General features: G+C 37.0%; 19 protein-coding genes, 1 long non-coding RNA gene and 7 pseudogenes across 37 annotated transcripts; 12 read left to right on the top strand and 15 right to left on the bottom strand.

Annotated features, from left to right (window-relative positions):
* Positions 1 to 14140: 14140 nt before the first annotated feature.
* Positions 14141 to 16240, bottom strand: LOC137723319 (protein ALUMINUM SENSITIVE 3). The gene is made up of 3 exons (XM_068462482.2): positions 15738 to 16240; positions 14980 to 15225; positions 14141 to 14578 (listed from the first exon to the last, which is right to left on the bottom strand). Exons 1-3 carry the CDS (start codon positions 16086 to 16088, stop codon positions 14264 to 14266), a joined length of 912 nt encoding a protein of 303 aa, XP_068318583.2. The 5' UTR covers positions 16089 to 16240; the 3' UTR covers positions 14141 to 14263.
* Positions 16241 to 25476: 9236 nt separating this feature from the next.
* LOC137722011 (uncharacterized) lies at positions 25477 to 26257 on the bottom strand. Its single transcript, XM_088691943.1, has 2 exons — positions 25978 to 26257; positions 25477 to 25865 (listed from the first exon to the last, which is right to left on the bottom strand). The coding sequence occupies exons 1-2, from the start codon at positions 26255 to 26257 to the stop codon at positions 25477 to 25479; spliced, it is 669 nt and encodes a 222-aa protein (XP_088548069.1).
* A 3055-nt stretch (positions 26258 to 29312) lies between these two features.
* LOC137723624 (uncharacterized) lies at positions 29313 to 31404 on the top strand. The gene is made up of 6 exons (XM_088692596.1): positions 29313 to 29629; positions 29739 to 29874; positions 30007 to 30091; positions 30181 to 30228; positions 30825 to 30925; positions 31033 to 31404. Exons 1-6 carry the CDS (start codon positions 29419 to 29421, stop codon positions 31160 to 31162), a joined length of 711 nt encoding a protein of 236 aa, XP_088548722.1. The 5' UTR covers positions 29313 to 29418; the 3' UTR covers positions 31163 to 31404.
* An 874-nt stretch (positions 31405 to 32278) lies between these two features.
* On the bottom strand, positions 32279 to 35445 carry LOC137722010 (putative receptor-like protein kinase At3g47110; annotated as a pseudogene). The gene is made up of 2 exons (XR_015961636.1): positions 32695 to 35445; positions 32279 to 32605 (listed from the first exon to the last, which is right to left on the bottom strand). The product of XR_015961636.1 is annotated as a putative receptor-like protein kinase At3g47110 (transcript).
* Positions 35446 to 51352: 15907 nt separating this feature from the next.
* Positions 51353 to 54988, bottom strand: LOC137723603 (LRR receptor-like serine/threonine-protein kinase EFR). Of its 2 annotated transcripts, XM_088692592.1 has the most exons (3): positions 52832 to 54988; positions 52142 to 52741; positions 51353 to 52052 (listed from the first exon to the last, which is right to left on the bottom strand). In XM_088692592.1, the coding sequence occupies exons 1-3, from the start codon at positions 54855 to 54857 to the stop codon at positions 51673 to 51675; spliced, it is 3006 nt and encodes a 1001-aa protein (XP_088548718.1). In that variant the 5' UTR covers positions 54858 to 54988; the 3' UTR covers positions 51353 to 51672. The 2 variants fall into 2 exon arrangements, with proteins under 2 accessions (XP_088548718.1, XP_068318902.2); XM_068462801.2 differs by having other exon boundaries at positions 52142 to 54987.
* A 3775-nt stretch (positions 54989 to 58763) lies between these two features.
* On the bottom strand, positions 58764 to 62474 carry LOC148697520 (putative receptor-like protein kinase At3g47110; annotated as a pseudogene). The gene is made up of 2 exons (XR_015961635.1): positions 59534 to 62474; positions 58764 to 59444 (listed from the first exon to the last, which is right to left on the bottom strand). The product of XR_015961635.1 is annotated as a putative receptor-like protein kinase At3g47110 (transcript).
* Positions 62475 to 68039: 5565 nt separating this feature from the next.
* LOC148697519 (uncharacterized) lies at positions 68040 to 69022 on the top strand (annotated as a pseudogene).
* Positions 69023 to 70048: 1026 nt separating this feature from the next.
* On the top strand, positions 70049 to 73183 carry LOC148697518 (uncharacterized; annotated as a pseudogene).
* A 429-nt stretch (positions 73184 to 73612) lies between these two features.
* Positions 73613 to 77168, bottom strand: LOC137723604 (LRR receptor-like serine/threonine-protein kinase EFR). Its single transcript, XM_068462802.2, has 2 exons — positions 74402 to 77168; positions 73613 to 74312 (listed from the first exon to the last, which is right to left on the bottom strand). Exons 1-2 carry the CDS (start codon positions 77115 to 77117, stop codon positions 73933 to 73935), a joined length of 3096 nt encoding a protein of 1031 aa, XP_068318903.2. The 5' UTR covers positions 77118 to 77168; the 3' UTR covers positions 73613 to 73932.
* Positions 77169 to 83905: 6737 nt separating this feature from the next.
* Positions 83906 to 87021, top strand: LOC137722009 (uncharacterized). The gene is made up of 4 exons (XM_088691942.1): positions 83906 to 84116; positions 84251 to 84351; positions 84664 to 84740; positions 86620 to 87021. The coding sequence occupies exons 1-4, from the start codon at positions 83906 to 83908 to the stop codon at positions 86747 to 86749; spliced, it is 519 nt and encodes a 172-aa protein (XP_088548068.1). The 3' UTR covers positions 86750 to 87021.
* A 479-nt stretch (positions 87022 to 87500) lies between these two features.
* LOC137744660 (receptor kinase-like protein Xa21) lies at positions 87501 to 96105 on the bottom strand. 3 transcript variants are annotated; one of them, XM_088692593.1, is made up of 8 exons: positions 96002 to 96105; positions 95305 to 95439; positions 94523 to 94611; positions 94224 to 94413; positions 93984 to 94122; positions 91506 to 93859; positions 88292 to 91024; positions 87501 to 88202 (listed from the first exon to the last, which is right to left on the bottom strand). In XM_088692593.1, exons 6-8 carry the CDS (start codon positions 91882 to 91884, stop codon positions 87823 to 87825), a joined length of 3492 nt encoding a protein of 1163 aa, XP_088548719.1. In that variant the 5' UTR covers positions 91885 to 93859; positions 93984 to 94122; positions 94224 to 94413; positions 94523 to 94611; positions 95305 to 95439; positions 96002 to 96105; the 3' UTR covers positions 87501 to 87822. The 3 variants fall into 3 exon arrangements, with proteins under 3 accessions (XP_088548719.1, XP_088548720.1, XP_088548721.1); XM_088692594.1 differs by lacking the exons at positions 93984 to 94122; positions 94224 to 94413; positions 94523 to 94611; positions 95305 to 95439; positions 96002 to 96105 and adding an exon at positions 91249 to 91289 and having other exon boundaries at positions 91506 to 91646; XM_088692595.1 differs by lacking the exons at positions 93984 to 94122; positions 94224 to 94413; positions 94523 to 94611; positions 95305 to 95439; positions 96002 to 96105 and adding an exon at positions 91249 to 91289 and having other exon boundaries at positions 88292 to 90910; positions 91506 to 91646.
* A 3028-nt stretch (positions 96106 to 99133) lies between these two features.
* Positions 99134 to 102548, bottom strand: LOC148697517 (uncharacterized). Of its 2 annotated transcripts, XM_088692591.1 has the most exons (4): positions 102469 to 102548; positions 101619 to 101703; positions 101010 to 101386; positions 99134 to 100901 (listed from the first exon to the last, which is right to left on the bottom strand). In XM_088692591.1, exons 3-4 carry the CDS (start codon positions 101335 to 101337, stop codon positions 99502 to 99504), a joined length of 1728 nt encoding a protein of 575 aa, XP_088548717.1. In that variant the 5' UTR covers positions 101338 to 101386; positions 101619 to 101703; positions 102469 to 102548; the 3' UTR covers positions 99134 to 99501. The 2 variants fall into 2 exon arrangements, with proteins under 2 accessions (XP_088548717.1, XP_088548716.1); XM_088692590.1 differs by lacking the exons at positions 101619 to 101703; positions 102469 to 102548 and having other exon boundaries at positions 101010 to 101612.
* A 2214-nt stretch (positions 102549 to 104762) lies between these two features.
* Positions 104763 to 107652, top strand: LOC148697516 (pentatricopeptide repeat-containing protein At2g37310-like; annotated as a pseudogene).
* Positions 107653 to 108824: 1172 nt separating this feature from the next.
* Positions 108825 to 110190, top strand: LOC137723696 (E3 ubiquitin-protein ligase SGR9, amyloplastic). Its single transcript, XM_068462889.2, has one exon. The coding sequence runs from the start codon at positions 108891 to 108893 to the stop codon at positions 109830 to 109832; it is 942 nt and encodes a 313-aa protein (XP_068318990.2). The 5' UTR covers positions 108825 to 108890; the 3' UTR covers positions 109833 to 110190.
* Positions 110191 to 118666: 8476 nt separating this feature from the next.
* On the top strand, positions 118667 to 120056 carry LOC137721831 (uncharacterized). The gene is made up of 3 exons (XM_068460855.2): positions 118667 to 119026; positions 119101 to 119221; positions 119404 to 120056. The coding sequence occupies exons 1-3, from the start codon at positions 118989 to 118991 to the stop codon at positions 119866 to 119868; spliced, it is 624 nt and encodes a 207-aa protein (XP_068316956.2). The 5' UTR covers positions 118667 to 118988; the 3' UTR covers positions 119869 to 120056.
* On the bottom strand, positions 119340 to 120744 carry LOC148697515 (uncharacterized). Its single transcript, XR_015961634.1, has 2 exons — positions 120093 to 120744; positions 119340 to 119782 (listed from the first exon to the last, which is right to left on the bottom strand). It is a non-coding gene; the product is annotated as an uncharacterized LOC148697515 (long non-coding RNA).
* A 12283-nt stretch (positions 120745 to 133027) lies between these two features.
* Positions 133028 to 135722, top strand: LOC137722849 (putative protein phosphatase 2C 38). The gene is made up of 4 exons (XM_068461950.2): positions 133028 to 134140; positions 134297 to 134664; positions 134749 to 134985; positions 135273 to 135722. The coding sequence occupies exons 1-4, from the start codon at positions 133840 to 133842 to the stop codon at positions 135480 to 135482; spliced, it is 1116 nt and encodes a 371-aa protein (XP_068318051.2). The 5' UTR covers positions 133028 to 133839; the 3' UTR covers positions 135483 to 135722.
* A 2841-nt stretch (positions 135723 to 138563) lies between these two features.
* On the bottom strand, positions 138564 to 141641 carry LOC137722433 (uncharacterized). 2 transcript variants are annotated; one of them, XM_068461435.2, is made up of 6 exons: positions 141106 to 141641; positions 140634 to 140714; positions 140384 to 140524; positions 140218 to 140278; positions 140037 to 140098; positions 138564 to 139887 (listed from the first exon to the last, which is right to left on the bottom strand). In XM_068461435.2, exons 1-5 carry the CDS (start codon positions 141438 to 141440, stop codon positions 140060 to 140062), a joined length of 657 nt encoding a protein of 218 aa, XP_068317536.2. In that variant the 5' UTR covers positions 141441 to 141641; the 3' UTR covers positions 138564 to 139887; positions 140037 to 140059. The 2 variants fall into 2 exon arrangements, with proteins under 2 accessions (XP_068317536.2, XP_068317537.2); XM_068461436.2 differs by having other exon boundaries at positions 140037 to 140095; positions 141106 to 141638.
* Positions 141642 to 143012: 1371 nt separating this feature from the next.
* Positions 143013 to 147403, top strand: LOC137722768 (thylakoid membrane protein TERC, chloroplastic). 5 transcript variants are annotated; one of them, XM_068461855.2, is made up of 15 exons: positions 143013 to 143365; positions 143461 to 143541; positions 143986 to 144092; positions 144187 to 144263; positions 144417 to 144504; positions 144636 to 144716; positions 144812 to 144868; positions 145019 to 145100; positions 145554 to 145603; positions 145805 to 145861; positions 145984 to 146062; positions 146196 to 146254; positions 146444 to 146501; positions 146581 to 146701; positions 147084 to 147403. In XM_068461855.2, the coding sequence occupies exons 1-14, from the start codon at positions 143227 to 143229 to the stop codon at positions 146670 to 146672; spliced, it is 1107 nt and encodes a 368-aa protein (XP_068317956.2). In that variant the 5' UTR covers positions 143013 to 143226; the 3' UTR covers positions 146673 to 146701; positions 147084 to 147403. The 5 variants fall into 5 exon arrangements, with proteins under 5 accessions (XP_068317956.2, XP_068317955.2, XP_088548714.1 ...); XM_068461854.2 differs by having other exon boundaries at positions 143986 to 144113; XM_088692588.1 differs by having other exon boundaries at positions 143094 to 143365; positions 143956 to 144113; positions 147090 to 147228.
* An 841-nt stretch (positions 147404 to 148244) lies between these two features.
* Positions 148245 to 150811, top strand: LOC137722769 (glutathione S-transferase L3). Of its 2 annotated transcripts, XM_088692589.1 has the most exons (11): positions 148256 to 148274; positions 148434 to 148476; positions 148589 to 148657; positions 148935 to 148995; positions 149249 to 149335; positions 149443 to 149541; positions 149633 to 149738; positions 149819 to 149895; positions 150012 to 150119; positions 150397 to 150477; positions 150583 to 150811. In XM_088692589.1, the coding sequence occupies exons 2-11, from the start codon at positions 148466 to 148468 to the stop codon at positions 150592 to 150594; spliced, it is 711 nt and encodes a 236-aa protein (XP_088548715.1). In that variant the 5' UTR covers positions 148256 to 148274; positions 148434 to 148465; the 3' UTR covers positions 150595 to 150811. The 2 variants fall into 2 exon arrangements, with proteins under 2 accessions (XP_068317957.2, XP_088548715.1); XM_068461856.2 differs by having other exon boundaries at positions 148245 to 148476.
* Positions 150812 to 153815: 3004 nt separating this feature from the next.
* On the top strand, positions 153816 to 156598 carry LOC137723427 (glutathione S-transferase L3-like). Its single transcript, XM_068462624.2, has 10 exons — positions 153816 to 153960; positions 154082 to 154150; positions 154500 to 154560; positions 154845 to 154931; positions 155038 to 155136; positions 155227 to 155332; positions 155413 to 155489; positions 155607 to 155714; positions 156217 to 156297; positions 156399 to 156598. The coding sequence occupies exons 1-10, from the start codon at positions 153950 to 153952 to the stop codon at positions 156399 to 156401; spliced, it is 702 nt and encodes a 233-aa protein (XP_068318725.1). The 5' UTR covers positions 153816 to 153949; the 3' UTR covers positions 156402 to 156598.
* Positions 156599 to 165160: 8562 nt separating this feature from the next.
* On the top strand, positions 165161 to 177113 carry LOC137723751 (uncharacterized; annotated as a pseudogene). The gene is made up of 17 exons (XR_015961178.1): positions 165161 to 165220; positions 165646 to 166308; positions 166395 to 166541; positions 166656 to 166769; positions 167226 to 167284; positions 167678 to 167744; positions 167899 to 168094; positions 173054 to 173109; positions 173259 to 173342; positions 173448 to 173855; positions 174232 to 174293; positions 174616 to 174685; positions 175405 to 175485; positions 175563 to 175663; positions 176127 to 176248; positions 176522 to 176628; positions 176783 to 177113. The product of XR_015961178.1 is annotated as an uncharacterized LOC137723751 (transcript).
* An 83-nt stretch (positions 177114 to 177196) lies between these two features.
* Positions 177197 to 179143, bottom strand: LOC137722008 (protein NUCLEAR FUSION DEFECTIVE 4-like). Its single transcript, XM_068461016.2, has one exon. The coding sequence runs from the start codon at positions 179141 to 179143 to the stop codon at positions 177197 to 177199; it is 1947 nt and encodes a 648-aa protein (XP_068317117.2).
* Positions 179144 to 179682: 539 nt separating this feature from the next.
* LOC137723365 (putative serine/threonine-protein kinase PBL7) lies at positions 179683 to 183521 on the bottom strand. The gene is made up of 6 exons (XM_088692587.1): positions 183337 to 183521; positions 183081 to 183231; positions 182403 to 182593; positions 181917 to 182106; positions 181426 to 181808; positions 179683 to 180500 (listed from the first exon to the last, which is right to left on the bottom strand). The coding sequence occupies exons 2-6, from the start codon at positions 183199 to 183201 to the stop codon at positions 180213 to 180215; spliced, it is 1173 nt and encodes a 390-aa protein (XP_088548713.1). The 5' UTR covers positions 183202 to 183231; positions 183337 to 183521; the 3' UTR covers positions 179683 to 180212.
* A 7620-nt stretch (positions 183522 to 191141) lies between these two features.
* LOC148697514 (protein NUCLEAR FUSION DEFECTIVE 4-like) lies at positions 191142 to 193978 on the bottom strand (annotated as a pseudogene). Its single transcript, XR_015961177.1, has 2 exons — positions 192075 to 193978; positions 191142 to 191678 (listed from the first exon to the last, which is right to left on the bottom strand). The product of XR_015961177.1 is annotated as a protein NUCLEAR FUSION DEFECTIVE 4-like (transcript).
* Positions 193979 to 194518: 540 nt separating this feature from the next.
* Positions 194519 to 197975, bottom strand: LOC137723024 (putative serine/threonine-protein kinase PBL7). 2 transcript variants are annotated; one of them, XM_088692586.1, is made up of 6 exons: positions 197656 to 197961; positions 196487 to 196674; positions 196425 to 196451; positions 195999 to 196188; positions 195499 to 195890; positions 194519 to 195309 (listed from the first exon to the last, which is right to left on the bottom strand). In XM_088692586.1, exons 1-6 carry the CDS (start codon positions 197774 to 197776, stop codon positions 195022 to 195024), a joined length of 1206 nt encoding a protein of 401 aa, XP_088548712.1. In that variant the 5' UTR covers positions 197777 to 197961; the 3' UTR covers positions 194519 to 195021. The 2 variants fall into 2 exon arrangements, with proteins under 2 accessions (XP_088548712.1, XP_068318279.2); XM_068462178.2 differs by lacking the exon at positions 196425 to 196451 and having other exon boundaries at positions 196484 to 196674; positions 197656 to 197975.
* A 3919-nt stretch (positions 197976 to 201894) lies between these two features.
* Positions 201895 to 206970, bottom strand: LOC137722750 (WRKY transcription factor 44). Of its 3 annotated transcripts, none has more exons than XM_068461831.2 (7): positions 206740 to 206970; positions 206410 to 206491; positions 204630 to 205099; positions 204421 to 204552; positions 203586 to 204313; positions 203150 to 203308; positions 201895 to 202750 (listed from the first exon to the last, which is right to left on the bottom strand). In XM_068461831.2, the coding sequence occupies exons 3-7, from the start codon at positions 204846 to 204848 to the stop codon at positions 202573 to 202575; spliced, it is 1416 nt and encodes a 471-aa protein (XP_068317932.2). In that variant the 5' UTR covers positions 204849 to 205099; positions 206410 to 206491; positions 206740 to 206970; the 3' UTR covers positions 201895 to 202572. The 3 variants fall into 3 exon arrangements, with proteins under 3 accessions (XP_068317932.2, XP_088548711.1, XP_068317931.2); XM_088692585.1 differs by having other exon boundaries at positions 206723 to 206959; XM_068461830.2 differs by lacking the exon at positions 206740 to 206970 and having other exon boundaries at positions 206410 to 206714.
* Between the last annotated feature and the right edge of the window lie 10779 nt (positions 206971 to 217749).

Below are 217749 nucleotides of genomic sequence, written 5' to 3'. Positions count from 1 at the left end.
ACTTGGACTTTATTTCATGTCGAAGTGTTGAAGCTTCAAACTCGAGTATGTAATGTCATTTAAGTTGAAGTTCTGAGTTAGAATTTTATTAGGTCAGGGTGAGACCAAGTGTTTCGATTCAAGGAATGTAAAAGAGATAGGACAAAGTTTTCTGAATCACCTCTTTATTAACTTCATGCCAGATGGCCTTCCTTACAAAATATGCCAAATGGCTATAACTCAACACTTGTACAATGTGAGTCTACTTGTAATAGTACTTTAGGTGATCAGCGTTCCATGGATGGCCAAGGGTCTTGCCATCGGAACTTTTGAGTTTGTAGGAGCCAGGGTGACTAACGCCGACAACTTCAAATGGTTCATCCCAGTTTGGGCTGAGTGTGCCTTCACTCGGGACTCTGTCACAGAGCAATCTTTTCTTCAATACCCAGTCCCTCACTTTGAAAGAACGAGGTTTAACCCTAGAGTCATAGTAGTTAGAGACGCGATGCTTGTAAGCGATGTTCCTCAAGTGAGCCTAGTCCCTATGTTCCTCGACTAGCTCTAAGTTGAGGGCAAGTTGTTTATCATTTTCACTTTGCATGTAGTTCTTAACTCGGTATGTTGCTTGCTCGAGCTCAACTAGGACAACCGCCTCTGTACCAAAGGCAAGTGAGAATGGAGTTTCTCATGTTAAAGTCCAATACGAAGTTTGATATGATACAAGTTCTAGCCACAAACCTTTAGCCTTGTCCAAGCTAGTCTTCAAGGTGCGCTTGATTATCTTGTTAATTGCCTCAACTTGTCCATTAGACTAAGGATGAGTTGGGGAGGCAAAACATAAGTTGATGTTGAATTTAGAACAGAAAATCTTGAACTTCTTGTTGTTAAACTGTCGCCCGTTGTCTGTGACAATCGCATTAGGAATGTCGAATCAACAAAGAATGTTCTTCCATACGAAGTCTTCTATCTTTACCTCAGTAATGGTTGCCAAGGGTTTTACTTCGGCCCACTTTGTGAAGTAGTCAACTGCAACGATCGCATAACGGACCTTGCTCTTCCTCGTAGGCATTGGGCTGATCAAATCAAGTCCCCACTGGGCCAAGGGCCAAAGGTTGATCATAGGAGTAAGAGGCTTAGGAGGGGAGTAAGGAATAGTTGCGTAGCGTTGACACTTGTCACATGAGCGAGATATTTTGAAGGCATCCTAGTGAAGTGTTGGCCAATAATATCCCTGGTGAAAAGCCTTGTGTATCTCTCGAATGACCATTTCCCCCTCAGCAGGTGTAAGACACCTCAAGTATGGTAGAGTGAAACCTCACTTGTAGAGTTGGTCATTGATGATCAGGTAGCGGATAGACTTGTATCAAATTTGCTTAGCTTGGACTTTATCATCTGGGAGGGTGCCATGAGCAAGGAATTTATAAATTGGGGTGATCCAACTATCCCCTTGTTGTAAGTTGCACACTTCCATGGCTATGGTGCTTGGTGTTGCAAACAACTCGACATGAATGTTTCTTCCAATCTCGTATTCCACTACTGAGGCGAGATGAGCCAAGGCGTCTACATGACTATTTGCTGCTCGAGGGACTTGTGTGATCTGGTAGTGGAAGTGCTTGAGCAAGAGTTGTGCTTGTGGAAGATACGCTGCCATGGAGTTATCCTTAGCATCAAAGTTATTTATGATTTGGTTGACCACCAACTGAGAGTCGCTAAAGATGTCAAGTTGTTTAATTCCAAGGTGTTTGGCTAAACGTAAGCTTGCCAGGAGGGCTTTATACTCCGCCTCACTGTTTGTCGCCTTGAATTTGAAGTGAAAAGCATACTCTATTGCAACTTTGTCGGGTGTAGTAAGGACCAGTCATACTCCACAACCTTGTTGGTTGGATGAACCATCAACATACAGAGTCCATACTGAAAAGGTTGGTTCTACTTTCTGAGCTTCCGAGGGTAATGAAGCCAATGCCTCAGGTGTAGGTGAAATGTCAATAGGATATATGAATTCGGAGATGAAATCTGCAATTGCCTGACCCTTCTCAGTTGGCTTTGTTTGGTAAGAGATGTCAAACTCCCCCCAATGCTATCGCCCACTTGATCATTTGTCCCGAAGTGTCAGGACTCTGGAGTACTTGTCAAAGGGGGTGATTGGTAAACACAATGATGGAATGTGCTTGGAAGTAAGGGCAGAGTTTTCAAGCAAACATGATTAATGCTAGTGCCAATTTCTCAATGTTAGAGTACTTTGTCTCTATATCTTGTAAGGCTTTGCTAATGTAGTATACAGGTCGCTCAACATTACCATCTCTTTGAATGAGAACCGAACTAACTGCTAAAGCTGATACAGATAAATAGATAATGAGAATGTCACCAACTTCAAGTTTAGAGAGTAATGGGGGTTTACTCATGTACACCTTGAGGTTCCTGAATGCCTCGGCACATTCATCAGTCCATGTAATGCACTTCTTACTTCCCCTAAGTGCTTTAAAGAAATGAGCACATCTATCTGTGGCTTTAGAAATGAACCTGGTCAAGGCTGCCACCTTGCCAGTAAGGCTCTGGATGTCTTTTGAAGTTACTGGTTCCTTCATGTCAAGGATTTCCTTGATCTTCTCAATATTAGCTTCAATGCCTCGTTGGCTAATCATGAAGCCCAAGAATTTGCCAGAGCCCACGCAGAAAGCACATTTGTTGGGGTTTAACCTCATGGTACCTCCTCAGGATGATGAAGGTTTCAGATAGGTTAGCGATGTGTTGGTCAGCGTGCTTACTCTTGACTAGCATATCGTCAACATAAACTTCCAAGTTCTTGCCAATCTGTTCGGCGAACATTGAATTGACTAATCTCTGATAAGTCACACCTACATTCTTGAAGCCGAAGGGCATGACTTTATAGCAATATAGTCCCTTGTTAGTAATAAAGGTTGTGTGTTCTTAGTCCGGAGGGTACATGAGGATTTGGTTGTACCCTGAGTAAGCATCCATAAAGCTCAAGAGTTCACACCCTGCCGTTGAGTCAATAAGTATATCAATGAGTAGGAGGGGAAAACTATCCTTAGGGCATCTTTTGTTGAGGTCAGTGTAGTCAACACACATTCTCCACAAGGTCTTTTGGAGCAGGAGGTTTTCCTTGGTCAAATTTTTCTTAACAAGGACAACATTTGCTACCCACGTTGGGTAATTGACTTCACGGATGAACCTTATGTCTTTGAGTTTTTCAACTTCTGCTTTCATTGCCTCGTATCGTTCAACATCATAAGATATTCGTTTCTGTCTTACTGGCTTGGTTTTGGGATCAATGCTTAAGCAATGACAGATGATATCAGGAGAGATACCCAGCATATCCTTGTATGACCAAGCAAAGACCTCAGCGTTCTCTTGCAAAATGGAGATCAATGCCAACCGAATAGGTGGTGACAAGGTGGTGTCAATCTTTACCATGCGATTTGGATAGTCTTTTGAGATAGAGATCTTCTCCAATTCTTCAGCAAGCTGTGCTTATTGGGTGAAAGAGTCATCTCGTGAATCTTCAAGTTGACCATTGCCATTACAAAAAACCAAGTTGGCTTCATCCGGGTTGGTTTTCATGACCTAGTCATGTATATATAAGGTTTCTTTGAGCACATGCAAGTGTTATTGCTTGACTGAAGTGTTGTAGCATAATTGTGCACTAAGTTGATCTCCTCTGATGTAACCATTACCAGAAGGTGTTGGAAACTTCATTAGCAACATATGTGTGGATACCATGGCCTTAAGATCGTTGATGCCTGTGCGTCCAAAAATGACATTATATGCCGTCGGGCAGTCGACCACAAGGAAATTAGTGGTAATAGTAGCTGTGTAAGGGCCTATACCAATGGTAAATGGTAAGTATATGCTCCCCAAAGGTTGCACGATATCACCAAAAAAGCTTATCAAGGGAGTAACTAAGGGGTCGAGCAAGTGTTTAGCTACATTAAGTGCCCTGAAAGCTTCGACGAACATGATATTAACTGAAGCATCTGTGTCTACAAGGATCCATCATACATCAAAGTTGGCTATGTGAGCCTCCACAATCAATAGGTCGTTGTGAGGGTAGACGATGCCTCTTTCCTCCTCAGGGTAGAAACATATTGGATCCCAATTAAGCTTTTGATACTTGCCTCTACTAATGCCTTCCACATGAATTACTTGGTGGCCAGACCTCAAAGTTTGTTCACTGTTTTTCATAGCCTTGTTGGAAGATTCAGAGAGGGGTGTGCCACTGCTGATAAAATATATCACGTTCATCTGGTGTTGGTTACGGTTGTCCCTAAGAGGTGAAGGAGGAATTGATCAATTTTCCCTTCGCGTGCCAAAGCCTCGATATGGTCATGGAAGGTGACACATTTTTCACTGTCATGGCTATTATAGTCATGGTAACAACAAAACACGCTCGTGTTCTTCGTGGACTTATAATCTGGCTACCTTGGTTTTGGCTTCGGTATCAAATAAGCTATACTGGGGTAAATTGCTGCGCAGGTGGCATTCAAAGGTATGTATGTCTCATACCTTGGGGTAGGGCCTATCTTGACATGCAATTGGTCTACTGCATTGACTGCCTGAGGGCAGGCATTATCGTAACGATACCCTTAGTTATCGCGACAGTGTCCCCTACTATTCTTATTAAAATGAGACTTTTAAGGATGAAAGTCCGTTCTCTTGCCCTGAGATTGATATGTCTGTTGTCCCGGTGATGCGCTAGGTAAAGCAGAGGGAGATGCAATAGTCGTTTGGAAGGTCGAGGTTTTTTCACTTGGTTGGATCTGGCTTCCATTCCCTACTTGTTGATAGGGGATAGCCATATGGGGTTTCCCCTGATAAGTCTTTGCTTCAGCAGATGCATGGTTGTAAGCTTATGTCATCACCTCAGAGTAAGTCTTCCAAGTGTTGGCATTGATCATGTACTTGAAGAAACACTCATGTAAGCCCGTCGTGAAGGCCTTGAGGGTAGTCTTGTCATCTGCCTCAACGCAACGAGAATATTCATGACTGAAGCGGCCAGCATACTCACGTAGTGACTCGTCTAGCTTCTGGCGAATAGTGTACAAGTCATTTGCAAAATGCAAGCGATCGGTCTGGAAGATGTGTTAAGAAACAAACAGTTTTCTCAGCTCCTTAAAGGAATATACCGTCTCAGGTGGAAGACGGCAATACCAGTTTAGAGCTCCACTAGAGAGGGTGAAGGGGAAGAGAAGACATCGTTCTTCATCAGTATGCATCTGATATGCCATGGTGGACTCAAATAGGTTAAGGTGTTCAATCGGATCCTCATTTCCAGTATATAGTTGTAAGCCGAGCTTCTGCTTTGTATTTGTTTGGAAGGTGTTTCAAGGATCCTCCTTGTAAGGGGTCGGGCCTTGGTTGATTCCAGTCAGGTATCTCGACTTGGTGTTCGGCCTTCAACTTGTTTACTTCCACAAGGAGTTGTAAGACAAAAAGGTCCTGGGTGGAGTCATATACCACAAGAGTCTTCTTGTGTAAGTTTCCATCACCTATTGGCAGTAGGGAAGTTTGATCAAAAGCATGTGGTTTTCCCTTAGAATCGTCATACTGACTTCTAGGGCATGTCTGTCGGAAGACTTCCGAGTCCCCTATACCTTTATATTCTTTTAGAACTTGTCGCTCCTTCCCTGGATTGGTAGCTGACCTAGGCCATGGTAGAGGACCGAGTCTTTTAGTAACCCTTGGGTCGTTGATCTTTGAGCTTATATGGATAAGGTTCTCTCGACGTTGCCTCAAGAAGTTCCGACAATCGCGATAACTAGTCTTTGATCCTTCTGCTTCTTCTGCAAGAAGGTGTCTTCCTCCACTTCTCTTGCTTCGAGTCGAAGCAGTCGGATTGAGAGAAGTCTCACGTTGATCAACATATTGATGAGTAACTTACTCCTCATTAGGAATGTCCATGTTGAAAACCGGTGACCCTTCACGTTGAGGGGTAACTAGGTGATGGTTGACGTCCATAAGGGCAATGGGCTCGTGTGACTGAGTATGCCTAGCCTCATGGAGCATTCCGAAGAGCTTCTCATATTGCTCCTAGAAGATTTCATTCTTCATTGCTATCTTGTTGTTCTGAGCCTCCAGCTTTTCGACTTTAGCTTGAAGAGCAAACTTTTTTCTTTCCTTCCTTTGCTGCCTCACAATAGGCATAAGGGGAGTGTCATTCTGTGTGATGTGGCTTCCTTCACTCCCCATGTTGGAAAGGGATGCCTGGTCAAAGAATAGTGCATAAACGATGGAAAATAACTTGACAAAGCTTAAGAGAGTAGGAATAAATGTGTTTTCCCACAGACGACGCCAAATGTTGATGCACAAAATCAGCGAGGACTTTGGTACAACAGAAAGTGTCAAGTTTGTGACCTTCACTAGACTGTTCCGGTCACCTAGTGATGATGATGTGTAAAGAGGTAGAGGTAGGGAAGCAGACACAAGACGTACGTGGTTCGCCCTAAGTCTGGCTACGTCCACAGAGTAGAGGAGTTGTCATTAATAGTGAAGGGTTTACACAAATACATAAGTTTAAGCATAATTATCATTAGTGGGTTCTAATGACTAGTTTAAGTACAATAATGACATTAAAGATTAATTGTAGGAGAATGCTCTCCTTTTATAGTTGAGGAAAGTCTTTAGCTTTTGTCTACGGTCAATATGGGACTCTATGAGCTTTATTCTGATGTTGACATGTGTCGCGCTGTGATTGGCCTCTTGGTTGGAGGGAAACTCTAATGCTTTGGCATGGGTGCCTCAGCATGAACCCCTCAGTGCGTCCTTGAAGGTATGACGTTGATCGATGCTCGGTAGTTTCGAGATTGGTCATGTATGGTACAAACAAGTAATTATGTATTTAGTATACAATTGTTTGGAAAACAACCAGCTCTCGAAGTGGATTAGTAGAAATACTTTGCCAAGGGTAGTAATACAACAATATAGGTTTCTGAAATACAAGTCTTCAGAAACAGGGCAATTAAACAAAACATCCCTTTCGGCTTTTATACCATTCTAGGGTTTAGGCATTTGCATATATATAATACTAGTTTTGCAAACAATAGCTAATCCACGACAGATTAACCGAAATATATATTAATAAGAATTAGCTAAACAGAAAGGATAAAGAGAGTTGAGAATATGAACCCATACTGTAAGTTGACATCCCAAGCGAGAAGGATATGAATATCTTCAACTCCCTTCTCTCTGCTCCTAATTAATTTATAATCCCTTCCTTCCATTTGTCCTTTTTTCTCTTTATTTTTGGGTCGACTAATGGGGAGAAACCAATAAGCTCGTAAGGCTGCTCATCAGGACTATCTACACATCATTTCCCAGTTATTTCAGTGTTTTGGTGATCGGACTCGCAGGACTCGTTCCCCATGGGTGTCCTCTCAAACCGCCCCCAATAAAATCAAGAGAAGAGGGAGTCCTCCCTTAGAAGGGAAGTGAGTCCCCCTCTCCCCTCTTTTTTTTTTCTTTCCTTCTTTCCTTTTTCTCGATCTTTCTCCACCTCTCATTTTTCTTCTTTCTTTATTATTTTATTCTATCATTAATATTTTATATCTAGTGCTATTATCTTTTTCACTACTTTACATAAAATTATTTATACGTATTCCGTAAAATCTTTCTTCTAGTTCTAATTTAAGCTACACTTACGATCAGTCGTTTATAATAACGAGTGCTGTTAGAATATACTAATTAATATGTCACACATGTCCTGACCAGTAAGTCAATGAAAGTCGATACATACCCTCTAAGGGCATTTTGATAGTTTCACATTTTAAAAATAAATAACTAAATAAAATTATGGACAGGTTGTAACAAAACCCATTTATTTTTTCTGAACTCGAACCCATAGAATCCTCGAACGTTTCTCCATAACCGATCCTATCGGATGATGGATTTTTTATCGGGGAATGGTTTTCCCCATTATAATATTGATATATTTATTTGTAATATTAACTAAATAAAGAATATTAAAAAAAGGTTGAACAAAGTCAGTGATCGACTCAGTGATTCTCAAAAGGTTTAAGGCTAGAAGCAATATCTGCTGGTGCTAATTTGTAAGAGAAAACAAATAGGTTTTTCTTCCCAAAATTGAAGTATTGAACCATCTTTTCTGACCTTTGAGTTCTTCCAAATTCCATTATTGATTAAAAGCATTAAAATTTGTGGAATAAAGTTAGAGACCTTTGAAGTCTGCACGCTCAAGACCTTTGGAGTCTCCTAGAATCCCTTAATTCATGGAGTATTAAAGTTGTTGAAGAAAAAAAAAAATAGGAATTTCATTCTTTTATATTTTTCATTAAAGAATGAAAACGGGACAGGTTCGGGTACGGGTTTGGAGCGGATATCCCTATAACCATAACTAAACCCGAAATTTGATCCCTAAAACTGAACTGTTCAGGTCGGTTACCTGCGAGGATCGAGTTTGATGGATTAAATTGCCATCCCTTAAATTGCCATCCCTCTCAACCCTGCAACATCACCACTATGGTAGAGCCGTTATCTTCGACGAGTTTCTCGACTTCCCAATATGATGGTAAGGTTGTAAACCCTTTGATTCGTCTTTCTCTCATCCTTTGTTGAAGACTAACTTCTTCGTGCGTGTTTTGGACGTCAAAACAACGGAAAACCAGCTCAGGAATACTTCCCCAAATTTTGGCAAGAACCTGAAACTTGCAAGCCGTTTTTCGGCCAACTCTGACCATGACTGGCCATGTGAGAGATATAATATTCTTACTTGTTCCTTGGGCTTCAATTTGGTATATTATATGACTGGTTTGGTTAAGTTTTCGGGTTGAACGGAGCTTGGAAAGCTTCGGCTTTCTTCTTTGCGGAAACTGGCCAACCCGGCCTGAAACCAGGTCGACCTGACCTGCAAGCCCAAAAACCATATCCAAACTCAACCTTGATACCTGGCCCAAACCCTTGGACCATACTACCCAGCCCAACCCAACAAACTGGACCCAACCCAGCTATTTGGGCCAACCTAACTACTCGGCCCAAACCCAATTTCGACCCGACCCCGGATGGAATATTCTATTAGGAAATATTCTATTAGGGAATATTCTCTGGAATATTCCTAGAATATTTTGTGTTGACTTTTACGAAATTTGCTCGAGGACCCTCTTAAGGTATTTCGACGTCCTGAATCCGTTTTCAATGTCCGTTTTCCCAAATACAATCGGTATAGTATAATTTTATTAATTGGTCCCTTTATGTGCTTAGGTGCAATTGTTTATGGCGTTTCCGTCTTCTCTAGTTTGCACTGCTCTTCGATGGCTAAGTATCTATGAATGAACCCCTTCTAAAATGCATGATTTTACTATTAGAAATGCATACATGAAAAACATAATTTTATGGATACGTTTTATGAAATGTTTATGAGAAAATTGGAAATATTATGCTTCACTAGAGTTATGCTTATTGAGATATTCATGAATATGATTTAAGATATGATGTTTGAGCTATTGAGATCCGTTAAGATATACATATATTTTGGAAATATTATGTTCATGTTTTTATGTGCTTATTTAGTGGTTACTCATACGAACTGCCTACGGGCGAATGAAGATTTAGTTCTGCCTACGAGCGAATGATATCATTATATGGCTTCAGTCGGGTGATGTAGGGCCTACAGGTGAATGATATTGCCTTTGGGCGATTTTGATACCACTACTAAGCACACTATATATGATATATGTTTTATGAAGTTTTATGGCATGCTAGAGTTTTCGGAAAACCTATTACATATCATGTTATTGAGTTTTCTAAACTAAGGGTTAGTGCATTGAAGAATAACTGTTTTAGTATTACTTATATATATAAACTTGGTCCACTCATGTTTTGTTTTACTCTCCCACAAGACTTAGAATCGAGGCATACAATCCCAGCGTCAAGGCACTCCTGTATCAGTATCTTCGAGTCCTTTCGGTGTAGGATCTTTTCCTTTTTTCGTACATTGTATAATACTCATTTTTAAATGTTTTGGATTAGTTGTATGCTCTGAACACGTTCGACAATATGAGTTTTATTTATGTTTGTTCTTTCTTCATAGTTCTCATGCATGTTAGTATGGCTTCATTACCTTCGGGTGTCGTCCAGCACGTGCCTACCCTGGTGTTCGGAGGATATCAGGGTTAGGCATGTCATAATTTGTGGGCCCAAACTTTTCGGAACAAGAAATCAAGTAATTATTATTTGACCCTATGCTCAAGTTCCATGTGACGTTAGCCACGTTTTAATTTTTTTTGCCTTAGGCGCGTGCATGAACAGACATGTCAGTTGACAAAAAAAAAAAAAAAAAAAAAGACAATGGGGCTCGCGTTGCAGCACACTCAACCCATATGTGCATGAGCGATGTGGTACAATCTTGTCTGTTGGATTTCCAACATTTAGAAAAATTTGAACTCAAACCCAATGGGTAGTACACGTGGCACAATGATAGATGAACTGTTACTCGATGATGTCACGTGTCGATCCTAGACGTATCTTGGAATCGGGGTGTGTCAGCATCGCTGCTCCGTTTATTCAACTCCGCATCAGAGGCTGTTAAGTTCATGATGGGACTTCTAAGGTATGAGTATTCAATCTACCTTACTCCGACCCTCGAAATCATGGTCCCAAAATCTCTATAACTCAAGCACAACAATAAAAATAAAAAATAAAAAATAAATTCAATTCTTAATTTATTCTTTGAAACTTAATATTTTTTTATTGTTGAACACATAGTGAAGATTTATAATCAAATCCATTAGCAAATGTGGCATTATCTTATTGGATGGTTGGTCTCACATATATTCCAGTGGCAACTGTTGAGTTTCAGGGAGAAGGGAGAGGCCACAAGTCAAAGTTTAACGATTTTTGAGTTTCAGGGAGTTAAGTGGTGACCTTTAAGTTACAGAGAATAAAGTGGGATTAAAATCGAGTTTTAAGGGTCATAGCTAAAAATTGGAACCACAAACTTTGACTTAGAAGATCTCTCCAGTTTGCCAATTTTGTCCCCAGTTATGCTTCATTGTAGCCAACCTGTTTTTAAGCCCTTCATTTTTACATCAGCCACATTGTTCCTGACATTTGCCTTTATGGTATATCTTATTTTTTTCTCAAATCTTGGGAACGAAATACTTTCAATGCAATGCAATATCTAAAATAACAGACTTCATACTTTAATTTTAATTTATAAAATGGTGGTATCTTGTTTTATTTGTAAGGGTGCACTTTTTCCCACTACTTTCAAGTGGTAGTAATGCTCATTACCCTATTTATAATAGTTATATGTGTTTAAATTTTGAGATTTGTTTCTATACACAACACAAATTTCGAAATTTAAACTCATTTAACTGATAAATAAAGTGGTGAATATCATCATCACTTAAAAATGGTGAGTAAGAATATCCCCCATTTGTAAATAGGTTTTAAAAAGATTCAAACTTCGTGGATGTTAAGTTCCATATCAAATTTTAACTTATTCATTATGGAGCCATGTAAATTCACGTTCTCTTAATATCGTTGTATAAAAAAGTGAAAAACTAACCCAATTTATAAAATTCCAATTAATGTAAAATAAATATGCTACTACTCTTATCATATTTTGCATATTACATTTGTACGATATCTCTAATAAAAATGAGATCCACCACGTGTGTTAAGCAACACAAATATGATACAAGTATAACATTACTTAATGTAAAATACCATTTTCTTGCAAGTGCTTCACATTGAAGGACAAGTGAACAGCATTTGCATGGAAAACAACAATTTGACCATTTGACCGGAAGATTCCCATAAACTGCGGCTCTCCATCATCAGCCTCCTCCTTACAATAGCATATCTATTTTGGAGGCTGAGAGCTAGCAAGAATAGGCATGGGATGATGGTAATGTTGATGGAGTCCTCTCATGGTCGGTCTCTCTTGCCGCTGCTCTCGAAGGCTGAGAGCTAACAAATCAAAACCGAACCACACCGAACTAAACCCTACATTATCATGTCACCCCTATCGAAGATAGAAACTACCTAGATTCTAACCACCACCTTCAGAACCTCCACATACAACCACCCAATGCCGCGAGGTCAAACATTCTCCACCGTAATACTCACCACCTCTCTCTTGATTCTCGCGATCTCAGCCAACTTGAGAAATCACATTCTTCATGTCAATCATGTTGACGCGACGAACGCCGATGCTAATCCAATTATGAATCACACGACATAGCTAATGCCGCTGACCACATTGGCAAGGTCGGCGGCGGCATTGCCAACGACGCCAACAGCCCCAACAGCCTTGTCAATAACCTTGCCAGCGCGTTGAAACTAAACAAGGACAACTTCACCGAGTACACTTGGCCGGCGCTGGTCCAAGAGTTCATCATGGCCCATAATGAGATCCGAAGGGCGGAGGACATGAAAACGTTGGTGTGGAACGACACGATGGCCCAGTTGGCGGAGGACCGGGCCAAGAAGCAGGATCACGACTGCGGAATGCGGCACTCGTCGTATCAAGGTATGGGGGAGAACTTGTTCTGGGGTTACAAAGCGCATTGGCTGCCGAGGGAGGCAGTGTATGATTGGGCACATGAGAAGCAGTACTACAACAAAGAAAACCGCTAGTGCGAGCCAGACAAAGCATGTGACCACTACACGCAGATTATATGGAAAGACACTAAACAAGTAGGATGCGCCCGATACAAATGCTCCAGTGGAAGTTTGCTCGTTGTTTGTGAATATTACCGACCCGGAAATTGGGTTGGTATGGACCCCTATAACCCAATCCCTTTAACTCAGTTAGCTCAGTATAACCTGTCGACAACGTTGCCACCATCACCACTATCTTCAGATTCACATGCTTTTCCACTTTCGTCGCTATCATCATCATTGCCAATACCATTGCCTTCTCGTTTTGGTGAGGTTTCAGCTTCAAGTAGCAACACTGTTCTGAAACGAAGGGTAATTTTAATTACTTGGTTTTAGGCTTAAGCATGTTAACATCGTTAAAAGGAGAATGAGAACCTAACTTCAATAGTAAGGAAATGATTTTATTTAAATTGCCCGAAAAGATAAGAATCTAAGATACAAGAATTATAATTCTTCTTATAACTTTTTGCTATTTTACTCTCTAGGGTAATAAAGGTGCTGGTCATCATGTTCCACGTGGACAAAATGGACAAAGTCAAGGTCATCACGTGCCACCTCAGGGTAATCACGGGCAGGGTCACGGGCCTCATCATTGTGGTCACCATCGTCAACCTCAATCACATTTCTCACAAGGTCATTACGGGACGCGACACGGTCATCGGCGGACGCGTCATCACGGCCAAGGTCAAGGGACTCGTCGTCGTGGTCACCGTCGTCAACCTCAACCTCAAACGCAATCCCCACAAGGTCATCACGTGCCACGTCAAAGTAATCAAGACCCAATTAATCACGGGCAAGGTCAAGTGCCTCGTCGTGGTTGTCACCACCATCAACCTCAACCGCAATCCCCACCACTAGTCGAAAAATCCGACCCGATACAACACTAGGGTTAGCCAAAACACACGACCGCCACCACCTCCACTCTGATCGTCGTAAGCTTCACGTTCTAGATGTTGTAGTGGCATACCTTTTCATACGAGCAGCTGAGACGTTAATTTTATGGAGCGATTTTGGCACTCCTCTTTGATCACTTGGACCCAAAGCCGAACATTTTGCAATTGTATCTGAACTCGTAGGAGGAGTAGAGTACCGTGTTTTGAAATCACCTCTCCTACTTTATTACATCAATGGTGTTATTCTTTTTTCAATCATGCTTATTATCAGAACAACAACTTATGTACAGGTAAAAGATGAAAAAGTCTCCAATGTGTTTTTGGGAATTACAATATTTTCCATGTGTTTGTAGCCCAAATAATTAAATAGCATGATGGATGCGTACATATTTGCCACTCAAGGTTCGTTTGTGTCGCATGATTGGGTTGAAATGGAGAAATCTCAAATTTCAAGATATATTGGAAGTTGAAATGAATAGTTTTCATTTGGAGGGGATTAGAAGATGATTAGCTATGAAGGATATTCATCCTTATTAATCCTCCAATTTTGTGAGGATCAAGGTGAATAATTTTTTTTTTTATGAGTAATTCATCTTCTATCTTTTAGGTAATCATAATTTTATAATTACCTATTCAATTTTAATTTATTTCTTTTATTCATTTCAGTCCAATCATGTATATGTACCAAACGAGTCCTAAGAGAAAAGCAAAGTGATCGATTGATACACATTGTACAATCTAACAATTCCAAATCCCTATTCTGAATAGAAAACCTTGGTCTCTAACTGATAAGCCTTGGAAAAGAAAGCAGGCCAACACAGATATGTTGAAAAAATGCTGCTAACTGTAGATGCACCAATCAGAAAGTTCATCACAACAATCTGCAGATGAATGGCCTCCAGAGGAGAAGCTCCTCCAATTATGAGACCAGTCATTGCGCCAGGAAGCGAGATGAGGCCGACGGTTTTCGCATTGTCCAGAACTGGAGACAGAGAAATCACCAGAGCTCTCTTCACCTGCTGCATTGTTGCTTGGCGCGGTGTTGCACCGAGAGCCAACGCTGTCTCTACCTGCATAAGCAAATATTAAAATCCCAACTGGAAAATGACACAAACTAAATTATGATCGTACTGAACTAAATGTGACATTCGTGATCCATTTGCAATTACCAAATCATGAATATTGAACAATATAACAATGCAAGACTATATCTTGAACACAAGTTGTGGACTCCAGTGTCCGTTTGTAAATTTTTTTGTATGCAGCGCTTATGTTTGTCAGAAAAATACTTATAAGTACTTTCTGAAAATCACTTTTAGTTATTTCTGTCAAAAAAACGTCACAAGAGCTTTTGGATATATGAAATCGCTATTGGAAACAGGCAGGCAGTCTTCCTGTGGAAAACTTGTAGGTAAAAGAAGAGAGGGATTTGGTACCGATATGGTTTTCTTCGGGTGAGAAATTAACCTACCAGGTTCATTTGACTTCGAATATCATCTCGAAGTCTTTTCATCGTAACCCCAGTTACCGTCATTGAATTTCCGACCATCATTCCCGCAACAGGGATAATATATCTTGGAGTGAAGGGGAACACGCTCAGCAGCACAAGTAGCAACATTGTGACTGAAGTTCCAGCCAATATAGAAGCCCCAGCAACATACTTCCCTCTAGGAACATGCTTAGCCCTTTGCCCTGCTGTATAACCAGCAACCGTCACCTGTAGGCCAACAATCACAAAGATCCTCAAATAAGAACTTTTACTATTGAAGCAGTAAGAATAAAAAGAGATACAAAACAAATAGAACCGGTTATAACCTTTTAATTACAAATTGAATTGGAGCGACACAAAACAAACAATAAAAGGACACTAAACCGTGTTATATACGGTTTATGGTCTGATTAGTGTTTGATATCTATTTTAGGAATGCATGATCATTCATGCTTTATCAGAAGATGGAAAACGCATACATTTATTCTCTATCCACGAAAACAAAAAAAAACAAAAAAGCAATAAACTCTTGGCTAGTAGGTGACTAAGATAACGAAACTCCTTAAGTAAGCAGAGTAAAATCAGAGGTCTCTACTTCTAAAAAAAAAAAAAAATTAAACCAACCCATCAACACGTTTCAAAAGCTTCATCCAAGAAAAGGTAATGACCAAACAGTTCAATTTTTTCTCGGAAACCAAACACATGGCAAGAAAGTTAGCACAATAGAAAGAATCACAAACCATGAAAAGGTAAGCCAGAACGATCCAAACGGCATTGTCCCGAGTGAAGATGAACTGAAGAACAAACCCGATAATTGAGAGCTGAATGAAGGCCCTAGCAATGGAGTAAATCATTTCTCTACCCAATCCCAGCTTCTGCATGTACGACAAGGCCACCGCCATGAGCACCACCACCGTCGCCGCCAGCGGCTTCACCATGCCCTTGAGAAAGTCCACCATCCATGACAAGTCCATGTTGGCCAGAAACTCAGGTAAGGGAAGAAGAACTTGGGCAGCAAATAGGCCTTGTATGAAATTGGACGGTGCAATGTCTGTGTGGTTTTGTGCGGTGGTGGAGAAGAGCGATGTCATTTGCTAGGAACTGATAACGAAATTCTGATTGCGACGGAAGAAATTAGTAATATGTGGTGAGAGAGAGAGAGAGAGAGAGAGAGAGAGAGGAAACGATCTTCCCCTGAAGTTCGAATTATATGGCGGAGAAAGGAGAAACGACCTTCCTCTGAAGTTCGAATGATATGGTGGAGTTGACAACTCCAAGATTTTTAAGTACTTTTGCACGTACCTTTTGGCATGACGGTTATCTACCACATGTTTACAAATGTTTTTTCTGACAGACAAAACTAATCACAATTTAAATATACGGTGTATTAACATTGCGGTCAGTTTTTTTAAAATATCATTGTATCAAAATCATGTTGTGCACTTTGTAGTAGTCGGGAGTTTTGTGGGTCAACTTGGCGGTGCGTAAAGGCGGGTAGGGCCGGGGTTGCGTGGCGGGAATGGTGGCGGCTGGGCCGCTGACAGAGGAAAGTTGATCCAGTGGGAGAGCTGCTGAGTCTGAATTTTTTTGGTTAGTTTGGTAAATCCACGTCGACATGGCATTGATCCATGAATTCTTCCTCCGTCATGTTTACTTGTTCAATACCAAATCAAAGCATTTCAATCTTTAATCTAAAAATGTGTTCTTAATTATTTCTTAAATTCTTAGAAAATTACTTGTGGTGTTCGTAATGACTGAAAGGGTCGAAGGCCAAGAAGTGAGTTATTTATTGCCAAGAAATGTCAAAAGTTCTTGTTTAGTAACAACAGTAATTTTGTGTTACAAATTCAATCAAATTATAATGTTGCGGCTTTTTTAAAATTGTCGTTATGCTATATGTCAGAAAACAATTTTTGAACCATAAATTGTAAGAGTATCTGCACGCTAAATTTACATCAAGATACTTCATGTAAACGATGATGTCACATCCCGGCCCGGGGGGGGACCACTTCCCAGACCCGCTCCACCACCGTAGCACGATATTGTCCGTTTTGGGCCCCGATCACGCCCTCACGGTTTTGTTTTTGGGAACTCACAAGAGAACTTCCCAATGGATCACCCATCCTGGGAGTGCTCTAACCCCCTTCTCGCTTAACTTCGGAGTTCCTACGGAACCTGAAGCCAGTGAGCTCCCAAAAGGCATCGTGCTAGGTAGGGATGAGAATATACATATAAGGATCACTCCCCTGAACGGTGTGTGATGTCACAGATGAACTATGCATAACGATACATATGGTTGTCAGCAATGTTCTGGTAAACTTTTTAGAGTCGCCAAGGTCAAAAGTGTTTATAATGTGTTTGTGAAATCTTTTGAATAATAGTGTTATAATTTTTGTTTATTTTTATTATAAGAGATATTATTCCGCTAAGTTATATTAGGGAGATGATTTAAAATCAAAACACAATAGATTATATTCGCCACTTAGACAATTCTCATTTTATATTTGTCAGGAAATTAGTAAACAAAATGAAAAAATATTACTTATAACAAATCAAATAACTGTCACTCTTGCCTTACAAATTTGTACTCAAACTGATATATTAATTGGTTTTTGGTAGCAACTGATAGATTGTCTTGATGCTTAGAGTTTTTCTATTTAGGTCTTCATGTCCTGAGTTTAAACTTTCTTTTTCTTCTTAGTGCGATTAGTGTAGAATATTGCTTATAATAAAAAATTAGTAAATATAAAATACATTTTTTAAAAGCAACAGGGTGAATAATAAAATGCATTTCAAATTTTTGGTGGTTCAGCAACATGGTGAGTAATTTTTTTCGTTCTCATGCATACCATGAGGTTAATTTTGTTGTGGATGCTTCAACTTCAATGGGGCAGTCATCTTTTAATCCAATGGTGTGATATTGCTCGCTGTCTGGGCAAGTTCGTCTAGCTAGATTATGAAATTTTCAATACTACAAAATGGACTTATTATGTCACTGGGTGATGTCGTTTTAATATAATATAGTGGCAGACAAAACATTTGCGACACCTACTGAACATAATGTCGGATTTACTGTCACTTGTAAGCGTCATAAATTGTCTATGTCACTTTTAACCGACGTAAACAGTTAATGTCACTTATAACCGACATAATTTTAATAATTTTTAAATAATGGTGTCGCTTAAAAAAAAATAGTGTCGCTTTTAAGCGACATAAAGTATTGGTGTCGCTTCTAGCCGACACTATTTATTGTTTTTAAATATTTTAAAGCTTGCGTCGATTTTGAGCGGCATAGATTTTATTTTTTTAATATTTTGAAACCCAATGTCGATTGTGAGCGATAGATTGATGGTCTTTTTATACTATCCACCATGTTTTCTTCTTCCTCTCTTGCATTTTTCTTAAGGATGAGTTTATGAGGTGGCACGCAACTAGGCCTAGAAAACGGGTCGTGTCTATCGTTTTCGTGTAACATTTGTTATCTGTCTCACCCATTATCTTAACGGGTCCTTAACAGGCGACCCATTATGACCCGTTCAGAAAAAAAAAATTCTTAAATTTGCACATACCACACATTGCCACATAAATATTACTTCAAAACATTAAAACACATTTGTCGTTTAAGTACTAAATCTACACTCGAAAATAAGAGCCTAATAAACAAACATCCACTTCTGTAACTGAAAGCTTGCATGTTATTCATTTTACAAAATCCTCAATTTTCATCGATCATCATGACATAAGATTTTGTGGTATCCACTTCTGTAAATATTTTAAATTGATGATCAAATTAGTTCATTGTATTCATATAGGATCAAGGAGTGTAACTGTAAAAAATCATCAAAATCGGAGTTAAAATAACCGTTAAATCGTGAATTTTTATTTATAACCGTCGAAAAGTTTTGTCTTATTACTTGATCTCTAAATGTTCGTTTTTTGCAATTTTTGGCGTATGTGATCTCGAAGCATATATAAACAAGTTTAACGGTTGGATCGTTGAAATAGTTTCGTAGGATGCATATCCCATCAAAACGATAGATTCACTAACACTTATAGTTTATTTATACTTTCATTAAGTATAACATAAGATTTTATGGTATCCACTGGTGTAAATATTTTAAATTAAAGATCGAATTCATTCATTGTATTCAAATAGAGTCAAGGAGTGTAGTTGTAAAAAATTATCAAAATCGGAGTTAAAATAACTGTTAAATCGTAATTTTTCATTTATAACCGTCAAAAAGTTTTGTCTTGTTACTTGATCTCTGAATATTTTTTTTTGCGATTTTTGGCGTATGTGATCTCGAATCATATATAAACAAGTTTGACGGTTGGATCGTTGAAATTAGTTTCGTAAGATGTGTATCCCATCAAAATGATAGATTCACTAACACTTAGAATTTATTTATACTTTCATTAAGTATAACATAAGATTTTAGTGTAAATATTTTAAATTGAAGATCGAATTCATTCATTGTATTCATATAGGGTCAAGGAGTGTAGTTGTAAAAAATCATCAAAATTGGAGTTAAAATAACCGTTAAATCGTAATTTTTCGTTGATAACCGTCGAAAAGTTTTGTCCCATTACTTGATCTCTAAACGTTTGTTTTTTGCAATTTTTGGTGTACGTGATCTCGAAGCATATATAAACAAATTTGACAGTTTGATCGTTGAAATTAGTTTCATAGAATGCGTATCTCATCAAAACAATAGATTCACTAAGAGTTCATTTATACTTTCATTAAGCATAACATAAGATTTTGTGGTATCCACTAATGTAAATGTTTTTAAATTGAAGATTGAATTCATTTATTGTATTCATATAGAGTCAAGGAGTGTAGCTATAAAAAATCATCAAAATCAGAGTTAAAATAACCGTTAAATATTAATTTTTCGTTTATAACCATCAAAAAGTTTTGTCCCGGTACTTGATCTCTATGTTTGTTTTTTGCGATTTTTGGCGTATGCGATCTCGAAGCATATACAAACAAGTTTGACGGTTGAATGGTTGAAATTAGTTTCGTATAATTTGTATCCCATCAAGTTCAATGGTGTGTGTGTATATATATATATATATATATATTTATATTTATTTATTTATTAAGTAGATTTAAATTTATTTATTTTGTATGTATAGCACTTAAGAAATTGAATGGTATGTATATTTAAGCCGATCCAATGGTCACCAATTTTTAAAATTTAATTTAATGTATATATATATATATATATATAATTATTATAGTTTTTAGGGGTATAAAAATGTTAAATTAATATATATAATTATTATAGTATTTTTTAGGGTTATAAAATTATAAAATTAATATTTTGGATGATCGAATTCTTGATAATGAAAATTTCCATACAAGGGTTGGCGTGGAAGAAACTCTTTTTCTTGAATCATTACCGTTGCCTACTAAGTTTGTTAATCACGCAAATGTCGACAACGAGCTAACAAATGATGACATGGAATAAATATATTAATTATTTTATGTATTAATTAGACTATGTTTCAATTCGTGTGTGATGATATCTTATCATAAAATTATATTTATGTTTTTTTTATTAAGTATCATATATAAATTAAAATTTATTTATTAAAATATTATATGAGATAACATAACGGCTTATTTTTAAATTTTGGGTTAAACTTTAATTTTTTGGGGTGGGAATTTTCCCGCTTGTTTCAACGCCACTTGCAATCATAGTCAAGTTTGTCAGGCTCATGTCAGTTTGAACCGACACAACATTTCCTTATTTCCACGCAACTTGCACTTACTGTCATGTCTGTCAGCTCACGTCGGTTTGAACCGACACAAAATTTTCTTATTTTGATGCCACTTTCATAAGTCTGTCAGGCTCACTTCGGTTTTAACCGACACATTTTTTTCCTATTTCGATGCCACTTGCCTTTCAGTAAGTGTGTCAGACTACTTGACTTAGTGTCAGTTTTAACCGACGCTAAGTCCAAATATTTCCACGCCAAGTGCATTTCAGTCAGTGTGTTAGAGAAAAGCAACAATAGAGCTAAGATATTGGGGTAACAATGCAATCCTTATTTCTCATCTCTAAACCCTTATCGAAAACCTGTGTTTGCGTAATTTTTTCACAAAATTTCTTCTTCTTGATATGGGCAGTGGCCGGAAGGGCAATATTCCCCAGAGGGTTCCTCTCCCCCCCTCTTGTGTATGGAGCGTCATCTTTCAGCAGCTCAAAAACTTCCCGTGCTACCAGTTCAAGTATGCAAACTTCTCAGCTGCCACCTCTAAATATTGTTTTGATGGGTTTGTAGTGCTCTTGTGGGTTAACAGTTTATATGGTGTTGAACAGGTTTGCCTCATTCGCCTTACCAATCAAGCTCCTTAACCCAACCGAGAAACAGAACTAAAAAAGGAAAAATAGTAAGTCCATATACTCAAAGAGTAGCAGTAGACTAGTATTACTGTTAAGCCATGGCATCTCTGGCAACCCTAGCAGCTGTTCAACCTGCCGCCATTAACGGCCTCGGAGGAAGCTCCCTCACCGAAACAAAGCTCGTTGTAAAGCCCACTCGTTAGAGCATCAGAACCAAAAACATCAGGTACTACATGGATATTTGAAAATAGTAAATGCTTCTTGTCTCTTGTTTTTGTATGCATTGTGATGGGTGTGTTGAGTAATATTACTGGTGTGGTCTGTGGTAGTTTAGGAGTGGTGTTGTGGTGGCCAAGTACGGAGACAAAAATGTCTACTTTAACCTTGAGGATCTGGGCAACACCATCGGGAAGTGGGATTTGTATGGTTCATATGCGATGATGATCCAAATGTTAGTGAATATTCTAGTGATTTTTTTGGTTGTGTAAGAAGAAAATGAAAAAGAAGTGAAGAGCTGGCCTCAAAAGAAGTGAAGTTCTGGTGATTTTATGGACGACAACATCATATTAGATCGACTATTTTATTTATTTAACTTACGTGATGTCGGTTTGGACCGACAATAAGTGTGATATATTGTTTATTTGTTACTTAATGTCGGTTTTGACCGCCATCATATCAGATTTTCATGTCGTTTATAAGCGACGTAAGAGCCGATATCTCTTTTAAGCGACGCTGTTGTTCATTTTTATTTTATATTACTTTGCTTTTTGGTGGCGGATTAAGGGGGCTAAGCAACGTCATTACCCTTTTGGTGACGGTAGTATTGGTGCCGCTTCCTCTATCCGACATTGCACGATTTAATGTCGGATTTTTTTCCAAATATCCGACATTAACTGGTGTTTCTTGTCTGCTTTAAAACGTCGATAATATCCCTTTTTGTAGTAGTCTTTGCTAGCTTTTCTTGCTCATAGGCTGTCTCCAAGCCTGAGCTAAAATTTATTTTTTAACTTTTATTCCCCCCCCCCCAAAACCCAACCGAAGTTCAATGTGTGGCCTAAAACCTAAAACTCAAATGAAAGCTAAATAACAGCTAGGATTTAACCCAAATGCACGTGGACTCGCCCAAAGGAAGCCTAGTTTTGGCCCAAAGATGCGCCCCACTTTCCCCACGCGATATGATGCCTTCAGCGCCCGACATGGAGGGTGTTACATCCCACATCGCCCAGGGGAGTGAATCATGTACGCCTTATATGTATATTCATATCTTTACCTAGCACGAGGCCTTTTGGGAGGTCATTGGCTTGGGGTTCTGTAGGAACTCCGAAGTTAAGTGAGTAGCGTGCGAGAGCAATCCCATGATGGGTGACCCACTGGGAAGTTCTCATGTGAGTTCCCATAAACAAAACAATGAAGGTGTGGTAGGGGCCCAAAACGGACAATATCGTGCTACAGTGGAGTTGAGTCAGGGTTGTGGTAGGGGCCGGGTTGGGATGTGACAATTTGGTATCAGAGCCAATCCTTGGCCAGAAGTGTGTAAACAAGGATGTCGGGCCCCTAAAGGAGGTGGATTGTTACATCCCACATCGCCCAGGGAATGGATCATGTAAGCTTTATATGTATATTCTCATCTCTACCTAGCATGAGGCCTTTTGGGAGCTCACTAGCTTCGGGTTCCGTAGGAACTCCGAAGTTAAGCAAGAAGCGTGTGAGAGCAATCCCATGAAGTTCTCGTGTGAGTTCCCAGAAACAAAACCGTGAGGGTGTGGTAGGGGCCTAAAGCCGACAATATCATGCTACGGTGGAGTCGAGTCCGGGTTGTGGTAAGGGCTTGAGGCGAGATGTGACAGATGGCCCATTGTCAGGGTAGCTGTCGACCACCATCAGGAGCCTAACGACTTTATTTTTCATTCGACAGCTGATATATTTGGACCGTTAGTTGATCCAACGGTCCAGATTCAAATTTTGTTTTATTAAAAAAAATCTCATTTTAAAATACATTGAATCCAACGGCTGAGATTGAATATAATAAAATCTAACGGTAAAAAAAATAATCTAACGTTTGAAATTTAAATCCAACGACTAATTATTTAACTTAAAATTCACCCAAAAACCTTATAAATACCTATGTATCTATTCAAACATCCACACAAAACTCACTTTTCTCCTACAATTCTTCCATGTTTTCTTTCTACCATTTCTTCCCATTTCCATTTTTTTTTTCAAGATGGCAAGAGAGCATATTATAAGTTGTAATTGGACCTATGAGGAAGATGTTGCTTTATGTTTGGCATGAGTTTTTATTAGCGAAGATGGTGCCGTTGGCACGAATCAAAATAAAAAGGTTTTGTGGGGTAAAATCGTTGATAAGTTCCATAAAAACTCCAATGCCGGCCGGAAGGAAGGTGGTGGTGTTTACGATCGGTAGAAGGTTATCAAAAAGGCGTGCATTTTATGGAAGGGAAGCTTGGAGAGAGTCGTGGTTGGCATAGGCAGTGGAAGGAGCGCCACATAAATTGTAAGTATTTTTGTTGATATTTTATTTGTCATATACATAATATTATTTTGTAACTAATTGTTTTTATGTATTTTTTGCATAGGGTGACAAAGCAATGACAATTTACAAGATAAGAGGAAAACCAAAAAATCAACCTTTTAAGTTGCATCATGCTTGGGACGTCCTCAAGGATTGTCCAAGATGGGGAACCGATGCGGATCAACAATGGGGAAGACTATTTCAACGTGAAGCCATACTAACAAATGATGTCGATGAAGGTGTCAATAAATTGACCCCCAACTTCTTCTTTTGCAAGGCCCCGAGAAGAGATAAGCAAAAGGAAGCAAAAAGAAAAAGGAAGTCCCAAGATCCAATGAGTGCACAAATTACTACAGGATTTGCAAGATTGACCAAAAGTCATAGCTCTCGATAAGAAGACGCAGCTCGAATGCATTTAGCCATGAAGGAAGAAGGAGATAGGGAGCACGAAAAGTTTAAATGTAATTTCATGAAGGAGGATCTCAGCAAATACACTCCCGAGAGGAAGAAGTTCTTACGTGATAAGCAAAAGAAAATTTTGCGAAGGCATGCCACAAGAATTATATTTCAAGATGATGATTCATCTCAAGGCTATATCCCAAGTCCACCACCAAGTCAATATGATGGATATCATTATTAAAGTTTATGTAGTAGTATATGAATTATCGATTATATTAAGTTTATGTGGTTTTTTAATTGTCGTTTGTATTAAGTTTATGCAGTTTATTACTTGTCATTTATATTAAATTTATGACTTAGTAATTATTGTGTGTACTAAATTTATGGCTTATTCATTATTGTTTCTATTAATCTAGGTGCCTTCAATAATTATTGTACTTATTATTGCACACTTTGATGTACAATGGATGCCTTCAATAATTCAAATGACATTCAATAATTTTGACAACGTACTAGACAAGACAAAAGACTTGTCACAAGAAGACACTTCAATTTATTACTAGAAAATACCAACATAGTACACTTAAAATTATTACATAAAATAACAACATAGCACACTTAAATTTAACACAAGAACACATTAATACACGAACATCATCAACGTTCACCTTCTCGGCACCATATATACTCAACCAAATCCTTGTGGAGTGTGTCATGACCTTGAAAAGCTTGAATTCTGTTTAAACGTCTCATATACTCACTCAGTGTGACCCTATCCTATCGGGTCTCATATGTGATTTCAGCGAGATATTCAACATCTTTTACCATAGCTCTTATATGTGTTGGTTGGTCGTCATCCATATCTTCGTTAGAATCTTCTTCAATTTTGACATACTTATCTTCCACAATCCTATTGTGCAAATTTATGCACGTCATCATGATTGAATGGAGGTCTTCGGCATGCCACAATCGTGCAACCCCTCTAACAATGACCCATCAAGCTTGTATGATCCTGAATGCTTTCTTTACATCCTTCTTGTAAGACTCTTGTCTTTGCGAAAATAATTTCTTCTTCGCACTATCGGGATGAAAATAACTTTTCACAAAGGTAGACCAACTAGGATAAATACCATCAGTTAAGTAGTAACCTAGCTTATGTCTATTACCATTTACCTTGTATCTTCATTATGGTGCTCATCCATTGACAACATCATCGAACAGAGGAGAAGACCAAAGAACGTTGATATTGTTGTTTGATTTAGGAGCACCGAAGAATGCATGCCAAATCCATGTGTCGTAAGATGCCACAGCCTCGAGCACGATGGTTAGCTTGTTGTGACGGCCCTTGAATTGGCCAGCCCAAGAAGTAAGACAATTCATCCACAACCAATGCATACAATCGAGATTTCCTATCAGGCCAGAGAAGCCTTTTTTGTCTGCCTTGCGTCGAAGCCTATTCAAATTTGCACAATTTGGCTTGCAGAGGTATGTGGCTCCATATATGGCTTTAATTGCCTTACATAAGCACTTCAGGTTCTCAATAGCAGTACTCATCTCAAGTCGGCAATACTCGTCAGTTGAGTCTGCAGAGCATCCATTAGTTAGCATCCGAAATACAGATGTGAGGTTCTGATGAGGTGATAGACTTTTTTTGGCCTACGACATTTATCTTCCTTGCAAAGTAATGGTCATGACTGACAACTGTGTTTAAGATGCTTTCAAAAAGCTCTCTCCTCATCTGAAACCGCCTCTGAAAATCAGGAGCAAGATAACTTGGACGTTCGATGAAATAATCTTTCATCATCCGATCATGACACTTTTCTCTATCACGCTGCACAAATGAACGCCCCATGATAGAACCATGATAGCTAGACTCGGCATGGTGCTCATATTGCATAAGCGAGTTTGCAAATTCAGCTTCTTTGTTGTTCATTTCTGCATCCGCATTGTCAAGGCTTACTTGGTATTGTGTCATTTGCATGCCAAACTATGCCTTCTTTTATCACCTATTGATGCGATATTAAGGATTTTTAGGAAACAAAAACACTTTGAAAGTTGAAAGATTGGTGAATATGTTGTGTGATGTTTAGATATTCAACCTATGTTCATGTAGAGGATGATTGAAGGTTTGCATTTCATGTGTGTAGGTTTGTGTTGCGTTTCATATGTTTTGTATATATTTGGTATGTGTTTCGTGTGTCATGTGTTTCACATGTTTGGTGTATTATACATCTCTATCATGTGTTTTGTATGTATTTTGGTATGCGTTTCGTGTGTGTCATGTGTTTCACATGTTTGGTGTGCTATACATCTCTATCATGTGTATATGTGTTTCATATATGCTTTGTGGGTCTTGTGTGTTTCATGTATTTTGTGTTTATTCATCTCTATCATGATTCTCACATTCTTCCATAATGTTTCATAAATTTCATGTATCGATTTAGTGATTTTTCAATAATTATCGGAATTTAAATATTTTTATGTTAAAATGTGTATAAAATTAATTTAGGATAGTCTACATAATGTTTTTTTAAAAAGTTAATTTTTTAAAAAAAAAAAATTAGCCTAAATTCATTCTTTTTTGGGGCTAAATTTTTAGGTCATAAAGGTTGAAGCAGAAAAGCTGTTTCTGGGCTAAAACCTAAATTTAATGGACTAAAAAATTTAGGTTTTAGACCAAGCGTTAGAGATGGTCTTAGGGCTTTTCTTTGTAATTGTTATTTTCATCTAAAAGATAAAATAAAAGGGAGTTTTAACAAAAAGTCCGTGGTACTGTTCACTTTAACAAAAAAATCACATTTTTACACTAAAAAGTCAATCATGGTACCATTCACTTTAGCCTTTATTTTATCTTTATCGTTAAAACTCAAAGTTTTCAAGCATTTTTTAGTAGTTTTCTTAAAATAAAATGCATTTATTCAGTTTTTAATATTAAAGGGCATGTGCTGAGATCCAACCCTCACATGCTATAGCGGAGATATCAAATTTCCACTCAAATTTGATATATAATATTAAATATTTAATTTGTTCCCCTTTAATTCTTCGCAGAGAGATCCGTAAGTGGCCATAGCAATTGGATTCAGGAATTAACTTGACTTCTTAAAATTAAAGAGGAGTTCTTCGTCAAGATACTTAATAACCGATTTAAGAAATTATGTATTCATGATTGAAATCATTTGTATTATTAACTACTCTGTAAACATCATTTATACAAAAAATAAATAAAATAGGAGATCATTTAGTCATGGAACTATACAAAAATATATGAATAAATCCAATAAAAAAAATTACGAATTGTTTATCTATTTGCTACTGTTGATTGACTAAAAGATCTTGTTTTTAATTTTTTTTTTTTTTTTTTGCAGGGATAATCTATACAAAGTGATTTATAATATAAACAGTTCCAATTATAAATACTAAGCTTCGTAAATTGATTTAATGTTTAAGTTTCGGGTTGTTTTATAAGGTAATAAGAATTAATTAGGAAACCAAACACAATTATCTATATTTGATATATGTAGAGATAATATGAGGGAAAGAAGAGAGAATCGAATATAATTTGTTGGATGGATGACTTATTGTCTTTTTTGAAGTGGACTTATTCCCTCATAGGAACGATTGGGTAGGTGGCTGATCTGTCTACTTGTATTCAACAGTTGGACATGGTTTGTTTGGATTCCAAGAGAGATTCCATCAGAACTTGCAAACTACTCGCACTACATTGAAGTTAAATCCTTGTTTGGTTTGTTTGGCTCCTTGTTAATCAAGTTGTGAGGAAGTATATAAGTTCAATTGTTTTACATGAAGTGAAGGAGTCAGAAATTGATTTCAGGAGGGACCTTTTATGTCATATAAAAGAAATTAGACAAAATTTTAGCAATATAATTAGTTGGAGAAAAACCTTTTTTTTTTTTTATTGGCAAGGAAAATTTTAATCAAACAAATGTGATGGAGTTTTAAAATTTGTATGAAAATTTTGATATTGAGAAGATTCTTTCATAAGAACATAACTTATTTACGAGTTACGATAAAAAAGAATTAAGTCTCAAACAAAAATTTAAGACAAAAAATCAAAACTATTCCTATGAGATTTTCCTTTTAACATAATTTAATTTTCTTCTAAATCGCATAGACCCATTTTATATGAAAGGACTAGAAAAAAGGAATTGAATTTAATATTGTAAAACAGAATGCTAGGTGTAAGGTTGGATTTTATTCTTTTAAAAGGTAAAATGGCATAAGGTTGGGTTTTTTCAAAAAAAAAGAAAAAAGAAAAAGGGGTAATGTTATGAAATTTCGAACCCATCCATACTAAATATATATATATACATGTTGGTAATATTGGTAATATTCCAGGATGGGGCCAAACTAAATATGTATATATTGGTAATCTCGGTAATATTCCAGATGGCTTGGCCTATCTTGGCTTTCATGTGGCTTCGCCACTGTTTATGTATATTATTAGAGTCCTTAAGAAATAATGACCATGTCAATAGTCAGATGATGATTATACTAAATACATATTTTTACATGTTTTATATATGATTGTCAAATAATAATTGTATTAAATACATATAAGTATTGTAGTTAATCCCAACATCATATTACTGCTGGTTCGTCGCATTTGGGGATGCCTGTCGAGGACGTGCTGCATTTTACTCCTGGTTTTACTGATTCTAAGTTTAATTTTAGTCTCCGTTTGTGTAATGGAATTTGTTTAGCTAAGTTTGCTTTGTCTATTAGCAATGAGCTAGTTTAGACTGAGGAGCCTCCTCCTCGTGTGTGGAAGCTCCTCCAAGACATGACTAACTCTCTTTTGAGTTTGCTTCAATATAATCGTTTCACTTAAAAAAAAATCCCAACATCATATTCTCACAGAAGACTATTCATTAATTTGGGCTGAGCTTCAGACATTTAGAACCTGGGCTTTCGTCAAGCCCAATCTAATGAAAGAAAAGCAACCGCACTTTATAAATAGGTCAGGGGCAGAATCTATAATTTCGCTACAATTCCGGGGCATTTCTCGAAACGACAATCACTGTCCTCACCCCTTGGTACTCAGTAGAGCAGAGACTGACGCCGCACCACTGTGAAGAATCTCCAAAAGCTCGAGAAAAAGCAAAAGAGAGAGCAAAAATGTCGAAGCTCGGTTTTCTCCGCGCCGTAATCACGTCAAACCTCGCCGTACGTACGGCCGTGCCGCAGAACCGCGGCCTCCCTATGCTCCTCGGCGAACCGGCGAGACGGTTCTCGACGGAAGCCGAAAACCCGCCTCAGAACTCCCCGCCGTCTGATCAGCCGCAGGATGCTTCACCGATCGAACCATTTCTCCAAACCCCAACCACAGGTATTATAAACTTTCATTTCCATTTTCAATTTAGGGTTCAGGGTTTTGGGGATTTAATTTCAATGATGAAATGTGTCAATGGCAATGTGTTGCATATGATATTTTTAAGGTTTGGTGTATGGGAAGCTGCTTGGAATCTCGAGGTATACGCTGAAGACCGATGTCGTGAATATGCTGGAGGGCTGTAATTTGAGCCTGGAGGATGTCAAAGTTGATTACAATCGGGCCTTCACGCCGATGGGAATGTAAATTACGTATTCTCTATTTTGTTTATTTGCCAGTAGATTGATAATTTGTTATGCCATGCAATAGATAAATTTGTTTAGGTGCTCCAAAAATGTTTGGTTGATGATTTGGATATGCATTTTGGTTGTTAGGGTAGTGCAATTCCGGTCATGGAAAGCTTTTGATAATGCAGCTAGGGTGATTTCCAGGAAGGGCCGCCTGTTTAAATTGGAGAGGGTAATGATGTCATTGATGCTTGATAGGATATAATTGTTGCGCACGTATTTTGTGTCGTGGTGTGCTGATGGTAGGTTTGTGAATGACAGGCTAACCGATCGCTGTGGGACAATCTTACTCCCCATGATGGAAAAACTGTAAGTCAAGGTTTTCTATTGCATGCTTATTATTGTTTTCAATTAAATGTTTGACCAAGTTGGTCGTGTGAGTTACTCTTCATGCAACAAATTCCCTTGCTATGTAGAATGGACTGAGTAGTAAGACAGGATTGATGAATATTTGGCTTTCGAGGATGAACCTAATGAATTCAAATTCTTCTGCAAGGCAATATATGCCATAGGCAGTTTGACACTCTAAACAGTTGAAGTAGGTTTTTTATCTGGATAATGCATAAATATTACCTGGATAGAGTTGCTTCTTCTTGAAAACAGAATCGCTGGAACTACCATGTGGCAACCTAGTGAATTTTTGTTTAGTATGTTTGCATGCACCTTCGCAAGAAAGTTGGTAACTGAGGTTCCATATGTATTGACTTTATTGATCAAACAGAAACAGGCTCCATCGGGTCATATGTAGACTGAGTCTTCGTAATTTGGACTTATTGTTTCCCATATGTCAAGTATATGCCATAATTATTTGAATGTAGTCTATACACTTTATCTTACAATTAATTTGCTATCACATGATGAAAATCTTTCTGAAAGCATTGGGAATGGACATTTGGTATTATCAGGTTTTATTGCAAGGAATTCCTCAAACTGCGGCTCCAGAAGATGTAGAACGGTTTTTATCTGGTTGTGAATATGATTCATCTTCCCTCCAGATAATTTTCAGGTAAGCTGAATGGCTTGCGAATGAAACGTACTTATATGTATAATATATATTGAAATGCTTTTACTCTACTTGATTTTTATTTTTATTTTTTTGAAACTATGTTGCAGGTCTTTCCCAGAACCCTCTAAATTTGCGACTGTTCGCTTTCCGTCTCAAACCGAGGCAATGAATGCATTCCTTGCGAAGAACAAAGGCTTCTGTCAGAATGGTCAAATTTTGATGCGCGTTCTCCATTAATCCTGGTTTGTTGGTTCCCTTTGTCAGAAGAATTGCTATGAGACATGATAAAATGAGAATAGGATTATGTAGTATCGTGTCGTTGTGCGGCCCTTTAGGAATTTGCATGGTATACGATATGTCTTTTTATGAGGCCATGTTTTTATTTACTGGATTCAACTCAGGAGTAGAAATGTGTTCATTCCTTACGCAGGAATGGGTATTCCATTCTTTCTTTTAATCCCAAGTCCTATTGCTAATAATTACAAGCATGCATAATTTTAATTTCTTAACGTTACGATGCATAATTTTAATTTCTCTATTACAAATATATCTATGAAATGATATGCTACTTTAAGATTTTGACTCAGACATCTAAAAGGGAAAACCTTTTAACGGTTTCACACAATTTTGGGATCACAGGCCATAATAGGAGGGAAATTTTGCGTTTTTCATTTACCATCTTCGGTTCATGAAGGTGAAAACATTTGTTTGTCGACCTATATTAGCATGCGGATTAGTAATGTGATTGATTGAGGGTCAAATGGAAATGAATAACAGTACAGATTTGTGTGTTACCTGTGAGACATTCAAATGACATGGTGGGAGAATTGCAGCAGTGAACTGGAATAATGATAAAGGAGTCATAGACTGCCATTGACAATTAACCATTTAACAATATGATTGAGATTTGAGACTAATAAGACCAATTAAGCGAGAAAGCTACCAATTAATTAAGTTACATTCTTTCCATAACAAACAAGTGCGGGAAGAAACATGATTTAAACATTCTTTCCTTATTCTACTATATAAAATGCTAAGTTCAACCTTACATAATCTCACACAAATTTCATACGTATAATATCCTTACTCAAATGATTTCTTGCACGCAGATGAGACGAGGCTAATTATTTAACATTACCTCACATTTATTAGTCCTGTTATCCTAGACCACAAGGTTCAAGTGTGGTCACCCACCATTCGATCTTATGTCCTCCACTGTAGGATAAAGATCGAACGGTGAGTGACCATAATTTTCTTAGACCACGGGATCTAGGAGAACGGAACTCTCACATTTATATTTCTTGCCTCTACCTCTTAAGTTGAGATATGAATCTCTAATTGTCTTTAATTTGTTCACAACAACATCCATAGACATTCGCTCTGACGGTGATGTGGCAGAGCATGAGAGTCCAATTTGCATCACTGAAATTGAGCATTCCACCAACCTTCTTGCTTGAATTGGGCTTCCATCAACATTTGCATCTTCACATTCGACGAGCAGCAATGGGTCAACTATGTCCATGGCATGGTCAAGCATCGCCATGGCAGTGAACTGGTGAATGCTCAAACCATCTTTGAACATGTCATCTGTAGGTCGTCTTCCTGTGAACATTTCTAGCAATAGTATTCCAAAACTATAAACATCTCCAAGGATGGAAACTTGGCCTCCCATGCCATACTCTGCCATTCAATACATACATTAGAACTTAATTTGGCTTTGTGATAAGTTATTAGGAAGAGAAGGCATTGAAAGTGATAGAAACTCATACCTGGAGGAATGTAGCCTATTGAACCCTTTAACCCGGTTGATATGGATTGACTTTGAGCGGGATCATTAGACGCCTCCAAGAGGAACCTTGCTAAACCAAAGTCACCAACATGAGCTACCATATCTTCGTCAAGAAGAACATTATTTGGCTTTATATCACAATGAACAATTGAAGTTTCGCAACGGTGGTGGAGATAATCCAATGCAGAACCAACATCGATTGCAATATTGAGTCTTTGGACAAGGCTCAATCTCTTACTTTGAGTGTGCTCGTCATTTCTCGGATGCAACCACATTTCTAGGCTTCCATTTACCATGTACTCAAAAACTAGACTTTTGAAATCTTGACCCTGGTTGTCAATGCTTGAGCATGCAGTTATGATCTTCAGAAGATTACGGTGCCTTACGCTTCTCAAGGCTTTGCATTCATCCATAAAACTCTTGGACACTCCTTGTTGTTGAAGGTTTAATACCTTAACTGCAACTAGAGTTCCATCACCGGGGACTACTCCTTTGTAAACAGAACCAAAACTTCCAGAACCAATCAAACTAGAGAACCCGTCAGTTGATTGAACAAGTTCTGAGTAAGAGACACCTGATTTCCAATCTTTACAAGAACGTGAGGTTACAGGTATACTCCTTGGCCTCTTAAGCATTGAACGAGCAACAATAAAGCATGATATACCAATTATGAAGGCAAGTGCACAAGCTACCGAGATGACTACTTTTCGAGCAAACAATCCTCGAGATGAGTGAGGCTTTATGTTGGGGCATGCAGGTAAATGTAATTTCGAGCTACCACCACAAAGCTTAGGATTTCCAAGAATTGCGAGACCAGTTGCATTTGAAAAGATTCCTTCATCAGGCATTTTACCCTCAAAATCATTATATGAAAGGTTGAGATGACTAAGAAATCTAAATTTGCCTAGAAATTCCGGAATTTGACCGGATAAGTTATTACTCGAAAGATCAATTTCTTCCATGCTTGTTAAACTTTTGAGAGATTGAGGAATTATTCCTTGAAACTCATTACCTTCCAAATGCAAGAGCACCAACATAATACAACCGCCAAGGCTTGTGGGGATTTCACCTGATAACTTGTTTCCTGATACATATAGCCCTGCTAGATTTACCATATTTCCAACTTTAGATGGTAGTGGACCTGTCAACTGATTGTCAGACATGGTTAAATATATTGAGAGGGAAGAAATCTGAAAAAGCTCTTCAGGTATGGTGCCTGCTAGATTGTTCCTAGAAAGGTCAAGCAATAGTAGACGTTGGCAGTTTCCTAGACTTGGAGGTATTCTTCCCTCAAATCCATTGCGACCCATGTAGAGCTCTGTCAATGAAGTCAAGTTACCTAGGGATGACGGGATTGACCCAGAAAATTTGTTGACGTCCAAATCTAGCTCCTCTAACTTCTGAAGCCTCCCAATTTCTTTAGGAAGACTACCACTGAAATAGTTACTACTCATTCCAAGAAATGTCAAGTTTACAAGATTGCCAATGCCTGTAGGAATTCTTCCATTTATCCAATTTATCCCCAGGTAAAGTGTTGTTAATTGGGTAGAAAGGTTGGATATGGACTCTGGCAGTTCACCTCCAAACTGATTATTGTCAAGACACAACAGCTGCAAGCTAGTACAATTGGACAGGAAGCTGAGAAAATTTAAGTCGCCGGTTGTCCTACTTCCCAGTCTATTGCTACCAAACTTTAGTTGGACCAAGCTTTGCAATCTTCCTAGACTTTTTGCTGGGAGTGGTCCAGTGAAACCATTTCCAGTAAAATCAAGAACCTGAAGTCTAGAGGCATTTGACAATGATATAGGAATTTTCCCTATGAATTTGTTATATGCACCGTGAAATTTTTTGAGATTTGGAAGAGTAATGCCTACATTGGTGGTAGCTCTCCATTTAGATTGTTTTGGGTAACAGAAAAACGTGTTATGGAAGAAATGTTATAAATCGAAGAAGGGATCATACCGGACAGATTATTCACCGAAAGGAAGAGTTCTTGCAAGATGGTTAGACGCTTGAGCTCATTAGGTATGCTTCCTTCAAAATTGTTTTGGGCAAGACCAAGGCTGTATAAAGAAGATAAGTTTCCCATCCAGTACGGGATGGTTCCAGTGAGATTGTTCTGAACAACCCATAGAACATTTAAATTCAACAATGAACTGAATTGGTGCGGAATCTGCCCAATAAGACTATTGGAGTAGACACTAAGAATTCTCAATTGTGTACAGTGAGATATATTCTCTGGAATTTTCCCACTGAAGGAATTGAGAGACAGGTTTAGATGTTGCAGGCTTTGTAGACGACCCATTTCCTGAGGAACTTCACCATGAAAGCTGTTGTTTTCCAGATTGATGGCAGTAAGATAAGTAAGGTTTCCAATAGAAGGTGGTATGGAACCTACCAATTTCTAAGACTCCAGTTCCAAGGTCAGGACTCTTTTGGTAGGATGGTTGCACTTAACGCCAGCCCAACTGCAAAAATGGAGGGAATCATTCCACGAGTTCATGACATGGAAAGGATCTTGAGTGATTCTTCTCTTGAAGTCAAGCAGCGCCAAGCGATCGGTTTCATTTCCCAGGCTAGTGCTACTGCTGGGGAGTGTTGCAGATTCAAGACATGTGCTCATGCATAAAAGAATGAAGCCATGAAAGAGTTTAAACAAACTCAGCCAACCATGACTAGTACGTGCATGCTCCATCCTTACCAAAGTACAAATGGCAAATAAGAAACTCTCTCTCTGTTTTTTTCTCTATTTTGGCTGTGAAATTAGAAACCAAGTTTTGTTTACAGGAATTCATACGAAACACAAATACACGATATTTGTATCCCATAGAACATGTCTTGGTACAAATAGGCCGCAGCTCCCACGGTGTCTAGCAAGGAACCAAATTAGTCTAGCTCCCCGGTAGGTCTTTATCCTCACAATCAATTTGGGTTTAATTACAGGCCCTACCACTGTGGAATCAACGAGTGGTTCTTCAATGAACAAATTTTAAATCACTAGGAAAAGTAAAACTCCAAGCATTATGAGATTGCTACTGCTAGCGAGCAAATTTGAGGACCAAAGATAGTCTGCTATCATCTAGCAGACTTGGATGACCAAATACTGGCCCTTTTGGTGGGAAGGATGCACAAGTTGCATATGCACCTTTAATTACACTACCGTGGCATTTGTTGCCAATAATATAGTGTTATGTGCAAGTATTTTTTTCATATTGCATTGTATTAGAGTGATTGCTAGTATCTTTCCATATTGTGTCCGGAGTTGATGGCATCAATGCTCCCTTTACTCCATCCCTTGTAAGTTCTTCTTCTTAGGATTGTTTTTGTCAAAAAATACTTCTACTTTATGAGTTTCTACCAAAAGTACATTCATTAGAAACACATTAAAATCAAGTGCTTAGAAAAAAACTTGGAAGTGTTTTCTGAAAAAGAACCTACCAAGTGTATTTTCAAAAAATGTTTTGTGATCGGGTTACAATTTTAAGTTTTTATGTTAAGGGTAATTAAAACTGCTTCTAGTTGTCAAAACACGTTGTTAGACCTTTCAAAAATAGTTCCGAACATGTGGTATCCAACTCTCAATCGCACCTTGTCCTCATTCAGGCTGTTTTGTTGATTTAGAATCATACTTATTTTTCTACACCTATAGGGCGGCCCTATTAGGACCTACCTATCAATTCATACATTAACAACATGTCACGGTTTAGAGTGTGACTCTTTCTGTAGAAATCCACAATTTTCTGCTAACTTTAGAAAAAACAATTAAACAAATGCATTTATTAGTTCAAACTATACATTTTCAGAGATTAGAACACTAATTACTTCTGACCAAAAAAAAAAAGAAGAAAAAAACTAATTACTTAATTAGTAATGCATGCAATGCATGCTTAGGAATTAAGATATTGTTCAAAGAAACTCTCTCTCTCTCTGTTTTTTTTCTCTATTTTGGCTGTGAGATTAGAAACTGAGTTTCTTTACAGGAATGCATACGAAACACGAATACACAATATTTTTATCCCATAGAACTTAATCTTGGTTGAATGATAGCCAGTGACAAATAGGCCGCTGCTCCCAGTGTCTAGCAAGGAATGGGAAGACCATATTAGTCTGTATCTCCCCGGTAGGTCTTTATCCTTACAATCAATTTGGGTTCTTCAATGAACAAATATTAAAGCACTGGGAAATGTAGAACTGCAAGCATTATGAGATTGCTACTGCTAGCTACCAAATGTGAGAACCAAAGATAGTCAGCTCTCATCTAGTAGACTTGGATGACCCAATCCGGGCCCTTTTGGTGGGAAGGATGGACAAGTTGCAAATACACATTTAATTACAGTACCGTGGCGTTTTTTGCCAATAATATAGTGTTATGTGCAAGTATTTTTCCATATTGCAATGTACTATATTGGCTGGGGATGTTGCCATCGGTGTCCCCTTTACTCCGTCACTTGTATCTTCTTCCTCTTGGAATTGTTTTTGTTGAAAAACACTTACACTCATAAGGGTCTAGAAAAACAGTTGGAAGTGCTTCATAAAGAAGCACCTACCAAGGGCATTTTCGAAAAACGCTTTAGTGATCCATTCGCATTTTAAAGTTTTTATGTCAAATGTAGTCAAAACCGTTGCTGGACCGTTCAAAAACAGTTCCAAACATGCCGTCAGTCCAACTCTCGATCGCACCTTGTCCTCACATTCAAGCTGTTTTGTTGATTTAGAACCATACTTGTTTTCTATACCTGCAGGGCCGACCATGCAATAATTTCAATTCATACATTAATAACACGACACAGTTTTCTTCCTTTGCCAAATTGCTGGAGTGTGATTTTTCACATAGAAATCCACAATTTTCTGCAAACTTAGAAAATCAATTAAATAATGGAATTGTTATTAGTTTTCTAAAATTATCATTGTGTACCTTAAACTTTTTATATTTAGAAAGAAAAATACACTTATGAGGAGTACACAATGAAATTTTTGAAATGTCAATAACAATTCTCTTAAATAAATGCATTTATTAGTTCAAACTATGCATTGACCATCTTTCAAAGATTAGAACACTATTTACTTAATTAGTAATACCTGCATGTTTTTTTTGTGTGGCCCTTTACCATCATGGTGGAGAGGAGTGTGGCATTGCATCCCAGCGTGGGTTCGAACCCCTCGGCTCCCTAATCTTAACATCTAATCTAACAAATCTATCGTTTGACAAAAAACTAGAAAACCCAACAGGGGAAGCAAGTACAAGAAAGGCCAGAACATGTCCAAGTGAAAAGGTTGAAGACAGAGGAAAGTAGATACACTCTAAACAACTGAAAAGTCATCCTAGAAATCAGACAAACTGCAACTAGCATCCTATCAGTGACCAACAGAGAAGTGAGGCTGGTAGATCAGAGAGACTAGCAGACCTCAATTAGAGAACTACGGGCGGGCATGGCAGCCCGTCACGAGAAAGTACCGTGACCAGTGAGGTAGGAGGCGTTGATACAAGCTTGGTGATGCGGTGCGGACAACAGTGGGATTCGGCGCCCTCTCGTTGAAAATAGCCGAGCATCGCTCTTTCCATATTTCCCAACAACCAATAACATTTAGAACCTTTGGTGTGGCTTTGATTCCCCACGCAATTGTCCAAACCTCCCTATCAATAGTATGAGAGGAGGAAGCCATGGGTTTAGGGCCTCTTTCTTTGTCCAAAGACTCAGTGATACCCACTCTTTGCACTAAAATCACCCTTAGAATTCCAGGGCCAAAAAAGGGAGTCAGGTTCCTCTAGGTTGTACGGGGGAATATATTTGATCAATGAAACATCTTGAGATGATAAAATATGAGATACGGAGACCGGCACTAAAATGATCCCTTTAATGCCTGCATGCTTAGGAATTAAGATAATGTTCATATCTTAATCATCAAAATCTCATACCAAACCGTTGTGCTCATAAATTCATCATTTGTATCCATATTAATTTTCCTTGTTTACACCTTTGTTTTACTCTTTTATTTAGGTTTTACGTTCTTTTAATGTTTTGTAGGTGGAAAACGAGCTAGAAAGAAAGAATTGAGATTAGAAGGCTTTACAATCCTATGTTGTCAGAACTGTCTTCGTAGATCAGTCAAATTTGATAATTAAACTGTACTGACTCAGGAAGAACAAAGAGATGAGCTATACATGTTTGGAAAGCTACGGATTTCTGTTTTCTATAAAATTTGACGGTTCATAAATTTCATTTTTTTTTTATATGGAGTATGGCAGTTTTAGTGCATGAAGGTCGATCTACGTGCTCGAATCCAATGCTTCCTACGACTAGGCATCAACCTTGATAGATTAAGATATGAAGGCATTTTAATAAAAGGGGACCTTAAGCCGATAAGGTTAAAAGAGAAGGGACGAAACAGCTGGAAAGAGAATTTTGAGTTTCCAAGAAGTCTGGAAGAAAATAAAATGTGTTGCAGTCCTATTAGATTAGGAATGTGATTGTGTAAATCCTAATGGATCTAGGAATATCTCTTATATTCCTATTAGGAGTTGATTACCTATTAAGAGTTGTAATTCTAAAATGGTAAGGAATTAACCTCCCTACTACTATAAATAAAGGCACAATGGGGTGGAATAAAACACGCCCACAATTACACATCTCTCTCTTCTCTCTACTATTGCCGCAACTTTCTCTCTCTCTCTCTATAGCCTTCATAATCGTTCAGTAAATTATGCCTACAACACGTTATCAGCATGCTTTTTGCTGCGCTAACTAGAGAATTTATTCTTCAATCAGGGGAGTATTACATTTTTTAATCATGCTTTTTATGATTAATCTATTATTTTATTGAATTGATCTACATGCTATTGATTCAATTTAATTTTTCTGTGTTGAACGTGATACAACGCATTAGAGATGCAATTCTGACTTTCTGAGAAGGATCTTCTACAAATTCAAAGGCTTTTGTAGTTTTCTGCCAATCAGGTACGCTTAAAATAAAGTAAGATATTTGAAACAATCATGAAGTATGAAAACATTCCCCATGATGCATAAACCCCTACATTTATATTTACCTTTCGATATATATATATATATATATATATATATAGACATTTCTTGCATTACGTAATTTTTGCTACGTGGAATTTGTGGGTCAAAGAATTGAATAAAATACAAGCATGATTTTTTTTTTTTTCGGGTTTTGAAAACCCTAAATATTAAAATCTGAAAATTGAAAAGAACAGTTGCCACAGATCAATGATGGTCGAAAGCCTTTGCTGGCAAGGAAACTAAAAAGTTCCTTTTGTGTCTAAAGGAAAAGGTGGCTTCAAAATTTGGCCCGCCCAACCTACCAGCAGGATGGGCTGCTTTTTTTTTTTCACAGACCAAGCCCAATTAGGCTTCCTTTCTGTTTTCGCCGGCACACTGAGCCCTTTCTTTCTCGACCCACTACCACTTGCAGCCATGATCCAAAGCCCAGCCTGCAGCCTAAAGCTGCAGGGCCTTATTTTGGACAACAGCCAGCAATCCTTTACTGGGCTGCCTTTTGTTCTCAAGCCAAAGCCATTTTTGGCTTGTTTTTTTTCAGCCTGCACCCATATTTTTGGTGCCCTACTCACGGCACCCAAGCCCAATGTTATTGGGCTATAGTTTTTTGAATCCAATGCTAATTTTTGGCATTTTAAATAAATTTAACCCGAACATTATTATTATTTTTTGCTTCTACAATCGACCCTGAATGGTTCTGATCTATTGAATTAATTGAAGGTGACATGCAGTCCATTAATCTGATAATTAATCCAAAATTATTGGCTTGAAGCCCACTTTTGGACATTAACGATTCAATATTTTATTTCTTTTCTTTGAACCGTTGACTCACTTTTGTAGTCCCGAAGCGCTCACACTTGAGTTCCCGAAGCAACTCAAATCTACTACATTTAAATCAACATATTGCATTTTGTGTTCTTGCAGGAACCTCTCTTTTATGAACTAAACGTTCATAAACTAAATTGAACCTGTCGTTTCAAATTTAGTGCCTTTGAAACTCGAAGTTTTCATAAAATAATACACCCATGAAAACCCGACGTTTTTTCATGAAAACCATGTCTTAGAACTTGAATATTCTAACCTTGATGCTGATGGATAATTCATTCCCATAGCACCAATCACAATCTTGTTCCCTTTAATTTAGTAGATTGTTGAACCATCACAAGTTTTATTTTTTGATTTGGATGTTTCTAATAAAAACCACTTCATGTAGGGATACAAGACGTGAATCTCCACTTGACTATCAAGAAGCAAAGAAACCATTGAAGCCAACAATGGTAAGGAAGAGCTGGATAAGCCTGCACCATGATCTTTATTCAAAGACTTGTGCCCGAAGCATTACAAACGGAAATACCACCCAAACGAGGATTCCATGACTCTTTGGCTCGCTTCTACGGACCATATAATCATGAAAAACATTGCCTGCAACACACCATGATTACGTCCATGAATGAGTACAATTTTGAAGTTTATAAATCAAATCGAATTTTGACTAAGAGAATACTTTTCTTGTTCTTCCATGTTTCTAACTTGCTCTTGAAGCAGCAATGTAGAAAGTGATTCTCGAATCTGATTACTACCACAAACATGAGAGAAAGGTATAGATCTATACCCAGTTTGATTGGAGCCTACCAAACCCAATTCGGGTCTGCCTCTCACAATCCAATTTCGAGTTTGTTTTTACAACATATGGTAGAATCAGGGTCTACCAAAGTGTAGCATCATGCCTGAAGCGTGATCCTCGGCACCTAAGACCTAAAACTTCAAGAATAAGGGATGATATTCTCGAACCTCAACCCTACAGAATCTATTTTCGTCTCGATAGAATAGATCATTGGTTATGCACCTGTTCGTGCCTCTACCAATGTTGTTGAGGAGTATCATTCTAGTCGTCAATATATGAGACTAATTTCGCTTCACCGAACACCGTTGAAAGAGCAGAATTTTGACATGGATGGCCTTGTTGGCCGAATCCCCTTAGTAAACCATTTACTTTGTGAACATTTTTTCATATTCTTGGATTCACATTTGGTGATTGTTTTACTTATGGATAATCTTATTGATATTGTTCTCGAATATGAGTTAATTGAATCATGTTTCTCAATACATGTGACCGATTCAATTAAACACGTGATTAGGTAAAAATGTGGGGAAGTTAGTTGTCTGGATGAATGCGATACTACGCACACTAGCTTTACACCTAAATCACATCTCTAACAACGACTTCAGGTCTATCCAACCTGATTAAGAGCATTGGCACGCTCCTCGTTGTAAGTATGGTACTGAATTACCATTTAAGAGACCTTAAATTCTCCCTGTCATTGAGTTTTTAAGGATATTCGAGAGAACAATGATCATTAATGAAACCACTGAAGAAAATAGAGTGAAATATCTTTGCACCACCTCCAAAAATGAGCATGAAGCTTTGATTTAGGGTCATTGGGTTGTCTTCTAACTAGAAACACACCACATGTGGTCGCCCTGGAACCAGGTGATTCGAGCAGTTTACTTGTTTTGGCACGACCTTTTGGGACACTTAGGTCAGACAATGATGCTACGACACATCTCCTTACCCAAAGTAAGGATCTTATGCCTACAAGCACACTTTGCCAAAACCCGCTCATTTTGGAATTTTGATTTCTAAATCATCCCTAGCAAAGATACGAAACGACTCTCTTTTCCCAATGGATTCAAGGGAATATATGTGGACTCATCCAACCAAAATGTGGACCATATATATACTTATGGTTTTGGTTGATGAATTAACAAACTGGTCACATGTTTGTCCATACACATTACTGCTAAACCTTCTGGCCAATTAAGGGTTCACCACCCTACTTATCCATTAAAGTCTAGGAGACTGGATAATGCCGAAGAGTTTATATCGACAGTTTTCGATAAAGTATTGCATGTATTTTAGGTTTATAATTGAACATCGAATTCCCACATTCACCCCAAATAGTTTAGCCTAGTAATCATAAAGCGCATTTAAATGAACGTCCAAATTTTGGTGAATGTACCAAGTTTTCGGTTTCTGCCTAGGGCTATGCAATCTTGTACGCAGCTATATTGGTCCGCTTTGAGGCCTATTGCCACCCAACCTATTTGACGTTATAGCTGGTTACTGGGTACGAACCTGACTTTTTTTGTATTTACTCATTTGGGTGTGCATTCCATGTGGTAGGTTGAGTTGTCGTAACGTACCAACATGGGTCCTCAAAGAAGGATGTAAGTCTTTGTTATTATGATTCTCCTTCACACTAACTATCTTAGAGCCTTTGCATGTGTTCTCTTTACCGCTTATTTGCGGGTTGTCACTTTAATGAGATTGTATTCCCGCCGTTAAGGTGAGATAAGAACGTCAATGTTCCTGTAGAACAGCGCGAATTTGCGTGGATGTTGCCCACTATGTCTCATCTCGATCCCCATATCGCACAAGTGTGATGAGCAAGTACGATAAATTCTAGCTTTTATAATGTTGCTCCAGACTCATTCCTCTGATTTAGCTAAAGTGACGAGATCATATACTAGTTGCAAACATGCTTGCAAGGATAAACGTACTTAATGGATGTCGAGTCAACATCCTTAGAGGGTGTGTCGCCCCTGTTGGATGGTTTGGACGTCCCCGTTGAACGGTTTGGTACATCAGCGGATAGCCAATCAATTTATCTTGGCCTGGAGCACGACAGATCATTCAGTTCGTAGGATTCACTTCCCTAGAAGATGACGACACGGCACAACAATGAATCCATACTTGATCGCTATCTAAAATCATTTCCATCTCATGAGGTTAATTCGGATTACTCCCGAGACTTGAAGTTTTTGGTCCAGTATACTAGTTTGGATGAGCTAAATGAAATTGAAATGAGATTACCATCGATGATGTTTTCACTGTTTTCCGTTGATTAAGTGACAACGTATAACTGATTGGACAATCGAAATTACAATCCAAGTCAAATTCCTTACCAAAGTGTGTTTTGGACCTGTCGTTCCTACACTGCCCAAGGTAACCCTATTGTGCTACAAGTGAGAGTTAAAGGAGAAAGTATTTAAGAAGCACCTGAGATAGTGATGGTGATCTTTCAAATGACAATGATACTTGTGCTGAACTAAAGCCCATGATATATGGCTGATGACTTATATTATGTATCTCGTTGTTGGTTTCAAACATGCACACGGTAAACCTGTTTTGTTACTAACTCAATGCCTTAGAATCTTGTTAGCATCTCAATATGTTTAGAGGTGTTAGGATGCTTATGTTAGCTTTTGGGATATACCCTTAGTACGTATTGGATGTAACCTAACTTATTGATCAATGAAATGTGATTAACAAAAGTATTGCCTCATATTTGTTATGAATTCTAATTCTACATGACGAAGCAGGGAATAAGTGGTAATTGGTTTGTCACGAATTATTCCTAATATGTATATGATTTTGACACATGTGGCACAAATTGTGCCACATGCCAAAGGAATATGTGACGCTTTCAATCTCTTATCCTTAGCCATAGCATTCTAGGATCAGATTGGGCGATGATAAATTCCTCACTTATACATTTGTTATGTGACGAACATATAGGTCACTGGCTTTTTTGTTTTATGATGCTTATTCCATCACAGTTAAAGTTATTAAGTGACGAAGTCAGCATCACAAATACTAAAAATATATGGCGAATGTAAAATTCGTCACAAAACTATAGGTGACACTGTATAGGTGATGAACATAGTGATGCTGGATTTTCGTCACATATAATCAAATGTGATGAATTTTCATGTTTATGTGACGAATGTCTGTCGCCACCTAAGCCATGTTTTCTTGTAGTGTTACTTTCCTTCTGGGTGGTTAATTATTCAAATCAAGGGAAAAGTTTTTTGAGATTCTTGATGAGCGCCTTTATATCGATGAGTATGGCAAGCTTTCTAGCCAGAGGGCTTCATTAGACATTTTTTAGGGAAAGAAAGATTTCCATAACATCTTCCCACATCTCGTCGATGGTGACAACGCCATCATAACCTTGATGGATATTGCTCTGAGAAGCAGCGAAGTCGATATGATTAATTGAGTTTTCTGACATGCTAGTTGGCAGAGCGATCTGATCGAGAGGAATATGAGTTCAGTTTCAATCAAAGAACCAATTGTTGAAACCAAAGTCGCACACCTCCGTGAGCAATGGTCAAGCGTAAATCCGAATAAACTTGAGCAACCTAAAAAACAGTAAACAATTGTGAGCAAGCCTAAGACCCAGGGGGTGTGCCAGCCAAAGGCTTTTCGACGGTCAAGTTAGTGAATGATTTTAGACTCAAGCAGTGGGCAAGAGAATTCAAGTGTTTAGATTGCGTTACTAGATATGAACCACTACGATCGGTCAAGTACGTGATAGAGCTTTAAAATTTTAGCAATATAATTAGTTGGAGACAAAATCAATGTTTTTTTTTTATTGGCAGGGAAACTTTTAATCAAACAATGCGATAGAGCTTTAAAATTTGTACGTAAAATTTGATATTGAGAAGATTCTATCATAAGAACATAACTTATTTACGAGTTACGATAAAAAAGGATTAAGGCTCGAACAAAAATAAGATCAAGAATCAAAACTATTCATATTAGATTTCCCTTTTAACATAATTGAATTTTCTTCTAAATCGTATAGACCTTGTTTTAAATGAACGGACGAGGAAAAAGGAATTGAATTTTATATTATAAAACAGAATGCAAGATATAAGGTTTGATATTTTTTTTTTTAAACAAAAAGGTAAAATTGTATAAGGTTGGGTTTTTCATAAAAAGAAAAAAGAAAAAAGGGTAATGTTATCGAATTTCGAACCCATCAATACTATATATATTGGAAATATTCCAGGATGGGACCAAACTATAAATGTATATATTGGTAGTCTTGGTAATATTATGTGGCTCCGCCACTGTTTACGTGTATTATTAGAGTCCTTAAGAAACAATGACTATGTCAACGGTCAGATGATGATTGTAATAAATATATATATTCACATGTTTTATATATGATCGTCAAATAATAATTGTATTAAATACATATAAGTATTATAGTCGATCCCAACATCATATTACTCCTAGTTCGTCGGATTTGGGAATGCTTGCGAAGGACGTGCTGCATTTTACTCCTGGTTTTATTGATTTTAAGTTTGATTTGGTCCCCATTTTTGTAATGGGGTTGCCCATTGTTTAGCTAAGTTTGCTTTGTCAATTAGCATTGAACTAGTTTAGATTGAAGAGCCTCCTACTCTTATCTAAGAGCTCCTCCTCTAAGACATATGTAACTCTCTTTGAGTTTGCTTCAATATAATCGTTTCACTTCAAAAAAAAAAAAAAAAAAATCCCAACATCATATTCTCCCAACATCATATTTTTTGGGCCTTTTTTTTTTTTTTAATTTCCTATAAATACCTAAACCACTCCTCACAAAATTTTCACCATTCCTACACCATTTCAATTCTCATATTTTCCTTCCTCTTTCAAAAATCTATCCTTCAATTTTTTTTAATAATTTTGAAATGGCCTCGTCTGCAGTGAAAGGTAGGGTTGGACCCGAAAAGAAGATGAAGCTCTTTGCAAGGCTTATAGATGGGTGTCGGAAGATAGTGTGAGGGGGAATTGTCAAACAAATGATAATGTTTGAACTCATGTGTCCAAAAAGTACTTAGAGTTCTATGAAGGCACCACTCCAGTGAATATTCGAAACCGCGAGAGTTGTTCCTCAAGATGGAAGAAACATCTTCAGCCAAGTTTGAACAAATGGCATCAAGCATTGTTAGCAGCTGCAAGTAGACATGAAAGCGGCGCTAATTACTACGACGAAGTAAGTGTTTTCATAATTTATTTTAAATATTTAATTGTATTACATTTAATTTCATAAATTAATTTCCTTTAATTTTTTTTCTAGGTACACCAAGCGGAGGAATTGTATATAGAGAGCAGCTCGAAACCCCTTCAGTTTCACAGTTGTTGGGAAATTTGTAAAGGGTGGGTTTAAATTGAAGATCCACCACTGAGAGCTCCTACGCTGGTGTTCGGAACTGTATCCTCAGCTGCAGAAATGGATGAAGATGGATCTCCAACCATTCAACAAACAAGGGTAGAAAATCCTTCGGGTGAAGGTTCCATACCTAAGGCTATGGGACGAAACAAGGTGCGAAGGTTGAAGGAAAAGGGTAAGGCAAATGATGATTGCGCCGCTCAACATGAAGTGGCGGCCTCATTGCGATTATTGGTGGAGCAAAATGCCCTTGAGGCGGAGGAAAGGAAGTGTAGGCATGAAGAACGGGCCAAACAAATACAAGAAGAGATGGATGATAAAAATATGGAAAGGAACACTTCGAATTACACTCCAATAAGTAAGACCTATTTTGATAGGAAAAAAAAAAGAAATTATGAGTCGATGGCAGTTGTTTACCTCTGACTATACTTCTACGATGGCGGATGATGAAGATGATGTTGATTATGGATATTAAATTTAAGTTGTTGTAGTTTTTAAATTTAAGTTAATGTTGTTTTCGAATTTAATTTGTAGTTTTTAAATTTAATTTGTCGTTTTTAAATTTTAGTTGTAGTTTTTAAATATAAGTTGTTGTTTTTAAATTTAAATAATAAATTATGTTTGGCCCTATGGCCCTAGGTTGGAGACCGTTTTTTTGTGACAGGGCTAAAATGAGCCATCTGGCCCTATGGCCCCCGGTTGGAGACGGAGGCAAATATGACCCTGTACTGTTCATTAAAATATTAATATCTTGAAGGATCTTGAAGGACCAGAGGGCTAAAACGAGCATTCTGGCTAACTATCGGTTGGAGATGGATGAACTAAAAGCAGCACTCTATGTATAGGGCAGGGGCAAAATCTATAATTTCGCTACAATTCCGGGGCATTTCTCTAATTCCACTTTCTCGAAACGACAATCACCGTCCTCTCCCCTTAGTCCTCTGTAGAGCAGAGAAAATGACGCGGCGCCACTGTGAATGTCCAAAAGCTCGAGAAAAAGCAAAAGAGAGCAAAAGTGTCGAAGCTCGGTTTTCTCCTCGCCGTAATCACGTCAAACCTCGCCGTACGTAGGGCCGTGCCGCAGAACCGCGGCCTCTCTATGCTTCTCGGCGAACCAGGGAGACGGTTCTCAACAAAAGCCGAAAACCCGCCTCAGAACTCCCCGCCGTCTGATCAGCCGCAGGATGCTTCACCGATCGAACCTTTTCTCCAAACCCCAACCACAGGTATTATAAACTGACCTATCGCCTGCCGTGGGCATGGCTGTGATTTCGTTTCCATTTTGGGTATTTAAATTCAATGATGAAATGTGTCACAATGGCAATGTGTTGCATATGATATTTTTAAGGTTTGGTGTATGGGAAGCTGCTTGGAATCTCGAGGTATACGCTGAAGACCGATGTGATGAATACGCTGGAGGGCTGTAATTTGAGCCTGGAGGATGTCAAAGTTGATTAAAATCGGGCCTTCACGCCGATGGGAATGTAAATTGCGTATTCTCTATTTTGTTTATTTGCCAGTAGATTGATAATTTGTTATGCCATGCAATAGATAAATTTGTTTAGGTGCTCCAAAAATGTTTGGTTGATGATTTGGGTATGCATTTTGGTTGTTAGGGTCATGCAATTCCAGTGATTGCAAACTTTTGATAATGCAGCTAGGGTGATTTCCAGGAAGGGCCGCCTGTATAAATTGGAGAGGTTAATGATGTCATGGATGCTTGATAGGATATAATTGTTGCGCACGTATTTTGTGTCGTAGTGTGCTGATGGTAGGTTTGTGAATGACTGGCTAACCGATCGCAGTGGGACAATCTTACTCCCCATGATGCAAAAACTGTAAGTCAAGGTTTTCTATTGCATGCTTATTATTATTTTTAATGAAATGTTTGATCAAATTGGTCGTGTTTGGAGTTACTCTTCAATCAACAAAATCGCTTGCTATGTAGAATGGACTAAGTAGTAAGAGAAGATTGATGAATATTTGGCTTTCGAGGCTGAACCTAATGAATTTAAATTCTTCTGTAAGGCAATATATGCCATAGGCAGTTTGACACTCTAAACAGTTGAAGTAGGTTTTTTATCTGGATAACACATAAATATTACCTGGGTAGAGTTGCTTCTTCTTGAAAACGGAATCACTGGAACTACCATGTGGCAACGTAGTGAATTTTTGTTTTAGTAAGTTTGCATGCACCTTCACAAGAAAGTTGGTAACTAAGGCTGCCATATGTATTGATTCTATTGACCGAAGAGAAACAGGCTCCATCTGTTCATATCATCATATGTAGACTAAGTCTTCGTAATTTGGAGTTATTGTTTCCCCTATGTCAAGTATATGCCATAATTATTAATGTAATCATGTACACTTTATCGTACAATTAATTTGCTATCACCTGATGAAAATCTTTCTGAAAGCACTGGAAATGGACATTTGCTATTATCAGGTTTTATTGCAAGAAATCCCTCAAACTGCGGCTCCATAAGATGTAGAACGGTTTTTGTCTGGTTGTGAATATGATTCATCTTCCCTCCAGATAATTTTCAGGTAAGCTGAATGGCTTGCAAATGAAACATGCTTATATATATAGGGGGCGGATCTGTGGCACCATATTTTTTACACAAGATTTGACACAAATCTTAGACCATTAGATTTGTCCACATTTAATGGTTGAGATGTAATCTAATTAGTCCAATTAATTTCTTTTATTTAAATAGTTTTGCATTAGGTTTTTTAAAAATTAATTAATTATTCTACCCTGCTCTCTTTCTTCTTTTCTGAACTTGACTACTATCTTTCTTTTGTTTCTATCTTTCCGTCATCTGCATATTTTTCGCTCACTCTTTCTTCTCATTGCACTAACCATAAGGGCATGAACCCAACTTCAGTAGCAAAACATATATAATTGAATTATTTGAATTTTAAAAGAATGAATACTTCGTTCACAATGTCTATTTTCTGAAGGTTAGGTAATGAACCTAAAACTTGGCATCATATTATTTGAATTTACATTTTAGTTGAATTTTAAATTTTCTAAAATCTCAAGGGGTTAATGTGGCCATATATTTTACATTGAGTTAGGGTTCTGCAGTCAAATAATTAATATCGTGGGATGCATGAGGCTTATAGGCTGCAACAATTTCAATTATTTCTTTAATAAATGGATGATTCCTGGACGCATTAATCTGTTGCTAGTTAGCTACATTGTGCAACATTTTATATGGACTGCGATTCCGTATGTTTTCAAAACATTTCAAGGGAGATAAGGAATCGGGTGTGAAAATTTAGCTGGTGCAGAAAGATTCGATCACCAAGATGGAGAAGAAATTTAAAAACAAAACCAAAAAAATTAGAAAATAAGATAGCATGCCCATGGGAGGATCAATGGAGAAGAAAGAGGGGAAATATCTGTACATAGGATGAATGATGAAGAGGGAGAAGAAAGAGTCAATGGAGAAACGAGAAATTAATGAAAAACAATTAATGAGATAGGAAGGAGAATATAAAAATCTTATTAGGTTTTTAGAATTTTATTCCCAATTCATAATTATTTGAATAAATAAAATTAATTGGAGTAATTAGATTGTATCTAAACCATTAAAAATGTGTACATCTAATGGTCTAAGACTTGTGTCAAAACTTGTGTGTTTTTTGTGGTGCCACGGATCCACTCCATATACATACAAGTATACTTGATTTTTATATCGAAATACTTTTAGCCTACTTGATTTTTATTTTATTTTTTGAAACTATGTTGCAGGTCTTTCCGTCTCAAACCGAGGCAATGAATGCATTCCTTGCGAAGAACAAAGGCTTCTGTCAGAATGGTCAAATTTTGATACGCGTTCTCCAGTAATCCTGGTTTGTTGGTTCCCTTTGTCAGAAGAATTGCTATGAGACATGATGAAATGAGAATAGGATTATGTAGTATCATGTCGTTATGCGGCACTTTAGGGATTTGCATGGTATACGATATATCTTTTTATGAGGCCGTGTTTTTATTTACTTGATTCAACTCAGGAGTAGAAATGTGTTCATTCCTCGTGCAGGAATGGGTATTCCATTCTTTCGTTTAATCCCAAGTCCTTTTGCTAATAATTACAAGCATACATAATTTTAATTTCTTAACGTTACAAGTCCTATATTGCTAATAATTACAAGCATGCATAATTTTAATTTCTTAATGTTACGATGTGTAGAAGAATATTTGCAATCAGATCTATATTACAAATATATCTGTGAAATGATATGCTACTTTAAGATTTTGACTCAAACATCAAAAAGGGAAACCTTTTAACATCAACCATCTTCGGTTCATGAAGGCGAAAACATTTGTTTGTCTACCTATATTAGCATGCGGATTAGTAACGTGACTGATCGAGGGTCAAATGGAAACGAATAACAGTACAGAGTTGTTTGTTACCTGTGAGACATTCATATGACATGGTGGGAGAAGTGCAGCAGTGAACTGGAATAAAGATAATGGAGTCATAGACTGCCATTGAAAATTAACCGTTAGCAATAAGATTGAGATTTGAGACTAATAAGATCAATTAAGCTAAAAAAACTACCAATTGATTAAGTTACATTCTTTCCTTAACAAACAAGTACGGGAAGAAACAGGATTCAAACATCCTTTCCTTATTCTACTATATAAAATGTTGAGTTCAACCTTACATAATCTCACACAAATTTGATACGTATAATATCCTTATTCAAATGATTTCTTGCACACAGACGATACGAGGCTAATTATTTAACAAACTTGACCTCACATTTATCAATTCCGTTATCCTAGACCACAAGGTTCAAGTGTGGTCTCCCACCATTCGATCTTATGTCCTCCACCGTTGGATGAAGATCAAACGGTGAGTGATCATAATTTTCTTGGACCACGAGGTCTAGGAGAATGGAACTCTCACATTTATATTTCTAGCCTCTACCTCTTAAATTGAGATATGAATATCTAATTGTCTTTAATTTGTTCACAACAGCACCCATAAGCATTCGCTCTGACGGTGATGTGGCAGAGCATGAGAGTCCAATTTGCATCACTGAAACTGAGCATTCCACCAACCTTCTTGCTTGAATTGGGCTTCCATCAACATCTGCATCGTCACATTCAACGAGCAGCAATGGGTCAACTATGTCCATGGCATGGTCAGGCATCGCCATGGCAGTGAACTGGTGAATGCTCAAACCATCTTTGAACATGTCATCTGTAGGTCGTCTTCCTGTGAACATTTCTAGCAATAGTATTCCAAAACTATAAACATCTCCAAGGATGGAAACTTGGCCTCCCATGCCATACTCTGCCATTCAATACATATGTTAGAACTTAATTTGGCTTGGTGATAAGTTATTAGGAAGAAAAGGCATTGAAAGTGATAGAAACTCATACCTGGAGGAATGTAGCCTATTGAACCCTTTAACCCGGTTGATATGGTTTGACTTTGAGCGGGATCATTAGACGCCTCCAAGAGGAACCTTGCTAAACCAAAGTCACCAACATGAGCTACCATATCTTCGTCTAGAAGAACATTATTTGGCTTCATATCACAATGAACAATTGAAGTTTCACAATGGTGGTGCAGATAATCCAATGCAGAAGCAACATCGATTACAATATTGAGTCTTTGGACAAGGCTCAATCTCTTACTCTGAGTGTGCTCGTCATTTCTCGGATGTAGCCACATTTCTAGGCTTCCATTTACCATGTACTCAAAAACTAGACTTTTGAAATCTTGACCTTGGTTGTCAATGCTTGAGCATGCAGTTATGATCTTCAGAAGATTACGATGCCTTACGCTTCTCAAAGCTTTGCATTCATCCATAAAACTCTGGGATGCTCCTTGTTGTTGAAGGTTTAACACCTTAACTGCAACTAGAGTTCCATCACCGGGGACTACTCCTTTGTAAACAGAACCAAAACTTCCAGAACCAATCAAATTTTCCGTAGAGAACCCGTCGGTTGATTGAACAAGTTCTGAGTAAGAGACACCTGCTTTCCAATCCTTATAAGAACGTGATCTTACATATATACTCCTTGGCCTCTTAAGCATTGAACGAGTAACAATAAAGCATGACATACCAATTATGATGGCAAGTGCGCAAGCTACAGAGATGACTACTTTTCGAGCAAGCAGTCCTCGAGATGAGTGAGGCTTTATGTTGGGGCATGCATGTAAATGTAATTTCGAGCTACCACCACATAGATTAGCATTTCCAAGAATTGAGAGACCAGTTGCATTTGAAAAGATCCCTTCTTCAGGCATTTTACCCTCAAAATTATTATATGAAAGGTTGAGATGCCTAAGAAATCTAAACTTGCTTAGAAACTCAGGAATCTGCCCGGATAAGTTATTGCTTGAAAGATCAATTTCTTCCAGGCTTCTTAAACTTTTAAAAGATTGAGGAATTATTCCTTGAAACTCATTACCTTCCAATTGCAAGCGCACCAACATAATACAACTGCCAAGGCTTGTGGGAATTTCAGCTGATAAATTGTTTCTTGATAAATCTAGCTCTACTAGATGTACCAAAAGACCAACTTCAGATGGCAATGGACCTGTCAACTGATTGTCAGACATTGTCAAAGAAATTGAAAGGGATGAAAGCCCAAAAATCTCTTTAGGTATGGTGCCTGTTAGATTGTTGACGGAAAGGTTAAGCAGTAGAAGATGGTGGCAGTCTCCTAGACTTGGTGGTATATTTCCCAGAAATCTATTCTCTTCTAGGAAGAGTTTTGTCAATGAAGTCATGTTACCCAGGGATGACGGGATTGGCCCAGAAAAAGTGTTGCCGTCCAAATATAGTTCATTCAATTTCTGAAGCCTCCCGATTTCTTCAGGGACACTACCACTGAAATAGTTATTCCCCATTCTAACAAGGGCCAAGTTTACTAGATTTCCAATACCCAAAGGGATGCTTCCATGTATCGAATTTGTCCCCAGGTAAAGATTTCTTAGTGTGGTTGAAAGGTTGGACATGGATACAGGCAATTCTCCTCCAAATTGATTTTCAGAAAGACCCAACACCTCCAGACTAGTACAATTAGCCAAGAATTTGAGAAAATTCAGGTCGTTAGCTTTCCCACTTCCCAATCTATTGCGATTAAGGTTTAGTATAACTAAGCTTCGCAAGGTTCCAAGATTTTCACCTGGGATTGTGCCAGTAAGACCATTTTTAGCCAAGTCAATAAGTTGTAGTCTAGAAGCATTTGACAATGATACAGGAATATTTCCTGTGAATTTGTTGTCGCCACAGGCAAATTCTTGGAGATTAGGAAGAGTAAGGCCGAGATTTGTTGGTAGCTCTCCATGCAATTGGTTTGAAGCAACACCAAACAAGTATATGGAAGAAATATTATAGATTGAAGCAGGGATTATACCAGAGAGATTGTTTACTTCAAGTCCGAATGCTTGCAATCTTGTTAGCCGCCCAAGCGCATTGGGTATGCTTCCTTGAAAATTGTTTGCGGCAAAATCTAACCAACGCAGAGAAGAAAAGTTTCCTATCCAACTCGGGATGGTTCCAGTCAGACTGTTGTTATAAAGCACCAGATGCTTTAATTTCGACAATGAACTGAGTTGTTTTGGAATTGAGCCAATAAGTTCATTGTAACGAAACTCAAGCGTCTTTAGTTGTGTACACTGGGATAAATTGGTTGGAATTTTCCCACTGAAGGAATTGTGAGACAAGTTGAGAACGTGTAGGCTTTGCAGACGACCAATTTCCTGAGGAATTTCACCACGAAAGCTGTTGCTTCCTAGGTTGATTCTAGTAAGATAGGAAAGATTTCCTATAGAAGGAGGTAAAGAGCCTGCCAATTTTTGATGTTGCAGGTTCAAAATCAAGACTCTTTTGGTGGAATGGTTGCATGTAACGCCCGCCCAACTGCAGAAATGGATGGAATCATTCCATGCGCTCATGACACGGAGAGCATCTTGAGTGATGTGTTTCTTGAAGTCGAGCAGCGCCAGGCGATCAGTTTCATTTCCAAGACTAGTGCTGGAGAGTGCTGCAGATCCCAGACGTGTGGTCATGCATAAAAGAATGAAGCCATGAAAGAGTTTAAACAAAATCAGCCTGCCATGAGTTCGACGTGAATGCTCCATCCCTACCAAAATACAGACCGCAAATAAGAAACTCTCTGTTTTTCTCTCTCTTTTGGCTGTGAAATTAGTAGCCAATTTTCGCTTACAGGAATGCGTATGAAGCACGAAGACATTATATGTCTTATCACGTGGAACCTAATCTTGATTGAAAAGTAGACCACAGCTCCCACCGTGTTGAGCAAGGAATAGGAAGACCATATTAGTCTGCGGATCCCGATAGGTCTTTGTCCTCACAGTCAAGTTCATCGTGATTGCAGGCCCTACCACTGTGTAATCAACCAATTATTCTTCATTGAACAAATTAAGGAAGAGGAAACAGAGAATGTTGGAAAAAACAAAGTTTAACATGGGTTTTATTCTTATTCTTTCTTAATTGTAAGTACAAATACAAAATTAAGTTCATTTGATCTTTTGATCTTACTTCAATACGAAACGAGTAAATAACTATACATGTCAATGATAGACAGTGAATTTACTAAAGCGGTGCGTTAAAGTGATTGATAGACTTAACTAAGATTTACGTATTTAAATGACTCGAATGATTTTCTAATTGATGAAGACTGAAGTAAGACTTACGTGTTCATTTAGCCTCAGTTTTGTCCTTGTTAAAATGACCCAAAAGAAAAAAGCACAGGGAAAAGTAGAACTCCAAGCAGTATGAGAAAGCTAGTAAATGTGAGGACCACACTAATAGTGAGCTCCCATCGAGCAAAAGACTTGGAGAAACAAATTCGGGAACTTTTGGTGGGAAGGACGCACAAGTTGCATATGCACCTTTTAGTACGCTATCGTGGCATTTATTGTTAATAATATAGTCTTATGTGCAAGTATCTTTCTATTTTACATTGTATTATATTGGCCAGGCATGTTGGCATCGGCTTTACTCCATCACTTGTAAGTTCTTTCTCTAAGGATTGTTTTTATAAAAAATAAAAAATAAATAAATTAAAAAAAAAATACTTATGCTTATAAAAGTTTCTACTAAAAGTATATTCATTAGAAACACATAAATTCAAGTGCTAAGAAAAACATTGGTAAGATGCACAAAAAAAATTAAAAATAAAAAAAATAAAAAAAAATACTTATGCTTATAAAAGTTTCTACTAAAAATACATTCATTAGAAACACATAAATTCAAGTGCTAATAAAAACATTGGTAAGATGCACAAAAAAAAAAAAAAAAAAATACTTATGCTTATAAAAGTTTCTACTAAAAGTATATTCATTAGAAACACATAAATTCAAGTGCTAAGAAAAACATTGGTAAGATGCACCTACCGAGTGTATTTTCGAAAAATGTTTTGTGATACCATCTCATTTTTAAGTTTTTATGTTAAACATAGTTTAAAACGCTCCTTACTGTAAAAAAATGTTGAAAGGTCTTTCAAAAACAGTTCCAAACATGTCGTATCCAACTCTTGATCGCACCATGTCCTCATTCAATTCATACACTAACAACAACATGTTACAGTTTAGAGTGTGATTTTTATGTCGAAATCCACAATTTTTCTGCTAATTTTGGAAAAACAATTAAACAAATGCATTTATTAGTTCAAACTATATATTGGCCATCTTTTCAAAGATCAATTAATCAGTAACGCATGCATGTTTAGGAATTAAGACATTGTTCACAGAGGCAGATCCATACTGGTCAATTGCAATATTGAGTCTTTGGACAAGGCTCAATCTCTTTCTCTGAGTGTTCTCATCATTTCTCGGATATAGCCAAATATCTAGGCTTCCATTTACCATGTTCTTCTGAATTGTAATTGCAGATACAAAATTATGGTCATTTGACCTTTTGACCTTCCTTTAATATGAAACAAGTAAATAACTATACCTATCGGTGACAAACAATAAAATTACTAAAACGGTGCGTTAAAGTGATTGATAGACTTACCTTAGATTTACATGTTTGAAGGGTTCAATTTAGATTTACATGTTTGAAGGATTCAAATGTTTTTTTTTTTCAATTGATTAAGACTAAAGTAAAGTTTACGTGTTCATTGAGCCTCAGTTTTGTCCTTGTTCAAATGACCCGAAAGAAAAAAGTACAAGAAAAAGTAGAACTCCAAGCAGTACGAGATAGCTAGCTAGTCAATGTAAGGACCACACAAATAGTGAGCTCCCATCAAGCAAAAGACTTATGGAGAACCTTTTGGTGGGGATGACTCAAAAGTGGCATATGCACCTTTTAGTACGCACAAGTTCCATATTGTGCCCGGAGATGATGGCATCAATGTCCCCTTTACTCCATCCCTTGTAAGTTCTTGCTCTTAGGATTGTTTTTGTCAGAAAAAATAAAAAATAAAAAATAAACACTTATACTCATAAGAGTTTCTACTAAAAGTACATTTATTAGAAACACATTAAAATCAAGTGCTTAGAAAAAAAAAACTCGGAAGTGTTTTCTGAAAAAGAACCTACCAAGTGTATTTTCAAAAAATATTTTGTGATCCGGTTACAATTTTAAGTTTTTATGTTAAGGGTAATTAAAAGTGCTCCTAGTTGTCCAAACATGTTGTTAGACGTTTCGAAAAACAGTTTCGAACATGTCGCATCCAACTCTCAATCGCACCTTGTCCTTGTTCAGGCTGTTTTGTTGATTTAGATTCATACTTATTTTTCTACACCTATAGGGCGTACCTATCAATTCGTACATTTACAACATGTCACAGTTTAGAGTGCGACTTTCTGTGGAAATCCACAATTTTCTGCTAACTTTAGAAAAGCAATTAAATAATGCATTTATTAGTTCAAACTATACATTTTCAGAGATTAGAACACTAATTACTTCTGACCAAAAAAAAATATCGCTAATTACTTAATTAGTAATGCATGCATGCTTAGGAATTAAGATATAGTTCAAAGAGGAGGATCCATTTCATGGACCCTGCCAGGTGGTCCTGGGCAAGGGCAAGTCCAAAATTTTAATATCGGGTGGTCTTAATGAAGATACGTTAGGTGTTAATAGGGTAGCGGGCGAGGACCTAGCATCCAGATGAGACCTAGGCCGATTAGACAGATAGGCGAATGTAAGTAAATTCGGAATACTTTATGAAATATCTTTCAAATGTTGTATGAATTTATAGTGAATTTAAAATAAATATATATATATATATATATATATATATTACAGTGTCAAACATATGGTATAAAAAGTATTGGTTGAGTTAATACACCATCCCCTTATTAATTAAATGCTAGGAGACACCTGATTATACAACAATTAAAAAGAAAAAAGAAAAGGAAAAATGGAAAGTTGGTCAATTGAAAAATGGAGTCTTTCTTCTTCGTTAGAATCAACGTCCAAGAACAGCCATAGTGACCATCTTCTCTTTGTTCCTCTGTGATTTTGAGGAGGCTAATTATGTAACAAACTAACCTCACATTTATCAGTAGAATTGCTTTGAGACATGATAAAATGAGAATATAGGATTATGTATTATCATGCCGTTGGGCGGAACTTCAGGAATTTGCATGGTATACGTTATGTCTTTTTATAAGGCCGTGTTTTTGTTTACTGGATTCAACCCAGGAGCAGAAATGTTCATTTCTTTTGCAGGAATGGGTATTCCATTCTTTCTTTTAATCCCAAGTCCTGTTGCCAATAATCTCTTTTAACCTTTGTTTTATAATTACAAGCCATAATATGGAGAAAGTTTCACGGTGTTATCAATTCATTCATGTTTTAACTTACGGGTTTGGCACTAAAACTGTCTTCGGTTCTTGGAGAAAGTTTCACAGGTAACAGTACAGATTTTTGTGTTATCTGTGAGACATTCAAATGATATGGTGAGAGAATTGCATCAGTGAACTCAGACTGCCATTGAAAATTAACCATAAACAATATGATTGAGACTAATAAGACCAATTAAGCTAGAAAGCAAATTAAGTTACATCCGATTCAGCCAATAAAAAGGATTACACATTCTTTCTTTATTCTACTATATAAAGTGCTGAGTTCAACCTTACATGATGTCACACAAATTTGATACATATACGAGATGAGATTTCTTGCACACAGACGAGATGAGATTAAATACGTAACAAACTTAACCTGACATTTATCAGTCTCCTTATCTTATACCTGTTCGAAGAAAATTGTGGTTGCCCACCATTCAATCAAGTCCTCCACCATTAGATAAAGATCGAACTACCATAATTTTCTTAGACCATGGGGTCAGGGAGAATGGAACTCTCACATTTATATTTCAAGCCTCTACCTCTTAGATTGAGGTAGGAATCTCTAATTTTCTTTAGTTTGTTGACAACAACATCCATAAGCATCCGCTCTGATGGTGATATCGCAGAGCATGAGATTCCAATTTGCATCACTGAAACTGAGCATTCCTTCAACCATCTTGCCTAAACTGGGCTTCCATCAGCATCTGTATCTTCACATTCGATGAGCCACAAAGGGTCAACTATGTCCATGGCGTGGTCAGGCATCGCCATGGCAGTGAATGCTCAAACCATCTTTGAACATGCCATCGGTAGGTCGTCTTCCTATGAACATTTCTAGCAATAGTATTCCAAAACTATAAACATCTCCAAGGATGGAAACTTGGCCTCCCATGCCATACTCTGCCATTCAATACATACATTATGACATAATTTGGCTTGGTGATAAGTTATTAGGAAGAGAAGACATTGAAAGTGATAGAAACTCATACTTGGAGGAATGTAGCCTATCGATCCCTTTAACCTGATTGCCATGGTTTGACTTTGAGAAGGATCGTCAGACGCCTCCAAGAGGAACCTTGCTAAACCAAAGTCACCAACATGAGCTACCATATTTTCGTCAAGAAGAACGTTATTTGGCTTCATGTCACAATGAACAATTCAAGTTTCACAATGGTGGTGGAGATAATCCAATGAAGAAGCAACATCAATTGCAATATTAAGTCTTTGGACAAGGCTCAATCTCTTACTCTGAGTGTGCTCATCGTTTCTCGAATACAACCACATATCTAGGCTTCCATTTACCATGTACTCAAAAACTAGACTTTTGAAATCTTGATGCTGGTTGTCAATGCTTGAGCATGCAATTATGATCTTCAGAAGATTACGGTGCCTTACGCTTTTCAAAGCTTTGCATTCATCCATAAAACTCTTGGATGCTCCTTGTTGTTGAAGGTTTAATACCTTAACTACAACTAGAGTTCCATCACCAGGGACTAGTCCTTTGTAAACAGAACCAAAACTTCCAGAACCAATCAGATTTTCTCTAGAGAACCCGTCAGTTGATTGAACAATTTCTGAGTAAGAGACACCTGATTTCCAATCTTTACAAGAACATGAGGTTACAGGTATACCCCTTGGCCTCTTAAGCATTGAACGAGCAACAATAAAGCATAACATACCAATTATGAAGGCAAGTGCACAAGCTACCGAGATGACTACTTTTCGAGCAAGCAATCCTCTAGATGAGTGAGGCTTTATGTTGGGGCATGCAGGTAAATGTAATTTCGAGCTGCCACCACAAAGCTTAGGATTTTCAAGAATTGAAAGACCAGTTGCATTTGAAAAGATTCCTTCATCAGGCATTTTACCCTCAAAATCATTATATGAAAGGTTGAGATGACTAAGAAATCTAAATTTGCCTAGAAATTCCGGAATCTGACCGGATAAGTTATTACTCGAAAGATCAATTTCTTCCAGGCTTGTTAAACTTTTGAGAGATTGAGGAATTATTCCTTGAAACTCGTTACCTTTCAAATGCAAGAGCACCAACATACTACAACCGCCAAGGCTTGTGGGGATTTAACCTGATAACTTGTTTCCTGATACATATAGCTCTGCCAGATGTACCATATTTCCAACTTCAGATGGTAGTGGACCTGTCAACTGATTGTAAGACATGCTCAAATATATTGAGAAGGAAGAAATCTGAAAAAGCTCTTCAGGTATGGTGCCTGTTAGATTGTTCCTAGAAAGGTCAAGCAATAGTAGACGTTGGCAGTTTCCTAGACTCGGAGGTATTCTTCCCTCAAATCCATTGCGATCCATGTGGAGCGCTGTCAATGAAGTCAAGTTACCTAAGGATGATGGGATTGGCCCAGAAAATTTGTTGACGTCCAAATCTAGCTCCTCTAACTTCTGAAACCTCCCAATTTCTTTAGGAATACTACCACTGAAATAGTTATTACTCATTCCAAGAAGTGTCAAGTTTACAAGATTGCCAATGCCTGTAGGAATTCTTCCATTTATCCAATCTATCCCCAGAGTAAGAATTGTTAATTGGGTAGAAAGGTTGGATAAGGATTCTGGCAATTCACCTCCAAACTGGTTGTTGTCAAGAGACAACTCCTGCAAGCTAGTACAATTGGACATGAAGCTGAGAAAATTTAAGTCGCCGGTTGTCCTACTTCCCAGTCCATTGCTACCTAATTTTAGTTGGACCAAGCTTTGCAAGCTTCCTAGACTTTTTGCTGGGAGTGGTCCAGTGAAACCATTTCCAATAAAATCAAGAACCTGAAGTCTAGAGGCATTTGACAATGATATAGGAATTTTCCCTATGAATTTGTTATATGCACCGTGAAATGTTTTGAGATTTGGAAGAGTAATGCCTACATTTGGTGGTAGCTCTCCGTGTAGATTGTTTTGGGTAACAGCAAAACGTGTTATGGAAGAAATATTATAAATCGAAGAAGGGATCATACCAGATAGATTATTCACCGAAAGGAAGAGTACTTGCAAGACGGTTAGACGCTTGAGCTCATTAGGTATGCTTCCTTCAAAATTGTTTTTGGCAAGAGCAAGACTGTACAAAGAAGATAAGTTTCCCATCCAGTACCGGATGGTTCCAGTGAGATTGTTCTGATCAACCTATAGAATATTCAAATTCAACAATGAACTGAATTGGTGCGGAATCTGCCCAATAAGACTATTGGAGTCGACACTAAGAATTCTCAATTGTGTACAATGAGATATATTCTCTGGGATTTTCCCACTGAATGAATTGAGAGACAGGTTTAGATGTTGAAGGCTTTGTAGACGACCCATGTCTTGAGGAACTTCACCATGAAACCTGTTGTTTGCCAGAATGATGGCTGTAAGATAAGTAAGGTTTCCAATAGAAGGTGGTATGGAACCTACCAATTTCTGAGACTCCAGTTCCAAGGTCAGAACTCTTTTGGTAGAATGGTTGTACTTAACGCCAGCCCAACTGCAAAAATGGACGGAATCATTCCACGAGTTCATGACATGGAGAGGATCTTGAGTGATTCTTCTCTTGAAGTCAAGCAGCGCCAAGCGATCGGTTTCATTTCCCAGGCTAGTGCTACTGCTGGGGAGTGTTGCAGATTCAAGACATGTGCTCATGCATAAAAGAATGAAGCCATGAAAGAGTTTAAACAAACTCAGCCTACCATGACTAGTACGTGCATGCTCCATCCCTACCACAGTACAGATGGCAAATAAGAATCTCTCTCTCTGTTTTTTTTTCTATTTTGGCTGTGAAATTAGAAACCAAGTTTTGTTTACAGGAATGCATACGAAACACAAATACACGGTATTTGTATCCCGTAGAACATGTCTTGGTTAAATGATAGCAAGTGACAAGTAGGCCGCAGCTCCCACGGTGTCTAGCAATGAATGGGAAGACCAAATTAGTCTAGCTCCCTGGTAGGTCTTTATCCTCACAATCAATTTGGGTTTAATTACAGGCCCTACCACTGTGGAATCAACGAGTGGTTCTTCAATGAACAAATTTTAAATCACTAGGAAAAGTAGAACTCCAAGCATTATGAGATTGCTACTGCTAGCGAGCAAATGTGAGGACCAAAGATAGTCTGCTATCATCTAGCAGACTTGGATGACCAAATACTGGCCCTTTTGGTGGGAAGGACGCACAAGTTGCACATGCACCTTTAATTACACTACCGTGGCATTTGTTACCAATAATATAGTGTTATGTGCAAGTATTTTTTTTCATATTGCATTGTATTAGAGTGATTGCTAGACTTAACTCAGATTTACGCGTTTGAATGGTTCAACTTTTCATCAAGTAGTATTTGTGTTTAATTTTAAATAAAAAAATTAAATAATTTCTGACCGCACGATACAAAATGAATGGCTAAGATGTGAAGATCTTTAAAATCTGAAGATGGGATCCAAATCCTTGTTCAAATGACCCGAAAGCAAAAAGTACACAGAAAAGTAGAACTCCAAGCAGTACGAGATAGCTAGCTAGTCAATGTGAGGACCACACAAATAGTGAGCTCCCATTGAGCAGAAGACTTAAGGAGAACCAAATTCGGGACCTTTTGGTGGGGATGACTCACAAGTTGCATATGCACCTTTTAGTACTATAGTTGTTAATAATATAGTGTTACGTGTAAGTATTTTTCCATATTGTGTCTGGAGTTGATGGCATCAATGCTCCTTTACTCCATCCCTTGTAAGTTCTTCTTCTTAGGATTGTTTTTGTCAAAAAATACTTCTACTTTATGAGTTTCTACCAAAAGTACATTCATTAGAAACAATTAAAATCAAGTGCTTAGAAAAAAAACTTGGAAGTGTTTTCTGAAAAAGAACCTGCCAAGTGTATTTTCAAAAAATGTTTTGTGATCGGGTTACAATTTTAAGTTTTTATGTTAAAGGTAATTAAAACTGCTTCTAGTGGTCAAAACACGTTGTTAGACCTTTCAAAAACAGTTCCGAACATGTGGTATCCAACTCTCAATCGCACCTTGTCCTCATTCAGGCTGTTTTGTTGATTTAGAATCATGCTTATTTTTCTACACCTATAGGGCGGCCCTATTGGGGCCTACCTATCAATTCATACATTAACAACATGTCACGGTTTAGAGTGTGACTCTTTCTGTAGAAATCCACAATTTTCTATTAACTTTAGAAAAAACAATTAAACAAATGCATTTATTAGTTCAAACTATACATTTTCAGAGATTAGAACGCTAATTACTTCTAACCAAAAAATAAAAAAAGAAAAAAAACTAATTACTTAATTAGTAATGCATGCTTAGGAATTAAGATATTGTTCAAAGAAACTCTCTCTCTCTCTGTTTTTTTTCTGTATTTTGGCTGTGAGATTAGAAACGGAGTTTCTTTACAGGAATGCATACGAAACACGAATACACAATATGTTTATCCCATAGAACTTAATCTTGGTTGAATGATAGCCAGTGACAAATAGGCCGCTGCTCCCAGTGTCTAGCAAGGAATGGGAAGACCATATTAGTCTCTAGCTCCCCGGTAGGTCTTTATCCTTACAATCAATTTGGGTTCTTCAATGAACAAATATGAAAGCACTGGGAAATGTAGGACTCCAAGCATTGTGAGATTGCTACTGCTAGCTACTAAATGTGAGAACCAAAGATAGTCAGCTCTCATCTAGTAGACTTGGATGACCCAATCCGGGCCCTTTTGGTGGGAAGGATGGACAAGTTGCAAATACACATTTAATTACAGTACCGTATCGTTTTTTGCCAATAATATAGTGTTATGTGCAAGTATTTTTCCATATTGCAATGTACTATATTGGCTGGGGATGTTGCCATCGATGTCCCCTTTACTCCGTCACTTGTATCTTCTTCCTCTTGGAATTGTTTTTGTCGAAAAACACTTACGCTCATAAGGGCCTAGAAAACAGTTGGAAGTGCTTCATAAAGAAGCACCTACCAAGGGCATTTTCGAAAAATGCTTTAGTGATCCATTAGCATTTTAAAGTTTTTATGTCAAATGTAGTCAAAACCGTTGCTAGACCGTTCAAAAACAGTTCCAAACATGCCATGGCGTTGTTAGCTGGCGCCAGTTACCGTTGGATTCATTTTTTATTTTTATTTTTATTTTTTGTTTTTTTAGGTTTTTTGGGCTTTTTTTTTTTAAATTTCCTATAAATACATAAACCATTCCTCACAAAATTTTCACCATTCCTACATCATTTCAATTCTCATATTTTCCTTCCTCTTTCAAAACTCTATCCTTCAATTTTTTTTAATAATTTTGAAATGGCCTTATCTGCAGTGAAAGGTAGGGTTTGGACCCAAAAAGAAGATGAAGCTCTTTGCAAAGCTTGTAGATGGGTGTCGGAAGATAGTGTGAGGGGGAATTGGCAAACAAATGACGGTGTTTGGACTCGTGTGTCCAAAAAATACTTAGGTCATCTCTAACCGAAGGGTCCAGAGGGCCAGAGGACCGAAAATAACCTGAAAACCGTCTCCAATCGAGGGCTAGGCCAGAGGGCTGTGGAATCTTAGAGAGCCCCACAGAATCGGAGAGGGCTAGAGGGTTGGAGGGCTGGTGGCTTGGCTGGCCAAAAAAACTGGAAATCCTGTTGGTTATAACCGACATGAATTTTTAAAAATAATTTTGAATCCAACGGCTAGCTAGCGCCAGTTACCGTTGGATTCAAATTTTTTAATTTTTTTTTAGGGTTTTTTGGGCCTTTTTTCTTTTAAAAAAAATTCTATTTTTTTCCTATAATTACCTAAACCATTCCTCACAAAATTTTCACCATTCCTACCATTTCAATTCTCATATTTTCCTTCCCCTTTCAAAAATCTATCCTTCAATTTTTTTAATAATTTTGAAATGACCTCTTCTGCAATGAAAGGTAGGGCTTGGACCCGAAAAGAAGATGAAGCTCTTTGCAAGGCTTATAGATGGGTGTCGGAAGATAGTGTGAGGGGGAATTGTCAAACAAATGACGGTGTTTGAACTCGTGTGTCCAAAAAATACTTAGAGTTCTATGAAGGCACCACTCCAGTGAATATTCGAAACCACGAGAGTTGTTCTTTAAGATGGAATAAACATCTTCACCCAAATTTGAACAAATGGCATCAAGCATTGTTAGCAGCCGCAAGTATACATGAAAGCGGCGCTAATTACTACGACGAAGTAAGTGTTTTCACAATTTATTTTAAATATTTAATTATATCACATTTAATTTCATAAATTAATTTCCTTTAATTTTTTTTTCTAGGTACACCAAGCGGAGGAATTGTATATGTAGAGCAGCTCAAAACCCTTTCAGTTTCACAGTTGTTGGGAAATTTGTAAAGGGTGGATGTTATTTGAAGATCCACCAAAGAGAGCTCCTACGCTGGTGTTCGAAACTGCATCCTCAGCTGTAGATATGGATGAAGATGGATCTCCAACCATTCAACAAAAAAGGGTAGAAAATCCGTCTTCGGGTGAAGGTTCCAACCTAGGGCTATGGGACGAAAAAAGGCGCGAAGGTTGAAGGAAAAGGGTAAGGCAAATGATAATTACGCCGCTCAACATGAAGTGGCGGCCTCATTGCGATTATTGGTGGAGCAAAATGCCCTTGAGGCTGAAGAAATGAAGCGTAGGCATGAAGAACGGGCAAAACAAATACAAGAAAAGATGGATGATAAGAATATGGAAATGAACACTTCGAATTGCACTCCAATGAGTAAGGCCTATTTTGATAGGAAAAAAAAAAGAAATTATGAGTTGACGGCAGTTGTTTACCTTTGACTATACTCCTACGATGACGGATGATGAAGATGATGTTGATTATGGATATTACATTTAAGTTGTTTTAGTTTTTAAATTTAAGTTAATGTTGTTTTCGAATTTAATTTGTAGTTTTTAAATTTAATTTGTTGTTTTTAAATTTTAGTTGTAATTTTTAAATATAAGTTATAGTTTTTAAATTTAAGTTGTTGTTTTTAAATTTAAGTTGTTGTAGTTTTTAAATTTAAATAATAAATTATGGTTGGCCCTTTGGCCCTCGATTAGAGACGGTTTTTTGTGGTAAGGCTAAAACGAGCCCTCTAGCCCTCGGTTGGAGACGGAGGCAAATATGGCCCTGTACTGTTCATTAAAATATTAATATCTTGGAGAATCTTGGAGGGCCAGAGGGCTAAAACAAGCCCTTTGGCAAGCCCTCGGTTGGAGATGGCCTTAGAGTTCTATGAAGGCACTACTCCAGTGAATATTCGAAACCGCCAGAGTTGTTCTTCAAGATGGAAGAAACATCTTCACCGAAGTTTGAACAAATGGCATCAAGCATTGTTAGCAACCAAAAGTAGACATGAAAGCGGCGCTAATTACTATGACGAAGTAAGTGTTTTCACAATTTATTTTAAATATTTAATTATATTACATTTAATTTCATAAATTAATTTCCTTTAATTTTTTTCTAGGTACACCAAGCGGAGGAATTGTATATGGAGAGCAGCTCGAAACTCTTTCAGTTTCACAGTTGTTGGGAAATTTGTAAAGGGTGGGTGTTATTTGAAGATCCACCACTGAGAGCTCCTACGCCGGTGTTCGGAACTGTATCCTCAGCTGCAGATATGGATAAAGATGGATCTCCAACCATTCAACAAACAAGGGTAAAAAATCCGTCTTCGGGTGAAGGTTCCATACCTAGGGCTATAGGATGAAACAAGGCGTGAAGGTTGAAGGAAAAGGGCAAGACAAATGATGATTATGCCGCTCAACATAAAGTGGTGGCCTCATTGTGATTATTGGTGGAGCAAAATGCCCTTGAGGCGGAAGAAAGGAAGTGTAGGCATGAAGAACGGGTAAAACAAATACAAGAAAAGATGGATGATAAAAATATGGAAATGAGCACTTCGAATTACACTCCAATGAGTAAGGCCTATTTTAATAGGAAAAAAAAGAAAAGAAAAGAAACTATGAGCCAACAGTAGTTGTTTACCTCTGACTATACTCCTACGATGGCGGATGATGAAGATGATGTTGATTATGGATATTAAATTTAAGTTGTTGTAATTTTTAAATCTAAGTTAATGTTGTTTTCGAATTTAATTTGTAGTTTTTAAATTTAATTTATCGTTTTTAAATTTTAGTTGTAGTTTTTAAATATAAGTTGTAGTTTTAAATTTAAATAATAAATTATGTTTGGCCCTATGACCTTTGGTTGGAGACTGTTTTTTGGTGACATGGTTAAAACGAGCCCTCTGACCATTTGGCCCTCGATTGGAGACGGAGACAAATATAACCTTGTACTGTTCATTAAAATATTAATATTTTAAAAGATCTTGAAAGACCAGAGGGCTAAAATGAGCCTTCTAGCCAACCATCTGTTGGAGATGGCCTAATGAACTAAAAGCAGCACTCTATGCATAGGGCAGGGGCAGAATCAATAATTTCGCTACAATTCCGGGGCATTTCTCGAATTCCACTTTCTCGAAACGACAATCACCGTCCTCTCCCCTTAGTCCTCAGTAGAGCAGAGAAAATGACGCCGCGCCACTGTAAATGTCCAAAAGCTCGAGAAAAAGCAAAAGAGAGCAAAAATGTCGAAGCTCGGTTTTCTCCGCGCCGTAATCACGTCAAACCTCGCCGTACGTAGGGCCGTGCCGCAGAACCGCGGCCTCTCTATGCTTCTCGGCGAACCGGGGAGACGGTTCTCAACAAAAGCCGAAAACCCGCCTCAGGACTCCCCGCCGTGTGATCAGCCGCAGGATGCTTCACCGATCGAACCTTTTCTCCAAACCCTAACCACAGGTATTATAAACTGACCTATCGGCTGCCGTGGGCATGGCTGTGATTTCGTTTCCATTTTCAGTTCAGGGTTTTGGGTATTTAAATTCAATGAAGAAATGTGTCACAATGGCAATGTGTTGCATATGATATTTTTAAGGTTTGGTGTATGGGAAGCTGCTTGGAATCTCGAGGTATATGCTGAAGACCGATGTGGTGATTACGCAGGAGGGCTGTAATTTGAGCCTGGAGGATGTCAAAGTTGATTAAAATCGGGCCTTCATGCCGATGGGAATGTAAATTGCGTATTCTCTATTTTGTTTATTTGCCAGTAGATTGATAATTTGTTATGCCATGCAATAGATAAATTTGTTTAGGTGCTCCAAAAATGTTTGGTTGATGATTTGGGTATGCAATTTGGTTGTTAGGGTCATGCAATTCCAGTCATTGCAAGCTTTTGATAATGCAGCTAGGGTGATTTCCAGGAAGGGCCGCCTGTATAAATTGGAGAGGTTAATGATGTCATGGATGCTTGATAGGATATAATTGTTGCGCACGTATTTTGTGTCGTAGTGTGCTGATGGTAGGTTTGTGAATGACACCGATCGTAGTGGGACAATCTTACTCCCCATGATGCAAAAACTGTAAGTCAAGGTTTCAGTTTCACAGTTGTTGGGAAATTTGTAAAGGGTGGGTGTTATTTGAAGATCCACCACTGAGAGCTCCTACGCCGGTGTTCAGAACTGTATCCTCTGCTGCAGATATGGATGAAGATGGATCTCCAACCATTCAACAAACAAGGGTAGAAAATCCGTCTTCGGGTGAAGGTTCCATACCTAGGGCTATAGGATGAAACAAGGCGCGAAGGTTGAAGGAAAAGGGCAAGGCAAATGATGATTACGCCGCTCAACATAAAGTGGTGGCCTCATTGCGATTATTGGTGGAGCAAAATGCCCTTGAGGCGGAAGAAAGGAAGTGTAGGCATGAAGAACGGGCCAAACAAATACAAGAAAAGATGGATGACAAAAATATGGAAATGAACACTTCGAATTACACTCCAATGAGTAAGGCCAATTTTGATAGGAAAAAAAAAAAAGAAACTATGAGCCGACGGCAGTTGTTTACCTCTGACTATACTCCTACGATGACGGATGATGAAAATGATGTTGATTATGGATATTAAATTTAAGTTGTTGTAATTTTTAAATCTAAGTTAATGTTGTTTTCGAATTTAATTTGTAGTTTTTAAATTTAATTTGTCGTTTTTAAATTTTAGTTGTAGTTTTTAAATATAAGTGGTAGTTTTTAAATTTAAATAATAAATTATGTTTGGCCCCATGGCCCTCGGTTGGAGACGGATTTTTTGTGACAGGAAACGAGCCCTCTGGCCCTTTGGCTCCCGGTTGGAGACGGAGGCAAATATAGCTATGTACTGTTCATTAAAATATTAATATCTTGAAGGATCTTGAAGGACCAGAGGGCTAAAATGAGCATTGTGGCCAACCAGCACCTTGGATAGTTATTTCCAATCAAAGAACTTCTCCGCGCTACTTAGCCAATCAAGAAAGTCTAATGAACTAAAAGCAGCACTCTATGCAGAGGGCAGGGGTAGAATCAATAATTTCGCTACAATTCCGGGGCATTTCTCGGATTCCACTTTCTCGAAACGACAATCACCGTCCTCTCCCCTTAGTCCTCAGTAGAGCAGAGAAAATGACGCCACGCCACTGTGAATGTCCAAAAGCTCGAGAAGAAGCAAAAGAGAGCAAAAATGTCGAAGCTCGGTTTTCTCCGCGCCGTAATCACGTCAAACCTCGCCGTACGTAGGGCCGTGCCGCAGAACCGCGGCCTCTCTATGCTTCTTGGCGAACCGGGGAGACGGTTCTCAACAAAAGCCGAAAACCCGCCTCAGAACTCCCCGCCGTCTGATCAGCCGCAGGATGCTTCACCGATCGAACCTTTTCTCCAAACCCCAACCACAGGTATTATAAACTGACCTATCGCCTGCCGTGGGCATGGCTGTGATTTCGTTTCCATTTTCAGTTCAGGGTTTTGGGGATTTAATTTCAATGATGAAATGTGTCAATGGCAATGTGTTGCATATGATATTTTTAAGGTTTGGTGTATGGGAAGCTGCTTGGAATCTCGAGGTATACGCTGAAGACCGATGTCGTGAATATGCTGGAGGGCTATAATTTGAGCCTGGAGGATGTCAAAGTTGATTAAAATCGGGCCTTCACGCCGATGGGAATGTAAATTGCGTATTCTTTATTTTGTTTATTTGCCAGTAGATTGATAATTTGTTATGCCATGCAATAGATAAATTTGTTTAGGTGCTCCAAAAATGTTTGGTTGATGATTTGGGTATGCATTTTGGTTGTTAGGGTCATGCAATTCCAGTGATTGTAAACTTTTGATAATGCAGCTAGGGTGATTTCCAGGAAGGGCCGCCTGTATAAATTGGAGAGGTTAATGATGTCATGGATGCTTCATAGGATATAATTGTTGCGCACGTATTTTGTGTCGTAGTGTGCTGATGGTAGGTTTGTGAATGACTGGCTAACCGATCGCAGTGGGACAATCTTACTCCCCATGATGCAAAAACCGTAAGTCAAGGTTTTCTATTGCATGCTTATTATTATTTTTAATGAAATGTTTGATCAAATTGGTCGTGTTTGGAGTTACTCTTCAATCAACAAAATCTCTTGCTATGTAGAATGGACTAAGTAGTAAGAGAAGATTGATGAATATTTGGCTTTCGATGCTGAACCTAATGAATTTAAATTCTTCTGTAAGGCAATATATGCCATAGGCAGTTTGACACTCTAAACAGTTGAAGTAGGTTTTTTATCTGGATAACACATAAATATTACCTGGGTAGAGTTGCTTCTTCTTGAAAACGGAATCACTGGAACTACCATGTCACAAGAAAGTTGGTAACTAAGGCTGCCATATGTATTGATTCTATTGACCGAAGAGAAACAGGCTCCATCTGTTTATATCATCATATGTAGACTAAGTCTTCGTAATTTGGAGTTATTGTTTCCCCTATGTCAAGTATATGCCATAATTATTAATGTAATCATGTACACTTTATCGTACAATTAATTTGCTATCACATGATGAAAATCTTTCTGAAAGCATTGGAAATGTACATTTGCTATTATTAGGTTTTATTGCAAGAAATCCCTCAAACTGCGGCTCCATAAGATGTAGAACGGTTTTTGTCTGGTTGTGAATATGATTGATCTTCCCTCCAGATAATTTTCAGGTAAGCTGAATGGCTTGCAAATGAAACATGCTTATATATATAGGGGGCGGATCTGTGGCACCATATTTTTTACACAAGATTTGACACAAATCTTAGACCATTAGATTTGTCCACATTTAATGGTTGAGATGTAATCTAATTAGTCCAATTAATTTCTTTTATTTAAATAGTTTTGCATTAGGTTTTTTAAAAATTAATTGATTATCCTACCCTGCTCTCTTTCTTCTTTTCTGAACTTGACTACTATCTTTCCGTCATCTGCATATTTTCCGCTCACTCTTTCTTCTCATTGCACTAGCCATAAGGGCATGAACCCAACTTCAGTAGCAAAACATATATAATTGAATTATTTGAATTTTAAAAGAATGAATACTTCGTTCACAATGTCTATTTTCTGAAGGTTAGGTAATGAACCTAAAACTTGGCATCATATTATTTGAATTTACATTTTAGTTGAATTTTAAATTTTCTAAAATCTCAAGGGGTTGATGTGGCCATATATTTTACATTGAGTTAGGGTTCTGCAGTCAAATAATTAATATCGTGGGATGCATGAGGCTTATAGGCTGCAACAATTTCAATTATTTCTTTAATAAATGGATGATTCCTGGACGCATTAATCTGTTGCTAGTTAGCTACATTGTGCAACATTTTATATGGACTGCGATTCCGTATGTTTTCAAAACATTTCAAGGGAGATAAGGAATCGGGTGTGAAAATTTAGCTGGTGCAGAAAGATTCGAGGAAAGATTCGATCACCAAGATGGAGAAGAAATTTAAAAACAAAACCAAAAAAATCTTATTAGGTAGCATGCCCATGGGAGGATCAATGGAGAAGAAAGAGGGGAAATATCTTTACATAGGATGAATGATGAAGAGGGAGAAGAAAGAGTCAATGGAGAAACGAGAAATTAATGAAAAACAATTAATGAGATAGGAAGGAGAATATAAAAATCTTATTAGGTTTTTAGAATTTTATTCCCAATTCATAATTATTTGAATAAATAAAATTCATTGGAGTAATTAGATTGTATCTAAACCATTAAAAATGTGTACATCTAATGGTCTAAGACTTGTGTCAAAACTTGTGTGTTTTTTGTGGTGCCACGGATCCACTCCACATATATACAAGTATACTTGATTTTTATATCGAAATACTTTTAGCCTACTTGATTTTTATATCGAAATACTTTTAGCCTACTTGATTTTTATTTTATTTTTTGAAACTATGTTGCAGGTCTCTTTCCCAGAACCCTCTAAATTTGGAACTGTTGGCTTTCCGTCTCAAACCGAGGCAATGAATGCATTCCTTGCGAAGAACAAAGGCTTCTGTCAGAACGGTCAAATTTTGATGCGCGTTCTCCAGTAATCCTGTTTTGTTGGTTCCCCTTGTCAGAAGAATTGCTATGAGACATGATGAAATGAGAATAGGATTATGTAGTATCATGTCGTTATTCGGCACTTTAGGAATTTGCATGGTATACGATGTCTTTTTATGAGGGAGTAGAAATGTGTTCAGTCCTCATGCAGGAATGGGTATTCCATTCTTTCTTTTAATCCCAAGTCCTTTTGCTAATAATTACAAGCATACATAATTTTAGTTTCTTAATGTTACGATGTGTAGAAGAATATTTTGCAATCAGATCTATATTACAAATATATCTGTGAAATGATATGCTACTTTAAGATTTTGACTCAAACATCTAAAAGGGAAACCTTTTAACATCAACCATCTTCGGTTCATGAAGGCGAAAACATTTGTTTGTCTACCTATATTAGCATGCGGATTAGTAACGTGACTGATTGAGGGTCAAATGGAAACGAATAACAGTACAGAGTTGTTTGTTACCTGTGAGACATTCATATGACATGGTGGGAGAAGTGCAGCAGTGAACTGGAATAAAGATAATGGAGTCATAGACTGCCATTGAAAATTAACCGTTAACAATATGATTGATATTTGAGACTAATAAGATCAATTAAGCTAGAAAAACTACCAATTGATTAAGTTACATTCTTTCCTTAACAAACAAGTACGGGAAGAAACAGGATTCAAACATCATTTCCTTATTCTACTATATAAAATGTTGAGTTCAACCTTACATAATCTCACACAAATTTGATACGTATAATATCCTTATTCAAATGATTTCTTGCACACAGACGATACGAGGCTAATTATTTAACAAACTTGACCTCACATTTATCAATTCCGTTATCCTAGACCACAAGGTTCAAGTGTGGTCTCCCACCATTCGATCTTATGTCCTCCACCGTTGGATGATGATCGAACCGTGAGTGATCATAATTTTCTTGGACCACGAGGTCTAGGAGAATGGAACTCTCGCATTTATATTTCTAGCCTCTACCTCTTAATTTGAGATATGAATCTCTAATTGTCTCTAATTTGTTCACAACAGCACCCATAAGCATTCGCTCTGACGGTGATGTGGCAGAGCATGAGAGTCCAATTTGCATCACTGAAACTGAGCATTCCACCAACCTTCTTGCTTGAATTGGGCTTCCATCAACATCTGCATCTTCACATTCAACGAGCAGCAATGGGTCAACTATGTCCATGGCATGGTCAGGCATCGCCATGGCAGTGAATTGGTGAATGCTCAAACCATCTTTGAACATGTCATCTGTAGGTCGTCTTCCTGTGAACATTTCTAGCAATAGTATTCCAAAACTATAAACATCTCCAAGGATGGAAACTTGGCCTCCCATGCCATACTCTGCCATTCAATACATACATTAGAACTTAATTTGGCTTTGTGATTAGCTATTAGGAAGAGAAGGCATTGAAAGTGATAGAAACTCATACCTGAAGGAATGTAGCCTATTGAACCCTTTAATCCGGTTGATATGGTTTGACTTTGAGCGGGATCATTAGACGCCTCCAAGAGGAACCTTGCTAAACCAAAGTCACCAACATGAGCTACCATATCTTCGTCTAGAAGAACATTATTTGGCTTCATATCACAATGAACAATTGAAGTTTCACAATGGTTGTGGAGATAATCCAATGCAGAAGCAACATCAATTACAATATTGAGTCTTTGGACAAGGCTCAATCTCTTACTCTGAGTGTGCTCGTCATTTCTCGGATGTAGCCACATTTCTAGGCTTCCATTTACCATGTACTCAAAAACTAGACTTTTGAAATCTTGACCCTGGTTGTCAATGCTTGAGCATGCAGTTATGATCTTCATAAGATTACGATGCCTTACGTTTCTCAAAGCTTTACATTCATCCATAAAACTCTCGGATGCTCCTTGTTGTTGAAGGTTTAACACCTTAACTGCAACTAGAGTTCCATCGTCGGGGACTACTCCTTTGTAAACAGAACCAAAACTTCCAGAACCAATCAAATTTTCTGTAGAGAACCCGTCTGTTGATTGAACAAGTTCTGAGTAAGAGACACCTGCTTTCCAATCCTTATAAGAACGTGAGCTTACAGATATACTCCTTGGCCTCTTAAGCATTGAACGAGCAACAATAAGGCATGACATACCAATTATGATGGCAAGTGCGCAAGCTACAGAGATGACTACTTTTCGAGCAAGCAGTCCTCGAGATGAGTGTGACTTTATGTTGGGGCATGCAGGTAAATGTAATTTCGAGCTACCACCACATAGATTAGCATTTCCAAGAATTGAGAGACCAGTTGCATTTGAAAAGATCCCTTCTTCAGGCATTTTACCCTCAAACTTATTATACGAGAGATTGAGATGCCTAAGAAATCTAAACTTGCTTAGAAACTCAGGAACCTGCCCAGATAAGTTATTGCTTGAAAGATCAATTTCTTCCAGGCTTCTTAAACTTTTAAGAGATTGAGGAATTATTCCTTGAAGCTCATTACCTCCCAATTTTAAACTCACCAACATAATACAACTGCCAAGGCTTGTGGGAATTTCAGCTGATAAATTGTTTCTTGATAAATCTAGCTCTACTAGATGTACCAAAAGACCAACTTCAGATGGCAATGGACCTGTCAACTGATTGTCAGACATTGTCAAAGAAATTGAAAGGGATGAAAGCCCAAAAATCTCTTTAGGTATGGTGCCTGTTAGATTGTTGACGGAAAGGTTAAGCAGTAGAAGATGGTGGCAGTCTCCTAGACTTGGTGGTATATTTCCCAGAAATCTATTCTCTTCTAGGAAGAGTTTTGTCAATGAAGTCATGTTACCCAGGGATGACGGGATTGGCCCAGAAAAAGTGTTGTCGTCCAAATATAGTTCATTCAATTTCTGAAGCCTCCCGATTTCTTCAGGGACACTACCACTGAAATAGTTATGATCCATTCCAACAAGGGCCAAGTTTACTAGATTTCCAATACCCAAAGGGATGCTTCCATGTATCAAATTTATCCCCAGAACAAGATTTCTTAGTGTGGTAGAAAGGTTGGACATGGATACAGGCAATTCTCCTCCAAATTGATTTCTGGAAAGAACCAACCACTCCAGACTAGTACAATTAGCCAAGAATTTGAGAAAATTCAGGTCCCCAGCTTTCCCACTTCCCAATCTATTGTGATTAAGGTTTAGTATAACTAAGCTTCGCAAGGTTCCAAGATTTTCACCTGGGATTGTTCCAGTAAGACCATTTCTAGCGAAGTCAATAAGTTGTAGTCTAGAAGCATTTGACAATGATACAGGAATATTTCCTGTGAATTGGTTGTCGCCACAGACAAATTCTTGGAGATTAGGAAGGGTAATGCCGACATTTGGTGGTAGCTCTCCATGCAGCTGGTTTTGAGTAACACCAAATAAGTATATGGAGGAAATATTATAGATTGAAGCAGGGATTATACCAGAGAGATTGTTTACTTCAAGTCCGAATGCTTGCAATCTTGTTAGCCGCCCAAGCGCATTGGGTATGCTTCCTTGAAAATTGTTTGCGGCAAAATCTAACCAACGCAGAGAAGAAAAGTTTCCTATCCAACTCGGGATGGTTCCAGTCAGACTGTTGTTATAAAGCACCAGATGCTTTAATTTCGACAATGAACTGAGTTGTTTTGGAATTGAGCCAATAAGTTCATTGTAACGAAACTCAAGCGTCTTTAGTTGTGTACACTGCGATAAATTGGTTGGAATTTTCCCACTGAAGGAATTGTGAGACAAGTTGAGAACGTGTAGGCTTTGCAGACGACCAATTTCCTGAGGAATTTCACCACGAAAGCTGTTGCTTCCTAGGTTGATACTAGTAAGATAGGAAAGATTTCCTATAGAAGGAGGTAAAGAGCCTGCCAAGTTTTGATCTGGCAGGTTCAAATTCAAGACTCTCTTGGTGGAATGGTTGCATGTAACACCAACCCAACTGCAGAAATGGATGGAATCATTCCATGAGCTCATGACACGGAGAGCATCTTGAGTGATGTGTTTCTTGAAGTCGAGCAGCGCCAGGTGATCAGTTTCATTTCCAAGACTAGTGCTGGACAGTGCTGCAGATTCCAGACGTGTGGTCATGCATAAAAGAATGAAGCCATGAAAGAGTTTAAACAAAATCAGCCTGCCGTGAGTTCGACGTGAATGCTCCATCCTTACCAAAATGCAGACTGCAAATAAGAAACTCTCTGTTTTTTCAATCTCTTTTGGGTGTGAAATTAGTAAGCAATTTCCCACGGTGTCTAGCAAGGAATGTGAAGACCAAATTAGTCTAGCTCCCCGGTAGGTCTTTATCCTCACAATCAATTTGGGTTTAATTACAGGCCCTACCACTGTGGAATCAACTAGTGGTTCTTCAATGAACAAATTTTAAATCACTAGGCAAAGTAGAACTCCAAGCATTATGTGAGGACCAAAGATAGTCAGCTATCATCTAGCAGACTTGGATGACCAAATACTGGCCCTTTTGGTGGGAAGGACGCACAAGTTGCATATGCACCTTTAATTACACTACCGTGGCATTTGTTGCCAATAATATAGTGTTATGTGCAAGTATTTTTTTCATATTGCATTGTATTAGAGTGATTGCTAGACTTAACTTAGATTTACGCGTTTGAATGGTTCAACTTTTCATCAGGTAGTATTTCAGGTAGTATTTGTGTTTAATTTTAAATAAAAAAATCAAATAATTTCTGACCGTACGATGCAAAATAAATGACTAAGATGTGAGGATCTTTAGAATTTGGATCCAGATGGGATCCAAATCCTTGTTCAAATGACCCAAAAGCAAAAAGTACACAGAAAAGTAGAACTCCAAGCAGTACGAGATAGCTAGCTAGTCAATGTGAGGACCACACAAATAGTGAGCCCCCATCGAGCAGAAGACTTAAGGAGAACCAAATTCGGGACCTTTTGGTGGGGATGACTCACAAGTTGCATATGCACCTTTTAGTACGCTATCGTGACATAGTTGTTAATAATATAGTGTTACGTGTAAGTATCTTTCCATATTGTGTCCGGAGTTGATGGCATCAATGCTCCCTTTACTCCATCCCTTGTAAGTTCTTCTTCTTAGGATTGTTTTTGTCAAAAAATACTTCTACTTTATGAGTTTCTACCAAAAGTACATTCATTAGAAACACATTAAAATCAAGTGCTTAGAAAAAAACTTGGAAGTGTTTTCTGAAAAAGAACCTACCAAGTGTATTTTCAAAAAATGTTTTGTGATCGGGTTACAATTTTAAGTTTTTATTTTAAAGGTAATTAAAACTGCTTCTAGTTGTCAAAACACGTTGTTAGACCTTTCAAAAACAGTTCCGAACATGTGGTATCCAACTCTCAATCGCACATTGTCCTCATTCAGGCTGATTTGTTGATTTAGAATCATACTTATTTTTCTACACCTATAGGGCGGCCCTATTAGGGCCTACCTATCAATTCATACATTAACAACATGTCACGGTTTAGAGTGTGACTCTTTCTGTAGAAATCCACAATTTTCTGCTAACTTTAGAAAAAACAATTAAACAAATGCATTTATTAGTTCAAACTATACATTTTCAGAGATTAGAACACTAATTACGTCTGACAAAAAAAAAAAAAAAAGAAAAAAACTAATTACTTAATTAGTAATGCATGCAATGCATGCTTAGGAATTAAGATATTGTTCAAAGAAACTCTCTCTCTCTCTGTTTTTTTTCTGTATTTTGGCTGTGAGATTAGAAACTGAGTTTCTTTACAGGAATGCATACGAAATACGAATACACAATATTTTTATCCCATAGAACTTAATCTTGGTTGAATGATAGCCAGTGACAAATAGGCCGCTGCTCCCAGTGTCTAGCAAGGAATGGGAAGACCATATTAGTCTCTAGCTCCCCGGTAGGTCTTTATCCTTACAATCAATTTGGGTTCTTCAATGAACAAATATGAAAGCACTGGGAAATGTAGAACTCCAAGCATTGTGAGATTGCTACTGCTAGCTACTAAATGTGAGAACCAAAGATAGACAGCTCTCACCTAGTAGACTTGGATGACCCAATCCGGGCCCTTTTGGTGGGAAGGATGGACAAGTTGCAAATACACATTTAATTACAGTACCGTATCGTTTTTTGCCAATAATATAGTGTTATGTGCAAGTATTTTTCCATATTGCAATGTACTATATTGGCTGGGGATGTTGCCATCGGTGTCCCCTTTACTCCGTCACTTGTATCTTCTTCCTCTTGGAATTGTTTTTGTTGAAAAACACTTACGCTCATAAGGGTCTAGAAAAACAGTTGGAAGTGCTTCATAAAGAAGCACCTACCAAGGGCATTTTCGAAAAACGCTTTAGTGATCCATTCACATTTTAAAGTTTTTATGTCAAATGTAGTCAAAACCGTTGCTAGACCGTTCAAAAACAGTTCCAAACATGCCATGGCGTTGTTAGCTGGCGCCAGTTACCGTTGGATTCAATTTTTATTTTTATTTTTGTTTTTTTAGGTTTTCTGGGCCTTTTTTTTAAAATTTCCTATAAGAGCACTTCCAGTGTAGGAGCCCTTCCCCCTGGCTATTCACTATTTAATCCACCTCATGAACAGTAATTACCATTAATAAACAGTAATCACCTTTTGTATCTCCACCGTTGCACTTGAATAGCCCCGGTAATTGGTAATAAAATATTAATATTTTATTTATTTATAAAATAATTTTATTTGCAATCCAATCCCAATTGGCAGCTCCTCTCTCGTCCCTCCCTCCCTCTGTCTCATTCACTTTCCCAAATCCAATCCCAATTCGTTTTCTCAAGAATACAAAGAGGAGATTTTCTCTGCAAATTTGTGTGAGCTTTGAGAGGATGAAGGCTACGGAGGAAGTTGTGGAGGAAAAAGAAGAGGAGGACGAAGAAGACGAAGAAGAGGAGGACGCCGACGACAAATTTTTCCGAAGAAGAGGAGATTTTCTCTGCAAATTTGTCCGAGTCCGACGACAAATCCGACGACAGCGTAGACGAAGAAGAGGAGGACGCCGACGAGGACGACGACGCGGATGAGGGCGAAGAGGACGACGATGACGAAGAAGAGGACGACGACGTCAGCCCACGTCAGACAGCCCTCGGGCGCTCGGGCTGGCAGGAATCCACCGGCCTGGAGCTCGGGCCTGCTCGGGCTCGCTCGCCAGCCAACGCTGGACTTCCTCCCTCTGGCAATCAGGCACTGTTCCGCAGCCTGTCCCTCGAGCAGTTGCTCCCGCTGGAGCTGCTCTAAATACATAAACTATCACATCCCGACCCGGGGCAGATCACTTCCCGGGCCCGCTCCACCACCGTAGCACGATATTGTCCGCTTTGGGCTTACCATTCCCTCACGGTTTTGTTTTTGGGAACTCACGAGCAACTTCCCAGTGGGTCACCCATCATGGGATTGCTCTAGCCCTCTCTCGCTTAACTTCAGAGTTCCTACGGAACCCGAAGCCAGTGAGCTCCCAAAAGGCCTCGTGCTAGGTAGAGATGTGAATATACATTTAAGGATCACTCCCCTGGGCGATGTGGGATGTCACATAAACCATTCCTCACAAAATTTTCACCATTCCTACACCATTTCAATTCTCATATTTTCCTTCCTCTTTCAAAAATCTATCCTTCAATTTTTTTTAATAATTTTGAAATGGCCTCATCTGCAGTGAAAGGTAGGGCTTGGACCTGAAAAGAAGATGAAGCTCTTTGCAAAGCTTGTAGATGGGTGTCGGAAGATAGTGTGAGGGGGAATTGGCAAACAAATGACGGTGTTTGGACTCGTGTGTCCAAAAAATACTTAGGCCATCTCTAACCGAAGGGTCCAGAGGGCCGAAAATAACCTGAAAACCGTCTCCAATCGAGGGCTAGGCCAGAGCGTTGTGGAATCTCAGAGGGCCCCACATAATCGGAGAGGGCTAGAGGGTTGAAGGGCTGGCTGCTTGGCTGGCTAGAAAAACTGGAAATCCTGTTGGTTATAACTGACATGAATTTTTAAAAATAATTTTGAATCCAACGGCTAGCTGGCGCCAGTTACCGTTGGATTCAAAATTTTTTTTTTTTTTAGGGTTTTTTGGGCCTTTTTTCTTTTAAAAAAAATTCTATTTTTTTTTCTATAAATACCTAAACCATTCCTCACAAAATTTTCACCATTCTTACCATTTCAATTCTCATATTTTCCTTCCTCTTTCAAAAATCTATCCTTCAATTTTTTTAATAATTTTGAAATGGCCTCTTCTGCAATGAAAGGTAGGGCTTGGACCCGAAAAGAAGATGAAGCTCTTTGCAAGGCTTATAGATGGGTGTCGGAAGATAGTGTGAGGGGGAATTGTCAAACAAATGACGGTGTTTGGACTCGTGTGTCCAAAAAATACTTAGAGTTCTATGAAGGCACCACTCCAGTGAATATTTGAAACCACAAGAGTTGTTCTTCAAGATGGAAGAAACATCTTCACCCAAGTTTGAACAAATGGCATCAAACATTGTTAGCAGCCGCAAGTAGACATGAAAGCGGCGCTAATTACTATGACGAAGTAAGTGTTTTCACAATTTATTTTAAATATTTAATTATATTACATTTAATTTCATAAATTAATTTCCTTTAATTTTTTTCTAGGTACACCAAGCGGAGGAATTGTATATGTAGAGCAGCTCAAAACCCTTTCAGTTTCACAGTTGTTGGGAAATTTGTAAAGGGTGGATGTTATTTGAAGATCCACCAAAGAGAGCTCCTATGCCGGTGTTCGAAACTGCATCATCAGTTGTAGATATGGATGAAGATGGATCTCCAACCATTCAACAAAAAAGGGTAGAAAATCCGTCTTCGGGTGAAGGTTCCATACCTAGGGCTATGGGACGAAACAAGGCGCGAAGGTTGAAGGAAAAGGGCAAGGCAAATGATAATTACGCCGCTCAACATGAAGTGGTGGCCACATTGCGATTATTGGTGGAGCAAAATGCCCTTGAGGCTGAAGAAATGAAGCGTAGGCATGAAGAACGAGCAAAACAAATACAAGAAAAGATGGATGATAAGAATATGGAAAGGAACACTTCGAATTACACTCCAATGAGTAAGGCCTATTTTGATAGGAAAAAAAAAAAGAAATTATGAGTTGACGGCAGTTGTTTACCTCTGACTATACTCCTACGATGGTGGATGATGGAGATGATGTTGATTATGGATATTAAATTTAAGTTGTTTTAGTTTTTAAATTTAAGTTAATGTTGTTTTCGAATTTAATTTGTAGTTTTTAAATTTAATTTGTTGTTTTTAAATTTTAGTTGTAATTTTTAAATATAAGTTATAGTTTTTAAATTTAAGTTGTTGTAGTTTTAAATTTAAATAATAAATTACGTTTGGCCCTTTGGCCCTCGATTAGAGACGGTTTTTTGTGGCAAGGCTAAAACGAGCCCTCTGGCCCTAGGTTGGAGACGGAGGCAAATATGGCCCTGTACTGTTCATTAAAATATTAATATCTTGGAGAATCTTGGAGGGCCAGAGGGCTAAAACAAGCCCTCTGGCCAGCCCTCGGTTGGAGATGGCCTTAGAGTTCTATGAAGGCACTACTCCAGTGAATATTCGAAACCGCGAGAGTTGTTCTTCAAGATGGAAGAAACATCTTCACCCAAGTTTGAACAAATGGCATCAAGCATTGTTAGCAGCCACAAGTAGACATGAAAGCGGCGCTAATTACTACGACGAAGTAAGTGTTTTCACAATTTATTTTAAATATTTAATTATATTACATTTAATTTCATAAATTAATTTCCTTTAATTTTTTTCTAGGTACACCAAGCAAAGGAATTGTATATGGAGAGCAGCTCGAAACTCTTTCAGTTTCACAGTTGTTGGGAAATTTGTAAAGGGTGGGTGTTATTTGAAGATCCACCACTGAGAGCTCCTACGCCGGTGTTCAGAACTGTATCCTCTGCTGCAGATATGGATGAAGATGGATCTCCAACCATTCAACAAACAAGGGTAGAAAATCCGTCTTCGGGTGAAGGTTCCATACCTAGGGCTATAGGATGAAACAAGGCGCGAAGGTTGAAGGAAAAGGGCAAGGCAAATGATGATTACGCCGCTCAACATAAAGTGGTGGCCTCATTGCGATTATTGGTGGAGCAAAATGCCCTTGAGGCGGAAGAAAGGAAGTGTAGGCATGAAGAACGGGCCAAACAAATACAAGAAAAGATGGATGACAAAAATATGGAAATGAACACTTCGAATTACACTCCAATGAGTAAGGCCAATTTTGATAGGAAAAAAAAAAAAGAAACTATGAGCCGACGGCAGTTGTTTACCTCTGACTATACTCCTACGATGACGGATGATGAAAATGATGTTGATTATGGATATTAAATTTAAGTTGTTGTAATTTTTAAATCTAAGTTAATGTTGTTTTCGAATTTAATTTGTAGTTTTTAAATTTAATTTGTCGTTTTTAAATTTTAGTTGTAGTTTTTAAATATAAGTGGTAGTTTTTAAATTTAAATAATAAATTATGTTTGGCCCTATGGCCCTCGGTTGGAGACGGATTTTTTGTGACAGGAAACGAGCCCTCTGGCCCTTTGGCTCCCGGTTGGAGACAGAGGCAAATATAGCTATGTACTGTTCATTAAAATATTAATATCTTGAAGGATCTTGAAGGACCAGAGGGCTAAAATGAGCATTGTGGCCAACCAGCACCTTGGATAGTTATTTCCAATCAAAGAACTTCTCCGCGCTACTTAGCCAATCAAGAAAGTCTAATGAACTAAAAGCAGCACTCTATGCAGAGGGCAGGGGTAGAATCAATAATTTCGCTACAATTCCGGGGCATTTCTCGGATTCCACTTTCTCGAAACGACAATCACCGTCCTCTCCCCTTAGTCCTCAGTAGAGCAGAGAAAATGACGCCACGCCACTGTGAATGTCCAAAAGCTCGAGAAGAAGCAAAAGAGAGCAAAAATGTCGAAGCTCGGTTTTCTCCGCGCCGTAATCACGTCAAACCTCGCCGTACGTAGGGCCGTGCCGCAGAACCGCGGCCTCTCTATGCTTCTCGGCGAACCGGGGAGACGGTTCTCAACAAAAGCCGAAAACCCGCCTCAGAACTCCCCGCCGTCTGATCAGCCGCAGGATGCTTCACCGATCGAACCTTTTCTCCAAACCCCAACCACAGGTATTATAAACTGACCTATCGCCTGCCGTGGGCATGGCTGTGATTTCGTTTCCATTTTCAGTTCAGGGTTTTGGGGATTTAATTTCAATGATGAAATGTGTCAATGGCAATGTGTTGCATATGATATTTTTAAGGTTTGGTGTATGGGAAGCTGCTTGGAATCTCGAGGTATACGCTGAAGACCGATGTCGTGAATATGCTGGAGGGCTGTAATTTGAGCCTGGAGGATGTCAAAGTTGATTAAAATCGGGCCTTCACGCCGATGGGAATGTAAATTGCGTATTCTTTATTTTGTTTATTTGCCAGTAGATTGATAATTTGTTATGCCATGCAATAGATAAATTTGTTTAGGTGCTCCAAAAATGTTTGGTTGATGATTTGGGTATGCATTTTGGTTGTTAGGGTCATGCAATTCCAGTGATTGTAAACTTTTGATAATGCAGCTAGGGTGATTTCCAGGAAGGGCCGCCTGTATAAATTGGAGAGGTTAATGATGTCATGGATGCTTCATAGGATATAATTGTTGCGCACGTATTTTGTGTCGTAGTGTGCTGATGGTAGGTTTGTGAATGACTGGCTAACCGATCGCAGTGGGACAATCTTACTCCCCATGATGCAAAAACCGTAAGTCAAGGTTTTCTATTGCATGCTTATTATTATTTTTAATGAAATGTTTGATCAAATTGGTCGTGTTTGGAGTTACTCTTCAATCAACAAAATCTCTTGCTATGTAGAATGGACTAAGTAGTAAGAGAAGATTGATGAATATTTGGCTTTCGATGCTGAACCTAATGAATTTAAATTCTTCTGTAAGGCAATATATGCCATAGGCAGTTTGACACTCTAAACAGTTGAAGTAGGTTTTTTATCTGGATAACACATAAATATTACCTGGGTAGAGTTGCTTCTTCTTGAAAACGGAATCACTGGAACTACCATGTCACAAGAAAGTTGGTAACTAAGGCTGCCATATGTATTGATTCTATTGACCGAAGAGAAACAGGCTCCATCTGTTCATATCATCATATGTAGACTAAGTCTTCGTAATTTGGAGTTATTGTTTCCCCTATGTCAAGTATATGCCATAATTATTAATGTAATCATGTACACTTTATCGTACAATTAATTTGCTATCACATGATGAAAATCTTTCTGAAAGCACTGGAAATGTACATTTGCTATTATCAGGTTTTATTGCAAGAAATCCCTCAAACTGCGGCTCCATAAGATGTAGAACGGTTTTTGTCTGGTTGTGAATATGATTCATCTTCCCTCCAGATAATTTTCAGGTAAGCTGAATGGCTTGCAAATGAAACATGCTTATATATATACGGGGCTGGATCTGTGGCACCATATTTTTTACACAAGATTTGACACAAATCTTAGACCACTAGATTTGTCCACATTTAATGGTTGAGATGTAATCTAATTAGTCCAATTAATTTCTTTTATTTAAGTAGTTTTGCATTAGGTTTTTTAAAAATTAATTAATTATTCTACCCTGCTCTCTTTCTTCTTTTCTGAACTTGACTACTATCTTTCTTTTGTTTCTATCTTTCCGTCATCTACATATTTTTCGCTCACTCTTTCTTCTCATTGCACTAGCCATAAGGGCATGAACCCAACTTCAGTAGCAAAACATATATAATTGAATAATTTGAATTTTAAAAGAATGAATACTTCGTTCACAATGTCTATTTTCTGAAGGTTAGGTAATGAACCTAAAACTTGGCATCATATTATTTGAATTTACATTTTAGTTGAATTTTAAATTTTCTAAAATCTCAAGGGGTTAATGTGGCCATATATTTTACATTGAGTTAGGGTTCTGTTGTCAAATAATTAATATCGTGGGATGCATGAGGCTTATAGGCTGCAACAATTTCAATTATTTCTTTAATAAATGGATGATTCCTGGACGCATTAATCTGTTGCTAGTTAGCTACATTGTGCAACATTTTATATGGACTGCGATTCCGTATGTTTTCAAAACATTTCAAGGGAGATAAGGAATCGGGTGTGAAAATTTAGCTGGTGCAGAAAGATTCGATCACCAAGATGGAGAAGAAATTTAAAAACAAAACCAAAAAAATTAGAAAATAAGATAGCATGCCCATGGGAGGATCAATGGAGAAGAAAGAGGGGAAATATCTGTACATAGGATGAATGATGAAGAGGGAGAAGAAAGAGTCAATGGAGAAACGAGAAATTAATGAAAAACAATTAATGAGATAGGAAGGAGATTATAAAAATCTTATTAGGTTTTTAGAATTTTATTCCCAATTCATAATTTTTTGAATCAATAAAATTAATTGGAGTAATTAGATTGTATCTAAACCATTAAAAATGTGTACATCTAATGGTCTAAGACTTGTGTCAAAACTTGTGTGTTTTTTGTGGTGCCACGGATCCACTCCATATATATACAAGTATACTTGATTTTTATATCGAAATACTTTTAGCCTACTTGATTTTTATTTTATTTTTTGAAACTATGTTGCAGGTCTTTCCCAGAACCCTCTAAATTTGCAACTGTTCGCTTTCCGTCTCAAACCGAGGCAATGAATGCATTCCTTGCGAAGAACAAAGGCTTCTGTCAGAATGGTCAAATTTTGATGCGCGTTCTCCAGTAATCCTGTTTTGTTGGTTCCCTTTGTCAGAAGAATTGCTATGAGACATGATGAAATGAGAATAGGATTATGTAGTATCATGTCGTTATTCGGCACTTTTGGAATTTGCATGGTATACGATATGCCTTTTTATGAGGCCGTGTTTTTATGTACTTGATTCAACTCAGGAGTAGAAATGTGTTCATTCCTCGTGCAGGAATGGGTATTCCATTCTTTCGTTTAATCCCAAGTCCTTTTGCTAATAATTACAAGCATACATAATTTTAATTTCTTAACGTTACAAGTCCTATATTGCTAATAATTACAAGCATGCATAATTTTAATTTCTTAATGTTACGATGTGTAGAAGAATATTTGCAATCAGATCTATATTACAAATATATCTGTGAAATGATATGCTACTTTAAGATTTTGACTCAAACATCTAAAGGGGAAACCTTTTAACATCAACCATCTTCGGTTCATGAAGGCGAAAACATTTGTTTGTCTACCTATATTAGCATGCGGATTAGTAACGTGACTGATCGAGGGTCAAATGGAAACGAATAACAGTACAGAGTTGTTTGTTACCTGTGAGACATTCATATGACATGGTGGGAGAAGTGCAGCAGTGAACTGGAATAAAGATAATGGAGTCAGACTGCCATTGAAAATTAACCGTTAGCAATATGATTGAGATTTGAGACTAATAAGACCAATTAAGCTAAAATACTACCAATTGATTAAGTTACATTCTTTCCTTAACAAACAAGTACGGGAAGAAACAGGATTTAAACATCCTTTCCTTATTCTACTATATAAAATGTTGAGTTCAACCTTACATAATCTCACACAAATTTGATACGTATAATATCCTTATTCAAATGACTTCTTGCACACAGACGATACGAGGCTAATTATTTAACAAACTTGACCTCACATTTATCAGTTCCGTTATCCTAGACCACAAGGTTCAAGTGTGGTCTCCCACCATTCGATCTTATGTCCTCCACCGTTGGATGATGATCGAACCGTGAGTGATCATAATTTTCTTGGACCACGAGGTCTAGGAGAATGGAACTCTCACATTTATATTTCTAGCCTCTACCTCTTAAATTGAGATATGAATCTCTAATTGTCTTTAATTTGTTCACAACAGCACCCATAAGCATTCGCTCTGACGGTGATGTGGCAGAGCATGATAGTCCAATTTGCATCACTGAAACTAAGCATTCCACCAACCTTCTTGCTTGAATTGGGCTTCCATCAACATCTGCATCTTCACATTCAACGAGCAGCAATGGGTCAACTATGTCCATGGCATGGTCAGGCATCGCCATGGCAGTGAACTGGTGAATGCTCAAACCATCTTTGAACATGTCATCTGTAGGTCGTCTTCCTGTGAACATTTCTAGCAATAGTATTCCAAAACTATAAACATCTCCAAGGATGGAAACTTGGCCTCCCATGCCATACTCTGCCATTCAGTACATACATTAGAACTTAACTTGGTTTGGTGATAAGTTATTAGGAAGAGAAGGCATTGAAAGTGATAGAAACTCATACCTGGAGGAATGTAGCCTATTGAACCCTTTAACCCGGTTGATATGGTTTGACTTTGAGCGGGATCATTAGACGCCTCCAAGAGGAACCTTGCTAAACCAAAGTCACCAACATGAGCTACCATATCTTCATCAAGAAGAACATTATTTGGCTTCATATCACAATGAACAATTGAAGTTTCGCAATGGTGGTGGAGATAATCCAATGCAGAAGCAACATCGATTACAATATTGAGTCTTTGGACAAGGCTCAATCTCTTACTCTGAGTGTGCTCGTCATTTCTCGGATGTAGCCACATTTGTAGGCTTCCATTTACCATGTACTCAAAAACTAGACTTTTGAAATCTTGACCCTGGTTGTCAATGCTTGAGCATGCAGTTATGATCTTCAGAAGATTACGATGCCTTACGCTTCTCAAAGCTTTGCATTCATCCATAAAACTCTTGGATGCTCCTTGTTGTTGAAGGTTTAACACCTTAACTGCAACTAGAGTTCCATCACCGGGGACTACTCCTTTGTAAACAGAACCAAAACTTCCAGAACCAATCAAATTTTCCGTAGAGAACCCGTCGGTTGATTGAACAAGTTCTGAGTAAGAGACACCTGCTTTCCAATCCTTATAAGAACGTGAGCTTACATATATACTCCTTGGCCTCTTAAGCATTGAACGAGTAACAATAAAGCATGACATACCAATTATGATGGCAAGTGCGCAAGCTACAGAGATGACTACTTTTCGAGCAAGCAGTCCTCGAGATGAGTGAGGCTTTATGTTGGGGCATGCATGTAAATCTAATTTCGAGCTACCACCACATAGATTAGCATTTCCAAGAATTGATAGACCAGTTGCATTTGAAAATATCCCTTCTTCAGGCATTTTACCCTCAAAATTATTATATGAAAGGTTGAGATGCCTAAGAAATCTAAACTTGCTTAGAAACTCAGGAATCTGCCCGGATAAGTTATTGCTTGAAAGATCAATTTCTTCCAGGCTTCTTAAACTTTTAAAAGATTGAGGAATTATTCCTTGAAACTCATTACCTTCCAATTGCAAGCGCACCAACATAATACAACTGCCAAGGCTTGTGGGAATTTCAGCTGATAAATTGTTTCTTGATAAATCTAGCTCTACTAGATTTACCAAAAGACCAACTTCAGATGGCAATGGACCTGTCAACTGATTGTCAGACATTGTCAAAGAAATTGAAAGGGATGAAAGCCCAAAAATCTCTTTAGGTATGGTGCCTGTTAGATTGTTGACGGAAAGGTCAAGCAGTAGAAGATGGTGGCAGTCTCCTAGACTTGGTGGTATATTTCCCAGAAATCTATTATCTTCTAGGAAGAGTTTTGTCAATGAAGTCATGTTACCCAGGGATGACGGGATTGGCCCAGAAAAAGTGTTGCCGTCCAAATATAGTTCATTCAATTTCTGAAGCCTCCCGATTTCTTCAGGGAGACTACCACTGAAATAGTTATTATCCATTCCAACAAGGGCCAAGTTTACTAGATTTCCAATACCCAAAGGGATGCTTCCATGTATCAAATTTATCCCCAGAAAAAGATTTCTTAGTGTGGTAGAAAGGTTGGACATGGATACAGGCAATTCTCCTCCAAATTGATTTCTGGAAAGAGACAACCACTCCAGACTAGTACAATTAGCCAAGAATTTGAGAAAATTCAGGTCCCCAGCTTTCCCACTTCCCAATCTATTGTGATTAAGGTTTAGTATAACTAAGCTTCGCAAGGTTCCAAGATTTTCACCTGGGATTGTTCCAGTAAGACCATTTCTAGCGAAGTCAATACGTTGTAGTCTAGAAGCATTTGACAATGATACAGGAATATTTCCTGTGAATTTGTTGTCGCCACAGGCAAATTCTTGGAGATTAGGAAGAGTAAGGCCGAGATTTGTTGGTAGCTCTCCATGCAATTGGTTTGAAGCAACACCAAACAAGTATATGGAAGAAATATTATAGATTGAAGCAGGGATTATACCAGAGAGCTTGTTTCCTTCAAGTGCGAATTCTTGCAATCTTGTTAGCCGCCCGAGCGCATTGGGTATGCTTCCTTGAAAATTGTTTGCGGCAAAATCTAACAAACGCAGAGAAGAAAAGTTTCCTATCCAACTTGGGATGGTTCCAGTCAGATTGTTAGTATAAAGCACCAGACGCTTTAATTTCAACAATGAACTGAGTTGTTTTGGAATCGAGCCAGTAAGTTCATTGTAACGAAACTCAAGCGTCTGTAGTTGTGTACACTGCGATAAATTGGTTGGAATTTTCCCACTGAAGGAATTGTGAGACAAGTTGAGAACGTGTAGGCTTTGCAGACGACCAATTTCCTGAGGAATTTCACCACGAAAGCTGTTGCTTCCTAGGTTGATACTAGTAAGATAGGAAAGATTTCTTATAGAAGGAGGTAAAGAGCCTGCCAAGTTTTGATCTGGCAGGTTCAAATTCAAGACTCTCTTGATGGAATGGTTGCATGTAACACCAACCCAACTGCAGAAATGGACGGAATCATTCCATGAGCTCATGACACGGAGAGCATCTTGAGTGATGTGTTTCTTGAAGTCGAGCAGCGCCAGGTGATCAGTTTCATTTCCAAGACTAGTGTTGGACAGTGCTGCAGATTCCAGACGTGTGGTCATGCATAAAAGAATGAAGCCATGAAAGAGTTTAAACAAAATCAGCCTGCCATGAGTTCGACGTGAATGCTCCATCCTTACCAAAATACAGACTGCAAATAAGAACAAGGATTCTTTTGGCTGTGAAATGAGTAACCAACAAGGATTCTTAAACTTCCTATTTCCATATATGAATTTAAGGAGGAGAGAAAAACAGAGTCATGCATTAATGAACTAAATGGAAACTAAACAGAGTATTATATTCAACTTTCACAATACGAAAAAAAATAAAAATTTGGTTCCACAAAAGCCCCAAAGAGAAGCTGAAATTGCTCACCTTGAGTTACAAAACCGCAAAAAAGGAAAAACCAGGGTCCCCTGACACCGAAAACAAAACCAAAGTAAAAACCCATATGCAGCCGAATTAGACACATACATGCAGCTGAATTAAACACCACACGCAGGATCCGATGGTACTAACAAAACCCTCAAAATCGCAAAAAGAAAAAAATTTGAACAGAAAACCCATCTGCATATCCAAAATCACAGAAAAGAAATTGAAACACCTAAATTGAGAAAGCCATAAAAACTCACCAGGAAACGCTAGCTTTTCTAGGTAAAAAATTTCTCCGAATCCAACTGAAGAACCGAAGAAACTTCTACAGGTTGGATGGTTTTTCAGCAAGAAAGTGCGGTTGGTAATTTGTGAGACAAAGATCGCAGGGTCGGAGAAGGAGAGAAGGCAGCTTTGGAAAGCGAAAGGAATCGAGGTTAGCGACAGAAGCAGGGAATTGTGAGGGAAAAAAGTCAAACGGAGGGAAAAGTCGAGAAGAAAGGTCGAGAAGCAGTCGTGCAGAGCGATGAGCGACGCGTGGACAAACGCATAATGGAGAAGAATCGGAGGGCACTTATGCCATTGAAAACGACAGAAGCTGAGAAGTGATCGACAGGTGGAGACGAAGGGCAAAGTCATCTTTTAACTGTTAAAAAACGGGAAAAAAGGAAGCTAACAAAGGAATTGGAGGGCATTTTCGCCCGTTTACAGTTAATGAACAGTAATTTTGTGTTGAGTTTTAGTATATGTTTAATTTTCGCTTATAGGAATGCATATGATACATGAAGATATGATATGTCTTATCACGTGGAACCTAATCTTAATTGAATGTAGGCCACAACTCCCACCGTGTCAAGTTCATTGTGATTGCAGGCCCTACCACTGTGTAATCAACCAATGATTCTTCGTTGAACAAATTAAAGAAGAGGAAACAGAGAATGTTAGGGAAAAAAAAAACAAAGTTTAACATGGGTTTTATTGATATTCTTTCTTAATTGTAATTACAAATACAAAATTAAGGTCATTTGACCATTTGGTCTTACTTCAATATAAATTATAAAGCGAGTAAATAACTATACATGTCGATGATAGATAGGGAATTTGCTAAATTGGTGAGTTAAAGTGATTGATTGCATGATGAAGATTTAACTAAGATTTTCATGTTTGAAGGGTTCAAATGGTTTTCTAATTGCTGAAGACTAAAGTACGAGACTTATTAAGCCATGCCTGTGATCAAATATCTTAATGGATAGGGTATTTGGTTTTTTACCCACGCGTCCTGGGTTTGAAGCTCCATTCTCCATTAAATTATTGTAATAGTTTGGAATTGTCCCTCCTTTCCCTAATAATAGTAAAAAAAAAAATTTTAAAAAGAGATTTATTGAGCCTCAGTTTTGTGCTTGTTCAAATGACCCAAAGAAAAAAGTACAGGGGAAAGTAGAACTCCCATCATTACGAGATAGCTAGCTAGAAAATGTGAGCATTCCCCACACAGATAGTGAGCTCCCATCGAGCAAAAGACTTGTAGAACCACATTCGGTACCTTTTCATGGGAAGGACTTACAATTTGCATATGCACATTTTAGTAGGTTATCGTGGAGGACCAAGAATAAGAGTCAGCTCCAGAGTATCTAGCGATGCGGTGGAAGATCCAAATTAGTGAAGAAAGTTGAGGTTCCACCATAAAACTAATTGATGATATGAAAAGTAGTTTAACACCTTATAAATCCTTGTATGATTTAGTTCCTCACCTATGTGGACTTTATCCCCACATCTTCTCACAATTAGGCCATGAACAAATCTTTCTTATTACAAGGAAGAAAGACAAAACCCCTTCTTTGTGGTAGTGTTGAAAAATTTGAGTGGGATGTACAAAAATTTCAAACAATTATGAAACTTTGAGTGATGTGTTTCTTGAAGTCGAGCAACGCCAGGCGATCAGTTTCATTTCCAAGACTAGTGATGGACAGTGTTGCAGATTCCAGACGTGTGGTTATGCATAAAAGAATGAAGCCATGAAAGAGTTTAAACAAAATCAGCCTGCCATGAGTTCGACGTGAATGCTCCATCCTTACCAAAATGCAGACTGCAAATAAGAAACTCTCTGTTTTTCAATCTCTTTTGGCTGTGAAATTAGTAAGCAACTAGAAATTTGTACCCGCACGATGCTGCGGGATTTAAAATCATATGAAATATTTTATAGGTTCAATTTTCACAATGTTTAAGTGAAAAATAGAGAATTATGAATGGCAAATGAGTAATAAGTCATTGAACCCAATCAGCGAACTTTATTTAAATAGAACCAAATGAGTAATAGGTCATTAAACCCTCACTTCACCATTCTAATTTTTTACATATTTGTCTGTGGATATATGAGGGTAGTCATTCAACCCTCACTTTTTTCTTTATTTAGAGTTCTGCATACTAATTGGAGGAAACCAAGGAATTCGAAGCTTTTCCATACCTCGGCTTATATTTTGAGGGAATTTAATGTGTTCTTGGAAATTGGTAAAAGTGAATGTGGAGGAATAGGGGAAGAGTCCATTGTCTGTCAAGCTCTTCCCTTTGAATTGCTGTAAAAGAAACTCTCACATCCACCATTCCACCATTCCTCCTATTCAAATTGAAAAAATTTAAATTAAAAACTTTAAGAAAAAACTCGACAGAAAATCACTATATAGTTCAATAAATTTGGAATCTTTGTTATTTTCCTGAAGAATAAAAGGTGGAAACTTTACCTGAGGAACTGAAAGCCAAGCTGTGATGAGAGCAAGGCAGATGGTGCTGGAAATGTTATGGAGGGACAGAATCAGAACTGATAGGATTGAATAAATCAGTCGGAAAACTCAAGATGTGATCAACCTGTTTGTTGCCGACCTGCATCCACAAAAAAACCATACAAAAAAATCGCTAATTAGATTCGATAGCATACCACAATGTCATGGTACAAAGTTATTTGTAATCACGAAATTAGTCACCTGAAATCTGCCGGACAACTCATTAGGAAACCCAACTTTTTCTGGGTTTAAATTTTCTCCCAATCCGAAACGGATTCATCTAAAACACAAAGTCGAACAGGCTAATCCCTTCACTGGACTGTGATTTAACAGAGGTTCATAATCTCTCCAACAGTGCGTCAGCAGTGTTACTTGTTTCCTAGGTTCTGAACTGGGAAATCCCCAAATGGGCAAATCCAAATTTTATCATTAAAACCAAAATTATAGTAAGAAAATAATAATTATAACAGCTTGTACAAACATGAGTTTTTGAAATTTACCTGCCTTAACTTGTGCACACTTTACATGCAGAGACCCTTATGTTTTTTTGGTGGTTTAAAAGCCTGCAAATCACGGGAGGTTGTCCATTCTGTTACAAAGATGCAGAACCAAAATATATATTTTATTAATTTTCGAGAGCATAAATGGACATATTAAATTGTATGTAAAGAATGTATAGCAAAATATCAATATAGCAAAAGAAATCTTGACACAACTCTACCCCAATAATAAGAAATTTCAAATAGAAAAAATCTACCAACTATCATACGGATGATTTTTAAAATGAATAAAAGACTACCCTATTATGGAGAGCTTATACCCTTCATTTGTTTACTATTGTTAATGAGTTGCAAAACACAACCAAACAAAAGAAAGGTCATGTCTGATAAGAAGGTTTCATTTATAATTATTTCTATTTCTACATAAATACTAATAAATTAAGCTCCTAATGATCTACATAAACATTTGCAGGGCGCTCTTTTCCATCAACGGAAATGACTGAAATAGATTCGCCCCATGTCTTAATGACATCAGTTATGTGTGGAACCACCTAAATCGACTCAAATCATAGAAGAAAGGCAATCATCAATGTTCAAGGAAGTGAAGCAAAAAAGAAAAGGTAGGACATATGAACATTGTGATTTTGTACCATGACCTGGACAGTCTTGCCAACATAAGGGCACAGGACAAAAATGAATGAACTCAATTGCAATACGCTAAATGTTTAAGGTATTGGATAACCAAATTATCTGAAGTTCAAGATATTGGATTAGCTACATACATATTTGGAGACAAAACCAATAGATCTAGGCCTGTATAGCTTGCAGTGAATAATGTTATCAATTGTTCCAGCAGTGTCACCAATCTTAAAAGCTCCAGCTTGAATTCCTCCAACAGTAGCAGGGCCAATGACAACCTGCAAAAGATACGATAATTAAAGTTAGTATCGCTAGTTCATTTTCATAGGTTAGTGAAATTAAGATGACTTTGCATCAATGGTGTAACCTTGTTGTTTGCCCGTGCATATGCGATCAATTGCTTAGTGTCTGACTTAGGTACACCTTCAGTAATAATTGCCACAACTCTAATGGTTGGTTGCATAAAAGCAACCATGGAAGAAGTGGGAGCATTGCAGATATATCAACATACATTCATCGTTAGGTACAACTATGGAAGTTTCGCACTCCAGAACACTACTCATAGAATAATCATTGACTTTCTGTATGAAGCAAAGTTGATTAAGACATCAGCAGTAGGATGTGCAGCGCATGATGCTTCAATAGTTATCAACCCAAAGGTCAGACAATCTTGAAACAACAGATCAAGAATGGTAATCTGACTATGAACATGATTTGAATACGTTGGATATGGAAAATTAAGATCAACCAAGCATACATGCATATACATAACTATACAAAAGGTAGTTTGTAGCCACAAAAGTCAAAATTTAGGAAGAGGATGAGAGAATGGCGACTTACTTTGAGTGCACTGATATGGCAATTTCCTCTTAACAGAAAAATAGCTTCTGAAATCCATCATAACCGGGGTTAATGATTCCAACAAACTGATGGTGTCTCCCTCCTTATTACAAACCTCGGTTATTACATTTACATCATTTTCAAAAACTAAAAACTATAAGCAAGATCAAGTTTGAAGTCAAAATTAGGAAATGATACACACTGCAAAGGAAGTCAAAATTGAGTTAGAAGCACCTGATATATCTTGCCAGCGATAATGTTGTTATCCCTAGTAAGAGTCACATCTAGGAAGCGTTCATTGTTGCTAGGGTCCAAATCAACCTACAATTACGATTAGAGTTTAAACAAACTCAGCATCGCTTAAACTTTAAAGATAAGACTAACACTCAACATGATACCAAGATATAATGCAAAAATAAATTAAAGATATGATTAAAATTATTTGTTCTAATCGAACATATTTTCTAGTTTTCTTATCCAATTATACAATTGCAGTTCCTAAAACAAATAATAATTAAAAAATAATTTGCAGAAAGAAAATTAGAAAATTCAAACTTGATAACAATCTACCTTAAGAAACCCCATGACCGAGTAACAGCAACAACAACATTGAGACATAATTTGGTGAATATATATGGCAGACAAATTTAACAACTCTAGTATTGTTAACAAAGCTTCAACCAATACAACGGAAATCAAATCAATATATACCTGCATATCCTGAGTCTGAATTGTACACTCATGCCCTGCAATGTCTTGGTGAGTGACTCTTGCTACGAATTGACGTCTTTTAAATACAAAAGGCCATTTGTTTTCAGTTGCTGTCAAGGTTATTCTAGGAATGAAAACTTTGTAATTAATGTTGCTGCCAGCAAGTATTCTAGCTTCAATAATTCTATCAAATAATTAAGTCACAACCAATCTTGTTCCATTACACAAACCTAAAGATTGGTTTAAATTTCGGAGCAACATAATAGGCATTCCAATCTTTAAAATTAACTTGTGTGAAGGCAAGCCATTGAAATCAAGTGTGTTGAGAAATTCTGTAGGATACATTATACTAAGTCTCAAAATTTCTAGAAGATGAGTATAAAGAATCAGAGCTTAAATAAATGTGTTTTTGACCAGGTAACAAATCTATTGCATAATCATTTATCTCCGCTACAATATTATTTTTTGGTGTAACAATAGCTCGCTCTCGTAAATATTCAAAACTGGCAAAATTATTTTCAAAGTCTGGATAAGTTGCTGAAAAAATAGAATGAATAGGATCAGAGTATGAATGAATGAGTAAATCATCTGGAATTTCAATCCAACATGTATCTTTGTCATTTGAATCAAGTGTATCCCCAATTTGGCCATACCTATCTGTAAAATCCAAGATGCAAAATTAGCAAGTTTTTCCTTTTGATCATTGTTTAATCCCTTTTGTGAAAGCCTCATATTTTCCTTCAACTGAAATACTTTGAAAAAAGGCCATAAATAAGAGTTATTTAAAGAGGCATCTATTATCTCTTCTTTTGTTCCAGCGGGAATAACTAGTAAAATTTGCCTAAAGTCACCACCTAATAAAAAAGGTTTGCCACCAAATGGAGCACTTCTATTTGAATCGTTTGAATGTGATAAAATATCAGAAAGTGACTTGTCTAATGCTTCAAAACAATGTTTATGATTCATAGGAGCTTCATCCCAAATAATAAGATCTGATTTTTCAATTAATTTAGCAAGATGAGTCCCTTTCTTAATTTGACATGTTGAGCAATCTGTAACTATGAGAGGAATTTTAAATCTGGAGTGAGCAGTTCTACCACCTGGTAAAAGTAATGAAGCTATTCCAGATGAAGCAACTGCTAAAACAATTTTACCCTCAGATCTGATTTTACTTATTATTGTATGTCATAAAAATGTTTTTCCAGTTCCTCCATGGCCATAAACAAAACAGAGACCCGACTTTTTTTCATTTACAGTACTAATAACACAATCATAGACAAATTTTTGGGTTTCATTAAGCTGTGTTACCAAAACAGAATGTTCTCTACTTAAATCATCACAATTGTAATTTAATTCTTCCCTCAACAATTTGTTTCTAATTTCTGAAATTTTTCTTTCATCAGGCATAGGCAAATTATGATCTTTTAAAGAGCTAGATGATGCATTAAATAGTTGCTTTAATTCAAATAGAAGAGAATTTTTTAATTCGAATTCTGGTAAATTCAGAGTTGGCATTGCAAAAGATTTTCGAAGCTCATACAAAATGTCATCACACATATATTGTCAATGACTATTAAAAAGCTGTTGAGGATTTGCTATTTCACAAAATAAAATCATTGTAACAAATAATTGCCTCAACTCGCGAGATGTTGCAATATTAACTGCATTTTCTAAAGCTTCAATCCACTCTTTGTCATCCCCTAGTAAACCCAAACATTTACACGCAGCTTGATACGATGGTTGAATAATGCTGTTCACAGTTCTAATGTCATCAAAATTGAGAACACCTTTTTGAATATTGAGAAGCATTCTTAAATAGTATAACTCACCTGATGCAGGATGCACGTAGGCAATTCTGCCTATGGATCCTCCTTTTCTTTTCCTAGGCTTCCAAATCTTATGTCGAGATTCCCATAGAAACTTTGATGGCAATTCTGCATAAGTTAATGTTCGTGCTTCAGGAAAAATTTATTTATTTCAAACCAACTTGTCAACATTGTGTTTTCAGAAGCTTTTTGATTAACAATTGATTCAAGTGATTGATTACTATTGAAAACAATAGTTTGTTCCAAAGGAAGATGTACTGGCAATCGTTCAACAGGAGGTTCTCTCATATGAATTGGATACTCAAACAATCTCCAAACAGCTTCGTATGGAGATATATGTCTACAATTTAGATAAGCAAGTATTTCATTGTTTGAATTCTCTTCAAAAACAATTCTTGCTCGATCTGAACCTTTGTTTATGTATTTGAAAAGATATTTTATAAGCATTGATTGACAACATGACTCAACATTTATATGAGCATTGTATCTCAATAATAAATTTGAATTGTAAGGTACAACAAAACTGTTATCAATTTGCATCCCATTTTTAACCACAAATTTTGACGAATCATCACGATGCCTATACACAGGGAAAGTATTTGTTTCAAAAATTGTTTCACTTTTGTATTGCTTTGGGAAAAACTTAGAACATTTTCCCTCTCGCATGCATGGAGAATTTTGATTAAGTTGTCCGCAAGGACCATGAATCATGAATTGGTTGACAATTTCATAAAGGAGAGGATCTGAATTTTTATTTGGTATTTCAGCTGAAATGATGGAATCTATGTCATCAGCAGAGTAGCATTTGTAAGGCTTCTTTAACCAAATTAAGATGTGAGCGTGAGGCAACCCTCTTTTCTGAAACTCGATTGTACAAACATCTGTTTGCAATCAAGTTAGGAAATATATAAACCACAGTCAATTTCATTGTAAAGATAAAAAGAAAGAAATTGAGAAAAAAATTTATTTCTTAAACTCACCTGCTTCAACTTCTCCAAAAGGTTCTCCTGATTTTATGTAGCAAATCATATCATCAAGTTTCATCTTAAAAACCCTAGAAATGATATCTGGTCTATCCTCTGACTTGTATCCAAGTTTTATATCAAATTCTCTCACAATTTCAGGCCATTTGATATTGCAAGTGAATGTTATGAACAAATCAGAATTGCCAAATTGTCTACAAATAGCCATTGCATCTTGATAGTTGTTAAGCATATATCTAGGGCTTCCTGTGTATGAGCTAGGTAATATTACTTTTTTGCCTATGTTATCAGCATCATGATCACCTTTTGATACAGCGTCATAAATACCTTTATACACCTCACTTCGTAAATTTTTTTGATTTTTTCTAATGTAATCCAATCGATCATCTTCAAGTGTTGCATAAGCATCCACCAAAAATTGTTGAAAAAGTCTTCCTCCTTTTAACAATGTATCTACTTGAGACTCCCTTTCTTGAATTTGATAGGCTATAAATGCTCTCATAGTCACTCTTCCTCTTTTACATGGGCGATTGTTTGAGGGAATATTCAATTTCAAATCAGGTCTGTATCCATCTTCACCATATGAAAAAAGAATGGGATATTGTAAAGACATAAATTTTTGATTTAATTTTGTCACACGTTTTAGTTCACCATCTTTATACTCTATGACAATATCTCTATTTGAGTCAAATTGACCAATATCACCCACTATTAAACCAGCGATTTCATCACATATAGGCTGTCCATAATGTTTATCATCATTTAATTGCCTACCCAATATAGTTATTTTCAAAGAAGGAAGAGAATTGTTTTCAAATTTATCTCTAATTGTTCGAAACACTTGAACCAATTCATTTGATTCATTGAACATGTTGATCAAACCTTTGACAATATTCTGATCAAGCTTCATATTTGTTTCCTTACAATTAACAGCATTGAGACGATTTCCAATTTCATTAGCAGTGTCATACACATATAGTTGTGCAAACTTTGGACATTCACCATCAGGGGGTAACAAAGAGCCCATTAAATGATGCACTTGACCACTAATTTTAAAAATGTAAGGGCCTGATTGATTGTTAACTGTGTGATCAACTTTAGCTCCCATTGAAGTAAATGCAAACATTGAATTATAAGCTCTAATGTTCTGTCTAAACAATAAGCTTGTTTGGCCTTTAGTTGGGTCAAGCAAGTTTTCTAAAAAGTGAGGAGTAGGCATTGGACGTGGAAGCTTGACTTTTCCTTGTTGGCAACAAAGAGAATAAAGGGGCTCATTATTCTTGGACTTCTGCTTTAAAGACTCTTTTATCCAAAAAAGTGCACTACAATGGATGCACTTATAATTTTTGTCTCCCAAATCCACATATTTCTGAACATTTCCTATTGAGAAAACAGGTGAAGGGAGGGAAAAAAAAGTCAACCTATTAGAAACAAAGTCATAAATACATAACCAACCCAAAGAAATTGTAAGTTAAAAAGTTAGTTTACCTTTTTTATTTTTCTGAAAATTGGCTTGACCTTTACTAATTTGATTCGGATTATCAAATGTATCGACATTGACAATTGTTTGAACTGTGTTTGTACTTGTTGAACACACATTGTCAACATTTTTTTGTCTTTCGTTTTCAAATTCAAAACTTGGTTTATCACAAACTTGTATGCCACTGGTAGAACCAACAGTATGGTCTTCTTTTCGTCTTTTGTTCTGAGGTTCAAAGCCTGGTTTATCACAAACTTGTATACCACTGGAAGAACCAACGATATGGCCTTCTTGTATCATTCTATTCAGTTTGGTATTTCTAGACCTTGTTAACATGGCTTGAAAAAAGTTTGAACTCCAAACAACAGATAATGGGCTGAGAACCCTAGGAAAAAAAAGTCAATTATTAAATACTTGACAATATGTAATCTACAATCAACCAAAACAAACACATAGAAGTTACATTTCGAAACTATTATGCAAAAACCAACCCTAATAATGATTCAGAAAACCTTAGTTAACTATCTTTTATGATTGAAACTACACTATAAAATGTTAAATCCTTATGTAGACATGCAATCCAAAACGAAGACAAATTTGAAAGATTTGAGCCTTACCTGACAACGGATTAAACAGAAGGCGTAGAAATAAGATAAGCAATTGGATTTGCACTGTAGTAGCTACTGCTTTCTAAATTCAAAGCTGGGAATAAGAAAATAGAATACATTTAAAGTCATGCAATTAAAATTGCAAACAAATATCTAAATTCTCAAATATGCAATCCAATAAATAAGATCGTCGTCACAGATTATTATAATTTAATTACCAAAAGATTATGATAAAGTTGTAAATAAATAAATTGCAACATATTTAGAAAACACTCGAAGAGAAACAATTTTAAACATTAGCTTTTATCAAATCGATCCTTGATTGATATCTTATGATCTAACTGGAAAAAAGGTTTAACAGAACATCAGGCTTACAATAGTGAACTTTCATGCTCCCTTAAAACAATGCAAAAAGATCCCTCCCTATATTTAGAAAATAATTTAGGATTTTTGTGCTTAAATTAATAACAAAATTTATTAATATAGATATTAAGGATTAATTAACTTTGGCTATCAAAAAAAAAAAAAACCCCAAAACTAAAATCATATATGGGTTGAGAATCCCTAATTTATTAGGATTAGAGACTCATTAATACAACTATGCCTCGGTAGAAAGTTGGAAAGACAGACAGAGGGTGAACTCTGACTATTGTCAATTCGGCCAACATGCAAGATTTATTAGAATTAGAGATCCATTAATACAACTATGCTTTAGTCTAGTACTTTTTTTTTAAATTTTTTTTTTATTTATCATTAATAGCGAAGACTGAAAACTTCAAATTAAAAAATTAGACAAATAAATTGGAAAAGGATGAAGATTTTAGAGAGAAAGTGAGGAGAAAGAGAAATATAGGGAGACCATGGGTGAAGAGGTGATTGACGATTTCGTTGGGGGAGTACCTTAATGCAGTTTTTCACAATTTTTTTCAAGTCATGTATCAACAATTAAAAAACGAATAAACACAACACGACTGAAGGACACAAATTGGAACAAAAAACAACCTAATTTCGAGACAAACCTGAGTGGCAAGCAAAAGCCCCGGTTTTTTTTTTTTTTGGGTAATGGCCAAGCAACTGATATATGGGCGTGTGGCACCTGTGAGAAACGATAAGAGTACAATTTTAAAACCATTCATATGCAAGCTAATCAATTCAATCATGCTCAAACCAATATAGCCTAATACGAAAGGAAAAGTTGGAATTCAATCATGTTAAATTCATAATTTTCTAACATCCATTTCCATCATAATAACCACCACATCATCATATTATCACAACCATTAAATCAAAAGAGATATTATAGATTAATTACTCAATTCATCTTAACCACCAAATCCAAAAAAAAATCTTGATGTAATGAAGATAAAATAAAACAGGAAAATTAAAATTTCTAAAGCATATATGTCTCAGATAGGTCTGTTTGATAAGATTTGAAGTCAATTAGTCAAATGGCAGGCCTAGATTTCCGTCAGTTGCTGAGGTAGTGGAAAATAACATGCGAACTAATTCAATGATTTCATGTTCGAGACTTTGTTGGTGCTGAAGCGAAGAACTAATGAGAGAATCAAAGTAGAGAGAGACTATGTGTACCTGAATTGAGTTCAGAGGCAAAATCCTTGAACCAACCTCGGATATCTAAATCTTAATGTTGAAGAACCCTTCGGCTCTGCATAAAAAAAAAAAAAACGTTTTTGTTATTAAATTTTTTTTTTTCTCGGAAACCAAACGATGGGTTAGAAAAATCGGAAAAAAAAGGCCAAATTGGGAAGCTTTGCCCGCGTCGATGGTGGTGAACACGAACACAAAAAATTAGTAAAAAAATTTCTAACCCACAAAATCATCAAGTTTTTTCTAAAGTCTAATTATATCAAATCAGAAATTTGAAGCAGATTTGAACATATAATAGGTGTAGAAAGTACCTGTGTTGATGAGGAATAGATGATGATGATGTGGGTTTTTTCAATTGGAAAGATTTGGAGCAAAATTGCTGCTGTAATATGGGGAAGAGAGCTCTAAAAGGTTTTCAATTTGAATAGAAGTCGATCAGAAAAGAGGAAATCACGGAAAAAGCAGAGATGGAAGAGATCACGAAGCAAAGATCGAAGAAGGCGAAGCAGAGATCGAAGAGAGCAGAGATGGTAGAGAGATGGTGAAGCTGAGTGGTTAGGTTTCTCGGCTTTCTGAAGAAATCGAGAGATTTCTATCGCACAGCAAGGACAAAAACGGCATTTTACTGTATAATAAACACAAAAAGCTAAACTTACAGAACAGCTGAAGGGTAAAAAAGGAATAACACTGGCAAAGGAACAGTAAAAAGGACACAAAGGGAATTAACAGGAAAGTTAAGCGTTTAGTATATATATAATATAATTTTCGCTTACAGGAATGCATATGAAACATGAAGACATGATATGTCTTATCACGTGGAACCTAATCTTGATTGAATGTAGACCACAGCTCCCACTGTGTCAAGCAAGGAATAGGAAGACCATATTAGTCTGCGGATCCCGATAGGTTTTTGTCCTCACAGTCAAGTTCATCGTAATTGCAGGCCCTATCACTGTGTAATCAACCTGTTTGGGTTAATATTTGAACATTGAACTTAGATGAAGAAAAGTCCAAGAATACCTAATTAAATGAGACTTGCTTGAAGCCTAGCACCAAGCCCAGAAGAAAATTGAAGCCTTCTTAGCCAAAAAGCAAGCAACATGCTTACCATTGAAGTGATAAGTGATTAAGACTAACCTACTACCAGCCAAATAACACTTTTCAGTGGCATTACAAGTAAAAAACTAATGACTCACTACTCTGTAAGTGCTTTCGGGTAAGAAAAAAGTTACAACAGTCGGGCTAATTTGCCTATGGAATGTTTTATTAATAAATTAAAAAGAAAAGTAAAGACGAAACAAAGAGAATTAAGTATCTGAAACCCCTCAACCTTTTAGTGTCATTCTAAATTAGTCTTAACATTTTTAAACATTCCAAATAAGTACCCAACCTTGCAAATGTTACATCCGTTAATTTTTCAAACAAAGATTATATTCAAAATCCACCAACTAGGTATATCATGGTAAATCTAAATTTCAAACATATATAGATTACATAATATTGAACCTCATGATCAAACGAATATTGAATCAAAATGAACCAAAATTGAAATTACATCTGGAGGGCAACCTCCGAATAAAGAAGAGGGTTACGATTCAAATAGGGTTTCAAGGAGTTTGTTTCTGCTCATGTGATTTTCTTGTTCGTCGATTTTCAGCTCGTAAAGCTTCAAATTCTTCTTTGTAAGCGGTGAAGATGGTGGTGGCTGCATCATAGCAATCCATACCATTTCAACAACCTCAATGACCTTCTTCTGGACGTTGACAACTTGAGTTGTAGGTTAGAGTTGGTGGTTTTGCACTGGATTTGGAGGTGATGGCCTGATGGGAGTGATGGTAACCGTTAGTTTGAAGGCTATGCTTTCATAACTTTCTATTGATTTTAGAAACAAAGTAAGTGCTAGTTAATTTAACAGATTTTAATAAAATGTATGTTGTTTACAAAGCCATTCCACATTCAAATCTCGGCCGCCAGCAACGGCTACGTCCAACGAGCCCTTCAAAACCTCCATGGACTCGACGGCCTCGACTGCAGAGCTTACAGCCACCTCATCCAGCACTGCACGGTCCGCCGCCTGGTCGGTCCGGCCAAGCAGCTCCACGCCCGCCTCGTCCTCTTCTCCGTCACCCCCGCCAACTTCCTGGCTTCAAAGCTCATCAATTTTTACTTCAAAACCAATAACCTCAACTATGCCCGCAAGGTGTTCGACCAAATTCCCCACCCAAACGCCTTCTCTTGGAACGCCATGCTCATTGGGCCTTAACAACGTGCACGGCGACACCCTGAAGTTGTTTTCGGCTATGGTGTCTTCGTGTTCGGATTAAGCGAAGCCCGACAATTTTACCGTGAGGTGTGTGTTGAAGGCTCTGGGCGCTTTGCTTTCGGGTTCAAAATTGGCTAAGGAGGTACATTGTTTTGTTCTGCGTCATGGTTTTGATTTGGATGTTTTTCTTGTTAATTCTTTGCTTACTTACTACTCGAGATGTGATGAGGTTGGTTTGGCGAGAGCTTTGTTCGATAGGATGCCAGAAAGAGATATTATGCCGTGGAATTCAATGATTGCGGGGTATTCTCAGGCCGGGTATTATGAGGAGTGTAAAGAGTTGAACAGGGAGATGTTAAGCTTAGGCAAGTTTAGGCCTGTTGGGTTGACAGTGGTTAGTGTCTTGCAGGCATGTTTACAGTCAAATGATCTTATGCTCGGTATGGAAGTTCATCAGTTTGTGAATGAGAATCAGATCGAGATGGATGTTTTGCTTTGTAATGCTCTTATAGGGCTATACGCAAGATGTGGTAGCTTGGATTATGCTCAAGAATTATTCGATGAGATGAGTGAAAAGGATGAGGTCACTATGGCTCATTAGTTTCGGGGTACATGTTTCACAGGTTTGTTGACACCATGGATATTTTCAGAGATAGTAAGAAGCCAAAGTCAAGTACTTGGAATGCTGTGATTTCAGGTCTGGTTCAGAATAACCGGCACGAAGATGCCTTGGATTTAATTTGTGAAATGCAGGTATGTGGTTGCAAACCAAATACTACCATGACATTGTCAAGTATTCTTCCTACAATATCGTATTTCTCAAATCTGAATGTCAGGAAGGAAGTACATGCTTATGCTGTTAAAAACAATTTTGACTGGAATATTTATGTTGCAACTGCTATTATTGATACTTATACAAAGTCGGGGTTTCTTAACGGGGGCACAGCATGTTTTTGATCATGGAGATGCTGATACGTCTCTTAGCCTCTTTTATGAGATGTTGAATAGTGGGATTCAACCAGACCAAGTGACATTTACAGCGGTATTAACAGCTTGTTCTCATTCTGGAGTGGTTGATGAGGCTTGGAAGATCTTTGATGCCATGTTTCCGAAATATGGCATTCTTCCCTCAGTTGAGCATTATGCTTGCATGGTAGGTGTTCTTAGCCAAGCTGGGAAACTCAGCGAAGCTGCAGACTTTATCCACAAAATGCAAGTTGAGCCAAGTTCAAAAGTTTGGGGCGCATTACTTAGGCCTAGTTTGGTACTGAGGTGATTCTGAAAAAAACTGGTATCAAAAAAAGTTGGAAGCTGTTTTTGTGTTTGGTAAACATTTAGCTTCAACTTTTTTTCACAGTTTTGGGTGAAAAAAAGCCAAAAACAAGAAGCTGCAAAACCCAGCTTTGAAAAACTGGTTTTTTTTCACATCTGTTTTACATAAAAGTTTACTAAACACTATAATCCTGCTTTTTTTTTTCAAAAGCACTTTTACAAAAAAGTTTACCAAACACTCGGCTGCTTTATTTCACAGCTGCTTATTCTTACAGCACAGCAGAAACAGCTTTTTTTCAAAGCACAGCAATACCAAACCAGCCCTTAATGGGGCATCAGTTTCTCGTGACGTTGAGTTGGGAAAGTTTGTCTCTGATCGCTTGTTTCAAATCGAGCCCAAGAATACAGGGAACTACATCATTATGGCAAATTTGTATTCACAAGCTGGGAGACGGGAAGAAGCTGATCAGGTCAGGGAGTGAATGAAAGAAGTTGGGCTGCGAAAGATTCCTGGCAGTAGCTGGATTGAAACACGTGATGGGTTACAAAGCTTTACAGCAATGGATGTATCGAATGAAAAAGCTGAAGAGATTTACGAAACACTGGATGCATTGCTGGGGTCGATGAAAGAAAAAGGGTACGTTTTGCAGGATGAATTAGATGAGGTGAGTGTTAATTGTTGAGCCAAGATCACTGTCCGGATCAAATCGGTTTGCTTAGGATCCAAGAAAGCCTTCTTTTTTCTTTTTCTTTCTTCCAAAGTGGCACAGAATTGAGGTGTTTTTAAGTGCTCAAAAGCATGAAAGAACTTCCAATTCAGTTTGTTGATTAGTATTGACACTCATCTTTTACTTTTCTATTTACAAGTAGTGAAGTTAATAGCCCCTACTTTTTAAGCAACCTGCCCCTACTTTATTACATACTTCTAACAAAGCTAGCTGCAAATCTTTTCTTTTTAAAGAATCCAATGTGCATGATTTTTTTTTTCCGGCATTTCCTCGGCCCTGAATCGTGACCATGGTTTGGTTGCCTACAAAGGTTATCATTGTGTCTCCTCTTCCTCTACAAGGGATTTTCACTCTTACTAGGCTTGATTGTAGTGACGAGGATGCCCCTTGTGGAATCATATACACCCCCAACCCATTGGTTGGGATGTAGTTTAGGCCATTTGAAGGTGCTTTCCGAAAAAGCACCTAAAGCTCTTCCCTGAGTCTGAACGTGCTTTTAAGTTTTTTTTCTAAACGAACTCAGAATGCATTTTTGGTTGTCAAGCAAACCCAAATAATACCAAAAGTTCTTGTGAAAACAGGGGACAAAACGGTCATTAGGCTAATTTACCAGATCTAGCAAACAATTTACTCAACTTCCAATGAAGATTAACCGGAGCTGTAGGCGGTAAATGCAAGTGTAAAAGGTGACACAATTCCTTGAGAAGCGAAATGATATATTTGCATGGCTGTCAGGTTCGATCATCTTACCATTTGCATTTGCATTATTAAGAGTGAAGGGGACAAGGAGAGCGAGCCATGGATGGGATGGGCCAATCGGTTTTTCTACTCTTCTACTTGTTTTTCTTTACATAATTATATAGCAAGGACAAATGGGGTTTGAACTCGACACACAACTTGTAGACAAACCAACCTACATAACCAACCACTTGATTCAATTCATCTAATCTAATACCCCACATGCACATTTCCACCGCTAAAGTGCTAACCAACCCCTCTTATACCAACTTATTAGCTTTATGTATTGCATTTGTTGTCATCTGACTAGGTTAAGAATTTGACTCTCTCTATTCTCTTACATGTAAAAAAATATAACACATTATGACTTGACACTAACAAAATTAATGATGATTTTGTGAACGTAAAGACATGATTAATGTAGGATTTTGACCCATTACAAATGTCATGGCCACAATAATATACTATGAACAACAATTTTCGGTTTCTTTTTCTTTTTTTGTACACCTTTACTTTTTTTCGTTCCCTTATTTTATTATTTTTTTTTTTATTATTTACTTATCTCAATCTAGGAGAGAGGAAATAAATGTATGTCGAAATCACTTCCCTATAGTATTTACAAGAGTGGAACAAAAATCAAAGGGGGTAAAATGGTCATTACAAGAGACCAGCATGGCCAAATTAGTCCAAACGAAAATTCACATAAAAACCCATGGCATTCCTCAAAACTTTTTTCCACGCTCCATAAAAGAGTTAAAAGCGAAAGTCCACAAAGCACACGATCCCATGATGGAAGAAACAACAGGAGCAACCGCAACCATCATGGCTGCTCTGGCCACCCTCACCCCACCCCAACTCTCAGATCTCACCCGCACCATCCTCTCCCACACCCACCACCACCGCTGCCGTCTCTCCTCCCTCCTCTCCTCCCCCATCCTCTTCTCTCTCACCCTCCACCGCCTCAACTGCCTCCCTCTCGCCCACAAGACTCTCCTCATCGCCAACCACCTCCTCTCCTCCCTCCACCACCTTACACTCCACTTCCAACCCTACACCAATCTACCGCCGCGGCAGGCCAGACAGAGAGACCTCGACGCCGTGCTGCTCCTCCTCTTGCTCTGCGAAGTACACCAGCACAACCCTCAAGCCCTCGAAGCACCAACTGTAAAATGGCGTGAAATTCTAAGCGATTTGTACTCCGACAACATGTTAACAGTTTCCGGCATTGGGGTCTACAACAGGTCGGCTTTGGTGTCTTATATTGAGGTGCTGACAAGGTGCTTGAGATTCGTCAACGTGATGGGTTTTTGCTGTGGCGGGAAGGCAGGGAGAGAAGTGGCGGCATCGCCAGCAGTCGTGGTGTCGCTGCCGTCAGTGGTGGTAAGCGGTCGAGGGAGCGAGTGCGTGATATGTAAAGAGGAGATGAGAGAAGACAGAGATGTGTGTGAGCTGCCGTGCCGGCATTTGTTTCATTGGATGTGTATTTTGCGGTGGCTGAGGAAGAGGAACACTTGTCCATGCTGCCGGTTTACGCTTCCCACGGAAGATGTGTTCGGGGAGATCCAACGGCTGTGGGAGATTTTGGTTAAGATAGGCGAGAAGGAATTAGCTTAGAGTGATGGTGGTCAACAATGTGCACACGTGTCACCATCGGAGTGGGTCGGAAATTTCTTGGCTGTGAAGGGATTGTGTGTGATGAATGAAATTGCAGAGGATCACACATAATACGTGATATGGAAGCATGTGGTTTAGGTTATAGGCATTTGTGGATTAGCATGTAGCTAAATAAATAAGACACCGAGAGACAGAGACAGAGAAAGAGAGAGAGATAGTTTATGCGATTAATTTACTTGGGGAATTGATCTGCAATCTTCTGTAATTGATTTCACATTTCATGAAATCGAGTCCATTTTTACGGATAGGTAATATTACACTTCAATAAAGTGACCCAACCTGAGATCCAATTGATTAACATCATTCCACTCTTAAATTTTTATTTTTTATTTTTTGAAAAATACTAGAGTTGACATTTTTGTATCATGTTGGTGTAACATATGATGTGGCAAACGATGTGTATGTGCCACGTCAATTAATATATTTACAAAAATACTACTTTACCTCATTTTTTTATAACATATTTGTACTACCTATCTAATAGAAATGGAATCCACATGTGTTGATAAGTTCAATCTCTATTAAAGAAGGAATACAAATGCGCAAATATTAAAAAAGTGGTAACTATAGCATTACTCATGTATTTATCTCCTTAGATGTTGATTATAGGCAGCACTAGGCACTAGTGGACATTAGACAGATGCCTAGTGCTTAGGGGCCTGGCCAGATTTTTTTTATTATTTTAATTAAATTTATGGTATAAAAATTTAAAAAATATATCTATATAAATAAGTGAATACTTATACTCTATACTTAAATATATATATTTATACTTGTGTTTGAAAACATAAATACAAAATAGAAGAATATATAAATTATAAAGTACTACAATTGATTGAATGCATAAAACAAAATATGTATTCCGAGTGATTTTACAAGAAAGAAAGCCTAAAGATATTTTACTTAAAAAATAATAATCTTTAAACCCTTTAACCTACAAAAATAAAATAAAATACACGAACCGCCTTAGACCACCCAAGTGGCAGCCCAGAGGGTTCACGTGGAATGTTATGTAATTCATTTAAGAATAGTCTGTTGCCATGTAATTTTCTCATGTAGCTGTCATAGCTAATTTACTTTTCAGTTAATAAATCAATCTTAGTCTTACACTCCAACAAAACCTATTTACCTTTTAGTTAATAAACCAGGTTGAAAATCAAAGTGCATAGAACGAACAAACAACATTACAAAATACGAAGATTGATTTATTAACTAAAATATAAAATAACCATAATAGTTACATATCAGAAGACTACGTTGAGATAGACTATTTTAACTCAGTAACATAACATCCTATATATAGAGAACTAATTATAATCCCTAATAGACAAGGGAACGAAACCCTAATTCTAATAGATTAGGCGCAATACCCAAAGAATAAAATAAACCTAAATATTATCATTTTCCAACAAATTAAACTATAATATTATCAAAATTAGTAAATAGGGCTTTAAGGGTTGGCACGAAACAGTTCGACTAAAGATCAGACGCAAAGTGAAAGTCACTAGACTAATGGTGTGTTTCGATTATAAACTTGAAAGTGACTAAATGCCATACATTTCTAGATCCTATCTGAAACGTCCCTCGTTTAGTGTCTATGTAGTGCATATGTAGTGTTTTAATAGTAACTTTTTAGTGCTTGAGTAATGCATTTTCAACATAGCATTAAGCAACATGGACATTTTGGACACACTGAAACAACCGAATGAAGTAAAAAACCCAATCACCCTAAACTCATTAAATGTGAAGGGGGTTGGATTTTCAGGTTGGCAATTACTAGAAAACTCCAGGCGTTAGTTAGTCCAAAATCTCACTCGACAAGGACTCAACCACAATTAAACGAGCCCACAAAAAAGGGTGGCTATCTTATTCTAGCAGCAGAGATTGTTGCAGAATTCTAAGAAGTATAGCTTGTTAACACTGTTACAAAGATCATAAGAGATTTAAGCGTCATCAAGTGCAAATTGTACTTAAAACGCCGTGAGAGCAGGGTAAAACCATCGCAGCAGTAAATATGAACAGGTATAAGTAAAACGTCCCATTACCTTAAGAGATTGTAAACTCAGACTGGTAATGTGGGATCATTTGCTCGCCTTTCTTTTCGTACCTTTATAAAAATAGCATTCCAAGCCTCATCGGGTACAAATTGGTATCAATAATGCCATGAGAGCGGGTGTGAGAAATTTTGCAGCAGAATATAAACAGGTATACGTAAAACATTCCATTACCTTAAGAGCTTGTAATCTCGGACCAGTAACATGGGATCATTAGCTTGCCTTTCTTTCGTACCTCTTTGAAGGATAGAACTCCATTTCTGGTCTCTTTATATACCTTAAGCAAATCCTACACATTCATAATCATGAAAACTAGTTAGACTAGTCAATTCCCTAATATTCAATTACACAAGTCATAAACTGTGTTACATTAGTCACATTGTGTATTACAATGCTACAATATCAGGTGCAGCCAAGTCATTTGGATTGGATCTGCAGCATATACTGAGTTCTTTTGCTATGATAGTTTCCACAAAATGTCGCTTCTGAAAGTGTTTTTGCTACTGATGCTATACATCTCACAGAGATGTCAGATGTGGATATGTTTCTCCAGAAACGGACTTTGTTGAAATAATATAGTTTTACCCGAACTTTCTTGCTTTTAAAGTGCCTTTTTCTATTAATACTAAACAGTTCACACAGATGGGCATATGGAAAACTATTCCCCCCAAAAAGAGCATCGGGGTAACATCATTTGGTTTTAAGTCCTGTAACAAACTGTTTTGCCACTGCATTTATTTGCCCAATCCACAAGTTTCCAAGGAAAGGGACAATGAACTTATGAAACCAAAGGAGACAGAGGTAAAAGGAGTCCTGTCTAGGCCAGCAGATAACAGATGAGACTAGTAGCTTACGATCAATCAGAAACCTAGCTCACAATTTACGAGATCGGCAGTGACCAAAGTGTCAGATTCAGAGGGGGGGAAAAAAAATACCAAAGTAGTTTAAAAGTTGAATCAAACATGGAAACCGACTAAAACCAAAGTCAGAAATTTGAACTAAGATAAAAGTATAACTCAAACAATGGGTGCGCAGTTTTTGAAGGATTGAGAAAATAGGGAAACCGTGGAGAGAAAAGGAGGAAAAGCGAGATGCAGAGAAGAGAAGAGGCTCGCTCAAAACCTGTCTCAACATGGGTCCTGAATCCCTCCTTTCTGGGACTTGTGTCCTTCCCCAGTCCGACTCAGTTCGAAGTGCAATTAGGCTCATCAAACAACGGCTATGACTCCAATGTTCCAATCCAATTTAATCAGTCTGAGCCAGCCCACAAAACATGGGCATGTAAACATAGACTAGTATGTGGGATCTTTAGCTCGCCTTTCGTACTTCTTTAAAGGATAGCATCACATTTTTGGTTTCTATATATCTTTAGAAAATCCTACACATGCATCATCATGAAAATAAATTAGATGGCCAAATCACTACTCTACTATCAATATTCCCTCAGATAAATCATAAAATTCCGACTGCAAGACAAGGAAAAAAGGCCATCCTCATTTTTCATAGTTTGTATAAAATAGTTTCTACAATCTCATGAACTTAGGGGAAGTTTATCTTGATTTCGACGTGCAGGATGCTAAGTTACATTATGCACACCCACACTTGAATTAGAATACTTTTAAACAAGATATTGTCCGATTAACTAAGGGCTAAGAAAACATAAAAGGCAGTACAATAAATTAAGAAATCTCACGGAAGGCAAAACAAATGTCACAATAAACATTGAGGATTTAGTCATCTCATAACTCATTAAATTGAACCGATGCCAATATATCTTTTTTATCAAGACACTGATACCAATAGTAGGGGATACGTTGAAACAATTTCTTCCCTGTACCACAAAAATTTCCCAACATTGCCAAGGCAACCACTAATCGATTATCAAGGCTTCAGAACCGAGGCAATTATGAGTTGTTATAACATACAAGACAACCAATAATCAACAACCGAGAAATCAGTTAATCAAGGAATCAAAATGACAACACAACTAAGAATTTGACAACAATACACCAAGAAAACCATGAAGTAAGGCAACCATGTATTGAGGCAGCAAAAAACACGAGGCAACCATGAATTGGGCATCAAAATAATTGAAGCATCCAAGAACAAAGAAGTCAAGTTAACTAGACATTCATGAACTAAGGCGTCGAGATAACAGAGGCAACCGTGTGATCAAAGCAACAATATACAAGAAAAAAACCTGAAGGAAAAATGTAGACCGGAATAAATTAAGGGAAACTATTATTCAAGGCATCAATAAAAACCATGAATAGAGAGATAGATAATTGAACGAAGTATGAGTGGTGACAATAAGAATATACTGAGGCAACCATTAATCGATACATCCATACATCAATACAACCAAGAGTTCAAGACAACCGTGAATAGGCATTAAACATCATAGACAGCCACCAACTGTGGGAAAAATATATCGAGTCAACTATGGGCAACGATGCGTCAAAATAATTATGACAATAAGATTCAGGTCATCCAAACAACCCAAGCAGACTTAGGTCATAAAGATAACTGCAACGCGATCATGAACCAAGGAAACAACACACTGAAAAAACTGAGGCAGCAATAAACCAAGGAAACAATGTATTAAGCCCACAATAAACTGAGGCATCCATTAATCGAGGAGTCAACTGTGGCTACCATTAATCAAGAAAACAACGTTTTTCAAGAATAAACTGAGGCAACCAATAACCGAAGCAACTATGATGAGGCACCAATACAACCGAGGTAACCATGATGAGGCAACAATGTAACTTCAACCAACAATAAACCCAAGTAACCAGTAATCGAGGTATTTATATAACCGAGGCAACCATAGATCGAGGCATCAAGATAACTCAGGCAACTAGAACTTGGACAAAAATAGACCGCAGCAACTATGGATCAAGGCATCAAATTAAACCTAAGCAAACCATGAATTGTGGAAACAATATACTGAGACAACACTAAATCCAGTTTTCAGGATAACTGAGCAACAAAATAGCACTGAGCTATCATGAATTAAGGCAAACCATGAACGAAGGCATGAAAATAATTGAGTCAACCATGAACTGAGCCAACCAAAATCAAAGCAAGCATGTATCAATCCAAATTCCACACCTATAAATTGGTTACGAAAAATAAAAGAAACTGGGAAGACACAACTCACTACTCAGGTTGTGAAAATTAGGTCAAAGTTAAATACGAAGGGGCTTTCTTCCATATGGAAACAATTGAAATGCACAACACTAGAAAACCCTAAAATCCACAGCGCAGAAACGAAATTGAAATTGGTAAATTTCCCAAAAAATCAAAGCCCTAGAAGAATGAACCGATTTGTTTACCTCACGAGATAGAATAGTGAGAAGAGGAGAAGCATATGATTTCGGCGACAATTTACGCGACAGCAAAGCCACGACGCTCCACTTTGTCGTTGCTCTGCGCGCCGAGTTTACGCCACCCGCGCGGTGCGAATTCAAAATAAAGTCGGTTCCTATAAGTCACGTGCCTGTCGTTTGCTGAATTCTGAATAAAGCCGGTTTGTATCACGTGCCAGTGCATTTAAATCATTAAATGAGACCAAATAATTATTTTAGTGCCCGTAGATTACGTGAAGTTCTACTTCGGTCTTTATAGTTTCAAATGTTGTGACTCGAGTCCTCTTAGTTTACAATTTAAGAACAAAAGCTCAGTTTTGTCTAATTCTTTAGATAAATTAATTATGAATTTAAGTTCATCAATTACTCAAAACAATTGACATGTCAAAATTTAGGGAAGTTTGTGTCACTCGTTTTCTTGTTTATATTGATTAATCTTTAACATCATTAGAGTTTATATTCATTTTCAATAAATGCATCAATGAGAACATGAAATTACAGTTGCTTCAAATCACTGGACATAATTGTATTCATGTTTGTCACCAAGAGTTAACAAAGTTGCTCATTGCCTTGTGCGCTTTTGGTAACTTGTGTGCTTTTGGTTACATATTAACAGTTGTTGCACATAGTTTAGAGAACCTCTAGATTTTCATTGTTGGTGCTTTGTTTTCTATCAGGGGGTCTCATACTCTAAATTCCCTCCAATTGCTTTATCCTAAGGCTGATACACTATAATAGTAGTTACTGAGCTCTTATGTGTAGGCCACCTCATCTAATCCTACATCGCTTTTGACTAAGCATATAGTTGTCATTTTAATTTGAGATGAACTATTATCCTTCTCTAAATCATTAACTCTTGAAGTGTTTGTTAATTTGCCTCCTAAACTTGTATGTAGCTATCAAATTCCCCCTGAACTTTAATTTTTGCTGATTACTTCCTTGAACTTTTTAAATTAGCCAATTTCCCACTTGAACTTTAATTTTAACCAATTACCACTCTAAACTTTTATAAATAGCCAATTTATCCCTTGGCATTAGATTTTAAAAACTTTCATTCAATTTTTCATCCTTTTTGCCCTCATACAGCATTCATGTGTTGTTTCCATGATCAAGATGGATGGAAAATTGGATGAAATTTTTTAAAATCTAACGCCAGGGGGAAATTGGCTAGTTAAAAAAGTTCATGGGGGTAATTAAGTAAAATTAAAGTTCAAGCGGAAAATTGACTAATTATAAAAGTTCAAGTAGGTAATCGGCTAAAATTAAAATTCAGAAGGAAATTAGCAGCTTCATACCAGTTCAGGGGGTAAATCGATCTCTTACTCTAAAATTGAAAATATAAACAAGTTTAAGGGACATAAAGGATGTTTAGCTATGGGAATATTTTCATCCACCGTGCTAAACCCAGGTCCCACTCAAAATAATTTGACTGGTCCAGCTAATGATAATGAGTGTGCTTAAAGCTCTTGCATTCCTAATATGATCAAATACTTGCAGAATTGCTTAGTCATTTCTTTGAGTGCAAACCAAGCTAATTAGTACCAAGTCCCTTGCTATGAATTTATATGAAAAACAATGATTTTAATTTTCACACTAAAGCGTCATTTAGTATTATACGGTCATAAGTTCGAATCTCCTAAATCGCAAAAATCGATACCAATTTATTCATTACTTGGCCACCTTATGTTTTCGAAATTGTTTCGGTAACATACGCTGTAAATCTTTACTTCATTTAGTTTTAACTTATACCGAAGCCTCTATTTCATTCGAATAGGTTCTGAATTTAACTCTACCAAATAGCACATAGTTGGTAATGAAAAAACAAAAATAATCATTTTGCCAAAAATCAAATCTAGATAATTATGAATGCTAATTAGCAGAAGGTGTTGTCAACTTTATAAGGATTTCTACGTTTGGAAAATCAAACTAGGAATTTGATAGAACAAAAATTAAGAAAAGAGGTGGGTGTATTTAATATTTATTAAAGATGCTGGTCCATCATAGCATGTGAGTACACTTTACTTACGTCTGCAATATATATGTTGCTGTATGACACGTGTTGATACTCAAGGGTCTGCTATGACTATGAGTCGTGAAGTTGTATTAAACGAGCCCTTCAGCATGTGACGTTTTAGTTTACTTAGAGTCTCATGTTATGTGGTAAAAATTTATACATGGTATTATTTTATTAAAATGAAATGTTTGACAATAATAAACTCGTTCCATTTAAATCATTCTCCGAAGCTCACTGGAGAGAGAGAGAAATTAACAAAGATTGACCTGCGATTGTATTGTTTGATATGTTTAACTAGAGTCCAATTCCAAACTACGTATGGCAGATGATGAGAACAAAGTCATGAGCAAGGTGGAGGAGGAGGAAGACAATACAGTGAGATGAGATCACGTGACATAACAGCCAGATCTCTGCAGAAAAAAATTTAAATCTATGACAGCCATGTATTTCAAATTTCAAATTTTAGATCTATGATTCCTATTTCATGTATTTCAAATGCACTCCATATATTCATGTATCTGTAATACCGGTGGAAACCAAACTATATAAAGAAAATTCCAACCACTATGGGTTATGATTTAATTATATAAAGAATTTGAATTATTTTGATTTCTGACTTTTTCTTGCGTTACTAACACATGGATAGAGTAATACTAGATAGACTAAATTTGTAGATAAATTCTTGGAAACTAAAGAACATAGAAGTTGATAATTGATTTATTACTTAAATATTGACAAATAGTGACACATCATTTAGTTTGCAGATTTAGTCTTCCTAGCATTACTCCACATGGATATTAGAATTAGTAAAAATGAAGCATTGGTCTTGGACTTTGGCTCAATTGGAGCTATGGTCCTTGAACTAAAAGTCGATGAGTATTTATTCTTGGACTTATCACAATGTGGAACATTGGTCATTTTGAATAACACCATGAAGGACCATTGTTATACGTTGTAATAAGTGTAGGGACCAATATCGCAATTTTTAGTTTAGGGACCAATGTTCCAATTAGACGAAAGCTCAAGGACCATTGCTCCACTCCACTCTGAAACTTATTTCGATTTGTTGACTTCTTTTGCGGTTTTTAAAACATACTAGATAAAAAGCATGTGAGTTTCACATTACTTTTTGTAATCTGATACCTGAACAACCAACGACTAACGGGATCTTGTGCTCAGTTCTTCTCAACTTCTCTCGTTATAGTTAAGTGAACATGTCATCGGTCTATAAGTGTTTTTTTGTGTTTAGAAGTATAGGGAAAGTGGCATTTTATCAATGATGAAAGAGCCTTCACTCATAAAGGGAAAACATGGCCTACTGAAATGTATAGAGTGAGGACCAAGAAACTTTCATTACACAAGTGGTCAATTGCTTAATACCAAGACAACAAAATAATGAAAATCAAGAGGTAACACTACAAAATAAAACCTTGGGTGGTGAGGGAAATAAATAACAGATGTAAACACTGTGGGCAGATGATCACAGTTACCAACATACTTTTAAGTACAAGAGCCATTGTCTCTCCGTCAAATGTACCATCGTCCACCTGGTATGAGCAAAGGAGACTCCAAAGCTCTCAGTCCTTGGTTTTCTAAACACTGACAATCAAGCATCTGTGTTCTTGCCCAAGTGTGTATTCTCCACCTAAAAATAACAATGACAGCTACTACTGGCATGGAAGATGGAACATGGAGGTGGGTTTCTCTCTCTCTTTCTCTCTCTTTCTCTCATCAAAATTGACAATGTGGGAATGTGGGTTTTGTCTCAGTGACAGGAAGATGGAAGGAGATGGTGGTTTGAGGACTTTGGAGTGCCTCAGAGGGAGACTGCTGGCAGAGAGGCAAGCTTCTAGGGTTGCAAAAGAGGATGCAGAACTCATTGGCAAGAAGGTAAATTTTTTGAATTTTTTATTACGGATTAGTAAACATCCATAGTTGTTATTCTTTTCAATTACACTAATTGGTAAGTTAAATCTTGAGTATATCCATATTAGGAACACAAAAGAGGTGACCAGTTATATATATCTATGTGTTGTCTTTCATTCACATTATAATGTTTCAAATGTCAACAGTTAGTAGAACTACAGAAGCAGCTCAAAGAAGAGATCAAACTGAAGGAAAAAGCAGAAAAGAAGCTCAAATATTTGAAGAAAAAGCTTGAATCTTTGAATATTTCCTCCAAAAATAGTGAAAAATCTTGTACACAATCCACTACTACTTCATCAGGATCCAATCATCCAGAAACCCATAAAGCGAAATCCAAAGTTGCAGAGTCAGAAATCGCAGAAGAATCAAGACAAAATGCAGCTGACTCCACCACATCTGAGCAAAGCTGTGAAAGTACTTTCACTGAAGAAAACACTTCTTCTCAAAGCACTTCTGGTTCCAGTTCTAGTTCCAGCTTAGAATGTTCTTCCCCAAAAGGGTTCTGCCACAACCCCACTCATAAATCTGAAGATCCAGAGATTGAAGATAGTAGTAGGTATGTAAGTCCAATTAACCTGACCAGTTCTATCAGGTTTAGTGTCTGTACTTAGGGTAGATATTTTGGCACTCGGCTTTTAACCATACGTACTCTAAGTTAAATATTAATAATCTTTATTTGCTCAGAAGAAGTGCATACAGCTAAAAGAGGAGCATTAAAATCACTAGTGTTTAGAAATAATCTTTGACATTCCATGTTGGGATCTGCTTAATTAAGCTAATTAGAATAAAATTTGCAAAATTTTTTCAGTTGTTCATAATACATTTGCATTAGTACCTTTGAATATGCCTGCCACCTGTGACACCAGCACTGAATTGAAGCCAGTTGGTGAGAATTTTAGGCAAGTTCTTGATGCTCTAAGAGCAAGTCCACCCCATGCCCAAAAGCCAGGCAAATGGGCAATTGTTGCCCAAAAGATGTCCAAAACATCTCCAATCCATGTCCAAAAGTCAGGCAATTGGGTGGACCCATGTGTGCCGGACTAGGTAACTAGAGCAATCCTTGTCCGACCCTGTGCCCGAGTTGGATCTCACGTCATGCTGACGATAGAACGTTCGACCATGGAGATGTAGGCAATCCTTCTGTGCCATTTTATTCTTGCTCACGTCTGATACCATCGTCTTCTTGCTTGCCTGCTGATCGCAAAATTATCATCATCGATATATGAAATGGAAAAATACTATTTACTAAGGCTATAATTGCCTATTACCTAATTACCTGAACAATTATTAAGGGATATCATAGAAAATCTTCAAAAATCAATGAAGAAAAGAATTATGATTAGATATGGTCCATTTGATCACCAATCTCAATCATGCAAATAGTAATCATTAATACTTGTGGGCATACTATGTAGATGAAATAATTAGTACTAGTTATTGTTATCGTTTTGAATTGGATCTAACGGCTCTAAATATCGGAGCACAAAGTATTTAAGTGTATTGAAGAAAACCTACTAGTTTTATGCATTGTGTAGTGTATTTGGATGGATTAATATCTGTGGATGCGGGTAATAAAGTTGTTTCATGTGGTACATTCACTCATAGAGGGCATGTGAATTGTGGGGTTTGTTGCAATATTGATGCTCTGACCTTCTTGGCCACATCCTTCTTTCGGTTTTCTCTACTTTATTTTGCAGCAATCTCTTGAGTGGAATTGAATTTTAGGAGGTGGTTTGCCATGGTAGCTTGATTCTTGTGACCTGTATATTAAAGATTTTCTTGTTGAGATTTGGCCAAACTATCTCTACATTTGTTGGCTTGGTCTCACAAGAGCATGTATTTGGATATAGTTGCACAAGAAAGAGCAAAAATTTTCTTCTTTTTTCTTTTGGGTCAAAAGTTAAAACAAAAAGTTCTCAAAGTTGGAGTAAAGAGTAATTTTTTGGAGCGAACGTCTGTTTCGTAGCGTTTCTTATTTACTCATCTCATATCACATATATCTACTTATTAATTCATGAATTATTTGCAAATGCGATATTCGCACTCAAAACTTATCATTGATCTTAAGCTTTCACTTTTCGAAGCCATTCAACGAAACTTAATAGATAGTGAAAAATGATTTCCACTCCCATTCTTTCCTTCTACGCTTCTCTCCATGTGTTATTTTTATTAAATTCAATAGCCACAAAAAATAAGAGGACAGTTAAAAAGAAAGAGAGTGCGAAATCATTTTCTATTCACGCTACAATATGATTCTTTCTCGCACATTATTTTTTACGAATAAATTAAATCTCAACCATTCTTTATTTGTCTTTTGATATCTGGGAGAGCAAAACTGTTCTATTGACAATTAAGCTTGGGCCCTGTGCTAAGATTTGTCCATGGATGTGAAATATGGCAATAAAAGAACAAAGGGATTGGTAAACCCCAGACATGGATCCTCTCTTCAGTGTGGCTTGCCGTGGAGTCAGTGCTTTGGAATGACTTGCAGCCCATCACATGATCAAGAAATCACACATGCAATGCAATACATTGGAATTTTATTTTTTATTTTTTATTTTTTTAACAAACAGTATTATTTATACTAAAGGAGTGGGGTAGTGAGTTAAATCTCACAATAGGCTAGCAATAATGTGGTTCAAATTCGTCTTTGATCAGAATTGAACCTGAGACCTCTCACTTACAAGTGAAGAGGAATATCACTAGACCGTAGTACTAAGTAGCTGAAATTTTACATTATAAATGTACAAGCTTTTTTATTTTTTTCGGAAAATAATAAATTCAGTCCAACAATTGGGACTGTTGCACAATAAAAAAAAAAGGGAGTTTTAACGAAAAACTCACGGTACTGTTCACTTTAACGAAAAACCATATTTTTACACTAAAAAGTCAAACCTGATACTATTCACTTTACCCTTTATTTTGTCCTTATCATTAAAACTCAAAGTTTTCAAACCTTTTTCATTAATTTTCCTTTAAAAAAAAAAAAAGCGCACAAACGTGGGGGACATTTATAGACTGATTCACCCTCCATGCGGACCATTTAGATATTTTATGGTCTTGGTTAATGCTTCCACACGTTGGTCACACCTGTGCTTGTTAGCCACAAGGAATGCTGCATTCTCCAAACTGTTGGCTAAGGTTATCAAGCTCAGGGCTGACAACCCTGATTATCTGATCAAATATATTCGATTGGATAATACTGAAGAATTCACATCTAAAACTTTTGATGATTATTGCATGTTGGTTGGGGTTGAAATTAAGCATCTAGTACCCTATGTTCACACCCAGAACGGCCTGGCAAAGGCATTCATTAAGAGCTTACAAATGATTGCTCGATCGTTGGTCATACATACAAAGCTCCCTATCTCTGCTTGGGGCTATGCAATATTGCATGCAGCCATGTTGGTTCGCCTGAGTGTACGATCTATATGCCGATTTCACCGCCCTTGCATACAAAAATAGGGCCTCAATGAAAGATGTGAATCTATGTCATCTATGATTCTCCTTCGATTATTTGTTACTTAGAACAATTGACAGACAATCTGTTTACCGCTTGTTTCACGGATTGTCACTTCTATGAGACATTTTTCTCATCACTAGGGGGAGATAAGAATGTCAACGTTCTCGAAGAATGATGCAAATTATTGTGGACGACTCACTTTGTCTCATTTAGATCCCTGCACTGCTTAATTTAAGACTGAAGTGTAATCCATATTAGATCTCTAAAGCATAGCTCAGAGCATGCCAAATTCTTTCACCTATCTAGCGCGAATGACAAGATCACATATTCCAGCAACGAATGTGCCTACAAAGATGGATGTACCAAATGTACGACAGACTTCCTTCCTGCAGGCCCCAGACGCCATTTTGGCAGATCCACGTACAATAACGGCTAGCCAATCCTCTACCCTTACACAAAAGCATGGCAAACCTCTTGGTTTAAAAGATTCACACCCCCGAAAGAGGAAAGCCACAACATCGGCACCTAAAAAACCTACCGTGAATCTGATTGTCGCCTACTCATTTTATCCAACTCATGAGGAAATTCAAGATTACGAAAGCGTCATTGAAGAGACGAATCCACCTTTTGAGAATGGTGAGATTTCGGTCCATTATGCTAGCTTGGATGATGTTTGGTGTAGAAATTAGATGATCTTCGACGATGCATTAACATATGCAATAGCTACTGATATCATGTTGAGCAATGACATTGAACCCCCATTTCGTTGATGAATATCGACATAGAACCAATTGGTCAAACTAGAAACAAGCAATCCAAGTCAAAATCGATTCGTTTGTGAAACGTAAGGTGTTTGGACCTGTAGCTCATACTCCTCTATATGTGAAGCTCGTTGGCTACAAATGGATTTTCATTCGGAAGCATAATGAGAATAACGAAATTGTGAGTTACAAAGATCGTCTTGTTGCACAAGACTTCTCATAAAGCCTCGGGATTGACTATGACGAAACTTATTCGCCCGTTATGGATGTGATTACTTTTCGCTACCTTATCAGTTTGGCAGTTTTTGAAAAACTGAGTATGCAATTGATGGACATAGTAACTGCGTATCTTTATGGGGATCTTGATACGGAAATTTATATGAAAGTTCCCGAAGGACTTACATTGACTGGATCAAATATTTCCAAACCTTCAAACATGTTTTTAATTCGGCTGAAGCATTCACTCTACGGTTTGAAACAATTCGAAAGAATATGGTATAATTGTCTAAGTGAGTATTTGACTAGTCAGGGAGATGTGAACAATGAACTATGCCCTTGTGTGTTTAGTAAGAAGTCACATTCTAGTTTTATGATAGTTGCAGTTTATGTCGACGACATGAACCTCATTGGAACTCCTGAAGAGCTCGTGAGAACTGCTACACACCTGAAGTCAAAATTTGAGATGAAAGATCTAGGAAAGACTCGATATTGTCTCAGTCTCAAGATAGAGCACCGTTTGGATAGAATCTTAGTACATCAAATGAAGTACACCCATAAGGTGTTACTCCGCTTTAATGAGGATAAAGTGAAGCCTTCGAGTACTCTTATTGTCGTTCGATCGTTAGATGCAAAACGAGATCCCTTCCGTCCGAATGAGGATGATGAAGAGATTTTGGAACCTGAAGTTCTTTATCTAAGTGCGATAGGCATTTTATTGTACTTTTCTCAATGCACTAAAACCAACATCTCCTTCGTTGTTAATCTTTTGGCAAGATACAACAATGCACCATTACACAGGCACTGGACTGGTGTTAAAGATATTTTCCATTACCTTAAGGGTATTACAGATCTGGGCTTATTTTATCCTTACGAATCCTCGAGTGATGTCGCATCCCTTTATCTCGAGTCGATTCTCGCCTTGTTGGTTATGTCGACGCATGATACCTATCTAATCCACATAAGGCGCGCTTTCAAACGGGTTATGTCTTTACCGTTGGACGCACCGCAATCTCTCAGAGGTCAAATAAACAGACCTTAGTTGCCACTTCATCTAACCATGCTGAAATTATCGCCTTACATGAAGCAACTCAGGAATGTTTTTGGTTACGAACAGTTATGGGCCATATTTGAAGCTCATGCGATCTTTAGCCTGTCGTTGATGTCCTGACAACAATCTATGAAGACAACGCAGCAGGCATCAAATAATTCAAGAAGGTTTGCATCAAATGAGACAACACCAAGCACATTGCGCCGAAGTTCTTCTTCTCACATCTATAACAAGAGCATCAGAAGATTAAAGTCATGCAAATCCGTTCACAAGACAATCTGGCCGACCTCTTCACCAAATCACTACCGAATGTGATGTTTCAGAAGCTTCTTCAAGGAATTGGTATGTGTAAACTTTCTGAGTTGTAACATTGCTAGTTCTCTTTGGAATTATGTCAAACTCAAGGGGAGTATTATGAACTATACTTGCTTGATCTTAATGTACCATTTTTCCCTACGATTAGGAGCATTTTTTCCATTGGGTTTTTGCTACCTAACGAGGTTTTGACGAAGCACCTACCTTGGGTTGATCAAATCCATGATGACGTCCTGTAGATGTTACATTTGACTTTGCATTACTCACGCATTTTCCTTAGACTATGGGTTTTGTCCCTACTCGGGTTTTTACCATAGCCATAGGTGTTTATTTTTTTTTGTGAGACTTAGTTCCATATTCAAGTTCTTACCTTATTGAGAATAGCATGTTCCTAGAATCAGTGCCGAAGAGTCAACTTCCTCAACCACTATATGATGTCGAATCTACTTCAGTATTTACACACTTAATAGGGAATGTTATAAACTTCTTGTTTAAGTGTGATTGTGTAAAACCTAGATTAGATTTGATTCTAGTTATTCTTTACTATTATGACTTGTATTCCTCGGAGGAGAAGGATTTCTTATCTCTCTTATTACTATAAATAAAGGCACTACGTAGAGGGAATAACAACATTCTCTACACAACCCTACAAACACATATCTCTCTCTTTATTATCTCTCTATGCTGTCAGCCCCCTTCCCCTATCAGTTAAATATAGGGCACAACACACGTAGAATTGTTGTATGCAATATTTACAATTTTCCATAAATAAATAAAAAAACAAAAATTGAGTGGGCCATTAGCCCCTTGGGCTTAAGATGGCTCTATCCGTGGGGCTCACATGAAATATGGAATTCAACTCTTCCTTTTGGAGGAATTAGATTCCTTGGTGGGAGGTGGGAATTGAATTCAAAGAGTAGTGGGTAATCAGGAATGCTTTTTTTTTTTAACCCATTATACCCCCCCATATCTATAAAATGCCAAGTTTGCATAGGTGTATTCATAGCAGCCTGTAGATGATAGCCTAAACAAAAATAGTTCAAGAAGCCACTGAGTATTACGGTCTGGTAGTATTCCTCTTCACTTGAAAGTGAGAGGTGTTAGGTTCGAATCGCGAATTCGATACCAAATTAGGCTGCCTATTGTGTGACTAAGCCGAACTCCCCCTCTCTTTAGTGTAAAAATATCGATGTACTAAAAAAAAACAATTAGAGAAATTAAAGTCTACCTAAGGTGTATTTATAGCAATTTGGAGAAACGTTTAATTACAGAGCGAGAGTGCAACGAAATAGGTGGAAAAAAAAATCAAGTTTTAATTTGTTAAAAAAAATAAATAAAGTTTTAAAGAGGTGGAAAAGAGGCAAAAATTATTGATTATATTATAGAGAGGTAGAAAGTTTCTATAACTTTTTAAGTATATGTTGTTATAAAAATTAAAGTTATTACTTGGCACATAAATTAACTTATTTAGAACATAAGCAGTTTAGTAAGGATACTGGTTTTAATTTTGATTCAAGAGTATTTTGTAATTAGATTTTATGGAATCAACACCATTTCTACTCGGATTCCAAATAGATTAGTAAACAACTTCCCTAAGAATCTGATTCTAATTCTTTCTAAATCTAATTTCTCTCAGTCTGATTACGGATCAATAAACGTGGATCTTCTTCCCTCATTATGGCACCCATATTTATTCTCCATTCCTTTGCATGCATTCCCTCTATCTTTGTTATGAACAAAAGGAAAAACTAAAAATGAAAAGCAAAATAATTATCAAACAAACTTTAAATGTGTTATAATTGGTTTTCATCATTATGTAATGATTTTTATTCAGTCCTCTAAGTTTAATATAGTATCAAATTTGGTGGCTATATGCCTCAACATGGATTTGTTAGTCACAATATCTTGCACTATTATGCAATTTAATAAGTCAACTTCTAAAACTTTTATCACGGAACACGGAATATGACAATCCATCGATTACGATTAGTCATGTCCTTTTCCAAGCACCAAACAGACTCATATATCGAGATAAAATTTTCAATATGAGATTTTGAATCACGTGTTCCATTCGTTCGTACACACAAAAATCCTTTTAACCTTACATCATGTCTCATTCCAATGAGTCGATATTACACTATATATTTTACTTTTATCTTAGTATTAATTTATTAGTTATTTTGTATGAACTTTGTTACTTTATTATGTATTTTCAATGTAGGACATTTGACTTCCTCTAGAGCAAAACATGATGAAACGGACGAATTTTGGAGTGATTCAAATTGAAGGACGTTCATGTATCTCTCAACTTGTTCGTATCAAAGTGTCATAATTTTCTACTCAACAGTTTATTTATCGCGATGAAATAAATGAGCAGCGCGCAGTGCTGTCAAAGTCACGTTTTGGGTTTATTTGTGCTTTTTGGCATCCAAGATGATGTCTTTTGGGTCCGAGGCCTTCTGTAATTATGTTTGAGATATCTCAAGCTTTAATTCAAGTTGTTTTGGGCCTATTTTGGAGCCATGTAAGTACAAAAATGTGGGATTCTTTGTGGCTGGGCAGATTTCCTAAAGTTAGAATAAAAATGTATTTCCTAGTTATCTTATTCTATTATATCTCTTAGTTTTTAGAAGACCTTTTCTAGTAAGGATTTTAATTATGTAGTAGTATAAATAAGGCTTTTTAGCCATTAGGGTTAGAGAGGACAAAAAGAGAGGAGAAGAACACATAATATTTTGAAGAACTTTGCTAGGCTTTGACAATTCATATTTCAAGGTGTTTTCTATCCTTGTTTTTAATAATATTTTATTTTATGTTAGTAACTAATTTCCGATTGCTAGGACGAGCATTAGTAATAATATGTAGTTTCTTTTCAATTTGTTTATGATATGTATGCAGGTTTGAATTATTAATCACCGGTTTAAACTATCTAATTGTCTTAATGTTTAGCTACCATTAGGATTTTTAGAAAAGTAATTTGATGCAATTTTGGTCGGAGGTTGGTCCTTGAAATTGACGAAGGCTTCTTGTGGTTAATATGTGCAAGTTCACTTAGGATGGATACCACGTCTTAAGGGTTGTAAGATTTTTCAAAAGGTTTCACAAAACTTAATAAGTCATGTATGTTTAGATTTGATTTGAATACCACATATGAGTTGCATGTTTGATATATGCTCTATGTTGGGGGTCCAAGTAGGCATAATTTAGGAAAACCTAACCTTCAAAATATGCGTGTGTAATTCATAAGTCATTGGAAGAACCGCGTAGTATTGTTAAGCTGATGACGGAACCCTAGGCTTCTACAATTTAATTTTCAAAAAACCGTTTTCTTTTAGTTTATTTTATTTTGTCACTTTATTTAATTATTTTCTATTAAATTCGTTTTTATCATTTAAAATCACAAAATTACCTTTTTTCCAAAACTTTGCTTTAAGTAATTAATTAATATTTGGTTTGATACAAATTATTCATTCAATTCATGTGAAGAACGACCTTGCTAAAGCCATCTCTACTACAAGTACCTTGTACTCTTGCAAGTATTTAAAGTGTTTTTATCCTTACTTTTGCAGGTGGTAAAAATCCTATCAGCTCCCATCTTGTGTCTTTATTGACATGTTACGACTACCACATCGAATACTCTTGCATATTGGACAACTAAATTCATTCCCCCTTCTCAAGTTTTGACCCTTCTCAATCCTAATTTGATATCACACTCCACATTCCTTTGTCTGTATACATTTCGTATATATCTCTGCTTCATTCTTGGAATCTCTTCTAACATTAGAAATCAAATTATCATTAGACAAAGAGCTAGTTGACTATTCTGTCGAAACATCCAAAATAACATTTGTATCTATGTGATTGCATATAGCAATGTTCTAAAAAACAGTTGAAGTGGCCACCTAGGCGATGCCTGGGCATTAGGCTGTGGTGCTCTGCCGCGATTAACTCAAAATCGTTTCTTAAATTGGCAAGGTATGTGCGGACGATGGGCTGTTTGGCGACTAGAAGAGAGAGAGAGAGAGAGAGAGCGAGCGCCTTGGAAGCAAGAAGAAGCGAGAGAGATTGCTGTGGAAATTTACAAAGCAACAGAAAAAAAGGAAATGGAAAAACATAGTAATCAAAGAAGGAGAAGAAGAGGAAAAGGAAAACAATTCAAAACATTAATGGCTTTCCTCTTTTCAAGCAAGAAGAGGAAAAGAAAACCTCAAAAAACATAATGGATCCGCTTTTCAAGGCATAAAAAGGGCTCCTGCTTTTGGAATTCTAAGAGCATCTCCAAATGAGATGTCAAAATTGTCACGTAAGTATACAACAGTAAAAAATGGCAGCAAACTCTCTCCAACCGAGCCTTCAATTTCTTATGTGGCGCTGAGTCATTTGAAGGCAAAGCCTTTTGCTGTCAAATTTGACAGCAAATGTCAAATTCATTAAATGATTTTTTAATAGATTAATACAATATATAATAAATGTTGTTATGCTTTTAAAATATTTGATTGGTTGACTTAATTATTGGACTTTACAAAAAGATAAAAAGTTTATTAAATGACATTATTATTTAACATATCGAGTGAAGCAAAATATTGTACAAAATGTCAAATTGTCACATAAACTATCAACTATCATTTTGATGTTTAAAATTTGACACCTCATTTAGAGATGCTTTAAGGTTGATGTGAGAAAGTGGGATGGAGGGGAGGTGTCAAACCTCACACGTGGATTTTTATGAACGAACTTTTGATTTTTAAATGTTTATGAACTACTAAACCCACTAGGTGGGTTTTTTAAATATTTATTGTTTAAAAACTAAATACTAATTATTTAAAATGTCTTGAATTATATTTTATCTCTTTAAATTTAATTAATTTAACTTACTAATCATTCAAAATGTCTTAAGTTATATGGTATATTTACTTAATGTGTTTTTAAAATTTGAACTTGTTGGATACTCTTTTTGAATTTTATCATTATTTTATTATCTTATTCATAAATTTCATATAAGTATAATTTTTTATGTGTCAATATGCACTTATTTATAAGATATACAAGAAATTTACCTAAATCCACCTAGGCCGCCTAGGTGCTCACCTAAATCCCGCCTAGCCGCCCAAGCACTAAGCGCTAACTCGCTACTTGACTAGCGCCTAACGATTTTTAGAACCTTGGCATATAACATTGCAAATGCAGATCCTTGTACATAAAATTGTGCTCACAGACACAAATGGTTGATGACACATAAAGAGAGTGACACATCTCATGCAACCATAAAAGTGGGAGAGCTTATTAGTCCACAAAAAGCAACCAATGGCCAAACTCCACCTACTCTTATTAAAGTTAATGTAAAACGTGACTGAATCTCTCAATCTGATTAAAGCTAAGCATTTGGGGCTTTTTGCCACATATGGTTCAACCGGATTTGGGAAATTATGAAATTATTGTAACAAAACTCGAAATGGGTAGACCCAGCCGTTGATGGATAGGAACCATTGTGGTAAATTAGGCCGCGCCTTTATCTATAGTGGGCGACATTAAGATAATAATGGGAAGTGATTTTCAGAGTATGTGGGTGGACTCCTTCTTGCAAGGGGAGATTCATATAGGGATTAAGGTGGTCCCGGAACCACCTGTAAGTTGATAAAGACGCCTGTAAAGGTTTTTAGGAGACTCTTTAGATGTTAGATATGGATCTCTTTTGTGCTCACTAAGCATTTGATGTAATATTTGTTAGGCTTTTCTCGGCAGCGATGGTAGTTTGCGTTCACAATACTCGCTAGCACTCAATAGATTCCTTCGATAGATATCGATATTTGTTGACAAGTGCACAACATGGACTGGCTGATGACAACAAGCCTATAAACTGTTCGATGAAAGGCCTAAATGAACAAATTGATTTTTTTCCTCGCTTCATGCGAAGTTTTTCTAAAAAACCTTGGACCTTTTACACTAGAACTCGCAAAGGTTGGATTCCTTGATCTGCCACTCATTCTAAGGTAAGTGTGGGCAACTGCCCACTCCGACTTGAAAATCTCTCTACCGGACCGGATTTTAGGTAGGATGGCATGTGGCTCCCATTCCGTTTTTCTACATGAAACTAGCAACCACTTTTGGCTTTTCTCACCCAAGTTGACCCGCTTCACTCAAATTTGTCTATATCAACTTCCTTTCTCAATCCCTCCGACACTACCATCACTACAACCACCAACAAACAAAGAAACTTAAGCAAGAACACCACACCAGGCTTAAAAAAAAAAAAACATGGATCCGCTATTGCCCTGTACATTCTTATTTCAGATTTTCATATAAAATAAATCAAAGAATAATTAAAGAAAAGAAAAAACAAGAGTGTGTAGTTTGAGAAAAGACGTGTCCGAAAATAGTTTATCATGATTTTTGGATAAATAATCAGAATCAAAGTGGGTGAAAAAACATGCAGATGTAGGTCCGTTATTGGTGCGCAGTGCGTGTACCATATACTTTGGGGTTTCATCTTCTTCTCGTGATGCCAAAGAAAATGGACCCATTCTTTTTTGCTTGAGATAGACAACATGCAACCAAAACTCGGATATGCACGCATACGTTGCATTCAACTTCCTCTTCTCAGTTTTTGCATAGGCACAAATGTTTAATTTTTTTTAGTTTTGATGTTTTTGTTATAGTTTGATGCATTGGACAAAAAGTAAAACTTATACTCTCCTTGTTGAGAGCATACGGTTAGTTTAGTTGATCATAATATTACAGTGCACGCTGTGATCAGTGTTTGAAATTTCTTCGATATTGTCTACTTTTTCGTGGAAACATTTGGAAAAAACAAAGAAAAAGAAAGAAGAAGATATGGAGGGGAGATTGAAGCCTAAACTTCACCTTGTATCGGAGGAACTCTTAAGTTAAGGTTAAAATTAGCTTATTTCGTCAATATTTCAAACATATTGGTTAATTATATATAAAAAAAATAAAATAAAAAAATAAAAACTTTTATATTTCATCTAAACTAGCGTTTGAACTTTCTAAAGTTTCATTTTAAATTTCCACCCAAAGCAACTGATATTGATATTCGATAATCAATATTCAATATATCCGTCGATATTTTCATAAATTTTTATATTGATATTTTAACAAATACCGATATTTTAAACAATGGTGGTGATTGGCATGAGGGATAAGATTCTTTCTCTTCACCTCATTGTGTCCCGCATACAAACTTTCATCTCTCTCCTTATGTAAATTAAAATTAGAGTAGTTATATCGCTTGTAATATTGTCTTGTAAAAAGAATGAAAAAACTTGGCCTTTTGAATTACTAGAACCTCTATGCATGTATGTAGGGGCCTCCTCCATCCACAAACAGGGTGGTTATGTATCATATTTGATGTGCCAACCAAGCTAGAGCATGGGATAGCATGGGCCATTGAGTTTTCATTTCTTCTCTCATTACATCCATGAATACTACCAACCAAGAACCCCCAATCAAGAAACAGTTACACATCAGTTCAAGTCAACTGACCCCCATAATACACAGCAAGTATCAATTACAAAAAATATTCAATCTCTCCCCTTAGAAGAAAGATTAGAATTAGATATTGAAGAACCAGCGAAAAAGTCGTTTTTTTTCGAGCAATATTCTAATTTATTTTAAATTATGAAAAAAGAAATTCAAACTTAAACGCATATAACAGAGCACAATGTTTTAACCGAGTTGCTCATGTCTAAATCAGCAAGTGATAAAGTTGTTTAATCATGGCTTGGTTTGAAATCATTGCATGCATAGCTTTTTAATGATGATTAGGTTATTGTCACAAATTCATTGCCTCAAGCCAGTGTAAGTTTTTGTTTGAAAAAGATAGAGCTTGGATTTATTCAACCCACAAGACGTCAAATGAGAGTGCAAGATCCAGATCCACCACGGCAAAGGTCACAAATAACTACTTGGAAGTTAGGTACTTCAACTAAACCAAAAATAACCCAAGTAAAAATCCAAGACGCGTTTAAACTTATGGTGATTATTTACGCGTATTTACGGTTTACCTTAAAGTTTTAATTTTTTTTCTTCCTTCATTGCCCAAAATGTTGCCTAAAATCTTGGGTTACTTTCTAATAAAGGTCACATAGAAACTCAAAACCTCCATCATGGAATGGGAAAGTCTCTCACAAACCCATAAAAAACATCAAAAAACAAGAAAAAACACAAACAATGTCAGAGCTTTGTAACTCAAAAATCTCTTATTATTTCCCATCTTAGATCTCATCTGACCACAATTTGAAGATCTTCTGTCTAAAAACTCCAAACCCTTTTCTTATCCAGTGCTCCCTCTGATCACTCTGATCATCTGATCACAGACCAACCTCTGCAATTTCCAAATCTGTATGTGCTTTTACAGCTAAGTTTGCTCCTCAAAAATGGCACATATCGAAAAACCAGAAGTATTTAACCCTAATTCAAGATACACAGAACCAGCAGGCCTCCATATTCTCTGAACAAACATTTAAACTATTTGCCTTCTGGTCCGAAGACACATTTGTGACTTGACTTTACCTCCCCATACCCCTTTGGCATTTTTCTTAAACTTCTGTTCATATTAATGGTGTCTGGTTTTGAAGGGTGTAAGAATGTTGAGAACGGGGTTTCGGGTTTGAAACATAAACAGAAGCTGGGGTTCAGCCTAATTCTTGCTCTCGTTGCTCTTGATCTCGATTTGATCAATTTTCTGATTGCCGGCTCGTTTGGATGATGATATGATACAAAAGTTTTGTTGTGTGCTATAAAGTTGTTGCTTGGAAAAATGGTTGTGTCATGTTGGAGGCCTTCTGCAGTGGATGATGGACCTAGCCGTGGTGGGGAAGCCAGCGGCCGGGTTGATGGGTTGTTATGGTACAAGGACTTTGGGCAGCATGCTTGGGGAGAATTCTCAATGGCTGCCATTCAGGCCAATTCTGTTATCGAGGATCAAAGCCAGCTCGAATCCGGTCCTCTGTGTACAACGAAAGCCGGTCCTCTGGGGACTTTTGTTGGAGTTTATGATGGACACGGAGGGCCTGAGGCTTCAAGATACGTCAATGAAAATCTCTTCTGCAATCTAAAAAGTATGTTAAAAGTTTGTCTTCTTAATTTCCCTCGTGCCTCATCTCTTAGCCATTTGCACTCGAAACTGAATATTTTAATACTTTCTCGGCCATCAGGAGGCTAAAAGATGAATGTTAAGCTCACTAACCGTTTTCTAACCCTAATTGGGAAAGCAGGAATTGCAGCTGAGCATCGATGCATGTCGGAAAACGTGATCAAGAAGGCGTACTTGGCGACGGAAGAGAGTTTTCTCTCCGTGGTGAAGAAGCAGTGGCAAAGCAAGCCACAAATTGCATCTGCGGGAACATGTTGTTTGGTGGGGATAATATGCAATGGACTGCTTTACACAGCAAATGTTGGGGACTCTAGGGTGGTTCTAGGAAAATTAGAAAGGGCAACTAAAGAAGTCATGGCTATTCAGTTATCTGCAGAGCACAATGCAAGCATAGAATCCGTGAGAGAGGAACTCAAGTCGTTGCATCCACACGATTCCAAGATTGTCGTTTTAAGGCAACGAGTTTGGCGCGTTAAAGGCCTCATTCAGGTTCCATCTTTCTTCTTTTAATTCAACAATTGTCGTCCATGAGATTTGAACTCAGATACTAATACTAATATCCTTAATTTGCAGGTTTCGAGATCAATTGGTGACGCGTACTTGAAGAATGCAGAGTTCAACAGAGAGCCTCTACCCCTAAAATATAGGCTACCTGAACCGTTCCTCAAGCCAATTCTAATCCCGGAACCAGAAGTATCGGTAATTAAACTCCAACCGGAAGATCAGTTTCTCATATTCGCTTCTGATGGTCTGTGGGAGCATCTTAGCAACCAGGAGGCTGTCGACATTGTCAACGATTACCCCCGCAAGGTCAATCTCCACATCCATCTGTATTACACTACTTCCGCACATCCTTTGTTTTTACCCGAAAGTGATTTTCACACTCCTCTTTTCTCCCATGCACTCCTTTTTTTTTTTATTAGCTTTGGGATTAAAATAATCAAACAAAAATTAAAACAGCGAAACAATGAGAGGAGCGCAGAAGAAGAAAATGAGAGTGTGAAAATCGGAAAAGCTCGGAGAAGGAGCTAGATTACACAGCATCATCACTTACATGATGAGGTTAATGAACATTTTCTATTTTCTTGGTAATGCAGGGAATAGCAAGAAAGCTGATTGAAGCTGCACTAGAAGAAGCAGCTAAGAAAAGGGAAGTGAGGTACGCAGACTTGAGGAAAATCGAGCGCGGAGTAAGGCGACATTTTCACGACGACATCACGGTGGTGGTGGTGTTTCTGAATCAAAGCCTGTTGAAAACTGGAAGCTCCCCACGCAATTCTCATTTTTCATTAAAACCCAACTTCTAGTTCTAGATCGGCGTTCTGTTATATTGATATCCTGTTTTGGGAAAAGGCAGCAAGTGCTTTTACCAAAATATTTTCTTTAACTCGGTTCCTTCTTGTAAATTGTAATCTATAAGTTTAACGTTGGATCACAGATCTGGGCGTAGCTAAGTGGGGCAAGAGAAGTAATCCCCACTTTCCACCGAAGCTCAAATCTGTATCAAGTTAGAATATCGTTCGAATAAAAATAAAAAACTTTGAGCCTTCTCTTTGCAGTTGAGAAAGGAATACCCTGCATCCCCCCGTCTAGGATTTTAAAACCCCATAACCATTTATATGGGATTATTCCATGTATTCATATTCATTTTTATCCTTTATGACCAAAAGGTAAGGTTGCTCCTTCGTGACCAAAAGGTCACGGCTTCAAATCATGGAAACAACCTTTTTGTAAAGTAAGGGTAACATTACATACGATAAACGTTCCTTCCACAATCTTAATCAAGCGAAAAGCCTTATTAGCTTGAGGTCCGTCTTTTTATTTATATTCATTGTCATCCAAAGGCAAACAAATAGTTCAACCCCAGCATTCACTTTAGCGTTCAAGTTTGATACACTGTTAGATTCAAAAAAATGTATTCTAGTAACTTTGATTTGACACATTAAAATGTTGAATTTTCATTCAGCACATAGAGGCTCGAATTATGCAAGGAACTGTAACTTAATTAATTAAAAACATTCACATTTACGCCTGAAATAAGTTCAAATTTCTGAATTGGAAGTTCGGACAGACAAAGGAACCTCGAAACTATTTTTGTTGGGTGAAACCAGGAGCAACTTCGTTCATAACCCGGGGGCCCGGGGGGGGGGGGGTGGTGTGGGCAAAGTACAATATTTGGAAGGGAACTTTAATGAAAAGTTCTCGGTACCGTTCATTTTAAAGAAAAACCATATTTTTATACTAAAATGTCAATCATGGTACTATTCATTTTACCCTTTATTTTGTCCTTATCGTTAAAACTTAAAATTTTCAAATTATTTTCATTAGCTTTCCTAATTTGGAAATGATTACAACACTGCTATAGAGGAAAATAATTTTATTTGGAAATGATTTCCAAATATTAAATTTTGGGAATGATTCCAGCACCATCTGAAATCAAGGAAAAGGATCCTCGCGGGATCCTTTTCATAGTGATTCTAGGAATCCAACAATCATGTCTGTTCATCGTACATCGTGCGATCAGTTTTCGTTAGGTATTATTTGTATTTGAATTTTAAATTTTAAATTTTAAATTATTTCTGACCAAATAATGCACGATGAACAGATACGATTGTGGAATTCTTAGGAGATCCGGCGAAGATCCTTGTACGACAAACCGTGAAATCCAAAAAGCAAATTTGAGAGTTGAGGCTAATAAAGATGTTTAAACCCATAATTAAACTACACCTAATTACAGATATTTGTCGTTTTCAAAATCGATGTTTACCCACTTTCCATGTTCACATGCACACTAGGGATGGATATTTTTGTCAAATTGTCATGCTAACTGAATTGCTAATCGTGTCATACATCAGTAATAATATAGTATTGTATCGTAACAAAATTTCATAGTACGATATTGGTATTGGATATCATTACCACGGTATTATTGTACTATACCAAAAATATAATATAATATATATTTATAAATTATATAATACATATTTATAATATATATATATTTATTTATTTATTTATATTTATAATATTCCAATAATTTGAAAATAAAACCCTACTTATATTAGCATTGTTGTTGATGACCTTGATCTCTCAAATTGGTGGAAATCAAACACAAAGGAATTTTCAATTCTTTCACAAATGGCCAATGATATCTTTGCAATACCCACTTCTACTATTGCTAGTGAAAATGCATTTAGCCTAGAGAGAAGGGTTGTGGTCCCTTTTAGGGCATCTTTGACTCCTAAAATAATAGAGGCATTAGTGTGTACTAGTGATTGGCTTAAGCGAATGAAGTAAACTTCTACAAGGAACCAACAGAAGATATGCTTTAATTTTACAAGGAAATGAAAGAAGTGGAAACAAGTAATGCTTTAATATTTTTAGTAAATTTGTTATCAAATGGTTTTCAACTTTAATTCTTTTTGTCACTAATACGTTTTCTATGTTTATAATGTAGGCTTGACACAAGCTCAGTCTTCTACAGGTTCAATTTCTCCTCCAAAAGCTTCGACATCTCAAGCTTGAAGCAATGGTCAATGATTTTACTTTTTGAAGTTTAGTTTCAATTTTCATTTGGTTTGAAACTTTAACTTCTATTTGTTTTGCTTCTTAACTTCTATTTGGATTGTAAGCTTAATTTTCATCATAAATCTTGATGCATCATTTGAATTACTATGTGTGTGAATTGTGAATGATGAATAATAGATGAATTTAGGCTACATTAAAAAAAAAAAAAAAGTTTTGTCCTTGTATTGGGTTAAAAAAACAAAAACTGATTTTGTCCAAAAACAAAGTGACAATTATCATTATCATACCATGTCAACCGAATTATTTAGCAATACCAAACTTCGGTATACCAAAAGTTTGGTACGATAAAAGTCATAGATTTTGCCAAACCGAATGTTTGGTATGATAATTGGTACAAGAGTTTTGTACGGTAACCATACCGAACCCACCCCTATGCACAACAACCAGCAAAACAATAAATCAAGTAATGAGTTCCACGCTCCTCTTTTCCCCTTATGCACTCCCCTCCCCTCATTGTTTCCGTCCCTTGTTTTGTTCAAAGAGTACAAGTAGGGATTAGGGACAGAAACTATGAGGGGACAAGGGCACGTGGAAAAAAGGGGAGATCAAAAATAGCCATGCAAATCGATAAAAAGAAAGATAATGCTAGAGAGACTAAATTTGAAGACAATTTGCAAACTAAATGATGTATCACCAATAGAAATAAACACATTTATCAACGATTAGATAATAAACCAATCATTACCTTTCATGTTTTTTAATTTGCAAACTCAGACAGACAGGATACCTCACAAGTACCCATCAATATGGCAATAACAGAGAAATTAATTAGCAATTTGATAACTTGAACAGACGGAGAATGTAACAAACATTTTGTGATTCCCTCCAAAATTAAGTTAAACAGGTCCTTCCGTTCCCAATACCTAATACAAAACATGAATTTCCACATGAGGTGGATTTTCCTACAAAATTTAAAAATTACACAGCAAAAACTGACCAAAGTATTAACGAGTACAATCCGTTCCTGGTATCCTACCTGTAGTTTGCAGAACTAACCCAGCAAGGCTTAAGAAAACCAACAACCACCTCCAAATTGTCTACTTACCCCAAGATTGCCGACCAAGAATAGCAGAAATTCTAACACCAGAGTCTCGAGAAATCCTCTGTTGAGCAAATATGAAAAACTAATACATGTTCAAGATTTCCATCTTAGAAAAGTTAGCTTCAAGTCAGTTAAATCCATCTTAGACATGACAAACATGGCAGTGTTGAACAGCAATACTTGGGATTTGCCCACAAACCTCATCTAACCTGATCCCAACCAATGGCATTAAGAAAAGATAGTCAATATGAACAAATAGAATCAAAACCACGATGGTGAGAAGATGTGTTGCAATGTACTATCATCAACAATAAACCCGAAACATAACCCCCCACCCAAAAAATAGAAACAAAGATCCACTTCACTTAAGCTAGCACACAAGTCAATAAAACTATGCAGGTCCTGTAACAAGCTAGATATCTAACACCCTAACAAAACTCCATTATTGCAGCCATCTTCAACTGTGCATGAGCTCGACTCTTCTGCTTCTTAAATAACATGACGCACCATCAAAAGTTAAAAATTTGACCACCAATAACTAATATTACAAGGATCGATTGCCTAGAAAACTAAGACTGGATCCCACAGTAATGGATTAAGTTGGTTATCAGCACATTTCAGCACAGCTAGTACATATCAGAAGGTGTAGACGTAGCAAACCAACTTCAGAACTCTGTTCAACACTGCATCATGTTTATTCAAGGCAAACAATTACGAGATATTATCTTTGTATACGTAAATTGGATGAATGACGACCCAAAAGTTGCCACTAATGCATCCTCAAGTACTAAATTTTCCCTACGTCATAAATACTGAATTTCTGACATTCTTGTTAGATTGCAGGGTAGGTTAACACTAAGTAGGTAGTTGTTGATTATTCAAAGCCTTGCCAGGAAAATTGATAAAGGAACCAAAACCAAGCATGAAATTACGCTCCCCTATGCCGCCAAATTGTGTTCGGTGACTGGTAGAAGATAACTAACGACCATTGGGAAAATACTCGACCTGATAATCCATGCAATCAGAGATAGGTACCGTTACGGACGCCTTTGAGGGAACCACAAAATGTTAGAATCCTATACCTGCATAAGAAACGGAAGTATAAGACAAACTGAAGCAGCTCAAGGAACACAAACATAACATACTTGTATACTAATCAAGAAGGGGAACAGATTGGAAAGTAGATTAAAACTGGTTGCATAACTCCCAAATTTCATAAAAGTTAACTTACTACTAAGAAAATGAAGCTTCTTTTCAGACCCCTCCACCAGCGCTGCCCACTATGGCTGCCTTCTAGTTTATTAAAAAAAATAAAGATCAGCACTGCAAGAAGCAGAATGAAAAAGGAAAAAAAAAAAAAAAAAAGTCTTATACAAAATTTTCCAATAAAAATCAAACTAAGAGTCTCTTACCGGCTCAACATTACCCTTTTCATTCACTTGAGTAAGAGAACCCTTTGAGGTGTTTGAAAACCTAGAAATATAACATAAACGATTCAGGAGAATTAAAACAAACAAAAAGAAACCTCAATTGAGAAAATACAGAAAATATAATCATCAGGCCTTGAGTGCTACATACCTGAGTGCCCTTGCCTTTCGTTTTTCTTCTTCCTGAGGATCAGCTTTAGTATCTGTCTTGGAAATAGGTGCAAACCGAGCAAGACGAGCCTTCTTCTTTGCATCCTCATCACCTACCACAGCTGGGTCAGGAAGACCAAACCTGATAACAATAAAGAGATTAATGACAATCTTTAATACAAAGCAAACAAATAACCCAATATTTGGTAGAATCAAATTCAAGAATTCTGAACAAGCACTCCATCACAAACCTCTCTGCTCTAGCCTTCCTCTTTAGGTCCTCTGGTTTTTCAGATGCTTGGGATCCAAGCGATGTCGAAACAGTACCAAACCTGACATAAGATCAAACACCACCTTTAGAAACGCAATTCTCAGCGGATAATATACGGATGTATTGTCACTACAATTAAATTAAGTCAAATCCTCATCAAATTCAAACAAACATATTATCCTTACTGATCTAAGAATGTATTATCACTACAATTAAATCTCATATCATCAATTCAAGTATCATTATCCTTCAATTAATAAAATCATAATCTTTTTTTAATTATCAAGAACTAATATTCTGCTCATAAGTGCCCTGTTTGTGAATGTTAGAACAATGGGTGCATTCGGTTTCCATAAATCTATTTTCTACTCTTCTTACCAGAAAGCATAAAAAAAATAAAAAATAAAAAATAAAAAAAAACCCTAACCCTAGAAAACCCTAACCCCAATTACCTCTCAGCACGAGAGTTGCGTTTCTCTTCTTCGGTAAGCTGCACGGATATCCCAAACCGCTCGGCACGGCGCATCTTCTTCTCAATGGCAGTAGCCGGAGCAGCCGCGTCACCGGCGGCAGAGCCAGTCTTGGTATCCTCGGAGTCGGCCTTGGACCCGTTTTCTTCGGAGTTAACCTCGGACGACGGAGGTAGATCGGAGGGAGTGCCACCGGACGGATTTTCGGGTGGATCCGAAATTGTGGAGGTGGGTGGGACCGGGGAGGTGCCTAGGGCTTTCTTAGGGATTTCTACGGCGGTGGTGGTGTCGCTGGGCTTCTGTGTGTCGGTGGCCATTGGAGAATTGGGAATCGGAGAGCGCGTGAGAAGTGCGGCGAAAAAGGTTAGAGAGAGAGAGGAGTGAGGGAGGTGTTTGGGCGTGGTGCGGGTTAGGTTGTGAGAATGCGAAGAAAGTGAAAGTGCAAACAAGAAGCGTGTGAATTTTGGAGGGGATATTTTGCCTCTTATGTCCAGCGTGAAAAGTAAATTATCTGTGTTTGGTCCAATTAGACGTGTTAAAAATAACTTACATGATACAAGATTACGATAATATTGTACTAAGACTTGATTAAAACTTGTGTATCATGTTCGACCACATAGTCTTGTTATTTTGTACCTCCAAACAGTCATTAATATTATGGCATAATAATATTCATTTTATTTGTAAATAATAACTTTTAGGTTCAAATTTTAAAAATGATAAGTTCAATAACACTCACACATCATTCAGTATAATATATATTATTGTACAAAAAAAATAGTACTCACACACAATGCCCAGGACTCTTGTATGAAATTGCTGTTAAAGTAAGTAGTGTGGTTACAAGTGCTTTTATTATTAAATATGTCCAAATTTTAATTAAAAGGATTCAAGTGCATCCAACACGATCCTTTTCGGATCTTATCATTTATCGTAAATCATAAAGTTAGTTTTTATTAGATATTATTTGTCTTTAATTTAAATAAAAAAATTAAAATGATTTATGACCGTACGATGTACGATAAACGGACACAATTCACGGATTCCTAAAATCTTTACAAAGAGGATCCAGATTCCAAGTGCATACCCATAAAGAACTTGAGAATTCTAGAAGTCTTCGTCTAAGATCGTCTAGACACTAGACAGCTGGTCATCGCTATGATCAGTCTCAGACATCTAAAATAAAAAAACGATGCACAAACACGCTTAGGCACCCGCCTAGACTCGCTTAGACACCCACTTAGTCTGCCTATGCGATCTAAGTGAGTTTGGTGTTTTTTGTGACTTTTTTGCTTCATTTTTTTTTTATATATATAAGATATGGCTTAGGTTGAGACTCTCACTCAGACAGAAAATAGATAACTATCTTTTTGCATTTTATTTTTTCCAATAAATTGTAAGAAATTTATTAAATATGTGGATAAACACTCATTACAATTACAAGTGTTGTTCTCTATATATCATTTTGTTTTGCAATTTATTTATCATAATACAATCATGCATTTTTGTAGTCCTCATAAAACAACTTTTATTCATTCTAGGAAATCTCAGTCCCATTTGAGGGACGGTAATATTAGGAATACCATCTATTTAAATCATATGATGTACTTGTTGATAATTGGATAATTAGTTAATAGTTGATTAACCTATTTGTTTTCTATTGGTGACACACAACATAATTTGCAAATTTAGTCTAAAAAATGGTTTACCTAACATTAGTATTTTGAGGGACATTCGATAAAGTTCTAGGAAATCTCAACGAGCCCTTTAAATTGTGATTAATTAATTCTGTTGTGAAATATAGTGTAAATGCCACACATAAAAATACATGAAGAAGCAAAGCAACATGCAACCAAAATGTACCTTGATCTCTAGCAAGTGTTCTCTTTATTTTGACCATGTATAACAAAGCATTTATTCTCATGCTTTTAAATCGTTCCAATTTTTCTGTGTGGCCAATTTATCCAAAGGAAGGGATAAGATACCGACCGCACATTACAACCGCTATTACTAGTGTACTACACACTACACGGAGCTCCTTTTTCTCTTCTTCCCCTTTTCCTCATTTGAATTTGGCACCAAATTCTCTCCCTCATCACCGACATGGGCACGGCTTCCGTCATCCATAACGGCGTCCACATCCATCTGAAGCTCAACTCCCGCCTGCCTAGGGTTTCGCTGCCATCACCAGCCCCAAATTGGAGTATGCCTCACTTCATTCACCATCACATTGTTCCCATCCGTACGGTCTCTCACTCACGCTTCCGTGCTTCAATTTTATATCTACAATTTCCATATCTGATTTACATATTTGTATTGTTGGAATTTGGATTGCAGGCGGCCACTGCCGCCGCGGCCAATCCGCGCCGATTGCACGTTCTAGAGCAACTGAGCAGGATGATGATTTATCCACTTCAGGTGACTACCAGTTTCTAACACTCGTCGGATGTAAATTTGAGATTCACGAGCAAGTGAAAGTTGCCCACTTGAATTATGCATATTAATTTCGACATTAGTAAATTAGAAGAAACACCCTCACAACTATACAAGTTTCATAAAATTACACCAAGAGTTCAATTGAGAAAAAACACCATCAGCTAGACAAACTGTAATGTTCTAATTGGTAATATTCCGAAGTATTGAACACGAAGTATTTTTCTCAAAAATGTAATGTTATCAAAGGATTCTTGTGAAAAAAAAAAACAAAGAAAACACTAACTGTATGTTTCATTGATAAGTGCATGTAACTTGAGTTTAACAAATTTAGATCCAAAGGACTGACAATTTTGAGATTTTTGCGAAATTATGTCAAATTTTGATACTTTTCTGTAGTTTATATGAACTTTCCGCTTGAATCTCCAGAAGAAAAGAGGGGTGATTCTGCGTCACGAGATGGCATTAGTAATGTGGAACCCTCTCACAATGACTCTCCCGATAAAATTAAGGGGCGCGAAGCTTATGCTGCTTCTGTAAGAACTGTAGCCTTGTGGGTGAGCACCTCTCAGCTTAATTTGAACTGTCTACTTCAACAATGCTGATAACTGTTGCTATTAATTTCTTTAGGTGTGTGCTGCGGTAGCATTTGGCATTGGTGTGGGCTTTAAAGACGGAGTTGGCAAGGCATCGGAGTTCTTTGCCGGGTATGCAGAAATTTGCACTGTGAAAGCTTTCTAACAGTGGATAGGAAGTTATACTTCTTGTGTTTTGAAGCATTAGTTATTTTCCCGTGTCTTAATCAAAGTAGGCAACATGTGTATATTTTGTGCTGCATTCTGAATGTTAGGATGTACCAGGTATTTACTGGAGCAAAGCTTGTCAGTAGACAATCTGTTTGTCTTTGTTCTAGTTTTCAAGTACTTCAAAGTGCCAATTATGTATCAGGTAATTTGTAAACCTTTTAGCATTCAAATTTATGCTCGATAGGTTCTCAATTTTATGTAAAGGATTGTCCTTGAAAGATTCAAGCTGTCTGGTAATTAATGGTTACGAAAAGTTTGCTCTCCGAACTATAGAATCGAGTACTTTCTTATGGTATTGCTGGAGCGGTGGTCTTCCGTTTGACATTAATACTCCTTGGAACAGCCACACTTCAGGTAAACTTATAGTTCTCAGTGCATATGCGTGTTTGTGAATCTATAGTTCTTGTCTTTATGTGCTTATTTTGAAATTTTTGTGATGTGTTGTTTAGAGGTTTGAGGCGGTAAATCTTTTGCTGGCCGCAATACTCCTTTACTCATCTTTCAAGGTGAATATTCTGTTCTAAAAATGTTGTGATAACTATCTTTTTTCTTATACATTTTCGTGGACCGACATTACTCCTTAAAACAAACTTGTAAGTCTGCACTTATCGACTTCTTGCCATCAAATGACTCAAATTTATTGTTTACTGTTCTAGCTATTTTCCAGTGAAGAAGATAACACTGATCTATCCGACAATTTTATTGTGAAGACATGCCAGAGATTTATCCCTGTCACGTGTAATGTTTTTACTGTGTACTTATTTTCTTCTTACTTTTTGGTTGAAGTGCTGTTTGTTGATTCTTGTTAATTCAAGCTTATACCAAAACTGGAAATTCTGAATTTATTGGGGCTGATCTGATCCTTTGTCTTATTTAGCTCATTTTTTTATCTCACTTTTATTAAATAAACTTGAGCGTGACCTTTGAATATAGCAAGGCCTAGGAGACCATCTTTAGGGCGGAATATTTTAGTTTGGTGAGACTTTGCTTACTTGAATTTTACACTATATCAGAATAAGAAAAAGGAAAAAAAAAATGGATTGTATAGATTGCTTCGTCCTGCAAATTTTAATCCTTTATATTATTTTGCTACCTGTAGATCATCGGCTATCTTGCACACACTCACTTTGCACTAGCTTCTTTTTGGTATATGATCTTAATCCATACCTTTTTTCTGGTGGATTTTTGCAGCTAATTATGATGGCAATCGATTTTTTACATTTCAAGATGGTGTCCGGAAGGTAAGTTGTTGATGGGATCTTCTTAGGTTACAACATTTTATCACACTGTTGTGGAGGTATAAAAGTCTTAAACTGCACAGATGTAATTTACAACTTTCTCTGGATCAAGATGCCACAGTTTGTGAATCCAAATTGAAAATCAATATTTTTGTTAAATTAATGGCTACTTGATCTCTAACAGGTGTCAAACGTTTTGGGCAGGCCACACCTTTACTTCTCACGGTAGCAGTTATTGAGCTCAGTGACATAGCATTCGCTGTAGGTTTCCTCACCTACCAATAATGTCAGACATATATATACAATACATTTATGTAAAATATATCTTTGCTTTTCCACTTATTGTTGTAATGGATATTGATATGATGCTTCATTTTCTTTAGGTCGACTCTATACCGGCAGTTTTTGGCGTTACTCGGGATCCATTCATAGTTTTCAGTTCTAATCTTTTTGCGATCGTTGGTAATTCTTGTTAGATTTAGGTTTCAATTGACCATATTTCGGTGAATAAGTTGCTATACAGTTACAATGTTATTTCTGGATATGGGCGCATTTCTGCAGTAGTTGATAATTGACCCTTTCCCATTGAGTTCAGGTTTAAGGTCGCTTTACACACTCATTTCTGCGGGTATGTCAGACTTGGAGTATTTGCAGGTACAAAGTTGACATTTTCTACCTGAATTTCTAGCTCTTTCTGCGCAATGAACTATAGATAACCATCAGCACAGGGCCGGTTTCTATATATGCATGTATTTTGAAATGAGGGATTCACTTGATCAAACTTTTAATACTGATTCTTTGTTTCCTATTGATAACTAAAATCCAATAAGGTTCTTTTTTCAGCCATCAATTGCTGTTGTTCTGGGCTTTATCGGGTGTAAGATGATCCTGGATTTTTTTGGTGGGTATTTCAAGTACTATTGTAGTTATACAAAATCTTCAATCCATCCTGCATTCACCTTTTCTCAACAATTCCACAGGGTTTCACGTATCAACCGAGGTGTCTCTTGGCTTTGTAGCTACAAGTCTTAGTGCCGGGGTGCTGTTAAGTCTAATGAAGAAGTCAGACTAGCTTTAAGAAACCATTCAAGCTCAGGGCAGGTGAAAATCTGAATTTTTTTTAGCTTTTGTTTTTCGTTTTTATTATTTCCTAGGCATTTAATCTTGCCTTTTCCATATCACGAATAATAGTAGCAATTGCTCTTAAAAGTTTTGTAATGACATTGACAACCATTAAAATTCAGCGAAAAGAATTTTTTTTGGATAAATTCTATTGGCACAAAATGTGGACCGATAAACAATCAGAAAATTTTGAGTAGAAAGCCAACGGCGGATCTAACCAGAAAATGGTAGATAATACATAAGGATAAGATGCAGATAAGAGCATTATAAGAAAATTGTTTGCCTTTCTTCTTCTTTTCTTTGGTTTGAAAATGCTTGTGATTCATGAGCTCATGCATGACATATGAATACTTTGTTACAGTAACAGTGAGGAAAGCAAAGATTTGAAAGAATAAACTGTTTCTTTCATGCCGTGGTCATGTCTCGCAGAGCGTTTGAGCATGAGTTATGTGAAGATTTAAGTTTCTCTTAGTCCAAATATGATGGACCGGCAAAGGCGATTTCATCGACGATGAGATGGATGTACGGGTAAATCATGTAAGACATAGCTTTCTTTTGGTTGCAAGGAGAAGCAGATGGATGGATGGATGGATGGACGGACAATTTGTGAAATGTTTATACATAGCAAGTTACTAATATTCTTTTTAGCCAAATCATTTATTTATTTTTATTTTGGCTAAATGGTTTACTCATGTTTCATTTGTCCAATCCAATTCAATTTTAGGTGCCAAACAAGACCAATACGATGTTTGTTTGGTTGAGGAATAGACCAAACAGACAAATTCAATTTTCTTTCGATTTAACCTTCAAACACATTGTTTTATAGCCTAACTTATAACACGGTGTTTTGCTATTAATAATGTAGCTTAAAGTATAAATATGTCATCCGCTCGTACTATAATATACATATATACATACATACATATATATATATATATATATATATATATATGGATTAGTAACAAAATGTAGTGATAGGATGGTCACATTCAAGTGTTCTCTTCACTTCGTTTGAAATTTAAATTCTAAAGAGAGCTGCCTGACTTAGGTAGTCTTACTGGACATCCTTTGCAAAAACACAAGATTTTGTTATATTTTAATTCTATACAAGTCGACTTCATGCGATTTTATTTAATGTAAGAGATGTTATAATTAGACAGTCCTATACTCCAACCAAGTTTTTAGACTCTTCCAAACTTATCAGTGGCCATACATTACCGACTAAGTAGTGACCAGCAGAATGATTAGTTCACAATATTAAAACTCGGATAAAGTCGTCATCCTCAATTCTCCTCTCTAACCGTCCGACCAACACCAAAACCCAGATCATGCGAGATACTCAAACTCCAAGGACTGAGAAATCAAGTCCACGACACTTATCATGCACCACCAAAGTCGCGCACGCAACCATTTTCCTTGACCAAAAAAAAAAAAAAAACACGCAAGCATTTCGTCACTGCTAGCGACTCCACCGCCACCTCACGGTCCTCTATAAAACGGACACCCACTTCGTACACAGACGCATTCTGCGCCAAATTCTAATTGCCAAAAATGGCGTTCAAGTACGATTTCCCATTTTCCTTGACCGAAAAAAGAAACGCAACCATTTCGTCACTGTTGGCGACTCCGCCGCCACCTCACAGTCCTCTATAAAACGGCCGCCCACTTTGTACACAAACACATTCTACGCCAGATTCTAATTGCTAAAAAAAAAAAAAAAAAAATCTCTGCAGAGAACCAAAAATGGCGTACAAGTACGATTTCTCATTTTCGTGGTCCTTCTTTTTTCTGGGTTCGTCTGAATTTCTGAATTTTTTTTATTGTTCTAAAATTAATCCAAGATTGTTTTGTTTCTGGGTGTTGCAGGCATGAGGAACTTCCTCCACCGTCGGATTCCACTTCCTCCCCTCCTCCTCTCTTTGACGGCACTACAAGGTTTACCTCTTTCCTCCACTTTTTTGGTCTGAACTGATACGTTCAAATACTAACGATATATACTGAAACACGATTATTTCAGCATTTGAAATTTGTAATGTGATCATTTCAGCCAATTTTCCCAACATAAAACACATTTTTGTGGCTGTTTTCGCCTTCTGTCTCGTCTGAATCTCATTTATTTTTCTCATTTTGGTCACTGTTTTTGTTCACTGAGTTTCGTTTTGTTTAGTGATTACCATGTTTTGATGTGTATTGGTTGCTTTGTGTTTTGAAGGTTGTACGTAAATTACACATGTCCATTTGCACAGCGGGTTTGGATCACTAGGAACTATAAGGTTTGTTCTCTTTTTTCACCATATTTTCCGTTTTTGGAGCTTCTGGCAAAGGCCCTGAGATCATTCAATTTGTTGTTTGAGGAATTGGCTAATATGATGAAATACAAATCTCAATTGCGGAAATGATTTTTTTTTTCACTATATGGATATGTCGTCTTTATTTGATTTTAATCATTTCATGAATTGGTAAATTGAGAATTAATCAGAACCCATGTCTTATTGTTTGTTTTTGTTGAAATTTTTTGAGTTGCAGGGTTTGCAAGACAAGATTAAGTTAGTGGGTATAGATCTTGAAAACAGGCCTGCTTGGTACAAGGAAAAGGTCTACCCCGGAAACAAGGTAAAAATTTTGAGCAAAAATTAGTGTTCTTTCTTCTTTGCTGCCATTGATTATCTGTGGAAAATTTGGTGAAGCTGGATAAATATCTTGATTGATTATTTTTATAGGTGCCATCTCTGGAGCACAATGGAAAAGTCATTGGAGAAAGTCTTGATCTGATCAAATACCTCGAAAGCAACTTCGAAGGGCCTTCACTTGTCCCCAATGTAAGATATCCAGAATTTGATTGTGCCCTCAAGTAACATGCCTTTGTTTCTCACAAATTTGACCAAAGTGATGCTCCAAAATTGTTTTTAGGACGACCCTGAGAGAAAAAAGTTTGGCGAAGAATTATTAACTTATGTGGATACCTTCGTGGGGTCCTTGTATCGCTCATTGAAAGGAGACACGGCAAAAGCAGCTGGTAAGACTTGGAAGATTCTTCCGTTAGAGACTGTTTTTGTTGATGAATTTATGCTGAACGAATTTGGTTAACTGCATCAGATGAGCAGTTTGATTACTTGGAAAATGCTCTTAAGAAATTTGACGATGGGCCATATCTTCTGGGTCAGTTCAGTTTGGTAAGTTGAATGTACAATGTATCTACATGCCAATTAATGTTTTTGTATTTCTAATAAAATGAGCTAGTAGTAACACATAAGTGCTTAAGTAATGGATAAAAATTTGTGATATTCAGGTGGACATAGCCTATATCCCGTTCGTTGAGAAGTTCCAAGTCTTCTTATCAGACGTATTCAAGTATGACATCACAGCTGGGAGGCCTAAAGTAGCAGCATTCTTGGAGGTACATTAACAAGTCATAGAATTGTATAATGAATGTTACGGATTCCATTGTCTGAGCTTTATCCCATGTACGGATGACAGTCTCTCATCTGTTTAAAAACAAACTTAAACGTTTCATGAGACTAAGCTAGCTGTTCAAGTGGTTTCCGAGCAAGAACTCTAAGCAAAAGCACTCCGTTAACCACTATCTTAAGATCGGATTTGATAGAGGACGTGCTCCTCTGTAATATATCTCATAAAGATGGTGATTATTATGGTTGTTATATATCCTTGTGCAGGAAATCAACAAGATTGAGGCATACAAGGTAACCAAAGCTGATCCAAAGGAGATTGTTGCAGCGTACAAGAAGAAATTCCTGGTACATTCTCTTTTGCTGACCTAAAATACGAAATTTGTGCTCAGTCGTTCTTGCTATATTCATTATGCTGGTTTGCTAACCTCTGCGGTATACTTTTCGTTACAGGAGCAACAGTAAACCTGTGAAATATTCTGCTGCGGACGCGGTATAAATAAGTGGCTGAGCCCATGCACGGATTGTTCGTCAGCTTAATTATGTATGCAGATTATGTCGTCTTGTTATAGATACGGACTTGTGTGTATTTGGATATGTATAAGTGTCTTTGTTACATGAATAAAATTGGGGTCGTCGGATTCTGTTCGGTGTTCGGGTCCGGCGTCTCGTAATCTATCAACACTTTCTTCAGAAGAGGGAATTTCCTTTGCAAAGCAAAGAACGATAATTACCAAACAATATAGTCCAAACCACGTTGGCCAAATGTTTTTCTATATATATTTTATAAGTCGAAGTTCTCTATCTTTTCTTACACTACTCTTCAAATAAAACAACGCAAAATGCTTCTAATATCATATCACGTCGTAATGAAAAATACATATACTAATCTGAGATAGAAGAGATCAACAAATTACATGTTCCAACAAAAAAAAAAAAATTAGGATTTGGCTACAATATCATGTATTTGTTTAATACAAGTGTTCCTGATACACAAAAATTTGTCCAAGTAATTTACTAGTTTGGACTAAATGGATTTCTTTGTCCAAGTAATTTACTAGTTTGGACTAAATGGATTTCCTTATTGGTTAGGGAATCTAACTCCTTATCTTTTATGGAAATTACTAAACCGGAACTTACTAGTGCGGGTTAAATGGTTTTCCATATTGTTTGGTCAAACTAACTCCTTAGTTTTTATGGAAATTATTAAGAGTTCATTTGGGAAATGCTTTTAAATGACTGAAAGATGACCATAAAGTTGATTGAATTGAATCATAGAAAAATGAATGTTAAGTTCATTGAAAGTTTGACATCATACATATTAGATTCAAATGACAGTGATTTTAGAGTCAATGTGCCAATGAGCTGCACATGGTTTTCTAGAGTTCGACATTTGAACTAATACTGGTAGATGTGGGGAAGCAAGTTACGTGTAACTGGATGTGATCACTAAGGAGTCAATATTGTAATTGTGATAACATTTCGATTAAATGATTAGTTTACGTCCAAGTGGGAGAATGTTAGAAACTTAATTGGACTAAACTATCATTTAGTGAAGGATGAAATGTATTTGGTAACAATAAAATCTGATGTAAGTTGCACACATGGAAAAACTGCTTCCTATAAGCAAGTATATGTGGATAACATGCAGCAATTGATAACCGCTTATCCATTACTCGGTGAAAACTGCCGGCAACTGCAGGTAACTGATTTCCACGATAGATGGAAATTAGATGAAGCCTGTGTATATATAATCCGATTCCCTACTTGTGAAGAGTTGTTCTAAGATTCGAGAGTTCTATCACCTTTGGAACATAAGGTCTTAAACAAGTAGAAGAAATGCATTTTTCAACCAAAAACATGACTGCCTTAGGTATCATGTTAACCTCTGTTAGTAATCTAGGAAACTTGTTAGTATTGTATACTCTTAGTTTTCCAACATCTCTTAGTCCAATAATGATGAACCGGCAAAGGCGATTTCCGTGATGATGAGATGGGTGTACGGGTAAATCATGTAAGAAATAGCTTTCTTTTGGTTGTAATGAGAAGCCAGATGGATGGATGGATGGATGGATAGAAAATCTATGAAATGTTTATATATAGCAAGTTACTGGTATTCTTTTAGCCAAATGATTTATTTATTTTAATTTTGGCTAAATGGTGTATTCTTGTTTCATTTGTACAATCCAATTCAACTTTTACGCACCAAACAAGACTAACGCGATGTTTGTTTGGTTGAGGAATAGACCAACTAGACAATTTCGATTTTCTTACCACGTGACCTTTAAACACATTGTGTTACAACCTAATCATATTATAACACGTTGTTTCGTTATTAATATTGTAGTTTAAACATGTCATCCACTTGTACTATAATATATGTGGATTAGTAACAGAATGTGGTGATAGGATGATCACATTTAAGTATTTTCTTCAGTGGCAAATCTAGGAAAAATTATTTAGCAGGGTCATATGTAAAAGTTCACAAACATTTCTTAAATGTATAATAACCTTAAAAATTAAACTGTAGTTTCATCATTCATAATTTATAGAACAAGTAACAATTGTTCATGACGCGTTTTCATATTTTGGAAACGTTATTACTTCATTATCAATGGAAGAAAAACACTGCTATCAATATAAACAACCATGCTTTCACTCAACTATTGATCTTTCATTCAATTACGCAATGAACTTTTCACAATTCATAGCAGAAAATGCTCTCTCCACTAAAGCAGTCGCAACCAGTATAACCAAAGACAATGTAATTAGCAACTAGACATGATTATATACCATATTCCTCCTCGTCTCCACCATTTTTTTTATTTTTTTGGCAACTACCAATTTATTTCAATTGATAAAATTCACTACTTCAATGCATATCAAGAATATAATGCCTAAGTTGAGCTTGAAGTGCCAAGTGTTGACAAGTAGAAAATTCTAAGCAAAACGAATTAGCTTTTGATCATCAAAAGTTGAGAATGAAGCATTCAGGTTTGCTGTAACATGTGGGTATGCCTTTTTTTTTTTTTTTTTTTTTTTTTTTTAATTTATATTTTATTTTAAGTTGTTGCTTCTATATTTTCTTTTCTTATGAAGTAACTATTATAAAACTACGTCCTTTTCTAGAGATAATATTTTCATAAAAGATAATAAGGACAACTTCTCTTTAAGACATTTTATCCAGTAGTTGAAGGGCATGCATAAGGAAACTCCAACATTCATCTGCTCCTAATTTTCTTCACTTTGTTTGAAATTCAAATTCTAAAGAGAGTTGCTCGACTTAGGTAATCTTATTGGACATCCTTCACCAAAGCATGATACTCTATTATATTTTGATTCCATGCAAGTCGACTTCATGCGATTTTTTAATAGACACTCATTACTCCACCCAAGATTCTAGACTCTTCCCCGACTTCGTGGCCACAGAGACTGACTGCTGAATAGCGGGATTATTAGTTCACAATATTAAAACGATAAAGTCGTCATCCCCAATTCTCCTCTCAAACCGTCCGACCAACACGAAAACCCAGATCGTACGAGATACTCAAAATCCAACGGATGAGAAATCAAGTCCCCGATACGTATCATGCACCACCAAAGTCGCGCACGAATAGTAAGCAGCAACGCAGCCATTTTCTTTGACAAAAATAAAAAAAATAAAATAAAACACAACAATTTCGTCATTGCTGGCGAGCGGCGACTCCACCGCCACCTTCGAGTCCCCTATAAAACTACCACCCACTTTGTACACAGACAACATTCTGCGCCAAATTCTGATTGCCAAAAACAAAACAAAAATCACTGCAGAGGACCAAAAATGGCGTACAAGTACGATTTCTCATCTTTCTAGGCCTTTCTTTTTTCTGGGTTCATCTGAATTTCTTTTTTTTTTTTTTTTTTACTGTTTCTATAATTAATCCAAGATTTTTTTTGTTTCTGGGTGTTGCAGGCATGAGGAACTTCCTCCACAGTTGGATTCCACTTCCTCCCCACCTCCTCTCTTTGACGGCACTACAAGGTTTCCCTCTTTCCTCCACTTTTTTGGTCTGAAATGATTGATTACAAATCCCATTTGCTGAACTGATAAATTCAAATACTAACCATATATTGATCATACATTGACGACATAAAATACTGAAAACTGATTGTTTTGGCAATTAAAATTTGTAATGTGATCATTTCAGCCAATTTCCCGAAGATAAAACACATTTTTCTGGCTGTTTTCGCCTTGTTTCTCGTCCGAATTTCAATTTTGGTCACCTTGTTTTTCATTTTTCTCAGTTGGTACTGTTGTTTTGGTCACTGAGTTTTGTTTTGTTCATTGATTACCATGTTTTGATGTGTATTGGTTGCTTTGTGTTTTGAAGGTTGTACGTAAATTACACATGTCCATTTGCACAACGGGTTTGGATCACTAGGAACTACAAGGTTTGTTCTCTTTTTTTTTTTTTCACCATTTTTCTGCCTTTGGAGCTTCTGGCAATGATCCTGTTATAAGATAATTCAATTTGTTGTTTGAGAAATTGGCTAATATGATGAAATACAAATCCCAATTGCAGAAATGATATTTTCGAGATTTTGTTTTTCTGTTGGCTATATTTGATGGATATGTCGTCGTTATTTGATTTTAATCATTTCATGAATTGGTAAATTGAGAATTAATCAGAACCCATGTCTTATTGTTTGTTTTTGTTGAAATTTTTGAGTTGCAGGGTTTGCAAGACAAGATTAAGTTAGTCGGTATAGATCTTGAAAACAGGCCTGATTGGTACAAGGAAAAGGTCTACCCTGGAAACAAGGTATAATTTTGAACAAAAATTAGTGTTCTTTCTTCTTTGCTGCCATTGATTATCTGTGGAAAATTTGGTGAAGCTGGATAAATCTCTTGATTGATTATTTTTATAGGTGCCGTCTCTGGAGCACAATGGAAAAGTCATTGGAGAGAGTCTTGACCTGATCAAATACCTCGAAAACAACTTCGAAGGGCCTTCACTTGTCCCCAATGTAAGATATCCAGAATTTGATTGTGCCTCAAGTAACATGCCTTTGTCTCTCACAAATTTGACCAGAGTGATGCTGCGAAATTGTTTTTAGGACAACCCTGAGAGAAAAAAGTTTGGCAAAGAATTATTAACTTATGTCGATACCTTCGTGGGGTCCTTGTTTCGCTCATTGAAAGGAGACACGGTAAAAGCAGCTGGTAAGACTTGGAAGATTCTCCCGTTAGTGACTGTTTTAGTTGATGAATTGACACTGACTGAATATGGTTATCTACATCAGATGAGCAGTTTGATTACTTGGAAAATGCTCTTAAGAAATTTGACGATGGGCCGTATCTTCTGGGTCAGTTTAGTTTGGTAAGTTGAATGTACAATTTATCTACATGCCAATTAATGTTTTTGTATTTCTAATAAAATGAGCTAGTAGTAGCACATAAAGTGCATAAGTAATGGATAAGAATTCGTGATATTCAGGTGGACATAGCCTATATCCCGTTCGTTGAGCGGTTCCAAGCCTTCTTATCAGACGTATTCAAGTATGACATCACAGCTGGGAGGCCTAAACTAGCAGCATTCTTGGAGGTACATTAACAAGTCATAGAATTGTATATTTGAAAACAAACTTAAACGTTTCATGAGACTAAGGGCTGGTTTGGTATTGCTGTGCTTTGAAAGAAAGCTGTTTCTGCTGTGCTGTGAGAATAAGTAGCTGTGAAATAAAGCAGCAGAGTGTTTGGTAAACTTTTATGTAAAATAGATGTGAAAAAAAACTGGTTTTTCAAAGCTAGGTTTTGCAGCTTCTTGTTTTTGGTTTTTTTTCACCCAAAACTGTGAAAGAAAGCTGAAGCTGAATGTTTACCAAACACAAAAACAGCTCCCAGCTTTTTTTGATACCAGCTTTTTTCAGAATCACCTCAGTACCAAACCAGACCTAAGCTAACTGTTCAAGTGATTTCCGAGCAAGAACTCTAAGCAAAAGCACTCCGTTAACCACTATCTTAAAATCGGATTTGATAGAGGACGCGCTCCTCTGTAATATATCTCATAAAGATGGTGATTAGTATGGTTATATATCCTTGTGCAGGAAATCAACAAGATTGAGGCATACAAGGTAACCAAAGCTGATCCAAAGGAGATTGTTGCATTGTTCAAGAAGCACTTAGTGGTACATTCTCTTTTGCTGACCTAAATTACGAAATTTGTGCTCAGTCGTTCTTTATTCATTATGCTGGTTTGCTAACCTCTGCGGAATACTTTTCGTTACAGTAAACCTGTGAAATATTCTGCTGCGGACTCGGTATAAATAAGTGGCTGAGCCCATCAACAGATTGTTCGTCAGCCTATTTATGTATGCACATTATGTAGTCTTGTTATAGATACGGACCGGTGTGTATTTGGATATGTATAAGTGTCTTTGTTACATGAATAAAATTCGGGTCATCGGATTCTGTTCGGTGTTCGGTGTTCGGGTCTGGCCTCCCGTAATCTATCAACAATTTCTTCGGAAGAGGGAAGTTCTTTTGCAAAGCAAAGAACGACAATTACCAAACAATATAGTCCAAACCACGTTGGCCAAATGTTTATATATATTTTATAAGTCGAAGTTCACTATCTTTTTGTACACTACTCTCCAAATAAAACAAGGCAAAATGCTTCTAATATCATATCACGTCGTAATAAAAAATACATATGCTAATCTGAGATGGAAGAGATCAACAAATTGCATGTTCCAACCAAAAAAAATTATGATCAGAACGATGTTATGTTGTGTCATTATTCCATACAAATTATAATGGGTATATTTATTTGTTTATTTTATTACTGTACTATCAAAGTTGAAAAACTTGACACTCACTATATTAACCGGTGAAATAGTACAACATGTGCAAGTGTTCCCGCTACACAAAAATTTGTCCCAAGTAATTTACTAGTTTGGACTAAATGGCTTCCCTTATTGGTTAGGGAATCTAACTCGTTATCTTTTAGGGAAATTACTAAACTGAACTTACTAGTGCGGGTTAAATGGTTTTCCTTATTGTTCGGTAAAACTAACTCCTTATTTTTTTATGGAAATTACTAAGAGTTTGTTTGGCAAGTGCTTTTAAACAATTGAAAGTACTTTTAGATAAAATATTTTTCGAACCAAACATTAATAAAAATACAAGTTAATTATGGAAAAACACTTGAAGTAACAAGAAGCACGTGTGGAGCAAAAAATAATCAAGAAAATTATGGAGGTGACATGTGTACTTTTGGGTAAAAAGAACAAAATTACCCTCGGAGCACACCAGGATTCCCACGCGCATGCAATGGATAATAACGACTCAATCAAGGAAGAGTCAAAGGTGGTCGAAATGGTATTTATTCAAAACATTCTCATCACTCCTCATCAAATCTTTACTCAAAAGGTAACTCCGAATTTTCCTATTCAATTTGGGATTAATTGTCAAGTTAATTGCAAGAAACTCACAATTTGACTATATGAGGCCGACCCTTATTCTCCAAATATGGCCGCTCACTCCCTATGAATAGCCATGCTTTCTCACTAAAATGCTAGTTCATTCTCTCCCAAAAAATTCCTAAACACTTTCTCACTAAAATTCTAACTTTGGCATCGGAAATTCTTCGGCCAAAGCCTCCCTCCCCCCCCCCCCCCCCCCCCAAAACAAAAATCATCGTGGACGTGTGAGGCTTTTGACCTTAATCTTAGGTTTATATTTCGTAGGTGCATTTTCATCAAAGGAGAATGCGGCTGAAATTTGCATCCACAAATTGGTGCTTTCATTGAGAGTTTGATTCACACGCTCGAAGAAGACTCTCACATTCAAAGTTTCTCATTTCTCATTCGTTCGTAAATTTTTCATACTTTCTTATTCCTAATTTTTTTTAGTTCTTTGAATAGAGGTAAGGGAAAAAAAATACAATGACGGGAAATTCGAAAACTACAATGAAAGGAACTTCCTACTTTCAAAGATCTGGATCGAATGATGAAGGACGAGACATAGCCCCACCATGATGATCCACAAGGCTCAACACGATGGCAAGAGGAACAACTTTGCCACCATAGAGCACCACCACTATAGCAGCCACGAAGACGACCGTGGCAGTGGCGAGTGGGTTAGCTCTATGAAAGCAAGCCCACAGAAAGTAGGGAGCAGTTACATTAGTAGCCCAAGCTGCAAGGCAGCCGAGCCAGGCCTGTCATGGCCGATCCAAGTCGCTACCCCAGTAGTGCAAGCCCAAGGCACATCGCATGCCTAATCTGCGCCAACGATCCTCTCAACCCAAGCCGCCACCCAGCAGCACAGATCCAACCCACTCCCGTGGCCTCTTTGGTGATCCCGATTGGTTCGACCGTCATGCCTTTAGATTTTTGGACTAACAATTAAACCAGGGGCATTTTCACCCCGAGTTTCTACGGATTTGACCTATCCCGGCTCAAATTTTGCACTCGGAGTCCACTACATTTCTACCACTTATGGTGAAACCTACCATCCAAGCCCTTCTATTTCGCATGGCGAACAACACTTATCCCGACAAGTTATAGAGTTGACAAGCGCCTTTGCGCAGCAGACGACCTTAGTGAATCAGCTTTTGCAGGGTACCGAGGTGCAGCGTGCCTCAGACGAGGTGTCTGGAAGTAGGATAAGGGTAGACGATGAACCTCTCTAGCAGCGTCCCGTCAAGCAGCCCCTCAGCCAGCCACGAACAGAGCTTTCTGGCAGTTTACACTCCCACTTGGGTCATTGGGATAACGTATACTCTCGCCTTAGTGCGCAGAGGAGTGTGTACTCCCAATCAAGCCCACAGATTAGGATATGTTCACGGTTGAGGCCACACTTCGATTATCAACATGGACAACCTTCTAGGGGAAATGTTCATTCACAGTTAGGCCCGTAAGGAGCATTCTCTACCTCACATAGGAGTAGGCAGCACGACGAACGGAGAAAAATAGTCACTCAATTCAGTTCAAGTTTAACCGGCAACCTGTGAACAGCCCACTCGCTTGCCAAGAATGTGCCACCTGCACTGTAGCCACAACATAGACAGGGCAAATATAGGGAAAATCGTCCTAGACCAACATGTCATGATCGGGGGCAGCTGAAATTTCCACTGCCTAGCAGAGGCAAATTCAAGAAGAAGTTGAAAGGCTCATGACCGAACGATTGTGCAATTTCCAGCATAACGAGGCGCTTCGATGAGACATGACCAACATAAGCAAGTCATCATTCACGGATGAGATCAAGCGGACATATCCACCTCGTAGGTTCACTATGCCTCCTTTCACTTTGTACAAGGGAGACGAAGATCCGGATCGGCATCTCAAGCATTAATGCAGTACCATGATCCTCTATAGAAACAATGATGTGTTTATATGCAAAATTTTTGCCACAACTCTACAAAGCGAGGTGCAAGACTGGTTCCACACCCTGCCGTCACAGTCGATCTAGAGTTTCAACAAATTTTTCTTGGTTTTCATTAAGGAGTATTCGTCTAACTGCTCAATCAAAATGATGTTCGACCATCTCTTCAGCATCGTAAAAGACCCTTGGGAGACAATTCATAACTATGTCAAGAGGTTCAAAGCGGAAAAGACCAAGATTGTTGGCTGCAACGAAGACATAACAACAACAACATTTAGAAATAGGTTTCTCACTGAACACCCTTTATTCAAAGAATTAATCATGGGAGAATAACTAACCCTGGCAGCTTCATATGCTTTGGTGGAGAAGCACATACTATGGGACAAGGCTAAGCAGTCTAGCACAAACGAGTAAAAAAAGAAGTGCATGGAACATTCCCCGACTATAGAAGACTCAGCGCTCGAAACATTCGCCAAGTTCACAATTTCAATCGCCTAGATTCTTTGTAAGCTCAAGAACGAACCTTGGTTCGAACTGCTGCCACCCATGAATGGCAATCTTACCAGGCAAGATCATACAATGTATTGCGTATTACATTAAGGACCAGGCCATATTACTAACTATTGCCTGAAGTGGAAGCAGCACCTTGAGAAGCTGACAAATGAGGGTCGGTGCGACGAGTATCTTGACAGGTCAACGTTACGACCTATAGAAATAGCGGAAGCCAACACTAAACCCTCATCAAAGGCAATGCGAATTAATATCATCTTTGCTAGGTCTGAGCACTTTCAGGTTATGGGCAACTTTGAAAGAAGGAAACATCTGACTTTCATCAAGTAGTAACATGATGGAATGCTGGGGAAAATCTCCATCACCCCTGAACCCGTTCAGGCTTTTCCAAATAAGTTCGAAGTCTCAAGTAGCTCAACGAACAAGACCTTGTAAACCGAGGATTATCCAGTTTGTTATGTAACTTCTACCTTTCAGCACAGTTGATCCATTTCTTTATTCTCAATCAAGATTCAAGAAGTTATGCATAAGCCTGGCGTAGCTGTTGTCTACAACAACTGCTCAAACCCCTATATGGGTCTGCTTTCTAGTGCAAGAGGATAAATTAATTGCTCTGCAATGCGAGAGGGTAAACTAATTCCCCGACATCTATCTGGGTTTGCTCTCCAGTATGAGATGATAAACTAATTGCTCTCCAATGCGAGAGGGTAAACTAATTCCTAGACACCCATCTGGGTCTGCTTTCTAGTGTGAGAGGATAAACTAATTGCTCTCTAGTGCGAGAAGACCACATAGCTCAAAAGATCGAATACTTGAAGACCAACTAAGCATCAAATGGTCAAGGGGTAACAACCACTTTGCATCAACAATTTGCTCATCTGACACTTTATCTTCAACAGCTTCGATCTTGGCAGCTTCATCCTTGATTGCTCTATCTACGGCAGTTGAGAAATCAAACTCAAGCAATTTCCTCATTCTTGGCAAGCAACCCAGACGTGGCAGACCAAACCGTAGTCCATGCCACACCATTTCCTCGGCCCATGCCTAGCTAGCCATTGGCTTCAGTCTAGCTGAGTAGCACAAGTTGTGGCCCCTGGCACAACATTTCCTCGATCCATGCCAAGCCGACTTCTGGCCCTGTGCCGCACGACCCAGACAGCTACCCTGCGACATCACCACCAAGAAGAAGACAAAGAAATTTTTTTATTACATTGGTGCAATGCGAAGAAGACAAAGAAATTAACGAAAGATGGTTCTTTGCACGGGCAAACAAAGAAGAGTGCTAGAGGAGGGGGAACAAATATCCTCTAGCTTTCTCTCTTTCTTGTAGGAATCCATAATTGCCCTCCGAAGTTGATTTACTTAAGGTAGACTTAAATAGGCTTTGGAGGTGATTTATTTCCCTTTCCTAGAAGAATCTAATTCTAAGTCCAAGTGGGAATTTGCATCAAAGTTGGAGATCTCTACACCTGCTGCCTTTTCATGTGAGCATCCCAGCAGGTGTAGGGGCATTTGTGGAGCAAAAAATAATCAAGAAAATTATAGAGGCGACACGTGTACTTTTGGGTTAAAAGGACAAAATTACCTTCGAGGCACACCGAGATTCCCACGCACATGTAACGCACAATAATGGCTCAATCAAGGAAGAGCCAAAGGTGATCAAAATGGTATTTATTCAAAACCCTCTCATCACTCCTCATCAAATCCTCACTAAAAAGGTAACTCTCAATTTTCCTATTCAATTTGGGATTAATTGCCAAGTTAATTGCCAAGTTAATTGCAAGATATCATTTCACATAATATCTTGCAATTACACTCACAATTTGACTATATGTGGCCAGCCCCTATTCTGCAAATAGGGTCGGCCACTCCCCTATAAATAGCCATGCTTTCCCACTAAAATGCTAGTTCATTCTCTCCCTAAAAATTCCTATACACTTTCTCTCTCAAATTCTAACTTTGGCATCGGAGATTCTTCGGCCAAAGCCCCACACCCACATTCATCATGGGCGAGTGAGGCTTTTGGCCTTAATCTTAGGTTTTATTATTTTGCAGATGCATTTTTGTCAAAAGAGAAGACAGTGGAAATTTGCATCCACAACACGTAACGTGTGCTTTTAGCATGAAGCACTTCAAGTGCTTTAAAACCAAAAACATTTTCTCTAAAAGTGCCTTCAATCATATAAAAAGACTTACCAAACGAACCCTAAATCGATTTTTCTAATTAAAATAGATTTAACACATATGTGACCTGCTCTCCAAGTAACAACAAATCAATCCCTTCCCTCCCTTCCTATGTATACCCACTTAACCCTTTTCATATTCTTTCGTCTCTCTCAAAAGAAAACTACAAAAGCTAGCAAAACCATGTCTTCTTTTGAAGTAGGGCTTAATCATGCAAATGAAAAGGCAGAGGCATCTGTTATCTTTACGGTGATGTCTGGTAGAGTCCCCGGTGTCAGTATGTATGTTAGTCTACTGATCCGGGGACTAGTGACAATGTCAATGAAGATCTCCTAGCAGCATCTAAGGCCGAGGTAGACACCATGACGAAAGTGACTATTAGTCCTGACGATCACCAAAAGTGTTCTATATGCTTGGAAGAGTTGGAGGTTGATGAGTCGATGTTATACTTTATATTTTGTCCTAATTTTATTATTAATTTATTTGTTATTTTGTGAGAATTTTGATACTTTGCACTATATTTCCAATATAGGACATTCAAATTCCTCTAGAGCAAAACGTGATCAAACGGACAAACCTTGAAGTGTTTCAAATTGGAGGACGCTCGTGAGTCCCTAGCTTCTTTGTGTCCAAAATTTGGCTTTTTCTTATTTTTTGGTGATGAAATAAAGAAGTAGTGCACAATGCTGGAAAGTGACGTTTTTGCGCTTAATTGTGCTTTTTGGAGCCCAAGATGACTTATGTTGGGTTCATGTCCTTCTTATTTTCAGAAGAACACTTCTCTAGAAGGCCACAAACCCAACAATGGTCATCTTGGGCTCCAAAAATCTCAATTAAGCCCAAAAATGTCACTTTCCAGCATTGCGCATTGCTTCTTTATTTCATTCCCAGAAAAAGCCAAGGGAATCACGAGCGTCCTTCAATTTGAAACACTTCAAAGTTCGTCCGTTTGATCATGTTTTGCTCTAGAGGAAGTCAAATGTCCTATATTGGAAATATAATGCAAAATATCAAAACTAAGATTATGACAAAATATATAATATAATATCAACTCATTAGAGGTGCCAAAGCCACCGTGATGCCTTGTGACTTTACGCACGGTGGTTTTCACTCGCTTTGTCTCCAGGACTGGCTGCCCGAAAATGCTTTGCAGGTTTTCGTTAAGCTGATCATCCCTAATGACAATGAAGACGAAGACAACGACTAAGACTAATTGCATTAAAGCAAAACATGAATCGCATTAGATTATTCTGCATGTACAATTTCATTTTATTCATAACACAAAATTATGTTTGTTGCCTTTGTTCAAAAAGAAAAAAAAAAATATGTTTGTTGCCTTTTGTGCCACAATATATATATCCATATTTCTCAAGGTGTGACTTGCAATTTTTTTTGTAAAATTCAAGAACACGTATTAACAAAATATATTACTTCTTTAGAAATTATTTTTAGTTAAAAGCACTTCTACTAAAATGCTTCTATCTAGAGCTACATCGAAATTTAAATAGAAAAGCAAGTTTATTTGAGAAAGTACTTTAAACGCTTCTTGAAAACACGTGCTTCTTTCGTAAGCATTTCAAGTATTTTTCCTTTTACTTTTACTTTTTAATTCAAGCACTTTAAAAATGTTTTTGGTTATTTTAAAAGCATTCCAAATAGGTTCATAAACCCTGAGGACTAATTAAAATGAAAAGATTAGTCCAACCACATTGGCTTAAGTTGTAAATGAACCACTCTATATGTAGATTATAAGTTCTTTTTCCTTCCTTAATTACTCCCCTCCAAGGCAAATTGCTTCTAATTAATTAATCACCCACAAATGAAATTTTGAGATGGATCCATTGCTTCGACATCTCCTTTTCCCATGTTAAACTTCTAACAATTTATTTGTGCTGATTTACAAGTTTTTCATCTTTGTAATTGGGCATGAAAATTGTTATTTTGTATGGAAACACACACATTGACACGCATATATTAATCATATATGATTTTCTACCCTAAAGCTTTTATGTATCCTTCTCTTTCAAGTTTTTGAAAAATTTAACAACGAAGCATATGTATTTGCCACAGTAAGTTCAAAGTTCAAAGTTCAAAATTTAACAACGAAATATAGTGCTCTTGGACGACCACAGTAAGTTCAAAGTTCGTTTTTCATTTGAATTTTATAAGTGTGGTTTTTGTTGGAGCTTTTCCAATTAAGGTTGTAAGGTTGTTCAAGAATCAAAGTTAGGATTAGGATTGTAATATCTGATTAATTAATACTTAAGTCTATAGACATGGGAACCTCCATCATACATCCTCCTACATTCATTACTAATTACTAATGACTCGGTCACCCAGATAATTCGGAACACAGGGTGACCGAGTCATTTCACACCCAAATTCTTCTGTTTCATTGCACTTGTGGATCAATTATCCCTTTTTTTTTTGTTTCTGGAATTTCACCTGTAGAATTTAAATTAATTTTTTTAATTGAAGATTTTTCGATTCTGCTTAGATTGGTTGGTCTTGAATTTGGTGAGGTTCAGGATTCGCTTGACTTTTGATGAAGTTGTGTGGTAATCTATGGTGTTTGAGGAAAATTAGGGTTAGGGTTTGTGCGAATTCGCAGTGCAGATGTTTGATTTTTGTTTTTGCTTTGAGTGTGTAATGTAGCGGAAGGTTTAAATTTCTGAGTTTGGTTGTAAAGAAAATGAGAGCTATGGGCAGTAGAATTGAAAATCTTAGAGAAGCATGTTGTTGTCCTTGATGAGTAAGCGCTCGTTGGAGGCTGATTCCAGGTCTGTAGAGTTTATTGGTTATTTTCTATTAAGTTTCTGAATTCACAATGCTGGAAAAGTGCAGCCTTTATGTTTGGTCTTTCTTTCCCCCTACGGTTTAATGCTCGTAAATGATATACTCATGGCATATATATACACACACCCTTTGAATTGTTATATTTTGAGTTGAAGAGATTAATAGACAATATGATCTCGACATGGACACCTTCGGCATGTACAAAGATATAGAGAGTACTTCAATATCTACAAGGTAATTTCGTTCTTTGTGGGCATCTTGTGGCATTGAAATGCCTTTGTAACTGTTTTAACATTCATTCAAGTCTCATGTGATCAACTAACTCTGAATTCAATAAGTAGAGATGTGGAAAAGACATCGTTTTTACTTTAAACTGATGTTATCTGTGTGTTTGTAATGGGATTTATTATTTACTAAAATTTTTGCAAGGAGGAAGATGTGATTTTTAATTAACTTTACGCTTTATAGAGAAGTAGAGTGACATGGTGTATGATCCTAAGGTTACAGTTTTGTAATAGTTTAAAGACATGGAAGCTTGCACATTCTATTGCTAGGACTTCCTTCTGTTGAAATAGTATTCCCGTTGAAATAAACAGAGTCAAGGGACTAAATTAAGGAAATATTGACTGTTCAGTTTAGTGATATATTTATGGTATCAGGAGGAGGAAGAGGAAAGATCAAATAAGTGGAAGTACTTCCTTGAAAGTGTAGAGAAATCTTCTCAATCGTGCACTCCTGAGAATTCAGATAAAGAGGAATTGCAGGCTGAAGCTACTGAGCAGAAAGCAAAGACAGTTTGTGAGAGTGGTGAGGAAGGGAATGATACAATTAGTAAAAAAACTGCTTCTGATCTTTCATCAGAAAGAGATCCAGAAAAGGAGCTTAAACTTTTAGAACAAACAGAGACATCTGAGGTCCAAACGTGGACTCTTATTAGATCATCTCTTAGTTCCATTGAAAATATGATGAGCGTTCGTGTCAGGAAGGGAAGAAATATGAAAGATGAGCAGATAATCGTGGATAAGGACCATCTTCCATTCATAGAAGAAGCAGCTTCTTCACGAATGGCTTCCAAGGATGACTGTGAGGATAAAATTGGTCTTGACGATGCTTTTAATGAAAGTAAGAATGCCTTCAGTGCAGAAAATTCTGTAAGTGATAGGCACTCTGATGGTGAGAAAGTTGCTGGGACAGGAGAGGCTGTTGATGTTGGGATAGAGGAAGCTAGGGTTAATGGGGCCCCTCCAGAGCCCTTCTTTCCTGGGAAACTAGAACTCGAGTCCCTTGTTCATGGCGGATTGCCAAGGGATCTCAGGTGAGAGGTAAAACCGATGCTTTCAACTTGATTGATTTACCTAAATAACTTGTTTGAGAGGAAGTGCAGTGCTTTCTAAATCTTTCATTGTAGGTATGGCAAGCTTTTGTAGGTGTGAAGGCCCGCCAGGTGGAGAAATATTACTAAGACTTGCTGGCTCAAGAAATAAATACTAGTGCAAGCATGGATAATGACAACTCATCTGGTGTTCCCAGAAAATGGAGAAGGCAGATTGAGAAGGTCATTAGATGCATGTGCCTTGGACTTTATGTTTCAATTCGTAGGTGCTACTTCTTTTGCTTTGCATTGCAATCTGGGTTTCTCCCTGAACTAAATGTTATCATTTTATTGCAGGACATACCATGTACATTTCCAGGGTGTCCTGCATTGAACGAGAATGGTTGGAATTTGCTGAGGCGTTTACTTTTAGCTTATGTTCGTCATAACCCTTCTGTTGGGTATTGCCAGGTAATTGGGGCAATTCATCAGACTTTCTATTTTGCATTTGTTTGAATGGATGGAAAGTCCTTTTTGGCCTAGTGCCCCCACTCCCAAAGGATAAATTAACTTCTAAATCCCAATGGAAACACTAATTAAACTGTAAAGAATCTTTGCAAGAGATCAGTCCCATTTAGTGGTTGGCCTTAGGTTCCTTTTTTATTAGACTTACCTGTAAACTCTATAGAGGAACACATCAGTTCAATTCTCATTTCCTTTATTTTTGTTGATAAAACAATTTGTTTTCAAGGGCTTACATATATTCTTATTTCTTAGTTAAATTGGTTTTATGCTGGCCTTCCGTTAAGTACAACTCGAGCAACTAATACAATGACCTGCATTCACTTTTTGTCAGACATGATAAGTATCGTAGCTATTACTGTTTTTGTCAATATTATTATTACTTCGGTACTAAAATATATGCAGGCAATGAATTTCTTTGCAGGGTTATTGTTACTTCTGAGGCCTGAGGAAAATGCCTTTTGGTAGGCTTTCAGAGCTTATATCCCCGATCTCTACCAACCGTTTTTTTTTTTTTTATTTTTTATTTTTTAATTTTTTTTCCTAATAAAATGGATGCTCTCTAGTAACTTCTTCATTGTGGATTGGCTATCTATGGAACATAGCATGCTTTTATTTCTGTTTTACAACAACAACAACAACAACAAAGCCTTATCCCACTAAGTGGGGTCGGCTGTATAAATCCTGTTTTTATTTCTGTTTTGATTATGCAAATTTGTGTTGAAAGAGTTGTAGATATTGGCTAAAGGAAATAATCTATGTGAACACTACATCATCTCAATTCTTTACCAATTTGTATACAGGTGTTCTATGATAATCTGTCTCACTTTTTAAATTGTTTCGTTTGTTTCTTATAGGACTTTGGTTGGTATAATTCATGACTACTTTGATGGCTACTATACTGAGGAAATGACAGAATCTCAGGTGTGTTGTCACGGTTTAGAGTTTTTGAGCAAAAATATATATGATTCCATTCCGATTCACCAATTTATTTTATCACACTTCCAACAGTTGTAGTACTTATGGAGGATTCAGTTATGACTAATCTTCATGAAAAGTAATTATTCTGTTTTATCAGGTGGACCAACTAGTGTTTGAGGAATTGGTGGGAGAAAAATTTCAAAAATTGGGTATGTGAACTTCTAATAATCATCTTAGTAATCTTAATTTTGGGGCGTTTACCTTATATGAAGCAGCATTTTTCTCATTCCCTCTATGCTTGTGGCAGTGAATCATCTGGATTTCTTAGGAGTCTAGGTGGGATGGATCTGTTGGTATTTGACAGTTTACTAACTCAATACCAAAATATGTGGGTGATAAGTTTACAAACTCTATCACACCTCTTTCACTTTGCACTCTCAAATAAAATTGGACAAAGAAAGAAATAGAGAAAGGAGGGAAGCAACAAGCTTTGGCAAAACACTTGGACTTTGATATATGAAAAAGGTTTACAAACTATTGGAATAAGAAAGCTTACAAGCTTCTTCACAATTGGAAGTGAGATTTAGATGGGATGATTTACAATGCTTGAGAGCTTGGGTATTTATAGCAAACCAAATGATTAAACTAAGATTATTTATTACCACACAAAACACATTAATTGCACCTAATAATTTTTATTCAACCATACCTAACATTGCCTAACTTTCAATGCCTAACTTTGACATTGATTTTCAACAATAGCAACCTCTTTTGATTTGAATTTCCAACACACCTCCTCAAATCAAAACGCCTTCATTCCTAGCATTTCACGCAGTAGCCGGAATGTTTCAATTGGCAATGGCTTTGTGAAGATGTCTGCCACTTGTTCCTTGGTGTGACAGTAGACAAGTTCAATTGTCTTTTGCTTCACATGGTCCCTTAGAAAATGGAACCTGGTATCAATGTGCTTGCTCCTTCCATGTTGAACAGGATTCTTTGCAAGTTTGATTGCAGACACGTTATCTACGTGAATCACAGTCGATTCCACTTGTGGATGACACACTGACTTCAACAGATTTCTTAACCAAATTGCCTCACACACGGTTGAGGCTACAGCAACATACTCGGCTTCACATGATGACAAAGCAACAATTGATTGCTTCTTTGAAGTCCATGAGAAAGCTGTTGATCCTAGAAAAAACACATAGCCAGTTGTGCTTTTCCTTTCATCTTGGTCACCTCCCCAATCACTATCTGAATAACCAAATAATTTTGCATCTTCACCAAAATTATAAAATAGACCATAGTTTAGAGTACCTCTTATGTACCTCAAAATTCTCTTGGCGGCCAGCCAATGAGACTCCCTTGGTGTTTCCATGTATCGACTCACGAGTCCAACACCATAAACTATATCAGGTCTTGTGATTGTAAGGTACCTTAGGCCTCCAACGAGGCTTTTGTACACTGTTGAGTTTACAAACTCACCCTCTCCTCCTTTGGACAGCTTCAATCCAGTTGCGACTGGGGTATTGACAGTGTTGCACTTGTCCATATTGAACTTCTTCAATATGTCTCTCATGTACCTTTGTTGAGAGATGTAGATACCATCACTTTCTTGCTTCACTTCTATGCCAAGAAAGTATGACATTAATCCATTGCCAGTCATCTCGAATTCACTGAACATGGATTGCTTGAACTCATGGAACATTGCCTCATTGTTTCCTGTAAACAATAAATCATCTACATAGAGACAAATAATTAAGAACTCCCCCTTTTCACCATTCTTCATGTAAACTGAATGCTCGTATGGACATTTCTGAAATCCATTTTGGTGAAGGTAGTTGTCGATCCTTGAGTTCCAAGCTCGTGGTGCTTGCTTGAGGCCGTACAAAGCCTTCTTCAAACGATACACCTTATCTTCTTCTCCTTGTACTTGGAAGCCTTCCGGTTGTTCCACGTACACTTCTTCCTCAAGTACTCCATTAAGGAAGGCTGACTTGACATCTAGTTGATAAATTTTCCATTTATGATGTGCGGCAAGAGAGATTAGCAATCTTACCGTGTCAAGTCTCGCAACTGGAGCATAGACTTCATCATAGTCCACTCCATACTTCTGTTTGTAGCCCTTTGCTACAAGCCTTGATTTGTATCGATCCACACTCCCATCTGCAGTGCGTTTGATCTTGTAAACCCATTTGACACCAATAGCCTTCTGATTTGGTGGGAGCTTTGTCAGCTCCCAAGTGTCATTCTTCTCGATGGCATGGATCTCTTCTTCCATGGCTTTCTTCCAACAATCTTCTTCCACAGCTTCATTGAATGAGAAAGGCTCGTGGTCTGCATACAAGCAGAAAAGGTTGGTTTCTTCTTCTTCTTCTTGTCCATAAATCTCTGTGAGACTCCTTAACCTCACTGGAGTTGAGGAGCTGCTTTCCTCACTAGATGTAGGACCACTCCTTGCAATTCTGTGCACTGGAGTTGTTGTGATTGTTTGAGCAGGCTGTTGCTCAATCGGTGGTACAACTTCTGGTTCTTCAAAATCAGTGGAGACGATCTTCTCTTTACTGACTTCTTTGTTGTTCCACGTCCATGTCTCTTCCTCACTGAAGATGACATCTCTACTAACCACTAGTTTGCCAGTTAGTGGGTTGTAGAGCTTGTATGCCTTGGACTCTTCACTATAGCCCACAAACACACACTTCTCACCTCTATCATCAAGTTTCCTCCTCTTGGCTTCTGGAACTTGAGCATATGCAACACACCCAAAAATTCTTAGGTGTGTAACATTCGGCTTGTATCCACTCCAAGCCTCTTGTGGTGTCATCCTCTTGACACTCTTTGTTGGACATCGATTCAACAAATAAATCGAACAAGCTACAGCTTCTGCCCATAACTCTTTTGGCAAATTCTTCTCCTTAAGCATGGACCTTGTCATGTCAAGGATGGTTCGATTCTTTCTTTCGGCTATTCCATTTTGCTGTGGGGTATAGGCAGCAGTAAGTTGATGCCTAATTCCTTGCTCCTTGCAGTATGCTTGGAAAGCATTGGAGGTGTACTCTCCACCTCTATCTGATCTCACAGCCACAAGCTTGTGTTTACTTTCTGCCTCTGTGAGTGCCTTGAACTCCTTGAAAATTTTTAGGGCAGCTGACTTCTCCTTGAGAAAATAGACCCAAGTCTTTCTACTGAAATCATCAATGAAGGTAATAAAATACCTATTACCTCCATAAGACATGGGATCCAATGGACCACATATATCTGTGTGCACCAACTGCAGTGGTGCCTTTGCTCTCCATGTATCACCAACAGGGAACGATAGTCGTGCTTGCTTGCCAAGCACACAACCTTCACATACTTGGCGTGTGGCTTCAATCTGGGGTAGACCACGAACCATTCCTCCACTTGACAGCAACTTTAGGCCATTGAAATTAAGATGGCCAAATCGAAGATGCCATTTCCATGACTCATCTTCCATTACACCGATGTTGCAGCTTCCAATCTTTGTGTTCAAATTCAACGGAAACATCCGGTTCTTTGACATTCGAACACGTGCAATAAGCTTTCTCCTTGCATTCCTGAGAGTGAGAAGCATGTTCTCCATATGTATAATGTACCCTTTCTGGAGCAGTTGACCAATGCTCAGAATGTTGCTCTTCATACCTGGTATGTAGTAGGTATCGGAGATGTATTCTTCTCTTCCATCCTTCTGGATGATCTTGATCTTCCCTTTGCCTTCAACTGGCAACTTTGAGGAGTCACCAAGACTTACAGATCCATAGGCCCCTTTTTTGAGTTCGGCAAAAAACTCATTCTTTCCACACATGTGATTGCTTGCACCAGAGTCCAAATACCAAACATCTTGTTGGCTACTGGAATCATGGTGTGCTAGTAAGACTGTAAGTTCTTCATCAGTATTTCCACTTGATTCTGCCATGTTGACATGCTCACCATTTTTATGTGAACATTCATTGGCATAATGTCCATATTGCTTACAGTTGTGACACTGGATATGCGCCTTTCCTCGAGTAGATCTCCACTCCTGAGACTGACCTTGATTTTGTGCATAGCCTCGACCTCTTCCTCGGGCTCGTCCTCGGCTACGGTTGGATGAGCTCCCACGACGTGAGTTCCACTGCCCACGACCTTTATTTGGTTTGTCAATATTCAACTTTGACTCCAAAGCTTGCTCTAGCGTTGTGGGGCTTGCATTCTTCTGAATGCGTTGCTCGTGAACTAGGAGGGATCCTAGTAGCTCTTCTGCGCTCATCACCTCCAAATCCTTGGATTCCTCAATGGCAGTCACCACATGCTCAAACTTAGATGTGAGTGACCGGAGTATCTTCTCCACAACTCGTACTTCATCGAGTCTCTCGCCATTTCTCCTCATCTGATTTACTATCACAATGAGCCTTGAGTGATAGTCGGAGATGCTCTCCCCTTCATTCATATGAGCAGTTTCAAAATCTGCTCGAAGTGATTGTAACCTCACTTTCTTGACTCGATCTACTCCTTTGTAGATTGTACTGAGTGTATCCCATACTTGCTTGCTCGTTGTTGCTTCTGCAACCTTCTCGAACGTTGAATCTTCCAAACCCTGGTATAGAAGATACAACGCCTTTTGGTCCTTCTTTCGTAAGTCCTTGAGAGTGTTCCTTTGATCCGCAGTATATACGGCTTCTTGCTCGGCAGTGGGTACAACATACCCACTACTGACAACTTCCCATAGCTCCTGTGATCCAAACAATGCTTTGAATTGGATGCACCATCTTTCATAATTTTCTTTCTTCAATGTGGGAACTTGGAGTTGCACTAAGTTGGACGCCATAACTGCTGCACCTGCCAGAATGGTATTCTGGCTCTGATACCAATTGTTGGTATTTGACAGTTTACTAACTCAATACCAAAATATGTGGGTGATAAGTTTACAAACTCTATCACACCTCTTTCACTTTGCACTCTCAAATAAAATTGGACAAAGAAAGAAATAGAGAAAGGAGGGAAGCAACAAGCTTTGGCAAAACACTTGGACTTTGATATATGAAAAAGGTTTACAAACTATTGGAATAAGAAAGCTTACAAGCTTCTTCACAATTGGAAGTGAGATTTAGATGGGATGATTTACAATGCTTGAGAGCTTGGGTATTTATAGCAAACCAAATGATTAAACTAAGATTATTTATTACCACACAAAACACATTAATTGCACCTAATAATTTTTATTCAACCATACCTAACATTGCCTAACTTTCAATGCCTAACTTTGACATTGATTTTCAACAATAGCAACCTCTTTTGATTTGAATTTCCAACAGGATCATTGGACCTTGGTTCCTTTCCATATTTGTGAATATGATTCCTTGGGAAAGTGGTAAGATTTATGTGGCATGTACCTTGTGGTGTTTAAAAACTTTGAAGAACTGTTCTCTTTAGTTCTCAGTTTCAAGAACGAGTTGAAATCATGCTGAAATCATGTTGTTCTAAAATATCTACCTTCTTGTTGCTTCCTTTGATTTTCAGTTATTTGAGTTTGGGATGTGCTTCTGTTTGAAGGAAATCGTGTTATGCTGTTTTGAACAGCACTAGCATTGATGAAGTTATATGGTACTCTGCCGCAATTCTACTAACGCTAAATTCAGAAGATATGATTTTGTTGCATTTTCAATCTATCCCTAGGAATGCCATTTTACTATTTATATGTTCCTGCAGGGCCAGCGTTAGTTACCACTAAGGATGCAGGAGATGCTATTACTTTATTGCAGTCTCTTGCTGGCTCAACATTTGATAGCAGCCAACTTGTTTTGACTGCTTGAATGGGTTTTTTGGCTATAACTGAAAGTAGATTGAAAGAGTTGAGAGATGAGCACCGGCCAGCCGTATTAGCAATAGTTGAGGAAAGATTTAAACAGGGTCAGGCTTGGAAGGATTCCAAAGGACTCTCATCCAAGCTGTATAGTTATAAGCGAGATCCTAGCATAATAGAAGAGAGGTCCTACTGAAGAAGGAAGTACAGATGGAGATGTATCTCGCTCGAAATATGGCTCTTGTAATCTGGATCAATTCCTTAGTGGCCTAACTGTATCAGAAGTAGATTCTTTACCAGATATTCAGGATCAGGTTGCTTTCTCTTTGCTTCTTTACCTAAAACTATTCTTTGATGTGCATTAGATTTTAACGTCTGTCAAGTGTCTTATTGAAACCAAGCATTTTTATTTTTATTTTTGTTGTGTATGGTGGGGGCTTTGCTTTGTGAGCGCTATTTTGAGATGTGGGTGTGATGTTTGCTTTAGTTAACTACTTTCCAGACATGCTTATAGTTTCTCTCGTTGGAGGCGTCTCATCCTTTCCATTTTATAATTTAATTGGCCAGACTGCACTTTTTGTTTATAGGTCATCGTATTGGTTTTCCACTTGTAATTTGTTGAAAGATATATATAGGCTACCACTGTGCTACTCCTTTTTTAAGTTTCAATGATTGACAGCTTTTGTGCAGGTCGATTGGTTGAAGGTTGAGGTATGCAGGGTGCTGGAGGAGAAAAGATCTGCTTTACTTAGGTGACCCGCTACTTTAGGAGTTTAAAATTCTGCAGTTTTGGGGGGGTATTTTCCTGTCATTTTTAAGAATCTCACATCATGTTTGACTTTTTTGTTGCCGTTGTTTTCTTTCACTAATTGCATTTCTTTCCTTTTGCCATCGTCATTGTGAAACTTCAAGGGATTAGTCTCATGCATAGTTCTCTAAATTACTCGTTTTATAATAGACAACTGGCAATTAGTGAAATTTTCAATTTGCCTTTTTCCTGGAATATTGTGATCTTATTTTTATAACTTCTGAAATAATGATTAAAGTGCTCATCGTGGCTCCTGTTCTTTCCAGGGCTGAGGAGTTAGAGACAGCACTTATGGAGATAGTCGAGCTCGATAATCGACGAGAATTAAGTGCAAGGGTAATTCTACTGTTGATTTAGCTTACTGTTCTTCTAGTATTATGTTTTCCTGATGTTCCATGTCGAAGAAATCTGTTATGTTAGCCTATGACGAAATCTGTCCAATTATTGATCTAAAGATGGTGCTGTTTTACAGTATCTTTAGTTAAACCCCTTCCTCCAGGAGTTCAAAACTTCTTGATGAATAGGCATTTAGGATCAGTCAACACAATACACTTGAAGTTGTTTCGCTATCTTCAATCATGTACTCTATAATATATTGGTGTGAAGTCTATGCTAGTTTCTACTGATTATGTTCTGGAGCGACAGATGAATTGTTGGGTTATCTTCAATCTTCTGAATTTATATTATTCGAAAGGGTTAGGTTCAACAGTAATGATGAATTGTGGTGTTTAGACTTTCTGTTACCAATGTGAGGGAGGTTGCATCTTGTTTTTTTATTACCTCACCTTAAACAACCTTGTGTGTACTCATCCCTAAACATAGAATAGAAGCGATAAGGAGTTGTATTTTATTTTTTCCACATCAAACAACTTTGTGTCAATCCTAACCGTAGAAGCGATCGCATCCAGAACCTCAAGATTGTGTCAGAAAAGAAATAGGGGGAGATCTGGATTCTAAACCTAGTGAAAATGCTTTTAAAGTTTGTCTTACTACAAAAAAAAGTGCTTTCATATTCTCCTTGAGATGGTATTTAGCACCTGCTCATAGTCCTGCAGGTTGAGCAGTTGGAGCAAGAGGTGGCTGAGCTACGGCAAGCCCTTGCGGATAAGACAGAGCAAGGGACTGCAATGCTTAAGGTTTAAATTAACTCGTTTTGTCATTTGATGGGGGGAGAGCAGAGGGAAGATGATCACTTGGTTTTTTTCCTGTCCAGGTCTTGATGTGGATGGAGGAAGAGCAAAAGGTTACTGAAGATGCCCGACTAAGAGCCGAGCAAGAAGCAGCTGCTCAGAAAAGTGAGTTAATGTGCTTCAGGTACCTTTATTTTCCTTGACGTCCTGATATATTAGTGTGCTTATGGGATGCATCTTATATCAATGTATTTTAGATTGGGATGCCTATTTGAAGCCATCTCCTAACATTTTGGAAGCTTTCTTGCTCTTAGTTGGAAAAAATATTACCTAGAAGACAATGTTGGTCGTTTTCTAGCATTCCTTGCAGCTATTCATTAAAGGAAATTGTGCCCAGTTTTTTAATTAATTCTCGGATCATGCACCATCTCATTATCCTCTTAGCTTTCTAAGAAACCCATATATTCTTGTATAATGCATCACAGTAAAGAAAATGGCTGAATGAGAAAGTTGAATGTTAATTTCTTGGCAGGTTGTTTCATTTTCTTTTCTTCGGAAACTCCAGATCTCATAATCTAAATGTCATTTGTTTTCCATCTTTTAGAACATGAATATATCTATTTCTCAACAGAGTAGCGTATATGCAGGAAAAATATGACAAAGCTATGTCTTCACGTACTGAGATGGAAAAGAGAGTAAAAGTAGCGGAGTCGATGTTGGAGGCTACATTGCAATATGAATCTGGTCAAGCCAAAGCGCTTTCTCCAAGGTACATGAAAATATCTGTTTCTAGAATGAGCTATATGATGGTTTTTCGGTATGCTATACAGTCCCAGCTGTTGTATATGTTCATTCATAATCCCTTTTCCGGTTTAACAATGAAAACAATCCATCATCTGTTTCGGTTTAACAATGAAAATTGGCAATCCGTCATCTCTTCCATCACTCTTAGTACAGTATTGGTTTTGTATACGCATACATTTGTCTAAGTAATATAACTAATTCATTGGTTGTGCTACTGGGCCATATATTTCTCTGGCAGTACCTTATCAAGCTAAAGTGGTTCGTGGGGCTGGGAACAGACAGGGAAACACCACAAAAAAGATGGGCATTCTATCATTTGGACTTGGTTGGCGTGACAGAAATAAGGTATATAGTTTTACATTTTCTGTATTGATCGCTGGTGCCCGTTATGTTCATACCAAGACATAGTTGAGCTGAGGTTCTTTTAATCTTAACCCGGTGCATGCTTCTAAACCCATTTTGATTTCTGTTTGTAACCCCTCCCCCTCTTTTTTTACAGGGATCCACTGACCTGAAATCACCGAATCAACAGAGAGAACCGAGCAGTCCAAAGGAGAAAACTGGCGAGGAAGGGAAAGACCAGGTAGCAGAAAAGTGATGGATGCCCCTTTCATTGCCATGAAACAGAGATTGAAGCAGCTGCTGCCTATGCACGTCTTTGTTTGCTTTCCTCTTTGTATTTATATACTGGTGGCTGAGGGAAGCCAGCCATCAATCTGTAGACTTGTCAATTTTCAGCAGCGGGTTCAGTTCACCCCTAGACGGTCAGAATGTAAAGCATATTAGTTCTTTGTTTAATAGTCATTTGTTTACAATAATGACGTTCAAAATCAGCAAGTAGGAACATTCTTTCTTTTGTTTATTGGATTCAGAAAACCGGATAAGAATAACTGTAATTCCCGGCTCTCCCCCATTAATGGGTCGGAGCTGGAGATGATGAAGCCATTTCTGTATGCACTGCCTCGACCACATTCTCTGTATGCACTGCCTCGACTACATTATCTGTATGCACTGCCTCGACCACATTCCCTGTATGCACTGCCTCAACCACATTATCCGTATGCACTGCCTCAACCACATTATCCGTATGCACTGCCTCGACCACATTCTCTGTATGCACTGCCTCGACTACATTCTCTGTATTCTCTCTAAACTTTTTGTATATGTCACTTCTGTAGAATTTAAGCGTTCTCATCAGCAAAATAAGTGAAGCGAGAGCTGAAACAAGTGTCGTTGCAGTCAAAACTGTAAACGACAGCTTATAACATCGAGTGCCAATACATGTTAGATCCTGGCCCTTGATCCTGTGCAGACCCAGCCTAGCAAGCTCCTTCTCTGCCTCTTTGTCATAGAGCATTCCGGTGACCCTCACATTGAGTAAATAACTCCCAAGGGGACTTGCCAAATGTCCACAATTGAAGAGGGTGGAGTAGTACTTCAACCCGAAAACTTCAGAAATGATTGCCAAAGCCAGTGGTAACTGAGCGCCGAGAGTAAACCCGATGATGACTGAAGCAATGTACAGGGAACCAGGGAATGCAAAAGCAATGAGAAGGTAGGCAATGCCTTCTAGTGTAAGAACAACAGTGAGCATAAGGGGTCTTGGGATTTTATACCTTGTCAGTAGGATTTCGGATACAAAACCAGAAAAGATTCGGCCGAAGAAGTTCCATATGCTGATGAGTGACACAAATGTGTTTATGGTCTGAGGTTTGTAACCCAAAGCTTCGCCGATTTGGCCAAGGTTGTCGGTAGCAGTGAAGCTCGATCCAAGTCCAAATAATGTTGCAATGAATATGAGTAGCATGTCAATGCTCAAGATTGCTTGTAAAATGGTGTAGTCTTCTCCTCTTGGTGGTTTCTTGAAAATGTTTGAGAAGAACGACGTACCTTTCGGCTTGATCTCTTGATCCAACTCTAGTTCTTGTGGTCCTTGATCTCGTTGTCCTTGTTCTTGTGTTTCCTCTAAGGCTATTCGATGGGGTTCTTGTTTCGTCAGTGTCCAGCTGACTAACTCCTCTCTGATGATAATCAAGAGAGGAATCAAAAGCAGGAAGCAAACCACCGCGGCAGTCGTAGCTTGGGCTACCCGGGGGAAGACAACCGATTTCTGAGTCAAAGTCATTGCCATGAGAAACAAGGCAAGAACAATCGACACGTACAGAAAGCGAAAAAACACTTTGTGTTGTCGTTTTTGTTGTTGATTTTTAACAGCTGCTGTGATTTTTATTGGACGAATCGTGCACAGAAACACAACTGAGATTGCAGCAGGGAGCCAACCGATGAGAAGAATCAGAGCTCTCTTGTCCTGAAATCCATACAATGCTAGATATATTTGGGTGATGATAGCCCCACTGAGGCCGATGTACCCTTTGAGGAGGCCAATCATGATGCCGCGGCTTTGTGGGAAGTTTTTGACGCAAGTAACCATAACTCCTGTGTTCACAAAGCTCAGAGAATTTGCTGCAATGTACATGTAGACACACATGTGCCAGATTTCCGGCTTCGCGATCTTTCCTCTGACGCCTAACCACATCATGAAGTAGCCGAAGAAGTTCATGGCAGCCCCAATGAGGAGCACAAGCCACGTTGGTGTTACCTCGGCTATTAAGCCTGCAAAAATGCCGATGTTGGCCCCAAGGTCTTTGAAGAACCCCAGCAGGTTGAGGGTTTCTTGGTCATAGCCAAAGGTGGTTTTGAGCTCTTTGGAATAGGTTCCAAACAGATAAATTGTACCTGAACCAGACATCACCATCAACGAAGCGAAAACGGAAAACCATCGGCTTTTTGCCGCGAAAAGTACGAAACTCAGTAGATTTCCGGTGCACCCAGTTGATGGTGTTGATGGTGCCTCACTCATTTTAGTTAGCTCTCAGTTTTTGGTTTGGGAGGATTAGCAAATGGATTACATGTTTTACCATCAAAACATTATTTCTTGCTACCAAAAAAAGAAACAAAAATCAATATTCACTTGGAAAATTGTTTTTGTTTGGCATTTATATTTTTTCTTTATCGGAATTCTTAGGCTTTATCCTTAAAAAAAAATTCTTAATAATTAGTTTTATCTTTTTACCTTTTTCTAACAAGATTTGGAGATTTTCTAGTATATTTCGGAGTTTTTACCGTTAGATTATTGGTTAAAGACCATGATCCAAATGCTAAAAATCCAAAAGTATAGGGTACCCTAGAGCACCATATAATTTTCGTCAAATTAGTTGCACATTTTCAGGAGCCTCAGAACCACCAAACTGCAGCAAAATCCCATACTCCAGAAAACAGCTAGTGCTAGATACAGTAAAATAAGGAAGTAAAATAAATAGTTTATTTCTCATGGTAAAAGTATTTTTCCAAATGATAAGCATAATCATACGCAATACAGATAAATTTACAGTCTAACGAAGCATAAAACTTGTGTATTATTTATAAAACTTGCCTGGCACTCTAAGCCAAGTTCATCCATCCATTCACATATACAAACACTTCTCATTCCAAGCATCCACAGGCTTTTCATACAAACGAAAGAAAAAGTAATACAAAGCAATCTTGACAGGGTTTGGAAATTACACTTTACACAACACAGCAGAACTATGCCCCAAAAAACTTGAAAAGAGAAGGTAGTATGAAACGAAACCTCGGGATCTACAGATATTTGAAGAATAAAGATGTAAAAATACAAATGAAAAATCACTGCAAGAAGGCACAGAAATATATAATACGGAATTCCGGCTCTGTATATATTCAAGAAGAAAAAACAAAGAAGAGACTATTTTCTGATGATGACTGATGAGACACGAAATGGAGATGGGAAGAAACCTTCAGAATTAGGATCTGATGGCATGTTATCATCCACGATAAATATCAGTTCAGACTCCATACCGTAAGAGCATCTATCAGGTATTATCATAACATTGCGATGGTTGGCATGTCCACTACCACAATTGAGCTTCCTTTTCAATATCCCTCTTGGTTCTAGGGGGAGTACAAGGGGCAAGACGGGAGCCTTGGACTGGCTCTGTTTCATGGTCATACTTCTGTGAAGCAAGGTAAGTCAAAGCTGTGACGACATCAGCTATAACTGGCCGCATATTAGGCTTCTCCTGAACACACATTGCCGCAACGGCAAGAGCTTGGTACAACCCCCTTTGGGGATACTGACCCTGGAGCGTTGGGTCTGCCATTTGCGAAAGTTTCTTTCGGCCCTTAAACAAGGTTCTTGCCTGAAAAAACAAAGTAGTAACATGTGAGTGTTAAATATCAGAATAATTTCTGATTTATAAAATTCTTTATTGATGGCCAGTCATTGATGGAGTTTTGAGCTCTCATTGTCCCACATCGGGAAACAACAATTTGTCAAAGGCCTGTATAGGTCAAGACCTTTTTATTAGTGGCTAGGTGTTGGACCATTTGAAGTGAGGATTGAGATTTGGGCCACTAATTGTGTGGATTAGGCTTGATGATTATACTATAATATTAATATTAATTAATCAAGACAAGGGCCTTGGGAAGAGTTTTAATTTCGAATTAGTTTTAATTAAATTAATAAAAAACGTTTTGATTAATAGACAACTCTTTGGAAAGAGTTGTGCGACTTCAGATACATCCAAAAGATGTTTGAAGAGGTATGAAAGAGCCTATATAACTGGAGTCCTCAGTTCCTTCAAAGATATCCTTTCTTCCTTCAAAGATATCCTTTCTTCCTCTTTTTCTTCTGTACAAAATTCTTAGAGAGTAAACATACAAAGCAATTCGCTAGAATTCTATAATCCAGTGTGGGTTGTAGAATTAGGTAGTTGTATCCTGGTTGAGTAGACATTGTAGAACCACAAGCACAAGAGTGGGATGAAAATACTGTTCGAATGACATAGCTTTTGCGTTAGCCTCTACCTTCTATTCATTCAAGTTAGTATTATTATAATCTTTGTATTTATTGTGTAATTGTATTTTGTATTGCAAGTAGTTTTGAATAATAAAGTATAAGTATTTTGATTCTGTATTTTTGTTATTTTGTTGTTTCTAAATTGTTCTCCAACAGTTATATTATTAAGAATATGAAAGAGCTAAAAAAAAGGGAATATGAACGTGCTCAAAGGGCTTCATTACTTAAATGAATATGAAACATGTAAACCGAACGGAATTTCTTACCCACGCAACCAAAATCTGTTCTCCTGCACCTCTGGTATTGTCAATCGCTGTCCTGCCTGTTATAATTTCCAAAAGAACTACGCCAAAGCTATAAACGTCTGATTTAAGAGTCAATTGCCCTGTCATTCCATACTCTGGAGCACAATATCCAATATTTATCGTAACCGTTATAGTGTTATCCCCAACAGGCCCAAGTTTGGCTAAACCAAAATCAGACAGCTTTGGATGATACCCTTCACCGAGCAATATGTTGGAGCTTTTCAAATTTCTGTGTATAACAGGAGGACTTACCTTGTCATGTAGATACTCCAATCCCTTCGCTGCCCCAGCGGCTATGTTCATTCGTGTATTCCAATCAAGTCCTCTCTTACCTGGTAACACATCTGCAAAAGAAGCTTATGAAACCAGTTCCACCGAAAAGCTAACTAATGAATCAGTAAAGGTTAAGAAGCATCTGAAATTTGAAAGTTAATGCAAAAGGCTATAGACACCATGTAAATGGTCGTCCAATGACCCTAGGGGCATATATTCATAAACAAGAAGCCTTTGATCTCCATCCGCACAATAACCAATAAGATTAACAAGATTGGGGTGGTGAAGAAGACTCAACATCAACACTTCAACAAGGAATTCCCTGTTCCCTTGTAATCCATAACGATCAAGTTGTTTGATAGCTACTACCTACACCAAACACAACGATAAGTTTCAAATTCCTTGACCAACTACATCGAATGCATATTCCAACGTAAATCTCCTAGTGAGCTAGAATCTTCATCCCATGCTTTGCAATCTGTTGTCTATGAAGAAAATTTCAAAATGATCATTCCCCAATCCACCCCAACCCAAAAAAGGAAAAAAAAAAAAAAAAAAAATTCAAACAATCTACGCACACGTATATGTGTAAAGCACTCGTAAAACATCTTCGGGCTGCATTTTTGTTTCATGATCAATGAAATAAAAAGACAACCATGACTAACCTGATTTGTACTTTTCAAACGTCCTTTGAATACTCGGCCAAATCCACCTCCACCCAAAAGACATTGTGGCCTGAAATTTCTAGTTGCAGCTGCCAATTCACGGAATACAAAAGTCTGTGCTGCAATGTGATAAGACCCTCCATCTTTTGGATCCTCCTTGACACTCAAAATGGAACTAGTCTTTGAAAAACCTAAAATCAAACAGGAAAAGAAGTGAGAACTTTTATTAGAAAAAAAGTAAGAGTGATTTCATTCACAATGGAGAAAATAACCAACCTAAATTGTAATAAAGACTGAGCGGGATTTTTCGGATGATGCCAAGCTAACCGAAAACAATCCTACGTGGCTATATGCAATACCAGGAGTAACAATGCTACAAAGATTCCTTCTTTACCAGTGCATTGTATGATGTGCCATCATAATTCATATTTAACTACAACAACAGTTCATACCCTATCAAAGTCAATCCCAAAGTTATCTCAAAATCTGAAAAATTCTACTCAAGGGCACTAATCTGCATACTAAAATCCGAACAAAATAAACTTCACATGAAATATCTAATCTTCTGCAAAATTTAAAAGAAACCCAGATGGATAAAAACAATTACCAAGCCAGTAAATTCATCTGTTAATCACCAGCAGCACAGTTTGAGGTAAATTTAGATAAACCAGTAAGTACCTGAAGTGGGTTTGATCTGATCAAGTGGCTTAACCTGCAACTCAATCTTGTTCTTCCTTTTCTTCTTTGTTTTTGCTTTACCGTTGGAATTACCGAAACAGGGAATCATCATCCAACCCATGATTTATGTTACTGTTTGAGAAGCCAAAGACTCAAAAAGAGAAAAAAGCAGCAGTTAGAAAAAGCAGTCTCCACAGAGACCCTTCAAACCTTCCCCAACTTCCCCAAAAGCAAAAACCCCACACGAGCTACTCACTCAGATAACGAGAGCTTATAAATTTGTATATCGAAAAGCTGGAACTTAGAAGTAAGCACATTTTTTTTATTCCACCAACTCTGGTTTTTCTTTCTGTTTTTTTGGGTGTCATGAGATATATTTGAGAATCGGACACCAAATTTCGGTAAAATATTCGACCTGTTGTAAATCAGTGGATGTCCACTCAACCAAAAGAATAAAGATAGCTGTCAACCAAGTTGGTTTCAGTGCCTTCCAACCTTGGCCATCAAGTTTCTCCAATTATTTTGATTAACAAAACAAGTTGGTTTCTGTTATAAAATAAGGGGAGCACAAGACAGGGCAGAGAAGAGAAACGGAAGGAAGAGAGAAAAAAGAGAAAAAAGAGAAGAGAGAATAGAGAGAGTTATCTTTGTAATCTTATTATTTCAGATTATAAAATAAAGAACTATTGCTGCCTCGATGACGTATTCAAGTTGCACTGACTATAGAGGATCCTTGTGTCTTATTTCATTTATTCCACTGCACACATACCGTCGAATTCACAACACGTTATCAGCACGAAAAGCTCTTATGTCAGTGGAAAGTACGCCACAAATTTGGTTCACCTCTGTCTGCTGGAATCTTATAGATAAGAAAATCTTTTCATTTCATTCTCAAATCTATATACTACTGATTTTCTTGAAGCAACTATATATATATATATATATATTGTTGTATGACTGTATATCATCCTTTGTAGAAGCAAAAGAGTACATACTCAAAATTCGAAGAGAATCTGACAGCCATGTAAAAAGTCTCGGAAATCCAACTTTACCTCGGATTGAAATACTTTCTTCCTAAAAGTTGTTCGTCCGTCCAGTATCTACAACATATCAAATTTTCAAAAAATTCCAACGATGCGATCGTTGTAGATGACTGAAATACCAAACCAGTTTCCAATTTCCGCAAAAAACTAGACAGTCATCTTATAAGTACCAAAACTCCATTTTCGGTAGCTCAGATTGAAATTATTTCTTCATGAAAGTTGTTCTATATCCTCTTATCTATATCATAATTAAATTTGAGCTAAATCTAACGATTTGATCTTCTCATAAGTTGCAAGCACTATTCCTGATTCCAAAACTTATGGGAACCGCTTATGCTCTTTCGAAACTCACTGGATGAGGAATACCAATTGAGACTTATTGTTACTATTACTTCCTGGGTAACTAAAAAGACTTAAGAGTTGTAAAAATAAAATAAAAGAGATGAAACAAAAGAAAGTGGCATACAAAGAAAAAGAAAGAAGAAAAAAAATGATGGAAACTTAATCATCACCATTTTCTATTATTGCTTTATTTATATGAATGATGCTGGTTTAAAGCCCTTTCATAAGTTCCATTTACTTAAATGCAATTTATTTACAATGGGTGGAATTATCACCCTTTGCTTTAAGTTTTGATTTATTTATGTGAATGATGCTGAATTAAAGCCTTTGTCACAAACTTTATTTACTTATAAGCAATTTATTTATCATGGCTCAAATTACCGCATATTGCTTTAATTAATTTATTGTATTTCTTTTGCTACAATGAGTATGTACAAGACTCGAAGTTCCTTGACCAGATCAGAACCTGCAGTTTCTTGATCCTCATCATATAAAATGATTAGACCCGAAGTTCCATCATGAAAAAAGATTGTACATAAATTTCCTTGATCATCATCATGCAAAAAGATCAGGAATAAAGTCCCTTGAACCTCAAGATCGAACATGAAGTTTCTTGATGAGTATCTTAAGTTTGAAATGCTAAAGTGCCACAACTTAATTGTAAGGCCATAAAAGTCTCAGTTCACAGACTATTAAATAAGGACCAGAAGTTTCTCGAATAATGTAAATGATGATATAATCCATGCATATTTGCTGAAGAGTTTACATCTCAGATTTTTGATGATTATTGCATGTCATTGGGCATTGATGTTGAACACCATGTTCCTTATGTCCATACTCAAAATGGCTTAGCAGAAGCATTTATTAAGCGGATGAAATAGATTACCCACGCTCTGCTCATGAAAATGAAATTGCCAAGTTTTCTACATAGGGGCATGCCATTTTACATGATGCAATATTAGTTCAGTTGAGACATGTTGTTAACCATTAATATTTCTCAGTATAACTCGTGTTTGGGCACCAACCAAACATTACACATTTACAAGTTTTTGGTTGTATTATCTATGTACCTATTGCACTGCCACGATGTACTAAAATGAGGCACCATCGCGGATTGAGAATTTATGTTGGATTTCCAAGCTCTATAACGCTCAAGAGGAGGTTATGATTCGCATTCTCTAAACTATGACTTCTTGGAAGAGATAGTGTAATGCCCTTGAAGAGGCAATGCATATCCAAAGAAATGAAAAGTTTTTATGCATGCGCATACACATGAGAATATGGAATCATGGATTGATGATGACTAATGGTAATTTTGGTTTTTACAAGTAGTTACTAAATTCATCAATGAGCTGTGTTTGAGTCATGTTCTTTTTTTCATCGATGAAAGGAAAAATTATTGGCTAAAAATGGAGAAAGGCCATTCCATTACAATTTTGTAAGAACGTGGAAAAATGGACCTATATATAGATGTATATAATACAAATAGTCAAAAGATGTTGAACCAAGGAGGTTACATATAGGCATTTGTAATACAGTGAAATACACTCACATGATATGACACAAGGTTACTAATTGAAATCTAAAATTATACTTCTGTAAACGAGTTCATACAATAAAGAAAAAATTTCATTCCTGAATGAACCCTTATACTTATTATAAGATATATCTACGTGAATCTATTAGAACTATATGGATTGAAGATTATGAGTTGAATACTCAAATGATTAACCAATATTTAGTCACTTAGAATGATCATTTATCTTCATGAGGATAAAAATAAATTGATATTTGGTCTAGAAGTCCCACATTTTAGTGAAGTATATGCTTTATTGTATTTAGCACAACATTATTCTTATCTGTTAATAGATTCATTGATTTATATTCTTGGAACTAGAATATTTCCTCATTTCCTCATTTATTTATTGATTATGGAATCAGAAGTTTTCATGGGTATCTGGAATAAAAAATTTTACGCATAAGACATGAAATTTTTATATATACATTACTTGGCAGAACCCCAGAAAGAAAAGGCACTAGAGACAAATCATGTGAAGCCTCAAGTACTTGGCAGAATCCCAGAAGAGGGAGGCACTAGAGATTGATCATGTGACGCCTTAGTACCTGGCGGAATTCCAAAAAGGAGAAGCACCGGAGGTTGATTATTTAGAGCCTCTATATTGGTAGAACACCGGACAGTGGAGGCAATGGGTGCCTTTGTAATAGGGCCATAAACATTTGATGGTCACTTTGAATTCGGCTATCAGATTCTTACAATTGGTCAAACTTTCTTTTCATGCTTGTTGAGTAATTATTTGCAAGCATGTTTAGCTTTCTATTCTCGTGCTTGAGTCTTATGATTTCTTGTTTAAAAATCGTCACCTCAGCCATTAATGATTCAACTTGGCGAGTTTGAGCAAATAGACGTTGGCTCATATTGGATACAGAGCTCGCACATTGAACACGGAAAGACAGAGAGTCTTGAACAGCCAATTTGTCGGACCATTTTGAAAGTATCATGTTATCCTGGGAGGTAAGAAGATTCGTAGCTACTACTGTAGCGGTTATGTCATTCTTCATCACAGAGTCCCCAACTGTGTGAGGTCCATTAGAGGATAAGAAAGATGGGTGCCATATATTGTCTTGAGGAGACATGTTTGCATCTTCCACAACATTCAAATTGAAACCATGGTTAGATGGCCAAGCCATTTTCAGAAATAATGAAGGAAAATGAGAACAGATAAATTGAAATCTGAGAAGTGCAAAAAGAAGAAATTTCTATAGGCAAGGCTTTCGGAGCATGCATTTTGAACACAATTGATGCATCTATAAAAGAAGAGGCAACATGGCTACTTATTCAAAAATCGAAGAGGCACCGCTCTTCGAATTTCAAAAGCCAGATTTTCTTGAATAAAGTTCCTTGACACTTTTCTGACGCAATCTCATCTTTTCGGATATTATGGGCAACTTTGTCAAAGGTCTCTAATAAAGTTGAAACGCGTGAATTTTACAATTCTAATTGCACCACTGTTGTTGATAAGCATAAAGGAAATTATCCCAACAACACCACTACTTGCTATCCTTATGTATGTCGACCTTCGTGCTCCATGGCAAGGTAGACTTGCAAGAATGCCTAATTCTTCCTCATTTCTGAGAGTGCATTTTCAACGAAGCATCTTGAAATACTCAGTTTTCTTCCTCTCCGAGAATACCTTTTCAACCAAGTCATTCAAAATGCTCAACTCATTTCCTCTGCAAATACTTCAGAATAGTGGATATGATGTTGGCTCTTTACACTGAAACTGCCAAGCATAAATGAGTTGCTGAGAAGTGATGTTTTGAATGATCATTCAAAAGCAAAGGTTACGCACCACTTCCACTATGCAACAAAGTGAAGCAGAATGATCAACGATGAGCCCATAGAAGTTCAAATATGGCATTGATACACATCAGCCTAAAGAATTTCTGAGATTAGGGGGAGATACTCATCAGGGGGAGCATCTAAAACTGATCAAAATTTTAATGAGTCAATCGAAGACTTGTGGCCATCTAAGGGGAGTGTTGTATCAGTGGATGTCCACTCAACCAAAAGAATAAAGATAGATGTCAATCAAGTTGGTTTCAGTGCCTTCCAACCTTGGCCATCAAGTTTCTCCAACTATTTTAATTAACAAAACAAGTTGGTTTCTGTTATAAATTGAGGAGAGCACACCCCCACACAACACAAGACTCGACAGAGGAGAAACAGAAGGAAGAGAGAAAATATAGGAAGAAGAGATGAGATAATAGAAAGAGTTATTTTTGTAATCTTATTATTCCAGATTATAAAAGAAAGCATTTGTTACATCCCGGCCCATGGCGAATCACTTCCCGGGCCCGCTCCACCACCGTAGCACGATATTGTCCGCTTTGGGCCCCGACCATGCCCTCACGGTTTTGTTTCTGGAAACTCACACGAGAACTTCCCAATGGGTCACCCATCCTGGGAATGCTCTCGCACGCTTCTCGCTTAACTTCGAAGTTCCTACGGAACCCGAAGCCAGTGAGCTCCCAAAAGGCCTCGTGCTAGGTAAGGATTACTCCCCTGGGCGATGTGGGATGTTACAGCATTACTACTGCCCCGATGACGTACTCCAGTCACAATGACTGTAGATGAGCCTCATAAATATTGTGTCTCTTTGTACAAGAATGGATAATCAAATTGGAATAGATTCTATTTTTTTTAGTTCATTTTGCTTATCAGTTTATCTTACTTCTTTGAACCAAATGCAAATTCCAATCTTGAATTGTTAAGCCTTGAAATTAGAACAAAAAAACTTGCATGAAATTGAAGTTTTCTTTGATTGAGAACTCATTTTTCTTCTACTTGAAGTTTTCTCTGGTTAATTTTTGAATAATTTAAAAATGGGTATGTTAAATTTTGGGTTAAGATTTCAAAACCCGTAGCGGAGAGCGGGCATTTTTTCTAGTATTTACTAAAATGGTGAGGAAATCCTTCCATTATACTGTCTATATTCAGTTATAATACTTTCATTTGTATACAATTGATTCCAACCCAAATAGAATTTTAGTTGACTTAGAAATGATTTTAACGATTCAACACACAAATACCTAATTATACTACCTGTTATATTTTTTGTAAAACTTTTTTTAGGCAGAAATATACAATACCAAGGTTGGCGATATTTCTTCTTCATTGTGAACAATCGGGTAAATTCAACACTCAAAACATTACAGTCTTCATTTATGTATCAGAAGTCATGTGATGCTGAATACTTTCTTTCCAAAATCAGGTTTGAGTAGCACTTTAAATGCAACAAAACTGAAGAAAAAAAAGAATCTTCAATTGTTCTTTTTGGACTTGGTTCCATTGACATCGCTGTAAGTATGGACAAACTTTGTTGATCCGAAATCATTTATTATTTATACTTATACATGCTTTGCCTAGGCTACTAAAGATGTGAGTAATTTAATGGGAAAAATTAGAAATAGATTTATGCTTACAACATTATTTCTCTAGATTTAATGGGAATTTGGAGTGAAAGTTGCCGTTTATATCAACATAGATAGTCAACTTATGTACAGCCTTATAATTTATTAATTTGATCTGTAAAATCAACAGGTTATTGCTGAGATGACCAATGACAAAGTTGACAAGAGGATAGCAAATCCCAAAGTTGTGTACATGCAATCCTTTAAATTAGGTTCAGTTGTGCCCCAAATATGCAATCTTCTAAGAGTTACTACATCACTGATAAATTGTGTTGTATATTATTATATAATAATGCATGTTTTATTTAAGAGTTACATATAAATTTAAGGTTTTTGTCCACATAGGATTAGAATATTTTATTCACATTCTGGACATGGTACATGTTTTACAGTAAATATGCCTATACAGCATCAATGAGGTCCCAATTCTTAGCTTCACAGTGCAGGCACATAGAACCGTTCATGATGAGCAAATTTTCAACTACCATACTATTGTAGAAAACATTATGCATGTTAGTAGTTGTGGAAAAATAGTCACCTATTTTTAACTTTGCTCCCACTTCTTTTTCAACTTATATTATGATTGAGCTGCTATGATATCTATTTAGAATGTTGTTTTGTTTTTTATTAATAGTGATGTACTTGCTATTCCTTGGGGAGCACCAAGCCATGACATTATATCCATTATATAAGCGTGACCCAATTTATAACATGGTGGAATAAATATTGGATGCCTAGTTACGGGTTCATATTAATAAGGAGTCATTACATTACAATAAAATGCAGATATATATAGTAGATCAATTTCCACTTTTATGGCCACAGAGTTTTTTTTAATATATTTTTTTCTATAAGATTTTTATTTTTTATTTTTTATTTTTTTTGACCTTTTGAACATATTCCTAGGCCAACTGTGGTAATAATGCAGAATTCTAACTTCTTTATGATGGGAATAAACAGTTCAAATGCAATGGTCAGGCCAATTTATAAGAGAAAAGGTTAAAATGCTAAGCGACATGTGCTTCAGACAATTCTCAAAAAACAGGTTCAACTTTGTCTCAAATATACATAAAATTATTATTGATATCTATAGTAAATTATTGTTTACTAGGCCAATTTATTTTACTTGAATTATTGTTTCTGAAGGGGGTAGGAAGAATTGGAGAAAAAATGAGGGAGAAGATCAAGATCAGGAAGATCGACTACTTGCCGGCAAGGCAAGTGATCTTCTCAAAGATCCTCCTGAGCTACCCATTTATAAGCACTGAAAATTGAACTGAGGACATGCATTGCATCACGACATTCACCCACTCATCACAAAATCCCATCTTTTGACTGCCCTTTTAACCCTTGAATAAGCCATGCTCAGTTGAATGTATATAAAAACCAAGCTACTTATCTTATCGACCTCATTCACTCATATATCCCTCTGTTCGTTCATAATTGTGTTGAATTTATTCAAGTTAAATGTGTCTTATTCATGCAGTTACGCTTGAAACAGTTGGTTCCTGTCGCAACGTGCAGGCTTATTATCTAGTTTAATACAAAGAAAGTGAAAATGTAATACTCTGATGAGCTAATTGAAGTCAACAGGGTTTTTTTTTAACCAAAATAGTTTTTGAGTTTGATTAAATCTTCACATTGGTGCTTGAAAAATCTCCTCTAAATTGATGAAACGAGGGGTTAATTTGACAAAAATACCCTCAATTTAACAGAGATTTTTCACAAAATGATTGACGGTGGACAATCTCAAAAATCATTTTGACTAAAAAGCCAAGGAAGCAGCAACGACGGGGGAAATTAAGCCAAAATATTTACACCATTTTTTGTCTCCAATCCATCAAAGCAGCCATCAAAGAGATTCCCAAGTGAAACGATTCGCATCGCATAGCAGAGCAGAGCATCCAAGGCGGGAATCAGAATCACTGCAGCAGTTACTTTTGGTGTCTGTTTTTTCCTCTGAGCCCATCTGACATTTCTGTCAGAAAAACATGGGGTTGAAACAGTTTGATGCCAAAGTTTGAATGTGATGTTGTCACTCACTCATGGCTTTTCTTTAGTTGTTGTATCCTTCTCAGATGCTCCTGCGTTCGTGTTCCTCAGTGGCATGTCGTGGTTGTGCTTTCCCTCGTACGTGGTGATGAAAGCTTTGGGATCATCCGAGACTCTTTCGACATGCTTGCGCACGCTGCATTTGAGACTGGTACATCTGTAGTAACTTCTGCAAGATCATAAAAACTACGGAGTAAGCACTAGCTAGCCACAGAGAATCTTGTGTCCCATTGCAGATGTCATGAATGCACAAACAGCACTTGATGAACAACTTAAGCAACTGAGTCTTAACATAATCCATAGAGGTTGGTTATATATTGGATTGGGATCTCATTCTGAAAAGTAATGTCTCGAGTTTGGATTACCAAAATACTTCGTTATCAACAAAAATGGGGGCAGATTTGAGACCTCATCAACAACACGAAAATATTAGTAGACTAAGAGCTAGAGGTACATTGTACTTATGTGACAGGTGAGCGCACATGCAAGAGGAAAATTAGCCAATTGCTGTAAGAGGTGTGGATACATTTCCAAAAGAAATAAAAGAGTTTTCACTCTTTCTAACCTGGGATATGGATTTCCCTGAACAACTTTCTGCCCGTACTACCTCCAGCGGAAGCCATCACCCGTCATATCAGATTCAACAGAATTTTGCACCACAACACGAGGATCTTGGACACCTTCCCCTGATATCCCTGCTTCAATGAAATGATTCTCACTTTTTCTGAAGGAAAATCATAGTTAAACATAGTCAATGACATTGACCTTGAACAAAGTATTATGATAGAAATGCTCATCAAGAATCAAGATATTTTAAACGCATTTTTAATCCAAACATTCAGGGGTCAATCACAGAGAAGGGAATAGACAAGGAAATGGATACAAACCTGCATAGAACAAAACATGATAAGTGACTAAAGCATTCATAGCCAATCCAAGGCCTCTGATTTAGTCTGACATTCTTTTACTTCTGGGTTCATAATTCTCTGCTTCAAGCCCCTTGCTTGCTTCCTCGCATTCGCCACTGAGACCACAAGAATTATCAGGAGTTGCACCACCAGCAGTTATTCCTCCAGTTACATGGGGATCATAAGGTAGTGGAGCTTTGGTTTGACAAGACTGCACAGGTAGTCCAACTTCACTTTGATCTTCTACTCTACATTCGGAACCTTCACGTCTTTCATTAAGACTGCACAGGAAGTTCCATATGCTGATGAGTGACACAAATGCGTTTATGGTCTGAGGTTTGTAACCCAAACTTCGTCGATTTGGCCGAGGTTGTCGGTAGCAGTGAAGCTCGATCCAAGTCCAAATAATTTTGCAATGAATATGAGTAGCATGTCAATGCTCAAGATTGCTTGTAAAATGGTGTAGTCTTCTCCAATGGTGTAGTCTTCTCCTCTTGGTGGTTTCTTGAAAATGTTTGAGAAGAACGACGTACCTTTCGGCTTGATCTCTCGATGCAACTCCAGTTCTTGTGGTCCTTGATTTCGTTGTCCTTGTTCTTGTGTTTCTTCTAAGGCTATTCGACTAGGTTCTTGTTTCGTCAGTGTCCAGCTGACTAACTCCTCTCTGATGATAATCAAGAGAGGAATCAAAAGCAGGAAGCAAACCACCGCGGCAGTCGTAGCTTGGGCTGCCCGGGGGAAGACAACCGATTTCTGAGTCAGAGTCATTGCCATGAGAAACAAGGCAAGAACAATCAACGAGTACAGAAAGCGATAGAACACTTTTGAGTTGTCGTTTTTGTTGTTGATTTTCAGCAGCTGCTGTGATTTTATCAGACGAATCGTGCACAGAAACACAACTGAGATTGCAGCTGGGAGCCAACCGATGAGAAGAATCAGAGCTCTCCTGTCTTGAAATCCATACAATGCTAGATATATTTGGGTGATGATCGCCCCACTGGGGCCAATGTACCCTTTGAGGAGGCCGATCATGATGCCGTGGCTTTGTGGGAAGTTTTTGACGCAAGTAACCATAATGCCTGTTCACAAAGCTCAAAGAATTTGTTGTAATGTACATGTAGACACACATATGCCAGATTTCCGGCTTCGCGATCTTTCCCGTGATGCCTAACCACATCATGAAGTAGCCGAAGAAGTTCGTGGCCGCACCAATGAGGAGCACAAACCACGTCGGTGTTACCTCGGCTATTAAGCCTGCGAAAATGCTGATGTTGGCCCCAAGGTCCTTGAAGAACCCCAGCAGGTTGCAGGTTTCTTGGTCATAGCCAAAGGTGGTTTTGAGCTCTTTGGAATAGGTTCCAAACAGATAAATTGTACCTGAATCAGACATCACCATAAACGAAGCGAGAATGGAAAACCATCGGCTTTTTGCCGCGAAGAGTATGAAACTCGGTAGGTTTCCGGTGCACCCAGTTGATGGTGTTGGTGCTGCCTCACTATTTTGCTTAGCTCTTAGTTTTTGGTTTGGGAGGAATGGAAATGGATTACATGTTTTGCCATGAAAGCATTATTATCTTGCTACCAAAAAATGAAACAAAAATAAATATTCACTTGGAAAATTGTTTTTGTTTGGCACTTGTATTTTTTTCTGTGTCAGAATTCTTAATTTCTGTATCAGAATTCTTAGGCATTATCCTTAATAAAACTCTTAATAATTAGTCTTATCTTTTTATGTTTTTCTAACAAGATTTGGAGATTTTTTAGTATACTTCAGAGTTTTTGCCGTTAGATTCTTGGTCAAAGACCATGATCCAAATGCCAAAAATCCAAAAGTACAGGGAACCCTAGAGCACCATATAATTGTCGTCAACTTAGTTACACATTTTCAGGAGCCTCGGAACGACCAAACTGCAGCAAAATCCCATACTCCAGAAAACAGCTAGTGCTAGATACAGTAAAATTAGGAAGTAAAATAAATAGTTTATTTCTCATGGTAAAGTATTTTTCCTACCTTTGAAACCGATTCAGATTGAAAACTCTTACTCGAGTTTTCGGGTTCCAAATGACAAGCATAATCGTATAAGCATAATCGTACATGTTATAAAACGAAGCGTAAATCTTGTTTATATGTTATAAACTTGCCTTGCGCTCTAAGCCAAGTTCATCCATCCATTCACATATACAAACAAAAGAAAAAGCAATACAAAGCAATCTTGACAGGGTTTAGAAATTACATTTTACACAACACAGCAGAACTATACCCCCGAAAACTTGAAAAGAGAAGGTAGAATGAAGCGAAACCTACGGGATCTAGAGATAATTGAAGAAAAAAGATGTAAAAATACCAATGAAAAATCACTGCACGAAGGCACACAAGGATATAGTACAGCATTCCGGCTCTGTATATATTCAAGAAGAAAAAACAATGAAGAGAAACACTATTTTCTGATGATGACTGATGAGACACGAAATGGAGATGGGAAGAAACTTTCAGAATTAGGGTCTGAAGGCATGTTATCATCCGCGATAAATATCAGTTCAGACTCCATACTGTATGAGCATGTATCTGGTATTATCATAACATTGCGATGGTTGGCGTGTCCACTACCGCAATTGAGCCTTCCTTTCACTATCCCTCTTGGTTCTAGGGGGAGTACAAGGGGCAAGACGGGAGCTTTGGACTGGCTCTGTTTCATGGTCATACTTCTGTGAAGCAAGGTAAGTCAAAGCTGTGACGACATCAGCTATAACTGGCCGCATATTAGGCTGCTCCTGAACACACATTGCTGCAACTGCAAGAGCTTGGTACAAGCCCCTTTGGGGATACTGACCCTGGAGCGTTGGGTCTGCCATTTGTGAAAGTTTCTTTCGGTCATTAAACAAGGGTCTTGCCTGAAAAAACAAAGTAGTAACATGTGAGTTAAGTATCAGAATAAGTTCTGATTTGCAGAATTCTTTATTGATGGTCACTCAAATTATTAAGAATATGAAAGAGCTGAAAAAAATGGGAATATGAAGGAGCTCAGAAGGCTTCATTACTTAAAAGATTATGAAACATGTGAACCGAACGGAATTTCTTACCCACGCAACCAAATTCTGTTCTCCTGCACCTCTGGTATTGTCAATCGCTGTCCTGCCTGTTATAATTTCCAAAAGAACTACGCCAAAGCTATAAACGTCTGATTTAAGAGTCAATTGCCCTGTCATTGCATACTCTGGAGCACAATATCCATACGTTCCCATTACCCTTGTAGATACATGGGTGTTATCCCCAACAGGCCCAAGTTTGGCTAAACCAAAATCAGACAGCTTTGGATGATACCCTTCACCAAGCAATATGTTGGAGCATTTCAAATCTCTGTATATAACAGGAGGACTTGCTTTGTCATGTAGATACTCCAATCCCTTCGCTGCCCCAGCGGCTATTTTCATTCGCGTATTCCAATCAAGTCGTCTCTTACCAGGTAACACATCTGCAAAAGAAGCTTATGAAACCAGTTCCGCCAAAAAGCTAACTAATGAATCATTAAAGGTTAAGAAGCATTTGAAATTTGAAAGTTAATGCAAAAGGTTATAGATACCATGTAAATGGTCGTCCAAGGACCCTAGGGGCATATATTCATAAACCAGAAGCCTTTGATCTCCATCCGCACAATAACCAATAAGATTAACAAGATTGGGGTGGTGAAGAAGACTCAACATCAACACTTCAACAAGGAATTCCCTGTTCCCTTGCAATCCATCACGATCAAGTTGTTTGATAGCTACTACCTACACCAAACACAACGACAAGTTTCAAATTCCATGACCAACTACATCGATCGCATATTAGAAGGTAAATCTCCTAGTAAGCTAGAATCTTCATCCCATACTTTGCAATCTGTAGTCTCTTATGAAGAAAATTTCAAAATAATCATCCCCCAATCCACCCCAACCCGAAAACGGAAAAAAAAAAACAGCCTTGAAAATATCTACACACACGTATATGTGTAAAGCACTAGTAAAACCTCTTCGGGCTGCTTAATTGCTTCATGTTCAATGAAATAAAAAGACAACCATGAATAACCTGATTTGTACTTTCCAAACGTCCTTTGTATACTCGACCAAATCCACCTTCACCCAAAAGACATTCTGACCTGAAATTTCTAGTTGCAGCTGCCAATTCACGGAATACAAAAGTCTGTGCTGCAATGTGGTCAGACCCTCCATCTTTTGGATCCTCCTTGACACTCAAAATGGAACTAGTCTTTGAAAAACCTAAAATCAAACATGGAAAAGAAGTGAGAACTTTTATTAGATAAAAAGTATGAGTGATTTCATTCACAATGGAGAAAATAACCAACCTATAAACTTCTCATAAATAAAGCAACTAAATTGTAATAAAGCAACTAAATCGTGATTTCATTCACGATTTTACGGATGATGCCAAGCTAACTGAAAACAATCCTACATGGCCATAGAACAATACTTGGCTACTCAAAGATGAGTAGGAACTCATACTCAAAATTTCCCTAAATTGTTTGTTGTCAATTTATAGAACTTCGTGTCTATAATCAAAACCGTTCATATTATAAATCACTTTATAAAGATTTTCTCTGCAAAAAATCAATTAAAATTAAGGTTGTTTGGTCATCAAACTGTTTAAAAACAAATGAACAGTATTGGTAAAAGCATTACGTACCGTCTACGTATTTTCTACAATAGATTGACTAAACGATCTTAGTTTTAATTTATTTTTTGCAGAGATAATCTTTAGAATATAATTTATAGTATGAACGGTTCTGATCATAAGCATAAAACTCTATGATTAAAATACTAAGAGTTATAAGTACGAGTTCTTATTCATCTTTGAGGAGTTAAGTATTGTTCATGGCTATATGCAATATCAGGAGTATAAACTGCATTTCTGCCGAGAAAACAGCAACAACAATGCTAAAAAGATTCCTTCTTTACCAGTGCATTGTATGATGTGCCATCATAATTCATATTTAACTACAACAACAGTTCATACCCTATCAAATTCAATCCCAAAGTTATCTCAAAATTTGAAAAATTCTACTCAAAGGCACTAATCTGCATACTAAAAACTGAACAAAATAATACTTCACATGAAATATCTAATCTTCTGCAAAATTTAAAAGAAACCCAGATGGATAAAAACAATTACCAAGCCAGTAAATTCATCTGTTAATCACCAGCAGCACAGTTTGAGGTAAATTTAGATAAACCAGTAAGTACCTGAAGTGTGTTTGATCTGATCAAGTGGCTTATCCTGCAACTCAATCTTGTTCTTCCTTTTCTTCTTGGTTTTTGCTTTACAGTTAGAATTACCAGAACAGGGAATCATCATCCAACCCATGATTTTATATTGCTGTTTGAGAAGCCAAAGACTCAAAAAGAGAAAAAAGCAGCAGTTAGAAAAAGCAGTCTCCACAGAGACTCTTCAAACTTTCCCCAACTTCCCCAAAAGCAAAAACCCCACACGAGCTACTCACCCGGATAACGAGAGCTTATAAATTTGTATATCGAAAAGCTGTAAACTTTAGAACACTCTCCCTGTTTATGTAATGTTTTACAATTATTTTTATTGTCATTTCCCACGTAAGAAATTTTCAGTATGTCAGCAATACAGTTCAGTATAAATATAATAATATAATTGGTTCAAAAATTAAAAATAAAAGTTTTAATTAATTGTATTATGATATTTGATGGATGAGTCCGTGTTCTGGATACACCAAAAAATTTCTCTTACCGGATATTATTTTCAATCAGAAAAATCGTGCCAAATGGATGGAGAAGATTGAACCTTTCTATGATTTTTAGAAGAAAGACTACGTGCATCACCCACCCTTTTGAATTAATAATACGGTAATAATGTTATTCAAACATATGAAATTAATACGATATAGTTTCTAATAGAAGTAAGTTTCACACTTGCGTATGATATATTTATCTTTTATTGTATTGACCGCTTGTACAACGATGTCGATTGTTAACATAAACTAACTAATGATGGATTGTTCTGGTAATTAAAGTCTTCTTCTTTCATTCATTGAGTTTCATGTCCAAACTATATTCCCTCCTTTTGCTCTTAATATAAATCAGTGCAAATCGCTTGTAATAAAAAAAAACACATATATTATCTGAGAGGTGTGTGCAAGTTCTTTCCCAGGTTTCAACTATAGGACTCAACTATCCAATGATATACCTTCTTTACAATTTACAAGAGTGTTATGTTTTTTTTACTTATCCTTTCAATTTTAGTGAAAGTGACAAAGTCACAGCTGGTCACAAATGGCTTGCTTTGGACCCTCCATTTGGTGCACACTGTTTATGTTCAACAGAAAAAAATCAATAGAATTGTATTTTTGTTATTTGACTTTGATTTGATGGTGTTGGTCACGTTCTCATATATTATAAAAATTCTCTGTTTTGGAGCTTAAGCACATTTTCGATTCCACCAACTCTGATTTTTTTTTTTTTTGGTGTCATAAGATATATTTGAGAATCGGACACCAAATTTAGGTAAAATATTTGACCGACTATATTGTTTTTATAAGAGAAAGCACACAGAGTGTGTATATATTGGTGTCATTTGATTTGTGATATATTTGGTGTTGTGAAGTTGGACTTTGAATTGTGTTATCCTTTCCTCAACTTATAAAATAAATTTAATAAAGCATTGAAATTTAATTTATATTTATCTTCTTGTAAACCAAAAAATCCTCACGTAACGGTTTTATATAGTGAAAAGATATTTCCAATAAATTATATAAAAATAACTTCTTTAAAAAGAAGGCTTTGACAAAGAATAACTTTCTTAAGGAGAGAAATAGTAAATAATTGAATCATACTACAGAGGTTGGTTTGGATTTAGTCAAGTTGGATAGAACAATCGTTTTAGTTAATTTTGGCTAAAGTAGTTTTTACACTAAAGTTCGAATCTTCTGTTCCGTAATTTAGATAAATTTAATTTAGAATTTTACTTTATCAAAAACTCAGCTAAAAGTCTCAAACTTAGTAAAAAAAAAAAAAAAAAAAAAACTTTGTACTAGTGTGTATAGTTAGATAACCAAGTTCGAAAAACTTAAACTTTTAGAATAGGTCAATAAGGTATATGAAGCTAACTGTTAAGAGTATCAATCCCGCATAGGAAAAAGGAGGAACATTGCATTGCATGTGTTTATAAGTAGTTGGACTACCCTCTAAAAGTTATTTTGGATGTGCTTTTAAAATGACTGAAAGCTCATTTAGTGAAAATATTTTTAGAACCAATCCTTAGTAAAAATGCAAGTAAATCTTGAAAAAACACTTCAAGTACTTCATGGAAGAAGAACATTATTAGTGCTTATTGCAGAAAACACTTTAAGTGCTTTTGGAATCAAAAAACATTTTTTCTAAAAGCGCTTTCAATCATTTTAAAAACACATCCAAATAAGCCCCTAAATTGCCAATTACTTTTATGGTAGAAACTCCAACTTTATTTACTAATATCCTTTCTCCCATGTATGTAATGAAAAACCGAAGACCTCTAAAAACAGGAACTTTGACGTCATACCTTATAACCATTGAACTCAAAAGACATGAAGACTTTGATATCATATTAGAAAATCACGGAACGTAGAAAAACATAACATATATATCATAAAGCAAATACTTGAATAATTTCTAAATTAATATAATAATCTCGAATCCTCCTACTCCTCTTTAATTCTTAATGTTAATTAAATACTTCAATGATCCCTACAACTACAAAACCATGCGAGAAGGAAATAAAATTACCAACCAATCATCTTAGAATATGGTCCTTATACATTAGATTATATCCGTTAGTTCTTATGGACTATTGACTTTATCGACCAAGTAGCGCAAAGAAGTTCCATATAGCATATGGAGTGTAGTGCCAATGCAAATATTGATCTTCTCAATGAAGTTATTTACGCCACAAATTCATACAACTTTGACCTTGGTCGGTTCCCGTCCGGACTCCTCCCACAAATTATGCCTCGGCAGCCGCTTCTCATAACTTCTCCATAGAAACACAAAGTGCACCTCTGAGCTCAGGTTCACAGAATCATATTAACAAGTCAAGCCTGCAAAATAAAATGGTATAAAAAGTTGGTGCATTCTTTCCAACAAATAAAAAAAATGATAATATTTGTTTCATTTTCATGGAAGTAGCCGTTTCTACATTCGTGCTAATCACAGTTTGATATGCATGTAAAAAAGAATTTCTTTTTGAGTTATTTCTCCATGCGTGTCAAGCTGTGATTTACAAGAACAAAAAATGGCTCTTTCATAATAAGAAGTGGATCAATGTCCAAAGAAAAATAAGATTTTCAATGGTATTCCGGATTATGGGATACTCATAATATTTTAGCCGTTAGATTTTTACTTTAAAATACAAAAATAAATATTTAACGGTTATAACACTTGGAATGTCTCATACTTCAAAATATCGTAGAATTTTTGAAGCAAAATGGAGAAAGAATGAATTGACAATATGATATGAAACCTTAACATAATAGCAACGGCAAGGGATGCGTGAGTTAGGGTTAGGACAACAGAAAACTTCCAAAGGGTGAATAAAATTAGGGAGTGGAAAGAGATGATACATGAAAAGTACTTGGTCAAATGTGGGTTCGAATTCAACCGTTACAAAATCCAAGATTGGGGATGGGCTAATATCTGAGCTTATTTTAGACAAATCAGCAAGCTTCAAGACTTGAAGTGTCACGTTTCTTTTGGTTACGTTGAAAAATCAATCTTAGTTTGCACTCCTTCCCGTAATGTTATGTTTTCATTCTCATTTTATACACTCAATTATAAATTACAGCTTATTTTCTCGTGTAAATGAGATGTTTTATATTCGAATATGGTAATTGATGAGTTTAATACCAATTTATTCCCCTCTCTTCTTAGTGTAACGTATATCGTTAGATTAAAAAAATCATCAAAGCACAAAAGTACAGAACACAAATTGAAAAAAAAAAATTGTAAAATTACTAGTAACAAATCTGTAGTTCAAACGAGTATAATCCCTAGTAGAAATGTAGTCTACAAGATATAGAGCTTAGGCGCTTGAATGTTGAATATAGAAATGAAACTAGAGATTTAAAACAACTCACATAAAGAAGCAAAACTGCAAATGCATGAATGTAATAAGAACTGAGTTTATAACTCATGTAGTTAAGAGCATTCACCTCTACTCGTAATTTTTTTTATTAAGCCATTGTCCCCTCATATTCCTTGCAAAACAAAAAGCAATAGGTATTCAAAATTTCAAAGCTGATAGGATGTAATAACCAAAATCTTAAACGTACTATAATTATAGTGTACAACTTTTTTTAATAACAAAAACAACACAAGTATTCTGAATATGCTTGCAATGAATTATCGTACTTCTCTCAAAAAAAAAAAAAAAAAAAAAACAAAACAAAACAAAACAAAACAACACAAGTATTACCCACTAGGAAATGAATAATCCTTAAACTTTACTCTCTAATCCTTGTATTATCAAGTCATCAACCTAATTACTGCCATTAACATTTTGTAAGAAAGTTTTGTTATGTGAAGTTGCCCACGTGAAATTATTGGCATAGCATTTAATACAAAGAAAGTAAAAATGTAATACTCTGATGAGCTAATTCAAGTCAACACGGTTTTTTAGCCAAAATGATTTTTGAGATTGATATAGCTTCTCACATTGGTCCCTGAGATTGTCCACCGTCATCCATTTTAGTCATTTTGTGAAAAATCTCCATTAAATTGAGTTCTAGTGAAGGGGTTAATTTGACAAAAATACCCTCACTTTAAAGAAGATTTTTCACAAAATGATCAAAATAATTGACGGTAGACAATCTCAAAAATCATTTTGACTAAAAAGCCAAGGCAGCAGCAACGACGGGGGAAATTAAGCCAAAATATTTACACCATTTTATGTCTCCAATCCATCAAGCAGCCATGAAAGAGATTCCCAAGTGAAATTATTGGCATTCCATAGCAGAGGAGAGGATCCAAGGTGGGAATCAGAATCACTGCAGCAGTTACTTTTGGTGTCTGTTTTTTCCTCTGAGCCCATCTGACATTTCTGTCAGACAAATATGGGATTGAAACAGTTTGATGCCAAAGTTTGAACGTGATGTTGTCACTCACTCATGGCTTTTCTTTAGTTGTTGTATCCTTCTCAGATGCTCCTGCGTTCGTGTTCCTCAGTGGCATGTCGTGGTTGTGCTTTCCCTCGTACGTGGTGATGAAAGCTTTGGGATCATCCGAGACTCTTTCGACATGCTTGCGCACGCTGCATTTGAGACTGGTACATCTGTAATAACTTCTGCAAGATCAAAAAAGCTATGGAGTAAGCACTAGCTAGTCACAGAGAATCTTCTGTCCCACTGCAGATGTCATGAATGCACAAACAGCACTTGATGAACAACTTAAGAAACTGAGTCTTAACATAATCCATAGAGGTTGATTATATATTCGATTACGATCTCATTCTGAAGAGTTATGTCTTGAGTTCGGATAACCAAAATACTTCGGTATCAACAAAAACGGGGGCAGATTTGAGACCTCATCAACAACACGAAAAATATTAGTAGACTAAGAGCTAGAGGTACATTGTACGTATGAGACAGGCGAGCACACATGCAAGAGGAAAATTAGCCAATTGCTCTAAGAGGTGTGGATACATTTCCTAAAAAAATAAAAAAGAGTTTTCACTCTTTCTAACCTGGGATATGGATTTCCCTTGACAACTTTCTGCCCGTACTTCCTCCAGCGGAAGCCATCACCCGTCATATCAGATTCAACAGAATTTTGCACCACAACACGAGGATCTTGGACACCTTCCCCTGATATCCCTGCTTCAATGGAATGATTCTCACTTTTTCTGAAGGAAAATCATAGTTAAACATAGTCAATGACATTAACCTTGAACAAAGTATTATGATAGAAATGCTCATCAAGAATCAAGATATTTCAAACGCATTTTTAATCCAAACATTCAGAGGTCAATCACGGAGAAGGGAATAGACAAGAAAATGGATACAATCCAGCATAGAACAAAACATGATAAGTGATTATCGTATTGTTTCAAATAGTAAGGTGCACCAGCTTTCAAAACTAAAGCATGCATAGCTAATCCAAGGCCTCTGATTTCGTCTAACCTTCTTTTACTTCTAGGTTCATAACCCTCTGCTTCAAGCCCCTTACTTGCTTCCTCACATTCGCCACTACGACCACAAGAATTATCAGGAGTTGCACCACCAGCAGTTATTCCTCCAGTCGCATGGGGATGATAAGGTAGTGGGGCTTTGGTTTGGTAAGACTGCACAGGTAGTCCAACTTCATTTTGATCTTCTACTCTACCTTCGGAACCTTCATTTCTTTCATTAAGATGACTATTCAATAGCCGGTTGTTGGTATCTTGACCAGTTCCGTCAAATGGTATGCCTAACCCTTGCGTCCCTGATGAGCTCCGCTTTGGAGGCTGAGGCTTTGAGTGGTTGTGTTCCCCCTTGTACACAATCTCAGCAATCTGGCCATCCAGAGATCGTTCAACCTTCTTTTTCACAGGACAATTTGGATGAGTGCACTTATAGTAACTTCGGGGGTACTCACTTCCTTTGACTTGCTTCTGTCCATATTTTCTCCAATTATACCCATCATAAGAAGGCCTATCAGTATTGGCTGTGGATGGTATAAGTTTCAGATCCTCTTCCATGTTTTGTGAGGCTATTTTCAGAGGCTCAGTTGTCTGATTTGTCTCGGCACATGACGGATTATTATCATGCAGATTTGAGCTTTGGGATCTAAAGCATTTATCTTGATTTGGATGTAGAACACCCACATTACCTGATGATTGTGTAGATTGGTGGCTGGTATTGAAGTTTCCCTGGATAGAATGAACAAAAAGAATTCTGTTTCAAAATTCGAGGTTCAAAAGTTTCACCACATTTTCAAAGTCCCATGTCTTTACACAATTATTCAGTAGCTACTGACCATATTTGCCAAGACAGAAACGGTTGCCCTTGAAACAACTTTTGCCAATGGTTTATATATCACAGTTGATCTGCTATCTGATTTCGAAACCTGCTCCGATGAATGACTATGTGCTGCACCAGAGATATGTGCCTGAAATTTTTTCGCACTAATAGTCAGAGGTAAAACTTCTCAAAAGGAACAAGCACTTTTGGTAGAATTAAGATCACCTGGGAAGAAACCAATCCAGCAACAGCATGATTCACCATTGGCTTGAACCTCACGGTCTTTGGTCTGATGGCAGGAACAGCAGTTTCAGAAGATACATTCGAAGGAGAGGCATCAATAGCTCCCGCAAGAAGCTCTGTGAAGGACCTAAAGGTGGAACAAGTTGGCCTTGAAGCAACTGGTTTAGCTATAACTACACGCTCTGCTTCCTTAATATCCATTTTTTCCAACGCTTATGTTATGTTCCAATTAGTTATTTTTGATGTGTGTTGTAGTAGCATGAGATAAAGGAAAACATAGCAGTCCCACCATCTTATGCCTGGAATACTCTGTATATCTTTCTCCCCAAAGCAATAGAAGTTACAAAGTTGTCAGGAGAAGTTGCTTGATATGGAATAGTAATTAACTGATACTTGAGGAGCTGCTACTGCCAATGTTGGCTCAAGATGTGCAAAGTTCATCTACTTGAAACCTGCATGAGACCGGGATTATATAGAAATACTAAGATAAATAATAAAGTAACAAGACTAAGAGTCAAAGGAGTCTTTAGGAGTATAGCATTCTACAAAAATCACAGACATTGAAAGGTACAACCTTGGCTTAATGCATTTATTTTCAATCAAGACAAAGCATTTGGGATTTGGATTTGGGGCATTGAGATAATCTCTGAAGAATCCCTCTACTCTCGTATTCTCATTGCCATTTCAAAGTAATGCGTGATTTAAGTAGGAAAGGCAAGCATACAGATTTCCATTTTCCTAACAAACGTGTTCACTAACTTCCCGGAGTAGGAATTCTTTCCATCGAAGTAATGATGCCGAAGGTTGCACCTTTAAGTCGAGGAACATTTGTACAATTTAGTCCACTTATAAATTATCAAAAACAGATTATGCGCTAACAAAACGAGCTAGAACACGAAAGCATTCACATCATAGAAAAAAATCAAACAGCGAAGGCGGAACACTGAATAGAATTGGCAATACCAATTAGATACAGCTCCTGAATACTCATCTAGGTCTCTGACATGTCAATTTCAAGTTTTCTATGGCCATGGTTGAATGCATAAGGGATTTGATTTCGCAAAAACGTCTTTTTTTGCACTATCCATGAAACTGTTTATCAAAAGATAAGCATATAATCCAAGTTCAGATCTCCAAGCAAGGATAATGATGCTCATTTCTTCTCCAAAATAACAAAATCAATAATGTCTCAACTAACCACTTAATTTTTTTATACAAAAACTCCTGAACTCGACGTTAAAATTTGAAACAATTTCAACCCTCTCTATTCAAAGATCATATTATGAAGTTGAACCACACATATCAAACCATGACATAACCACACATATCAAACCATGACATAACCAGTACCCCACTGGTGACAAGAGCAACCATATGTGGACAAGATTGTAATCTTACTTCCCCAATCATATAACTTTACACACATTAGAAATATTTTCTTCCCTTCTTTCCAAAAGAAAGTTGAATCAACTAAAAACATTAAAACAAAATAAATCTAATAAATACACAAATCAAATTCTCCAAATTATGGATGAAAGTGCTGAAACACAACCGAAAACCAACATACTTTCTTCAAACAAACATAAAAGAACAAGAAACTAAATCCCAAAATAAAAAGTTGAAGTCACAGATTTTGAAGAAAATAATATTAGATGCAGATTAGAGGTATGGTAAAAGTAAAATTAAAAAAAAAATAGCCAACAAATTCCAGAAACTCTAAGAACTAACACTTTGCAGAAGTAAAAAGGAAGTAGCAACTGACCTGAATGGCTTCAACTCATAAACCCAGAAATCTGTTGGGTCCGCTAATCTCAATAAGCCAAGTTTATAACACTTGGCTTAGCCTGCATTGCACCACCCCCAAATTCATAAGAAAACAAAACAAAACAAATAAAAATTTCAGCTCTAAAGATAGAAAAGTTTAAGAATTATTTATAAAAAACGTGACATAAAAACCAGAGCTTTTATCTTGGAGAATGGGGAGAGAGAGAGAGAGAGAGAGAGAGAGAGAGAGAGAGAGAAGGAGAGAGAGAGCAGAAACTGCTTATGAAAACAAAAACCAGGATTAATCCTACAGGAGTATCGGGTTTGCCTTTTGAAACCAAGTACGTACTGCTGCAGCACATGTACCAAAACGCAGCGTTTTCACTGGTCCTGGACTTCCCAAGAGTTTTTTTTTAACAGTGTAATGGAAGGGGGGGGGAGAGAGAGAGAGAGAGAGAGAGAGAGAGTTCTGCAACAAAATTTCAACACTTTGCACAGGAAAATGGAAAATGAGGAAACCCCAATAATTATTTCACCTATATTTTAATATTTCCGTAATAAAGTTGAGTCTTCGGCTTTTATGGGCTATGAAGTGGACAAAAATGGAAACAGAAAATTGGGTTTTTATTTTCTAATTTACGTGTTTTTATTTTTGTGGGTCTCAAAAAAATAGTGAGGGAGCAGAGTGGTGTTGTTGGGTTGAGCAAGGAGCCCTAGAGGGAGTGGTAAGTCCAACTAACCGTCCCTCCTTTGACTCTATTTGAGCACTTCCAGTGTAAAAGACTTCCCATGGCAATTGGCAATTGAATTCCTTCTGATGAATAGTACTTATCTTTAATGAACAGTAATTATATTTTACATCTTCATCACTAAACTGAAAAATCATGGCAGTAGGTAATAAAATATTAATATTTTTTATTTTATAAAATAATAAAAAATAATTTAAATTTAAATTTCGAATAAGATTTTTGACCGATCTCGTCATGACATGTGTTATTATCTGAAAGTGCAATTTTTGTGAATAAATTTTGATAAGATTTTTAATCAATTTCGTCGCGTGACATGTTCTTACCTATTTAGAATCGTTGAAAATATTGAAATGTGGTGTAAGGTGGGAGAAAATGGTAAGGTATTTATAAAAAAAAATTATAATTTTTTTTAATTTTTTTGGATTTTTAATTAGTTTAAAAAAATTATTAACTTATTTAATATGGACTGTCGGATTACAAAAAAATTGAAATCCAACAATCCAGAATGAGACACATAGCCCACCCAAACATTTCTGATATTTTTTTCTAATAGTACACGTGGCAGTGTTGGATTTGCTGGGTTCCTAGTAAAGTTTGGAGTCTATTCTAGTGATACTGATTAGTGAGGGAAAAAGACTTGATTAGCCATGGATGTTGAATGTGGATGAGGGAAAATGGTAGGGTGAAAGGATATTGTTTAGGTATCAACTGGTACCAAATGCCACCTAAGAATATTATCCCTGTTGTATGATTAAAAATGTTGTGCATGTCATGGATTGGTTACTAAGTTCCATATTTTGCCTACCTATTAAGTTTAATCGACTCAAAACATATATATGGGAAATAGGAGGTGGTTAGGTTTGGGTAGAAAAATCGTAAGGCATGGGGAGTTAGGTGAGGCATAGATGGGTGTGTCAAGTAGAGATTTTCTAGAAAGTAGGTCAAAAGATACTGATCTCAAAAACATCTCCCTAAGCCCTTGCAACTGAGAAATTATGAATACAAGAAGTGAGATACTTGAAAAATGAAGACATCTCTTGCATTAACATAGGGGGTTTATTGAGATGTCATAAGCTCGAAAGGCCTTCATCACGTTCCTTCCTTCTAATCTTTCATTCTTTCATTCTTTCGTATGACCATATCATATATAAATGTAAACATCCTCTTGATAATATCATAAGCTCCTAAAAATAAGTGATCATGGTTTTGACTATGTACAAATGAAAAAACAATTTTGACTTCTAATTGAGTTAAAAAAAAAATCACTTGAAAAAAGCCTTCAAGCACTCTTAAGAAATATAGAAAGTAGATTGGAAATACGCAAAACTATGAACAAGTATATATAATTTATCCAAACTACTTGTTGAGAGATGAGATTGTTACCCATTTCTTCAAAACTTTCAACTATGTTCATCTAACATATTAAAGCAATTTTTTTTTGTTGTTTATAAATTGTCTATATATGTGACATAATGATAGCGAGGGATGAAAATTTGGGCTAAGTCATACAGTGAATCAACTATAATTTAGTATCGAACTTGCAATTCAAAGAGTCAAACTTGAAAGTTCTCGCTTATAAATAAAGAAATGGAGACTTAGGATGTAGTTCCTAACTATAAATATTTTTTGACTGAAACCTTGTTGGTTTTCAATTTTTTATTGAAGTCCCTGAAATTAATGTGATAATTTATTTCTATGTATTTACTATATTTTTTAAATTAAAAATTGAAATTTATAGTTGTTTATATTAATGAGATTTTAAATATAAAAAAAACCATAATTTGTGGGAAATATTAAAATATAAATTGTACTATTGTGTGTGTGTGTGTGTGTGTGTGTGTGTAAACATGGGTACATTCTTCAAAATTACAAAAAAATATTGTACCAAAATATGGGTACATTCTTCAAAATCACAATAAATATATATATATATATATATTAGTTTTAGTAACATTAGTAAATTTCTTCGATTAAACTTGACATGGATACATTCTCAAATCAAAGAAAAAAGAATATACCCATATAAGTTTAAAAATGGATTAGAAAAAAAATTGAATAGATTTTATTTAAAAAAAAAAAAAAAGGGTACATTTTACATATAACAAATTGGTATATTTAAGAATGAATACATTTTAAGATTAAAAATTTGAAAAAATTACATGAATGGGTACATATAAAATTAAAAAATTTAAAACATTCTTTAAAAAAGCTAATGGGTACAAACTTATTCTAATTTTTTATTTATTTTGGAAATGTTTTAAATTCAAAATTAGTTAGGAGTGTAATAAAGGTGTGAGTATTAAAATTTTAAATCAATTACTAATTTTTATTTTAAAAAATTATGTAACTAACATGTAAATTTATTATTACATTAATGCTAGGGACTTAGGTCAAAATCTGAAAACCGATAAGTTTTCAGTCAATAAACATTAATAACCAGAGATCGCATACTAATTTTTCCATAAAGAAATCGCTAAACCCTAAACCTAAAACTTAAAGCAATTTAATAAGCTTTTCTAATACTAAAGGAAATAAGGAAAAAACTAATTTAAAAATTAAAAAGTCCATCCCATGTTTATAGATGAAAAAACCTCTTCCATATTCCAACTTAATTAATTCCTCACCAACGTCCGTGGGACTTCCTCGAGCATCAAATTATGAAGGTGATACAGAAATAGAACATCAGTATTTATTACAAAAAGATGAAATCACAGTGTCAACCTAAAGTAAATCACAAGAAAAGAAGAAAAACACATTGTCAACCTCAAGAATTGATCGATCGGTGGAAAGAAGATACCAGTATATAAAAATACAACGAGAGAATGTACAAAAAGATGAATGCCATTGACTTAAATTATAGACAGCAAAAATTTTTAAAACCTTCTGCAGTAATCCTCAATGTGTAGCATGCAGTACAGGAAGTTGACAAAGAATTTCAGATTCTTAGAGAAGGGATAGAATAGGAAGTTGCCAACGCACTCTTCCCTTTAAACCCTACCCATCTGCATTTTGTTTATTTTCTTCTTCTTTGTTCTGTTCCACTTTGTTTAGTTTGGAATAATTAGTAACAATGGGTGTGCTAATTTCTCTTTTTGATATAAGCTATAGCAAGAAACGGAGAATCGAACACTTTGGCACATAAATAAAAATTCTCTAAACCAACTAAACTATAATGGCAGCGGTGTTAATGTTTAATGCACTTTTGGATGATGAAAGTATAGGATGCTTATTATTCTAGTGTTTTCTGATGAATTATATTAATGTTAGTTTTAGTTTCCAATCTCAAGGTCAATTATTAATGTTAAGATCAATAGTTTTAGATATGAGGAACTTGGGTCTAATTTACTTAACTTCCTTTTTCACGGATCTCAAATCTATCTCTAATGAGATGAACACTCGGTAATTCGATCTGGCGGCACTTAATGATCATATATACTTTTATTTTGTGGATAGGAGGAGGCACTTATATATGATTTTCTATCTCCACTAGTGACCATACGAAGCAGCCTAATAGAAAACCACTTTGAAGGACAAAAAGTTTCGATCGTACAAACCATAATTTCATAGAGACTAATCATAGGCTTGACAATGATATGCATGCAAGTGGCTTAATTAGCATATGGAATTAGGTGTAAAAATGTAAATTACAACATAAATGTTTTTACTTTCCGTTTAAATTTAAATGGAAATAACAAAATAGCCATTTTATGTGCACAGTGATGCGAGATGATATAGTTAAAGTATGTACATTTTAGTAGACAACTCAAAGATAACTTATGCAGAAAAATGTTAGCCACCAAATAGTTTAGGTTTAAATTAAACGTTTCACAATACAGAAGTTTGTGGTAGGTTTTCAAGTGGGTCACCAGATTTCACTTTTCTCATATTACACCTAGACGTTTGAAATTTGTCCAATATTGTAGATACTTATGGCGATGGCATGCCCTTTTGTGGTTTCTCTTTTGTATGACGGCTACAATTTAAGAGAATGTGTAAAATGATTGAACTTCAAAACTATCAGAGTGTAGTGTGGAAAAAAAAATTAGAATATAATGGTCCATTTAAAACCGATGCCAAACCTAGATATAAGGTGAAGTGTACGTAGCCCAGTAGTTTAATATGATACATCATTAAACCTAATCTAATTATCTGAGGTGATTAGATTACTAGTTCAGTTTTATTTAAATGTGTAATTAATCTTTTCCACTTTAGATACATTTATCCAAATTAGCAACTCAATTTACAGTAATAAGTAAAATGAAGGAAAAAGTATCCGGTCCCTAGTTACAAATATTTATTGACTGAGACGTTATTTGTTTTCAGATTTTAATCGAAGTCCTTAGCATTAAAATATTAATGAATTTATATGTCAATTACATATAGGGCTGGTTCGGGTCGGGATCCCAAACCGAAACCCCTAACCCGAATCCCAAACCAAAACATTTCAGGATGGGATTTTATATCCCGAAACCGAACTGAAACTATTAATTTCCCAAAATTGGGGATTCCCAAAAGTGTTTCGGGATTTTCGGGTCACTTCGGGATTGGGTCTTGAAGCCCAAAATGTTGGGTTTTAAAACTTTTTACAATTTTAAGCTTTTTAACAAGTAAACCCACCCATTTTTCAGGAAAAAAAAAAAAAAAAAAAAAAAGGTTAACAATTGCAGGCTTGCAGGCCACTACCCTTGCAGCCAACCTGTTTCAGTTTCACAATATCACATAAAGTTTCACGATCCCACATGTTTCAATTTTCATACCAAGGAAGCAACAACTAACAAGTTAAGCTCAAATTCACAATTGTCTACCAAACTAGTTAATTAAAAGTGCATGCAACCAAAATGAAATAAGTTAAGTTTTACAAACCAAACTTCCGAATGAATTTAGATTAAGTTACAAACCAAAAGCAAAACATAGTTTATAAGCAAGACAATGCATGCAACCAAAATGAAACTTAAGTAAGTTCATTCCCTTTTGCCCCTTGGGCCCCTTCCCCTTGTTGATGAATCAACCACACTCTTGATTTTTCCCTTTAAAATACAATTCTCAAACCGCCACCGCCACCTTGTGCCTATTTGGAAGCTCGTCTTTGGATTCAAGTCATGGATCCAATCTCTAAAGTCCTTTGGATCAACCACCCTAAAAGGCATCTCCACTTTTATTATCCACTTCACACATTTCATATCAAGTCTTTTTTGATTGAAAGTGTGAGCGATAACTTGACCCCCCCCCCCCCCATCACCTCTTGTGACAACAATGGTTGTTTCAAATCCAAGGTCCTAGGTGTACTAGTAGATTGTGATTGGCTACCACTTCCACTACCAGACCCGTCCATCCTGACAATGCACAATAATATATCACAACACAGTTTAACATATATATAATATTCATATATCTCATCTCATATACTGATGAAACACATATATATCACAACCATAAACTGTCAGAGTGCACACATTCCATAAATTGATCCATAAACACATATAATATATATCAAAGTCAAACACATATTTATCTCTGATCCATAACATGCCCTAAAAGACAAACGGATTATTAAACATCTACAGTTACAGCAGGGTTAAGTTTCAACATTACATATACAAATATACTTATGATGTTTTCCACCACGTGTACAATAAAAGCATGCGACTTTTGAGCACCACCCAATGCGGAGATTAATACGAAAAAAAGACTCCTAAAATCAAGTGATGAGATTTAACAAACAAATGATAATCATTACCAACCATGTCTTGTTTCCTAGTAAGTGGAAGAAATGAAGAGAAAATTGATGTATCTTCTGCTTCCTAGCTCCAAAAAAACATATCAAACTAAGATTCACTTCGACATTCGCTGTTTAACTCAAAAGAATATGAAATATAAAAGCTTTCAAACTAGCAGAACCTTGCTTAAAAACTGCTGCTTCATAACCAAAATGTTCCAATTTTACACGGGTTAGAAACACTTGTTTCGAATTGATGTTCAACAGATACCAAAAATCTAATCACACATGCAACATACAAGAAGCAATTCATCAAGCTTATGCAATCAAAGAAGAAACAGCAAACCCAGCAGAAACCCAAAAAGTAAACTTTTTTTTTTTTTTTTTTTTCAAACAAGAGAACCACTACAATCACTAACTTACCACTAAACACAACAACTTGAAAACAGTGAGTACATAAAAGTTAAAACTAAATATGAATGATGAATCTATGATGCAGTTTTTATGGCAAAGCCCAGGGGTTCCCTTAGATATCCTGCATACAGGTCTTGCACTTACCTACCCTAATTCGAAACCCACAGTCCTCAAACGGTCAAACCCTCACACATTCGACAAAATACTCAGAAATCAAGTTAGTCAACATGAAATTTGAACCTAAACACTAAAGAACAAAACCTAGTGAAAATCAGAAAACCTTACCTGATTTTGGGACTTGATTGGTGTCGGATTCGAGTCTTCCTTCCTGCGTCTGCGTGAGTCTAAGGAGGAGCGGCAATGGAGGACGAGGAGCGGCGTGAATTCGATGGAGGAGCGGAGCGGCAGGACTGTGAGTGAGAGTGTGAGTCTGTGAGACTGAGAGAGTGAGTGACTGAGAGAGTCTGAGAGACCTAGGGATGATAATTCTAACCGTTAAACCCGATAACCGTGGATAACCGTCCAAATGGATTGGATTTGGATATGAAAATTCGGGTATGGTTTGGATATGGGGAAAAACCGTGAACTTTATTTGGTTATGGTTTTGGATATGGTTATAGGGGTACCCAATCTATATCCGTACCCGAATCCGATCCGAATATTATATATATATATATATATTGAATCATATATATATATATATATATATATATTATTCAATTAGGCCTTTGGAAGTCTTGAAATTATGCCCACAATGTATTCAATTATTCCTATCCCTATAGTACTAATTCATTATTCATGCATCAAACCCTATCCTATCTTTATTATTCACCAAACATCATACATGGGGCATACCAACAACCTCATCAATTTAATACTCTTATTGTTATACTCAACCAAATTAATTCATTGAATCATTTTATATATCAATTATCAAATGTTCCAAGTTTATCAAATTCATCTCTCTTCAAGAGTCTCATTGTCAAGAAATTGGTGCATGTTGTCAGCTCAATAGGTAATCTTTCATTCTTTTTCATGTTATTTGATTCATGCAAATTATCAATTAGCGTCAATTTTTGAGTTTATTACATATGTTATGAGCCCATAGAATTATGCAAAATTAAATCAATAATTGTCTTCTTGTTTGTTGTTATATATTTAGTTTACATGTTTTGTCTTCCATTCGTATTTGTTTTTGTCCTCTTTTTCTTTTTTATTGGACCAATTTATCATATTGGCTTATCATGAACAACTTCAAATATATTGTTATATTTTTTGTAATTAGATGTGACTATTTAATGGCAAAATTAGTATCTACTAAAATTTATAGTGCGTCAATTGGATGATTATTATTATTTTTTTTACTAAGATGGATATAACCGATAACCGATTGAAAATCCGTTACCCAGTGGATATGGTTATGGATAATCCCCGATGGTTATTTTATGGTTATGGGTATGGTTAATTTTTGTGGTTATGGGGATGGATATAGCATTTCCGTATCCATCCCCAAACCGAACCGTTGCCATCCCTAGAGAGACCTAACAAATGACCTAACTCAATAGACGGTTGGATTAGATCTTAACAAATCCAACGGTTCAAGTAATTTCTAATTAAAAATTAAAAATAAATAAATAAATATATATATATATATATAAGTTGTGGCCGAATCCCAAACCGAAACTTTCGGGATGGGTTTAGTTTCGGGTACTGAATTTTTTGGGAAATTCGGTTCGGGCATTTTTCGGTAAATTTCGGGACGGTTCGGGATTTTCTGGAAAAAATTCCACCCCTAGTTACATACCTTTTTAAATAAAACTTGCAATTGATTTAGGGTTCTTGGTAATTGATTTAGGGTTCTATTACTCACACCTTTATTAAACTTCTAATTAACTTCAATTTAGAACATTAAAAAATAAAATAAAATAAAAATAAGTTTGGACTCATTAATTTTTTATAAAAAGATTTTCAATTTTTTAACTTAAATGTAACATCCCACATCGCCCAGGGGAGTGATCCTTAAATGTATATTCCCATCTCTACCTAGCGCGAGGCCTTTTGGGAGCTCACTGGCTTCGGGTTCCGTAGGAACTCCGAAGTTAAGCGAGAAGGGGGCTAGAGCAATCCCATGATGGGTCACTCACTGGGAAGTTGCTCGTGAATTTCCAAAAACAAAACCGTGAGGGAATGGTAAGCCCAAAGCGGACAATATCGTGCTACGGTGGTGGAGCGGGCCCGGGAAGTGATCCGCCCCATGCCGGGATATGACAATTGGTATCAGAGCCTAACCCTGGCCGCGTGTGTGCCAATGAGGACGTCGGCCCCCTAAGGGGGGGTGGATTGTAACATCTCACATCGCCCAGGGGAGCGATCCTTAAATGTATATTTTCATCTCTACCTAGCACGAGGCCTTTTGGGAGCTCACTGACTTCGGGTTTCGTAGGAACTCCGAAGTTAAGTGAGATGGGGGCTAGAGCAATCCCATGATGGGTGACCCACTGGGAAGTTGCTCATGAGTTCCCAAAAACAAAACTGTGAGGGAATGGTAAGCCCAAAGCGGACAATATCGTGCTACGGTGGTGGAGCGGGCCCGGGAAGTGATCCGTCCCGGGCCGGGATGTGACATAAATGTACCCATTCATATAATTTTTTTAATCTTAAATTACCCATTTTGAAATATACCAATTTGTTATATGCACAATGTACCATTTTTTAATATAAAATATGCCATTTTTTAATATAAAATTCATTCATTTTTTTCTAATCCATTTTTTAAACTTATATGGATACAAAACTTTTTCGTTGATTTGGGAATGTATCCATGTCAAATTAATCAAAGACTTTTACTAAAGTTATTAAGCCTAGTATCTACTAACTTTTTGTGTGTGTGGTTTTGACGAATATACCCATGTTTTGGTTAATTTCTACTAACTTTTTGTGTGTGTGGTTTTGACGAATATACCCATGTTTTGGTTAATTTTGATGAATATACCCATGTTTATATATATGTGTGTGTGTGTCTGTATGTATAATATGTATAATATATTGGAGAGTATAATTTATCTTTTAATATTTTTAATCCCACAAATCATCGATTTTATTTAGAATCTCATTAATATAGGTAACAACAAATTTCAAATTTTAATTTACAAATTCTAATAACCTACATACAAAAGCATTATTGCATTAATTCAGGAACTTCAATAAAAACTGAAAACCAACAAGTTTTAGTCAAAGAACATTGATAAATTGGGACCGAATTCAAAGTCACCCTAAAATGAAACTAGCTAGTTGATAATGTTTTTACTCCATTTAACATTTCTTCATTTAATAGTTTTACTCTCCGTTTAATACTTTTTTTTAACAAAATACATATGAGAATTAGACCAATTGACGAGAAGCAATGTGTCACAACCCTACCACCTAAAAAAAAAAAAATGAAAGTACAAATATAATAATAATAATTTTATAATTTGGTTGGTTCTGCTGGTTAATATTAAAATGAAACTAGCTGGTGACTTATTGATTAATGAGACTTGTTAGTTTCAACAAACTTATAGTGGCTCCTTCGATTTATTTACTTGTAATCCAAGAAATATACCAAGAATTTTAATTTAATTACCAAAAAAAAATGTATTCGGTAGACTTGTCAAAAACTCACTCCTTTGCCTTTGGAATACGTAACTGTTTCCAGAGTGTTTGTCTTGTTCCACTTTTTCGCTTATGGTTTGAAGATTTCTTGCCTCTGGAAAGTTAGTTGGGAAGAGGCACAGGGGACACGTGGAGGAGTGCCCGCTCTTCGGCTTCCCAGTCACACTAAACTAAAATTCTACGGCCCTGACTGGTAGCTGTGTTTGCACAACGCACGTGCCAATCAATCTATCATTTTAAAGATACAGCTACCAATCGAATGTTACAAGGTTAGGGTTTTGCCATGGACAACAGACACGTACGCTGAATTGGACCAAAATACTTCGAAGATGAATTTGTTCTCATTCAATAATTCTTGACGGTATCGAGTTGAAACAACATGTTCTTCTTGAATACCTCGATTCAATATCAAAGAATTTCTTATCATTATTATATAATATTCATCTTTATTTGGTAATAAATTTTTAACTGCTACTTAGTATCAACAAGTAGTCTGAAAAAATATCTAAAGCTATCAAATTTAAATATTTGTATTCTATTGAAATAAGTAACCAATATAAGCCATGCACGCATGAATGGTTTTGAGATATTCATGACCGGTTCATGCATTGCTCTATAAATGTCTTAATACTTGAAAATTACTTTCATAATAAATATGCAATATATTTATAGGGACCACAAAATTCTTCAAATTTGTTATGGTGTTATAAACTTTGTATTTTAGTGTGATTGTGTAAATCATAGATTAGATTTAATACTAGTTATTCTTTCCTATTATGACTTGTATTCTTTGGAGGAGAAGGATTCT

The sequence above is a fragment of the Pyrus communis genome, chromosome 4 (genome assembly GCF_041283825.1).
Source record: "Pyrus communis isolate YQ-2024b chromosome 4, ASM4128382v1, whole genome shotgun sequence".
NCBI classification, from domain to species: domain Eukaryota; kingdom Viridiplantae; phylum Streptophyta; class Magnoliopsida; order Rosales; family Rosaceae; genus Pyrus; species Pyrus communis.
The sequence above is the reverse complement of the archived record's forward strand: the minus strand, read 5'-3'. Positions and strand labels throughout refer to the sequence as shown.

Coding starts and splice junctions, on each gene's coding strand:
- LOC137723319 (XM_068462482.2), bottom strand. CDS start 16,088: ATGACATCGCTCTTCTCCACCACCGCACAAAACCACACAGACATTGCA. Junction 15,226..15,737: donor TTCTGGCTTACCTTTTCATG/GTTTGTGATTCT, acceptor GTTGGCCTACAG/GTGACGGTTGCTGGTTATAC. Junction 14,579..14,979: donor TTCGAAGTCAAATGAACCTG/GTAGGTTAATTT, acceptor TTGCTTATGCAG/GTAGAGACAGCGTTGGCTCT.
- LOC137722011 (XM_088691943.1), bottom strand. CDS start 26,257: ATGACACAATACCAAGTAAGCCTTGACAATGCGGATGCAGAAATGAAC. Junction 25,866..25,977: donor CATCTTAAACACAGTTGTCA/GTCATGACCATT, acceptor GATGCTCTGCAG/ACTCAACTGACGAGTATTGC.
- LOC137723624 (XM_088692596.1), top strand. CDS start 29,419: ATGTCGAAGCTCGGTTTTCTCCGCGCCGTAATCACGTCAAACCTCGCC. Junction 30,092..30,180: donor GCCTGTTTAAATTGGAGAGG/GTAATGATGTCA, acceptor TGTGAATGACAG/GCTAACCGATCGCTGTGGGA. Junction 30,229..30,824: donor CTCCCCATGATGGAAAAACT/GTAAGTCAAGGT, acceptor TGGTATTATCAG/GTTTTATTGCAAGGAATTCC.
- LOC137723603 (XM_068462801.2), bottom strand. CDS start 54,857: ATGGAGCATTCACGTCGAACTCATGGCAGGCTGATTTTGTTTAAACTC. Junction 52,053..52,141: donor AATAGGCTACATTCCTCCAG/GTATGAGTTTCT, acceptor ATTGAATGGCAG/AGTATGGCATGGGAGGCCAA.
- LOC137723604 (XM_068462802.2), bottom strand. CDS start 77,117: ATGGAGCATTCACGTCGAACTCACGGCAGGCTGATTTTGTTTAAACTC. Junction 74,313..74,401: donor AATAGGCTACATTCCTTCAG/GTATGAGTTTCT, acceptor ATTGAATGGCAG/AGTATGGCATGGGAGGCCAA.
- LOC137722009 (XM_088691942.1), top strand. CDS start 83,906: ATGTCGAAGCTCGGTTTTCTCCGCGCCGTAATCACGTCAAACCTCGCC. Junction 84,352..84,663: donor TGAGCCTGGAGGATGTCAAA/GTTGATTAAAAT, acceptor TTTGTGTCGTAG/TGTGCTGATGGTAGGTTTGT. Junction 84,741..86,619: donor CTCCCCATGATGCAAAAACC/GTAAGTCAAGGT, acceptor ACTATGTTGCAG/GTCTTTCCCAGAACCCTCTA.
- LOC137744660 (XM_088692593.1), bottom strand. CDS start 91,884: ATGACTTTGCCCTTCGTCTCCACCTGTCGATCACTTCTCAGCTTCTGT. Junction 91,025..91,505: donor AGAAAAGCTAGCGTTTCCTG/GTGAGTTTTTAT, acceptor TCTTATTTGCAG/TCTGTATTTTGGTAAGGATG. Junction 88,203..88,291: donor AATAGGCTACATTCCTCCAG/GTATGAGTTTCT, acceptor ACTGAATGGCAG/AGTATGGCATGGGAGGCCAA.
- LOC148697517 (XM_088692591.1), bottom strand. CDS start 101,337: ATGTTAACAAGGTCTAGAAATACCAAACTGAATAGAATGATACAAGAA. Junction 100,902..101,009: donor TTTTCAGAAAAATAAAAAAG/GTAAACTAACTT, acceptor TTTTCTCAATAG/GAAATGTTCAGAAATATGTG.
- LOC137723696 (XM_068462889.2), top strand. CDS start 108,891: ATGGCCAAATTAGTCCAAACGAAAATTCACATAAAAACCCATGGCATT.
- LOC137721831 (XM_068460855.2), top strand. CDS start 118,989: ATGACAGCTACTACTGGCATGGAAGATGGAACATGGAG. Junction 119,027..119,100: donor ATGGAAGATGGAACATGGAG/GTGGGTTTCTCT, acceptor GTTTTGTCTCAG/TGACAGGAAGATGGAAGGAG. Junction 119,222..119,403: donor CAGAACTCATTGGCAAGAAG/GTAAATTTTTTG, acceptor AAATGTCAACAG/TTAGTAGAACTACAGAAGCA.
- LOC137722849 (XM_068461950.2), top strand. CDS start 133,840: ATGGTTGTGTCATGTTGGAGGCCTTCTGCAGTGGATGATGGACCTAGC. Junction 134,141..134,296: donor TCTCTTCTGCAATCTAAAAA/GTATGTTAAAAG, acceptor TTGGGAAAGCAG/GAATTGCAGCTGAGCATCGA. Junction 134,986..135,272: donor TCAACGATTACCCCCGCAAG/GTCAATCTCCAC, acceptor TTGGTAATGCAG/GGAATAGCAAGAAAGCTGAT.
- LOC137722433 (XM_068461435.2), bottom strand. CDS start 141,440: ATGGCCACCGACACACAGAAGCCCAGCGACACCACCACCGCCGTAGAA. Junction 140,715..141,105: donor CGCAACTCTCGTGCTGAGAG/GTAATTGGGGTT, acceptor ATCTTATGTCAG/GTTTGGTACTGTTTCGACAT. Junction 140,099..140,217: donor AAAAGGGTAATGTTGAGCCG/GTAAGAGACTCT, acceptor TTAATAAACTAG/AAGGCAGCCATAGTGGGCAG.
- LOC137722768 (XM_068461852.2), top strand. CDS start 143,227: ATGGGCACGGCTTCCGTCATCCATAACGGCGTCCACATCCATCTGAAG. Junction 144,505..144,635: donor AAGTGCCAATTATGTATCAG/GTAATTTGTAAA, acceptor TCCGAACTATAG/AATCGAGTACTTTCTTATGG. Junction 145,604..145,804: donor TTCAAGATGGTGTCCGGAAG/GTAAGTTGTTGA, acceptor CGTTTTGGGCAG/GCCACACCTTTACTTCTCAC.
- LOC137722769 (XM_068461856.2), top strand. Junction 149,739..149,818: donor AGACACGGCAAAAGCAGCTG/GTAAGACTTGGA, acceptor TAACTGCATCAG/ATGAGCAGTTTGATTACTTG. Junction 150,120..150,396: donor AAGTAGCAGCATTCTTGGAG/GTACATTAACAA, acceptor ATCCTTGTGCAG/GAAATCAACAAGATTGAGGC.
- LOC137723427 (XM_068462624.2), top strand. Junction 154,151..154,499: donor CTCTTTGACGGCACTACAAG/GTTTCCCTCTTT, acceptor TGTGTTTTGAAG/GTTGTACGTAAATTACACAT. Junction 154,561..154,844: donor GGATCACTAGGAACTACAAG/GTTTGTTCTCTT, acceptor TTTGAGTTGCAG/GGTTTGCAAGACAAGATTAA.
- LOC137722008 (XM_068461016.2), bottom strand. CDS start 179,143: ATGAGTGAGGCACCATCAACACCATCAACTGGGTGCACCGGAAATCTA.
- LOC137723365 (XM_088692587.1), bottom strand. CDS start 183,201: ATGGGTTGGATGATGATTCCCTGTTTCGGTAATTCCAACGGTAAAGCA. Junction 182,107..182,402: donor GTTTGAAAAGTACAAATCAG/GTTAGTCATGGT, acceptor TGTTTGGTGTAG/GTAGTAGCTATCAAACAACT. Junction 180,501..181,425: donor AACAGATTTTGGTTGCGTGG/GTAAGAAATTCC, acceptor TTGTTTTTTCAG/GCAAGAACCTTGTTTAAGGG.
- LOC137723024 (XM_088692586.1), bottom strand. CDS start 197,776: ATGGGTTGGATGATGATTCCCTGTTCTGGTAATTCTAACTGTAAAGCA. Junction 196,452..196,486: donor GACGTTTGGAAAGTACAAAT/CAGGTTATTCAT, acceptor TATTTCATTGAA/CATGAAGCAATTAAGCAGCC. Junction 196,189..196,424: donor CAATTAAGCAGCCCGAAGAG/GTTTTACTAGTG, acceptor TGTTTGGTGTAG/GTAGTAGCTATCAAACAACT.
- LOC137722750 (XM_068461831.2), bottom strand. CDS start 204,848: ATGGATATTAAGGAAGCAGAGCGTGTAGTTATAGCTAAACCAGTTGCT. Junction 204,553..204,629: donor CTGGATTGGTTTCTTCCCAG/GTGATCTTAATT, acceptor AAAAAATTTCAG/GCACATATCTCTGGTGCAGC. Junction 202,751..203,149: donor AAGGGAAATCCATATCCCAG/GTTAGAAAGAGT, acceptor TTGATCTTGCAG/AAGTTATTACAGATGTACCA.